At 32.4% G+C, this 288,358-nt stretch overlaps 1 protein-coding gene across 2 annotated transcripts; it reads right to left on the bottom strand.

Annotated features, from left to right (window-relative positions):
• Window positions 1-78,749: 78,749 nt before the first annotated feature.
• Cadm2 (cell adhesion molecule 2) lies at window positions 78,750-230,607 on the bottom strand. Of its 2 annotated transcripts, XM_076867884.2 has the most exons (8): window positions 230,553-230,607; window positions 228,296-228,433; window positions 207,673-207,843; window positions 186,228-186,318; window positions 166,924-167,102; window positions 150,471-150,590; window positions 79,866-79,991; window positions 78,750-78,868 (listed from the first exon to the last, which is right to left on the bottom strand). In XM_076867884.2, exons 1-8 carry the CDS (start codon window positions 230,590-230,592, stop codon window positions 78,750-78,752), a joined length of 984 nt encoding a protein of 327 aa, XP_076723999.1. In that variant the 5' UTR covers window positions 230,593-230,607. The 2 variants fall into 2 exon arrangements, with proteins under 2 accessions (XP_076723999.1, XP_076724000.1); XM_076867885.2 differs by lacking the exon at window positions 150,471-150,590.
• Window positions 230,608-288,358: the final 57,751 nt, after the last annotated feature.

Genomic DNA, 288,358 nt, shown 5'->3' with positions numbered 1-288,358 from the left:
TTTGGTTATTTTAAGTTGAATATTCGCCTGCATCTGTAATTTCTCTACATCCTTGAGCACTGCATTGTCATAGTTAAAATGTTAATTTTATAGTTGAAAATTAGCTTTATTATCTTAATTTTCATTTCTTTAATTATTAGTGAGGTTGAATGTTTTTAAGTGTTCATTAGCCATTGCAACTGAATAATTAATGATTCTGCAAGCTACAGAGAAAGTCTTATAGAAATATTAGCTGAATTCTGATTATGCACGTCTTATACAGAAGCATTTATGCAGATCAACTCTTTCATTTAAGCATTTTTAATTCTTTTAGTACTATTTCCCTCTGCCTATGTTTTATATAATATCCAAATTGTAAAAGTCCCTTTTATTAGGTCCTAGTTAATAATTGGATCCACTTATTTTGTTTTTGGATACTAGAAATTTATAGACATTATCAATTTCTAGTTTATGACACAATATATTTTACTTAACATTTATTGAGTTCTGGCTTCAAAAAAAAAAAAAAGAATTTATTTCAGATGCTTTGGGAGAAACAAATGATTGCTATTAATTTCCTGCTTTCAAGAAGTTGACCACCTAGTAGGGTAGAAAGATGTGTCTATCCTATCGTAGCATACTCAAGCCTGTGAGTGGAATATGAAATCAGCCAACAACAGAATTCCAAATGACATGTAAAATTTACTTTGTAGTTTAATTTATATTCCCCTGTTACTTTGTTAGATGCTAATGAATCTTACCTAGCTACCTGTGGTGAAATAAGTAGGTTGATGAAAAGATTGCATGTGAAATGATGTCAAAGTTATATCAAAAAAGATAGGAGAAAATAGAGAAGAGTTCTTTTGTTACTATAAGAAAAGACAAACAAATGGAATCCACAATTAGAATGGCATTGAAATCCACTTTATTGTGTATTTTTTAGGTTAATTTATACATTTGCTAAATGAAAACGAGGATGTGTTCTGCCAGCCCCACTTCTCCTTAAAGCAGCAGATTCTGGATCTTTTCACCCTGCAGGTGTTACAATTAATTAAACCAGTGTTTCTCTTTTGCAAGTATCATGGTTGTGAAAGCTAATAGTGATTAGTCTAGATAACATTGTCAGGCTCTGACTTTCCAGCTTAGGGGTATCACTTTCATTCTAAAGTGTTGATTGTTTCTTATCTAACTTTGAAAATAAGATTAGATGCTTTCAAACTAATGTTTCCTATATTGTCTAACTATGGAAATTTATATGGTAATTTAAAATCTGATAAACTATGGTGGCATAAGATTGCATAATAAAGCAATCAAAAGCATTTGAAACATTGGGCAGAATTCAGTTCCCTCTGGTTGCAAAGTAAGAATTTTCCTGGACCTGCTGAAGAGTTTGAAGGAACACTGACGATACTATCATTTAAGAAAATTTTGTTTATGTTATCCTCTTACACAGGTCTGGGAACATTTGTTTTGGAATCTCAGCAAGATTAGCAAAGAAGATTATGGCTAATATTCCTTTGAATGACATGATGTGTCATTTTTTAGTCAAATTTTTCTAAATGCTGACTTTATAAAACAAAACACTCTGCAAGGCACAATAGGGATCAGATGTTCCTGACATCTAAAGGAAGTCAGATTATTTACAATCTGGGTAAAGATTTACTTCTTGCAGCAATGTGACCCTGTAATATTAATTAATCAAAGTCCTCATTTTGTCAAAAATTCAAAAAACACTAGTAATTTGTATCTACCGAGGTTGTTGAGTGGATTATATTATAAAGTAACATAATTTCTGACATTGAAAAATGAAAACAAAAACAGAAGAAAAATCTTGGTTCCTATTTTTCTGTTGTAGATAGCTTCTGATGTAGTTTTCAATGATCCCATTTCCAGGTAAACATAGTTTTGTATAATCACCTTCTGTTGAATGTCTGCTAAACCCAGTGAGTCATGTTAAAGAAATACAAGTAAAAAGACACTACTTTAATTATAGGATTTCAAAGGGTTATGATTTCCCTCTTGCTAGCTCTTTTCTTCTCCTACTCATCTTTCCCCTCTTTGTCTCTTTGACTTACTCATTTTGATGATGTTGGAGAGACCTATGGGTTAAGAAATTGAAGCCCTCAGTCCATCAGTCTATGAGGAACAAAATCCTGCAATGACAAAAGTGAACCTGGAAGTGGGTTTTGCCCAGTTAAACCTTGAGACAACTGTACCCCCTACCAATACCTTATCTATCAATACCTTGGAATGAGACTGAGATGAATTCTCAGTTCCAGTCTTATAAGAAACCAGGAAGCAGAGAATCCAGTGAATCATGCTCTGATTTCTGATGCACAAAAATCATGAGATAATAATTGTGTGGTGTTTTAAACTGCTGAACTTAAAAATCCTTGTTATCTCACAATAGATGACTAATACATTTCATCTCTTATATTTCTTCTCTGAATCTGCATTTGCTGACCTATCAAACATGATAAAAGCATCATGCCCTACTGACCTCAGAGGATCTTTTTAAAGTTTAAATATGATTATATGCACAGAAATTACCAAACTCTCAAACACTCTGCAATGTAAGCTAATTATTAGGAATAAACAGTTTTAAAACAAGTTAGAGGTGTCACTAGGCAAGTGGTACTTTTACTGAGTGCCCATGAAGTTCTGGTCACATCCAAGATATTTTAGAAGTATGTCTAGTTGACACTGCATCATTATGTTCATCTTATAATTAAAAAAAAAAAAAAACTTAAGCTTAGTAAAGGAAAATTTGTTTATTTGCAAAAACTAGAATGAGATGGTTTTGAAATTCATCATCCAGGTATGATTCAAAATTTCAGGTTTTGGGGTTTTATTTTTCCTCTGAAATTGGTCCTGTTTGCTTGTTGTTGTTATTTAAAAAACAAACAAAAAGTTACATTTTCCAAAAGTTAAGTATCTTATTATGGTGAACACTGCCGGCCTCCCACCAATATCTCCTTAATTGAGTGAATGTACTAATCATCCAACTGTCCTTGTCTCTGAAGGAACCCCCATGCAGACATTATGAAGTCTGTGGCTGATTGACAAGGCTACAGCAGGTACTTTGGTTGAAGTCTAATTCTCTGGTGCAATTCAAACTCCAAGTTCCCTAGAGGAGGAAGCAGGAGCTATCTCTAGATAGTAAATAACTTGTCTCTTCTCAGCTTTTATTTCTCTGCCTTGTCCTGCTTTCATTACTCCACTTCTCCTGAGAGCGTTTCCTCCCTCAATAAATCTCCTTCATTTCCATCTTCATCCATTATCTCAGCCTCTGCTTACAGGGAGTTCAACCTAAGAGAATCTTTCCACTCCCTTTTTTTCTACTTCCTCCTTTGCACGTTTCTATATCCATACGTACACTGACACAGTAATATATTTATTCAAAATTTCAAGTTATAATCACATAGATTACCGAGTTTATTTTTAAAAAATTACCAATTGTGGTACAAGAGGAGTTAGAGTTTGAGGGATCGTCTTGCTGATAGACCCTTAGAAGTCACTTTTCTTTGGTCCGTGATAGAAAAATCTCAGAATGCTATATATGCATTCAGTGCACTAACAACTTCTTTGCATATCTTTTAAAAACATTTTGATTATTGTTAAATTTTCTAAAATCTATTTTACTTATTAAGTTATATAGTTGTCAAAATTTTAGGAAATGCAGAAAAAAATGTTTTTTAACCAAAATATAGATGCACTTTTAATCCTGTCATCCAAAAAACTGATAGTTTAGTTCAAAAACTTTAAAAACTTCCTAGTATAAACTGATATTTTACTAGTCCACAATGCAAATCCCCATGGAAATTCTTTGTTTTACTAGTTATTCTCCTGTGGGTAAAAAGCATATTATGAATTTATTTCTTACTGTTCTCAACAGAGCTGTTATTATAGGGCAACAATTCTAGTCTTTTCATTACCAGTGCCTTTGGATAAGTAGAGAGATTATGTTTCTACTTTAATTTTTTCATATTCTTGTTAACTTTCCAGTACAGATTCCTCAGAGCACATGCATACTACCATCCTCCACTGATATTTCATCAGAGATGCAAACTCAATATTCACAGCCCTCACAGAAAATCCTATTCCTTGAAGTATTTTTTTTCATTCTATGTTATACTTACTTCTACTACTATCACCAATAAAATATTCATCAGTAATTACAAAAATACTCATAAGGAACTAGATATGTTTTATCTCATATAATCAGCATATCATATGACCAGAAAGTAACATATTTCTGGGAGCTGAAGTTATACCCCATAACTCCAAGGATCTTCTCCTCCCCTTTGCAGCCTTTCTTTAAACACAAACTGTCAGGTAATATCTCCCTCAAGAATGCAGGAATATATACATAGCTAGAGAACATTTTGCACATTTTCAATAAATATTAAAAAGCCTTTGTCGCTTACAGTGTTTAATATCATGCAAGTGGTGGTGTGCAGAGGTCACCTGTTATCTCTTTCCCTATTTGGCCTTGGTCACTGACCCCTGAGATTACTCTCCAAATGTGCTTCAAGCAGATGCAAATCTTTGTGACTGAGTCTGTAATCAAAATGCTTTATTTGACAGACAAGACTATTAAGTTGTATTCTCTCCAGGTGATATAAAGTAATGAAAAGAACTTCCTCCTTGGGGATAATTCAGTCATTATCAGGTAGGAGATACCTCCTTTTAGACTCTGCCAGCTGTTATAAAGAAAGGTAGTTGTAAGCAATACCTCTGTAGGGCCACATTTCTGTTTATTCTGTAGATATTTCTTGGTAATTGATTGCATATATTAAATTACAACATGTCAGAATAGAAGTTTTAACAGGACTAATAAAAATTTACTTGTTGATGTTTCAATATTTTGGCTTCACATGTCAAAGTTTATTTTAGTTGAAAGTTACCTCTAAATAATAATAATGTTATTTGGTATAATGTTAATTCTGCCAATGATTGAGTCTATTTGGACATCCACTTGCAAACATATGTCCAATGCTTGCTATCTTTAATCACTGTTCTATATCCTACAGTGGCCATATTGCTACGGGGATGGCCAAGTTTTTACCCAATATAATATTACCTTTAATTCCAAACATATTGGAAGGTTGTATGCTCAGAACCCTGTTGATGTAGAGTTTTATTATTTTTAAGTTTTGATGTTCTTATCTTTATCTCAGGACATCTCTTGGACTATAGCATTTCAATTCAAATGACTTTGTTTTACCTTTTATTCCATAAAATAATTTTAAGTTTTTATTTCTTTCAATATATTTTCTTTCCTGAGTTTGGGGAAATACAAAACAACTTATTAACCTAGGATAGTATCCATCCATGATGAAATGAGTTTGCAGCTAAATAAAAATAGAAGATTAAATGACACAATAACAAGCATTACATCATTATTATTATTATTATTATTATTATTATTATTATTTCTTTCATTTGGGAGAACCAGAGAATGAACCCAGGGATGAGCCACATCCCCAGCGGTTTTTATTTTATTTAAATATTTTTTATTTATACGGGGTCTCACTAAATTGTTCAGGGCCTCCCTAAATTACTGAGGCTGGCTTTGAGTTTGCAATCCTCCTGCCTCAGGCTCCCAAACTGCTGGGATTATAGGCCTGAGCCACTGAGCCCACCCAAGCATTACTCTTAATACCAAATGTTAAAAATTTTAAAAGACTTAGTTTGAGATTAACTAAGTTATATCTGGTATCACTATGTCTGAGAGTGAAAAAGAGAAATTGAGATTAGAAAGTATGAAATAAACCTCTCAATAATTGTTAACATAACTAAGTCTATGTAATAATACTATATGAAAAAGAAGTGCAGATTTATTTTCAGAATTAGTAAAAAGAGTTTGGCAAAGCTCTTTATAAAATCTCTTAGTCATTTGCATTCACTTTTCCATATCAGCAAGAATGTGCTAAAAATGTAATTTTTACAACACCGTTTAGAATAATAACCACCATAAAATAAAATAATTAAGGTATCTAAGATGGAATTTGAAAAAAGGCATAAAAACAGATTTATTGTTAAATCTTCTTGGAAGAACACAAAGAAGCATAAAGTGCTTCTGGTAGACCCACTTTGTGTGTGTGTTTTGTTTTCATTTGTTTTGTTTTTGGTACCAGAGATTGCATCCAGGGGAACTTAACCACCAAGCCATATGGTGGTTAACCACAAAGCATATGGTACTCAGCTACCCAAAAGACCCAAGTTTCCCTCCTCCTGGCCTGTACCACAGAGAGTCTATGTGGCCAATTCATATGATAGACATATTAAGATAAATGTCTGCACGTCTGGATTCTATTGATGCTTCTCTCATTGGTGTACTAGCTTCTCCCATGTCTCACATGATGTTCTCTCCATATATATCTATGTTTGAATCTCTTCTTATTAGGATATTAGCCATAGTGGATTAAGATCCACTCATATGATCTCATTTTACTTAATTACTTCTTTAAGGATCCTATGTCTCAATGTGGTCACATTCTGGGATACTCAGGTTTAGGAATGCAACCTATAATTTGGGGAAGATAAAATATTCCCATGACACACTTTCAACCATTAGTTGAATATAGATTTAGACTAATATTTGAACTCATGGAAAGTAAATGTTCATAGTAACATTTGGTAAAATAAAGATGAAAGTAATATACAATTAAATAAAAAAAAATGCAGGGGCTGGGGATGTGGCTCAAGCAGTAGCGCGCTCGCCTGGTGTGCGTGCAGTGGGGTTCGATCCTCAGCACCATATACAAACAAAGATGTTGTGTCCGCCGGAAAAAAAAAATATTAAAAATTCTCTCTCTCTCTCTTCAAAAAAAAAATGCAGTCATAAATATATACATTAAACAGAAAGTGAAATATTTATACAGTAAAGCAATATAAAAATAACAAATAATTACAGTAATATATATATGAACCTTGATGAATGTTATAAATACATTTTTGAGCAAAAATTAAGGCACATCACAAAAAAATAGGTGTGATTTTGTTAAAAATTTGTAAAACTAAGTGATGTATTCTTAAGGTCACTCACACACACACACACACACTCACACATATAGTAAGAGCATAAAGAAAAGCAATAAAATGTGTATTAGTTAGCTTTCATCCCATAACAAATTGTTTCAAATATGTGAGCTGGAATTTGGATTGGGATTATTTTGGATAGTTTATCTGAGTCAACACCATATGGAGCTGGAATGTCCCATGATGCATTTATGGGCAGCTGATAGCTGAGGTCCTCATTTCTGTATCTGGCATAGGCTGAATATTGACATGGATGATGAAGGTAACTGTGCTTTTCATCATCCAGCTAGCAGAACCAGATTTGTTCATAGAGTGATCACAAGCTTCCAAAGAGCAGCCTTGCATGGAAGTCAAGACACACCATACAAGTTCTTTGCAAGCCTCTGCTTTGTGTTTTTTATTTTTTATTGTCTTTGTTGTTGTTGTTAATTATACATGACACTAGAGTAGAAGGTTATGACAATATCATTCCACTGTCTTTTTGTATTCCTGTCCCTCCTCCCTTTCCATCATTCCCTTTTGTCTAATCCACTTTGTGGTTTTTGGTTTTTTTTTTTTTTTTTTTTTTTTTTTGGTACTAGGGATTGCACACAGGGTCACTTAACCACCAAGCCACATCCCCAGCCATTATTTGTATTTTATTTAGATACAAGATCTCCCGAATTACCTGGGGCCTCCTAGATTTTTGAGGCTGGCTTCGAATTCACCATACTCCTGACTCAGCCTCCCAAACTGCTGGGATTACAGACTACTTTGTGTTTTTTAAATGTCAATATATAACTGCTCCCTAGAAACACAGAACAATAGAATTTATATATAAATTATATATATATATATATATATATATATATATATATATATAGAGAGAGAGAGAGAGAGAGAGAGAGAGAGAGAGAGAGATTGTTTTGTTTTGTTTTTTAAAGGAATTAGCTCACAAGAATTATAGAAACAGGCAAATCCTCAACCTACATGGTGAATTGACAGATTGAATATCCAGGATATAGCAGGTGCTGCAGTTCAAGTCCCAAGGTTATTTCAGAATTCTCTCCTGCTCACAGTATTCTGTTCAGCTCTGCCTTTCAGCTAATTGGATTAGGCCCACCAACATGATGGAGGACAGTTTCTTTTACTCAAAATCCACTAAGTTAAAGGTTAATCTCATGCAATACTACCCTCACTGTAACATCCAAATGGATGGTTGACTACATATCTGAGAACCACAGTCCAGCCAAATCAAAATATAAAATTAACCCTTATAGTCAAACTGGAAGACAGAAATGAAGGAATGAAAGAAAGAAAAAGAGGAAGAAATTTTTAATTTATTTGGCTTTCAATTTCTTTCACCAACTTAAGAAATTATTTTACATTGATTACAATTATTGCTATATTTATTTGTACCATCTCATCTAGAGCTATCTATTTTGCCCATGTTTTTGTTGCTTTCTTTTCTTTTCTTGCTTTATTTAAATTCATTGTGTTGTCTTTTAATTTTACTATTTCCCATTTTTAGTTTGAAACTCTTACCCTTTATTTTTCTTATTTTAGTGGTTACCAATAAATATTTTTTTTCTTTTTTTTTAATTGGTTGCTCAAAACATTACAATGATCTTGACATATCATATATCACACATTTGATTCAAATGGGGTATGAATTCTTATTTTTACCACGTGTACAGATTGCAGGATCATATTGGTTATACATCTGCCATACTAGTGTCTGTTGTATTCTGCTGCCCTTTCTATCCCCTTCCTATCCCCCCTTCCCTCCCCTCCCCTCCCATCAGCTCTCTCTACCCCATCTACTGTAACTCATTTCTCTCTCTCTCTTTTTTTTCCTTTCCCCCCACAGCTTCTTATATGTAATTTTGTATAACAATGAGGGTCTCCTTCCATCTTCCGTGCAATTCCCCTTCTCTCTCCCATTCCCTCCCACCTCTCGTCGCTGCTTAACGGTAATCTTCTCATGCTCTTCCTCCCTCCTCTGTTTTGAGTTGCCCTCCTTATATCAAAGAAGACATTTGGCATTTGTTTTTTAGGGATTGGATAACTTCACTTAGCATAATCTGCACTAATGCCATCCATTTCCCTGCAAATGCCATGATTTTGTTATTTTTTAGTGCTGAGTAATATTCCATTGTGTATAAATGCCACATTTTTTTTTTTATCCTTTCATCTATTGAAGGAAATCTAGGTTGGTTCCACAGTCTAGCTACTGTGAATTGTGCTTCTATGAACATTGATGTAGCTGTATTCCAATCTCCATCTCGTGGGGTTGGGCTCCAAATTCCTTAATAGGACACCTATAAGACAAGAGTTAAAATCAAGAATCAACAAATGGAATGTACTCAAACTAAAAAAGATTTTTTCTCAGCAAGAGAAACAATAAGAGAGGTAAATAGGGAGCCTACATCCTGGGAACAAATTTTTACCCATCACACTTCAGATAGAGCCCTAATATCCAGAGTATACAAAGAACTCAAAAAATTAAACAATAAGAAAACAAATAACCCAATCAACAAATGGGCCAAGGATCTGAACAGACCCTTCTCAGAGAAGGATATATAATCAAATACACGAAAAAATGCTCACCATCTCTAGCAATCAAAGAAATACAATTTAAAACCACCCTAAGATACCATCTCACTCCAGTAAGATTGGCAGCCATTATGACATCAAACAACAACAAGTGCTGGCGAGGATGTGGGGAAAAGGGTACTCTTGTACATTGCTGGTGGAACTGCAAATTGGTGTGGCCAATTTGGAAAGCAGTATGGAGATTCCTTGGAAAGCTGGGAATGGAACCACCATTTGACCCAGCTATTCCCCCTTCTCGGACTATTCACCAATTAATATCAATATGCATTCATAACAAAGTCTACAATTTATTTTCCTTTATCATTTTCTCTATACTATAAAGACTGAAGTGTATGGTACTTTTTATGAAGAGGGGACTGGTCTCCAGGAGTCTGGGTTCTCATTGATTCCAAGTCTTTTAGATGGCACAACGTTGCCAATTAGGAGGAATGCTGGAGTTTGGAATCCAAGCAGTGCCACCATCAATGGCCTCATTTATCATCACTGTCTGTATCTTCCTATGGTGCTTTATGCTTCGTGACCCCACAACTCTGGGACTAGATTTTGAAGGTGCTGGTGCTCCAAAAAAGCATTTTGGGGAAGATAGGCACAGAATGCAATACACTGAAATAAACCAACTGTCATTATCTAGTCATTTTAAGTTCTTGTTTCTAGAGACCTGGAGCAAGAAGAGTCATCAGTTTTTCAGGTTAATTGATCATCACTAGCAGGAGTACCAAAAGGACGCAGGAGGCAGTATGTGTGAGCAGCTTTTGTTACTCTCTTGGTCTCCTACAGTTTTGAGTAGACAGGTAGAGTGACTCAACCTGAGAAGGCCATGGCGATTAGAGGTTCAGATTACTATGAGGATCTCAGTTATGCCACCAAGCATGATAGTTAATTTTATGCATCAACTTGACTGTGCTAAGGTTAGCCCCAAATATCTGGTAAAACATTATTTCTGGATGTGTCTATGAGTGTGCTTCTAGAAGAGACTACCATTGTGTTTAACACGGTAAAGCAGATGCACCATCACCAATGTGCATGGGTATCATCTAATCCATTAAATGCCTGATTAGAATGTGTAAAGGAAATAAAACCTCTCTCTCTCTCTCTCTCTCTCTCTCTCTCTCTGTCTCTCTGTCTCTCTCTCTCTCTTCTTAAGCTGGGACATCCATGTTCTCTTGGATTTGGGTATTGGAATTCCTTGTTCTTAGGCTTTCAAACTTGGATAGAATCATGCCACCTCTTTCCTGTTTTTCCAGTTTACAAATGGCAGTTAGTGAGAATTCTCAGCTTCCATAACCATCTCTCTCTCTCTCTCTCTCTCTCTCTCTCTCTCTCTCTCTCTCTTTTTCTCTCTCTTGTTTCTCTGTAGATTCCTAATAAACCAGCTAAGCCACTGAATCAGGCAGACCAGCAGAGGTGACAATTGAGAGGGACTCTTGAATGCACAATGAAGAAAATCAAGTGCAGTACCAAACCAACTGCAGTAAGGAGGGCCATGATCTGTCCTGCGCTCCTCCCTCTTTAGTTTCTTTCCAGGATTGGATTGCCACTGGAATCCTGATGCAATGCTTTCCTAAACCAATAGGGAGAAACACATCTGGGCAACACAAATGGTGAATGTGAAAGAGATGTTCCACCTAGATCTTCTTCAAGTAAGGACTTGCTCCCTGTTAGAAGCGTTGTCAGAGCTGAACACGGCAACACATGCCAATAATCCCAGTGACTCAGGAGGCTGAAGCAAAGGATTGCAAGTTTGAGGCCAGCCTCAGCAGCTTAGCAGGACCTGTCTCACAGTAAAAAATAAAAGGGCTTGGGGTGTGGCTAGATGGTCAAGTGCCCCTGGGTCAATTTCCAGAACCATCCCCCCAGAAAAAAAGAAATATTATTAGGACACCATCACTATATGTTAGTCCTTCATGGTCATTCCTACCTGCAGATCTCACTTCCTCAGGCAGCATACAGTTGGTGACTGAGCAAAACCATGGTATAAGGTCCCAGCAACTATAATAGAAAAAGTTTGTTACAAATCTCCACACCAGTTTGGCTGAGTTTTAGGGGAACTCACTTGCAATTTAACTTTTTTTCCTCTTACTAATTGTACTTCTGAGGAATATTGAATCTAGTAAATACTGTACACCCCAAATTCCATGTACACATTTGTTTTTAGAGCTTATCATACTCCAGATACTTGTTTCTTATTCTTGGATAACAAAGGACATTTTCAGAGTGGCCCACTTTTACTTGTATCACTTAGTGTGAGCAAGTATCTTGAGCAAATAAAAAACAGGAGTCAGTTTAGAAATAATTAAATTGCTCTGTGCAATATCTTTATTTTGCTTTAAGACTGTATAACAAACATCACACACACAGTTATTACTAACATAGTTCCCTGGACTTTCATTATATACAGCTTGAATGGTTCTCTGAACTTAAAACCCTAATATGGACATACTTAGACATTTGTATTCAGAGCTTATTAACATTTGAGAGTCACAGACAAATTTAGTGCTATATTGAGGACATTTTAATCAAGTTAATTAAGACTAGGACAACTAATACAAATTATGTAGTGATATAAATGTACTAAGGTGAATAATATTAAGATGATATTTTATTTTTTTTTTTATTATCATGGCAACATCCATCCTTTGGACCACCAAAATTAAATAAAAACTAATTAACAAAATGTTACACCCTTGGTTCTAATCATTCTACCTTCGTAGATATTGGATATTATGATGTAGTATCATGATTCTTTGTATAGAAGTGCTTAGTAATAATCATGATTAAGTTGGAGGCACACCAGGGCATAATTACAAAAAAAACTTCTAGAAATCTTTCAGAGCCTCACTTATTCTTGAATATGGATTTATAAATATACATGCATGGACTACTAAGTAGTTTGCTCTTCAAACATTAATAATCAAGAGCAAATCATGTAGACTGAAGTTCTTGCCTTTGTTGTTCCTTTAGCAAAGACAAAAAATACTTCATTTGTCAGTTACTCCATATATCTTCAGAAAATTTTTGTCAGTATTTATTAGCATTGTTCACACAGTCCCATAAATTCAACATCCATTTGGTCCTCTTTCACTTACACCATATGGTTCAAGCCAGGAAACTTTTGCCTGGAAATTGTCCTATTTCCTACTATTTTTCATATGGAAATAGTTTATGTGTCATTCATCAGTTTTATGGCCTTTTTTCTTGGTTTTGGAAAGTGGAAGAATGCTCAGTATTCAGTCACACACAGAGCAGACTCATTACAGGATCGTCGATGAGCAATTTACCAGGCAGAAAGTCAAATTAGCTTTACTGGAAAGCTGACTGTGGTGTGTAACCCTCAGTGAAAGTAGCAAGTAAAATTTCACCCACAACTGGTTACAGAGGGGTAATTAAAACCATTAATCTTTTTATTGATCTTTGACTCCGTTGCCTACTATATTTAGCAGATAAGATTCATGAGCTACTGGAGTGTGTCCATTGTCACAGATCTTCATCGATAGGTATCCCCTGAAGAGGGCTCCAGGGTAAAAGAACATTTATCTGATTTATGCCTATTATGTGGTTCATTCAGACTTGAAACAAATAATTGTTATGCTTTATTAAGAAGCAATATTTGCAAACGGCAAAGCTGATGAAAATTGTAACTTATTTCATACTACAGAAGAGTACCGCATGCTAAATGCCTTTGAATCATATCTGTTCCATTTATTTTTATATTTGAAGAGAATATGGCTCTACTTGATAGCATCCTAAAATGCTACAGGGCAATGTATAATTTTATACTAAGGTGCTCTTTTAAAAAAGTAAATGTTTGACCTTATACTCCATAATTATGTCTCCAAAGTGATAATAGTCCATCACAAAAGCATGGCTTGGTTCACAGATCATTGATACAGTTAGTTTTAACAGATGCTTAGGTGTCATTATAATCTTTCCTATCCATTTGGCTGTCATAAAAGCTGGACCCATGTGTCCAACTTAGCCTATTATTTCTATAAGACTTTGCTCTCTTATACTATGAACAATTAGTACTTTAGAAGACTAGATCATCAGCCAGTGACCTTGACCAATTAGGGAACTTTTAGAATTTGGCATGTAGTAGCTGCTCTGAATATTTGTCGAGGAAAGGAAAGTATAAGATTAGCATACATTTCACACTGAGTGTCATGGGGAGGAGAAGTCAATAAAAGCCTAAGGGTATGGTACCCTGACAGCTGATATCTTGGAAATTTAATGATGAAAGCCAATGCCTGGTAAACAGTGCCTATACATTTTCACACTCAGATGGAATGATCTGTGCCAGCAGGCAAATAACACTGTCATTGCAACTTTGTTGCACACGTAGAAATAATACCACAACATATGTAAGAACAATTATTTGAGGATACTCAGTATCTATACATCATTTGGATTTTGTGGAGTGTCATTCACTGTGTTGTTGACTTGGTGTGAATCAAGAACACTCATCCTTTACCTAAACTGTTAGAAGAGGAGTTAGGTCTATTAAAGAACTTTGGGAGAATAAATCTTACAAAAGTGAACAATTCCAACCTGAAATATATATGGGGGTTGGAAACAGGATCTAAGAAAGAACAGTATAGTAGAGAGATCTTCCAGTAGCAGGCTCACTAATAAATGACCTTGAATTCTTCTCAAGGTCCTAGGCTCATTTGATTGTTCTCAGTTTTCTAAACCATATTCTTTTGATTTCTAATCACTTAGGTTAGCCATTCAACATTCTTGCAATAATTTATTTTCTTCTGACATTATCCAGATCCCATTTTTTGTTGTTTTAATCAATAATCATGATTGATATATATTGGTGCTAGTTATACTTGCAAATATGTATGCATGTAATATAACAATTCATTTTCCTTAGTGGACTCTTCTGGCTAATGTATATTAGTTCTAAAAAGCTTTTGTCTTTACTTATCTTTATTCATATTAATATCAGTACATTTTCCCATTTATAAACTTCTGATATCAAATCTCTAGAAATAAAAATGCAAAGATGAACATTCAAAACTTTTTATTTCTGATAAGTATATTTAATGTGTCTTAAGTTCAGAATCTAAGAAATTTTGTTCTCTAGTAGAAAGGTGAAATTTAATAAATGTTACAGACTTAGCAAATAAGCAAATGAATATTATTCTATTTATAGTAATCACCAAGCCCTATCCAGTAGTACTTTTTTCTTGTTGTTGTTGTTGTTTCTGCCATACTTAGTACTCTGTCACTTTCAAAACCCTATTCCATTACTTAATCACCTCCACCACCCAGATGAATGGTTTTACTTAATCATTCAGTAAATATTTATTATATATGAATGACAGGACACCTGGCATTTGTTAATTAATAAAACACACATGGGTTCTATGGGTTCTACCTTTTGCCAGTGAATTCCTCTTTGGAAAATAAACAATGAGTAAATCAAGTACAGCGTGTGTGTGTATGTGTGTGTGTGTGTGCATGTGTGTGCATGCACACACGTGTACATGTGTGTGATGTGTGTTAGAAAATACAATAAACATGGAGATGTAGAATAACTGAAGAATGGGGGAAAGAAGAGTGAGAAAGAATTCTCAAAGAATTTGACCTATAGGAAAAGACCCAGAGATACTCTTGCCTACATAACAGAATTAGCCATGAATAGAAAGAGGACAAGGAATGTGTATTAAAAGGGAGAGAAAGAAACAGAATGTGACAATCTCTGTATTATGGAGAGTTTGGCATAAACACTAAGAGCTTACAGGAAGCCTACCTAGCTGAATTGTTGGAGGTTAGGGGAAATGGTAGAAAATAATATGGAGAAAAGGGCGGAAATTTCATATAACGATTTTCTACCCCCAGTAAAATTGTACATTCCTGAGGACACTGGAGAGGAGTTGGAGAATTTCAGCTCAAGAAATAACATGATGTGATATATTTTTATTAAGCTGTTTAAACTACACAAAATAAACCAAAGTGAAAATTGAAGTCAGGAAGAGCATTGAAGATGTAGTAAAGATGCTGATTTGACAAGGGTGGTAGCTAGGGAGGGTGAAGAGAAGCAAACTCAATAGTTTTTCACATAGAAAATATGACTTGACAATCTCAAAGTTTGAACTTAAAAGAAACAGGGAAAAAAATAAAAGTGACTGAATATTCCAAATACATAGAAATTTTACCAGCTTTGCCTAAATTGTAGCTAATTCTACTCTGGTTCTTTCTCCAAAAACTCTTGTGTCTCTTAGCTTCTGAAACTAAAGCAATCTAGATATTTTGAGCATCTCCCAATGTAAAATACAAACAATTCTGAAGATAACGCAATGTCATATTAATAACTGAGCAGAAATTACAACAACAATTAAAATTAAAATAAACAAAACACAGAAAAAGAAGAAAGAAAAGAAGTTGATTTTTCTATTTTAGTTTTTGCTCAAGAGAAACTTGAGTCTCCTGAAGGCCTTGCATTTCCTGTTGCAAGCAATGGTTGTATGTCTTCCCTTCTCCACTGGACTTGGGATGAGGCAGCTATCCATATTGCCTCTTGACAAGTTTTAGAACATATTCATATTCATTCATTCATATTCTCTCTCTCTCTCTCTTTCTCTCCTGTAAAAACAATAAATCCAGTTTTGAATCTTACATTATGGAACTATCCTACAATTTTTCTCTAATCTACCTAACATCTAGATCATTTCTTTGGATGCTCCAGGATTTTAGCTCTATTATAATACATGAATTATTCATTGGAGAGTTCAATTAAAATGTACATTATCCCTTTATACATTGGCCTGTAAGTTTCATTAATTATTCTTTAATTAATCTTGTCCTCTACTATACTCCAACCACTAAGTCCAATGGGAAGTAAAGATCTTTATCTGTACCAATAACTGATTTCTCTAGAATTTCAATTTCATTCTTTCTTCTATTTGATCCTTTAGAGTAGTATTGTATAAATGTTACTTTTCTAATTTGATGGCCATTTTATGATTACAAAAGAGATGATTTGTGTGTGAAGGAAATAATAAAGAATTTATAAAACAACTTTGACACTATCAAATGTTTGGAAAAAAATGAAGGGTTGTATTTGCACATATTTCTAACATTTTCATTGCTTAGACATTATTTCAGATTCAACAAAAACATTAAAAAAAAAGGATGTTAAGTCTCATAACTAAATATCACAATATTCTCATAGATTATGTCCTACCTAAGAGGAATTTGAAACCTTAATCACCAAGAGAACATTTCACTATAAATGAAGTTTTCAAGGGAACCAGATCTAGCCAAGGGGGGGGAAAAAAAAAAAAAAGAGAACAGTCCTCTTTGATCTTCAGATTAAGAAATGGGAATGTTGGCCAATTGCATGGTTTCACTGTAACTCCCAAAGTTTCATGTACTCGAAGTTTGGTATCCAATGTAATCTCACTAAAGTGGTGGCACATTTAAGAAATGATCAGATTAGGAAAGTGTTGTCAAAAATTTTAGTTAGTTCTTCATAGAGCCATTTTTTTTTTTTATAAAGAGTGAGCCCAGATATTGCCTGCATTTTTGTTTCTTTGTTCACACAGGTCCCTCCTCTGCATGTTGTGATGCAGCCAGGGTACTCTAGTTAGATACTAATGACACAGTTTTATCTCTCTAACTACTGTAGTTATAAACCGGATAAACCTGTTTATTTTATAGATTATCCAGTGTCAGGTATTGTGTTATAGCAATACAAAATAAATTAAGATTGTCAGGCCATGAGTACAGTTTGATTTGTTTTTAAATTCTTAGGAGTTTAAAGCCAATTTGGACTCTTGACTCAGTTCCAAAATGTTTAAGGGTGACTCTGTTCATTTCTTGATATTTTCTCACTCTCTCTGACCCTGCAACCCTGAACTGCTCATTTGCCTTATGTATCCAAGTTCATTTCACTTTAGGAACTCTCACTTGCTGACCTTTGCCTATAAAGCTCTTCCCCAGGTTTTTCCTGAATGAGATTTCCACGTCATCAGGTCTCTACTCAGATGTCACCTTTTTGGAGTACCCTTTCTCAAACATCCTACGTAAAGAAGCATGCCTGTCCTCTTTTTTTATCTTTCTGTTTACCCTGCCTTATTCTATTCATAGTACTTAAAATGCTCCAAAACTGTATTTTTAAATTATTTTCTTAATTTGTATCTTCCAATATGAGTGTAAATATACTGATGGCCTGAATTTTATTTTTAATTCTGTGTCCACCTCAGTTAAAATACAATAACAAAGTAGCTCAATAAATATCTGATAAATAAATGAATGAACTATGTAAGGACATGAAGTAACGTGCAGATATTTTGAAAAAAAAAAAAACCTTGAATATTAAAAACTATTTGAAAAAATAAGTTTTTAATACTTAAAGTAAGATGGTGTTATATAATTACTAAGTGTGTCTAAAAATACTGGAAATTTCATGATCATATAAATAATTTTTTATGTGATCACAGATGAGAGCAACAAGAATACTGGTATAGAAAAGTTGATACAACACACGTTAGAATTTTTTTTTTTTCATTCAAGTTGGGTTTCAAGGAAAAGAAACATTTATAAAGATGTTAAGTCTCATAACTAAGTATCACATTATTCTCATGGATTATGTCCTATCTAAGAGGAATTCGAAACCTTAATCACAAGAGAACATTTCACTATAAACATCTTCATAAAGTTTCTTTTCCTTACGCTGGGGCTAGGAATATAAGTGTAGGGGTACTTACCTAGCAGAGTTGAGGCCCTGGCTGGGATCCCAAGAACTATGGGGGAGGGAGGAAGAAAAACAAAGGTTTGCACTAATAACATTCATTCTTTTGCTAAACTCACAAATAAATCTGTCTTTTAACCACATTATGTAATTAGTCACGAGGATAACCTCAAAGTTATCAATTGATCATTTTCAGATTTAGCATGTTTCAGTGACCTTGACAAATAAATAAAAAGCATACTTAAAAAATTTGAAATGAGCAAAGCCAGAAAAAGAGACTCCTACATGCACACAGATAAATAATATCGGAAATCTTGAAAAGCTTTCAAAAAGTGATAATAAAATTAACTCAATAATGTTATGAGCAGTTTAATTTTAAAGGGAAAAAAATCACTCTTTTATGTTTAGAATAAGTAACTTAAGGTATGTCAAATTTTAAGTAATTTAGTATGTAGGTAAATATAAGACCTAGCTTCTAAGTAGTGACCATTTTACCTTGGTCAAATCATTTAACATTCTGAGTTTTAGCATAAAGAATTTGGGTGAAATAATCAGGAAGTAAAATGAGAATCACATATTGAAGTTCTAGTTCCTCAACACTACGTATATTTTAGTTAATTTATATTGTTAGTGGAGACAGTGGAGCAGACCCAAAAAAGGGACTTTACAACTTGCTGTCTTAAATACTATTTGCGTGAGGTAGAATCAGGAATATATATTATTTTCTAACCAGTACATGACCTAAATGGATTTCACTGTTTATCAAGGCCACGATTTTCAAACACTGAGGAGATAGTTTTAGGAATGATTAGTTCTTCATGAGAGAAAGATATTTATAATCAGCTTATGTTGAAGTAGGTTCATTTTTAAGTGCATCGTCACAATGAAATAAGTGGTGGTACTTAAATTATGCCTTAAATATACTTTTTAAAGTAATCAGATACATGATAATGACTGTAGCAGAGAGAATTATAAAATTTTCCTGCAAGATTCCCATCCCTTGCCTCTTCAATCAAATATGAACACAGGTATTGCTGAAAAAGGATATTGCTAATGGAAGAAGGCTGTCAATCCACTGACTCTGAAGCAGGAAACCATCCTGCATTGTTCAGTTGGGTCTAACTATTTGACCCTTAAGAGCAAAGAAAATTCTCAGCTGAAATCAGAGGAAGGAGGCAGAATACAGAGGAAAAATGATTCATAAGGGGAGAAGAAGTCAAGTCACCATAACTGACTTGAGGATGAAAGAAGGGGCCATGAACTGAGGGATGTGGGCAGTTTCTAGATAAAAATGACCTCTGACAGATAGTCAAGAAGAAAACAAGAACCTCAGTCACAAACTGCATTGAACTGAATTTTGTCAGCCACCCAAATCAGCATAGAAGCAGCTTCATCCCCCAGCCTCCTGAAAGGAACACAGCCCTGTGGAAAACTCAATTTTGGACTTGTTAAATCAAGGGTAGCAAAACCAGTTGAACTCACCTGACCTCTGACCTACAAAATATGAGACAATGCACTTGTGTTGTTTTAGGATTCTAAATTTGTGGTCATTTCTTTTGTAACAATGCAATCCTAAAACAATGGCAGAAGTAAAAACTGTCCATCCAATCATTCTACAGATTACAAATATGCTTAAATGACAGAAATTTTTGAAGTGGAAGAAACTGAAATTATTTTTGGTGCTGGACAAACTTGATTTTTTAAAAATTTTCTTTAGAAAGCATGTAATATAATACTATACATTCACCCATACACCCACACCAATACATTAGCACAACTTATGTGGTATTAAACTTAGTAAAGGAAACAAACATTCCAGAAAGAGAGAAACAGTTATTGATTATACAACAAACACAGTATATTACAAGTAGCCATTGTTTTTCCCTGCACTAATGAGCGTGTTTTTAAACAATGGAACTTTGTATCCATAATTTGGAGTTTGATGCCTGTCTGCCAATACATAACTTTTTAAGTAGCAGGTGCTTTTGAATGCCTCTAGCCATTATTGTCTAACAAAATCATCTTGCCCTGCATTAGAAGATGCACTTTTTATGTAAACATTAGAGTTGTCAAAGACTGGGCATCGACTGATAATTGCTCATTTCTCATCTGATATTTTCTGTCTTGTTAGGAGAGTGAGATTTTAATTTCTGTAAGGTCAAATTGGTCGTGGTGCAAAACTGTATCATCCTACTAATCATAATGTTGCTGAAATGCCTTAATAATCAGTTTTGCTTCCCTAACCTTGAACAACTGAATTTTCATTTCATTAACTTTTCTTCTCCCTTATTGCTAAAAATATTTATTCTGCCTATAATGATAATTTAATTTACCAATTTAAATGCTTTGCATGATAGTTATTTTTACACACCTCAGCCTCTATAGTAAATTTAAACCCTTTTGAGGTCAGATTTCATGCATTATCTTTTTATATCCTCCAGTACAAAATCTTTCACCAAGTTGACACTGAATACAAAATAGTTGTTTTGATTATATAGCCCAATAATTCCTGCAAAAATTTCATGGATTTTCTACTAATTAGTTATATAGAATCGGTATTATGTTTCTCTCTCTCAAGCAACCTTACACATCTCCAAAGTAGATTAAGTTCTGTTTTATTAAGAAGGTTAATTTAACAAAAAAAAAAAAAAAAGAAGAAGAAGAATTAAAACATCAAGCACATGGATTGATAATTCTTAGTTACTCCTACTCACCTGACCCATATATAAAATATGAATAATCTCAAAATTTCAGGATTCTGGTAATTGGTTTCACTGCAGTCCCCAAACTCCACTGCTTCCTTGCTAATTACCTATGAAATTACTACCTATTTCTATTAGAAATCAATCATCTCCTAAATACTCACCCTATGAGTAGCTACTGTTACCAACTTCTAAAATTCATGGACCATCCTTTAAAAGTTTGTCTGACATTTTGCAATGCACAGGTTCTAGATAATAGGCTCTCTCCAATTGATCAGGAATGTGAAGAAGACATCAATAGGTTTTAAAGAAATCTTTTCCCTTCCTGCTATGGTCTCTTTTCCCCTTACAGGTCACTTTCATCTGTAGTAGGTACTGTAGCTGGTGTTTAACTTGCCAGTCAATTGAGATTACAGGCTCAAGTCAAGCATGAGTTCTGATCCCAGCTCCACTTTTCGACTAGCTGGGTAATCTTGTATTCTTTACATAATCATGCTAGGATTTCTATTTAGGGTTTTTGTTTAAAAAGTTCATTATCTTTTATGATACTTTGAATTTCAAATGTTATAAATCATGGGTATAAAAAACAGAGAAAGGAGAAATCTATTTATTGGACGCTTTTAAACCCATTGCTACAGGAATTATAAACTCCATCTGGTGCTCTGAAGCAGCTGGCTGGTGCCTGTGTGGCAGGAGTTGAGCTTCCACAGTGGAAGCTTATGAGCGAGCTCTATGTTATTGAATTTTATTCTACATAGTCATGTAAGAAAAACATAAACATTAAAGCCCCTTCACATTGCCTATTTCTAATGTTTTATTATAACTAAATATATATTAGTTGTCATAAATAATATTTTCTTATTGTAACTGCTCTTTCTAGTAGTAGAATATGTACTTTCTTAGGCCATTCTAGATGCTAGAAGAAAAGACCTAAGACCAGGTAGCTTCTAAACAATGGGAATTTTTTTTTTCTTTTTCTCACAATTCTGAAGGCTGGAACATCCAAGATCAAGGTGATGACATATTGTTTCTAGAAAGTTTCCATTTTCTGAGTCATAGATGGGATCTTCTTGCTTTGCCCTTGCAGAGTGGAAGGAACAAACATGGTCCCTATGATTTCTTTTATAAAAGCATTAAACCCTTTAATGAAAGCTCCATCCTCCTGATCTAATCACATTTCCAAAACCCCAGCTTTTAATATCTTCACATTGGGTGTGAGGATTTTAAAATACAAACTTAGGGAAACACACACACTCAAAGGATAGATCTATATCTGGCCCTCCAAAACTCATTTCCTTTTAACATACCAAATATACTATTTCACCTCATTGGTCCCAAAGTCTTGTTCCAGTATCAACTCAAAAAGTCTCGAACTCTTTCAAGTATCATATGAACTAGATATGGATGAGAATAAATATTACTCATTCTAAGGCAAAATGCTCTACAATGATGAACCTGTGAAACCAAGCAAGTGCTCCTGAAATAAAATAGTGGAACAAACTCAGAGAGATGTCCCCATTACAAAAGTGAGAGACAGCAAAGAAGAATGACATAACAGGTCCACAGAAAGTCTGCAAATAGAGTCTGCAAAACCTCAACATCGTGTGTGTGTGTGTGTGTGTGTGTGTGTGTGTGTGTGTGTGTGCTAGCAATTGAACCAGGGCTTTGAGCATGTTAGGCAGTCATTCTTCCAACTGAGCTATATATCCTCAGCCACTAAAATCTCAACATTTGATATTTCCAACTAATCATACAAGAAGCATGGAGCTAAGTACATATACTTTTGAAAAGGAAAACTCTAATAATATTCTAATACAGTATAATTGCTATGGTTTGTATCAATGACATCCAAACATCGGTGTTAAATAAAGCCTTGGTTCCTAGTCTGTGGCATTATTGGTAGATAATGGTACTTTTAAGAGGTGAGTCTACATGGGAAGTCCCTAGGCTGTGGGGGCTTTGTGTTTGGATGGGATAGAGGGAACTCTGCCCCTTCTCTCCCTCTTTGGTTCTCTAGCCATGAAGTAAGTGGTTTCGCTCTGCTGTGCACCACCACCTAGTGTGCCACCTTGCCACAGGCCAAAAAACAATAAGATCAACTGATGATAAACTGGGACCTCCAAAACATGAGCCAAAATAAACCTTTCCCTTTATAAGTTGATCATCTCAGGTATTGTTTATAGTGATCAAGAATCATATAGCACAATTATAGATGATTTAACATTGAAAGTCCCAACTTGTGTTCCTGGCAACACAAAGATTCTGAAAAGAAGAAAACATTGATCAACTCTTGAAGTGCTAAAATGGCAACCTTAGGCTGATACTACATGAAGAATTTCTAAATAATAAGCTTTGACTGAAAGTAGATTTTTCTATAACTATCTTATACGAAAAATCATTTTTAAAAATTTGAATTTTTTGAATAGTTTCTGTAGGTAATTTATAACAATCCTGGATATTAATTGAAAACTGCATACTACCAGTCATTTATCCAAGTCAAAAAATCTAGATTTACATTTTATATTTATTCATTCAATATTTCCAAATTGCATCATTCTATGGGGCAAGTGCTATTTATTTCTGTAATATTTCATCAATATGAAGTATTCTATTTTCCCATCTTATAACTGTCTATTGGTGGAATTTGTTTAAGTCCCACCCAAAATTCACAAGGCACACACTAATGAGAACTTATTATGTAAAGTTTACTTCTCTGACTTTCTTTCCAAGCTACGATATTAACTATATTATGAGATGGTTAAAAACATTATCAAACACTCTTCCTAAGACAAATTTGTAATTACTTTCATCCGATAGCATAAAAGCATGTCGTTCACATTTGACTCCATATTATTTTAACCTAAATGCAACTTCATTTAATATGAAAACTCAGAATTCAAAATAAGCACAATCAAATTCTGATTATCTCATCAAAATAACAGCAATGCAATGTTAGAGAAATTTCTCCAAAGCACATAAGGACCAAACTAATTTGTCCATTAGAAAGCATGTCTAGGAAATTGCCAAACAAGCAACACTGCCCAAATATCCATGAGAAGGAAGAAGTTATTAATTCACTAGTTAATAATTAAGTATAGAATCCATCTCCCTAGTCCTGCTTATTTCTGTTAGGGAACATAGTCTCTGATAAATGGTATGTTTCTCTTTCTCAGAGAGTTACAACTATTCACTGCTCACTTATCAGCCACAGCCTGCCAATCCACAGCAGGGCACCTCAGCAGCCCTCTTTACATTCTGTGCCTATGCAGAGTTGATGGAACCAGAAAAGGACACTTAATGGCAGTGGGGCTACTTAGATTATCTTCTAAGATAAGGAATTGACCCAAGAGCCAGTCAGTCTCTGGAAATGGAAGGACTGCATTCCAGGCATAAAAACAAAGGAATATGGGGGAGGAGCTGGAAACAGGAAAGGAGAGGCAGACACGTTTTCTGCCACATTCACAGAAAACTGGTGGGCTACAATTTGAAGTAGATATGAAATTGAAAGAGAAGCAGTATCATTCCCTGTTCCATCCAGTTCGTCATTCTAAAATACCCTCATAAGGCTTAACTCTTGCTGTCTGCTTTGGAAGATTGTGGAGATAGCATTTCTAAATAAAGACTATAGTCTTGTTTATATTATTTGAGGTTGATTTCTAATATGGGAATCTATAAAATCTTACATAGGGAATTCAAGTACTCTCACATCTAAATACACTTAACATTTTCAAATGTTTTATGAAATATTTGTGGCCCTTTCCTTTAAAAGTCTAATACATGAATAATCTTATGATTTACATAAAATATCATAAAATATTAAACAAAACTTGTCATACAATTTTTTGAATATGTTTCACGACTTTAGATAATATAATGAAAACTCATGAATTTAAATGCATAACAGGATAGCCAACTTATTACCTTCAGTTATATTTCTTTGAGAACCATATGCTTTCAATTTAAATAAGTTTTAAAGTTTTTAAGCAAGCCATTTGTAAGTTCCATTTTAAAGGAAACTAACATTATGAAAAGCCATTTCAAATATCTGTATCTTGGTGCAAATATTTTTGAAAAAAAATTAAATATACTAACATGTGCATAATGTTACATTTTAATAGATTTTGCATCATTAATACATTGTCACATTCTGATTTATTCTTTGCAGCATCTTCATCAACATGGAATACTTCCTTACTCTGGGCTTAACTTTGAAATTTTATAAATATGCCATTTATTTTTCCTTCTGTTGATGAACCTATATACCCACTCATGAAATTTTGCTATCAGGAACACTGTCATAGAACACATTAAAGCCAGATTTAAAGATCATAAACTCAAACAATTATGTATCTGGAAACATCTGCATTTGTAAAGATTTATTTAAAAAATAAGTAGTTTCATTTACTGCCTCTTTAATCTGAGACAAAATAAAATAATGAAAATAAATTATGATAAATAAAGCCAAAATAGTAAGAAAGGAAATGTTAGAGAATTATTATAAAATGAGTTGTACTGATAAAAATCTGTGCATGAATAGAACATAGGGAAGAAAAAAATGCTGAAGAGAAAAATGGTGCAGGAAGAAAAAGAGGAGTAATAAAACCTAAGTAATTACCTCTAAAAAAATAAATATAATGCATAAGTATATGCATGGAACAGAACAATGAGCATTTCTAGGAAGACTAATTAAAATCATGAGGGAAGAAATCAATTTATAGTTTAGTAAAAGAGAAAGAAAATAGCAATAATGAATTTTCTCAGAAAGTGAAGCAATTAGAAAATGTAAGGGACAAAGTCAGGTTCTCCTACCTGTGACAAATAGAAATATTAGGGGAAAAATACAGAAGAGATTAATTAGAGTAGATGGTATTTAAGAAAAGAAAGTAGAACTCACATTTAAAGAATTACGGGTGAAAAAGCAGACATTTCTGTATATGGTAAACTGAGTAATGGTTGCAGGAGAACTGTGTACTATGTTTTTACAACTTCACCAGAAAATAGTACTGATAAAAACAAATTATTATATGAATGTAATTAATATGCATCTATAAGCATATACCCACATACATATGTACACAGAGACAATAACACAGCCACATCATGTTCATAGCAGCACAATTCACAATAATTAAGCTATGGAACCAACCTAAATGCCCATCAACAGATGGACGGATAAGGAAAAACACCCCTAGAAATAATGTTTAGCTAAATGTCTGGGAAGAGACTGAAAATGCTTGAGCTGCCTGCTTTTGTGTGGTACCTATGTATACTGGAAAACCATCTGTCAATCAGGCTTGGGAGTTCTCTCACTGTGTCAGTTGATCAAGGCGAATTCCCTCCATGAAGCCACCAGTGTAGCCTCAGACAAGGAGGATAATAAGGGAGTGGAGTCCATGGACACTTGGGCCTCTTTATGAAATTTACTTGTGCCACTAAGGACTATTTGGGCCCATTCACAAGGACGCTGCTTCCATTTGATGATAGGAGGTTTCTGCACATCCCCAGTTTATGACTCATCTCAAAAAGCACTCAGGTCATGATGGTCAGGAACTTGATGACCCTAGATTAAGTCTTCAGAATACTAAGACCAAGTAGCAGAACTTTGGCCCCCAAATCCTAAGGGTCTGAACTCCTATTCATGTATGGGAGCCAATGTAAGGGTCCAAACAGCATCCCTGTATTTTACTGACACTTTAAGAACCATTACATCTAATCTCACATATGACCCAAATGGCAGAGCAGTTGAACAATTCCTTGAAACAGCTGTTTAACCTTCTCATGACCTAGGCCCCACTCAAAAATAGCAGCATTTTGGGTTATTAGGTTACTTGGATTACTTTTATTGTTGCTTGGGACAGAGTATCATACCTGAATGGGGGATATGTTACTTCTAAAACCCAATGTGGTCTTTTAGGTGCTTTCTTGTTTGCAAGAAGGACCAGATGTTGCAACTTTTCCTTCATCTCGGAAAATATTTCTCAAGATGGCGTGTGCCACTGGACCCACAAAAATTTCACTAACATGGATGTCTCCTTAGTTTTACTCAGACTTATTTTCTATTCTCTGTCAAACAATTGTCTTATCAGTAAGTTAGGAGTAGTTCCTACTTCTTATTCACAGCACCCAATAGCATGATATTGTAAAATGTAATGGAACAATGTTATACCTCATTAAAAGGAAAGATGATCAACATCACTGCAAATTAAATTACGACAATGGTGGGGAGCTTTGACATACCCCTTAGAGGACACTGCCTTTACCAACTGAAAGCAAACAGCTAGGGAAGGGGATGTCTATTGACAGGGATAGATAAAAAGATATTTCAGAGATTAATAACTGCATATCTCATATCAGGACATGTGTTACTTTTGTCCAGGAATGAAACTACATCTGATACTGTGGCTATAATCTAAGTTAACACTAAAGTAGTTCACAATAACCCATTGTTGTCTTCAAAGATACCTTTATCTTCTGCAGAGGCCAGGTAAAAGACCTGAATTGGGATAAAATGTAAATAACCACCTCCTTCAAAAACCCATGTGAGAAACAATGCAAGAATATTCAGAGATGAAATGATACGATTACGAGAATTGTTACCTTATCAGTGGTTTAATTTACTAATTTAACTGTGAGGTAAGGTGTGACTGGAAGAAACAGGTCACTGGGGTATAATTTGGGGGGTGTATATTTTGTGTCCCGGTGAGTGGAATTCTCTTTGTCTGTGTTCATCTACCATACCCTTTTGCCATAATGTTCTTTTTACCTTACGTCAGGCCCAGAGTTTTGGAGTTAGGCAACAATGGCCTGAACTTCAGAAACCAAATTAAATTTTTCCTTTTCTAGGTTGTTCTTGTTGGGTCTTTTGATCACAGCAAAAAAAAAAAAAAAGTATATATATATATATATATATATATATATATACACACACATACATACATAAACACTACTCTTGGATCCTTTCAGTGCTTGATAATAGACTCATCTTTGAAATTCCTACAAGAATGTGTTGTTGCTTTTGATTTACATTTTCATAGGAAGCATTCTAGCAGTAGCTTCTATTAGATTCGTTCTACTATAGTACTTTCATTCTACTAATTAGGAAACCACTGTGAGTTTTGCCAGATATTGTATATTCTAATAATTTATTCTGTAATTGGGAAAATAACCACAAGATGTGTTTAGGAACTCACTGGATACATTGTGAGATAGACAATAATTAAAATACATTACTCCATTTATAACTTGAAATCCATAAACCTTTACCATTACTGGTGGGATAATAATGTTTTGCGTCTTCTGTATTCAATGTCAGTTCAGAGCCAATGTGCAGTAGGGTCTAAAGATCTCATCATTCCTTGTCTCCAATGTACAGTTACAATGGTAAAAGTTTTTCAAAAATATTCAAATGCATATCTACCTACCCCCCTGATTTTTATATGATTAGTTTTATATGATTATTATCAAATGTTGATGTTTTCAAACTCTATTTGCAGATCATGCCATGGATAATTATTGTTCTTTTTAATACTGGCAATTTTGTTATTAAAATCTTTAAATGTAGTCAGTTTAGAGAGCCAAGTTTACAAAACCTGAAGCCAATTCAGAAAACTCATTGTTATATTCTAGTTCTCTGACAACACTATTGCTAACAAAATATGTACTAGTAAGTATTATTCAGAGAAACAGAACTAATAGCATAATATATATAATGAAATTATATATTGTTATAAAATATATTAAATATTGTATAGTACCTTCTGTATTCTATAATTTATAGTGTATGTATATAAAATATGTGGATTATGCTCAAATTCTGATAGTGTCACTTTCTCGGTTTTTTTTGGGGGGGGGGCTTTAAAACGTACATAAGTGGTACATACTCATTAGAAAGTAAGCTCAAAGTTGGCACATTTTCTGGGAAAATGATGTATGATACTATTGTACAGTGGCAGTTATCCATAGTTCCTGATCAGCCATGGAATTGTGAGGATAAACAACTAATATTCTATAGTATACTGTGTTCTTAAGTAATGATGATGGGTAGGCAAAGTGTATTAAGTGCATTTTCAGCCCAAGTTATTTTTCAGCCTTCAAGGAGTTTATTGGGATGTAACCCCATCACAAGTCCAGGAGTCCCTGGATCTTTTATACATTTAAAATTATATATTATTTGCTAATATTTTATATATTAAAATAACATTATATATTCTGCATTATATGATATTTTATGTAATAGAAATATGTTGTTAAAATAAATACCACATAACAACATATATAATGTATATATCTGTATGTGTAAAAAGTCTTATAAGAAATTTGTTCATGTAACATAATTATTGTAGATGAGAAATACTGTGATTTATCATCTGCAAAGTCATGACCTAGGAAAGTTGGTGATATAATTGATAAAACAAATTCTCACATATTTATTACAATGGCCAGAGGTTGGCAGAGGGAATTGATAAGAGAAGTTACACATTTGGAGGTAGGATAGAAGACATAAAATAGATAGAAATGATGGTAGAATGTTATGGACATTATTATCCAAAGTAAATGTATGAAGACACAAATTGGTGTCAATATACTCTGTATACAATCAGAGATATGAAAAATTGTGCTCTATATGTGCAATAAGAATTTTAATGCATTCTGCTGTCATATATAAATAAAATATTAATTAAAAAATAGAAAGGAGACATAAAGGAAGGACAATGAAACATAATTTCAATTCACAAGTTCCACATACTTTTCCAGGCCTGTCATCCCCTAAGTTTCTATTCTAGTACCCTCAATCCTGAATTGCTAGGAGATTTGTAAATCTTAATGTAAACAGTAAATCAGGAATCTAAAAAGTAAGTCTCTCACTTTTAAGATGGCCTGAATTTCTCCCTTAAGTGTGTATTCACTTTCTTCTTCCTGTGTCTCTTACTGCTGTGTGCAAAAATTCTCTTCCATCACAGAAACCAGGGACTGCTGGTCCTGAGATAGCACTTCTCTCTGGGAACTTCTTGGACACTCTCTAGAGACAGCTTTTCTCCCAGGACAAATTATCAATGACAGACTAAAATCAACAAGACTTTTCTACATCTCTGAATGTATATTAAAACCTTGACTTTCAACACCAAACAACCCTCCTCCAGGAGCAATAAATACAATGCCTCCTAGTTATGTATAAAACTTTCTAGAGTACTAACCCCAACTTATCCACAAACAACAAGTATTTATTGACTGCTTTTCTATTCCCAAACTTTGTCACTTTGCATCATTCTGTTCCTTTTGTCTATAGCTACTGCAGTGTCAACATAAACAATTTATGCCCTTCCCCAAATTTTCAATACAAAAATTCTCTTGTTTCTTAGATCCAGCTGACGTATTTCCAACTAGCCTTCCTGCTGTTAATTCTGGAGCTTGACCCAGAACCTTGTCCATTTCTTAATATCGTTATCTAAGGGTTAAATAAAAACTTACATTTCAGAGAACACTTGGTTTCAAGAGTATCGGTTTAATATGACTTAGTCCAAGTCCAAACCTCGAGGCCCAGGAGAATTAATGTTGTCAACCTCAGTGTGAGACCAGGAGATCCATGTTCTTCTGCTCAAGTGGTAAGGTACAAGGGACAAATTCTCCTTTTCCCTGCCTTTTATTCTATTCAGGACCTCAAAGTTTGGAAGAGGATCACCCACCATGTGTAGATAATTTGTTTTACTGAAGCTACCAATTCAAATGCTTATCTCTTTCCAATATATCCTTAGAGATACAACTGTAAATAATGTTTCAACAATGCTACAGGGGACCCTGTTATTTTGTACGGTTGGCACATAAATTTACTCCTCACAGCAGTTATTTCATAAATTAAAAATTATCTAAAATATAAACTATTGCAAAGTATAAAGTTTATTTAAGAAACATTTTTCTATTACTTTGCTGCAGTCTGGCTGGGAACAAATAACCAGGAGGTGACAAGCAACTTGAAGGTTCAAGCGGGAACTACTTTATTGTGAGTGAACTCAACAGGAACTGAAAAAGAACTCAAAAGTAGCCGGCACCCAAGGTAGCAGGAGGTATATATGCTTAACTAATTACGCACAGCTTAACTTAATTAACATCATCTAGATACAGCAGTCAGCCAATAAGGAATCCTCATCATCTTAATGGCTCTCTGGCATTGCCTCACAAACCACTACCCCTGCAAAGTGCCAGGCGCCATCTTGACTTGGTTGTGGCTCTCAACATTATTCCCTCTATTATTTCAAGTACATTCCTTTCTTTTTCTTTATAATTTACCATATCAACAAAAATGAACCTTAGCTTATATATCACACTATAATTTGTAATTAGCTTTAAATAATCATAGTGATAAATGTCTGCACTTAAGCTGTTAAATTTATAGTAGAGCATAGAATAGAATCCATGTTATTGAGAATTAGGTTGTTAAATTTTAGAAATGACAAAAACATGAAATATAAAAGAAATAAGATAAATTGAACTTCACAAAACTAAAATCTTCTTCTATTTAAGTGGCAATGTTAGTAAAATAAAAAATGCAACACAAAACTAAGAATATTATTTGGAAAATCGTTTTTAATAAATAATCTATATCCGTAACATATAAAGAGCTCTTTCAACCGATATAAAAAGATAAACACCCTATTAAAAATGGGCAAAAATGAAATAGACACAATGTAAATTATGTATTAATTGTAAACAAACTCATGAGAAGAGAGTCATTCACTAGTTATTGTTGAATATAAATTAATAGCATAAGAAGATACAGCTGCATAACTTTTAGAATTGGTAAAAACAAGTAACAATAATAACAAATGTTGTTAAGGATAAGGATCAACGGAATTACTCATACATTGCTAAATAGGCAAATGATGCAACCGATTTGGAAGAAATTGAAGAGTTTTATTATAAGGTTGAATATGCTTAAATCATATGACATATATATATTCTATATCCTTGCTTTTAACTGAAATAAATGAAAACACATTTCAAAATAATACATGTACATGAATATTCATAGTAGTTTCATTCATAATAGCCAAAATCTGGGAAGAACTCAAACAGCCATTACTTGGTGAATGAAACAACATATCATCAACTTATCCACACAATAGAATAATATTTGTCTTAGCTAACATTTTGTCATTGTGGCCAAAATACCTGACAAGAACAACTTAGAGGAGGAAAAGCTTATTTGGTCTCATAGTTTCTGAGCTTCAGTGTATGGTTAGCCGCCTGCATTGCTCAAGCCCAAAGTGAGGCAGAACATCATGGTGGAAAGGGGTGGTGGAGGAAAACTTCTCAGCTGGTGATAAGTAGAAAGTGGGAAGAGTGTGTGTTTGGGGCTGAAGGGACCACAGAGAAGACAACCCTTAAAAGGCACACCCTCATGACCTGCTTCCTCCAACCATACCCTATCTGCCTACCAGTTACCACCCAATTACTCCATTCAAGTTAATCCCCAGATTTGATTACAGCTTTCATAATTTAATTATCTTGTGTCAGAATATCCCTGCATTATCACAGGAGCTTTTGGGGTATACTTTATATCCAAATCATAGCAATGTTCAACAGTAAAGAATAATTACTAATATTTTCAGAATGAATTAATCTCAAAAGCATTATGGCAAGTGAAAAAGATTGCTGCATGACCTCTGATGCCATTTATGTGACTTTTTAGCAAAGGAAAAAACATAATATTAAAAAGCAAGTCAGTAATCTCCACAGCCAATGGTTACAAGCAGGGAACTGATATCAAAAATGCTTGTGGTAGTTTCATTAATCTCACCAACAGCCACATAAAATACATTTATGTCATAATCCCTATACCTGTACATTTTATCTTACATGGAAAAATAAACTTTGTAGACATTAATGCTTTTGAGGTTGAGATATCCAGATGGGACTTTTGTGATCCCGTAGAAGTGGGTTCAGATAGAGTAGGAGAGGGGCACAGGAAAGACGAAAAGAAAAATATAGTGTAAAAATGGAGAGATTGCAGTCATACAGCCATAAGCCAAGGGATGCTGACATCTCCAGAAACTGCAAGAAGAAAACAGAAGATTTTTCACTGGAGTCTCAGAAAGAACTAGTTCTGCCAATACTTGGTTTTATGCTTATAGGATTCAATTTGAATATTTTCTTGATACTTCTAAAAGTATCAAGAGTGCATTTCTGTTGTTTTAACCCACTAAATGTGTGGTAATTCATTTAGTGCCAATATGTTACAAAAACAGAGCACAAGGGAACTTTTATATAAGTAATTAAGATGGTCTATGTCACAATTAGAGTGTTGGTCATATGACTATATAAATAAACAAAACCTCATTGAATTACAGACTTTTACCAGTTATGTGTAATTATATGAAACTGAATAAAATTAATTGTTTTCTTAGGTCCATTGTATTCTCATTTTTTCACCTAACCTACCTTTTCTATCCCTAAATTTCCCATCCATATCTCTCCCTATGAATATTTTAGCATCCTCTCTACATCCACATTTTTTCCCAAGATGATTTGACATATTTTATATGCTACTATAACATATTATTTTCTTACTTGTACTTTGGATTTGCATAACAATTCATCTTACCTAGTAGACAGTAGGGTTCTTGAGACATAACATGACATTGATTTCTAAATAAAATCCAGCACAGATTTTGTGAAATTTATAAGCATTTGGCCTTTGACATATGATCAGATTATATCCCCCAAAGTTGAAAATATTGTAAGGTTAAAATGAATTTAATACACCTAAGGTACCTAATGTCATACCTTAGAACATATTACACAATAGAGTGCTGTGTTTTTAACCTTATTATCTCAAGGCTGACTGACAGTTGTTGTTCACCACTGCTGCCCAGAATCACAAAAGAGTAGTACAAAAGTATTGTACATTGCTAGCTTGGGAAACAATAGAACTTCGAAATTTGAAGTGTGATTTCTGCTGAATGTGTATAGATTTTGTGACATCATAAAGTTAAAAGAAAAAAAAAAAAAGCTCATTATTCAAAATATAAGTGTGGTGAGAAAATCACCACACTATAATTCATTCATGCTTTTATGTAATCAGCAAACATTGCCTGAGTCACTACCACATGCCTGTTTCTGTACTAGACACTATGTATTAAAAATTTCTTTCCACAAAGATCTTTTCTTCTGCTTCTATAGCCAGAGATTCAATACATTATTTTCCTAAGAGCTCCTATTTGTCCATAAAAGAGAGCAAGATAAACATAGTACAGACATCTCCTAAGGTGATTAAACAACACTTCCACAGCCCTGTGTCTCTGGGCTCCATTTGCTGTCTCAGGTGCAGAGATCCACACAGCCTGGATGACCTGAAATGTCAGGTTGTTACTGCCTACAGTCCTGTTTCCTGCTTTGTTAAACAGCATGATGAGCCAGCTATTCAATTCCTTCCCCTCAACTCCAAAGGCACTACTTTGTGCTTCCAATTATGTAATAGATTCTACTGCGGTGGTGACTGCTGATACATTTTTTACTGTGTATAGCCAAACTTTGTATCATGCAATCACATTAAATGACAATTTAGCTGTTTGGAAAAAGACAGACAAATAGCCTCATCTGGATGACAAGGCATCACACTCTACATTAATTTTTGAAACTATGGGCTAATTAAGTTTCTGAGAAAAATAAAGATGCTTCCAGGGTATGCTGATTCAATTGCATTTAGATGCTATGTACAATCTTTACCTCACCAGATTCCTATGAACCAATTTTATCTTTACATAGATTTGAACTAAACTATTGTGTTCACTGGTCTCATAAAAGTCTGATAGCTGATTCATCTGCTACTTCTCTTACTTTTACAGAAATAGACTGATAAAACAGAAAGCAGTGTTTCATGTTTTTATTCTATTACAGAAAAACCTCTAAAATGTCACTTGTATGGACCTATAAATGATATTAATTTCTCTTCTCACAGCTCAGAAGCAAAGCAGCATTCTTTTTCTTTTTTTTTTTCCTTTAACAATCCTTCAATTCCTGAAGGATTTTTAGCTGCTCCCCTTTGGCAAGGATTGACTTTTATCTCTTAAACTTTCTATCAGTGTTTCCACGAGTTTATTTTTAAAGTATGTTTCAAATTAATATCAACTAATATGTCTTCTACTTTAGGTTTTTACTCATAAGATTTTACTATTTTTTTTTTAAATGAAAATGTAATCATTTTTTACAACAAGTGTCTACATGCCCTTAATCTTACTAAACTGTTGTTTTTTTTTTCACATACCTATCAGTTCCTGTACCCATTCTTCCTCTTATTTTGGACACACTCCAAGTAAATTGCAAACATTAATATATTTTCACCTAAATATTTTAGAACTCATATCATGTACAGAGTTCAATAATTATTTATATTTGTTTCTTTACATATGACATTTAAATACAATGAAAGGCATAAACTTTAAGTGTATGTTCAATGATTTTCGACATAGCCTTTAATTATATAACCCAAATTTCTGTCAAGATTTTTTTTTCTCAGTACTGAGATTGAACAAAGGGGTTCTCTACCACTGAACTATATCCCCAGTCCCCCCTGCTTTTTACATTTTTGAAACAAGTTCTCTCTGAATTACCTGGAAGACCTCAAATTTATGCTCCTCCTGCCTTGGCCTCCTGAGTCACTGGGATTATAGGAATGAGCCACTGTATCTGGCCAAGTTGTATGTAACCATAACTCAACCATCTCTCAGTCTCCCTTTCCTATATCAATTTCAAAATCACCTCAATTCTGATTTTTATTGTTTTGTATTTAGTTGCTATTATACATATTCTTAAGCCAAAAGATTTAATAAACTCTGACAGAATGGTCCAGAATGATGGAGTAACAATTTTTGAAAATCTGTTTTTTTCATAAGAACACCAACTAAAAAATAAGTAAAAATAAAATTTTTGAAACTCTGGGAATTAATAAATGCTGAAAACTATCTAAAAGGTGATTATTCATACAAAGAAAGAAACAAAGACAGCCAAAGCAAAGTAAGGAGAGTGAGCTTTGTATCATTTTCAATTGCCTTAATCCCATTCCTCTCTCCAGCTCTTCATAATGTTCAAAAACCAACAGGCTGGCCGCCATGGTACCTGTGAACAACCAACATCCTAGCAGCCACTGAGGAGGAAGGAAATATTTTGAGATCCATAAAGTCTTACCCCCAAAATGTCACTGTTGGACCTGACAGGTAGCTTAGTGAGAATCTCTTCAGGATTTATCTTTCTCTGAATGAATTGCAGGAGCTCACTCTATTGAAACAGCCCTACCCTCAAGACTTCTGTGGCAAAGAATAGGGTCAATAACTTAATGCCAAAACTGCATGAAATGGCATTGGTAGTTTGGACTAAATAGAGGCTGAGTAAGATCTTAAAAAGAAAATCTGGGAAATAAGATGTCATAATCCTCTGATGTATTTTGGGGGCATGTAAATGGCTACACATATAAGAAGGGTTGTGTGAATGTAAGCCCAGGAAAATTACTAAAAGATTACTTTCTATGTAATTGGAGGTTCTGTTGAAATAGCAAGTATTAGCTAAGGCAGAATCATATACTACCCATAGGACTACTGAACACATGCCCCACCCAGCACACACGTGGAACCCCCAAGCAAGCTTAAAAGAATTGGCAGTTCAAATTATTCAAGAAAATCTCTGTCCAATCATTAGCTGATAAATAAGCTAACCATGCAGAAACTTGAGTGGACTTATATGATATAGGATACAGAATTCACAGAAGTACAGAAAAATAATCAGACAGAAACAACAAAAAGCAGCAATCTCAGAATGTCCTGGAGAGAGGTAGTATTTGATTTCCAGGGTTGCCATATTACATTATTTCAAAAAATAAGAATCAAGATTTTTTTTGTATTGCATTTTCTTTTTCATTTTAAATCAAGGTATTAATGATAATCCTCATGGCAGATATTAATAGTTTAAAAATACAAAGTAAAGAAGAGAACTAAATAGACTAGAAAATGTCTGCTTTACACAAGTGAAGCAGCAGTAAAGGACAGAGGGGAAAAAATGGCATTCATCAATCTTTATTAGTAATTATTTTAGCTTTTTTTTTTTTTTTTTTTTTTTTTTTTTTTTGTCACTGTGACCAAAAGACCTGACAAGAACAATTTCAGAGGAGGAAGTCTATTTGGGGGCTCACAGTTTTAGAGGTCTCAGTCCATAGATGACTGACTTTGTTTCTTTGGGCTCAAGTTGAGGCAGAACACCATGGACGAAGAGTGTGGAGGAAGAAAAAAGCTCAAGACATGGAACCAGGAAGCAGAGAATGACTGCTCAGCTTTGTAGGGATAAAATTTATGCCTCAAAGACACCTCCCAGTGATCCACCTCCTCCAACTACGCCCTACCTGCCTACAGTTAACCACCCAGTTAATCCATCCAAGTGGATTAGTGTCTTGATTGGGTTAAGGTTCACATAATTCAATCAGTTCACCTCTAAAATTTCTTGCCTTGTCTCACACACGAACTTTTGGGTGAAAATGAATATCTCAACCATAAGAGTAATTATGTTAAATATAAGTGTACTAAACATTCCAATTCAAAGACTAAAATAATAGGGTGGATTTAAAAGTGATCTGACATTACACTATCCTAGGAAAGATCCTTGAAATTCAAAGGAACAAGTAATTTAAAAATAAAGAGATATAAAGAGACACACAATTTAAATAATACTCAAAGCAGGACTGGAGTGATTCTTGGTATATATCTCACAAAAAACAAACTTAGAAACTATTTTTCTAAGCAAATAAGGATATTTTAAAGCAAAAATGTCAATCCCTCATAAATTCACAAAAAGTATAAATATATATGCACATAAAAACAGAACCCTCTAATACACAAAACAAAAATGATAGAACTGAAGATAGAAATAATCAATTCCATGATAACATTTAGAGACTATAATACTCATCTCTCAGTAATATATAAAACAGAAGATTAATAAAGAAAGAGAAGACATGACTATAACCCTTTAACCAATTAGACCTGCCAGAGACCTTTGACTCACACTACCCAATGAGAGGAACAAACGCATTCCTCTCAGATGTGTGTGGAGTATTCTTAAATTAAGATCACTTGTTATGTCATGAACAAGCTTAAAATACTAAAATTGACTTAAAATGTGTGGCCATGTGCAATAAACTTGAAATTAAGAACAGAAGAAATCTGAGGAATATATAAATGTCTAGAAATCAAACTAATGTTAAATTAAAAAAAATGGTTCCAAGAGGAAATTAAAAAAAAGAAAGAAAAAGAATTGAGATGAATGAAGTATAAACAAAGCATATAGATGGGCAGTCAAAACAGTCCTAAAGGGGAAGTGTAATTATGCAAACATGTATATTAAAAAAGAAAATTATTCCAAATCAATAAACTAAACTTCTAGCTAAAACATCTAGAAAAAAAACAAGAGTAAAGTAAATGCAAATTAAACAGAAATAAGGCAATTATAAAGATTAGAAAGGGATATATGAAATAAGACTGAACCAAACTCAAAGGGGATTTTTTGAAAAAAGAAACATTAAAATTAGCATATTTTTAACTATACTTATTAAGAAAAAAATATTATGACCCATCTCATAAAAGGTATCAGTGAAAACCAGCAAGTGTAATAGTATTTAAAAATCAAAATTAGATGCTTTATTTCTAAGATCAGGAACAAGAATGATAAATTATTGCATATAACAAGGTTCAAGAAATTTTAGCCAGAGATATAAAGCAAGGTAAAGAAATAAAAGAAAAAGACTAGGGGGAAAAAAAAAAAAAAAGACTGGATCCCTCTACTTACGTATGGCATTCCTTATATATAGAAAATCTCCAAAGGGGCGGGGAAGAATAATACTAGAACAAAGAAATTCAATATGGTTTTGTTATTTAAGATTAAGATGGCAAACTTATTTGTATTTTTTTTCTTTTTCTTTGGTACTGGGAATTTTACCAGTGAATTACATTACCAGGGGCATTTCACCAGTGAATTACATTACCAGAACTTTTCTATTATATTTGCATTTTTTAAATTTTGAGACAGGGTCTTGCGAAGTTCCTTAGGACTTCACTAAATTGCTGAGGCTGGCCTCAAATTTGAAATCCTCCTGCCTTGGACTCCTAAATTGCTGGGATTAAAGCCTGCTCTACTTCACTTGTCTTCTTTGTATTTCTATTAAACTAGCAATGAACATTCAAAAGTGTGATCAAGCAACATCATCAAAAATATTAAAATATTTAGAAAGAATTTAACAAAAATAATGTAAGACATAAGCTCTGAGAAATCACAAAATATACTTTAATAACATAAAAAAGACTAAACAAAAACAAAATGGAAACTTTTGTGGATTAAAAACTAAATATCACTAAGAGAACATTGTTCCCCAAATTAATATGCAGATTCAACACATTCTCTTTCAAAATTCTGCTACCTTTTTTTGCATAAATGAATGATCTGATGTTAAAAGTCATGTGAATTTCAAAAAACCTGAATAATAAAAACAATAGTGAAAAAATTCAGAGTACTCAAACTTCTGTTTTTAGCAACCATGTCATCATGACTTTGTAATCAATCAAAAACAACACAGATATATATTTTTGGATTTTAAAAATTCTCTTCTTTGTCATCCCTATTCCATCACCCTTCCTACACTAATGTAAATGTATATGATTGCAAGTTTTTCTACATCTACGTTAACATATTTTTTAGAATTGCATGTAAGTTCTTACATAAAATACTTACTTCACATTAAAATTTGAGATTAGAGAAGGATCTGTCCATTACTTCTCACTCTCCATATCCCTAACAACAATCACTAACCATCCATTAATATGAGATCCTATAGGATACATAAATGTGACTCAATGCAACATATCTCTCTAAGATAACCCTCTGGATATTTAAAGGTAATAATTGTGTTAAATTTTAGTGTTCTAGCATTTCCAAATAAGATTATGTCAGTTGACAGAAAGTTTGTTTCTTAACAAAATGATGACATATTATCATATATGAAACCCAAACCCATAAATAATTATATATTTTATAGACAGTATTCTCCTTGTTTTCTACCAAGAATAGGTTTTGTTGTCCATATAATTATTTGGTTGTCATCACTCTGAACAAACAAATACAGGCTGACATTTTGTATTAATAAAATCTTATATACTAAAAGACAAGTGGAATTCTAGAACTTCCAGAAATATTGACAAAGTCTACCCAAACTCCCATTTCCAGTGACTAAGTTTCCCATTTTCAAGTCAATTTTTTTTTTGTGTGTGTGTGTGTGTATAATGAATACACAAGCCCATCCATATAAATAATGAGTCATACTGTAGGTACAGAGTATAAATAAGGTGAACATTTTCAAAAAGTTTCTCCTTTCTTTTTCACTCCATTTTCCTCAACTTCAGCTTTGTATTATTTACTCTTCTCATTTTTTTGACAGCGATTCAAAATTCTAAGCTCAGCTAATGCTCAAAAACATCATATATTATTTAAGAAAAGATGTGTGTTGAACGCATGTGTGTTGAACGCATTTCTATAGACATTAGCCCCCAGGGAGACCCTTTTGAAAATTTTGCTTAGTGGTTAAGTCTAGACAATATTTTCTTAGATACAACTATATTTTCTAATGTATCCCACAGATGCCGTTAACTGCAAGTACATGGTTTGTGCTCTACTCCCATTAGCTGTTATTTGAGAATTCACACTGAACTGATCTTTACATCCTATAATGTTTTCAGCATTTCAATGAAATTAGACTTTGTGTCTGATAGACTAACTTAGTCATGTTTTTCTCCCTAATAAAATTAATCATTGCCTCTAGGAGTAAGTCAAACTTTCTCTGAATTCAATTTGACCATGCAGGTTTTACAACTCACTTGAACTATTTTGCTACTGGCAAAGAATCTCTCTGTCAGCCACTGCTGTAAACTTTGTATTTGGCATCTTTTGAACTAGGAATACAAACATAATAATAAAAGGATATGACTAAGAAGCTAATGGCTTTTTCATCAGTGTTTCTCACATCAGTAATAGTTTAGCAGATTCTGGGTCATTTTTACCTGGGGGTAGCTAAATTGGGAATATGTCTTTTGAAGTTAAAAATAAAAGGTCATCATTTTCACTACAGGGATAGATGAAAGGACAGATTACAAGATACCAGTAGAGTTCAGAATGGCATTGAGCCTCAAGGCATTTTGTTGAAAAAAAAAAAATTCACAGACAAACAGGTTCGATAACTAGTACACACATCATTTTTTCTTACATTCTTCTAAAACTTTACACCTGCTAAAGAAAGTACTTTAGTTTTATCTGAATTGGCTGTGAAACTATTTTATTCTTATTCAGTCATTTAATGGAATGTGACCTTAAGGGGGAAGAGTAGAGGAGTTTGGAGACTTAATAAAAGATAAGGGTTAAAAATCAGGCATCTATCTATAGAGTGATTTGTTGTAAGAAATTGGCTCACACTATCATGAAGGTTGAGAAGCCCTCAAACCTGCAGTTGACAAGCTGGGCATCCATTTTTTAATGGATAAACAGGAAAATGAATTCTGTCTGGTTAAACTTCAGTAATTCTATGTTCATTTTTATAGTGAATACCTTATACTATTATAGCAGCTGTACCTATGATTTTGTTGTCTACTCATTTGTGAACATCTTCAAAGAAGAGCCTAAGTGAGCCTTGAGTATTCAGTATAGAACTTTGACCTTCTCATGAGTTCAATGAACATTTTTTCATTGATTAGTGAATGACCAATATCAACTGCAAATTGATAGAATAATACCTCACATTATATGTCATTTTAAAGTTGCCAAGTTCTGTACATACTTTATCAATGAACACAAACCTGTCTAGTAAAGTATAAGGAGATGATTAGGAAATGATGGGTGGAAAAATCAATATAAACTAATCTCCTTTAAGGGTTAATATAATTATAGATGCTCTTAAAGATTGTAAGAAAAACTTTCCTTGTGTTCAACATACACTTGTTTCATTTTTCAAAAACCCTGTGAAATAAAAATTGTTATCATGGTACTAATGAGGAAACTGAAGCATTCAGAATTTCTTTCACCTGCACAATTTTTTATATTAAGTGACCTTTAGAGCCAGGACTTCTACCAAACTCTAAGTCATCTCTAAAACCTATGCTACTGACCACTATAAAAAAACTATAAAATAACATTATTAACTCTTTGAAACACGCCTCTAATGTGTGAATAATTAGAACATTTTATTACTGAAAAAAAAAAAAAAAAAAAACAACGAATTTCAGAAAGTTTAAATGACTTTTCCAAGTCATACATCTAACAGAGCAGGAAATTTAAATCAATACCAGAATGTGTTCTGTTTTCTTCTGTCACCAGTGAAGATGACTTACATGGCTGTTTAGGCCTTTCATTGTATAAAACAAGAAGGATACCTATGCTCAAAGTATGGACTTCAACAAACAGAAAAAGGTACAGATACAGTCATTGGACCCTCTGAATGTCTAATTTATAGAAATCTAAAATTCTCTGCACTTTACACATTAAACCCTGATAAAAATATGATAAAATCCTGGGCTGGGTTGGGGCTCAGTGGTAGAGTGCTTGCTTGCCTAAATCATGTGAGGCACTGGGTTTGATTCTCAGTGCCACCTAAAAATAAATAAAAAAAATAAAGTCATGTGTTCATCTACAACTAAAGAAAAATATCTTTGAAAAATATGATAAGATCCAACTTGTATTGACATAGGTAATAAAAAGGCAACATGTAGCAAGATGAGTGCCAAGGATGTGCCAATATAGTAAATGACAAGGTCTGTACCACAAAGGATGGAGATTTCTACCACCGTTTGCAAACAATTCCTCTAATTTCTTAAAGAAGATACTGTTAATGATCATATTGGCATGTTGCTGATAGTCTTTAATAGGTAAAGACAGGCAGATTAAGAGTTACAGATACATAGACATAGAAATGCTGTATATGAGGTTGGCATGCAATCGAGGCAGTATTTGGCATTCCTTATAGGTTTCATTCTGTAGGATTGTTTTATTTCTTCAACTAACCCTTTCCTAAGCTAGTACAATAACACTGATTTAGAGAACCTCACCAGATATTCCAAAGAATGACTTTGGTTGAATAGAATTAAATTGACATTTTGAACATGCAAATTTGATTATTTAAGCCAGCCTACAGAGTAATGGTTTTATTTTATGCATTTAGATTGCAAGACACTAAACAGATTCAATTGATTCACAGCTCTAAGAAATTTTCAATGTTCTGAGAAAGGAAAACATGGCATTCTACATAACAGATAAAGTAGAATAAAACAAATCTAGTTTGGAAAGGAAAAAGTTAAATTCTGTTTTAGCCCATTGATCTTCACAATGTCCAGACCAAGATGCCTTAAGTAGATCAAGACAAAAAACACCTGAGGAGATGAGTGCAGTGTAAACCAGAGAAAGCTATTTGGGAGATAGGTACTTCAAAGTAATCATTCAAGTGTTAAGAATGAGTGCAATTTTATCAAGGAAGAGAAAAATGGTTGCAAAATTCAGAATATTGAAGTGTTTTTATTATTAGCATTGGAAGGAAGATAGCAGGAAAAATGCCATAATTTCAAGAGAAGAAAGAGAACTTCTGCTACTGCCATAGAAGGGAGAAAACATTGGCCAACATTGAAATACATTGAAGAAAGGGCTGAAAGGGAATCTATAAAAAACTGAGTTTGAGTCTTAAGAAGTTAGTGATAGCCTTCCCCGAAGAAACCTCCGTGTTGGATTGGAGATACATCAAGTAAAACATTATAGAGAAAATAGCTTATGAGGATTAGACATTGGTGATGCATTTTGAATTTTAATGTGTACATAATCATCACTATAAAATGCAGATTTTGACTCAGGAAGTATAAAAGGTAGACTTAAGTTCTGCATTTTAAACACCTTCTCTGTATACCATTGCAAGTAGTCCATGAACTGCATTAATGTAGCAATATTGTGAAATGCTTAAATTAATTTAGTAAAAAGTAAAATAAAAGAGGATATTTTATTTATGATTCAAGAGATTTGGAGAAATGAAGGGAAGATAAGTATGAAGAAGGACATAGTAGTAAGAACTAAACTTTGTAAAAATGCATTTGTAGCACAAATTCTTCTTTCATAGAGAAAATATATTCAATTATTACATATTTTTATAAACCCAAGTTTAAAAAATTAGCCAAAAATATGGGAAACAATATTGTACTCTTTGAGAATAAATTTTGCTTGTTCTATCTTGATATAGATTGATCATGGTAAAGGATTAGCTTGGACAAGCACTTTGAATTAGTAGGCAATAAATTTAGGCTTTTGAACACATAAAAGCACTTTGTTTATATATATGTATTTTTCCCAAAGCTCGAATTTTATTTTTTCCTACATTTGATGAGGTGATTCTTCTTCTTTTTTTTAATCTTAAAGCATGTTTGGTCTCTAAAACAATAAGAAAACAAAATGATGTAAACAGAGCTCATTTAAAGTGATTTATATTACCTATATAATAATTGTGATATTTGAATAAAGTTTCAGTACCAATCACACAAATATACAGCAGCAGATACTAATTAGTAATTTGTTAGAAGCCATGCTGTGCTTCATAGTGTACTGTTCCCACAGTTGGAGATCCTCTTGGGTGGAAAATTATGCTTCTAACAGGAAAAAGAACATTCTTTTCTATTTCTGATACAAAAAAAATAAATAAATAAATAAAATATCTACACTCAGTGCAATGTTCAGTTAAATAGAACATATAAGTGGGTTCTGTGATAACCTAAAATTTAATATACCCTTGCATAGTTTTTATTTATTTTTAAACACCTGGAAGCTAGCAAAGAAACATTTGAAGAATTAATGTCAAATTAATTGTCTCCCTGATGAGGAAAAATCCATATAGATAAGTTGACAAGATGAATATTTATAAACATTGATTGTCTGAATATGTTTCCTGGCTTAACTTTGGGTAAGATAACAACCTGAATATAAGTTGTTCATGAATCCATCTTGGAAGACAGATACTCATCAAAACCATATAAGCTACAAAAATAAAATAAAATAAAATAAAATCTACTTGAAAGGGATGTTGATTAATTTATTTTAGGTACAGTACAAATGGAACCAGATAGATGGAAGACAGCAAAACTAGACACATGGGGTACCTTTCAGCAGATAGCAGAATTATTGAGAAGCAAAAGAAATTGTGACCTTGTTAAAGAGAAACAAGAGGTAAACTAGGTGCCTATGTTAGAAATGACAATCACTATTTGGCAGTGAAAATTATTTGTTTTTCAAAGCAACATTTCTAGGAGGTTCAGGACTAGAACAAACATAAAGCTCTGAAAGATGACAGATGGCACGCTAATCTCCTGTAGGTCAATTTGCAAGTAACAGTCCTCCCACCAATTAAAAACAGAAAAGAGACTTTTGACAAACACTTTAAGAGAAAAGTGCAAAGAACATGAAGATGCTCATCAGCTAAAAATATATAAATCATTAACAAATGTATATATTTATATCAGATATCAGTTATAAATTGTATACCAGACGAAAGCAACTTTACATGCAATATAGTAATTAAACCCTCTAAAAAAAATCAAGAAATACCCTATAATATTTTCTATTTACAGGAAGAAATTTAGTTTACTTGAGATTAACTTGCGTAAGTACCAATTTCTAGAAGTCAGCAACTCTGGGATTTAAATGTAGAAAATCTGACTCTTAGATCCTACTTTTGACATTTACTCATCACTAGTAACAAATGCGTGCAAAATCAAGCAGTAAAACAACTATCACCTTAAATACTGGTAGTGATTAAATGGATGCTGATATTGGTTGTTAGTGTAGGTATAAAAGTAGCTTTTAGTACTAATGGAAGTATAAAATATATAGCTTGTATAAAAAATATGCTTAAAAATAATTAGCGACAACCAATTCTTTTGAATTGATAATCCTACTTCTAAGAGTTTATTCAAAAGAATAAAAATGGATGAACTTGAAGATACTACTAGAAGATGATTTGTAGCAATACTCTTTACAGTAGCCAATAAACACTCAATGAAAGCCTCAAAACAAGATATTGGTAAAATAAATTATAGTGGAACCAGAAGAACATTACATGGCATTGAAAGATACATGGTTCATTATAAATGGGGAAGAGAGAAGAGCATGGTGAAGATCTTTACATCAAAAATATTTGAGGAAACAAAACCACAAAGTACTTACACATCCATATTTTAAAAAAGGATATTTTAGCTACTTCTTTATTTTAAATAGTGGTGAAGAAGCATTCTTATTGGTAGTTCATTTCTCTTTCAGAGAGACCAAGCAGGTTAAAGAACATAAAACTAGAATTTTAGAGTATTCTTTTGGAAGCACTGGTATGAGATTTAATTCAGGTAATTTAAAGAGTAAGCTTTAGAACATTATTACATATTTTTAGCTAAAAGAATGCCTTTCCAGTGGTTAATATGTATGAAACACTGTTTTAAATGTTCTATCAATACTAGTTCATTCAGTCTAATATTCTTAAGAATAGATGAGGTAGGAAAACTATGATACATTTTATGCAATTGTAAAGTAGCAGGCACAGGGAGGTTAAGGACATAGAATTAACCAGAAACATCAGAGACAGAATTTTAAACAAAATAAATTGAACACATCTATTAAGAAGCCTCTAAATATGGGTGTGTGAGTGGGTGTGTGTATTTTTTTTTCCCTTCATATGATCTATGATGTTGACACCCTCATTCCACCAATCTCCTATCTTTACATCATGAAATTTCTGGATTTTGTTGCATTTTTATAATTTATCATTATGATGTATAACATTTTTTCATTTCATACTTTAATCTTTATTGAAAATTTTGTGTAGCTTAATTGGTCTTTACAAAGATTTTTAAATTGAATGGATCTAAGAAGTTGTGCCATTTATCATTTTGCTAAAGTTTGTCCTTCAAATTGACATTAGGATCATGTTTTCTGAGTTTACAAAATTCCCTGTTGCCTTCATTGTTGAATGAATACAGCTTTAGCTTAATTTAAAATTCTTGAATTACACTTTACTTTCAGATGATTTTGAAGCAATTCTTATACATCTTCTGATTTCCATGTTATTAGACCCTGATTCTGAAGCCTATCTTATTTATTACAATCTACAAATTGAATTCATTCTTCTATATGCCATAGGATTATTTATTTATTTTTTTTTTGAAGTCCACTGATGCTAGTTGACCTCCATCATTTTCCCCTAAATTTTGACTTCAATGTGTATATTTAATTTTTCATTGATTTTACGCAAGCTTTAATGAATTGTCTACTGTATTAAAATCCTATTCCATTGTATTGCTCAACATTACAAGGCTTAGCAATAATGCATATGTTGTATAATCTTTTTTATCATACATAGTTATTATTTCTTTTAAAGTTTTTTATTAAATTTCTTTCACATTTCTCTTTGCTCAATTTTCTTAATTATCCTTTCTGTGTCTCTATTTTGGGGACTATATATTTTCATGTGCTTATTTCCATTGTAACCTTTATTTTTACGGTGGTTTTATTTTTCTGTTTATGTGCCTACTGAATTCTGAAAAATAACAGTTCATTCTTTCTTCTGTTTCACTTTTTCTTGAGTTCGCATATCCTGCTATGTTATCTTGCATCATAGGAAGATATTTATTTCAACTTAATTGATTTGTACTCAAATTTCACTTATTTTATGCTATAATGTTTTTTGGCAGTTTTTTTTCTAGAATATTCACAGAATACCTTGTGTATCCTAAACCTGATTTCACTTTAAATTTAGTAATGTTTGACTCGAGACATACTTCTTTCATTTCATTTTTTTTTTTTTTTTAATCTGAAAACTTCCTTTGTATCCTTTTTTTGAAAGTTTAGTGTTTGGTGTAAAGAAGAAAGTGAAATGGTGAGTTAGGTTGGACAAATTAAACACAAGGAGATTTGCATTTTAATCTACTGTCATTTTCTGATGAGCTTCTCCCCTGTGGCATGATTCAACTCTTAGTTAGCTGTAATTCTCACAATGGGTTTATGTGACAGACCTTTTCATTTGCAAGAAGACACACACAAAAGCATGTGCACAAGCATTGAAGCTGTATTACAGAATTATTAGACTTTCATGGTGATTCTGAAAATTCCAAGGTAGAGCTCACCAGCACACAGGAGCCAGAATGTCAAAAAACATCATCAGAGCATGCTTTGAGTTGGAGGATTCTTGGCCCTGTTTTCCTTTGTGCTCTTTCCATTTCCAGTATCTCTAGGCTTTAATACTCCTCTCAGTAAGTCTGGCAGAAAATGAGAGTTAGCTCTCCAATATCTATTTTCCTTTTCTTCTTCACTAACAGATGCACAGTTTGGTTTAGGACTGCAATGTGTCCAGTTAAACAATATTCATGTTCTCAGATGGTATGGTAGGGGGTATGTGACCATATGAGCCAGTTCTTGAAATGAAATGGAAGAAGATTTCTACTGGATGTGATCCAGGAAGGATACTATTTCCCAAAATTATTGAATACATTGAGCTGAAGCGTGCCACTGCTCCCTTCTTTTCGCTTGCAGATGGGGCAGACATTTTGTGAAAGAGGTATAAAACAGGAAGAAGAGAATGATTACCTACTTTCCTGATAGTCTTTAATAACTGTGCTTGCTCTGGCCTTGCTTTTTCTCTAGTTGCTAAAAGAGAAAAATAAACCTTAGGTTGCTAAGAATCTGAGGTTGAATATCTGCTACATGGAAATCATTAAATTCCAAATGGTATAGGAAACTCACCAATTAAATAAAAAAGAAAGTATTTTATTTCCTGGAGTTCCTATTAACAAATTTAGTCCTATTCATTGTATCATCAGTTGACTGGCTTATTCTTAGAAATAAACAATGTCTGGGAGATAGGGGTAGGGAAAGTCAAAACTTTAATTCCTGGCTGTAAACCCAGAAATGAAATTAACTTTACATGGATCACAAAGACTACAAATGAAAAATAAAGACAAAACAAAAACAAACAAACAAAAAAAAAGTGCAACATGCTTTATGAGAGAAGTGAATATATGTAGAGGCAAAACCATTCCTCAGAGTAAAAAAATGTGCTTGTGTATATGAAGAAATTAACTAACTTTAGCTGACAAATACTGGCAGTAGTGAGGCTATTTGCAATCTGTAGTCTCTCTCTATCCTATCACACTAAAGGATAGCTTTTGCCTTGATGGAAGGTCTGCAGAATTTCTAGTTGCTTCTCTAATCTGATATCAGAATTTATACTATGACCTGGTTGCTCAAAATAATCCATGTTCTGAGTCATGGGGTTCCCTTTTGCATCTGGCCAAAGTCTGACATAACTTTTCCCACATATATTCACAAACTGAAGCTGGAGTTATTGGTGTTTTCCATTTGTAGTTAAAATGGAATTCATTTGTGTGTGTTTTCCTTTTTGTTATTATTATTTTTGCTTATTATTATCCTTATGATCACTTATTCTAGTACTGATACAACAAGAAATATTTTCTGTCATATTAAAGCAAGATTATACCATATACTAGTTATATTCATGAAAAAGTATCTCCTATAACTGAATTTATATTCCAAATTTCAGATTGATTTGTACTTACTACAAAAGGACAAGTTTCTAAACTACAAGTCATTTTTTTCCTATCAACTCTATCCTCAAACTCCCAAAATTAATTTTATCAAAAGATACAATGCTATAGGCCTACCTAAAATGCATGTATTTATTAAAGTAAATTCAACTGCACAATGTCTCCAGTTATGCTCCAATTTTCTTAAATTTTTTGTGCATGTTCAGGATTTATCTAAAATGTTCCTTTGGTTAATCAATGACATACCAATATTTATAGTTTACCATGATGGAAAGCCTCTTCCATTAATTCTATAATAATTCTATATTATCATTTTTAATTTCTATGTGATTATTACATTCATCATATACTCTCTGTCCCATGCTTTGTTTATTTAAATGTGTTTTTACTGAACTATCTTAACCTCCTTATATCTTACTCTTTATCCTTCCTATTTATCCTTCCTATTTATATCCAGTGAGTTCCATCTTTCTATTTCCCATCTATGTTTGCATTATGACTCCTAATCTAGCAGTGCTTTAGGGATTACATATCAAATTACATTTTTAAAACCACAATTTAAAAACAGTTGTTTAAAAAATTCCCATTTTTGTTGTACACAAAGAATCAATGTACTCATTTCAAGTTCCTATTTAACTTTTATCATTTGTAATCAAATTGAGGTTACAAAGCCTAAATAAAATTTACACAGAACAAGTAAGACATAATTAATATTAATATGAACTTGACTAAGCTGCGGGAAATATTACCGAAATAATAAGTGTCTGAGGAGATAGATATGCTTACTCTGGTTTGAACATTCTTGATGAATACAACTTGTCAAAACATTACATGGTACTCCATCAATATATGTAACTTTGGTGTGTCAATAAATAGTTTAAAATAAATGGAAATTGTAAAAGGTAAAAACAAAACAAAACCCTTGTAAGGTTTCTGTTTTATTTCCCTTCCGTGATCTTGGAAGCATGAAGATGTGGCATATATGTCTCTATGAAAGAAGGAATTTTTGAGCAAATATCTTCAAACTATATATTAACTTATAATTCCTCCAGATCTCTTTTCTAAGCATTTGTTCATCATTCTTTATACTGTTTAAAGGCACACACACAAAATGTCCACTGCCTTATGAACTCATATTAAATGCAAGCTTACTTCTTCAGGCATTTAAAAGATTGTTTTTCCTTTTACACTTTTAGAAAAATGTTCTGGATATCTAATGATGCATACAAAGCCCTAAAACTTAATGATGTAAAACCTTTATTTTGCTCATGGAGTTGGTGTGTGAGTTGTCCCCTCAGCAGGACCAACTTGTTTCTGCTCCACTCTGTCAGCTAAGGCAGCTTGAAGCCCTTGGTGTGGCATCATCTAAAATCTCATTTACACACATGCCAGTTCCTAGGCTTAAAAGCTTTGGCTGAACACTGAAGCAGCCAGAACTCCTTGCGAAGCTGTTTTGATTTCTATGTGATTTTTTTCAGCACAGCAGATGCAAGATTGTTAACTGCGTTTCATGGAAGACTCAGATGCCAAAGCATGTGTTCCAAGAGAAAGAGAGCGAGTCAAGAGGAAGTCATACACAGGTCTCCTTCCATACTTGAAAGGACCAAAAGTGTATTTCATTTCTTCATGAAATGGACTGCATGATCACTGGAAATATTGCTGTAGTCATTGACGGAAAATGCAATCTGTGCCAGTAAACTTATTTTACTTTCAGAAATTTGCTGAAAACAATAGTTACTTAGAGTAATTTTATAAAATTATTTTTCATCCTTCAAGAAGGGCTATTCTTTGAGAACAAATTATTAATAATCACTTTTAGTTTCCAGTGTTCCTCTGTTTAAAAATGATTGCCTTTGTTTTCCAAATTTCTATGTAGTTGCACCTCTGCTCTTTTTATTTCTTTTAAAAAACTGTTATTATTAGATCTTATCATTTTCAAGTACTAAAAGAACAAAAGATAATATAATATACACACAATGGACACTCCAAATGCCAGGAATATATGTTTCATATTTTCTTCACAACTTTTATGTCCTTTCTTTTACACTCACTTTCAGTCTTACTCTAGAGCTTTTTCAATAAAACCTTACAAATTCTTCTCTCAGTACTATCATCTTTTCCTTTTTAATTTACTTAAAATTTCATTTGAATATGGCAGGATATAGGAAAGTTGTATTTTTTCACATATATAAAAATCTTGTGAGCAAAATTAATCATAATCTAGCTTATAATGTTAAGCTCGAATTCGGGACCCCAAAAGACCACCAGAGACCCAAGATTGATGTAAGCAGCAAAGAGGTGTTTATTGCGAGCTAGCTCGGTCCTCCACACGCACACACAGCAACTGGTGAAGCTGAGAGGCCCTGAACCCAGGGTTTGCAGCATTTTTATACATTTTTTGGAGAGGGCAGGGACTTCATATACATCATAGTCTCTTTTAGCAAATCATCACACACTGTGGGAAAATCAAATAACAACTCTAAAACATGATTAGCACATTCACTGGCGGGAAAAAGTTGTCTAGGGGTGATTGGTCAGTACAAAGGGGGTATTCGTTTGAACTGATTGGTTTAAGCCAAGAGGGGTGTACGTGCTGAACTACATGGTTTCCCAACATCATAAACTACTGGGAGGGTCATCTGGCATCCCAGGTATTTCCCTGTCTCATGCTGATTGGTGACTGCTAGGGGGCTGCTATGGGTCCCCACCTAGCCTGACTGAATCAGGGACACCTGGCGCAGCAGATCTCTCCTGTAGATAAACAACTTAGCAGGGTGGGAATGTGCCTAGGAGCGCTCTGTGGGTTTTTCCAAGGACAAAGGTCATGTCCCTTCCTTGGACAGGCTTTGCTCTGAGGTAGAGGCTGGTTTTTCAATAACTGATATTTCTAATCAATGTAATTGAGGTATATTTCACATGATGATGTTCACCAATTTTATATGCAAAATTTACAAGTATTCACAAATGCATTCAATCAGGTAATTATAAAAATTATACTATAGTCCATGTAGATCACACCAAAAGTCCAAAAGTTCCTTTGTACCCCTTTCAGGCATTCCCTTTCTCAAACTGTTACAGTCAGCTTTTTTGTTGCTCTAACTAAAGGACCTGATAAGAGAAATTTTAGAGGTGAAAAAGTTTATTTTGGTACTCATGGTTTCAAAGATCTCAGTACATAGAGAGCCAGCTCCATTCCTGGGAGTTCAAAGTGAGTCAGAAAAACATGGAGGAAGAATGTGCCTGAGGAAAGTGGCTCACTTGATAATTAGGAAACCAAGAAAGAGCTCTGTTCAATGAAGACAAAAGGCATGCCCCCAGGGATCCACCTCCTGTAGCCACACTCTACCTACTACTTTCATTTGCAACTCAGTTAATCCCTATCAGGGATTTATTCACTGATTGGGGGCTAAAGCTCTCATAACCCAATAATTTCCCCTTTAAAATTTCTTATACTGTCTCCCACATGAGCTTTTGGGGGACACCTATGTAAACTATAACACAAACCATCTCTGAGAATATACTGCTTGATTTTCTATCACTATAGAAATTCACATAAATACAAACCATACTGTCATGTACATATAAAAAGAACAATTTTAAAAAGTCTTTCTCCAAGTCTGACAAAATTACAATAAACACATTTAAACACAAACTAAAAAAAGAAATTCATATAAATGGAATTATAAAGCATGTGCTATATATGTATGACTTCTCAAGTAACACATGCTTGTGATGTCTTTGTGCTCTAACATTAGCTAATTCCTTTTCATCTTTGAGTAGTATTGATAATATGGACATACCATATTTTTAAATTTTTACCAGTTGATGAATATTTGGTCTTTGCCACAGTCTGACTGGGCACAAAATCACGAGCCACTCAAACAGGAACAAACTTTATTTTTGAAACTCCCGCCAATGGCCTGTATGCTCCCAGGAAATATGCTGACCCACACACATGGCATTCTCCTGGACACACACACACCAACAGGAACTCCCTCCTCAGGAATTCCCTCCTACCGCACTTCCCCAACCAAAGGGAACTCTCCAGGAGTCCAGGCCATAGCAGGCCAGGTGGTCTAATATCCATTTGAATGCAGATCTTAACATAATCATACCATCTCAATGGCTTGCTGGTGACACCTTTCAACCAAAAATGCCATGCATCATTACTACTTGGCTATGGCTCTTAGCAGGTCTTTTCCAGTTTTTATCTCATATGAATAAAGCTGCTTTATAAATAGTCAAAAGTGTTTATGACATTTGCTTTTATTTTTATTGTTGAAGGTATATTTCTATTTGAATAATATCATAAATTGATTCTTAATTTTAAAAGAAATTGACAAATTGTTTTCTAAAGAGGTTCACCAGCAATAGATGAAGGCACCAATTTTCCACATCTGCATCAACATTTACATTGTCTGTTATTTTATCTATGTAGCCATTCTGTTGCAAAAGCTCAGTCCTTGTCCCCGATTTCAATCCAACAAGGAGGACAGAGTTTTGAGAAAAAGAAAAAAAAAAAGGCATATTGCTTTGTTAGCAAAGGAGAAACATAGGATACTCCTGTCCCAAAGGCTGTGATTGGGGCTTTTAAAGAGGTGATTCAGAGAAAATGAGAATAGGGAGGAGAGATCAGGCAGTAGATCAGGAAAAAGAAGATCAGGGAGGAGAAAATCAGGGAAAAGTTTAGGGACAGGAAGATCAGGGAAGAGAAGATTGGGAAGGAGAAAGTTAGGGAAAAAAAGATCAGGGAGGAAAAGGTCAGGGAGAAGAGGTTTGGGAAAAAGATAAATACATGTAAGTTTCAAAGCAACAAGGGATATAGTCAAAGCATCAAGTGAACCCCTGTTACATTTCCAATGGATATGTAATAGTATCTCATTATAATTTTATTTTTGCTATTTCTTATAATTGATCATTTTAAACATCTTTTTGTGTACTTATTTAATATTTGTTTATCTTCTCTATTGAAGAGTTTGTTCATCTTTTTTGTTGTTGTTGTTTTTAGTTGTAGGTGGACACAATACCTTTATTTTATTTAATTATTTGGTACTGAGAATCGAACCCAGTGCCTCACATGTGCCAGGCAAACATTTTACTACTGAGCCACAATCCCATCCCCTATTCTGTCTGTTTTTAATCAGGTAATTTGTATTTTTATTACTGGGTTGTAAGGAAAGGAAAGACTTTTACCACTAGTTCTACCAATATCTTTTGCAAGTTTTAGTATTCATTTTTTATATTCTCCACCCCCCTCCCCTGTTTTTTTTTTTTTTTTTTTTGTTTGTTTGTTTGTTTTGTTTTGTTTTGTTATTTTGTGTGTGTGTGTTTGTGTTAATAGAGATTGAATTTGAACTCAGGGATGCTTTACCAGTTAGGTATATATCCAACATCTGCAGCCTTTTCTTTCTTTCTTTTACTTTTCTTTTTTTTTTTTTAAATTTTGAAATAGGGTATCAATAAATTGCCCAGTCTGGCCTTGAACTTGATATCCTTCCACTATATCTTTCCAAGTTTCTGAATTACAGGCATGTACCACCACTCATTTTCATTTTCTTAACAGTGTCTTTCAAAAACAAAATGTTTTAATTGTAATGAAGTTCTTAAGAAAAAACTCCCATATCTATTCAAAGCCATCTTTTTCCAAATTTCCCTTCCTTCTCCTGAATCATAAATACTCAGCTCTTCCTTCAAAGTGTATCCAAAATTCTTTGATAAATTCTTACCATCTCTGCTTTTATTACTTTGGAATCAAAAGCTAGAAATCAATTTTAAAAAGCTATCAGTATCATGTTTGATTAGAACTATTGCAGTAATCTTTTAATCAAAATCCAAGCATTTGTTTTTCCCCAGTTTATTCTTCTTAGAAATGTTTTTTATTCATCCATATTGACTACAGAGAATACTGGGTTTCATTGGAGCTTACCTGCAAATGTACATAACATACATTGATCAATTTCACTCCCTAATGCTTTCCCTTACAGTCCCATCTTTCCTCCACTTTCGTCTTCCCTTCCCATCTTACCTCCACTTTCCCCTTCTCTTCCCCCCATTATTTTCCTTCCATTTTCATGATAAAATTTTCTTCTCTTTTACCTGCCTACCTTCCACATATAAGTGAAAACATGCAAACATTTCTGAATCTGAATGTCTTATTTTGCTTGACCTGATGTCCTCCAGTTCCACCCAATTCTTACAACTGACATAATTTTATTCTTTGTTATGGCTGAACAAATCTCCTGTGTATATATCTCATATTTTCTTCATCCATTCATATCGTAGTGTATTTTTATTGACTCTAGAGTGATTCTGCTAATTCATGTTAGAACATGCCCTTCATTTACTCAGAAGTGTTCTAAAGTTTTGATTTCGCTTATAGTAAAAGTCAAAATATTGGAAATAGCCTGGGAAATCCTTTAAAATCTTCCCTTTTCTACCCATCACCCCCCTGACCTCATTTTATTTACACATTTCTTCATTCCACTCTCATGTGACACTTTGTCTTTCTTCAAAGGTACCAGGTATATTCCTAATTTTGAAATCTTTGCTTCGCCAGTCTCTCAACTTGACACTCTCTCTCTCTTCAGAATGTCATATGCCTCATTTCCTCTTCCTCTTTATGTCTTTGTTTAAATGTCAAATTCACAGTGAAGCCTTTTATAATCACTCAATTAAAAAATTAATACTTCTAAATTTGCATAACTTGTAGAAGAAATAATTTACTTTGCTGCTGCTTTATTTTTCCATAAACTTTTTTGAAATCTGATATAATATGTATTTTTATTTTATTTATTTTTTTATTTTACCATCAAAGAACACCATGAAATAGAGATTTCTCTTTTTAAATTTAAATTTGTTTCATCTGTGACACTAAGATCCTTTAGCATTTGGAGTGAGTAATCAAAAAAATAATTATTAAATGACTAAATAATATAACTTCCACAAGAAATACAGAAAATAATTTGAATGGATCCATTTACCTATTCAACAAATATTTATTGAGTATCTTCTAAATTTTTAGATATTTAAAATTACTGCTTCTAAGTGGGAATGACATTTTATGCTACATCCTTTTATTTTTTTAAAAATTTTTATTTATATAACAGGCAGAATTCATTACAATTCTTAATACACATATAGAGCACAATTTTTCATATCTCTGGTTGTATACACAGTATAGTCAAAATAATTTGTGTCTTTATACCTATTCTTTGAATAATAATGATCATCACATTCCATCATCATTAATAACCCCATGCCCCCTCCCCTCCCCTCTAACCCCTCTGCCCAGTCTAGAGTTCATCTATTCCTCCCATGCTCCCGTTCCCTATCCCACTACGAATCAGCCTCCTTATATCAAAGAAACATTCAGCATTTGGTTTTTTGGGTTTGGCTAATTTCATGTAGCATTATCTTCTCTAACTCCACACATTTTCCTACAAATACCATGATTTTATTCTCTTTTATTGCTGAGTAATATTCCATTGTGTATATATGCAACATTATTTTTTTATCCATTCATCTATTGAAGGGCACCTAAGTTGCTTCCACAGTTTAGCTATCATAAATTCTGCTGCTATAAACATTGATGTGGCTGTGTCCCTATAGTATGTGTTTTTAAGTCCTTTGTGTATAGACGTAGGAGAGGATAGCTGGGTCAAATGGGGGTTCCATTCCCAATTTTCCAAGAAATTTCCATACTGATTTCCATGTTGGCTGCACCAATTTGCAGTCCCACCAGCAATATATGAGTGTACCTTTTTCCCTACATCCTCGCCAACACTTATTGTTGTTTGTCTTCATAATAGTTGCCATTCTGACTAGAGTGAGATGAAATCTTAGAGTGGTTTTGATTTACATTTCTCTAATTGCAAGTGATGATGAACATTTTTTCATGTATTGTTGATTATTGTACATCATCTTCTGAGAAGTGTCTCTTCGTGTCTTTGGTCCATTTATTGATTGGGTTATTTGTTTTTTGGTGGTTAGCTTTTTGAGTTCTTTATATACCCTAGAGATTAGTGCTCTATCCGATGTGTGTGGGGTAAAGATTTTCTCCCAAGATGTAGGCTCTCTATTCACCTCACATTCACAGATTGTTTCTTTTGTTGAGGAGAAGCTTTTTAGTTTGAGTCTATCCCATTTATTGATTCTTGATTTTAATTATTATGCCACAGGAATCTTATTAAGAAAGTTGGGACCTAATCCCACATGATAGAGATTAGGGCCTACTTTTTCTTCTATTAGATGCAGGGTCTCTGGTTTTATTCCTAAGTCCTTGAACCATTTTGAGTTGAGTTTTGTGCATGGTGAGAGATAGGGGTTTAATTTCATTTTGTTGCATATGGATTTCCAGTTTTCCCAGCACCATTTGTTGAATATGCTATCTTTTCTCCATGCATGTTCTTGCCACCTTTGTTTAATATAAGATAATTATAGTTTTGTGGGTTCATCTCTGCATCCTCTATTCTGTACCTGGTCTACCAGTCTGTTTTAGTGCCAATATCATGCTGTTTTTGTTACTATTACTCTGTAGTATAGTTTGAGGTAGAGTGATGGCACCTGCTTCACTCTTCCTGCTAAGGATTGCTTTAGTTTTTCTGGGTCTCTTATTTTTCCAGATGAATTTAATAATTGCTCTTTCTATTTCTATGATAAATGCCATTGGAATTTTTATTGAAATTGCATTAAATCTGCAGAGTGCTTTTGGAAGTATAGTCATTTTGATAATATTAATTCTGCCTATCCAAGAGCAAGGTAGATCTTTTCATCTTCTAAGGTCTTATTTGATTTCTTTTTTTAGGTTTCTGTCATTTTCATCATATAGATCTTTCACCTCTTTCATGAAGTTGATTTACAAGTATTTTATTTTTTTGAGGCTATTGAAAAATGGTGTGGTTTTCCTTATTTCCCTTTCTGTAAATTTGTCACTGATATACAGAAATTTCTTTGATTTATGGGTGTTGATTTTATATCCTGCTACTTTGCTGAATTCATTACTACTTCTAGAAGTTTTCTGGTCGAACTTTTAGGGTCTTCTAGGTATAGAAACATATCATCAGCAAATACTGCCAACTTGAGTCCTTCTTTTCCTATGTGTATCCCATTAATTTCTTTTGTTTGTCTAATTGCTCTGTCCAGTGTTTCAAGAACTATGTTAGAAGTGATGAAAAAGGGCATCTCAGTCTCGTTTCAGTTTTTAGAGGGAATGCCTTCAATTTTTCTTCATTTAGAATGATGTTGGCCTTGGGTTTCTCATAGATGGCCCTTATGATGTTGAGATATGTTCCGGTTATCCCTAATTTTTCTAAAGTTTTGAACATAAAGGGGTGCTGTATTTTGTCAAATGCTTTTTCTGCATCTATTAAGATGCTCATATGATTCTTATCTTTAAGTCTATTGATATGATTAATTACATTTATTGATTTCCATATGTTAAACCAACCTTGCATCCCTGGGATGAATCCCACTTGATCATGGTGCACAATCTTTCTGATATATTTTGTTTTTGTTTTTTATATTTGCTAGGATTTTATTGAAAATTTTTGCATCTATGTTTATTAGAGATATTGGTTTGAAGTTTTCTTTTTTTGATGTGTCTTTGCCTGGTTTTGGTATCAGAGTCATACTGGCCTCATAGAATGAGTTTGGAAGTGCTACCTCTTTTTCTAATTCCTGAAATAAATTGTGGTATATTGGTATTAGTTCTTCTTTAAAGGTCTTGTAGTACTCTGCTGTGTATCCATCCAGTCCTGGGCTTTTCTTGGTTAATAGACTTTTGATGGTGTCCATTTTTTCGTCACTTGAATTTGATCTGTTTAAATTGTGTATATCATCCTGATTCAATTTAAGCAAATTATATGACTCCAGAAATTTGTCAATACCTTCTATATTTTTTATTTTATTGGAGCACAAGTTTTCAAAATAATTTCTAATTATTTTCTGTATTTATGTAGTGTTTGTTGTGATATTTCCTTTTCCATCACATATGTTAGTGATTTGAATTTTCTCTCTCCTTCTCTTCATTAGCATGGCTAAGGGTCTGTCAATTTTACTTATTTTTTCAAAGAACCAACTTTTTGTTCTGTCAAGTTTTTCAATTGTTTCTTTTGTTTCAATTTTGTTGATTTTAGCTCTGATTTTAAATATTTTCTTACTTCTACTGCTTTTGGTGATGATTTGTTCTTCTTTACTAGGGCTTTGAAATGTAGTGTTTAGTCATTTATTTGTTGACTTTTTCTTCTTTTAAGGAATGAACTCCATGCAATGAGTAGGGTAGTATCTTTACTTTTTTATATTTGCTAAGAGTTCCTTTGTGGCATAGTATATGGTCTATTTTAGAGAAGGATCCATGTGCTGCTGAGAAGAAAGTATATTCTCCCTTTGAAGGATGGAATATTCTATATATGTCAGCTAAGTCTAAGTTATTGATTGTATTATTGAGTTCTATAGTTTCTTTGTTCATATTTTGTTTGTAAGATCTATTTAGTGATGAAAGAAGTGTGTTGAAGTCACCCAAAATTATTGTGTTGCTGTCTATTTGACTCTTGAACTTGAGAAGAGTTTGTTTGATGAACATAGATGCTCCATTGTTTGGGGCATATATATTTATAATTCTCAAGTCTTTTTGATGTATGGTTCCCTTAACAGTATGTATTGTCCTTTTTGATTGAATTTACTATGAAGTCTACTTTATTTGATATGAAGATGGAAACTCCTGCTTGCTTGCTTCCACAGTTCATGTGAGTGGTATGATTTTTCCCCACACTTCATCTTCGGTCTGTGAATGTCTTTTTCTATGAGATGAGTCTCTTGGAGGCAGGATATTGTTGGATTTTTTTTTTTTTTTTATCCAATCTGCTATTCTATGACTTTTGATTGATGAGTTTAGGCCATTAACATTCAGGGTTATTATTGAGACATTATTTGTATTCCCAGCCATTTTTATTTATTTTGGGGATTTAACATGACTTGGTTTCTTCTCTGATTAGATTTTTCTTTAGTGTAATCCCGCCCTCTGCTTATTTTCATCATTGTTTTTTATTTCCTCTTCTTGGAATATTTTGCTGAGGATGTTCTGTAGTGCAGGCTTTCTAGTTGTAAATTCTTTTTAGTTTTGTTTAGCATGGAAGATTTTAATTTAATCATCAAATATAAAACTTAATTTTGCTTGGTATAAGATTCTTGGTTGGCATCTATTTTGTTTCAGAGCTTGGTATATGTTGTTCTAGGATCTCCTGGCTTTGAGGATCTGGGTTGAAAAATTAACTGCAATACAATTTGGTCTCCCCCTATATGTGATCTGATTCCTCTCTCTCTTGCGGCTTTTAAGATTCTATCCTTATTCTGTTTGCTAGGCATTTTGATTATAATGTGCCTTGTTGTAGATTTGTTGTAAGTTTGTACATTTTTGTGTCCTGTAGACCTCTTGTATTTGGTTTTCCAATTCATTCTTCATGCTTGGGAAATTTTCCGATACTATCTCATTGAAGAGATTGTGCATTGCTTTGGTTTGGAACTCTGTGCCTTCCTCTAGCCCAATGACTCTTAGATTTGGTCTTTTGATGCTGTCCCATAATTCTTGGATATTCCTTTCATGGTTTCTAACTTTCTTCACTGTGTGATCAACTTTATTTTCCAGTATGTATTCTTTGTCTTCATTATCTCATGTTTTTTTCTTCCAGGTGATCTAGTCTGTTGGTTATGCTTTATTTTGAGTTTTTTATTTGATTTATTGGATCCTTCATTTCAATGATTTATGTGTGTGTGTGTGTGTGTGTGTGTGTGTTTTTTTTTTCAGAGTCTCTATCTCTCTTTTGAGGATTTAATGTGACATGGTTTTGCTACCTGTATTTGCTCTCTTGTTGTATCTCTATTTGGTCTGATTGTTGGAGTGATCAATTTTTGCCAGTATTTGTTCATTTAGGTCATTCTTTAATTAACAGATCATTTTAATTATGAACTTTCTGAACTCCTTCTCTGACATTTCATCAACTTTACTGTCCATGGGTTCTGTTATTATAGTGCCCTGGTTTTGGGGGGGCACTTTCCTCCCTTGTTTTTTCATGTTGTCTATGTGTCTTCATTTCTTGCAGTGTGAATCTGAGATATTGCAGTTTCTTTATTATATTCTTGTAGTACCCATGCAGATTGTCTGTACCTCACCTTGATATTGGGCTTCCAGACCCTGCTAGTGTCCCTCAATGAATGCTACTGCATCCTGGATCTGGGTCCTGCGTAAATTGGAGTGGATGCATCTGGGCTGCTGGGTTTGATCTTCCCTGGTAGCCTGCTGGTTGGAAGGGGTGGTTCTGCACCAGAGGCTCTGGTGGTTTCTGCCCCTCCAGGGGAGGGGTAAACCAGTCCTACTGAGAGCCTGGATCCTGTGTGGGCTGGTATGGGTGGATCTGGGCCACTGGGCTAGATCTCCTGCAATAGTCTGCTGGTCGGAAGGGGCAGTCCTATGCCAAAGGCTAGGCTCTGATGGTGTCTGCCCCTCTGGGAAAGGGGTGGACTAGGCCTGCTGTGTGCCTGGGCTCTGCCGAGGCAGGTGTGGGGGAATCTCCATATCCTTCTATTCAGATGCAGTCTATTGCATGTAAATAAATGCTCTAGCTTTTTAGGAAATTTTCAATTGTTTCAAAAAGAACAGAGGAGTATGTTGAGGATAAATGAAAGTACTGTCACACTTGAGCAAAAGTGACAGAAGTTCCTCTAAGGAGGATTTTGACAAAGGGGAGGATGAACCTGAACAAATATAAATTATCTAAGCATATGGACTAATCTTGTAAAGGTAATTATCTTTATGACAAGCAGGTAAATGAGGCTGGAGGAAGGATGGGACATTTCTCTAGCTATGCTTGGAGTGCTTGCATTCATGTTGTTTCCTACCTGTGCTCATATGTGAAGCTAACAGGACATTTGGACAACTCTAATACTCTTAATTCTTAAAGGGTGGAATCCCTGAGCAGATGTGGGAAACCATGTCCTTGAGGAGAAAATAATATTACTAAGGGTTCTTGGTGTTTTTTTTTTTGTTGTTGTTTTGTTGTTTGTTAAGGTCTGTAAACAAGTCAGATTGGCACCTGTTATTTTGCCAGAGAAATGTTAGAGTCTGTAAACAAGTCTGGATGGCGCCTGGCAAAATGCCAGAGGGAGTGGTTTATGAAGTAACAAAAGCGAGCCATTAAGTGTGGAGATTCCTTATTGGTTGACTGCTGTATCTATTTTATGCTAATTATATAAGCTATGTAAAATGTATAAATATCGCTCAGATCCTACAATAAACGGCTCCTATTCCTGCTGCATCAACGTACACAAGTTATTCGTCACCCCCCTGGTTATTTTGCTGTAGCCGGACTGCGGCAGTTGTTCTTTGTTTGTTTGTTTGTTTTTAACTCTTGAAATAGTTCAATGGCTTCTCTAAGAACAAAATTAAAAAAAAAAAAAAATTCTTTCTTTTTTAGGTACTGGGAGTTTAACCCAGGACCTAAAGTATACTTGCCAAATATCCTACCACAGAGCTATATTACCTAGCCCTAAAGCACAAAATTCTTAATAGGGATTAGAAGATCTGGGCATTGCTTACTTTTCTGAATTCACCACTCTACTCTCTTGTAATCTGTATTCTCTAATTGAATGGTATTTTCCTAAATCTTTATATTTCTTTTATGATCCTTAAACTCTGCCTTTATATATGCTGTCAAATGTACCTGTGCTCTTCTCCCTCTTCCTACCATTCACCATACCAGGGAAATTTCCACTCCTTCTCTTAATCTTTGTCTACTTATCACTCTCCCCCTCATTCTTTCTTAATTTTTTAAGATGATGCTAAATACCCATTTCACACTCAACTTAACCCCAAACGGCATTTAGTACTGAAAACTACAAACTGGAAGTGCTTGTTTACATTCTCTTTCACTAGCATCCTGAAAGGAGAAATTGAATCTTGTTCACGTGGCATACTCAGTTGCTATTACTGAATTTATCCAAAGGCTGGTGGTCTATAAATGTGTATTAAGCAAGCTAATGAATGGATACCTTCCTTTTCTGATTTTTCCTCTTTATTGCTATAAATTTTTGCTTTTTAAAAAATATAATTGTTGTATTTAAATATATCTGTTGACTCCCTAACATCTGGGAAAAAAACCCAAAAAAACCCAAAGATTAGTAGGAGGGAACAATGCCGTTCCCATTTGTACAGCAGCTACAATGTCCTCATTCCAAAATTGGATGTCAGGGTTTGACTTTGTTAATAATAACTAAAGTTCCTCAACTTGAGAAATAAACACTTAAAAATGTCCTATAGAATATTTTTCTTTCCAGGAAAAAAAAAAATTCAATTTCCCTCACCAGTTTTATTTACTTTAAATACTGAAAAAAAAATATTATACAACAACACTCAACTTCATCAGTTAATAAAACACATAGGAGCTTCTGTTAGCCATTATAAAACCATGAGCTTGGAAAGCATTTTTACCATCTTCTTTTTATTGTTTACACATTTATTCTGGAAAACCTTCTCTTATTTCACTGTCTTTTCTTAATTATAGTTAGCTTTTTCATTATTATACTATAGCATTTTATTTAAACTTTTATTGTAGTATATGTGTAAAATAATAGTGTATTACGATTTGGTTAAAAGGTGCCTGTTCTGCTATGTGATTCCCCAAGAACACGCATTAGATTTTTGTCATCTTCATGTCTACATAATTTGTGGAATGTATTAATTGCTCAATATAATTTGTTCCCTGAGTAATATATAGAGATGTGGGAACTTTTTAAAATATGCAAAACCAGTTTAACATATATGAATATTTGGAGTATAAAAATAATGAAATATAATAAAACCCCACTTTCAAATATTTATAATATTCTACCTCAAGCATTGGACAGTTGATAATTTATTTACAGTTAATATTTTTCCTATAATGCGGAGATGGATTCACATCTCCTAGGTATACAGCACTTGAGTTTTGGGGATAGAAACTATTTGCATCATTAGTATGCCTAGTTGTTTCTATCAAGGTATTCCTTCTTCAAATGGTTCATAAGAGCCACAAATATAGTGTACTTGGTGCTGGTAAACACCCTCTTTGTTCTAAGAGAGCCTCTGCTGTGTGTTCCAGCTTCCTTTTCCCCTGGCTTCTAGACAACAGAAAGCAGACAGGTGGACACGCCAGGCTATTCTCACTTGACAGGGTCTGAAGGTTTGTATACCCTCTTCAGATTCAAATGTTGGAACCTAATCCCCAATGTCATAATATTGAGAACTGAGCCTTTGGGGGAAAGTGAAGAAATCATGGAATGGGATTAGTGCCTTAGGAAAGAGGGCGGAGGAAGCTCATTTGTCTCCTTCTGTTTTGTGAGAAGGCAGTAAAAATGTGTCATGTGTGAAGAAGGTGAACCCAGACAGTGAACCTGTTGGTGCCTTGACTTGAACATCATATTGTTCAGAGCCATAAGCGGTGCATTTCTGTTTTTATAAACTGTTCAGTCTCAGGTATTTTGAGCAGACAGACACTACTTTTCTGAGCCATCTTCACCTCCTTCTGGACCTATCAGTCAGGCCCCTTCTCCACTCCTAGCACGGGATTCTGTCAGGAGGACTCAGACTGACTTTAGTACTCACTGGATATTTTAATTGATGTTCACTGAGCATCAGCCTCCTATTGTTAGTCCTAGACATTAGGTCTGCCAAGTGGGGAAGCCCAGGAGACTTCTGCTTCTTTTTAGCTAAACTGAACTAGCAACTTCCAAATGTTGCTGATCCCTAGGTTGCCTCCCCACCCTTTTTCTTTCTCACTCAGGTAAATAACACTTTAAAAATTCAGGATAATTTCTGGTGTTGTGGAGAGACCACATCTTCAGTTTTTAAAAATATTTCTACCCATTTCCCACTATACAGAACATTGTTTGGAGTTGGTAGTGAATTAATGCTGATTGCGCAAGAATTTACACCTGTGATGAATACAAATATGGACAAAAGACAAAATACTTCTGCTCTGGCATAATTGCTGTTTTTCAAAAACTATAAGCCTGTCTCAGTTGCTACCATTTGCTGCTTCCTCTCTGTTTCCAAGCTATAAAAGACCAAGCTATGACCATGGGGTGAGGCTTTCTATTTTTACCCTATGTAGTATTTTATTTCTGCTCATCACTTTTAATGAAATTGGAAACTTTAAATTAATTTTGTTTTTCTGTTTCTCTCCTTATAGTATATATCCTATAAAAAAAAGGGACAGTGTCTTCATTATTTACTATTGTATCACCAGCCCATAAGACTGACCTGCTATCTTCTAGTGAATATTAATTCTTATTGAATACATGAGAGGGGTGATGAACTGTGAGATATTCACAGAATGCACAATCTTTAGAAAACTGGGTGATAGAATAGAAGTATAGAGACTAACGTGACAAAATTGCATTAAAAGGCAGGATTAACTTGGAAGGACTCATGTGTGTACATCTCTCTGAAAATAGTGAGAATTATTGAAGTTCTTTAATGGTGAGAATAATTGAAATCCTATTTATATTTTTACAAGATCAATGATAGTGATTTTAGTTACTCATCATTGGGATCTCATAACAACACAAGACCTCTGTTTAGAAATCAGAATAAAGTTATATGTGATTCTTAACTTCAGTCATAACAGGAAGTAAATTGTTACTTGTTACACTTCACTTACTGTTTTCCAAAATTTATTATTATTCAGGTTATGCTATCTTTTTTTTTTAAAGAGAGAGAGAGAGAGAGAGAGAGAGAGAGAATTTTTAATATTTATTTTTTAGTTCTCGGTGGACACAAAATCTTTGTTTGTATGTGGTGCTGAAGATCGAACCCGGGCCGCATGCATGCCAGGCAAGCGCGCTACCGCTTGAGCCGCATCCCCAGCCCCAGGTTATGCTCTCTTGATGGCTCTACTCTGCCACACACTATAATGCATTAACCTGATTTTCTCAAGGAATAATAAGTCTGAAATGATTACCAGAGTTCCTTCCCTGAATCTCATAGTACTGGGATAATTATTTTATGTGTAGGTTTGGATTATTTGTTTTTGAATGAATGTACCATCTTTCTCTTATGTAGTTGGTTTATTGTTCACAGAGTTTAGAACATTGAGAAATGTAATTTTAACCTTAGTATATTAAACCAGTAAAATGATGTGTGCATTTCTTCCAAAACAAAGAAAAACTTTGCAAAATGTTTAACTGAAAAAAAGAAAAAATATATAATTATATATTCTACTCCACATACACTGAATCAAGGAATCTGAAGATTTTCAAATGTTATTCTGAAGCTACTTTGAAAACAATACATTGCTGCTACATTAATAAATTCGTAAGCAATATCAGATAAATAATTTGTGAACTTATTGCAAAATGAAAATGTAAAACTCTTGATTAAAACATCAGCCAGGCATGGTGGTGCATGCCTGTAATCCTAGCGACTCAGGAAGTTAAGGCAGAAGGGTTGTGAGTTCACAGACAGCCTCAGCAAAGGCGAGGTGCTAAGCATCTCAGTAAGACCCTGTCTCTAAATAAAATACAAAATAGGGCTGGGGATGTGGTTCAGTGGTCAAGTGCCCTTAAGTTAAATCCCCAGTATCAAAAAAAAAAAAAACACCAGAAAGAAAAATCAGTAGGAAGTGGGCTGGGGTTGTGGCTCAGTGGTAGAGCACTTGCCTAGCATGTATGAGGCACTGGGTTCAATCTCCAGCACCACATAAAACTAAATAAACAAAATAAAGGTATTATGTCTATCTACAACTAAATAAGAACAAAAAAAAAATCAGTGGGAAAAATTTCTTTTTTGCTTACATGGTGTTTCTTTCAACTTGTCATAGTATGTTTTATTTGCATTTAATGTTAGAATCTTTTGTATTCTGGGTTAGTCAGAAACTGAGTAAAGAAAGGCTTTCACAGATGTCAAGCTTCTCCCTGGGATTCCACACCAAAGAAAAGCACATTTTGACACCAAACTCCTCATACTTGTGTAAAAGCCCCTGGATTGCTATGTCTTCTGGGTATGAATGGAAAAGGCAGCTGAGAATGAGCCCTGGGCAGCAAAGAGGTGGTGAGAGAAAGAGACACAAATCCAAAGCTTCCAGCACATGTTCCAGCACACACTTACTTTCCCATCACACACTTTTACAAAACACAAATTCATAGATGGAATTATTAAGAACTTCAAGATGACCACTGGTGAGCATCAGACCCCGTGTGCAGGGTCCCATTCAGAGTTCAACGTCCTGTGCAGCTCCACTGGTTGCTTACCGTGAAGTCAGCCCTGATAGCCTCAACTAACAAGTCATTCCAAGTCATTTAATAACTAGGACTTCTTGAGATTATCAATAGACTCCCTTGTTATAAAAATTGGGATTTAAACTGATATCTGTTTATGCATTTGACAATATGTGATTCTTTTTTATAAATTTGATAAAATGTGAGTATTTCCGAAGCTTGCTTATAATGTTGGCCTTTGACCACCTGTGAAAGTTTGTTACAAGATAATTTCCAGTGACATTTCAAGGCTTTGCTTCCAGAAATGCAGATCTATCTGTACCATAGATTAGGGAAATGTACATATCATACACATGTGCTCCCTAACATCCTGATGCTCTCCTGGAGTATCCAAAGCCTCTTTTACTAGAAAGTCATTCAGTGTTCACCTCAATAAATTGTCATGTTCCCAAACTGTCTCTTTCTCTTCTACTCATTTCCATTAAAAATGAATAAATCTCTGGTTGGTTCTTGCTCACTGTCAGCAACCTCTTTAGATAGAATTGACATTGCAACTATATTTTAATCACTCATTTGAGAGGACACTAAGAGAAGCTCAGAATCTTACAAATAAATGTTCACTCTCAAATGCCTGTCATATAGATCAATTATGTCTCTGACAGTTGAACACTGCTAGTAACACTCCACAAACAAGAATGAGGGAAGAAGAAACTGACTGTGTGTTGCCAATGGCACAAAATTACACAATAAAGAAGCAATGTAGTTCATCAGTGATTTGTATTCTAAATTTGATGCCTCCACTAAATAGCCTTGTGACTTTGGTCTTAAATTTCCTTTTGTGAGATACGATATTTCTTCTATGTCTCTGAAAAAGCAGAAGTTATTTGGGAGAAGTAGAGAATCACACGTTAGGGTTACTCCAGTATCTTAGCATCAAGATTACAGATAGTGGTTAGCTACACAAAGGACCCACATGAATGCAAGTGTATCCAGAGGTGGGGGACACAATATTTGGTAAAAGGCTAAAGAGAAGATTCTCAACTTGAAGTTCATAGTGAGACTTAACATCTTCCCTAGTTCTCTATATACACCCTATACATTCATCCACTTTTTTATAACTACATTAGATTAGCAGCAATAACCAAAACATAACTTAAAATGCCAATGTCTTCTTCAGGCCTACATTAGGCAACATGTCTATTATTCAGGGCTTAGAAACAGGATAGCCTGAAGCAGGGGAAGGAGTAATCTATTATAGAAGATGCAAAGTTAATATGTTCATATCTTTATGGAAACAAATCCAGCATTAATGTGTTACTTTTTGAAATGAGAAAATATGTAATTGTTGGGGTACGTGGTTAAAAATTCAGATCCTTTTATCACCAAAGCCTACTACTATGAAGACATCAAAATTTGTGGGATCCCTGACAATCACATTTCATAAAAGTTCTCTGATCCCTTGTGGAAGGATATTAGGGAAAGTTTCCATTCTTTGGTATAACTGCCAAATAGACCAATCTTACTTAAGAAAAGTTTATAATTCCCTTTTTATTCCTCAACAAACAGGAAAAAAAATCAATTTTTTATATTCATATTTGTAGTATTCCAAGGGATTGTGTTGTTCTTAGCAATATTTCATTAATTTAACAGGGTCTGGGCTACATTGTTATTATATACTAAACTATAATGTATGTGACAATGTATTTCTTAAATATTTCATGAGTATTCTTATTACACATTCCCTGGACCTGTGTTATGATTTAAATTGAAAAGACAAAATTAATTAAAATTATGGTAGTATGTTTAGGACATGTTTTAGAGTTTTCAATGACAGACTGACTTTAATCAATGTCATGGCAACTCTTGAGAACATGACTAAAAATCATGATTTTCATAGCACAATAAAGCACTTACTTATTAATCAGATTCATTTTTTAAGTTAACATAAGAAATCAACATAGAAAAATACCAATTTAATTGGTATTTTCATACAATGAAACAGACATAGACATCATTAATCTGTTTTTTTTTTCAGTTATTTTAAATTTAAGAGTGAACTCATCAGTATAAATTTTTATTACTAGATTTTTCTACTCTTCTTCTAGTTTAGGAATGCCAAAGATGCAAAGCAAGGGTATCTGGAGGATAATTTAATTATACTAATAGGTTTCAAAGGTCTGGGCATAAAGTGCCATAGTCAGAATATTTGTCTAGTTCATGAATTGGACTCATTACTGATTTGACCTATAGATGTTTAATACATACATTTTAGTTAAATAGAATGCAATCTAAAGTAGCAATAAATGGTATTTGAAATTCAATTGTGAAATCTCTTCTCTGTATGTTTCTGTGTCTGCTAGGTTTCTAAATACTAAGCAAAAAAAAAAAAGTATTCTTAAATTTCACAGGACAAATAAAATCTGTTTTGAATTTTTTTTTAAAATTGTACATTTCCTGGAAGTTTTGGTCTAAAGACACATAATGTTATATATGAGCAATATCCCAGAACTGCCATAAAATGAAGTTCCTCTCTTGTACCCAAATCATTATGCAATTGATAATTGGAACACTTAGAATTACAAATGCTCTTTGTGAAAACTCTAAGAAGAATTTCTGGTGAGCTTCCTTGATTTAAAAATGCCATTGAGAATTTTCACCAGGAAAAAAAAAAAAAAAAGAAATAAAAGGAAAAAAAAAACAACGACATTAACCTTACGAAAACAGAGACTTGGTTCAATTCAGGAAGCCATAGTTTTTTTTTTTTTTTTTTTTTGGCTGAAGAGTTACAGTCCAGCAGGCATGATGGGTTTCAGAAGGATGGATGGAAGGAAGGAAAGAAGGAAGGAAAAAAGAAAGGAGGTATCCTGGTAGGGAGGTAGGTAATAGGTTCATGAATGTTTTACATTAAATGTCATAATTTTCTTTCAGATGTGCTGAATTTGATCTTTGATACAGTGTCAAATTTCCTAGTCTATGTTGCATGGCTTCTTTTTGCTGGGGAAAATATGAATTGAAAATAGAATAACGTTATTAATAAAATAAACCAGATACAAAATTTTGTCTTGTATTTACAGACAAATTTTAATGGAATATTTCATGGTCCAACACAAATATCAGACCCAATGACACTAATCTTGTACAGCCTTTGGCTTACCCTGTATAACAAAATCTGTTATTTAAAGTAGATTATAAAATACCTTATGGTAAGTGAACTTCCAAAGACACAAAGAAAATCCTCCATAAATTTAAAAGCTTATCTCAAATTCTTATTGGCATAAGCTTAGGATGGATATATCATTAATTGCATTATCTTAGGTAGTTGAAATATATAATATTGGTTAGAGTGTGAAAATTAAAAGAAAATAGGTTTAGATATTTTTGCTTCTGTTCCTAGTCAACATTAGTAAACACACATAAGTGAATGTAAAATTACCTTTTACAGAATTTTGAAATTTTGGCAATCTCAAGCAAATTTCCCTAAGTCAGCAACACTTTTTTAACCCTTAATCAGCATATTACAAGGTTCATATATTTCAAGGAGTAACAAATGAATGTTGTACAAATAAGAAAACATTTATTTTACCATGTTTAATTTTTATAATGTCCCTTTAGAAAATTACAAGAAAAAATGGGCATCTTTGAGGAAACCTAAAAAAGGATGGATAATGTATGCAGTGGAAAGAAGTATTCAAAATAATGTGTTTGGCATAAGATCTATGTTTTGTAGCATCTTTTATAAGTTGTCACTGGAAAAAAGAAAGTTCCATCTTTCAATGTCTATTTTCAAGTCTAAAACATGTACTAAATGAATAGACAATTCAGTAATGTCCAACAGATAACTAAAATTCAAATTTTATTTTCCATATTTATCAGACAAATATTTTTTCTGACAAGACTTTACTGAAAGATGAAGTGCAAATGGGAACCCTGTAAGAATGTTTTATAAGAGTTGTACATGACATATTTTAAGCGCCACTAAGTACACATTGAATACTTTGTAAGTATATAGGCATATCAACATGCAAGTGTCATGTACCTAATATTACAATATGCATTTTGTTTTTTGAAAATGTTAATGACAAAAGTAGATTCAATAATTGTGTTGATTTTCTGTGCAATATGATTAATTTTGGTGGGTGTTCTTTATAGCACAAAATTTATTGTTTATGCTGTCATAAATATACCCTTCCAAAAGTTATGAATTTCATGTCATATAAATAGAACATTTTATTTTTGAAGCTACATTACTGGGAACACCTGCATTTCTGGGTATCATTTTCAGAGATAAGTCTTTAAATTCTTTTTAACATGGCAGACTTGTACCAAGGTTGGTTATGTTGAAATATTTATGATAAAAATGGAGCTTTCTTGAGGGAATATTTTTTGGTTGAATGAAAAGCTAAACAACCAATTCACAAACATTGATGTGAACTGAATATGAAGAAAATAGATCAGCAATCCAAAACTCATAAATCCTTGGGTGACTACTACTTAACTGCATCATTGAATCTACAATAAGTACAGCAGGTACAGTTAAATGAATTTGTAAAAAGATTAAAATTTTATACATGTATAAGGATTAATATTAACCAGCTTTGAAAAATTTCTAGATTATTTTTCTTTCCTTTCATGAGATTCATTCAACACATCAGAAACACAGTGAAAAGCAAAAAGGAGAAAGATATAACAATTCTGTTTACATTTTATAGTTTTTTTTAAACCGATTAGTGACCATTGCTTTCAACCATCAATATTTTATTGCGTATGACTTTCACTACCAGCAAGTATAAAGAGAAAAGTGTTTACTAATATCATGTACAAGAAAAAACATCTAAAGAAAGAAAGCATTTGAGGTTTGACAGTACTGTGTATAAGTGTAATGTTGCATTTCATACTGCACTTCAAAGTTCATGTAGGAATCACTGCTGCTTTGACCCTGGATGTGGGAAAAGTGCTTAAGTGCTGAGCCCTGGTAGGTTTGTCTTTTGCCCCTGCAATCTTCAAATATGTTTTAACGTTACTTCTTTTGAAATATACAGTATATTTCAGAGGGGAAAATAGTGGTTTTTTTTCTTTACATCTTTTTCACATTTGGGCCCATTCTCTCCAATACTCATTTCTTGTACATATATGTATGTGTGTGTGTGTGTGTGTGTGTGTCTGTCTGTCTGTCTGTCTGTCTATAGGTATGTATATCTGTGTGTATGCATGTGTGTATATATATATATATATATATATATATATATATGTACAAGAAATATATTTATATGAAAAAGATGGTAAAGATTGGACCAAAAACTATTGGTAACATAACCATATAACATAGAAACATCCGATTTTAATTTGAAGCATATTTTATGGATTCACCATCAGACTTTGAGAACCGTATGTGTTCTTTTTTTTCCCTTAGAGGAAAATATGATCACAAAATGTCATTTTCATTATGATAATTAAATTACATCATTAAAAAATTCATATTGTGCCTATGCAGGCAAAATAAAGAGGGCATTTGTGGCAATACTTTGCATTACTTGGGATTATTGGTTAATAGAAGGCAGTTTTAAAATACTTTAAACTTTTGTCTTATACAGATAAACCTTCTCAGAAAAAAATCATGTGCATGATTTTCACTTAGAATAGCATTGGTTTATAAGAAATTGTTACATTTTAAAAATTAAATGAAATATCAGGTTGGATTGCAAAGTGTTGCCATTTAAATTATTTCTAAAAATCACAATTACATTACAGTTAAATATTAAATAGGCATGAGAAGAACTATACTTATCAAGTTATCATATTTTGCCTACAGGAAAAGTTAATGATAGAGAAGAAAAACAAACGCAGATCCATACACCATAGAATACACTACAAGAAATTGGCTTTTGAGATTTCCCAGGGGGTAGGGAGTACACTGTTATGAAAGTCCCAAAATAATGCTTCCTGGGATATCCTGTAAATAATCATTTCCTCTATTTATACTGAAGTATCATAGCCCATGTTAAAAGTGAGAGGTAGAAGGATTATTGTAAGTATGCATGGCAGAATAATTACCAGCTATATCCAATAACTATTGCATTCAATATTAATAATCTCAATACATAAATTGCTGATGATTTTAGAACCCATTCTTGTATGTTGTCCCATTGACTCTCTTTATTATCTTGCTTCTTTCAATCCATTGCCTTTGGAAGGGTATAAGTGCAAAGGGAATGTTTGGGGTGGAATAGGGAGAGAAAAGGAACTAAATAGAATCAGAAAAGAAAAGAGATAAAATTGCCATTAAGATATAGTGACTTTAACTATTAATTGTACCCTATATTCTTTCAATAATTTTTTTTCTTAATAAAAGCACTACAATCTATTAAAATACAAACACTTCAAAGAAAGTTTAGGAATTTCAATTTTAACTAGATATAAATCAAAGTTTAAAACTCAGGTTATTCTTAATCTGCAGGAATGCTAATATCTACACCAAATAATAGTTTTGTAGTGTTATGTTGATTTTTAAGTAAGAACAACTTATCTTGTTGAGTTACTTGTGGTTTTGATTAATGTTTTAGTATGTGAGAGGTGAAGATTAGCAAACTCTTGAATCTTGTTTAAGAATTTTTAAAAATCCCTTTGCATTAAGTATTCAGCAATAGAATTGCAGATATTGCACTGAGTATATTTAATATTGCCAGTGTATATTTCAATATTTCAAAACAAATTATATTATCTACACTAAGATTTCCTCTTTCCCAGTATTCAAAATGCATATTATAATTACATGGGTTTCCAACATCCATACACAGCAAGTACAAGATACTTACATGTACATACACTGTAGTTACCTATATTTTGCATAGTTTTTAGTGTGTACTTTGTGCCACTTAACAAAAAGCATTACTCATTAGTAATTCTCATTAGGTGTTTCATTTATTTTAACTGTGACTCTTGGTTAAATTTTTATTTTGTTTGTATATTCATCACAGATTACCATTTGCAAAGGAAATAATATTGGGCACTTTTAGAAGGCTCTAAACAGAAGTTTCATGGGAAAGTTTTAGTCAGACAAGAGGTTTTGCATTTTCTCCACAATTAAAAAACTTAACATGAAATTTAATATTTGTCATCCCTTAAATTATCCTTATGTCCAAAGAAAAAAGGAAAAGCATTTTCAATGTTCCCTTGGTAACACTTTGCAATAAGTGGCACTAAATTACACGATAACTGCTATGTTACATGGAAGAGCCATCACTGTCAAACAGCTGCTGTACATGTGCCTATATGGAATCTCAATGCTGTTACAATCATGAGTACATAATTACAAGTGAGCCTGTCCTTTTATTTGAGATATTTATATTTTTTACAAGAAATAAAAATAAATGAGGTGTTAGCTTCTTTGTCATAATTAGGAAAGTTAGTTTTCTTTCTCTATTTGTTATTTTAATTGTGGAGTTTCAATGAAATATTAAACATCTTGAATCAATATGAAATCATCCAGTCTAGATTAAACTCCAGTATCAGGTTCCTTAAACTGCTTCTTGGATTTTCTGGTAAAAGAAAACATGTTGAAATCTTTCTCTCTCTCTCTTTGTCTTCTGTCTTTCTTCCTCTCTCACACACACTCACACACATGCACACACACACATACACACACACAAACACACACATGATCACTATCATTAGCCCTCTGCTCATGCTCTCTGTATTTATTCTTGCACTCATGGACTTCCTTTTTTCTTAATTACGTATGATCATCGTTCTACCTAAGACACTCAAAAATGGAAAAGAGGAAAAGAAGAATGCTGTTAAGATTTTTTTTGTTGTTGTATTTTTTTTTTTTTTTTTTCTGATGGAAGACAATCAATTTACACTGTAAACAGTACACTGGCAGAGAGTAGCTACTTTTGGTAAAGAATAATGCTCCATATGCTTCTAGATGTGTGTGTGTGTGTGTATATGTGTGTGTGTGTGTGTATGTGTGTGCACAAGCCTTTCATTGAGTCCCCCAGCCACTGTGCTCACTTGGTAGAGACAGAAAGTGGCTGCTTGCGCATACAAGTATGCACATCAGAATTTGCAGTAGACATGGTCCCATTTAGAAATCTCATCATTTTTCTGACTTGTTGGAATGAAAATGAGAAGGATTTTTATAATTCATTCTTTTTTAGTGAAAAGTAAATAATTTTTAAAGATAAGAAAATATAACTCCATTGCTAATTCTTTTTCCAGTCACAGAAAATGATATTTAGTTCAAATTGAACTCTATTTAACTGGAAAACATTTAATTAGAGCTACAAATATCAATCTACTAGTTAGTTTTCAAGAGCTCCAATGTGATTATATATTACTCTAAAGGGTTAAAGGAGTCAAAAATTTGAAATGCAACCAATTTTAGATTTCTAATTTTATAGTGCTATAAATAATGATTGAGTTATTTAGGCAACAATTTAGCAGTTGGAGCCAAGTAGAATATAGATGAAATGAAAGGGATGTGAATACAGCCTCAATGAAGAGTAGCAATTTTGTAAGTGCATCCTGAAATTAGGCTTTAAATAGTAATTGATGATGCAGTTTATACAACTTACTTCTGCAGTAAGAACCTTTCCATTTTGTACTAACAGGATGAATTTTGTTTTGTGGAGTCTTTCTAAAGATTATGCATTGAAAGGTATGAACAGTTTATAAACCTATTCTAGTTTCAATGTGTCTAGTAGCACCTACCTGATTCTCTCAAACTACCATACTATATTAACATATTATTGCATTTTTCCACAGATGGTATGGAGTGAACTGTAAAAACAAGCATGCAATCACATCAATGCAGACTTATTTCCTTAAAATGTCATACTGTATATGATTTATTATGTTAACACTCAACCACATCATATTATTTATGTTCTGTATATTTTGAAAAAGTGCTGCTTGACTGACATCGTCCTTTGTCTTTTTTTAAGAAATCAACAAGATAAATGCTTCAACAATCAAAAGAAAAAGAAATAAAATTCTAACATTGTCCTTAAAAGATTTTATACTTTTTTGATAAATAATCTACGATACAGCACCCTTGTCTTTCATTCAATATTAATACATGATGTTGTACTCAACCATTCTCATTCCTCAAAAATAAATTCCAAGATATTATCATAAAACCCTAGGCCATCATGCTGTCAGACATCACAAGTGTAGCTACCATATCGTCATATTGTTTTCTTCTTAAAGGTGCAATGCTTGGAAATGGGAAAATATTTTTTTTTTATCTAACTGGATTTTTATTCTTTAGCATATAATAAATTTAATGAGAACTATTCTAGCAATATTTTATTTTACTAGAAGAAATAATGACTTTAGATTGACTCTGCATTATATTTAAGAAAACAGCATTTCATAATGGTTAAATACATCAAATTTTCAAAATAATCCAGAGAAAGAGACTTTCACCTTGGAGTTGAAAGCATGGCAGAAATTCTCCATCACTCACTGTTTCATAAGTTTGTACCTCACAAAATGCATAGACAGGAATTTAATATAAAGAATTAGTTCATTTATACAGAAAACATATCTTAAACACTTCTTTTTGGCAAACCAACATAGGTAAGCAGCTCTAGAACTGCCAAATTAAAATTTTAAATTTTTAGCAAACTAAGAGTTTATTTTTAGGTTATTATTCAACTGTGGTTGTAATTTAAAACCTGAGGCTGTGCACTGGTTGTTAGCTTAAAATTACCTTTCCTTATAACATTGTGCTTCCATTGTATAACAAATAAAAATTAACAAGAACTAGAAAATTTTGTCATTGAACAGTGCTAGGACATACAGACAAAAATACTAATACATGTTATCTACTTATAATATTGGTTTAAGTAATATCTAAAGGGATATAATGGACATTAGAAAATGCTTACTTATGACTGAATTACCTACAGCCAAAAAAGTTAAATATGTATCAAATAATGTTTAATTGGATTTATTATATGCACTATATACAGATACTAAAATGTCTCAAAATTGTGCCCTAAGGATACTTCAATTTTGTTTAGGCAGGTGAGTCCTTATGGAGCAAATAAATTATAGAATCAAATTGAGAAATGAATGAAATCTTTGTGATTCTCAAAGCAGTAAAATGTTTGGAACAATTTATGGGTAAATGAAGCTACCATAACCTAATGGTAGAATCTATGTAATTATGTAAGATGTCATGATTGCAATCCATATACATGACTCCTGTATCAAATACTACATTTTTAAAATAGCAAATTGATACAGCATTTCTAGTATAATCTCAAACATTCCAGAAACTACGCTACAGTGTTTGTTCTCAGTTTGTGTTTTCTAGGGCATATGTTTCAAAAACATGTTGTCTTTGAAGATAGACAGGTAGAAAACATTGTTTGTAAACCTCTAATCTTCAATTAAACTTAAGCACATTAGGTCTTTACCTAATCTTGTTACTTGTGAAAGCTGTCCAGTGTGAAACCAATAAAGTCTATGACTTAAAGAAAAAAATAAATGGGGAGGGGCTCTGCATACATTTTTTTCAATGTATAAAAACAACTCAATATCATGATTCAAGGAGATAATTAACATTGTTAAGGCTGTATATTCAAGCACTGTATGTTAAAAGAGCAATGGTGTGAAATTTAGGCAGTAAGAAATGTCCTGCATTATGGATGGTACAGTAATTAAAGAATGATGCTTTCGACAGCTGATTGTTGGTATGCACTGGCTACTGATAGCAGTACAGTATGGAAGTTAATAAAAATAGCAGAAGATGGTAGAAATGATTTCTGAAAGATGATAGCCAGTTTTCTTCAGCAGCCAGCCTGGTAAGTAAAACTCAGAATCGTGGCCTGAATTTTAAATGAAATACTCTTTTTTCTCTTCAGCATTGACTTGGCTGCCTTCAGCATTGATAATGGCTGTGTCAGCATCTGGTGCATCTTCAGCTCCTTTAGCTTCGTTTGTTAAATATGTTCCTGTGGATATTGGAAGAAAACTATGTTAGCTCTGTAAGCCTAGTAAAACAGCTAGCAATAAAGCTGTATTTACTTAAGGAAAGAACTTTATGTTAAATCTCTTATATGTCAGAATATATTCTGAGATGTGAGCCACACAATTCACCCTTTTTTCAGTTTTCTAGTGTGTGTTGCTGGTGAAGCTGCTCTTTAATGACTGATAAAGATACATAAGCAAATGCAGTGGTAGCAATCAGGATCCTTTGTTAAGAGGTGGTTAATGATCATGTCAAATATGTCAACATTCATTTTAGTAAATCTATTTAAAAGTTAAGCTATGTCAATTATACGCTACCCGGGCCATTGCAAAACATCACATATTTTCCTCACTAATATGTTTACTTATGTTTCCATAAACTTCTAAACACAAATGTCAAACATTTACTTATAGTTGGATTTGATCTATAAATCCCAGAGATGAATTCCAAGATTTCTTCTTCTTATTATTATTCTTTTTTTTTCTGAGTCAGTTTTTACTCAACTTAGAATCAAGTTGACTTTGTGAAATAACACTTAGCCAATGGCCAATGCTCACAGAATAAACCACCAATCCAGGGAAAAAAAGAAAAAATATTAAATTTATTATTTTTCTCTAGGACAAAATCCAAATATAGGTATTTGGTTGATTTTTTTAACTATATGGAAAGACATGCAGTCATATTAGGGAGGATAACGTGTGAATTTTTGCAATGGATGAAGAAGCATATTATTGATATACTTTGCTTTAAAGTAGAGTTACCAGAATGAATGCTGACCTATTTAACATGATCATTATCACTAATTTCCTGAAATAATTCAGTATTTAAATTTCCTGCTCCCCATCTTCCTCTCTCTCCTTCTCCACACCAACATAAACACAGAAATCATAAATAATCATATATTTTCAAATGAAGCTACTGTTTATAATTTATTTTTCATAAAACTTGAGTACTTTATTTAAAATTTCAGTAAAACCTACCTTTATGTCTTGCCAGATATCGGCCAAGCAGAAATATAGAGCAGAGTGTGACAAATACAACTACAGCCACTATCCCTCCAATGAGAGCATGGTCAGGGCCAGTCTGGCCAGCCAGAGCATTGGGATCTAGAAAAGAGAAATATGTTGCTCTAATTAGTCTGTTAGATAGTCATATTATACATGTCTGCACTAGAAAGTATTATTTTAGAACTTAAATATTAAGATAAAATTCATGAATGTGTATTGCAGCAATCATTCAGTCAACAGATAAATATTTTATTCTTATAACAAACAAGAAAATATCTAGGAATATAACATTTGATACATCCATCATTATTGTCATTGAGCTTACATTTTAAGGGAAAAAAGACTGGATAAAACAAATGCACACATATGATTTTATACAGATATAGGTTATGTGTGTATTTACACATGTGTGTATATATATGTGTGTGTCCTACACATACATATATATACACACACATATATATACACACACGTGTAAATATAAATATATATATATATATATGTATATATATATATACACATATATACATACACACCAATATTTTTTAAATAAAATTGTGTCAAGGGAAATGCTGTAGACAAATATGAAAATTTATCCTTCTCTAAACATTATTTAAAGCTATGAAAATTGATGAATGCTCCCATGGAGTCTAGATAAAAGATGAGTTCTAGGAACGGACCACTTGAGAATACCCACATTTGAAGTTCATGCAGCACTTATAGTAGAGAAGACTGAGAAAGAAAAAAAATAGAGAGTGGACACTGTATTTGACCAAAGAGAAGAATGTATTTTGGTGATAGGTTACGGCTCTGTTAAATGCTATTGACAGGGGAAGAAAGATGAAGACACAATATAGAGGATTAAATGTCTAATTTGGAGTGGGCATACCAGGGGTTGAACCAGGGGCACTAAATCATTGGGCCACACCCCCAGCCCATTTTTGTATTTTATTTAGAGGCAGGATCTTTCTGTGTTGCTAAGTGCTTTGCTAAGTTGCTGAGGCTGGCTTTGAACTTGCAATCCTGCTGCCTTGTCCTCCCAAGTAGCTGGGATTATAGGCATGCGCTACTGTGCCCAGCTAATTAAATGCCTATTGAACTTGTAGTTCCAGAGAAAGTGGTTAGAAAAAGACAGATTTTTAATAGCTTCTTATATCCTGCCTTTAATGAGATATTATTAGAAAGAAATGAGTCAGTCAAGGATGGGCAGTTTTCAAGCAGAAATGAAAAGAACAAAAGAAATCTCAGATTTTTGGATATTAATAAGTTTGTAAGTTTATAGAAGTCACATTATAGTAAATAAAACTCAGTGCAGCTTTGAGCAAACAAAATCCAACAAGTTCAGCCCTATGGCAAAGATCAGATTAAATGTACTGGCCTATTCTCCCAATTCCCTTGCTGACTGACAAGGTTGAATTCCCCAGTGGGTAGAATTGGGGAACACAAAACAGAATCAGTAGAGGAGAATCCATTTCCTCCAGTGAGCTACTATGATCTAGGGAGAGGATACTTAATGCCAATCGGGCATATATTCAAAGTTATTATAGATCAGTGATTACTCCATGTTCCCCACGTCTTCCATTATTTCTAAATGAGAGAATTTATTAGTTATGAGTGCCTTTTCTATCTTTGTTCAACCTTTGTGTATTGGGTGTGGAGGTCAATAAGTAAATTTACAACTTGTCTTCTCATCCTTTTGTCCTTGGATTAAATGCATTCTAAAAGTATGATGAAGAAAGCAACATATATCTAAGGATCTTGGATTTTGAATTGGATACACTGGCTTAGTAGAACTTTAGGTTGTCTCTTTGATCAGAGGCTGTAGTGGTTTTCATGTGAGAAAACAGGTAATAAACTATTAGGTAATCAGAAGGGCATACTGGGGTAGAGATTTCCAACTGATAACAAATTTGTTCATTTGCTTTTAGTACTCAGAGCTAAGCATTTTCTAGCCTTCCTTGCAGTGGGGTGTAAGAATGTGATTCATGTTCTAGACAATCAATGAAGGCCCAGCAAATAAAAATTTCCCACATGTAACGCTGCCAGGTGAATGGGGGAGATATTAGTTAAAAATGAGAAAATTAGAGGCATAAGCAAAGTATTGGTCACTGATGCTCTCTACCTGGAAGAAAAATGCTTAATTCAGAATGTGTGCACTGGGCTCTGGCTGTAGTTCAGGGGCAGAGTGCTTTTCTAGCATGTGTAAGGCACTGGATTCTATCCTAAGCATCACATAAAAATAAAAAAATAAAATAAAATAAAGGCTGTCCATCTATCCATCTATAAACATATATATATCCTCTCCCTAGATGATAGTAGCTCACTGGAGGAAATGGATTCTCCTCTACTGATTCTCTTTTGTGAATATATATATTTGTGGCACTCTACCACTGAGCTACTTCTCCATTCTTTTATAAAAAAAATTTGGGGGATGTTACTACAGGTTGAACTCAGGAGCATTTGACCACTGAGCCACATCCCCAGTCCTATGTTGTATTTTATTTAGAGACAGTGTCTCATTGAGTTGCTTAGCACCTCACTTTTGCTGAGGTTGGTTTTGAACTTGTGACCCTCCTGCCTCAACCTCCCAAGCCAATGGGACTATAGGCATGCACCACTGGACCCAGCTCCCATCCCTTTTAATTTATTTTGTTTTAATTAGTTATACATGACAGTAGAGTGCATCTAAGCACTTTGATATATCATATATAGATGGAAAATAATTTCTCATTTTTCTGAGTGCATATGTTGCAGAATCATATTGGTTATGTAATCACATACAATAATAATGGTACAGAATAGAGGATACAGAGACTAACCCACAAAACTACAATTATCTTATCTTAGACAAAGGTGCCAAGAACATTCATTGGAAAAAAGATAGCCTCCTCAACAAATGATGCTGGGAAAATTGGAAATCCATATTCAACAAAATGACATTAAACCTGTATCTCTCACCATGCACAAAACTCAATTCAAAATGGATCAAGGACTTAGGAATACAACCAGAGAGCCTGCATCTAATAGTAGAAAAAGTAGGCCCTAATCTCCATCATGTGGGATTAGGCCCCAACTTCCTTAATAGGACTCCTATAGTACAAGAATTAAAACCAAGAATCAATAAATGGAATGGACTCAAACTGAAAAGTTTCTTCTCAGCTTAAGAAACAATCTAGGAGGTGAATAGAGAGCCTACATCTTGGGAACCAATTTTTACCCCTCACATATCAGATAGAGCACTAATCTCTAGGGTATATAAAGAATTCAAAAAGCTAAACATAAAAAAAATGAATAACCCAATCAATAAATGGGCCAAGGACATGAACAGACACTTCTCAGAAGAGAATATTCAATCAATCAACAAATATATGAAAAAATGTTCATCATCTCTAGCAATTAGAGAAATGCAAATCAAAACTACTCTAAGACACCATCTCACTCCAGTCAGAATGGCAGCTATTATGAAGACAAACAACAATAAGTGTTGGAGAGGATGTGGGGGAAAAGACACACTCATACATTGCTGGTGGAATTGCAAAATGGTGTAGCCAATATGGAATCAGTATGGAGATTCCTTGGAAATCTGGGAATGGAACCACTATTTGAATCAGCTATCTCTCTCCTTGGAATATACCCAAAGAACTTAAAAACAGCATACTATAGAGACACAGCCACATCAATGTTTATAGCAGCACAATTCACAATAGCTAAACTGTGGAGCCAATCTAGATGCCCTTCAGTGGATGAATGGATAAAAAAAAAATGTGGCATATATACAGAATGGAATTTCACTCAGCAGTAAAAGAGAATAAAATCATGGCATTCGCAGGTAAATGGATGGCGTTGGAGGAGATAATGCTAAGTGAAATTAGCCAATCCCCAAAAACAAATGCCAAATGTTTTCTCTGATATGGAAGCTGACTCATAGTGGGGTAGGAAGAGGGAGCATGGGAGGAATAGATGAATTGCAGATAGGGAACAGGGGTGTGAGGGAAAGGGAGGGAGCAGAGAATTAGCAACGATTTTAGAATGTGATAGTCATCATTATCCAAAGTACATGTATGAAGACATGATTGATGTGAACATACTTTATATACAAATAGAGGTATTAAAAATTGTTCTATATGTGTAATAAAAATTGTGATGCAGTCTGATGTCATGTATTTATAAAACCAATTTTAAAAAAAGAGTTGCTTTGTGGCATAAGATATGGTCTATTCTAGAGAAGGAACCATGTGCAGCTAAGAAGAAAGTATATTTGTTCATTGATGGATGAAATATTCTATATATGTCTATTAAGTCTAAATTATTGCTTGTGTTATATAGTTCTATAGTTTCTTTATTTAGTTTTTGTTTGGAAGATCTGTCCAGTAGCTAGAGAGGTGTGTTAAAGTCACTCAGTATTAGTGTATTGTGGTCTATTTGACTCTTAAAATTTAGAAGGGTTTATTTGATGTACATAGATACTCCATTGTTTGAGGCATCAATATTTATAATTGTCATGTCTTGCTTATATTAACTTTCCTTAAGAAGTATGAAATGTCCTTCTTTGTCTCTTCTAATTAACTTTGGTTTGAATTCTACTTTATCTGAAATGAGAATGGAAACCTCTGCTTGTTTATGCAATCCGTATGAGTGATAAGTTTTATCCCTCCTTTCACCTTCATCCTGTGGATGTCTTTGTCCACGAGGTGAGTCTTTTGAAGACAGAGTATTGTTGGGTCTTGCTTTGTAATCCAATCTGCCAGTCTGGGTCTTTTGATTGATGAGTTTAGGCCATTAACATTCAAGGTTACTATTGAGATATGATTTGTATTCCCTGTCATTTTGATTTATTTCTGATTTTTTTTTTTTTGGTCTTAGTTTCTCATTTGGTTGAATGTATCTTCAGTGTAGATCCTCCCTTTGCTAGTTTTTACTTCATCCTCATGGAATAGTTTGTTGAGAATGCTCTGTATGTAGTGTAGGCATTCTTGTGAATTTCATCTTCAAACCTGAAACTTAATTTTGCTGGATATAAAATTCTTGGTTGCCATCCATTTTTTTTTTTTTTTCAGAGCTTGAAATATATAATCCCAGGAACTCCTGGCTTTGAGGGTCTGGGTTGAGAAATCAGTTGAGATCCAAAATGGTTTTCTCTCATAGCCTTTAAGATCTTATCAAAAAACGTTTTTTAAAAATGCATGCATTAAAGGCCACAAGGAAGAAAAAAAATATTCTATTTTTATAATATTTTTTATAATAGAGGGCATTCAAAAGTTAAGCTCTTATGGTGGCTGATTTAAATTTAGCTATCTATTATAAATTTCTCACATTTCCCTACATTTTTGTCATTGGTCATTATTCAAAAAAAATTTTTTTTTAAAAAAGAAAGAAAAATGCTTTCCTGTGCTTGTTCTAGTTTGTTGTTGAAGTTCTTAATTATTTTTCTAATTTAACTGAAGTTTTCAGGTCCAAGATTTCTAATTGATTTTTTTTTTATGATTTTGATCTGTATTGAATTTCTCAATCTTTTCCTTTCCCTTTTTATTGTATTTTCTATCTATATTCTCTTGAATTTCATGAATTTCTTTGGGATCAGTATTTTGAATTTTTCAGTCATTTTATGGACTTCCTTCGAATTGGGATCTATTTCTGGAGAATCATTGTGTTCCTTTGTAGGGTATCATTCTTCCCTACTTTTCAATTTTTTTTTTTTTTTAATGTGTGTTTGTGTCCCTTTGTTGATATCTGTGCATCTGGTGTTACAGTCTCCTCTTCCTATTTTATGAAGTAGCTTTTCTAGAAAAAGTTTTTATTTTTCATTTACATGTAATTTATATAATTTATGTATCAGTTGGGAAGGTTTTAATAACAGGTAATCTATTAACATGTAATCTCAAAGTGTAGCCTTCATGTGATTTCTTCAGTGGTTTTTAATGCCAGCAGTCTAGCATGCCTCAGTAGTCTACTCTGCAATAGTTCATGATGGTAGTTACATTACTTTCCTTTGGATGTGAACTTCAAAAGCTGCATATCATTAGGATGGCACCTGGATTTGTGATGATGGCACCTGGATTTGAGTTGATGGCACCTGTTTTCTTGATGCTGTGGGGAAAGAGTGAACTGCTCCCAAGTCCCACAGGGAAAGCATGGACAACAACAGGAATTATGGTGCCAGAGTCATGGATCAAGAGCCATGGTGCTTAAAAGGAAACTTATCTTTATCCCCAGGAATAAAGCGCAGGTGGAATTGTGGCGAGCAAAGGAGTACTGTGGTTTTTACCTTGAGTTTCACAGGATTCTTGGCATCATCAGCCCCACAAACTCATCTTGTCTCAAATTCCCTTTTCCTTTGTTGCTCAGATACCTTCGAATGGGTTTAAGGTTTTACTTATTCAACTTTTTTTCTTGAGTCCTCATATGCATACTGTCATAAATCATAGCCATATTATTTTCAAACTGTCTCCAAGTATTGAGCAGTCTTTTGGGGAGCTGAGAAATCGCTCCTGTTCACATGCCTCTGAAGGTAAATTCTGAAATGTGGTATTGCTGAATCAAAGGGCACAGATATTTTGTAAAGTCTTTCAATAAATATTGCCAGATTACATTGTACATTTATACAATCTTTTGTGTGTACAGATTTACTCCCCACAACTACACTATGAGGGATTCTTTTCCCCCATACATTACTAGCATCAGATGTTATAATTAAAAATTATTTTTGTCTATCTGATATGAAAAACTGACATCTCAATTTAAACATTTCGGATTTGTTAAATTGCAAGTTAGCATAATGATGTCTATATTTTTGTGGCCACGTTAATTCTTCAAGTTTGAAAAGTCTGTCTATGTAGCCTGATCATTATTCCATTCAAGCTCTTTGTTTTAACAGCTCACTTCACAAGAAGCCTGATTTTTTTTTCAAATAATTTCTCCTAATTCATCTTTCACTTGTAATATTTTTTGCCATAAAAAATGTCTTAAATTTTATGTAATGAAATCTATTAAGTGTTTGTGTTATGTTACATGACTTGCAGGTCATGATGCGAAACCCTTCTGCCATGATATGATTATATGTATACTGCTTTATCATGTTATTTATCATTATATTTTAGTCCTTCCAAAATGTATTTTTGTCTATTATTTGAAGTAATTTACAAAATACAACTTTAATTCTTTAACAACATACATTTTCTCTCAGATAATTTCTTTCATCAATAATTTTATGTAGTTTACCACTAAATAAATATCTATATATTTAGAGTTTCAAATGTTCAAATCTATTTGAGTAATCTATATGTCCAATCTTACATCAATATTTTAGTTACGAACTCATTTTAATGCCAATCATGGAAGTCTCCCATCAGAATCAGAAAAATTTTATAAGAACCAAAAATATAATAGATTATGTATTAAGACTGTATTGATTTATAGAAGGCTTTTGTTTTTTTGGGGGGGGTATTATTTTCTTTTTTATTTATTTTTATTTTTTTAGTCATACATGACAGCAGAATGTATTTTGACATATAATACATACATGGAATGTACATACATCAATCATAATGTCTATTCCATTCTGCTGCCCTTCCTATCCCCCCTACTCTTCCCCTCCTCTCCCATAATTTCTCTGTATCCAATCTCATCACAACATCATATATGTATTCTGTATAACGATGAGGTTCTCCTTCCATCTTCTGTGCAACTCCCCTCCTCCCTCTTTTTCCCTCCCACCTCTCTTCCCTATTTAGTGGTAGTCTTCTTCTCATGCTCTTCCTCCCTATCCCATTTTGAGTCACCCCCCTTATATCAGAGAAGACATTCAGGCAGAAAACTTTTGTTTTATGAAGTGTATTATCCAGAACTATAACATGGTTCTTTAATTTTTCAAATCTTCAATATCTTTTTGTACATTGTATAATTTTCTGATATTGGACCACATATTTACAATGATGTTATTTCCCATTCAAAAACAAAAATTTTAATATTTTAATATAATCAAAAATGGAGTTTTAAGCAATATTTTAATTTGTTATTGTTTGTTTTAAACTTATGCCTTTATTCTTTCTTTTGAAATATCATTTCATTGAATGTTTTTTTTTACTTCATTTTCTAGAACATCTTGTCATATTTACTGAGTTTATACTTGTCAAGGTGTTTTTATTTCCTGATCACCAAACTTATGTAATTTTTGTACTAGTTTACATAGTGTCTCATTTGTTTCTCTTAATGTTTTTCATTTGCTTGATACAAATATCATATTTTCTTACTGCATTAGTTAGTATTTTTCAAATAATGAAAATATTATTTAATTTATGATCCAGAATTGCATCCAGAAATCAAAATGGACAAGGCACAATCCTCCTTTTGACAATAGTCTACTCACCCTTCTTAACATCTAGAATACTGTCATTTTTGCTATCTACCCAAAAGTCAGTAAACACGTTCCTGTTCATGGTATGAAGCACATATTTTGTCTCTTAAGAAAGAAAATTTTGTGATATCCACATATTTGAACCTTGTTTACTATTATTTCTTGTGGACAAGCATTCAACTGTTATAAGAATCTTTAGTTTCCTATATTTTTAATAATTTAGAATAATTATCAATGTGTTGACTATTTATTTTGTCTTGTCAATATCCACCTAGCAATAGAATAAATAGGAAATCATTAAGGTTTTTATTTGTTCTTTTTAAGTGAAATTCTCCTTACCATCAGACTGCAGATTGTGTCAGAAGTCTTTATTGTTTGAATATATAGACATATTTTGCAGATTGCCTCTAGTCAGAATTTTGCTTCATTTTTACACTGATTTTTAAATTAAAAACTCATTGATTCATCTGGTTTTAGTTCATAAATTCTTTTTTGTATTCTATTTTTTTATTAACAATTCTAATTTCTTTGTGAAAAAAAATATTAATCACTGGATAGTGCTCTATATTTTATGTAGCATATATGTCATTCCCTCTTTTCTACTTTTATAAAATATTTTACTTTTTATTCTAATTGTTTTCCACAAATTTATGCTCTATTTAATTTCATTTTATATCATAGATTTTTCTTCTCCTTCCCAGACAATTTTGTTATTGATTGTTTGCCTGGGTGAAGTATTTTCTACACTTAATCCCCCTCTACGTTCTTTTTTTTTTTTTTTTAAAGAGAGAGGAAGAGAGAGAGAGAGAGAGAGAGAGAGAGAGAGAGAGAGAGAGAGAGAGAGAGAGAGAATGTTTTAATATTTATTTTTTAGTTTTCAACGGACACAACATCTTTGTTTGTATGTGGTGCTGAGGATCCAACCCGGGCGGCACGCATGCCAGGCGAGCGCTCCACCGCTTGAGCCACATCCCCAGCGCCCACTCTACGTTCTTAGTAGATGTTTTTAATACTTTCTTCTTATTTACAATAGAAGGTGATATTTTTATTGTTTTCTTTATTTAGCATACTAAATCTATTTAAACATATAGAACAGTATTTTTCGTGGTGAACATATATGATGTCTCATACTTTACATGCTTTTCATAGGTTGCCAGTTCAATTTCTAAACTTCACTTACATTGTTATGTATGTTCTTCTTTTCAATTTTACTGTGGTAACATCATACACAATTTTCTGTTCTTCTACTATTGCTTATTCTTGCTTTTCTCTGATGATGTAGATTAATTCAGCTCCAGAAACTATCTTTGTAACTCAGATATGGATTAAATGATAGCTATTCTTAGTGAATGTAGAGGAGAAAAAGCCTTGCAATGCAGATCATTATGGTGAGAGATTTATTTATCTAACTATCATCATCACTCCCACATTAAAATCTTGTATACTCTACTTTTTTTTTTATTTTCAAAAAGATTTTTGATGCTCAGAATGAATCCAGGGCCATATATGTGTGAGGCAAGCACTCTACCCCCTCAGCCCTTCAGATAATATTTAAGCCATTCGTTGTTTATAAGTGTGTTTGTTTCAAAAATTAAGACAATCTGATTTGTTAAAATTTATTTTCTATTAATTTAGATTAATGTTTGTCACTGTATCTATGTTTTCACTTGGTTTCAGATATAGTTATACATGTTAATGCATTTGATGAAAATAACCCATAACACTATTTTTGCATTTATTTTTCTCCTCCTCCTCCTCCTCCTCCTCCTCTTCCTTCTCCTCCTCCTCCTCCTCCTCCTTCTCCTCCTCCTCTTTTTCTTCTTCTTTCTAATTTTTATTTTGGTACTGGGTATTGTACCCAGGGGTGCTTTGCCACTGAGCTACATCCCCAGTCTTTTATGTATTTTTGAGGACCTCACCAAGTTGCTGAGTTTGGCAGGCCTTGTATGTGTGACCCTCCTTCCTCAGCCTCTTTAGTCCCTGGGATTACATGCATATGCCACATGCCCAGCCCTATTTATTTTTATAAACCTATGGAGGAATGTTTAACACTTGGCCTTCATCCACCATAAAATAAATTGAAATGATATTCTCAGGAATTTTAAGATTTTAAAGATAATTGTGTGTGTGTGTGTGTGTGTGTGTGCATGCGTGTGTGTGTGTGTGTGTGTGTGTGTGTGTGTGTGTGTGATGTTACTTGGTTGTCTACTGGTCAGTATATTTTTTAAAAAGTAACATCCCCTATACATTGCTGGCTGACCTTATTAGTTTACTACCATAACTGTTAAAACTAAAATTCTCTTCTTCGTTTATATTATCAACTAAAACAAGGAATTGTGGATTGGATAAGATAAGTATCACAGGAACAATGCTGGGATAATACATAAATTACTAAATCCTACTGGGAATCTCTTATATATCCTTTCTGTCATCCATCTCCTACTGTCAAAGCAATAAAAAGATGAAGTACAGCCTTCTGAAGTTTCTTTACAGGAAGCTAAGTCTGCAATATTATTCAATAAATGTATCATGTATCATTTCAGATCATTATTTATTCTTAAGCATTAGTCTATAATTTTCTGGAGGTAGCCTCTGAAAACTAGAGAGAGTTGAGTTCCAGAAAGTTTGGCAGTTTATTAGCAATCTCTTACCTCTCAGTTCAGAAAACACCAAGGATTCATAATATTAAAACTTTTTGAGCTTAATGTCTTTCAATTAGGGTTTTGATTCTTTTAAGAAACATAAACTTTTTAAACATTTTTTTTTTATTTGAAGGTGGACACGATACCTTTATTTTATTTTTATAAGGTGCTGAGGATTCAACCCAGTGCCTCTCGAATGCTAGGTGAGTGCTCTTCTTCTGAGCCACAACCCCAGCACTTTGTTCTTAATCAATGACTCCAAAGACAAAAATCATGTCAAATGACTATATTTAGAATCAGTAATTCCTGATTAGAAGGGCAGAAAATAACAGTAAGGTAGAGATTTATTTAAAACATCAATATGGAGAAATCATAAATTACATAAGTCTATTTCTAATATTATTGCTGGGGATTTCTATCAAGTGTTTGACTTAACATGTTATTTGTCTTTTAAAATGTATAAACTTTAGGGGCTGGGGATGTGGCTCAAGTGGTAATGTGCTCGCCTGGCATGTGCGGAGCACTGGGTTCGATCCTCAGCACCACATAAAATAAAATAAAGGTGTCCACCGAAAACTGAAAAATAAATATTAAAAAAATTCTTAAAATGTATAAACTTTAATGTAAAAAATGTGTGCGTTTCTATGGTCAAAGCATATAGAAAGTGTAGAAGAAACTAAAATCAAAGGACAAACTATATTGAGGCATCCTGAAAATTTCAGGCCAAGAGAACATGAGAGAAATCTTCAGTCACACCTGCCTCAGAGAACTTTTGACCCTGTGCAGATGTACATGCTTTCCCCAGCACATCATGAAATCCCACCAGGCCAAAACTCACTCCATCCTATAGTTTATGTGCTGAGAGCTCTGTTTTTATAAAAGCAGAACATTGCAATTCCGTGGATAGAAATGAAGGTCATCTTTCTTCTAATTCCCTTCCCTTTCCAGTAATTTCCTTGTTCTTTTCCTTCCCTCCATTCCTAAGAACTGGCTTATAGTTTTACCCAATCTTTTTCTTACAAGGCAATTTTCTACCTTGCTTGCATCAATCTAAATTCTTGACAATCAACAGCTACAATCCTGTCTTCACTTGTTGTTTTTGCCTTACAACCTGTTTGAAATCTGGAAGACACTAGAACACATATTCAAATCTGTTTGAATCTGTGGTTTTCCAAGTTGCAATTCTATTCAGTGCAAATAAACCTTGTTTCATAAATCGACTGTGTATCAGGTTCTCTTAGAGGTCAATAAAAATATGAATGAAACACAATTTTCCATTCATGTGTTAGAATTCTTTTAAAAACATTTTATCAAGTTATTATATACAGTTCCTGGTTTGAAATAAAATAGAAAGAATTAAAATTAAAATGTGTTATACAAAAATATTTAAAAATTACGATCCATGACCACTTTTATAAATATGAAGTAATTATAAATTAACTAGATTTAATATATATATATTTAATCTCTTATAGATTAAAATAAATACATTTTCAAAACCAAGTTATTTGTTTGTTTTTGATTAACAGAAAGCCTATTGATTTTTTTTTTCAAGTTGAAGAATCTGAGACTTACTAATTATTTATACCAAACCTTAAAAAACCTAACACTGTGTAAGTTTGGACAAGTTTCTTAACTTTTTCATCTTTGAAAACAGAATGCTTTTATGATAGTCAAAGGCCATACAGAGCTTAGAAGAATGACAAAAAGTAAGCATTATAACAATTATTTATATGGAGGTAAAGAAGGAAAGAAGTTGTCATACAAAAAAAAAAAAAAACAAAGGTTTCTTTTTTTGATCTTGTAAAAGACGCCTTTAGGATTTCGACTAACTATAGATGGTACCTCTGATACATTCGAAAGCATCTAAGTAGTTGAAAGATCAGGGAAAATATTAAGTGAGGGAGTTATGCATATCATGAGATTGGTGAAGAAGAATCCGGTGGAATTCTAATGGGTGAAGAGTAAATGAGAGAATAATTTGTTGAGTTATCTGTGTCAGGCCCTATGTTATTAATGGTTATTTTATTTAATGCACATAAAGAATTGACTAAGATAATTATAGCTATTAATATAAAGATTGTTAAACCATAGGGCAGCTTACCAAAGTTAGTTTTCAAATAATGGTTGAAAAGTTAAAAAATAATTATGAAAGTCAGTTTTTAGGATGACTCAGATGATTCCCACTTTGAAAGCAAGAATTGGTGAAGGTTACTTGTAGCATTTTATCCTCTCACATAATTGTATTCTCTTCTCCAAACAATGAGGATGCCAATGCCCATCTATGCCAAATGTCCACCTGTTAGTGATTCTTCTTCATCCTTGAAGACATTCTTCATTCCTTCTGTGTTTGCAAATTCACAAGAATAATAAGGAGTTTGCCCATGTCAATTACCCCTCAATTATTCAATCCATGAGTTTCATTCCTTGGATTAATTCATGTGGTCAAGTTTGTCTTCCCCCAGAGCTATAAGTTTTCTTGAAGAAAAAGGGTGCATCTTGCACTTGGAATATAGCTGCAACAGCACTTTTACACAGTTCTCAGAACCAAGAAAATTGAATGAGTAAATGGATAATATTAAATTCTTATGCTAAATTCTGGACAGACTTTGGATTCTTATATTCCAGTTTTCTGAGTTGAGCAATGTATCACTGTACTTTCATGATACAAAATTATAATAATAATATTTCTATTTAAATATTTTAGAAATTAGTGCTGAGTAAAAATGACTTATCCAGATTTTTATTTAATTAATGCTTATGATAATTTAGTTCTAATATTAAATTTGAGTTTTTTCTATGTACTTAAAGGCCAACTTTCCTCTCTTTAAATATAATAATGCTCAGAAAAAAGGATAAGTATGATAAAAGGTTAGACATAATTATATATAATTTGAAGAAAAAAATAAACTGTCCTTTGGCAGTACATGACATTAGCAAGGTCTCTGGAGAAAAATGCATTATTTCATTCACTTAAGGGCAATCTATTACCTTCTAATTTTATGAACAATTATTATTTCTGACAAACTGCTTAAGAACATTCTCTGAAGGATAGAAAACAAAAATTGGTAATTCTTTGTGGGTGTACAGCAACTTGAAATTAATTAGAACCATAAGCATTGTGTATACAGACTCTAAATTTATGAGTTCCATATTAAGACTATTTGTCATACTTTGGTTATAAGATGTTGTCCAAAAGTTCCTGTGTGATGTAGAAATATTTAAAGTTAAAATGACTGGACTGTGAGAACTGTAACCTAATCATTCCACCCAGTTGCAATGAAGCAACTGGGTGGTAATTGTAGGTAGGTGGGGAAAGGCTGAAGGAAGTGTGTCACTGGAGGTGTGCCCTGAAAGGACGTGTCTTCCTTAATTTTGGAAAACAAAATTCATTCTCAAATTCAAAATTATCCATATATGACGTTATAGAATCACATTAATTAGTATTTCATATGTAATGAAACTAGAACTCCCAAATGATGAATCTATTAGCCAAGTCAGCAAAATCTGCCTTCAATTTCTTGAGCTGTATTTCACTTTTTTCCTCTTCACCAGAACTCTAAGATTCCCAGCTGTCATGAGGTGAGCTGTGCTCCTCCAGAATGCTCCTCCACCATGATGTTCTGTCTCACCTTGAAACAATGGGGTAGGCCCAACATGGACCAAACCTCTGAACCTTCAGTCAAAATAAACCTTTCCTATTCTAAGTTGTTTTTGTCAGGTTGGTTTCAGTGATAAAAATCACTTATTAAAACACTACATATACAATGGATTTTCAATAAGGTTAAAATAAATTCTAACAAATAGCTTTTCCTTAGTCAGTTACTTAGCCTTTCCTTTGAAAATGTATTTATTATAACATTAATTTGTTTCCATATCAAGCTGTTAAGTGACAAATGCTATGTGTCAGTCAGTTTTCCATAACTATTTCAAAACACCTATGGTAAGTAACTTATAAGAGAAAAGGTTTATTTTGTTTCTTGGTTTTAAAGGATGCAATCCAAGATTGGGCAGACCTATTTCTATGGCCTCTGGTATGTGCCAGAGGGTAATGGCAGGGAGTGTGATGAAACAAATACCTCACGTCAGGTCAGGAAGTAAAAGGAAGAGGAAAACACTGGGATCTCACAATTTCCTTTCAGGGCATCCAGTGATTCAAGGACTTATTGAAGATCCCAGCAACTCTGAATAATACCATCATAGAGAGAAAGCCATTACTTTAGCATATGGGCACTTGAGAGACACCCAACACCCAAACTATAGCATGCCTCCAAATATTTCAAATCTCTGTTTCACATAGATTTCCTATCCAAAATGATTTTGATGATATTGCTATTTTATCTGATGGACTTGTTTTAGAATTTCAAGGTTGTTTTTTTGTTTTGTTTTGTTTTTGTTTTTTAGCAACTAATATATTTGAATAGTGCACTATAATTGACCTTGAGAGTAGAAATTTAAGTGGAAAGTTTCTCCTCAAATTAAATTTTAATTTTTGGAAAAATCAGGGTGTAGCATACATCTTCATTTTACTGATCTTTCTTGATGGTGAACCTGAGCTAGTATTTCTTTGACTTCTTCAAGTGAGGAAATTTTTGAGCTCTGAAGAATTTGCACAGCTCCAAAGAGGACTCTCAAACCAGCAAAGTAGTTCAGCTATTAGGACCAAGTACCCTTCAAAAAGTGCTTCACCTCCTTTAGCACTGACTTTCAAAACAGGAGAGGCTTCCAGGAAAGGAGTACACCTTTGTGGTATCAAGAGGAAAATGAAAGAAAGAAATAATTTTTAAGGTTATGTAGATGATTAAAGAAAAAAAAACTAAGTAATTTTTTTAATAACCACAGACCAAATTATCCTTTAGACACACGACAGAGTCTAATTTCCCTGCATTTAATAGTAGTCTCTTTTAAAATCAAAGACCTGAAAAAGCATCTTACTCAGAACCAAAAGATCCAAGTTCCAGTTTCAAGTTGATATTTCTTTTTTTTCAGTTTCTCTATCTATAAATCAGGAGACATATCTGTTCTGCTTTTCTCAAAATTGTTGGTAAAATCTATTTGTAAGGAATCTGTTGTGGTTTGAATATTTATATTCCCTATCCTGCTAAATTCATGTATTCACATCTTAATCACACCTGTGATGATATTAAGAGTCATAGCATTGGAGAGGTGATGAAATCATAAGGGCTCTGTCCTAATTAATGGGATCAGTGGCCTTATAAAAGAGGTCCCAAGAAGGGCCTTTGTCCCTTTTGTTATATCTTTCCCCAGCAAGAAGATACTATCTATGAACCAGAAAGAGGGTCATCAACAAACACCAAGTCTACCAGTGCCTTCATGTTGGCCTTCTTACTAGACTCCAAATTATGGGAAATTTTTATTATTTATTGCCACACAATTTGTGGTATTTTATTATACCAACATAAATAAGACATAATCATGCATGTAAGTCACATCCAATAGGTGCTCAATAAATAACATATAAATAATTAATATGCTTTGTAAGGCTAGACATTGTTAAAATACCTATATTTTGTCATTTTGTCTTGGTTTTATTAGAGAAAAGATACTCAACTTCATTCTACCTTGTCCAGTTTAATTAATTTTTAAGTGACTTATAGAAATGACTGCTACTTACTCTGTTGTTTCTTGTCTTTCTAATCTGAAACTCTTCTGCTTTAATGTCAACAATACCTACCTCTTTGCACATCATCAGTCTCAGCTTATATAAATAAAATGAATACATGGGAAAACCATAGAAAAGGAAGACAATATTTACAGCATTGCCATATGTCTATTTTGGCAATATATTCTATGAACATTTCAAAAGATGAGTTAAAGTATTTTCAAGCATAATGGAAGCTAAATAAATTATATGCAATGATTTATGAATAAAAGTAAGATCTAGGACAAAACACACTTCTTAAACTGTACAAAAAATACACATGACCTGATTATAAATAAATTAAATGCTCTTCAGAGGAGAAAACAATAATAGGGAAGATTTGGTTTTTAAGTACTTAGAAAACATGATAAAGAAATAAAAGTTTGAGTATTTATAGCATCCCAAACTATCCAAAACAATAGTCTGTACCAATTATTGGTGATATCTGTCCATGCACAAAAATGACTATAGTAGAAACATAAACCTTGAAAATGTGGGGAAGAATAACCTGATAGACACATTTTTTGTGTGTGAATTAATACACTAGAAACTATCATTTCTATTAAAATAATTTTCTTTTAAAATCATTCAAGGAAATGTACTCTATCTACAGTAAATTCAGTCAAGTTGTGTTGTATCATTGTTTTAATTGATAATTTAAGTAATGTCATATTCATGATGTTAAGTTTTAAAAATCATAACTGAAAGAGTTACTTAGTTGTAATAATAAATATATTCATAATAAGAGAATGTACTTATCATCTCTATGCACCATTAAGGGAAATCATCACATGACAGTGGGAAGGTTTGCATGTTTTAAATATTAAAATCTTAAGGGAATCTCCTTGATTGATCTTCATCTAATAAACTTTGTTCAAATAGAAGGTAAATCCCTTCTATCTTGTTTTTACTAGTCTATAATACACTGGATGTGTGACCAATGCTATTTTAACTATCTCTACCTAAATTTGCAAGCATATATATATATGAAACAAAAGTTTCATGTGGCATATATTCATAAATATATGTCAATATATGCAACGTGAAACTTTTGTGTGGAAAGATAATACATACAAAAGTCTTAGTTTAATACCTTCCTCATAAAAGAAAATAATAAATGTTAACATTTATTAACTTTTATCCCTTTATTAAATTTATTAAATGGATATTGATTGACTGCATCCATAAATCCACCTTGCAGCGCATTTACTATTGGCATACCAAATTTATTAGATTTTTAATTAAATAATATATGCTTTCATCATTATAATTTAGGATCCTACTTCAAAATTGAAAATAGAACCTGACTCAAGATGGATTAAAATGGCATGAAAATACTTTCAAAAGTGCAAAATTCCTATCAATATAATATATAACAATGTGTATTAAAATGTAACTGCTTTACTTTGACTTAGAGATAACTGAACACAAATGGTCTTGTGAATAGTTTCAGGTTTCAATGGGTATTCCTTTCTTGAGGATCTCATCTCTTTGTGTTCTGTTCTTTTCTGAGACTATTTAATGAAGAAGTTGGAAGAGTCAAAGATGAGGCATTTAGAACCTAGAGTTCAAAATAGCCAAAGCTACAATTGGTGGATAGATTCTTGATATGTTCCCCAAAAAATCTGTTTAGACTCAAATGGTAATGATGAATGTGCTTAAAGTTAAAGTTACTGTAAGAAAGTTACTGAAAGTTTTTGAAAAAAGTCAGTCTCTTGACTTACTTGGTATGCAGTAACAACAATGCACTAAAATCTCTCAAATATTAGTACTATGGTTTGAGTATGGTTCTCATTTCCTGGTAAGTGCACAGTAGTTCAATTCCCAAAGTCATATATGAATAGCATTAAGAGAGTGGAAACATAATCTAACTCTGGTGTTTTAGCAGTGCATTCTTTGAAAAATGATTAGGTTTAGATAAGATCAAGAAGGTTCAGCCCCCAGTGCTTAAATTCTAGTGACTTTATAAGAAGAAAGACACCAGACACATGGACAAAAACATATGTGTTCTTTGTTTCTTGCCATATGATACTCTGTGCTACCTTGGGATTCTGCAAACAAGAAGGCTTTCAGCAGATGTGGTCCCTTGGCCTTGCACCTCCAGAATTATAAGCCAGACTAAACCTCCTTCCTTTACAAAGTCAGTTTACCTCAGGTGTTTTATTATAGCAATGATAAATGGACCCATACAATTATATTATAGTAACCAATACAAGAATATTACATATTTTTGGATCTGTCAAGCAGATTTAGTTACTCATGTATGAAAAAAAAATATCTGGGAGAAGGCTTTCCTGAATTTAGTGACTTTTAATAACCTGACAACCATGAAAATTAATACGTAAGCAATGTATGAGTGTGCCTTTTTCCCTACATCTTCACCAACACTTACTGTTGTTTGTCTTCATAATAGCTGCCATTCTGACTGTAGCAAATATGGAAAGCAGTATGGAAATTCCTTGGAAATCTGGGAATGGAACCACTATTTGACCCAGCTATCCCTCTCCTCAGTTTATACCCATAAGACTTAAAAACAACATACTACAGGGACACAGCCACATCAATGTTTATAGCAGCACAATTCACAATAGCTATACTGTAGAGCCCATCTAGATGCCCTTCAGTGGATGAATGGATATAAAATAATGTGGCATATATACACAATGGAATTTTACTCAGCAACAAAAGAGAATAAAATCATGGCATTTGCAGGTAAATGGATGGCATTGGAGAAGATAATGCTAAGTGAAGTTAGCCAATCCCCAAAATCAAATGCCGAATGTTTTCTCTGATATAAGGAGGCTGACTCATAGTGGGGTAAGGAGAGGGAGCATGGAAGGAATAGATGAATTCTAGATAGGGAAGAGGGGTGTGAAGGAAAGGGAGGGGGCAGGGGATTAGCAAGGATTTTATCCAAAGTACATGTAGGAAGACACAAATTGGTGTCAACATAGTTTTATAAACAACTAGAGATATGAAAAATTGTGTTGTATGTGTGTAATAAGAATTGTAATGCATTCTGCTGTCATTTTTTTTAAATCAATTAAAAAAGAAAAGAAAAATAATACTTAGAAACACAAGCATCCTTAACTCTTGGGAATCTGACTCCATTTATATAATGTATATAGTGAATAAGTTGCTATGTCCTCACCATCAAGAATTTAGTAATCATATAGTTATTCCAGAGATTTCCACATTAATTATAATAACAGTGGTTATGTGCATGTTTGTGAGTATAGAATAAATTCCCTTGCTCCCCAAACAAATGAAAAGTTTGTAAGAAACGTACTTCTACTTAAGCACAGGATATTTGCATAATTCATGAATTAATGGTCTGTGATTTTTTTTAATTTAAGAAATAAGTATGCAAAATGAAGCTAACTAAGCCTGTAACAAAATCTTCAGGGGAAATTGTCTTAAATATTAATGAGTGGCAGATATGCCTGTGCAATAATTGTCCCCTTTTAATATGAAACATGATTATATGTAAAGTTTTGTCCTGCATCACTGTTAAAAAGCACTGGGCCTGAATTTCTTTTTAGGCCTAAAATATAATTATTTATTTTAACAATTATTACATAGCACTTTATAGGTCACATATTGGGATTAAACAACATAACTGAAAGTTGTGAGCCTTATTTATTCTGGTCATTTGAAATATACTGAAGGAAAACTTAAAATGCGACATCAAAATATCTGTACTTTATTTTCCAAACTATCTTATGATCATAAAAGCAGAATTCTAAAATCTTTTCAAAGTGATACCTAATGCTTAAGAATGTTTCAGAATTTTAATAAAGATTTTATCATTCCTCTGCATAAGCAATACAATGACAGTTTAGAGGAAATAATGTGTTTCATAGATACCATTAAATAAAACCCTAAAATAAATCTCATTCTAATTGTGACTGAATACCACATGCAGTTTTAATCATTCATCTCAATTCAGCATAATTGTTTGTTTCTACAAATGCAGTATTTAGCCAACTTTTTTTTCCAATTTCTCTTACCTCCACGTAAAATCACTTTCTCTGCATTATTGCCTAGAATCTGTTATTCACCAAGAGTTCAAACTGTCTTGCAAGATAAGGCATAAAGAAAATAACAAAAAATACCAAGTAGGTTTTTGAAGGTCAGCACTGGAAATGTTAATATCTGCTTCTCCATTTTGTTCACTGAATCATAACTGTTTTTTTAAACTACACACATGAAAGACTTTTTTATTACTATATTATCTGTAAAGTTTGTGTTGTTGTAAGTCAAAAAAGAAAAAGGAAAATACGTTTACAAGATTCTTTGCTAAAAAAAATTACTCACGAATTCCTTTTTGGGGAAAAATAAAACTTGCTATAATTATGTGAAACTAATCAAGGTGAATTGTAGTCTTACTTTTCTTGTAGTTCAAAAGACTCACACTGGACTCAACCAAGTATGAATTTAATGATCCTGAACAATATATTTTAATCTCAGTATGTCTTGGTTTCATCTTCTGAAAATATTTTCTTGTAGATGATCTGCCTTACAGAATTGTGAAGATAAACTCAGTCTCACATACAATGTTCTTGAATGGTCCAGAACAGAGGATATGTTCAATATGTATTATTCTTGTTTATTCAGTTTGGACTTTTCAAAGTCTACTTTACATGTCATATCAGAGAACAATTGTGATGTCAGTGGAAACAGAGAAGCTACCAAACTTAAGAACTTTCTCAATTAAGACATAGGAGATAATCACATATCAACCAGTCACTACAGCTCAACAAAGCAGCTCTACTTTATGTCATATTAACTTAATGTTAAAGAATAAATACATTATTAAAAGGATTATTTTATGCTTTGTAATTAGCATTTTAATTTTTAACTAATTCAATTTAATAGTATTTCACTGTAATTTTAAATAGAAAAAAATCATTCAATTTTATTAGGACAATTTACAGATATTAATAAAGTTTTTAACTGGCAATAACATTATTTAACTTATTTTAGAATGTGCATATGATTTAATTGAGTATTTCAAATTGTATCACTGTTTCTTAAAAAGAACCTATGCTTTAAAAAAAAATCAATAGTCTTAATTGATGTTTCCCTTGAAAATAATCAATAATATACAAAAAAAATGTAATTATTTCTGTGAAAACCTTCAGGAGTATAAACACACATATATCCTTTTGTATAACTTTGAAATGAAAAATGAACATAATGCAATTTTTTAAATGTTAAAAATCTCAAGATTAAGTTTAAACTTTCTATTACCACAATTCTCCAAAATAACCTCCACTAATTTTAATAGGTATGTTCTTTTAATGTTTTTTATACATATTAATATGGTTCAGTTTTCTTATTCATTACTTACTTTTGTATAAAAATGTTGTAAATGAAGAGTCAGGATTTAAACATCCAGCATTATGTATAACTTTGCTATCTAGTATTTTCTTACTGAGAATATTCTGAGGAGTGATCTTGTAAATATTTTTCTCTTCCTATTAATTAAGAGAACTCATGCTTATTAACTTTCACTAAATTTAAGTATAGCAGGTACCTAGGGTCTTAGTAATGGAATCAAAAATGTGGGACTATTTTGCTTAAATAAAGTTTTGGTTTTCAGGTTGATTTTATTTTGTGAGACATTGGCCATATGATTTTTATTCCACTTTATTAACTTACATTCATAGAAGGGAGCCCCTCTGGAGTAGCAATAATACATAAAAGAATAAACAATATACTGGACTGATCAACATCATTTTTTTCCTCACACACACCTTTTTTTTTTTTTTTTTTTTTCACTTTACCTTCTTCCTTGAAGTACAATGTGATTTGTAGCAGTACTCCAGTGTAGACAGTGATAGATGTAAATTCCACCCAGAGGGTCATGACTGCATCAGTTTGCAACTGACAAACTCATTTCCTGACTTCTCCTGAGACACTAATAAGGCCTTGAATCAAAGGTCCAGTGTAATTACCATGTGTATTTCAGATTAAATAAATGTGATAAAAGCTTCCATCTGGCTGTTGATCAAACATGTGGGGAGATGCTGATTTCCAGTGACATACTGCAATATGTCTATTGTAACAGTCCCTGGTGCCTTCCTGTAAATTACTTACATTTGGGATTACTTGACTTAGGCAGACAGAAATATTACTCACTTCTTAAGTGCTGTCCAATGGGAGTTTACGAGATGTAGTCTAATCTTATACTTGTTAAGGAAGACATTAAGAAACAATGGAACCATGTTTATTTTACTAAATTACAAATGTGTTCAAACTATTTGAAGAAGGCAAACTCAATTTCATAGCAGCCAGAAACTTGTTCTTGATGACAGAAAACTACATCTAAAGGGACTGAATATTAAGGTACAAGATAAATGTTTTATTGTATTATAGAATAGCCAGATTTTGATAAATGAATGAAGTCAAGATATTTACTTTAGCAAAGAACATCAAATACTTAATCAGAGCACTGAAAACTAAAACATTTTTGGTTGGAAATGTCACAGATATGTCATTCACCGCCATCATCAACATATTGTGGTTTTTAAAGGAAAAAAAAAACTAATACATTGATCTCTACTTAAAATACTAGTAAACAAGGTGGGAGGTATTAGCAGAGTTGTTTTAGAATAGGAGAAAAATATATCCAATTAAATCATGGTCATTTGCACCAGCTCAAAAAAAAAGGAAAATAAAAGCATAGACCATTCTTAATTTTCCTGTTGATGCAAAATCCCCAGGGATAGACTCAGACTCAGAATTTCTCGTCTGGGCAGTATTGATTTTTTTTTTTTTTTTTAAAGTTGAGTAATCTTTCATTGAAGGGTACTCTCCCATCATGCTATGTGGAATGTTTAGCAGTGACCCTGTCTCTACCATCAGATACCAGTCCCCCAAACCTCTTTAATGTTTACAATAAAAATTTTAAGCAAATTTGCTTAATAACGGTAGAGGGCATATCAAGGGCAAGAAAAATACAGTCAATTACTATAAATTGTTTTAATATATTGGTCTTTAACAAATAATTTTAACTGAATAATGTTCAATACAGTTTTGGTTCATTCTAATTTGGTGTTGAATTGAACTATTTTCCTTGCATCAAGTTGGACTTTGAGCAAGAAAAATGAGTCTGGACAGAGTATCATACTGGTGAGAATGTGGGTCTTGTTCTTATACTTTATGTTAGAATATGACTTTGTCACTGACAGACTATCACCATGGAAAATAAAGAGCTTGCTATCCTTGAGATTCATTAAATATAAAGTGAAAACAAGAATACTGTTTATTTTATAGGGTTTCTGAGTATTTAATAGATTTACATATATAAAACACTTTGCCTTAGACATTAAAAGAACTTTATAGATATTCATGTTGTTGTTGTTGTTGTTGAGGAGGAGAAAATATAAAAAAAAAATATGGTTTCCAAGGAGGAAAAAAAGCTTGTCATATGCAGAAAAGAATTCCAGCCAGACATAATGAAAAAGGAAGTCTAAGAAAACATTTATTTTCTGACAGATGGGAAGGTAAAGCTAAGAATAAGTTCTATTGAAAAAAATGGAAAAAGTTAGTTGAAAAGAATATTTGCCTTTGTACTTCAATTTAGCAGCCCAAAGTAATATATTCCAGGGTATTGAGAATTGGATTGAGTGCATTCATCAAGTTTCAATAATTCAGAGTCCCTGAGAACAGGAACAGAGCTAATACAATGCCTACCTTTCTCAAAAAGAAAGAAAAGGGATGATCCAAGAGATTATAGACCAATATAATTATGTCCAAGTTTCAGAAAGGTTAGTAGAACAAATCAGTCGGTTTAAATCACCAAGAAAATATTGAAGCTCAATAACTATTCTCTCCTCACCCTATAATGACTGTTCCTATGGAAATTCACAGCACTAGTATGCTTACTTGCATTATCTGAATGCAGTAATGGTGCTTCTAGAAGTTTTGGCAATTATGTAGGAGAGAAAACACAGTCTCCATGCTGCTGTTTTACATCCCAGATTCTTCTTCTAAATGTTTGCTCTCTCTTACACTGATTTCCAAATATCCTCCATTAGAGGCAGAAATGTATGATTAAAATCTCATGTAGGTATGAATCTTACTTATGCAATTTACTAACTGTTTAGTCCTAGGAAAAGTGTTTAATGGTGCTGAATTTGGGTCCCTTTAAGTGTAAAATGATAACATTAACATCTATTTATGAGATTGGGCAAGAAAAATTAGAGAGGTTATTTTGCATATAATGGAGTGAAATTATATAAAATGTTCACATATGTTGGTCTGCCTTCTTATTCCAACTCAGAATAGAAATCATAAAATGTGGAATTATAAGGAATTTATTATTGAAGACATAGTCTGAAGAACCAGGCAGCTGGTCATATATATGCTGGTGAAGAGAGCAGGGCAATAACTACAATTGAAATCAGGTTCTGGTAAAGTAGGACAAGTTTCAAAGGAGGTAGGGAGCATGAGGATTAATTAGAGTATAGAGGGCAAGGTATAAAGAAGCCATGTGAAAGTATATTCTGAGTTAAAGGACTAAAGGTCAGAGAGTCAGCAAGAGCTTCAGAGACAAGCAGAAAAATGCACTATATATCTCCTTGGGCATGGATTTCTCTCTACTAACTTCTAAGAGGCAACCGAAGCTCTTTATTCTCAGGGTTCCAGGATCATTTGATTGTCTCCATTTCCTACAAGTCTCTGGTGGGTACAAGACCTCATTCTTTGGATTTAAGTGATGTTAAGAAGAAGTTAAGAAAACAATGTAGTATTCTTTTTTCTAAAATTAACTTTCTTTGTATCCAAAAGAAGAAGAATATCCACAATAAAACTTAGTTCCTGTGTTTATTATTTTCTAATTGTTTTGTAAATGTGTGTTTGGTATATGATATATTTTCTTTAGCTTCTTCCTAATGGTTACCAATAAATTTCTGTAACCTTAAAAGTAAATAAGTAAAATAATTTTTAAGAATTTTATACTTATTTATTATTCATTTAAAAACTAGAGTCTTCAGATCTGCTCGTGTTATGCATGTGATTTTACAGAATCAACTACAAAAATTTATCTTTTGGTACTTTACTCAATAATTTTTTGTTACATTTTTTCCCTAAGAAAGTATATCTATAGTCATATTTCCATTCTTATTTCCTTATATTCTTTCTCTCTCTTTTTCTCTTTCATATTTCTTCAATTTTCACTTTTAAAATTATTTTTAATTTTAGTTATTGTCATTATGGTTACACACTTCTGCTTAGCAAAAATATCAAAGAACGGATCAGAGGAAATGATTTGTTAAACCATGAAAATAACCATTGTAGAAAAAAAGGAAAACAAGAGATGTTCATTTAATTATACTAAAATTGTAAGAGCAATATTTTTAGAGAAATTCTACAGTTAACTTAAAATCTATGTATCCAATATATAAAAAACACACAAATAAAAGATAAGTTGGAGGGCTGGGTATGTGGCTCTAAGGGTAACACGCTCACCTGTCATGCGCGGGGGCACTGGGTTTGATCCTCAGCACCACATAAAAATAAAATAAAGATGTTGTGTCCACTAAAAACTGAAAAATAAATACTAAAAATTCTCTCTCTCTCTCTCTCTTAAAAAAAAAAAAAAGAAAAAAAAAAGAAAAAAAAAAAAAGATAAGTTGGTAAGTTGGAAAGTTCCATAGAAAAGAGTAGCAGCTAAGAGCAAAGAGACAAGAAATAGTGTTAAAATACACAATAAAAGGAACAGAACTTAGATTTTGGCAAAAATACGGAATAAAGAAAGTTGATATTTATAAAAACCAGTGGATAAGCAGGAAAAAAAAAGCAAAAATCACTAACATACACACAACACAGCACCTTTTCTTTGTGTTTTGATTACACTCTATATGTCATACAGAGTGACTGTAGTCCTTACAATAGCCTAATGAGATTTGTTTTCCTCTTTCCGTTTTATAGATGAGGAAACTAAAGCACCAAGATGTTAAGTAATGAGCTTCTGTTCACACAAATAGTAAAGGAATTTATAAATTGAATATCACTGATGAAAACAACATTTGACATCAATTTTGATCATGCTTAATTTGGAGTTCTGGATATCATTCAGCCATAGATATGTTAATTGAGTCTAACACTTTGGAGAGTTGATTTCCTCTTGTCAGGATATTTGGAAACCAAGGGACATTATAAAAAGAAAAGCAGAAGAGATTTAGTAAGGAATGGGAAGGTCAGATCCTTAGTAAGATCCAGGAAGCTGCTTAGGACACAACTCTGAAGGATGGTACAAGATAGAAACACTTATCAAAATTTATCCAGCAATAATGTATGGTCCAAGACAGTAACTGCAGAAGGACTGATGGATTCTGTAGAGAACTGTGGACAAGAACAGAGGATACAAGATTGTTACAGGAAAGCTAAAATAGGAGTGTGGCAAAACAGCTCTTCAGTGAGTATAGACTTACTATATTATGGCTTTTCAAGATACTAGAAAATAGAGGATGTATCATGGATAGAATGTTTCTGTAATGCTCTTACCCCCTGCTGAGCTTTACATGTTGAATCTCCCAACCCAATTAGGAGGTAAGATCTTCCAGAGGCAAATAAGTTTTGATGAGATCATGAAGCTAGTACACTCTTGATGGGATTAGTACCGTTATAAGAAAAGAAAATAGATGGGTGTGGTGGCCCATGCCTATAAATCCCAAGGATTTCAGAAGCTGAGGCAGGTGGATCACAAGTGTTCCAGACCAGCCTAAGCAAAAGGGCTGGGGACTTAGCTAGGTGGTAAAGCATGCTTGGGTTCAATCCCAAGAACCAAAATAAATAAAAAATAAGAAAGAGATAAAAGAGATTTCTCTCTGCCATGTGAGCATTTAGGTAGACCTTGGCCTTTTGCAGGAAAGGAGCCCTACCAAGAACTAAATCTGCCAACAGATTTATCTTCCTAGATTCTAGATCTGTGAAAAATAGATATCTGCTTAAGCATCAGTCTATGGTATTTTGTTTTAGAACCTTGTGCTGACTCACCCAGGATGTAGTTAGGGAGATTACTGTGTTAACTTAAGGCATCCTGAAATGGGAGGAATCTGGAGATAATTCAAAGTTAAGATGAGAAGATTAACATTTAACAGAGTCATGAGGTAGGAGGGAAAGGGAGAGAAAAGGGAAATTCCATGGAAATGGAAGGAGACCCTCATTGTTATACAAAATTACATATAAGAGGTTGTGAGGGGAAGGGAAAAAAATAAGGAGAGAAATGAATTACAGTAGATGGGGTAGAGAGAGAAGATGGGAGGGGAGGGGAGGGGGGATAGTAGAGGATAGGAAAGGTAGCAGAATACAACAGTTACTATCATGGTATTATGTAAAAATGTGGTTGTGTAACCGATGTAATTCTGCAATATTTGTAATGTTTTGAATAACCAATAAAAAAAAAGATGAGAGAAGTTGGTCATTTTGGAGAGCTGGAAGATATGGAATTTAAAGGAATAATTAATGGGTAATTATCTGAGAGAAACTCCAGTTAGATGCCATTAGTAGCAGAAAACCTGAACTTAATGTTAGGAATAAATTATTCTCCAAACACTATGAAAAATACACTACTTACATTTTGTTAGTTTAGACATTTATATGATTAGATATGTTTTACTATATTTTGCAGATGAAACATCTGACCTCAGAGCTAATAAATGAAAAGGAGAATGTGGACAAATATACAAGGAATTACCATAACAAGATGAGAAGAAACAGTAGAATAAATTTCTAAGTCAGCCTAAGAGATCAAGAAATGTCACTCTGATTTTAAAAATAATTTTGAATAAAAAGAAGAAACATAATACAGAAGGAACAAAGAGGGGGATTAGCATCATGTGAAAATTCCAGGCTCAAGAGAAACCCTGGCCCATGTGGAGGAATTCAAGTAGCTTAGAATATATACAATGTAAAACGTGAGTCTAGCATCAAGAAATGGGCCATGCTATGAATGATTTCAAATGCCATCTTAAAGTGGTTGCAGTTTATTCCATGATAATAAAAAATTATCATCACAATCTCAAGACTATCACATCTATAGTATGACTAGAGGGAATGAAAACTAAAGGAAGGAAAGCCAGCTAGGCAGATTTTGAAGTCATTGAGGTGAGAGGTAAGGATAAAGCAGTCCTGACATAGAGTTAATACAGCTGGAGAGAAGTTAAGACAGGCCAGATGTTCAAGACCAAGGATCGAGAAGGTTTAGTGATTAATTGAAGGAGATAAAAAGAGAGGTGTCAAAATTCATTGAGAGACCATAAAGGAGGTGTACTCAGTTTTGAAAAGGATAAATAAACTTGTTTTATGACATACTGAGTGTGCTATATTGTTCTATATGGAATAGTGCAGTTTTCCACCTTAGTTAAAAATACAAAGCTAGAACTCAGCTGAAAGCTCACATTCAAGGTAGAAATTAAGATTAGTCAACACAGGGATATTGTCTTTGTCAAATGAGGCTGCTATGACAAAAGGCTATGCATTTTGTGGTTTATAAATAACAGATATTTATTTCTCAAAATTCTGGGGACTGAGAGTTCCAAGACCAATGTTCTGGCTGATTCTGTGTCTGGCAATGACCTGCCTCCTGTTTCAGATGGATTTTTATTTTTTTGTCTTCTCACATAGTATAAGAGGAGCACTCTGGCATCTTCAACTCCTTACAAGGGCACTAATGACATTGATGAGGACATTAACCTCATGAGTTTATCATCTCCCAAAGGTCCTGCCTCCTAATATCACATTACAGGTTAGGTTTCAATATAGGAATTCTGGAGGGATGTGAAACTTTAGTTCATAGTGGATTCTCATCAAAACTAATAAACTGAATGAGATCCACTAGGAAGAAGTGAAAAGAGAAGGACAATAATTGAAATATGAAGATATGACATGGATCAGGAATGAGACAGAGAGAAGGCCAGAAATATTGAAAGGAAAATAAAATCACAAGAAACAAATGCAGTGTATTTCAAGAATATTTAAGAATGCTCCTGAAGTTCAACTAGAAAATCCCCAAATTTATGCATTCAGTTATCTACTATCAACATAGAGAATGCAAAGAAAATAATATCTCTGTGGGTCATTAAGTAATCATTCCAGCAATTGAGAGGGAAAAAATATTGCTTAAAAATAAAACCATGACTAACTGTTCAAACACTATTTTCTTCTTCCAACAGAATTTTTTAGCCCCTGTCTGAATAGCAACTTGAGGCATGCATACATACTCCAAAAAGTTGTACATGCTTAGATTCTTAGGAGAGTTTAACAAGTTGGTAAGACAAGGACCATAAAATTTAGCACCACAGGTGTCTTTGGTGACCTTGATGACTGAAGTGGTTCTCTGGAGTGCTGTGCAAGTCTGACCTAAACCACTGATTTCAGGGGTAAATCAAGGGTGAGCATGTTTGTACAGCAACAAAGAAGGTGGACAGAAAGAGTGAATCCGTAGATGGCAGCAGAAGATTGGGAATGCAGGTGTTGAAACTGGGAATATGGGGGGGGGGGATTTTTATTTGTAATGATAGATAAAGACAAATAAAAAGAAAAAGTTTGATATAGAGTTATCCTAAAATTCATCAGGGCCAAAATTCAAAAGAGAATCAAGAATTCTCTTGTCAAAGAACCTTAACATTTTCAGAAAAACAAAGAGAAGTAATGTACAGAGAATGAGAAAGGTAGGATTAGTTGTAAGGGAGTTTTGGGAGGAAAGTATCTATTTTTTTTTTTTTTTTTTAGAATTTTTTTTTAATTTTATTTATTTATTTATTTTTTTAATTCTTGGCCAACACAACATCTTTGTTTGTATGTGGTGCTGAGGATTGAACCCAGGCCGCACGCGTGCCAGGCGAGCGCGTTTGAGCCACATTCCCAGCCCAGGAAAGTATCTATTTGTTATAAAATATAAGTAGCTCTACATAAATGGTTCAGAATTTTTAATTTCTCAGCGTTTTGTCAATTTTTAACTTGTAAATAAAATCAACTGCTTAGAGACTTCATTTCTAAATATAGTTAAAATACAGTGATTGTTCAGAAGATTTTTTTGTTGTTGTTAAAATGAACTATTTGACAATGAACCTTTCTCACTTATAGGTACAAGTATATAGTTACAGCAATTTCATCTTTCATTTTTTTTACTGCAAGGATTAGTATAGAATTCGTTGGCTATAATTTCTTCAAAACTATTAATAGGTGTTATAGCCATTCAGAAAAGGCATCTGAAGCATGTTTAAAAAGTTTCTTTTTAGCTATTGCTCTCTGATACATTTTATTATAGCAATTGGTAAAACAAGGAACATTTTATCCTTTGAAATCCTAGTTTATATTTTATAGCACTGTTTACTAAAGGCTTAATGTCTATTCTAGCTATAACACAGATGTCTCCTCAAACACCAGCTGTTTTTATACTTTATGTACCTGTTTGATAACTGGCATACAAATTACAAGCAATTTCATTCGGACAAAAGAAATGGCCTTTTACATCTCAAATTGGATGAAAGTGATATTTCAGTTTTCTTTATATTATATAAAGAAAACTATAATATGGGAATATCTATATGTTGCTGGTTTTTTGGAGGATATTGATTTGCTCTTCCCCAAACTGTAGATGGAGTCAAAAACAACAAGGAGGAAAAACTATTCACAGATATATAGAGAGGAAAAAATATTTTGGTTTACATTATTTACTTACTATTTTGATCAGATACCACTCCCTCTCTTATAATCAACTATCATTAATATTTCCTTACTTTCCTTTTTAAGAAACTGTCCACAATTAGTTAACTTTTATAATTTAGGGTAATTTATTATTTTCCTGGTTAAAATTTTTATATCTTGGCTTTGTGATTTTTTTCTAAAATTTTTATTCAATGTGCTCTGAAGTACATTTACTCCTATGTATCCTTATGTCTTATTGAAGCATATTTACCCCAATAGCATAACTTTTGCCCAAATCACTGATTAAATTTTAGGATTTCCTAAAAATTTGAATTTTAGAAAACTAGTTTCTAAATGTCATTCCCAAGTAATGTGGTTACTCTCCTGATCTAAAAAGCATCTGAGCCTTTTTCCATGCAAGGCACCTATACTAGGACAATAGTGAATGTTCAAATTTTACTCACTAAAGGGAGTATTGGAAATTATTTAATTTAGTCACTGTTAATTTTAATTGGAAAGGATCAGTGTATTACATTGGTAGACAAGTAAAATTTGAAACATGTATCTGTTGAATGCCATACAGATAGGTACATATATTAAGTAGAGGACTAATATGCAATCCCACTTAAAAGGCGAGATTATCACTTTCAAACTTTTAGAGTTCTTATTTTAATGTTTATAATTTAAAGCTTTAAGTAACAATGTGACTGATTTGAAGAGATTAATATAGCTGGTAACCTAGAAACAACTATGGCTTTCTGCTATCCTTTAGGTCACGTCATCTTTTAATGGGCCCCATCCAGGCATTTTGGGAACTGTGCTGATGCATCAAATGAATCATGAAGATGGCATTCTAAACCCACATTTCATGTTGTTTACATGATTTAATTCACACTATTGGGGCTTCAAAAATCTGTTTATTATTTTTTTTAGAATGAAGAAAATACCAACATCATAAGGGGAGTCAATGCTAAGAAAAAACATATAAATCCTCTCAAGAATACCCACATCTATCTAATTCAATATTTAATTTCTAAATTTTAATCAGAGTTCCTAAGCAGACAAATGCACATAGAAAAAAATAATAATTCTCACCCAATTGCCCTTATGGAATAACTTGTCAGATAAAAATAATCTGCATTTAAAATTTTGCCCTTTCTTGACAATTTTTAAATAAATTATTATCTTGTATTTTGGGTTATGAATTATCAAACATTCAATTAAGTTATTCATTAATTCATTCATGAATGCCTACTATGTACCTGCTATGACCCTTTGCTAGGTACAGTGTCTAAAAAGACATAGTCTCCACCTTCATAGTGTGTATCTCATACAATCATTTCTCTCAACTGTAGAAGATATGACAAAATTGACTTCCTAGGCTTATAAAGCAGGAGCTCAGTCACTGAATTCTTGCTTACCCGTGTGGCTAAATCTGAAACTCAGTCAACCAATCTCTTTGACACTGGTATTTAATTACCACACCAGGTGATATGGATGAATGTCCACAGGAACAGTAAATAGGAAATTATTTGGCAGAAAAGCACAGTAAATCATAGGTATTACAATATGAAAGAGAATTCATATTGAATTACAGGACTACAAGGGTCCTTTAACAGTCTCAGATGTTTATCCAGAGAAAAGAAAAAAAAATAAAATTGATTATTTTTATTAGTGGTTCCAAGATTTCAACAATGACATTTCCCCGCCATTCTTTATACTATACGATCATACAAATCTTCTCTCTTACAGTGCCTAAAAACAGCAACTCTGGATTCAAATAAATACCTCTATAACTCAGGGTAGGTGTTCTTTCTCCAGGTATCAATGTATTACAATCAGAACTAAATTTTTCTTTTATCTCCCACCAGTACAATAAAAAAACACCCTGCCAAACATCTTCAGGGATTAGCTAGTCAAAACAAGTGGACTTTCTCTGCTTTATTCCATTAAACCACTCTATATATCCTATCTTTTTTAAGTTTTGCCCTTTCTTAACCTACATATCTACAACTTATTTCAAATCACCTTTTTCTCATTTGGATGGAACTCCTTTGTCTTTGTGTCTCCTTCTCAGTCACTTTCTAAAAGTACATACTTCTTTAGGGTTCAGTTTCAAATTGCTTTTCTCTTAGTCCTCATTCCTTGGACAATATCATCCTTATGCAGATTTTATGTTGATGACTGCTATAATGATTCTTCTCTCCAAACTCTAAGTGCTTGTCTAAAATATCAGGTTAAAGCTGGTCTTTTTCCCTGAGATAATCCTTGGAACATAAATATCCAACATAGAGTACTGAATATAGTTGTGATCCAAGAGCCCAAAATTTGAATTCCTCCTATTAGCTGAGGGAACATAGGTATATCACTTATCTCATTAACCTTTATGCATTCACTGATGAGTTGATAAATTGAGACAAAAGTAATATTTCCTTAATCTTATTATCCCATGCCCAGGAAAAGTGATCAAAGTGTTTCACGCTTTTATAATTATGTCAAAATGGATTTTACTATCATGTGTAACTAAAAACAACCAATAGAAAAAGAAAAAAAAATTGCTATTTAAATACTTTGCCAAAACACATTTTACTTTTTAACAAAAACTTTCTCCTGCTTTTTCTCATCTTTTCTTCCCCCCAAAATCTATTCATTTTCTTTGCTCACCATAAATAATAACCTACTATCTCCTTCCAATTATTTCCCATCCTAACTGGGTCTCTTCTTCTCTGAAATGTTCCTAGTCTATGCCAGGTCTTCATTATTTGTGACTCAAATAATCACCTCTTAAATTTTCTCTCAGCTCCCAGACTTTTCCACTCATTTTTGTACAAAGACCAAGCATAATTTTAATATTTTAAAGCATGATTATTACAATCACAAACCTCATTAAACAAAAATATTCAATAGGCAGGAGGCTAAGTATCTCTTCTCCGCCTGGGATTTATGGCACATCTCAGAATGTTCTGTAAATGCTCTACAGACATATATTCTTCTCAGTGTCACTGTGTTTATCTTCTAATCAAGCTAGAGCACAGAGATTCAAGTCTTCATCCTTTTCTCATGCTTTTCATCATGGAACCCACAATTCTTTTGTCCATCATTTATGCATATATAGTCCAACTGTGGTTGTTAATACATAGTTATTCCATTCTTCATTTCCCCAGCAGGAACTCATGCTATTAAAAGGCAGTTGTTCACACACTAGAGCACTTAATTAGGCGTGATTAGCTATAATATATAATTTAAGTCAGGGTAAACCAGTTGTTATTGCCCCATTTTACAGATGGGGATACTGAACATTTATAAAAAATTACATAGCTTGCTCACTCATCTAGACACTAAAAATGAAAATTTTAATCTAGCTTCTAGATTATGTCAATTAAGTTAAGCTGTGTGTAATTATTAAGATGATGAGGATTCCTTAATGACCAATTGATGTATCTGGATGTTAATTGAAACAAGCTGTGTATAATCAGTTAAGTGTATATATACCTCTACTGTCCGGCAATAAAGGGCTCCCGCTTCTGCTGTATCAACCTTCACAAGTTGCTCATCACCTCCAGGTTACTTTGCTGAAGCCAGACTGTGGCACTAGCTGTTTAAGACTTCAAAGCCATTGTGAATTTTTTTTTTTTTTCTCTTTAAGGTGGTTGCTTATAAACTGTTCAACAGATATGGAAATGCCAAGAGGTAATTTGAGTTACACAAAATGGATAGGAAAAAAGTAAACTCTGTTAAGTTTACTTTTACTGTGATTCAAGACAAGTGCTTCTCTTAAAAGTAAGAAGTAATGTGAAATAAAATATACTTTGAGAAAAGACTTTTAAAGAGAACCTGAAATTCTTTCATAGGATCAATTAGACATTTTATAAACATATTTCTCATGGCTTTTGAAAATTTAGAATTCTATTTTGTAGCAATTGCTAGTTGTTATGGTTTGGATGTGAGGTGTCCCCCAAAATCTCATTTTTGAGACAATCCAAGAAGATTTGGAGGAGAAATAATTTGGTTATAGCATTAGCCTAATTAGTGAATTGGTTCCTGATGAGATTAACAAGTGGTAACTGGAGGCAGATAGGGTGTGACTGGAGGAAGTGGTTCATTGGGAGTATGGTTATGGGGTATATATTTGAATCTGGTGAGTTGAAATTCTCTCTCTGTCTCTGATTCCAGATCATCATGTGAGCTGTTTCCCTCTTCCACAGTCTTCCACCATGATGTTCTGCCTTACCTCATGCCTCCAGGAATAGAGCCAGCCTTCTAGGGACTGAGACCTCTGAACCCACAAGTCCTCAAATAAACTTTCCCTCCTCTACAGTTGTTCTACATGGGTCCTTTAGACACAGCAGTGAAAAAGCTGACTAAAACACTAGTTATTTTTCATTTATCAGTTTAGACCCTAAAGGCAAATAATTAATACTGGCTTACTCAATTTTGTGCTGTTCAAAATACTAGCAACTCGAATATTTGTTAAATGAATCTCTCTATGTATGTATGTTAACAAAGGAGTTATGTAAATCGAAATAAAACTATCACCCTTTATTTTTCACATAAAGTTCTGTAGGGGGTTTCTATATATGCATTTATCTAAGTCAAACATGAAGTGTTATTTTGCTCCTAGCAGTAGAGTGCAATATACACCTTAACTGAATGAAGCTAATGATACGAAATTCAAGTTTTGAAGCCACACAGGATCTCTAGGAAATAAATTCAATGCACTATAATTTGGCAGATAGACGGTAAGTTATATAATGTTCTGCCAAAGAATAGTGAAATCAGTTTTCTAAAATAAGTTATAGGGTACATTGTTATCCTGGTCTTCAGAACCTAATCAGACAATATAGATATTTACTGAACTACTTTGAAATACACTTGAGAGTACAGGTAAGTTTTCTTTTTTTGTGTTTATTCCTAAAGTTGAGTCCTGTATTTACCCTTATGTAGGCACTCCCATTAGTTATTTTGGAATTGACTACTGATATTCTTATAAAGAATAGTAATTTTATAACTGAAAACCAGCTAAATCTACATATTTCAAAACTATTTAAAAATAATTTTCAAAAACTATATTTCCATTCTATATGTAATATGATTAAATCATTCAAAAGTCACTTTTATCCACAAGATAATCCCATAAATGTGATGAGTCATTTCAATGGGCTATACCTCATAGAACATTGTAAATAAACTTGAAAGTCAAGTGTAAGAAAATAGATGTTTTGTTTCTGGTGGCAACACTCAAAAGGAAAACCATACTTCCTCTAACAATGCTGATCTAATTAAGAGCTGCTATGCATTGAAAAGGTGTGTCCTATAATGGTTTATGATAAAATATACAGAAAAGATAGATTAAAAAATCCATCACCTCCTCTCTACTGTGAATATGAGATTTTTTTCTCACTTTTTCTTCATTTATAAATAGCATTACATCATAATAAAACATTCTAGAATTCTGGTACGTGGTACCCATTGCTGGAAAGATGCTTTAAATTCAACAGAAAGAGGAATATTCTGAATTTTCTAAGAAAGTAAACTAATGTTTTAGAAAGAAGAATGAAATGTGGAAATGTAAGTGGGAAACAAAGTGAGAGAACTATATTATAAAATTAAGTGGAAAATTTTCTTAAATAAATGGTTATTTGTTATAATTTTCTATCACCTGTGGTGAGGACATACAAAATGAGAATGTAGAGGACATGTTTTGAGGGTCTTTCATATTCCTGAGGTTTTGAGGGATATGCAGCAATATTCCAGAAGATAAGGTAAAGAAAATGGTAGAATTTAACAAAGCATCATATGTCCAATAAATTGCCAATTGAAAATGTTTGTTGGCAGGTTACATTAGCTAATGTTGTATAAGACGTTTCTGTAGGGCTTTATTGTTTACAACATGATTTCACTTAGTGATTACATATAAGTAAGGAAAAAACATATAAATGAGACAGTGATACAGGTATAATTATATTGAATGAAAATTGTGACAAAGTTATACAGCAAGAAAATGGAATTGTTGGAACTAAAACCATGAATTTCCTCAGTCTCAGGCCCATTCCAAAACAAAGTTCTTTTACAGTCTCATCCTGAACTCATTCTGGAGTCAGTACCTGGATTTGAACTGTAGATCTGCCCTGGTAATGTGACACTGAACATATTATTTTAATTCTTTGAAACTGTTTCTACTTTCATACAACAAAGGTCATATCCCTAGCTTATAATCACATAAAATTACATATTCCATGTCTGTACTATATATTCAACTAATGGTAGATATTATTATTTGATCATCATTATGAATTTATTTTTATTTGAATAGATGCATATCTTTCAGAGAGAGAGAGAGAACACATTATTCTTTTATGACTGCTAAAAATATTTCTAAAACTCCTTCAAGCTGTATTATCCTGCATATATCTGTTTAAGTTAACTCTCCCCTCTTTAACCAGCCTTTAGGTTCCTCAAAAACAAGTAAACATTTATTTCTTGACTTTCAATATTTAGTTCCACAGCTATTTAAAAGTTGAGATAAAATAAATTTGAGAGGAATAAACAAATTGTTATAAAAATCATGCAGCATAAAGCATATTTTTATATTTTACATTTTAATTTACTTCATGATAAATACCTAAGACCTGCTTTTCCTTGAATATGCAAATTAGCTCATATTCCCCACCCTCATCCCCAAATCTGCCCCTACCATTGAAGGATTTATTCAATGAAGACTTGAAAAAAAATATGGTACAATCATTTGTATAAAGTTCTAAATAGATGAGTAAAACTTGAACTTTAGCTATGAGCTTCAAATAAAAATTTTAAAGTCTCTAGAAAATTTTTCTTTGTTCATTGTCTTTACTTTGCCCCCAAAAGTAAACATACTTGTGTAAGCTACTAGTGGAGGCTAATATTCTAGATAAAAGTGAAGAAAACTGACAGAAATTCTCATTTTGACTCTTACACATATAGTCAACTCGCATCACTTTAGAAGTGACCTTTAATATGCTCTGTGGCAGAAATAATTATGAGAGCTTATAATGTAATAATTTTTTGCTGGTATCTAATAAAGCCATTTTTGTTGTTGTTGTTACAGAGTTTTCATTAACAGAACATAGACAATTGTGAAGTCAATGTAATAAAGGCAAAGCAATATAAAATTGCCTCAAATTACTAACAATATCCTAAGTTATGCAGATCTCAAGCCTAAGATAATTTCCTTTTGCACTTGAGAATGTGATACGTTAATGTCCTATTAAATATCTCTTTGTAGGCACACAATCTTCCTTTATTTGTTGACTTTGAAATTTCTAATGTATATCCCAGTGGTAGATATTCAACTTAATGATGTTCTAAGCTAGGACAAATAAAAAATAATAAAGTTCAGAATATTAACATGCATTAAGATGCTAAAATCAGAGAACTTCGTACAGTATAGACTGTATGAAGGAAAACATGGCTCAGAATTTTTAACTGCTTTTGTAATCAAGTATAAGGTTTGGACCAATTAAGGGGTCAACCTACTCTGGGAGTTTAAACTAGAAAATAGAAAGGGGTCATTTCTTCCCCAATGCTGCTTCTAACTTAAGTTATTTGGGGAAAGAAAGATACTAAGATAAACACCGTTTCATTTATACGTTCAAGTGATTTAGTAGATCAAATTTTATAAGTATCTTTACAAGCTGGATGTAGAGTGGTTGTTGAGTAAGGAAAGTCAATGCAAATCTGATTAAAATAGGGTTAGGGACAAATGTGGAGTGAAATGTAGATGTGCTATGCACCCAGCTCTTAGGGTAACACAAAATTTATTGGGGGAAAAAGAAGGAACAAACCTAGATTATACCTTGGACTCACCATAATTTTTTAAGATTCTGATTCTTGCTTAAACATTGAGGTTGAAGGGAAGAGATTTGGTAATTCTAAACATGAGCTGCTTGTGCTTAAGTGGACATGCCTCTACAGAGTGAGACAGACCTTCAGAACACTGGCAGCTTGGGAGGATAGGTGTTATGTTTGTTGGCTTTTTGAATGTTTGTGTTTTTATGTTGAGAATCTATAAGAAAATTGACCAAAAGATGAATGTTTTCACTCACAGGACAGAAAGAAGAAACCTAGATGTGTTAATTTTGTTTGAACATATTGGGATTGAAAAGAGACAAATTTTCTTAATTACTATCTGCCAATATTGGTTTAACTGTAAGTAACATGTTGCATTCTTCAGATTTATTTTTATTTCTGTTTTGCACACTATTTTCCATAGCACACAAACTAAGAAAATGGTACAAGCACAAAATAAAGAGTAAACTGTACAAAACATACTTCTCTATCCAAGGAATTATTTCTGGTGTTTACCCCAATTTTCCCAAGCCTTTAAAGGAAATGTGCAGATACCTAAAAAAGAAACCCATGGATGGGTGTTTCAATCAATGTCACTAAAAAGTAACACAGCAGAAAGTTCATATTATGTTTTAATTCTCCAACATATTATGCATATTTACTGTAAGTAATAAGCAAAATTACGTAAAACTGAATTAAATGAGGACTAGGTATATGACAGAAGTTTACATTTATTTAAAATCATGGTATTCCTGAGCCATCTGATAAGTCTTTGTAATCCAGAAAAAGAAAAACTAGGCAAGTGTGTTTGTGCACATGTAATTTATAATCATAAAAATTAAAATGACCACTATTTATTTCTATAAGAATATCAGCTCTCTCAATTTTCAAATAGGGTCATTTATATTTTTACAATACAACTTTACTGATGAAAAGAACATAATAAGAATATTATTTTAAAAATTAAGCTTTTTTGACAATTCTGATGCTACCTAATGACTAAGTTTTTCATAAATTGACCCATCATCATGAAGGCCTCTAAGGTTTTGGAAGTTAAAAACTGTTTGACAGGCAGACATGAGCACACGCGTGTGCACACACCCACACACACATACACACACAGATATTTAGGCCTACTAAAACTAATCCAATATTTTCTTTTTTAATAAATCAATTTTATTTGCAGATCTGTATTTTTCATCTACACAACATGAGTGGTATATATATTTGGAGAGTAAAAAAGCATAGTGAAGCTAATTAACAAATTCCTCATCTCACCTGGTTACTCATGTTTTTCATTTTTTTGGTAGCTAAAATACACTCATATAGCAGGTCTCTGTAAATGACAATCTTACATATCTGCTATTCTGAATCATCTGACCTGTGCCTCCTCATTTCCTCTCCTTCCTCTTGCACATCAACCACTCTTTTATTATCTCCATATATGTTATTTTTTAAAAAATCCACATAAAAGTGAAATCTGTGGCACATATTTATAATGGAGTATTATTAAGGCCCCTAAAAAAAAAACAAGATCTTGACATTTGCCCTGACATGAAAGAGGATAGAAACATTGTGCTGAGTGAAATAAGTCAGAAGTATAATACAATATTTCAAGTGTGAAGTGTTTACTCTGAAGTAGCATATCACTTACTGGAAATAAATCTTAACCTAAATGGGATCTTCCAATGATCTCATATAACTGTTTTAAACATATATTGTAAATATATGAAATGATGAGATCATTTTTTAAAACTCAGTCTTAGAGACTATGTGAGCCACATCTATACTGAGAATTTATATCTTAAGTTAAAAGCACATCACTCTGAGAGAATTGGAGGAAATACATTTTTCTGTGGCATGATATAATTGAATATCATTGAAAGTTTCAAAGAGAAGTTGAAAAGCATTAATATAAAAGAAATAGTTATATAAAAGAAGTAGAGTACACTTACTTTTTCCAAAGTTAAATTAATACAGAGAAGAAATATTTTTCACTGTAACAGTGCTTGCTAAATATTTTACCACCAACTAAAATTGTTTTGATGATTTGTTTTCCAGAAATTAGAAAACAATTTTGACTTACCTTTAAATAATTAGAAAAAAAAATGCCTAGAATAAGAGTATGGAATAATATCTACTTGATCAAACGAAATGGTACATTCAAAAGAATAGCTTTTCTAGATTATGTCCCATGTTATGTTATTGTAAGAATATCCTCTTTATAGTTTACTCCAAAATGAAGACCAGGTCCTGTGCATATCCAAGTCTATGAAACAATTTCCCTTCAGTTTGTCCACAGTAGTCTGAACCCACATTAATGTGAAAAGAAAAAATGGGCTGTAGAAGAGCTGAAGATCAATGGCAAACAAAATTAATATATGGTAATTACAAGATGATTGCTATACTTTTTCTCTTGAGTTGTTTTTTAATGAAAATTTCTTTGTCTATTAGAATATCCAAGTTTATCTTTTCAAAAAGGTAGGTGAAAATTTAAAAATAAATCCTTTTATTGCATTTACAATTTTTTTAAATCCCTGAGTCCCTAGTAATTTCTGTTTTGTTTTTTTTTAATCAAAAAGAATACTTTCAGAAACTGGACTATTTTATTTTGATTGTAGAACAATGATATTAATCATCATTAAATATAAACAAGACATAACGATTCCCTTATGGGTTAATAATATTCCAGATACTGAATTCAGAAGATTAAGATTTTACAAATTATTTTAAAAGGGTAAATTGAAGTTTTTCACCTCCCTGCACCTCTGGAAATCTTGATGAGAGGGATAATTTTCTGGGATGTCATTAACAAAACCTGTGCTGGCTTTTATGCTTAAAGGAAAGGAGGTGGGAGTTACAACTGAAAGCACAGCACTCTATTACCACTTAATTATATTTTTGGCCTCTTTCCTCAGACTCTTTTCCTTACCTGTCATTAACCCTTTAAATCAAAATAATTTTAGTAGCTAAATGAGTGAATGTGTAGCATAATTTTCTCTTATGTTTTATCTAGAAACTTTTCAAATGATACATACTGGTACAGAGTATATAATTCTGGCAGTTTATCTCATACAGGACAAATATTAGTATTTAAATATAAAAATAAATTTACATTGGTATATGTTTTCATAAAAATATATATAGGTCATCGCTGAATAAGATGTTTTATATAATATTTTCCCCTATTTATTTCTTCCACTTCCACATGACATTAACTTTCACCTATTTAAGTATAATTAATTAATTAAGAAATATTATGTGCCTATAGAGTGATATTCAGTTACATGCTGGGAAAATATCAAGGTGCTTGTAAATTTTTTTTCACTTAGACAATAAAACAATTAACTTTGAAGATTTAGTTCATTGTAACCACAGCAAAGACAAGATAAAGCAACATGAGCATGAATTTAGATTGAAGTAGAGCAAATGGACAAGATAAATACCAAGACCTTTTCATATGTATTATTCTAATTAGTATTTAATTTCATTGGTTTACTAAAGAAACTATATAATAGTAATTTTATATACAAATAAATATAAACTTAATTTTACAAGGATATCTTTTATTGACATTAATCTTACATGAAAAAAAGAGAAAATTTCAGCAATTATATATATATTTGACAGTTATAGTACTATAGAGAGCATAAGCATTTAACAGAATACTGATTGCTATCTTCAATAACAAGACAAAATAGTAAATATTTTCACATAACTATGTTTACATAATATTTTATATTTTATCCAAAACTCAAATACATTGTCCTATTTAATTGGACATTTGTACTTTCTTCAGTTTATCCTATGTTATCATTTTTCTCTAAGATCTTATATGTACTTTTTTAATATGTACTTTGGGTTACAATTGAAAGACTTATTTTTCCATTAGGTTACTAAGCTTTTAAATTTTGAATTTGTTTTTGGAGATTTTTATCTTGTTGAAACTCTCTATTAAATTTTTTTAAAGCTTTTCTCCTTGATATTCCCATCTCATCATATCATCAGTAATGGATGCACTTATGTCTTTTACAATATAATCAAGCGCTCAGATTGTTCACAGAGATATACAATTCAGGATCTTAATCTGACTTTTCTCTCCTCCTCCTCTTCCTCCTTCTCCTTCATTTTCCTCTTTCTTTTTACCTGCCTTCCTTTTTCTATTTTGTTTTCTTATTTTCCCAAGGCCACAGATTTTAAAAAGCTGATGTCTATGGTGATGCCACTAACCGTGGCACTGGCCATGTATATGTCTATTATTTACATATATATTTAATATAATTATATTAATGTATATAGTGTGTAGTATATTTTAATAATATAAAATACATACACATTATATAGATGGGTTTCTTAATATTAAACCAAATTTGATTTGAACTTAACTTTGTTAAGGCTTGTAATTCTTTTAATATATGACTTGAATTATGAGTTGTAGTATTTCATTTAAGATATTTACATCAATTTTTACAGATTAAAATTTATCTGCAATTTTCTTTCTCTGTGCTATTTTTATAAGACTTTGCTATTGATGCTTTAGTGACATTTTAAGGAAGTTTTGCTTCTTTTTTTGTGTCTGAGATCACTTCTAAAATCGATCTATTTCTTTAAGTTGTAGTATAATTGACAGACATAGAAAAACAGGGAGCTGTTTTGATAATATTTGAACTTTGTCTATGTTTTCTAATAATTTGTATACTTCATATTTTCATGTAAGTTTCCAAATATCTATGCCAAGATTTATGGGATACATTTTCTTTGCATTCCTTTAGCTTTTCCACTATTGTAAAGCTTTAATTCTTCCCTTGGTTAATTTTGCATATTAGTGGTTTCTTTTCCTTGACTGGATTAATAAGTGATTCTAAAGCTTCATCGATTTTATTACTAACTTTATCAGTTCTAAAGTGCTTTCTAATTAGATGACTTCTGGTTTTATCTTTATTTCCTTCATTCTTTTATTTTTTTTCAATTTCATTCATTTTTCTTAATATTTCCTTCTTTCAGTATTATGTATTTATACCAATGAAAATGTTGGCTGCTCTGAAATTTTCTATGGATAAATTTTTTAGTAACTTACATATTGATAGGTTTGTTGTATTATGTCTTAATTGAAGATTTATTTTCTATGTGTGACTCATGAGCTTATATCTAAATATTGGTTACAATGTTACTTAATTTTCTTCTCCCAATATATACCAGGAGTATTAAATGATTGCCAGAAAAATATGTATAACTCCTTGAAATTCTATTTTATTGACTGTTATTTTGTTTTACTACCCAATAAATAATTAATTTTTTAAAACAAGTTTATTCATACATGGTAAAATATAATATTGCCCATTTATAAGGTAAAATTGAACATATATATCTATCAGATAAAGTCTATTTTTATTATTCATCTTATTTAGATTTTTAATATTATTTGCCTGGTTAAATATTGCAATTCCTTATGTTTTTACATAATATAATTTATATAATATAATTTTTTACATAATATAATTCATACTACTATTAAAAGGAAGTTTTTAAAATTCTATTCATTACTGTCTAATTTAAGTTAAAGACTAAAGAGATTAAGTAGAGCAAAGCTAAAGAGAGATTTCCCAGGTCATCTTAGAAGAAAAAGCAAGTCTTTCAAAGGCAATCAAGTTTACAGCAGCATTATTTATAGTAGTATCAAAACATAAAACATCAGAAAAAAATGTAAAACTCAAAAGTATATAAATTAAATCTAATTAGCACTTGTCTCAAAATCCTCATGTTACTATACTATAAAAGAATAAGAATTTCTAAGTAACCCTTGGGAAAAGATGATAAGCTTTTATGTTGTAAGAATGAAGTGTCAGTTTATGTAATTAAATAGTTACATTAGCAACTAGTTCATATGACAAAAACACTAAACTAGATAAAATAAACAAAAATATGTCATATAGCTACAGGGTTTTGTTTTTTGTTTTGATTTTGGAAGTGGGGATTGTACCAACCCAGGGGAACTTTACCAATGATCCACATCCCCAGCTCTTCCCAGTTTTTATTTTGAGACAGGGTCTCACCAAGTTGCTGAGGCTAGCCTCAAACTATGACTCCTTCTGCCTCAGCTTTTGTAGTCACTGGAATTACAGGTGTGCACGAAAATCATGTTGTTCTTCCCCTTTACAAACATGATTAACATACTATTTAAAGTAAAAAAGGTGCTTATACTCCCCAAAATAAGTCACATAAGAAATTATTATAACATAACAATAGAAAGAAAATTCACTAAATAAATTATTTTGTTAAATCCTTTGATAAGTGCCCCCCGACCACCCACATACATACTGCTTAAGAATTCTGGAATCATCAAGAATCATGTTCCAAGGAAACAAATTTTCTACTTTTCATATGCACAAGTAGTACCATCACTTCAGGGACTGACTAGTTTGCTTTGTTCATTCAAATATTGGGAAAAAATATATACAATATAATCCTAGTCTACTTTTATTAAGTGGCTAAAATTCAAACTCTTTACCTCTTCAGTTTATAATAAATAATATTAGGACTTATTATCAGTGAAAGCCATTTTGTATAATGCCCTGTATTGCTATACTAATTAATCTTGGGGTTCTTTTTGTTTCAGTTTTGTTTTAAATCATATAGAATAGAAAACTGGGGGGAAAATGACATTTTTACATCAAACTTACCAATGTATTAGGTAAACACTAGTTAATTTCTGATTTATAGGTGATAGTCCATATAATTGAAAACTGTGGGGGAAAGATCCAAAATTAATAGCATTTTAATGATGATTCTCAGATAAATGAGAGAAAAGTATTAACCAAATTGCATGAAACTAACCTGGGTCAAATTTATAAGTAAATTATTTTTTAGTTTGAAGCAAATTTAGAAGACTTTGCCTTTTATTTATTATAGATCAAGATTTCAAATTAAAATTTAGCCCTTTAAACCGTCTTTAGTGATGAGAATTTCTCTGCTTTTGAAATTGTTCTAGTTTTCATAGATTATATGATACCTTTTCTCTATCTCAACTTAGCATTAAATTAAGCTTCGTATATGGTTGGTCTTTTTGGTTACATTTTAGGTAATAGAATGCATTGATGAGAGATTACATTTCATTTTTCAAAATTATATAGGATAGGAGAATGATTCCAAAATGAGTGATAATTTTTATGTACTTCAATCAGATATGTATAATATTCAAGTGTTCTGTGAAGGTGAAATAAAGATTTAGTGTTATTTATTATTTTGGGTATTGTTATGGTTTAGATAAATAAATTATCTTACATAAGCTCATGAGTGAGATAATGCAAGAAAGTTTGAAGATGAAATGATTGGGTTATTAGAGTCTTAACCTAATCAGTGCATTAATTCCCTGATGGGGATTAACTGGGTGGTAAATGTAGGTAGGTAGGGTTTGGCTGGAGAAGATGGGTCATTGGGTGTGCCTTCAGGGTCTACCTTTTGTCCTGGTGAGGAAAGCTCTCTCTCTCTCTCTCTGCTTCTTAGTGGGCATGTCCTGACCTACCTTCTTTCACCACACTCTTCTGGCATGATGTTCTACCTTACCCCAGGCCTTGAGCAATGGAGCTGGCTGTTTATGGAATGAGACTTCTGAAATAGTGAGCCCCCAAATAAACTTTTCCTCCTCTAATCATTCTTATCAGGTCATTTGGTCACAGAAGCTAAAGAGTTGATTAAAACATGTAACTACTACAGATGACAGCCAGTTTCTTTCATGTGACAGGTGTGAATGTCAAAAAGAGCTAAACGTCATTTTCACGTCTACTTTACAAGCTAAGAATGACCTTGAGTGGGAAAGGTATTGATTTTTATATTTTGGTAAGCTGTCCTTTGGGATAATCCTTAATTTTGGAAAACAAAATTCATTCTCAAATTCAAAATTATCTCATCTATGATGCTATAGAATGACATTAATTAGTATTTCATATATATAATGAAGCTAGAACTCCCAAATGATGAATTACTTAGCCAAGTCAGCAAAATCTGCCTTCAATTTCTTGATCAGTATTTCACTTTTTTCCTCTTTACTCTCTTTTGGCCCATTTGAGATAAATTTACAGGAGGTATTCAATAGGAAGAAGATCAAGAGAATATCTCTCTAAAATTCAAAATAATTTTTTGGGGGGTACAAAAATGCCACAGTATTCTGTTATTTTTCCCACATAAGAGGACATAAAACAGGACATAAAATTCAAAAGAATTAGTGAAACCAAATTTTTCTGTAGAAATTCAAACTTTCCTTTTGCTTGAAATTTCTGTATTCTTAAGGAGTATAAGATGAAAGGGTTCAAATTACCAGCCACAAGTAGTTTGATCACTTGTCAATTTTTTTTTCCTATTTAAAAAGTCCCTATCTGTTTAATATCATGTATTAGTCAAAAGAGTGTCACAGGTTAGGCAACAAGAGAGAAACCTGACAGCTGATGTAGTAGGGCAGTCTGCAAAGTCCTCCTCCATGGAAACACTACAAGAATTTCTTTATTTGTCTTGGCTGCTAGGAGGGTGAGTTAAATGTGTTCCATGACTAATAGATCACAAAATCTTTTAACATGCCAGAAGCAACCTACTAACATTTGACAATGTCATTTTATGCTTTCTTTTCTTCTTTTCCTTGACCAAGAATTGCCTCAATTGCTGCTGGTTTTTATCTCACGGTTATTATTTTTACCCTGTATCTTTTCAGAAGTCTAGTCCAATGCACTTTGAATAGAGGCAGAGTTTAAATAAACACTAATTGATTGCCGAAATCTAGGATATAGTGAAGTTCAGCTTGCCCCTGGACCATCAGAAGAACAGAGGATTTGGGGGAAAGTACAACAGAAGGAAGATAGGGGAACCAGAATCGAGAGATCTGTTCATATTCTCAAGTTAGTAAGACCCGCTGCTATAGAAACATAATATTAAAGAAACTTCTATAAAAGAACGATCCTCAAAACACCCTACTCATGCTGAGGTTCAAGTAGCTCCCAGGGAAGCACCACCAGAACTTCTGGTGAATTTTCACATATTACATGTTGGCTTATTCTTAAATGGAAAAACAGAACAAAAAAAAATCTAGACTGAAAACAACCTGTCTAGGTGGTCCCAAAATTCCGTTTTATTCTCATGCATTAACCTCTAGTACAGGGAGAAATCAAACCATTCAACAGGTCAAGTGATGCTCCACAACTTCATCAGGTCAGGCAGCTTACCTGTAGGTGAAGAAGGGATTGCTCATCTCACAGAATGACCTCTGGGCTGCTAAACTCTTGCCCTTTCCCTGACTCTGGCCACCATGGCAATTCAGTCATCAGAGAAGAAAGCCTTCCTCTGAAAGCTCTAGGCTATTGATTGACCTCTGTTACAGAACACATTTTGACAGAGAAATGTCCTACATTATTTTCTAACAATGTATTAATCTTCCAGAAAAATAATGTTTTCAAAAGTGTGTAAAAGTTGGGCATGAAAATGTTTCCTGAGAAATTACATGAATTATTGTTGAATCAAACATTAGGTACTGAAACAAGCATTAATAAAAAATTATTAAGAGCACAGGTACAAGTATAAACTATTTGACTGCCTCCAAAATCCTATTCACATCACATACCAGGTGGCCTTCTGATTGTGGTGCTGAGCTAAGTGGTAAAAATAGATGAGGCAAGAGAGGACTCCTAGTTTTTTTTTTAGGAGTTAACAAGAGAGGAGGAAAAGAATGTTCAAGGCAGAGGAAAATGTGTGGCTCAGACTGAAATATGCTTTGAGGAGAAAACCTTTACAGAAAGAGTCAGGAAGGGTGGTGGAGCATTGTCTATAGAGGACAATTCCCATGTGTCAGAGAATTCTCAGAACAGGAGTTGTGACTAACTTGAGTTCAAAGATGACAGCGAGACATTGATGAGGTATGGGTAGGTGTAAAATTCATGGCTGTCTCTTGGTGCTCTGTGAAGAATAGAAGGGAAGTAATACAACTGCAATTAAGAACATTTAAGTAACTATTGCATAAATAGTCAGAAGCATATATAAGGTTTTCCTGTATATTTATTATCACTTTTCTAAGAATCAGCCGAGGTCTACTTTTTGAACAGGACAAAATTGAAGACTAACCTCCAGGGAAATGTTTAGATTTAATCCTGGATTAAATGCAACATTCATTCGTGCATTCTATACCTCAGGACTATGGCATACTGTCAGTGTGGTATGCTCATTGTGAGCTGAGTCACCCCACAGTGATTTCACAAGTATGGTGTGGGATATTTTTAAAAATTGAGGAAAACACAATGACATTTGTTGAACACTACATCAATTAGTATCCAGTAATAGTTTCAGGGTTTTGAAGTTATATCATACCAAACTCCTCCCAATGATATAACTTTGTGTGTCTGAATTTTAGGTTGTGTGTTTCTGATAAAAGACACTTAAGAGGACACCCTAGCATAACCTTTGTTCCCCTATTTATGGAATCTTATTTAATTTGAAATTAAAATATAAAAATATAAACAGCTTTTTATTTTTGTTTTGTTTGTTGTTTTGTTTTTGGCAGCTTTTATCCATCCATCCACCATTCAACAACCATTATCTTCCATTCACAGTGGTACAGTTACAAAAGATATGAATACTGCTTATTATTATTACATTAGTTTTGTGGTGCTAGGGATTGAACCTAGGACCTTTTTTATGTATGCTAGGCTTGCACTCTTTCACTGAGCCACACCCCAACCCCTTATCATTCTTGACATAGCAAAGTATCTATAGTCTTCATGTTTCAAATAGGCTCCTTTTACTTTGAATCTCGTTCAAAATACATACAAAAATATATTTGACATTAAAAATTTCCATTCTGATATGATGTATTTTCTTTTAAAATAAGATAATTTGGCAACATTGGGTCCATAGTTTTTCTACATTGCCATAATCAGTTAGAAATGCATTGGTTGCTCCATTCGAACAAATTTTCCTTTCTACATGGGCCCAGATTCTACTAATTTATTTTTTCTAACTGATCCCAGTAGTCATTTCAGTTTGTCTCTAATTTAGTGTGACAGAGGTTTTGAGTAAGGATTCATTATTTAAGATATGAAATCTTAAACTGTTTATGTCACATCTGTACCTATGAGTATACAGAGAATGGAGTTATTTCTACAGTTACAAATACTTTTTTGTGCTATTAGTAGATAAGTTTTTTGAGATTATTACATATATAGCAGGCATTATCCTAAATACTTAACATTTATTATCTCATTACACTCACAACAACATTATTATAATCACAGAAATTCTATGAAATAAGTGTTTTTAATTTTTAATTATGGATTTGTCAAGAACTGTGAATAATCTGAGACCACCCTGCTTGTAAGCTAAGTTTATTTTCCACAATTTCATAGACATTGACAGAGATATGAGGTTCTTGGATGAGAGACAAAGGAATTTATTACTTGTATTTAAAAACTAGCATAAATATCAGTATTCATTGATGCCCTTTGCCCCCTCATTTCTCATGGGTAAAATAAGGAGTGGGCCAGGTAGACACTGCTACAAATGTAATTTTTCTTCACAGCTGAAGAACCCTGCAGCTAAAGATCCCAAATATTTTATAATGGGCATCAAAAAAATCTGTCCCATATTTTCTATTTTCCCTGGAGTGAGACATCATCTTTTTTTAAATGGAGCAGTGAATCTGTCTTCTTTCAAACAATGAGGACAGTATCTCTATCTTCAAGGGTAATTTACTTTAAAAAAAAAAAAAAGAATGTTTTTCCTAGTTCAGTGAAGGACACCATCATCCATTATATTTCATAAACCAGAAACTTGTGATATCTTCTGGTTCTTTAGTTCATGTAACTAGATGTTCAGAGAAATTGAGCATTTCCATGCCTATATTCATTATCCCACTTTCCTATGTGTAGTTCTATCACCCTACTCTAAACCATTATCTCTCAGGAGAACTACTTCAATAACTTCTTAAATTTTCTCTCACCATTTCTTTTTGCCCATCTCTTATTCATTTGCTACCTGTAGCTATAAGTACAAAGATGGTTTTAGTATTATTTTTTTTAAACCCATTAATTACTTTTAAGATAGGACCTCATATGATTAAAATAAAGTATTTAAAGTTCTGCAGGAACTTATGCAACTTATTACCACATGCTTTCACATCATCCCTTCAAGGGCTTTTGAGCGGACAAATATTTTCATTTCAAGACTTTGTATTTTCTATGTTCTATCCCTGAACTGTTCCTTCCTCTTCCCCATTTTTCCACTCCCCAACTTCATGTCTTAACCACATCTCGCCTGACAAAAGTCACTTAAGAAGATCTCCCATAATGACCTCCTGGAGCAAATCAGAGAACCCTGAACATATTTAAAATAGTATTTATCCCTTCTAGTCTCCCTAATACATTGGTCATATCTATTTTGATAAATATTCCTGTCACCAAAGTTTACTGTAGTATTTGTTGGAAATAAATAATAATTATTTATGGAATGATAAGAAAATCTTTCCCAGGAAAAGCAAGGGACATCCCTACTCTTTCCATTTGCAAGCACTGGTGTCAAATAGTCACTACTTTCTTAGATATTTTCCATGCCAACTTTCCATCCATCATGGCAATTACCTTCTTTGACTTCACAAAGAAAATATAGGTCATCAGGTCAAAACTCTGTTAATTCCTCATCTTTTCTGAATACACATTTTTTCTTTGTTGGCAAACTGATCTCTATCCATTATTAAATTTGTGAAAGTAAAATTGATAGATTCCATAAGTAATTAAATAAGGGATCTTAGCTTCATGAATAGGAAATACCAAAGAACAACTGGTAGGATTTTAGTTTAAGTCACAGACGGGTGCAATTTTTCAGAGTAAAAGTCTGACAGGTTAGAGTTTGAAGTGAAAAATGTTGTTAAATTTTCCTCCTCGGTCTAATTTAACAGGGTCTGCCACCATGTGTCTGAGGTTCAGGCATGAATTCCACATTATCATAAAAAATTTGAGCTTCATATCTCCTTTTTAAACATTTTCTCAACCTCCTTTTTGTCCTAATGCTATTCTCACAATGTCCAAAGAAACGTAATTTAATACTACAAAATGCTGATTGACTTTATGTTGCTATCTGTTTTGTATCTATTCTTTTTCTTCTCAGACAACAGTCTTGAAATAAAACATTGCACTAACTTCTTCCACATCTTACTCCATTCACTTCTAAGTTCTACAGTGGGACTTTTTTCAAATTATTTAATGAAAAGTATATTTTCCAAATTAATGAAATCCTCTCAAAATAAAAATCAAATAAGAGAACATTTTTCACGTTATCACACTTGGTGTTGGGAATTGTGAATCTTCTTTTAGGTTTTAGGTATGCCTCATCCTAGACTCCTCGGACACCTTTTTCTTTCAACTATCCTCACACCACCTTTGTCATTCCTTTACAGATTTGTATTGTTCAACATGAGCCTTAGATTTTAAATACAGGGTACACAATTTGCCATTCTTTTCTTGATTTACACAGCTTATTAAAGTTATACTCTATGGCTAATCCTTCCTTCATCTATGGAAAAATCAATTTAAAAAAATCTGTTTCTATCTCAGAAAATATATCCTGAATCTAGCTTTTAATTAGGTACCTTCCCTTGGATGTTACAAAGACATTTCAAACTCTATATACAAAAATTGAATACATTATTTTTCCACCTAAAACTTTTAACTCTTCTAGTTATTCTGGTAATTTGCACTAGTCTGAGACTCAAACTAAACATGCTAGCATCCACTTTTCGGTTTCCCATTTATTAAACTAAAATCTCTTGCTTAATTAGTTATGGAATCTATCAATTTTATTTTCCCAAATATCTTGAAACTTTGCCCTTTTCTTCATGCTTTTCACCAATGTTTTCTTCAAGCCCTTGCCGCAGTCTGTCTGGGCACAAATCACGAGCCACTCACAGCTTTTAGATTCAAACAGCAATTCTTTATTCCCGATCTCACACCGGCCTTCTATAAACACGTTCTGGGGAAATCCACGTTCTCTGCCCAAATCTACACCCACTGGGCTTCTGTCTCCCAAAAATACTGTCTGACCCTAAGAACTCAAGAGGAACTCAGGCAGCAGGATACGCCCTATGCTAAACCTGGAACACCCTAAACACGATCCGCCCTGGTCCTTGAGCAAGGTCACCTTACATGCAATGTAGCTGCAAAATGTCCTATTTCCATGAGTCCTTCCATTAAAGAAACATGGGGGTATGCTGGCAAGGAAATTGTCATACCTACTTGGCTAATGGCTCCCAGCAAGCCCTCATCATTAACTATGCAGATTTCTTTAGTGGCTTCCTATCATATCTTTCTTCCTCAAACCTCCATTTATTTTACCATTTCAGAATGATTATTCAAAAGTCTAATATAACTTTTTACCATATTACTTAAATTATTTCTCATCATCTCCTAAATACATTCTGAACTTTTAAGTGTGACTTACCGAATTTCTTATTATTTACTCCTTCCTCCATGGAATATTTTGTTATTAAATCAATAACTACATAGATGAGTAGATAACACTTTATCATTCACTATTACTCCTCATTTATGTTTCCTTCTAACCTAACTGAATTTCTACTACTCTCTTTATATACTTTTTTCTGCTCTTTCCTTCTTCTTTTATGTTTCTAGCTCCAACATGTGTTTGAAGACATGTATATTGCTCATAAAAAATAGTATTCAAGGATCTAAGGAAATACATATTCAAATTGTAAACTTCATAAAATTAGCTAATGTTTCAATAAAACCTAAGTTGTATGTTTTGAATCACAGTATAACAAGGGATATGTCATATGAAAATGAAACATATATATGCCATGTGTACTTGTGATATTTTCTCACCTCCCCACCCAAGCATTTTTATTATGTTCACACTGTGTATAGCAGGTGAAATTGCTCTAATAAAAATATTTTCTATAGGACTGGGGTTATACTTTAGTGGTAGATCACTTGCCTAGCATCTGTGAGACACTGTGTTCGATCCTCAGTACCATATAAAAATAAATTTAAAGAAAGGTATTGGGTTTATCTACAACTTAAAAAAAAAAAAAGGTTACAGTGGTGCAAGCCTGTAACCCCAGAGACTTGGGAGGCTAAAGCAGAAGATCATAAGTTCCAGGACAGACTCAACAACTTAGTGAGAACCTCAGCAACTTAAAAAGACCCTGTCTCAAAATAAATAAATAAAACAGACTAGTGATGTAGCTCAGTGGTAAAATAAAAACAAACTCCTATCAATGTTCTCTTCTTCATATTCTATTAACTGTAGTGGGCTTTCAAGGACTATGCCATGGAACCTTGTGACTATTTTAAGTTCTATCCCTATTAAAAGCCTAATCTAAGTCATTTTGCAGACTTAGATGGCATTTTCATCTCATTTGTTAACGGCCAAAGGAATTTTCATAAAAGTGTGTAACTGCAAAAGAACTAAAGGAGAAATGTGTAGAGAATGTGAAAATATTATCTTCTCTTCTTAACACAATAGCAGAATTATATCAATGACTTCTAGCATTAATAGAATATTTAGGGAGTAAAAATTAAATTAAGTAAATTTTAAAAATACACTTTTTAAAAGATTTTTTTTACTTATTTGGTATTTTCTTAGAATGCAAACTTAACTCTCTTTCCAGCTTAAAAATTAAAAAAAAAAAAAAATGTTTCCTGGCCAGTAGTAGTTAAAGAAAAGGTTATAAAATCAGACAATGATGAGAAATATATATATTTGTAGTACTTTACAAATTCTAAACATCTCCCACATACCTAACTACGTCCCTCAGTTGACAGATTATGAATAAATAGTCAAGGATATGATGTTAAAGTTCATGGTTTTAAACAAACCAATTTAACAAAAATTACATCATAGTTATGCAGATGATATAAAGAGGTTTCATTAAAGGCTTAAATTACTTCTTTGCTCAGGTAACTGTTAATGTTTCCTTATATTTTTTGTGTCTCATAGTTTAAACTTTACAAGCGATTCCCTTAGTTTTTGAACACCTAAACCTTCGGGTGTAATTTAAACAAAATGCTTTCATTTTAAAGCCAAACTGCTTGGAAAGATGAAAGTGATACCCTTGACCTTGAAGAGACTGCAGAGAAGTAGTTTACGGAAGACAAGGCAATTACAGCTCCTCACTGACCAATGTATCACTTAGCACTTCTGACAGTAAGATGAGGCTCTCAGGGCTAGGATGTGGGTAGGAGAGAAAGTTTCTAAACCAGGAAGAATGATCAAGACATGTGAGGATAGATTTTCAAAGATATTGAAATAGGGATCCTTTATCTTGTTTTAAGACTTGGTTAATGAATCACTAAAATTAAATGTTTAAGAAAAGCCACTAAAATTATTAATCCCAATAACTGTTTTTTTTAGATTTAAAAATGAGCTTTCAACCACATCAATGGGGGTATATAAATGAAACCATATAAAAATCATATCTGTTGAATTTTGTGAAGATTAAATATAAAGTTTCTCTCGGAAAACTTGAGAACAGTAAACTTTAACAAGGTCATGCCAGTTATCTGTGTATTCTTAGAAGCATATTAGCAAGACCTCTGTACATTTTTAGGTGATTCAACAAAGTATATGCATTGTTTTTCTTGATTTGATTTTCTAAATTGACTCTTGTGCTGTAGAAAATAGAACTGTGTATTTGTGAGTTTTAGTTCTAAATTTACAACTATCTGTATAATCATTGGCAAATGAAGAAATGAAAAAAAAAAAAAAAAAACCATGGAAAAGCCCTTCCTGTTTTAATAAAAGATTCTAAGTTTTTTCAGTTTTTTAAAGTACACGAAAAGAATCATAAAACCACAAATTTTAATCCCCATGGTTCTATTTCATCATCCTAAAATGTTTTAGGTTAACAGAATCTTAAAACTATTTTCTTTCAAACATTCATCCCTTTTTTAACCTCCCAAATCATGGAATAAAATTAGAACTAATCAGTTAATGTCTCTGCATATAAGAAAATAATACACATCATGGATAAATATGTAAGAAAAAGTGATTTAGAAAGGTATTTGTTTTAGACCTGTTACTGCATCAGTGTTCTGTAGTCATAAATAAATCTTTTTTGTGAAATCACATATCTCACTTAGAATATGGGGAAAAGGGTAGGCTATGTGGCTTTAAAGATGGCTTCTATCACTCTAGCCTATCATGATTTTTACATTTCCAAATAAATGTAAAACCATCCAAGGATAATGTGGTAGGTAAAATTGACATTTGAGAGTATAAAATAGTATGTTTAACATTTAAATTTTGGATAGGGGCTGGGGATATAGCTCAGTTGATAGAGTGCTTGCCTTGCATGCACATAGGCCTTGAGTTCAATCCTTAGCACCAAAGGAAAAAAAATTGTATAAACAAAATATTTATATATAAATATCAAATATTTTAAAAAATGAAATTTATATAAGAATTTGTAGAAATTTAAAAAGTAACAGTTTATCTCAAGGCTACAAGGAATGATTTTTTTCCTTCATTTTAATTAATATTTTTTAAATCATTTTTTTCTGTAATGAATAATTGTCTAAAATGAAAAATATACAATTTTTTAATTGCTACAAATTAAAATTTTATAAAATTTAACAAATGTTAAATAAGTCCACTGAACCTTGATTGTACTTAGATAGTACCTCAAATATTTCATATAGCTCTTTAATGAAAGAATTTAAACATTTAATTTGAATTTAATAATTTGGTTTAAACTGAGTCCACAAGTAGCTTCAAGGTCAATATATCAAAGATGAACATTAAATTGTACTCATTAATGGCAGTGAATGATAAAGAAGTGTTTTGACATAAAAGTGGGGTCACTTTATTATTAACAAACCCAATTTAGTATAGCCTAATATATAGCTTCAACATAGTTTTCAAATCACCCATATACAGCAGTGACAGAAACTATTATTCATTACTTATTTTGATTCTTATAAAATCCTACATGTAAATTATAATCATCATTTTAAAAATGGGGCAGCTGGAGCTTAAAGTTCAACTTGTTTATTATGTACCTCGAATCCAAACTAGACATTTTTGATCCTGAACACTATTTTCTATTTAGACATGCTAATGTCTGCTAATATTTGATAAGGAATATGACTTATAAAAATAATACATCTGTTTAGTTTTCAACTCATTTTCTAATTGATCTGATTGAATCTATCAATGAAGAATTATAATGAGTCTCTTTTCTCCTACTCTAAGAAAGGCAAAACTATACATCCACCTGACCAGATGCTTCAGCTGGGCCTTAGAAATAAGCTGACATAAAACAGATTAGCAAGAGAAAACTATACAGGTATTATTTTACATGTACGTAGAAGTCCTTACAAGGAAAAGAGGACTGGAATAAGTTGAAAAACCCAAATGCTTCTAAAATGAATTGAACAAAAATTGGTAATTGTGAAAAGGTAAGCCAAACATATATTAAGATGCTAAGGAAGATAAGAATTATTTTAACAAGGTGTGTTTGCACATATTTTTTCTTAGACTCACATCCCTGTTCTTAATGATAATATTTTTTCTTTTTAAGAGAGAGAGAGAGAGAGAGAATTTTTTTAACATTTATTTTTTAGTTTTCAGCGGACACAACATCTTTGTTTGTATGTGGTGCTGAGGATCGAACCCGGGCCGCAGGCATGCCAGGCTAGCGTGCTACCACTTGAGCCACATCCCCAGCCCCACATCCCTGTTCTTGATGACAGGAACTTTTTCTTCTGCTACGTGGAGGGTGTCTTTTATATGGGAGTTTTAGCTCCCTTCTCTTTTGATAAGTGTGTGACTTTTTTTCCTGGTTCAGGGAGAAATCAGAGGTCAGAGTGTTTGAACCTGCGGTTTCTGGAGTGTCTCAGCTCAACTTTTAGGACAAAATGGCATTTTTGAAGATGGCATATTCTGCACCCACAGCTACTCATTATAAATCACATGACATATTTGCAAGTTTTCGATTTCAAAAAAGACTTACATGACTTTAAAGGATGCTTATGTGGTTTGAATATTGCCCCTAAAGTTCATGTGCTGAAAACTGGATCTTCAACATAAATGAATCCCTAATCCCTCCCTAATTTGGGAGGTGGGCTTAACAAGGGGTGATTAGGCTGTACCCTCATGAATGGATTAACTGGTTACTTGTCATGAGAGAGGATATTATAAAAGTGAGTGCAGCCTCTCTTGCTCTCTCACCCTCTCTCTCCTTTCTACTTACCATGCCAGGATGACCCTGGAGGAAGGCTCTCACCAGATTCTAGTACGAGGCTCAAAGACATACCAGCCTCCATTTATGTATAGTATGAATAGATTAGTCTCAAGTATTGTAACAGCAGAAAATTGACAATGGCAGATAGTCCAACTACTATTACAATGTAGCCTTCACTTAACAATCTTCAGTTATTCTCATTGATATATATTGATATATGTATGTATATAAATTTTCATGTATATAAAACGGTTAGTTTTAAGATATTTATGAAAAATAATTTTGAAAGCTACTATTTATTGTAATCCTGGCATTGTTTCAAACAAGTTAATACATAAACATTTAATTTTTAAAATTGTATTTTAGGATTGATGCTATCATTACCTTTACTTCATAGATTTAGAAATTGATACTAAATAAATTAATAAAGATCATACTGCTTTTAGGCTTTTCAATAATTCTTAAAATAAAAAATAAGAACCAGAGTTAATAGAATCCAGAAGCCATGCTTTTAAGCATTTGTTCTCCAATCATTTTGATTCAATCAAAATGATCACTATTAAATTCCAACAGCATAATACCATAATGTTTGTTTAACCTGTAGCTATAATGTGGTTCATCTGCAAGAGATAGGGACTCAGTTATAGAAATGTAAAAATGGACCATATATATTAGTGCTATGAACATCACAGCTAGAACTCAATATTTATTTTACTATAATAATGTGAGTGTGAAAGTTTTTAGATAGATTATGTTTAGCTATTTGGGACTGTGGAAAAAAGAAAAACAAGGGAAGGAAGTATACAAATGAAGCAATGGGAGAAGGGATGGGCATATTGCTGTGAAATAGTGACAAAAGGCACGCCTTGTGGTTGACAACCAATAATTCAGCTGTCATTTTTAAGTTTTGCAGAATTTTCTAACATAAATTAGTTGAAATGTTGAATTATGCTAAGAAATTATTAAAATTATTCAAATGGTAAAAGGAATATTTGAAATTGGACCACAAGTTCTAATAGAAAAACCTAGAAACTATACTGATCCCTTAAGTGCTAGTGGAGTCAGATGTACAAATTCTATTTCATAGAATTGAAGATTGAAAAATAACCTGGAATTCATGTACCTGAAGGAAACAGTGAGAAAGGAATTGCTGTGCCCAAGATCACATACTCAGATTCCAAATTGGGATGATTCAAATTATCTGTGCCCCTTGCAACTCTCACTATGAGTTCTGATGTGGAACTCATTGTTAATCCAGTGAATCCATAACTATACTCTTATATTGTGGTTTATGCTGTTTTGGTTTAATAAAGAATAGTTTTGTTTTAAGAGATACTTTAAAATCTCCATCTTTACTTTAAAAAATCTGTATTATAATAGAAAAATTCAACTTTGATATGTTGCCAATTATTGGACAGAGAAGTGAGAACTATAGCTATAAGGGTCTGGAGAACATTTGCTTAGCATGTGCTAAGTCCTAGTTTCAATCTTCATCACACACACATTAAAAAAAAAGAAATATGAGGTAGTAAAATGAAGAGAAGGTTAGAAATTCCCTCTCATTTGCATAATCTTTTATTTTAATTTGAAGTTAAGATGAAATATATCTGAATTTAACTTGGGAAGATCAAGAGAAAGATATATGAAGATTTACTTTTTGGTTTCCCAAAACTGCATTTCAAGATATAGGCTCAATTTGAGTTAACTCTCAAGGGTGGTAGATAAAATACCAAAAGTATTGGGAAGTTGGTATATCATTCTTACTATTAAAAATAAAAAACAAAAGTTTTTCTAAAACTTTCACTCTGAACAAAACTCTTTGGCCTTTTAGTGATAGAATGCTAGACACACAAACTGTAACAGATAAAAAGGTTCACTACCAACTGAAAGCAAGCTAAATTGTTTTTATTTTATGTTTCCTATCTGCCAATGTAACTGCATTAATAATACACATATGCTTTAGAAACATCAAAAGCAGATAAATCATGTTATATTATTAAGGACTGTGATTGCTGTTGCTAAAATCTTCACTCAAGAAAATGATTTTGCTTTCTGAAAAGCTATTATCTCAGGACTAAAAATTATGTGTCTATGTGACACTAAAATTCCTTAATGGAAAATTAATAGGACATATCTGAATCAGTGTATATTAACTTACTGATATATCATTTTTAGAACCTCCCCCGCCCCACTGGATAGCTAAGATTCTCCAAGGATTTACTCCAAATGAAAAGAAATAATTTGCTTCCACACTAGTAGTTGGAGAAATTTTTAAGTGAGAAATCTCTCACTACTCAATGAATCTTATGAGTATGCCTCACAAAAGATTCACATTTATTATTAAATTGACAAAAAATTAATAATTTTATGTTATTAAATTGACAAAAATAGAATTATTTTTAATAGGCTATTAAAATGACAAAAATAGAATTTTCAGATTTATTTATACCTAATAACAAAAGCAACCAGATATCAAGTTTCATAATCAGCCCGCTGCCATCCAGAATGTTTGTCTTTTTCCAACTATAGCCAGCAAAGGGAAATTATATGTTAAAGTGAATTGTAAGGTTGTCATTTACCACCATTACTATTTTCATTGCCAGTTTTCTATTATAGATTTGTAATACATATGCCTATGAAAGAAATCTAAAACTAAAATAAAATCTGATATTTAACCACCAGTTAAGAGTTTGGACATGGAACATAACCCAAAGTCTAATGTCTGAAGGATTGGTCCCCAAAGCAGCCACATCCAGAGTTAAAGCTTTTAGGAAATGATTAGATCATGAGTTATCTATCCTCATCAGTGGATTAATCCATTTGATGGATAAATAATTTTAATGGACCACTGGAAGGTGGTGGAAACTATATGTAGGGAGGCCTGTTTGAAGAAAGCAGGTCACCAGGGGCATGCCCTTGGGGATTATATCCTGTGCCTGGCCATTCTTCTCTTTCTTCTGCTTCCTGGCAGTGTGTTTTTCTGCCATGATGTTCTGCTTCATTTCAGGCCCAGGGCAATGGATTTGGCCAACTGTGGACACTCACGTCTGAAACCATAAACCAAAACAAACTTTTCTTCCTTTGTGTTTTTACTGTCAGGTATTTTGGTCACAGTGATAAAAGGTTGACTAACATAACACTCTAAAAGAACAATTAGTTAAAATATCCCAATTAGGTAAAATATTCCAAATGTCTCTACTCTTCATTCCAAGTTGGTCCTCATATCCATCCTTCATGCTTTGTGTTGTCTTTGTTATCCTGGGTGCTGGCTTTACTACATTGCTTCAGTCAGATTCCTTTACTTCTGATTTTAAGAAAGACTTATTTAATAGAAAGATACTAGAAGCCAGAAGTAGAGGCCAGATATTTAATCTTCCTTCCTTCAGTGTCCTCATTTTGCTGAGTTTCTTAACGCTTACTGTGTCCTTCCTTGATTACTGCCCTTTCGAAGCTATACCTTTCTGGCTCCAGTTCTGTCTTTGGTTAAGATAACCTGACTCACTTCCTTTAGCCCCATAGGCCTAATGTGGTAATAGCATATGGCTCTAGCTAGTTTTCTTGTACTTCTCCATCTCTTACTAGTTCCAAAAACTTTTCTTATGCCTCTGGTAAAACTCTTTTTATGAAAAAAAGAAAACTCTTTCTTTGGCTACTTCCTTTGAGACTTTCATCAGTTTTCTCCTAATATCTTGAAAAGTACACTGTGGAAGTGGAGGGTGTTTTAATCAATATTTAAATAATATGGTTTTATGGAAAAAATATTAAAACAATTACACCTTACCCAGACTACTGCAGGATAGCATTTTTTTTTTTATTATGAAATCTCTCTAAGACATTATACTTGGTTCAACTACTTTTTAACAAATATATTTCTCAAAATAATTCCTAAAGATAGTTAATAGTTGCTTTCACTTGTGCCATTTAAACATTGATTGCTAAACATAATTTGCTTATTAGTGACTTGAATAAAATATCCATGGAAATATTTGAGTTTATCTCTTTTTCCATGATGAAAAATGACCAGACTTAAATTACATATTTACATTTATTATACTCAACACTGTGATCATAATTCCATTTACACTAATGTAATTATTTAAACAATATTGGTTAAAGAAGTTTAATTTCTGTTCCCACTCACCTGTTAACATTTATAGTAATGTTACTAATCCTGTCTTTTTTAACAATGCTAAACTTGAATTTATAACTGAAACTGCTATCCATTGTTTGTTTCTACAGTTTTTGTTGTTGTGGTGGTGGTGGTGATGGTTTAAACCTGTGGACTTCCTGAGGCAATTTTATTTTTTAGGCATTTTTATCAATCATTTTATAAGGGCATTTCTTTAAGAATCGGTGTTGTCAGATATTCAACATAAGCAGTTGTAATACTGATATTATTATAAATATTATATACATATTTCAGAAGCACTCAGAAAAATCTGTATTCTTGCCCTTGTAATCATCTTATACATACTTTGCAGCAAGTAGTTTTTAATTTTCTGGCCACTGATTAATTTAAATGACTTTAGAAAGTGAGTAGGAGATTATTTGAATCTAGAGAAATAAGAAACTATTACTGCAGCAAGAGATGTTTTAAAATATTACAATTATCTAAGCACTTATTGCAATCCTTCAAACTCCCAAAAGTTAATAAATTGTATTAGACCCTTTTCAGAAGTCATGCTTTGTGGCATTTGGTCTTATTTATTGTCCTGGCTGAAAGTTCCAGCTAAAGCCAAGGTCACCTTCTATCCCAAAGTTGGTATAATTAGTATCAATTCACTGTTTCACCAAGCTTACATGGGAGGTTATTAACTGTGTTTCATGCAGAGTGTCAAAGAAGCAAGGGCATTGCTGGCAATCTTTTCAGCTTCAAAGGCACAGCTCATAAATTTAATTCTTTGGTTAGGAAGAAAGGTAGTACCAGTTTAGTTTATTAATGAATTTTAAAATAATATTATGGATGTTGTAGAAATATTTATAGATGTAGGCCATGCTTTTTAAAAAATCCTCTTTTAAGAGGATCAAGACACTAATATGTAGCTCATTTTAGTGTCAATATTTTCATGAGCAATGTGCTTTCTGAAATAGAATCATTATAGCATAATTTTAATTTAATATTTATTTTCATATGCATATTCAATAAGTATGAATTCAAGAAGATGGCAAGTATTTGTTTTAGCCATCCCTTTTATATATGAGAAATTATTTTGCAGGATATGTGTATGCATTATTATATTCTATTAAATCTAGAATTATTACTGTAAAAAATCAATGAGAATATGCCTAAATTTATGGAAGTAAAAAAATAAGTATATTTACTTACTTAAAATAGCAAACTAATAAAACAAAGATTACTGTTTAAATTGATACAAGCCAAAGAAATAAATAAGCTTGAAATGCTTTAAAATGTTTGATGTTTTATTATACAAATCACAAGAGTACCTTTGGAAAATAAAATAGAGCATATATGTTTTACTTATTTTAATACATGGTTATCAGAAAAAAATGATTATATGTTTTCCACAAATATTTATTAAATGCTTCAAACAAACTGGGAAATGTTTAAAGACTTAAAAGTTGTACATAGTACAATTTTATATGTGTCAGAAGTAAATATTCCATTTAGTTTTGGAAATGATTATATATAACCAGTGATATGTATTCCTATTCCAGATAAGGTCTACTACAATCAAAAGAATAATTTTAATATTCTATGCTAACGTGGAATAACTTAACCTGGCACATTGAACCTGGACCCTCAGACAGCACTTTCACCAACATCCAGCCTGTAGCCATTAACTCCATAAGCACCAACAATATGGTAGTTTAAGCAAGGTTTAAAGTGTCTCCAACTATACAACATTTATACTGCTTGTTCCTTCCAAGTAAGTATATTTAGTACCCTTTTTCTTATTAGGAATTATGTTTCACATATTTAATTTTAAAAACTAGTCAACTTGATGCATTTGTTGTTTCTAAAAAAGACTAATAGATATTTCACTACATTTATAGCCTAACTATAGAAACCTGTCTTTTGCAGATAAGCAGGTTTCTGTACACAGACCATCTGGATACTGAATTATTACTTAATTTTTGTCAAGTGAAAAAAAAAAAAATCCCAACATATTGACACTTAATTTTTAAAAGCTCACAACACCATGCAAATTGTGTTTTATTACCACCAATAAAACTAGAAACATTTTTAATAGCTAAACACTCATAATAAAAGCTCATAAACAACTTCTTGATTTGCACACTTTGGGATTTAACTGTGTCAAGATGATATATTCTTGACATTCCAAATGTTTTATTTGAGTGCATTTCTAGAGACTAACTCAGAAATAGAATGATTTTACTCTATTCACTTTTTGTTGTTGCTGGATTTCTTTTTCTTTTACTGAGAAACATTTCTGATAAATGTTTATCTGTATGTGTTCTATTTTAAAAAATATTTAAAACAAAGAAATAGCAGATGTATTTATGAACCAATCATATATACATATACCCATATATGTGTGTAGGTATGTATATATATATGTATATGATTGAGGATAAAAGTTCAGGCCAAATCATTGTTGCTTTTAAATCTGATTTAATTAAATAAATACATCAGACACTAGTTTCAACTACATATTTGTTATTTTGTATTTATTTTACTTTAGCCTATTTTATTTTAAAGTCAGGGAAATGAAACAATTGAGGTAGAGAATTTACACACAAATAATACTCTTTCATGATCCACATTTTAGGCAACTGTGGTTCATTAAAAACACCTAAATAAAATATGGCTGTAGTTTTACCATTCATTTCAACATCTCTATGCTCAGCTATTTTGACTGTTTTACATATCACTGAGACTAATTATTTTTCTTCAGAAAGACTTTGAGAGGAACAGTAGTTATTTAGTGAGACCTTTAAGACTTTAATATTTTGGTATTATACTTTTATAAATGGTTCCCTAAATTCATCTACATTTAAATAATTAAATTTTATGATTCACATAACTTGAAAATACAATTGAAGCATATGGGTCTATAAGTTCTACATTGGAACTATGTTCATTCTAGAAGTATGTTAAAGTTTATTTTATTTCACAAAGAATAATTTAAAATGTTTTACTTCATATTATATTTTTAAACATACATAACAATGTTGATGCTAATATCTGAATATTTATGTCCCCTTAAAATTCACATGTGAATATTCTAACCCTCAAGATAATGAACTTAAGAGGCAGAACTTTGGGGAAATATTAGATCATTAAGATGGAGATCTCATGCTTGGGATTAGTGTCTTACTCAAGAGTCCTCATTGGGCTGCTTTGAACATTCTATCTGCTGTGAACACAGGTAGAAGTTGCTATTTATGAGGAAAAACCTTGCACCAGACAGAGGATCTGCCTTGCTTTGAACTTGAGTTGAGTGGCTTCCAGGACTGTGAAAAATAAATATTTATTGCTTAAAAGCCACCCTATTTATGATATTTTTGCTACAGCAGCCCAAAAGGACTAAACCACTAATGTGCATTTAAATCGTGAATGAGTATGCATTTTTAATTTATCTTTTAGTTTGATAAATATATCTCTGGTTCTAGACAGTTTGATAATTTAAAAATTTCCTTGAATCAAAAAGAAATCCCCCCCCCCTTTTTTTTTTGCAGCACCTCTGTGATCAACTAAGGTTCTATTGCAATCAGTCTCATTATAATTTAAAAGTTGGTTAATATTATTGGGCAAATGATAAAAAATGATTAATCATAATTTTATTAATTCAAAGTCTGATGTAAAACCCAATCTAGATTTGAGCCAATAATCAATTTTGATGTTTACATACGTTATATAAACAATTTCATCACTATTTTTAGCATTTTTCCTCCTCTTAACATGTTGAAATATATGAAGCTATAATTTAAGTTATTGGAAAAAACTATCATTCCATTAATTATATGATATACTTTAATGTTAACATCTTTGTTTACTAAAATGAATTGAGCAATCAAACCTGTCATGTAATCTTTTTCAAAACTCCAAGCTCACATGTTACATAATAAACTGGTAAGTTTGGCCTTATTCTATTTCTGTACATGGGTTGTACAATTCTGCTCAATGTTGCCTCCAGAGGTAGGTAGCAAACTTCAATCTAATACAGCATATATACTGCTAAATTGAGTACATTTTATAATAAACAGTTGAGTCTCAGCCAGTTACAGCAGGGGAGCTTCATCCAACCACCGGTCACCAAGTGATTGGCTCACATTCATATAAGCAAATGCCTCCACACTCTTTACCCATTCAAGATAAATGTGGATGACGCTAATGAGGTTCTTTCTTTATGTCTGTTCCCTTTCTCTGGCTATTAACATAACCTACAGATGTGGTGGGTGGGGGATTCTGAAACAAACAGCATTCTCCTTAATGCTGCCAAGTTCTAATACTTTTCTTGCTCAAATAAATTTCTTAAATTTAATTCATCTCAGATATTTCTCCAACATATCCAATTCTCAAGACAACCCTGGGAATTACATGTGTCTTGTTTTCTTGATGAAGATTCCAAGGCTCAGTTTAGGTGATTTTCCAAGATAAATCTCTTAAAAAGAAGAACCAAACTTCATACTCAAAGATGTCCCCAGAACTTACTTATTCCCTGCCTTTGCCATAACTGCTCAAATTGATTGACTTTGCTATGTCTTAACACCCTTCTTTGTAACAGGATATACTGGTAATTGCCTGCTTTTTCCCGTATAGTAGAAACTCTTCTTCCTCCTAAAAAGGTTGCATTTTAAACACAGATTGAAGAGGTGTTCAAAGTCTCAATCAAGGTCATGGCTTTGCTGATTTGAGTGCAGTTTATTTTGTTGTCTTTCTTATTGATTTCTTATATAGCAACAGCTGTGATTCTTTACATTTATTTTAAATTGGATGTTTATTATATCTAGGATAAAAAAATTCAGCAATAATAGGAATTCTGAAAGTGTAAATGCAGATATTAACAGTGATTCATGTGATCATTTATTAAATACAAAAGATAAATGTTACAGTTTATGAAATTTAAAGAAATGGCATTTAAACATAATGAAATCAAATATATTTAGCATATTTTAAATTATTGAATGAGAAAAAAGGATGAAATAAACTCACAAGAAATTTTGCAGCCTGAAAATGTCCTTCCTCTATAGTTTTCAGTTTTTCCCAGGCAACATATTGTATTCCCTTTTGGTAATAATTTTAAAGCATAATTCATAAATTTTAAATAAATATATTCTGTTCAAATGCTTCTAATTTAAAAGATAATATACAAAAAATGGAGTATCATATAACTTAAAAAGCATAGAATGTGGGACATTGTGGCACATAACTATAATACCAATGGCTTAAGAGGCTGAGGCAGGAGGATCACAAGTGCAGAGCCAGCCTCAACTACTTAGCAAGGCCATCAGCAACTTAGTGAGACATTTTCTCAAAATAAAAAACAAAAAGGGCTGGGTATGTGACTCAACTGTAAAGTGCACCTGGGCAGTGCAATCCCCAGTATAAAAAAAAAAAAAGGATTGAGTACAAAATTGTCAGCAATGTTTATGTACTGAGTGAACCTTCCATCCTCAAATATGAACCCAAATATTAATGACGGTGACATTGGTGACCTCTCTAACTCCCAGATGTTGGTTAAAGATAGAAGGAAAAAAATAGATATTAGGTTAACATAAAATGTTTGTGCTAAGATTTTCTCCTTTTCTCTCTCTCTCTCTGTCTCTCTCTCTCTCTCTCTCTCTCTCTCTCTCTCTATATATATATATATATATATATATATATAAACCCTATGAATTGCTTAGCTTACAAATGCTTTATTTTGACATATCTTGAAGTTATTTTAAATTATGATGTTTTTCAAAATTTAAGTTAAAAATGAGGGAATTGTGTGTGTGTGTGTGTGTGTGTGTGTATGCACACAAGCACGTGCGCGTGCATGTTATTGTTGAAGTTTATTTGTATGCTTTGAGGGTAAGATCAATTCAATTCTTTCAGTATTTTTAATACTATTGCAAAACAAAAAAAATTCAGGAAACTTGGAAAAATTATATTTACCCAAAAACGTAAAAAATAGGTTTGAGTTTTAAAAGACTATTTTAAATGCCATAAATTCTACTTATCATTTGTGTGTTGAACAGAATAGAATGCTAACTTCACTATGAAAAAGAATATTTTTCTCTTCAGTCCATAATAGTGTGCATGTATACAGTATGTATATATATATATATATATATATATATATATATATATATATACACATATATATATTATCACAAATACATGAATGTATATGTATGTATAAACACACACACACACACACACACACACACATAGTTATGCTTCAGTAGATCACAGGATATTCATAAGATTTCTCCACAACAAAAACAATAGTATTCACTATAGAGTAAGCCAAACACTGTTTAGATGGAAATGTTTTAACTTAATCACTAGTGGTTTTTATTACAATAAGTAATTTCCAAAATTTGGGGGTTTGATATATTGTCAAACATATAATAGATAATCAATAAATACTTTTTGAAAAATGAAGGAATAATTGATTATATTATTTCTGTCTAAATATATCACTTTAAATGTAATTTAAGTCAATGTACCTCTCTTTTCTATCAGTATTTTGTTGACATAGTTAGAACTGAATATCAGAGATTTTGTTAATATGCAACAATTAAATTTTATTTAAAATCCTATTTGTAAAAATCTTTGCAGAATATCACACATTAAAGAAAAGCAGTATGTTAGATATCTTTCATTTTATATTAAACTATACAATATTTGTTACCTGTTTTCTTCATTTTTATTAGGTCTTTTCTCTCAATTTATATAAGTGACATTAGAAGGATCTTTAAACTCTTCCCACTTGTAGATTTAATGCCAACAAACTCCCAAAACAGTACAAAATAAACAGCAGTATTTAAGACATTCTTTTTGCTAATACCATCAAACTTATTTTGTCACCGATTTTCTATATCATATAATATAGTTGACATGATTATTAAAAATTGACAATGATCAGGCATTAAAATATATTTTTCTGGAACAATAGAAAGACTATTAAAATTGTTGTCAAAGGTAAAAACTCAATTGAATATCAAGAATTAATAAAAATCCCAAACAAAACAGTCTAACTGATCAATCTTTACAAATAATGAAAATAATAGTAAACATGTCCTTAGTAAACTTAATTGCATATAATAATGTAAAGTCTTCATTAATTTCAAGTTAAATTGTTAACACATATTAGTATAGCCAGCATGACACAAAACACATATAAGTAGGAAAAAGACAGAAATAAATCTGACAAATTCTCCCTGAGCATTGTTTATGCAGAAAGTAAGTTAAAGTATGTTTTTCTATAATGCCTTAAAAATTACTTTTATTTCTTCATTCTCTACTAAACACTTAACGACTGCTCAGGAATGCTTTTTAGATTTCTTAACCATAATGCAAAGTATTTCTTTTGCCTTAAAGAATATATTTATTTCTTTAAAGTTGCTTTCCTTGTTTTTAAAATAAAAATGCTTATTTTTATACTGATACCAGATATTAATCATGGAGTCAAATATGAATTCCTATTATCCTGAAAACCCCAAAATATTCACCTTTAGAACATTCTATTAGTGGAAAAAGCAGTTCCACTTAGCACTTCACTTTAGGATGACACATGTTGAATATTTACTCCTAAGTTCTATGAGGTGAATAGTATAAGAAGAACATGGACCACATCCCTTTGAGAACAAATTCAACACTAGATATTTTAATCTAGGGAAAGAGAAGCAGCAAGCTAATAATATAAAACTAGTAATTTCAAAAGCAAAAGCTACCTCTGTATTCTTGAACATATTATTCCTTGACATTTCAAAGCAAGGCAAGAACTGTGTTCCATGTTTACATTTTAAATTTGTTCAACAAATTTGCAGAGCCCATATATTTTTAATTTATTTTATTCTGGAATATTTGGGTAATAGTCATAAGTGACACTAAAAATAAATATACCCTGTTGTCCCATATTCTATTTTAGTCATCCTAATTGCTGTAGATTTAGGTTACTTAATTACTTCTTAGGCTTACATAACCTAGGATCTCAATTACTCTATCCTTTTAAAAAACCTCTAGATAGCTTCATTTATTGTGTTTTCTAGGCCATAACAAAGAAGCATACTGTACCTCTTATGCTGCTGGTTGTTGCAGATGTGGTTGTGCTGGTTGTTATGGCTACAGTGGTTGTGACTGTTGCAGTGGTAAGGGAGGGGATGATAGTAGTGGGAAGCAAAGTGTTGGGAACATCTGGTGAGTGGAAAAAAACAAAATATAAAACAAAATCATATCATGCAAACAAAAGAGAAACACAAATGATTCAAATTATAAATACATGTATCTTATTTAGACTTAAACTTAACAAGCTTAAACAGAATATCAGGTACACAACGACCGTACCACAGTTTCTGTCATTTTTTCTTTCACTTCTTTTTCATGCTCCAACACAAAGAAAAATCTTGGAGCTAAGTTTGAGAATAAACAGATTGTTTGCAATATTTAGAGTGAAATTTAAAATGACGAGAATTCATTTATTCACTGAGTCATTTGAGCAATTTGTCATGCAACAGCAAAATACATATAGGTAAAACAAAAAATAACAACATGCTTTGTCAGGGAAGTAAACAAAGAAACAACACATACAGAAAAAACACAAATACCACCATATACGATTAAAGAAATGTTAACGATGAATATGTATATGCATGTTAAATACTTTTGGATTTTTTTCTTTTAGGGAAACTTAATGATAGGAAATAGGATGAGTGCAATCTTTAGAAACAAACAAACAAACAAAAGAAGCCAATTGCTGTTATTATTGTTATTTTGCTTCTCCTGTTCTCACAAATGATGTTAATGTGCAGCTTAGAGTCTTGCAATTCTTACCCTGATTAGCTGGCCACGCCTTCTAACAATTTTGCAGTACCTAGGAGTCTTTAACAAGTATCGAGCCAACTAGCATGGAACCCAATATTCTGAAAGGTTTATGATTTTAAGATGGCATACCTAAGGGAAATTACTGAACATAGACTTGAACTATAACATTCAATTCCCAATCAATTATTAGTCAACTTGCTGAAAATTAAAATATTGATTCAAATACTGAGAAAACAGAATAAACAGAAAGAAAAGCTTAGTGTTCAATGCTCGAATCTTCCATTCTTTCAATTGAACCTGCTGAAAATATGAAAAGGAGCAAAGAGAACATTGAAACAACACAGCCAGTGTTGGGCTATGAGAACCTCAGTATGATCCTCAGAGCCAAATCTTGTCTCAAGTGGATAGGCATATAATTTACACAGTGAGAAATTAGAAACAGTTCCCAAATTACCTGTAATTACTGTGCTGGGATTTGATTTCACATATTTGTCACATAGTCCCTATATATTCAGAGTGTTTGACAGATTATTTTGCTATTAAAAGGTTTCCTGTCATTCTCTCAGCGAATGTCTTTGAGTCACACCAAATATTTTCTAGTTCTTTACTTTTGATAAATAGCCCTACTCAATCTGCAAATTCTACCTGCTGAATGCTCTACACTGGAGACACCAAAAAACAGCATGAGATCACTCTCTTATCTTGAGTATTGATGTTTACACCTGTTTTTCAACAGGGAAAATGCTTCCTGGCCAGTCAAATTAAGAAAACAACCTCTGAAAACTCAATGGTGCTTACATTAATCACTAGGGAAAATGGGTATTGCCTGGAGTGTGATTTAACATGATCATAAAGTACAACTGACTTAACAACATTATAAATGAAAATGAATAAATATTATGTATGTGGGAATATAAACTTCTATTTGCTAAGTTTTATAATGTGCCCTTAATTCATGGTAAGCTTTCTTAAGAAGTTCTGGCAGATTGGAGATAAATGTAAACATTCTAAATTTTTCAAACATTCTATAATTTTAACTTTTATATTTAAAATAGAAAATCATACATTTTTGTTGTTAGCAAATCATTTGTTTATTAGGAAATCTGAAGATATGTACTCACTAAATGCAAAGTTCAATATTTCCCAGGGTAATCAAATATAAGAACAGACAATAATATTAGTCATTTCAAATTATGTATGAAGAGCCAGACATATCAAAGATGATATATTATTAAGTTATTTACTATCAGACAATGGGCTAGAATAATATATCATCATATCTTATTCTAGTAAAAAAAAATAGACTTAGAAAATCAACTCTATTAAAAGTAGCATTATGAATTCCTACTTTCTTAGTAGGGTTTTGTTCATTTGTCATTTTGGCATAGCCAAAACAAAACATTATTTGAATTTTTTCTTTACTCCATATCAAGGATAGAAATTCTAAATTATTTGAGCATCTCAATATTTTCAAGTCTTATGAGGATTCTTCTATAATAACCTGAATAATCTCCTGATTTCCTAGAAATGTCAAAATGCATTAAGCATAGACTTTTTTCCCTGGGCTAAAATTCAAAGACCTAAAAAAAAAAAAAAAAAAAAAAAAAAAAAAGGATAGCTGTAATAATTGTTAATCTACTTTAAAAGAACTTCCCAGAATCATTACAAATTTCCATGAACATAACCTTACAAATCATTACTGGCTCCAGCTTATCTTCTGCAGATCGTCTTCTACCCTACCCTCTTGACTTCAGGTGTGACTAAAACTGCTGAAAGCACGTTGGCCAACATGACAGCTGGCTCAAGAAAATGATCCATGAGAGAGAAGCCTCTCTGCGACACTATCAAATGCCACTAGCTTTACTGTTTCCTATATGTTTTGCAATATTTGAAACGTTTTTATTTTTCCAGCAATTATGAGGAATTCCCTGTGTTCTTTTTTTCTGTTCACACATTCATGCCCATCCAATTACTTCAGCTGTGTTATTAAAAAGTAAAAGCAGAAGTAACCTAAATATTTAGTTCCAGAAGGTTAATAAAACAATATAAGATTAGTTGGAATTATAGAAAGGTCAAAGAAATTGTATACTTCTGCTTTTCACTTAACACTGTTTGCTCTGATTTGGGTCTGGTGTTTTCCCACTTGACAATTACCCCTTTGAAAGGAAGAACTCTGCCTCGTTTATTGTTGAAGTGCCAGCACAAGTTGGAAGGCCAATAAATATTTACTAAATAAATTTGTTATAGCATTATAAGCTAGACCTTTTTTAGAGGATCTAAAAGTCCATTTATTTGACAGAGTCAACTACTTATCCCAAAGGGTTTCTTTCTTTCTCTCAAAAAAACAAAACCAAAACCAAAAGTCTCTATATCTTTAACATAAATAGACATCATTTTCTGTAGGGTAAATTTCAAGATCATAAACTACTACTTCCTTCAAAAAATATATTTTTTCCCTTAATAAAAGCAGCAAACATTTGATCACATTATCTGCGACTCTGAAAACATAGAGAGCCTAATTTAAAGCTTATGGTTGTGTTCTACCTGTCTCCATATGCACTCATTGCATTGTCACCGATTCTGAGACTTAGTGGAAAAGGTTGAAGGGTCAAGAGAACTTTAGAAACTTCCCATGCTTTGTTCAACTACTATGACATTGGTTTCCTGGTATATCAGTTTGTATATATGCCCATACCTATTTATGTTACAGAAAAATATTTTATGTAGTGTTAGGTGTGAGTATAATTGAGAGGCTGATTGCTCCACTTCCATCTCAAGACCTTGTATTTTCAGCAGCCTGATTGTAACTGTAAACAGAAATTAGCAAAAGACTCTATCTAAGCTAGCTTCCTAAACCCCAACTCGCAGGTTTTTTTCTGGTCTTCACTCCTATAAACCGTGGCAACATTTAGCACAGTTTAATAAATGTTTCAAATGTCATGGTTTAGAGCATTAACTTTGGCCTTTAACTTAGATATTGTTTAGGAAAAGGGTGGTATAATTTCATAAAGAAATAGGGAATACAAAACACATACTACTAGACATTTACCTCAGTTTTAAACTACCTAGAATTCCACACCATTTTAAAACCATTATACTCTTAATATGAGAAACATTCTATCAAATATAGAACAAGATAGAAAAGGAAGGTTGGTTATCAGTTTTTTTTCCTTTAAGACACCTCTTTTTTCCCCCTTTTTTGAAAGAATATAAATATAGTGAATCAGATACAGGAAAACTATACACATGTACACACACAATAAAATACTAACTATTGGTTCAACATTAATTAACCAATTCTGTCTATAAAATAACATAATGAATCTTACAGTAGCATGAATAATTTTCTGAATATGATATGTCATTGTAAGAAAATTTAAAATATATGGATATATATTATATATATATATTTCTTACATGTTAATATTCTTTATAATTAAAGGATATATTTAGTGGACACTAAGATGAGTATAAATAAAACGTAGTCAAATTATGTATCACATGATTACAAACTATGTAACATAATTTATGAATATTAAAATTTTAAGATGATAATTTATACAAAACTCAAACAATTTGCATGATATTTCATCTCTAATTTCCACAATGCAAAAGAGAAATTCAAAAGTTTTTCCCCATGGAAAAATGTACTAATTTAATAAATAAATATTGCATTTTCTGAAATAAACAACAACAACAACAAAAAGTGATTACAAATAATAAGTTCAGCCTTTGGCAAATCCAAAAGAAAATGACTATTGTCTATTCTCTTAGATGGTAAAACATAGAAAATGAAGAATAGACAATTAATGAAACATTTAGTGGATAGAAATTGTATTTAGGAAAGTGAACTAAATATAAACAATAAGATTTTGTCTAGAGCTGATCAGACAAATTAATAATTATACATAAATTATTAGATACAATTTAAATCCAAATACAAAAAAAGTCAATGAAGTTCTTCAAAATCAGAATTGAAAACAATGTTAATAATAAATTTGTTTGTACTTAATCTAGCAATAATTTTTAAGCTGCTAAAAATATTGACCACAATATATAGTAATATGGAAGAACAATTTCTCTGAAATCATGATTATGTGCTTTAACTTTCAATAGACTAAATCTTACTATATTCTAAATATCACTATATGGAAAAATTGATAGAACTTTCTAAAATTACTTGATAATTTTAGATAGGATATTAAACAAATTCATAGACATCTATGATTTATTAAAAACAAATATATAATGTATAAATAATACATATTTATTGTGTTAAAATATAGCTCAGTGGCAAAGCGTTTGCCTTGCATGTGTGAAGCACTGGGTTCAATCCTTAGCACAACATGAATATAAATAAAGATATTGTGTGTCCATCTACAGCTAAAAATATATATATTTGTCTGATGTATACATTTAAATTTCAGATAACTTTGTACCTTTACAAATACACATACACAGATATATATATATATATATATATATATATATAGAGAGAGAGAGAGAGAGAGAGAGAGAGAGAGAGAGTAAATGGGGAGTTTTCCTTTAAAGAAAAAATGTGAGCATTTTTTATTGACAGGAAACTGAGAAATGTAAATATTCCAAGAGATGAAAATATCTGTTTATTATATGCCTACATAAAATGCAGGAGTTATAATAAATTTTACTGTTTGTTTCCTTTGTAATGTATGTAAAGAATTCTTCAAATGTAAAAGCAAAATTCTAGAGTATTTTAATAATATCAGACAGAATCTAAATCTAGTAAATTGAACAATTTCATATTAATGCAGCCAATTTCTAAGTAGGCTACAAAAGTGATGTGATATTAATAATTCAGGTTACTTGTAGAAGAACATAGTCACATGCAGAGGTACAATTTCAGCCCAAACAATAAAAAGGCAGAACAAGGAAACTAAAATTTTCTGTCCAAATACCATGACTAAACTTTGCTATGGTAAATTAATCAGCCCATCATCTCTTCTTCATAGCCCACATGACTGATGGTAACAACTTCAAACAGCATCTACTATTATTTTGAGGTAGCCAATAGGAACTAGAGTTTCTCAGAGCACTCAGGGCCCAAGTTCTAGATGTAGCTACTTCAATCCCCTTGTGATATCATGTTCTTTCATGATACTAATCATTACCTCTTTCATGTCTGCTTTCAAGGCTTGTTATAAATATGATCTCATCTGTAAAGCAGTCTCTGGTTCCACAATGATTTTGTATCTTCTTTTTCTGAACTTGCAAGTACTTTGCAGCCACCTGTATATACAGTTCTTTTATATTATATCACCTCTGTGCTTATGTATCTATGACACCCTATAAACCGTAGGCTCAATCTTAAAGATTAATATGACTTCATCTTTTAAAACATCAATTTGCCTTGGGACAAGTATAGTCTGACCCAACCCTTCATTAGAGTAGCTCCCCTTTCTGGATGTACCTAGGAAGTTGAAGTCTGATTCCTGGTTCCTCTGTGAAGACTTGGTTTGACCATATAAATCTCACCCAATTTTCCTTCACTGTTTATGTTGCTACAGTAACATTTTAACATTTGATCTAATTTACATAATCAGTTTCATGAACTCTGCTTTTTAAATTCTCAATAGTAATGAAGTACACAGTACACACAATATACATCAAAACTCTGCATAAAATCAAGATGGAAACAGTCTATTGTATTAATTTGACACCAACATACATTGTATTTTTTTTTCCCAAAGAACTAACAAGATGATAAGAACAGAGAAAATGTATTCCATAATATAATTCTATGCTTTCTCAGAGCCCCTCGCTGAATTCAGCTGGTGCTTTATAAATGTGACTACTGATAACAATGTCAGTGGATAAGTAGCCTATCAGTTTTTATAATATGAGTCAGTAACCAATATATATACATGGTTAATCCCTATAAAAAGTTGCCTGCTTCCTCTATCATGTGTAAGATGATTTTTAGCAATTCCATCGAAGAGTCTTAAAGTCTAAAAGATTATTAATAAAAATTAAAATGCAGCATCATGAAGAATCTTATATTCTGAAAGCGGATTTTCCATGTTCTTAAAACTGTTAGAGCTCTGAATCATATCATCCAATTAAAATAATAGAAAAGTGTCCTTTTCTTCACTCGCTAATGAAAGAATTCAAAACATTGTAACCACATTTTGTTATTGGAGCTTATTAGAGCACAACAGATCCTGTATAACCTTGTCAGAATAAAATCGGTTTCAACAAGCACTGTGTACAATAAACTGCAGAGTGGTACAGCACCTTTTTCCCAATAACGAGCTTTTCAGGTTAAAGGTATGTTCTGTTCTCTACAAATGCAGTGTACAATAATTTCTAACTTGTCAACCTGTTTTGTTTTGTGGCAGTTTCTCTTTTTAAAAATGGCATTCAGAATGGATTTTCGAAGCAAAATTAAGTCTAAGGAGCCCCAGAAGCCCAAGCTTCTTGTTTCCCTCCAAAGACTAGTGTTCAAATAGGGAGAAAAACTGTTACCATTTGGTCTGGAATCTATATGTCTACCTCTATCCTGCTGCATGTTACTAACCTGCTCCCACTCCAGGGGGTCCCAGGGTAATCAATACAAACCAGGAGTTATTGGTGGAGATGCATAAGGGTTAGAACATGTTGGATAACAAGTACTAAGATGCAACATTTTGGTAGAAGGCACCTCACCTTAAAAATAATAGGGCATCCTTAACCTTTTTACTGTGAATTCCATTGCCTTTGCAAGCAATGGTAAGAGTAATGTTTACTGGATTTGCTTTTGCCAAAGCAGAGAAGAAGGACACCTACTTGCTACTGTTATGCTCAGCTACATGTAGCAGCCTATTTGGATTCAAGCATCAAAATGAATAACACCACCAAGACTCTTTTTAAATGACAACCTCTGGTTTGATGAGGCTTCAATTCACCATTGCATGTACCCTCCTCAAGAACCATATAGCAATGTCATCTGCTTCAAAAAAAAAAAAAAAAAAAAAGAAAGAAACCCTTTTCAAAATAAGATATAAAAATAAAAATCCCTTTTTCATCATTCTGGTAGCTTCCACTGGCTTCTGACACTAAATGGAATCTTTAGTAATAATAAAAACTGCCTTCAAAAATGAAAAGTGCTATAATTTTCAACTGTAGGTGGCAACCAACAGTTCTATGAAATTACAAGAAAAGTTTATGAATAAAATCGATGTTATTTTTTTAAAAAAAATGCATGCATTTTTCTTTTAAAATACTTTTATTACATTTCAAACTGGTAAAGGTAAAGTGAAATTTATGGTAGGAGAAAATATCTTTCATATGAATGATCCTCTATCAATTATTTGCATCTATTTTAATATGTGAGCGCTTTCCTAAAAGCACTTAACCTAAGAGTAGATGAGATTATTCTATGGGAGAATATCACTTCTATTCATTTTTTCAAATACTTAAATCAAATAGCAATATACAAAGCAAAAATTTTATGTAGTAGAAAAATACTGAGAAATCCAGATATTTGGATGTATGTTCTGTGATGAAGTAGCTGAAAAGCATTTTGTATATCGTTTAATCTCCATACATTTAGGCTTCCTGATCTAAAATCGAGGAGTTTGTACCTAGTCAATTATATAAATCTTTGTGAGCCAAGTTCATACCAGTGGTAGATTATAGTTTATCTTCCAAAAGCAAAACACCTTCACTCCAGAAATTATAAGTGCAATATTATTTTTCACATAACTTCAAGAGATAGAGTCCCTAAAGATGTTGTTCTACATTCACAATGGAAAAAAATAGACTCATATGATGTCTTATATTATAAATAATATAACTCTCTCAAATTCAAGATAATCTGTGTGTACTTGAAAAAAATAATGATAACCTGAATGTGTTAAAAATGTTTATATTGCTGTTTTCAGATATAAACTCACTCTTCCTGTCAAGTCACCACCATTTAAATATAGCGTGCTTATAAGTAGAGCCTCTCTTAAGCTTTCTTGCTTGACCTTATTTTTTCCAGTGTTCATTTTTCATTCCACAAAAATACTTGCTTGAGTCATACTAGGTTATATATTCATGTCACTGTATAGATTTATACCATGCAACTTACTAGAAATACTTCCATGTTTATCTCAAATATACTTTTGTAATACATAAATTTCATCAAAAAGTAACAGCAGCTTCTGGTACCCTGAATCAAAACTGAACTGGACTACCTTTTTGAAGAACTATCCAAGAAATATAAAATGCCAAAATAAAAGATATTTTACTATGGCAAATTTTCACTTCCTTATAATGGCCATATTTTAAATAAAAATAATCCAGAATGTTTATCACTTTTTATCACTATTTCCTATGTGAGAATTCATTTACCAAATGATTATCCTAAATTAATAATATCTGTGTTCTCATCAAAGTGTAAAAATTGTCATTGAATCAAAATGAGAAATTAATACCCAGAAACTTTTTTAGTGAATCCTAATTTTCACATACGTGTTTGTTGATGACTGCCAAGTGGAAAAGGAAATAAAATGCCCAAATATGATATTTAACATTATAATCCCCAAACTTAGTCAAAATAAAAAAGAGAACGTGAGAGTGTTTCAACGATTATTATTATAAATTTGCTACCCTTTAATTTAAGAAAACTACCAATAGTTATTTGCAGGTACTTATGGTATTTGACTATTTATCAATAGGCCCACTTAGACATCTCCTTAGAAGACAGTTACCTCCTAATAGTAAGAACAATGTAATGCAGAATTGCCAGTTAGCACCTACTGAGCTCCACTTTTTACCATATCTTTCCTAGTGTCTGATACTCTCTAGAGGACTCTGTTCTTCTTAGGTTTAAAAACGATTATTTCAGCAATGAATTCCTACTGAGGGGGGGAGTAGAGAGAAATTCCTAGATTCCAAAGCAAGTACATAATATGTTGTTACAACATTTGTGAAATCTAGTTTAAGAAGCTACAAAGCAAGTTTTACATAAATTCCATATCTTCTATTTAGATATGCCATTGTTTCTGAAAACTAATGCTAAAATTTTTTCTATTTGCATATTAGGTAAATTCTCTGGCAAATGAGCCAACTCATATACATACATTTAAGTTGAAGAACTCTGTACAGTTTTGTAAATTTCCACCTTATTTCTTATTTCTCCATAAACAACAGAGAAGGCCAGAGTGCCATGGTTTCCATCCTTGCATTTACTTTATTATACACTACAACGGAGAGAAAAGATTAATATCAATAGAGCCAGAAAATATTTTGTTAATGGTGAAATGAAGATTTTTTTTTTCCTTTCAACAGTGGTCCACTCAGATGTATAAAATTATTTACTTCAGAGTGGTACAACTGAATGGAAATTTTACTCTGAAAGCTCTGAGACCTTAATTTATCTACTTTTCACTCATCTTAAAACAAAGAGATGGATTTCGGCATCAGCTCCAAGTTGAGTATGCCCACATGTGGGCACCTTTTTACATGCTTTATAAAGCAAACACTGCTCCTGTCTCCACTATTTTATTCCATCCCACTTCTCTCTGCAGAGTTCAACAGCATATTCATCCAGTCAGAGGTATGCCTTTCCCACAGGCATCAGAGCTTTCCCTACTTATTTATGTCCAGAAATGATGTTTTATCTGTGAGATTAAAGAAAGTACTGTTTTAAGAATGATCCAACTAGTTACTGCCTGGAAACTCTCAACCAGAGATGAGAGCAGCAACCACAGGGCTTTTCCATTAGCACACTGTTTGTTGCTCCATATGGATGTCTTTTCTGTCCTTTTCTTTCTACAACATATATTTTCCATTTATGCTTCTAAAGGAAGCTGCTCCAAAGGAAAAATGCTCATTATGAGTACACAGAATTAATTTACCAACTGGTAGGTCTGTTTCTCTGTGAGGGAACAGATTTTAGCTGAATCCCTTTGTAATGTTTGCTAGGCAGTGCATCTGTCCGTAATTCAGGTCTTTCTTTCCTGCTCCCCACCCACTTATAGGAACTCAATGAATCCCTCTTATAATTCCATCATGATTTGTAAGTATTGCTTTGCCTAATAGTACAACTAAAAAAGAAAGAAAGAAAGAAAGAAAGAAAGAAAGAAAGAAAGAAAGAAAACAAAACAAAAAACTCATGTGATCTTCCAGTGCTTCTAAATATTTTATTTCTGGGTAACTATAATAGTAGATGCAAGATGTCACATGAGGCTGCTATCTTTTAGTCTAGCTACACATTTGCCATGAAGCACAGAAGTACACTTTTCATTTTATTCTAAGAAGGATACGTATTAGTTTCAAATCATTGCTAATCATGACTTGAATTTATGAGCAATATATCCCTGTCATGGGGATGTACATATCATGATAATATTTGCTTAGTTCTATCATGAGAAAAGTTTTAAAAAATTATTACTTTATGACATTACTTTATGATATTTGTAGTGTTGCACAATTATTAAGCATTCACCTATGTATGTATTATTTTGAGCAATTTAAGACCAACTACTATAATAACATTAAAACAATAACATTTATTTTCTGCACAACAGTCAAATATTTGGAAGAGATGATAGATGCATTAGAAATGTTTGTTACAGTGAAAGAAAAACTACCCTTCAGGAATCAATTTGCTTTTCTCACATAGTAAGCAAATTATCTGCAGTGGAGAATTATCACCCAGGACAGAAGAGGAGCCTCAATTTACCCATTTGTGAAAGATACATGTCTAAATAAGCAACAAAGCTTGGAAGCTGGACTGGGGGGCCAGCAGTCTATTATATCTATGTGTTTAGCTTTTTAACTGTATTTTTTTACTTTTACTATTAACAATGAAATCTGAGTAAAATTAAGGAGGCAGTCTTATTGATTATTAAAACCTGGAAAGCTTTTTTTAGTAGTTTGATACCTTTCACTAGGCCAAAACACACATACATTTCTAACAGTAATTTTCTCTTACAATTAAAATGATAAAACTCCAAACATTATCTTTATGGTGATTCCTAGCAACTAACAATAAAATGTATTACTTCTGAAGTGTATGTGTTCCTTGTAAAGTAATTTTCCTAAAAACTTAAAAATAAGAAATATTACATTCCTAAGCAGTGTTCATTTCAATTGACACATGACCAAACAAACCATAAGTGCAATATGATATTTTAGAGATATCAGGTTAGCCACTACAATAAACTGGCAGTACAGAAACAGAAGCAAATTTCAATAGAATTTCACTGTATACTATTATAATAAATAACATAGTTTAATTATTTCATACATATTTAAAGATGAAATTTGCTGGAAAAGAAAAATATATTTTAAAAAAATGAGAGCATGGAAAGTTGTATAATGAATAATTTCACTCATATGCAAAATAACCAGAATTAAAATGATGAACCAATACATTGTTTAAAATCTTCTTCATACAAGGAGAGAAAAAATGAAGTAAGAAAAAATAAATTAGATCAATGATAAAGACATTTAATATTCACATAGGGCTTCTATGGTAATAAGAAGGGGAAATTTGAGTAGGGAGAACAAACATCGTGAAAACATCTCCTGGAATATTCTACATCAGCTCTATCCTAACTTTCAGAGACAACTTGAGTTCTCCATTGAAGCTCTAACGTGATTCCTGCTCTGCTGGAATCTGGACCTGGCATAGATATTGTAGCCACTACCCATAGACCAGAATGGTACTGCATATTCCCAGTATCTCTGTCCATTTTCCATATGCATTTGAAGTAGTGGTTATGAATTTTCCTAACATGAATTTAAAGGGAGGTAAAAGATATTAAGAAAATTGAGAAAGAAGGTTAGGATTTAAGAGAGGCTGATTTGCATTTCTCACTCTATATAGATACTATTTCTCAAAATTTTGATTCCATATTTCCAACACTTTCAAAAAACATTACTTTTAATCCATTTATTACAAATACATATGAGAACCTGAACTTGTTTCAACCACAAAACAAGATGAGCCTAAGGTCATTGGTAATTTCTTGCAGCCACTCCTTGTACAACAGTAAGAATTTGCCATACTGTGCATAGCATATGGATGTAGATCTGGGTAGTCTTTGCTTTGGGAGAAGATATATTACTTAAATTCTCTGAACTTGATGTTGTGTTATAGAAACAAGTCTGATTGTAAATTTTGTCCTGTTCTAGAGATTTTTGTTATATTATTGAATTTTTAAGATTTTTTCCCTATTAGCTAGTTAGCAAAAATTTAGAAATTTATTTTTGTTCAGTAGAGTTAAATTATAATCTGGGTACCATTCAGGGAATATTTAGGCAATAAATTATTTGCATCTCTTTCTAGTTGAATTGGTCTTAATATAAAAAGACTATTGTTATTTATTATAAGAATAGAAGTTAGATACAATATAAATGATTATACCTGGACTGTACTGAATTCTTCCATTTATGATGTATATAATTTGTTTATGACTGATCCAAAATCTCTGTATTACCATTTTTAAAAATTTTAGACACTGCGACCACAATCAGAGATTATAATCATCTGCTTCATTGTGTGATAATCTTCCTATAATTCTCCTATTTGTTTTATTATTTGAATGCATAACTTTTCTTAAACATCTTAAACTGTAATTTCTTTATTGTCATTCACCTTTGCCTCATAAGGTCATAAGTATTAAGTATATAATTGGGGAATGAATGAATTATTCTTTTTGTCTGAATTCTCTAAATATGAAGAGCAGCAATGGAACAAAACACTTGAAAACCATTAGGGTTATGGATGGTTATTTCTAAATAAATAAATAGCATGATAAAAGTGGTAAAGAAGAAACATTTTATAAAGAAGAAAAAAATAAAAACTACTATGATCTCAGTAATTAATCAGCATAACTATGACTACTAATTTAATAGATTAATTTTTCCATTGCTGAGATTGTTAATGAATAGTGCCATTATGTTTGCTAAGGGATCCTCCACAGAGCAAATGCTTCATAAATATATTTTGTCTTGCCTGTATTTGAATGTTCACTTTTGTTAGCTTTTTCATTGATGGTAAATTTTAGACCGGCAGTTTCAAATTACCACCTCTATGTTCCTAATGTTGAAATTTTCAAATCTGAATAAGAAGGGGGCAAACCTCCTGCAGCATACATAAAACAAAATGTCAGTACTATGAACAATTAGGTGTAATAACATTTAAATAATGCAATTCCATTGACACCCAAAGAATAACATCCAACCATTAGGATGGCCTCTAGACAGTAGAAGATTTCACAGGAAAGTGCTAATTCTGCTCAGACCTCCATCAAGTTAAGAATCAATAGAACCCAGGCAACTGTAGTAGATTCAGACACGAGTCTCAGTTCCTGAAAAAAACCCTCATGATAGAGCCATATTAAATTATCACAGCTAATGTAAAATCAACCTTGGTGTAAAAGCTAAAAGGGTAAAGTTCTCACAAATGATCGCTTATCACTCCATTCCGAAATGCATACAGCATTCATTATAGATCGCAATGCCACTCAAATTTCATCATTTAGTAGGTTTTGAAACAGCCAAACCATTAACAGAAGAGAGTAGCTTTTATATTTATACAATCAGTGACTAATGAAACATTATACCCAGTGTGCAAAGGGGAAAAAACTTTATTTTGTAATGAACCCAATTGGAGCCCTTTTTAAACACAGTGTAATATGGTTTCACTGTTTCATCGAGCCTCTCATTACTTGTGTCAATAATCCTAGGTAAACTACTGTTGAACTTCACAGCATTTATTTAGCAGCATGAATAGCATTAATCTATGGGGTGCTTTTGATGAATTGTAGTTCAAGAAGCGAAGCCAAAAATGACTTCTTACAAAGTGCTTAGAGAAGTATTTATTAGAAATGTGTCAACTGCCAACTACCTAAAGGTAGCTTGGCTATTTAGAAAACCATACTGTTGGCTAGCTTGCAAACACTGGGAAAGCATAAGAATTTTCCCTACTTGAATTACTTGAAAAACAACAAATGACATGCTTTTCATCAGAGTGTATTATTTCTTCTGTCATTTCCCTTCTAATTCTGTATATATTTATGTTGTATTGCCTTCAATACAACATGACATGTGATACAACATGCTCCCAGGCTCTGAGAAACTATTAGGTGAGAGAAACACTTAAAAATTTTTGGGTGAATCAGTTAGGCTAGACTCAAGTGACTGCATGGTCTGAATATTCAGGTAGCACAAACTGGAAGCTGCTCTTGGCTCTCCCTCAAAGACTCTAATTTGACCTTGACTCACCCAGTGGTGTTACCTTCTCTGGCAATAAGGCTGGGAAGGTTTGTCGGCAGGAGTTAACTATATTTAATTCCAATTTATCAGTGTAGTTTGATTAAGCTAATTTTTTACACAGCTGAATTTTGTACTATTCATGAGATACCAGAAATTAAACTCTTAGGATGTTCAAGATGTTTATACAGGGAGAGTTTATTCACTGTCTGCCTTTATTTGCCTACCATGAAGCTATTATTTAGAATTGAGACATTTTATAAACTGAAGGAATTCCAAAACAGATAATATTATATACTGACAATATGTAAGTTTCTTCAATTTTTGCATGTATCATAAGAAAATAAATACCTGGAAAAATAGCACAAATTAGAATACTATTTTCCCTAAAATTAATTAAAACTCTTTATTAAAGACTTAGGCTTGACTTCCACCATTCTTTCTTTTTAAATTTTTTTTAATAGAGAACTAATCCATGTTCTATACTATACAATTATAAATATATATTATATAATTGGATTCCTGGGAAAAGTATTGAATAAACATAGTCTCTCCATGATTTCTAAGACCCACTGGATTTATTAAACCATTTTGTTTTATTAAATGCTGGTTCATAATTTTGTAATATTATATGAAATAACATGGTATTCTCAGAAAAATTTCTCTGGCTGAAATGTTACATTCTCTAAGGACTCTTTCTCTGGAGATGCACAATGTTCCCTAGCATATACATTAACCCCTGAGAAATGGTATAATAAAGAAATTTGTATAAATTTATTTATTACACTATTTTTTAACCTCATAAAATGTAGTTTCATCTAACAATATGTTAAAGCTGCCTTATTAACAACTCATTGTGACTTTTGAAGTTTGATCAATGAAAAAGAGTGATTTTCTTCACTTTTGCATATTGGTATTTTGCTATATTTATACACTTTGATATATACAAATGGTGAGATAAATGAAGTCAAGAAAATCAATATCTGTAGATATTTCAAATTATCCTTCACAAAATTTACTCATTAATATTCTATTCCTCTGTCTCTGCTGTATCTCAATGACATACTATTATCTTTTGAGTATCCAGTTATAGTGATCAAAAAAATATATTTTTTATGATACTACTACTGAAAATAGTTTAAGAGAAGTAGGATAATTCTGGATTATAACTAAAATCAGTTATTTGTAAAAATTTAGACAATCATTAATATAACTTATAAGTCATCACCAAAAATTAAATAAAAAGATTTATGATAAAGCTTTTCACAAAAATAACTTCATTTTTAGTGTATGCTGTAATTTTATATTAATTAGTCTGTCTTGAAACATAGTAAATTTTGGACATATTAATACTTACGAGAAGTCCTTCTGAAAGAAAAAAGAAAACCTGTTTAATTTTATGCTACAGATTTTGACAAATTTAAATAGCTTTTTAGGTCATTCATTTTTTTACATATCATATTTTCAAAAAGGCACTCACCATGTACAATGAGGACATACTCTGCGCTGCTTTGGCCGATGGTGTTTGTGGCTTCACATCGATATGTACCATTATCCGTTTTGTTCAGGAAAAGAATGTTTAGCTCCCTACCACTCACAACCATTCGATCAGGATCTGGTAATTCTCCACCATCCTTTGTCCACAAAACAGGTTCTGGCCTGTTGGATTCAAACATGCATACAAAAAGGAAAAATAAGAAATGTTGAATATTCAGGAAATTAAGCAAATTTGGTAATATGTGGATATTTAACACTTATTTTATGCATAATCATTTGCTAACTTCTATAAGAGGGCAAAAAGAACCATCATGTACTCATTCAAAAGATTTGAAGGTATGAGAAACATAACTAATTCTACTGTACCTGTGTGTTAAAGAACTAATTTGTTATGTTATTGTAGCAGTCATTGCTGGTCCCCTGCCCAGGTCCTGAGCCCAGACCCTACTGGTATTGGCATTTTAACATTTTAACATAGCCTTGGGCATCAGAAGCAAGTCCTCTCCCCAGGTTCTAACAAAAATACCTTTTCACTTGGGGTCTCCACTGAAACCATCTAAAGCCTCCCCTTACCTTGTCCACTTTTCTTATTCTCCTAAAGAAATTTTTGGAAAGTTTGTATTTAATAACATACAATCCCTGGCTGCATTTGGCCAATAATGGTCCATATGTACAACAGAGATCTCTTAAGATTTTATCTCCTGGTGATGTCATGGCAATTTTATAATGTGTTTGAACTCATATGTATTTTTTGACAAAATTTTGTAAAATGGATAAAACTTGTGAATAAAATATAACAAATACTGGTAATACTGTCAAAATAAACAGATCAGTAATATGATGCAGGAACTATTCATCAAGTGTTTAAGACTAAAATCACTTGGAGGATGTGATATTTTCATATAACAAGAAATAAATATTTTCTCTGCCCCTATTTCCTGACATAGTTCTCCTGAAACCACTATAGATAGAAGTGCTAGGAAGATATTTTGTACAAAGATTTGGTCTTTGTCCCCAGATCTTGATGCTGCTTCTAAATTCATAGCAATTTCCTAGGCACTAGGAATATTTTTTGTTTTAATGAGATGCTCCTAAGACATATTCTAATAAAATGCCTTTGGAGGGCTTCTGGATCCCTTCAGAATGGGAGCTAAATAATTCAATGGTTGGAACTTTCAGTCCCATCTCTGTCCTCTCAGAAGCAGAGATGGGTTGAAGTTTCAGTTGATTATCAATGTCCAATGATGTAATCAGTCAGACATATGTAGTAAAGCCCTTTAAAACCCTGAACTGCAGGGTTCAGTGAACTTTTGTGTTGCTCAACATATGGAGGGCCCTGGAGAGACTCATTCCAGGAGATGACAGGGAAGTTTGTACCCCTCACTATATACATTGCCTTATTCATCTCTTAATCTACTTTTCATCTGCATCCTTTGTAATGAATGGGTAAGGGCAAGTATGATGTTTCCCCAAGTTCTATGGAAAGACCCAGAAAATTAATGAAACCCAAGGAGGGGTCATGGAAACCTCTGTCTGTAGCTGGTTGATCAGAGAAGTATACACAATAACTTACTATGTGCTATTAACCTGAGAATTAGGGGCCACCTCCTGGGACTGAATCTTAACCTATGGCATCTGACTCTTTCCAAGTAGAGAGTGTCAGAATTAAAATGAATTATAGGCCTCTCTGCTGATTATCCTGGAAGAACTAATTGTTAATGGGGGGAAAAAAACTGCCATATACATTTTGGTGACCAGGTATGAATTTTAGTAAATGTGTGAGAAGAAAATAATAAATAGTTCATTTATTTTCCTATTTCTTCAGAGTAAGAAATCAAAGAATGAAAGGCAATTTTTTCAGACCCAAGAAACTTCTGGAAGAGTAACATATTACTTAACAAATGAAGAAACTTGGTATATAAAAGTATTGAAAAATATGATGTCATATCTTTCAATTATATAGAAAACTTGTCTTCATATTATCTTTAATGAAAGCCAAACAATTAACACTTCTTAACTTGCTTTATGTAATCCACATCTGTTTATTGCTATTTGAACTTACTAATTAATATTTTAAGTAGCATAATTTTAAAAGTCAAATATCACAAGGAATATAATATAATCCCTTGAAGAAGTAAAATTGTAAAATGAAACTATAACTTGGAGAACAGCTGAAAATTTTGAAATTTTATTCTTTCCAAAAAGCTACAAAAGACAAATAATAAAATAAAAGTTATATTAAGGATAATTTGAATTTTAGAACATTCACCTTTATAATTTTATTCAAATGAAGCACTTATTATATGAAGAGGCAATGTTTTTTTGATGTATGTTAGAATTTTAAACACACAGATATATTTATATGTATTTATGTATTTTTTATATATACATGTTACTTAGATATATACGTATACATATATATATCTTTCCAAACACTCAAAATTAACACCTGAAATCCAAACTATTATGATTCCTCTCCACTCAAGTTTGTAAGCTTTAAGTCACATCTAAAACACAGGCACTATAAATGCATACTTAATTTATATATATTTTAAATTGTTTACAGAGAACATAAAGATGCAAACAAATTAGTTACCAGTCTGTATTTAAAAAATTTCTTTCTAAAAATAAAATACTCCCTTCTGGTAAATAAGTAGGAAAAAAAAAATCAACCTTCACAAGTGGTTAAAAGGAAGATGTCAGGCCATGTTTCTGAAGCAATGAACTGAATCATTCAAGGATTCTTTATCCTACTCTATGTAGTAAATCTTAAAAGTGACAAGACTTAGAACTATAAGATGCAATTTTAAGAAAAAGAATGTTATAGTTGATATATAGATCATAAATAAAGAACAAATATTCCCAATTAGTACTTAAAATGTTCAACTTCTTTAATAGCAGCATAAAAATATTAAGTGGTTTAACAGCCTTGATACAATTTGTGTTTCATCTTAATAAAGACAGCCTCCAGGCTTTTTCTAATTGGAATCCAGAAATGATTAAGTTTCTTGCTCCAAGTGAATAACAATCTCCCCTGCTCTTCAAGCATCTAAAAGAAGATCATTTTAAAAGTGGTTCCAATGTAAGGTTTTTATGTGACAAAACTGAAAAAGAGTAGAAGCTGGATACCAAGTGCAGCAGAATTGTGAGAACACCATGGAAAGTAAGATGGTATTATTCTACAGTGGGAACATCCATACAGTCAAGGCAGAAAGTCTCCCTATGAAAACACCAGATTATCAGAAGCTGGGTATCCTCTATATGAGAGTAAATTTGACTTCATTTCTGCCTATCAAATCTACAGAGCTAAAATTATGTTTTATTTTCCTATGCAAAAAACAAAAAAGAGACATTTTTCTAACAGTAGAGATACAGAAAACAAGAAACCAAAATTTTAAAAGTGGGACCAAATGTGTTTATGCACTTATTCTCACATATTTTATAACCTTATTGAAGTAGTTTTAAATCTTGACAGATTAAAAAAAAAACTCAGTGTTTTTTTTATGTACATGATAAGAGATTCTACAGTATCTTTCATAGCTTCTTATTTATAAGTAAACATTGGAAAAATTGCCATAACCTGCTCAAGTCACTGGTTTATTTAATATCTTGAAACAGATGAGTAATCAAACCTGATCCTTTATTTCCACTGGAATTATTCAGTTTTGCGGTGCTACTTTTGTGAGGTTGTTCCATACAAGCAACTCTTCTAGTCCCTCCATATGAGACCTCACTGTCAAGGAACTATTTATTGTTTAGATTAGGTGTCCCCACAAAAGCTCATGTGTAAGACAATGCAAGAAGGTTTAGAGGTGAAACGGGTGTTTTAGAAAAGCCTTAACCTAATCAGTGCAGTAATTCTCTCATAGGGATTAACTGAGGAGTTAACTGTGGGTTTAGGCTGTGGCAGGAGGAGGAGGGTCATTGGTTGGTATGCCTTGGGGGTACATTTCTGATATGCTGAGCTTAGTTTCTGTCTACTTTCTGGTGACAGCTGTTTTACTCTACCACACTTTTATCCCATGATATTCTACCTCATCTCAGATCCCAAGGAATGGAGTGCTCATCAATGGACTGAGACCTCTAAAACTCTGAGTCCCCAAATAAATGTTTCCTCCTCTAATTGTTATTGTCACAGCTAGGAAAAGCAAACTAAAATAGTCCTGAAGAGATTGGATAACTTCTTTGCATTCATCAGTTCTCATCCTGACATTTAAGCTCATGCTTATTAAAGAAAATAAGCAGGCATTTCCAGTTTATGCCTTATGTACCATGAGACCACATGAAAGATGCCTACTGGCTTTATTTCAGTTTAGAAATTCCATAGGTGGGAAGTAGAAATGACTGAAGTTCTATTTATCATAGAATTAAAAAAAAAAAAAAAAACAAGTCTTCTTTATTTTCTGCAACTGGAAAGTGAAATAAGGTAGTGGTATGGGTTTCATAAATATCTTGATCCCCTTTGTACTTTAAGAAAAAAAATTAGACCATGAAATTATTCTTAAGTTTGTACATAAAACTTTCAGTGTTTATGTTTTTGATTTTTAGATAAACAGAAGGACCTATATCAAATATAAATTAATTGAAATTAGTTTATAATTGTCACAACTAGAAATATTTTAAATTTATTGATTCAGAGGAAATGGATCCCAAGAGAACTCAAACTACCCTAAGCATTTCTCACTGGGTAGATTGAGATTGCATTCTTAAAGTCCAAATTTTACCAAATAATTGAGGAAGAAAAAAATAGCGGCAGGGGGGCGGGGGTGGAAGAGAGAGAGAGAGAGAGACAGAGAGAGAGAGAGAGAGAGAGAGAGAGAGAGATTGAGATAGGTAGAGACAAAGAAGAAAAGAAAAAAAATAGAAGCTGAAGTTGCTTGGGACTTTTTATATTTAAAATATAAATATAAAGTAAGTCTAATAAGTAGTTCTCTTAAAATTATAAGCTGAATCAAAATATAATTTTTCTATAATTTTATGCTGGAAGTTAAGATGGTGACTGCTAAACAGGAAGGAATAGAAAATGATTCTTTGAGAGCTGTTTATTATATCAATCATATGAAATGTAAAAGATGCACAAAGGGTTATTTTGTTACTTAATACCAAAGGAGATGTTTCTCATATAGTTTGTAAATAGCTTGCAAAGTCTCTTCTTAACTATTATAAATATATTGGTCTGGGTCCTTGGAGTGTACCACAAACTGTGATTTTTCTCTTCAGATTTGATTGTTTTACAATTTATTTGTAACAAAATTTGTTTTCCTTGTATTCTTGATACTAATTGCATGCTTGTTTTGGAAGCAATTTTTAAAACATCATAAAATTTTAGTAAACCATCTTTGAATGTTTTATTTATCACAATTTAGTCTCATTTAAAAACATAATCAAACGTATAAAACTGACAGATATCTACCTACCTATCTATATACACAAATCTATATATATATATATATATATATATATATATATATATATATATATGCTCAAGGCTTCACAAAAATTCAGAAACATTGATACTAATGTTCAGTGAGTCCCAATGGATATAATAACAGAAAATATTCACTATTGTGCTTACATTTTAAGATAGAGAAGATGTAATTGAACTTATGGAACTGCCTTTTTTTTTAAAGTATGCCTATTTGTTCTTGACTATGTATTTGATAAATATATGCAATTACAAAGTAATTATCTATAAATAAATCTGTGAAAGTATTTTTGAACCAAGAATTTACAGGGATATAAAGAAAACAAAATACATATATTTTGATATTATATTGCATTGAATTTTTATTGCATTGAACTTTGGGGGCTATAAATAAAATAAAATACATATTTTGTGACATTATATTTATATGCCATAATGCTTGGTAGGACATGTTAAGTGTCATACAGGAGTTTAAAAACATCAGTTTGATACATGTCCTATATTAGGGATATTATGATATGTTTTAGGAAATATTTAATTTTGAATAATATCTTAATTATGGCATGGTTTTGGCAAGTAAAAATGGAAGATACCATCTCAGGAAAAGTTAGAGAGCTTGACTAGCATGCTTGCTTTCCACAGGCCACAGTGTTAAATAGATGAATTTAAATATGGAGAATACTAGGAAAAGTTAGTGGGGCTAATAGGTAAAATTTATATTGGTTAAAAAGTCCAAACTAAGAAAAGCTAAAGTTAAAAGCACTCTATTTTTAATCAAATTGAGAGTAAACTAAGAAAAATTTAAGGTAAAAGTTGATATGAAAGAATAGGAACAAATGCTCTTATAAAAAGCTTGGTTCAACACAAAATCTACAGGACAAAAACAAAACATGAAATATTATTTCAGCATTAGCTGAAGACTGATAGTAATGTCAGTGTGAAAGAGGATAAAATGTGGTAGGGAACATTCTGGTCACCAAGAGCAATTTTTTAAAAAAGCAAAGAAACAGGGAAGTTTAGGGAAAAGATGCAGGGCAAAATTCTATACATTCAAAGTAAATAATACATGGCTTTGAATGTCAGACTAAAGAATTTAGATCTTCTTCAAAATGAAGTTATTTTCTTTTTTTTCTTTTTTTTTTTTAAGAATATTCATGTGGAATCTCTAAAAAAAAAGAAATCCAATAAAAGATCATATATACAGTTCTCTAAGAGAGAGAACATAGTCATATATAAAGTTGAATTAATAGTAAAGAAGAGTACAGAAGATATAATAGAAGAACTTTGGAAAAGTAAATACAATTATTATGGAGCTGGAAAATATATGGTATTAAAAAAAGAGAGGAGAAACTCTTGACGATATCCATCATGTAAAATCATAATAAACCTCATCCTAAGAGGGAAAACAACAACTCAACAACTGGGAAAATGAAGTAACCAACTACACAACAGCAAATAACAAGATGAAAACAGACTGATGTATAGTTGAAGGGAAAACTGATGATTCTAGTTTGGGACATGATAAATTCAAGTGTTAGAAAAGAATCAAGAAATAGATCTCTGAGGTTGGGGGAAGTGCTGGGGAGTGATAATGGCCAAATTATATTTTTATATTGTGTGCCTACATGAATACATAACAACAAATCCCATCAGTATGTGCAACAAAATTGTACCAATAAAAAAATATGGAAAGAGAAAAAAATAGAAATTCATTTCCATCAAGCAATAAGGAGTGAAGAAATTAGAAACTGAGGCAGAGAACAGGACTGGGATTAGTTTACATTATTTTATCACATAATTTTCTATTTAATATATCAAATAGTATATAAGTACTAACTAATGAACTGAATATTCTTCTTTAATCCCTCTTCTCACCACACTTAATTTCTCTCCTTAATTATTGTTACAACGGAGTCAATGTTTTTCTTTTTTTCCTTTTCCCCAGCTGTTATATTTATCTGTTTATTTCCCAGCCCTGATGTACCCAACTTTTTCATCTTCTCTGTGCCTTTTTCTGAATATAATAGCAAGCTAAGAACAAGTGAGGAGAGGATAAGTGATGGTTGTTCTACTAAACACGGTTCCTGAAGTCATCAGGTAAGAAAACACATGTAGAGTAATGATGGGGCAATTTTTTAAAGCCAAAGTGAATTTCATAACTGTTTCCTAGAGTATTTACATTGGTTAGCTTTAGAAGAATTTTATGTAATATAAAAAAAATCTAATTTTTTAATACAAAATATATTTTGTCAGATGGTAATTTAAATGATTTTGTTAAAGCCTTATAATCATACATAGTATTTGGCCTGCTTTTGACAAAAGTATATATATATAAACAATTTGATTTCAACCCCCATTTTCCTCACCTTTTCCTTTCCTCTTCCCTCCCCCCTTTCTCCTTCCTCTAATCTACTGATGATCTTTTCTCTCCTTTATTTATTTTTGATTAATAGTTTTTATATATACATAAAGGTGAAAGTCCCTTTGGGCTTTATATATACTTGTATGGTGTATATATAAAGGATTTTGTTACATTCATTACATATTTCGTCCCCTTTGCCTTCTTTCCTTCCTCCCTCCCTCCCTCTGATTCTTCTTCTACTCCACTGATCTACCTTATATCTTGATGATATCTTTTCCCCTCCTCCACTGACTTGTTCCCCTTATTTTGCTCTAGTTTCCACATATGAGAGAAAACATTCAACCTTTGATTTTCTGAGTCTGGCTTATTTCACTTAACATAATTTTCTCATTTCCATCCAGTTACCAGCAAATGACATTTTCTTTTTCTTTATAGTTAAATAAAAACTCCATTGTGGATAAATATACATATTCTTGATCCATTCACTTAGTGACAGGCATCTAAGCCAATTACACAATTTGGATTTTGTTAATTGAGCCATTTTAAAAATTATAATGACTATATCTCTATAATATGTTAATTTCTTATTTGTTTTAAAAAAATCATTTTTTATTTTCCCAAATATAAAAATATGCCTCATGTATTATCATCAATGTTAAGTATGTATAATTAGAGCTACACATTTCTGCTTTCATACTTCCATAGTTAAAATCAATTTTTTGTATGAATATTTCTGAAATTGGCTCTATTCCTCCATTTTGAATATTTAGATCTAGAACACTAGTAGTATATGAAGAGAGAAGAAGGAAAATAGGTTCAAATGAATAATCTAGTGAATGAAATTCTTAAATAACTTTTTGTAATTAATTAATTTATGTATTTTATAATGGTGGGGTTGAACTCAGGGCCTGGCACACATTAGGAAACCACTCTCCCACTGACCATTCCAAGCTCACAATTTCTCTTTTAAATATATCCATTTCCATTGCATTTCTAGCCTGTTGTGGTTATGTGTGTTGATTAAAAAGTATGTTTCTGTGCATTTCTATGTGTGTGACAAAAAGTTGGATGGTTCCTTGGCTTTTCCTCCCTTTGGCTTCTAATCCCTTCTGTTTTAATGAGTTTGGAATGTATTCTTCAATCTCTTACTATCCTGGTAATTATATGTGATGATCTTTGCTCCACATAGATATAATGTTTTTTTTTTTTATCTGCACAATCCATTGTATGAAAAGCAATGGATGTTTTTGCTTCTTGTAAATTGAGAATCCCAAAGATTTCAGTTGAAAGATTCAACAATGGTAGTCCTTACTCAAAAGTCACCATCAGTGCTTATGTGTGATAGAGTCAAAGACATTTTAATGAAGTAAAAAATGAAGGCAGCTTGAAGTGGAAAATTCAAGCCTACCCATCCCCTTTAATTGTAACTTGAAACTATGATTCCAAGTTTATTTGCTGATATAAATTCCCCAAATCAATTACTTCAGTGGGATAGTGTCAAGTAGGAGGAGTTTCATTACATTACAGGCTAAAAGAAGAAGCATTAATACCAACTTTTCCATTTATGTTTAGAAATGGACTTCTAGTCTGATTAATCCCATCATGTTACTTGATTCTGATTCTTTAAGATACTTCTTGCCTCCAAGTTTAGAAGCTTATAGTTAAAACAGGGAATAACTTATATGCAAGAGGTAAGAGCTCTTCAGAAGACTTGAAAATAATGGCATCAATTTTAGAGTGCCTGTGAAATCCTGGACCACTCTTTATAGATAACGTAGTGTTCCCTGAGGACTATTGTAACAGTTTCGAGATATAAAGCTCCTATCCTATAAAATATATAATTCTAGCCAATTTAAGGCACAACAAATAAACGATTATCCTTAGAAAAGTTATGATTGCTCTGATCCCAGAATGATATTTTTTTGCACCAAGGTAAAAATATGCAAAATTAGGACAAATGCTTGAACTAATCTCTCAGGACTTTCTGCAGAAGAAAAACAATCATCCAAGCTTCTATATCTCACATCACTTTGCTTTGGTAGACACAGAATATTAATTCCTGTTTAAAAGATCAGGAAATCTGTAAGCAATTTTAACCATCTGTTATATATAGTAACTATAAAATCTCTATGATGTATTTAATAATTATCATTCTTATGTAAGTATTTTTTAACTTATTAGAACATTTTTAGCTTCTGAAATTCTCCTTCAACTAAGGTACATTGAGGAATGTTTTCATAATTTTTAACCTGTAAGTCTCAATTTTTCAGAATCTGCTATTTTTATCAATCTGTGCATACTATGAAACAAATTGATACCATATCAAATGTATTTTCAAGCATCCTAATCAATCAGAAGCTTGCAAACCATTGAACACAAAGTAAGTTGTGAAGATGGAATCTTGTTTTCCACATAAGAGTTGGATTACAACCTATTACTTCCCTACCATAAAACAGTACTAATTAGCCTTATGAAGATGTAATGCTTAGGTTAACACTTTGTTACCATTACACAACTGCTTGAGCTCCACAACTTGTTTCCTTTTTAATATTAAAATCAATGGTCTCTGGAAAGGAATAGTAAAGTGCACATCATTTGTCTAGAAGCTGGGGAATGAAATGCTCCATATAAGTAAAAACTGAAGATACTTGAAATTTAAAACTTTAAAATTGTAATAATCATTTGGATGAAATCCTTCTTAAAGGATCAAATTTTTCTGCATTATTAAGCAAAACATTCTCAGTGGCATTCAACTTTATTTTCTGGAGCAAAGATCACTTCAGTTTTAACACATTTTAGTAAACGGTGGTTTTAGAAGAACTAAAGGGATTAAGACTTGACATGCTTTTTCCTTGAATATTTCTAAGACCTGGTTTTATAATCATGTGCTTAGTGCACAAATTTCAAATCTTTTATGGTGTGACTTATAATTAAAACCAGCATATTTGGCAAACTTACATACTACACACATACATATACACAAGAAAAACTTGTTTTTGCTTAAGTCTGTGACATTTTTCTTTACTTTTCTTTGCCTTGTTCTCTATAATTTCCATTCCTCATCTATTTTTTTCTAACTGCTTTTGGTTTTTTAAAAGGTCTCATATAAATTCATTTTGTTATTCATTAATAAGTCACAACTTGCAATTTAAAACACTACATTAGTGACCTGCAGAAAGAGCTGCTATTTTCTGTGGGTGTTCTTGTCCCTCACTGTAAGGCTATTATATGTTTACTGCTGCTTCTATAATATCATGTCACTATCTTCATCCCTGTACTTGCAGTTTTTAGTGGCAGTGCTTAAATCCATCTCTCCTCACATTTCAGTAAATTTTGCAGGCCACAAGTCACTGCAGGTGTTGCTGTATTTTTCTTGCCTTTTACAAAATTTTATTTCTCCCTCTTCTTTTTCTTTTCAATAGGCATCTCAGATATTTCTGATAATCTGAATTTGTAAGAGTCGGGCTTTAAGGCCCTTATCAATCTCAAAGATATCCTATTTTGGAGCCATTCAAAAATGTTCATATTTCCCACAATGGAATATTGTTTTCTGTTTAAATGTATTTTTCCAACTTTAAAGTTTAGAGGCTACTGCATGTTTTATGATATGTCTTAATTGAGAGTATGTATGGTGTATAGATGTAAAAACTGTGTAACATAAGAAAATTTATTTTAGGTAGTTTCTTTGAATAGTAGATTTCCAGTGAATAAGAATTTTCTAAGTTGTATCATTCATTGAAATAATATCACATGTCTACACTGATTCTGAATTGTGTTTTAAACATTTTATTCCCTCCGTATATTTATGCAGAAGTGACAATCAAAAAACTTTACTGTTGGTATTATAGGCACAGATAATTCACATTTAGTAAATTGTACTGGTGACTACCAGAGAAATATAAGCTTCAAATTTATGACATGTAGTATAGAAAAAAAATTGCACAGAGAAAAAGAAAATACAATTGAATAGTACTTGTGGAAGAATAGACCAAAATTTCTTTAGTAAATCATTCTTTTAAACTACAGATATTTTTCTTAACCTAGAAGTCAAAAGGTACCTATCCTGACAGTCTAGTCAAAATATATGACAGCCTCATTCCACAAAGGTGTCTTAAATATACTGGAACATCTTTGTAAGGTTTCCTGCTGAACATTTACATAATCCCTCAAAATAATTGGTTTTTTGTTGCAAGAAAACTGCTTACCTGGAAATGTTCAAGAAGTACATTTTCTCTATGGGTCTATAATCGTGGTTCTGCAAGCTCTTATGGGACTTTCATAAGACATTGGAACATTTAATTGAAAATGATTGAGTGCCCAACACACCACAGATGCCCAGCCTAAATAACAGCAGTAGAGATTACTGAGAGTCAGCTTCTTGTTTCAAAAACAAAACCAAATATATTCAGTCTCATTTCCAAGATAACCACTTGTGTGTTTCCAGAGAGTCAATGTGTGATTAAATTTTCAAGCCATGAGATGGAAGCAAAAGACCATATGGGCTTCAGAAAAGAAACTCATATAGGAAGGACATCACGTGAATGTATTTTTTTAATTATGGAAATTTGGAACTCCCAATATGATTTCCTAATATTTTACCTTTGAAAACAAAATAGAAAAAAAAATGACTATATTGCCTTTAATTTTTAATTAATTAGTTATGACAATTTTACATCTCTCTAGATATGAAATCACAGAGTAAAAAGAGAAAAAATGCTCTGGAACTTCTATTACCAATGACTTCTGGTACAAGACTATCTATATGAAAGACACCTTAATTATGTTTATTCTATCTCAATTCTACTATTAATCACGTGGGTGCCTGTAAATAGTCACATGACCTCCAAAAAACTTATTTTTCTTCATCCATAAATGGATATTATAGCAGCTTTTGTAAACCTTTAACACAAAGCAGTTGTACAGTTTAAATATGACAATTAAGAATGAAAAAATTTACAAAATTATGAAAAAACAAGATTTTATATACCACAGACCCTGGATTATTAACCATTCATGATACTGGCCATTCTTAATTTGGGATAAGGCTTTCTAGATTTTCTGCATGTTATTCCTTGTCAAAACTCGCTAACTGGTTACTAGTCTCTTCAATCCCAATAGTTCCGGTTTGTTGTGGAAACAAAACTCATTCTTTACTACTTAAAGTCCTGTCCAATTGTCCCAAAGTTTTTTTTTTCTACCACATCACTAAGATACATTAGTGAAGGGGCTGTTTCTGTGGCATGGAATTTGCCAGTCTCTCATTTTTATCTATTTTACACTTTACCCAAGTAAGGATTCATGCTTTTTTCTCTCTTTTCTGAAGATTATAATTATTATTTGAATTAAAGTATAGCCTAAAGCTGGACACAGTGGTGCACTCCAGTAATCCCAGCAGCTAGGGAGGTTAAAGCAGAAAGATCACAAGTTCAAAGCCAGCCTTAGGAACCTACCAAGAACCTGTCTCAAAAAAAAAAAAAAAAAAAAAAGGCTCAATGATTAAGGACTCCTGGGTTCAAACCCAGTAGCAAAAATAAATACATAACTTTAAAAAAAAAGCCCAGTTTCTTTATGCATTTTACCTTGACTTCAATCTGGGTTTCTTTGCTGTTCAAACATGCTTTTGATAGTTTAAAACATTGTTTGAGAATGTGTTTATTCTGTTTGAAATTTTGAATTCCAGAGCCTGGGAACATAATTGAGATAATAACTGCATTTCCAGAGTTGCTATAGGAGCCCAATATCAGCATATGGATTAAATATGTTTATGACTTCTGAGTCTGAAAATTGTTGAGATATACTTATATAATTCCTTGACCAAATAATAATTTGCTATTATCCTATGGATACTGTTTATTAAAAAATTACTTGGAAGTGGAAATATCATACATATGGCCATTAGTCTAATTTGTTTACTAAATTTCAAATTCTTAATTTTAGGGATAAAAATTACATTTTGTGTAAGATTGAAGCCTAGTGTAAATAATAGACTGTAATGTTATAATAATGGGCCAGTGTAGATTCATCCATATAACAAATGTGCCAATCAGGCATGGAACATGGATCATGAGGGAGGTAATGCATATATGGAGAGAGGGTATATACAGGAACTGCTCAATTTTGCTGTGATCTTAGAACTACTAAAAAAACAAAATTTATTAATTAAAAAATTACTCAATGTGCTCAAGTGACTTGCTCAAAACCACTAAGGACATAGATTATAACCTTATAATCCCAATTCAGGTCTGGATTTCTCTTTCTTCTATACGATAAAAAACCATTTTGTGCCCCAGAGTACAACAGCTTAGGCATACTGTCTTAACTTAAACATAGACTTTAATGGTTAATTAGAAAGCTTTCCATAGCAGGAAAGATAATCTTTAATAACATATTTCATATATCACATAAAATTATGTGAATTGCTGTTATCATTGATCTACATTGTTATTTCAAAATCATATTTTTTCCTATTTCAGTGAATTTGCTCTGGATGATAACTTGCCTTCATTAACTTCTGGAATGTTTTGCCATTTCTTCTGACTAATTGTATTGCAAGACAGTTAACAAATAATCTGTGATTTGTAAAAAGGTATGTTAGGGTGAGAAAACTAGTTTGATTTAAAAGTGTTTTGCCTTAATTTTTGTCTTTTTAAATGTATTATGTTGACAGGATAATGAATAATATGTATACATCAAATTTTATCCTCAATTCTTATCATTTCCAAAATGGATATATAATTGTTCCTTTACAACACCTCACTAGTTGCTATGTGGTATGTGATCTGTCTTCCTAAAGATTAAAATCTTTCTTCTTATACAGATTAGGAATGTTCTTTGCAGTGCAATTGTGCATACTAGATCTACGACAAGAACAAAAGAAAAATTGTGGTAACCAGAAGGTAAAATATTAAATACAATATAAACACTGTGCTGTATATACAGAAAAATTTATCAAATCCTATAATTATTTTCTTTTAGAAAATAAATGCCAAATACACACTTATTCAACTGAAAATGTCCCATTGCTCTTTGGAAGTAAATTCATGAAATGTTAAACACGGAATTAAAATGAATGATGAATCTTAGTCATAGCTTATGGGGGACAACCCCACATCATTTAAGGTCATGACTTTAATGTAATATCAAGGTTTTTTATTTTTTTTTCCTCCTTCCACTTTTATAAAAGGAGAATCTGTTGCCTGAAAGCTGTCTGGGAATTCAGCCAAAGAATGAAGAGGGTTGCAAAAACTCTGGGGACTTAAAAGAAAAGTGGCTGGCATTAGCTTGGTCCTCACTTTAAACTAAAATTAAAACAATAGACAGACATGTACAGTAATCTCTCTTTTAAGGAAAGAATAGAATGGCTCTATAGTAGTGTCAAGTGGAACAATTTGGTTCGGGCCCAAGTTATGCAGCTGTTCCACAGGAAAATGGCAAAAGGCTTCAGTCCAAAGCAGGCAAATAAGGCATGATTGTTCATAAATAGTCACTGGGGCCCTCACATTTAGAACAAGGAAAACAACATTAGCATGCAGCAGGGCAGCCTACAACATGAGTCTCAATACAACTTGGGCCACGCCATCATTTTATGATTTGCACAAAAGATAATGGTGTTATTTTGTCTGCTAACAATAAACTTAATAATGATTAATAACTCATTCTTCAAGAATCCATATGTTGAACAAATATTTTGTTTTGAGAAACAATTAAGGTTTGGTCATGGATTAAAGATATTATTTAAGTTAGCTAGAAGATGTAAAGAAATCATATCCATTCTACATTTCTGACTTGCTCGTTAGAGGTGGATGAGGTAAACGGTTAACGGTGATAGAAATTAAATGTCTGAGGAGACAATTGAACTGAGCCATAGTGCTGCTTCTCAGTGGTGCCAAAATAACAAAATGGGGAACCAGGTGCAATAGCTGCAATGTAATGGAGCAGAACTTTGGCAGTGATCACTGGAGTGAACAGGCAATTCTAACCTGCCTATTGGATACATGTGATATCACAGACTTCATTTTCCTCTCTTTTCTTTGATTCTATCTTAAAATATGAGCAGCCTCCCTACTATGCTTTTAAATTATATTTTAATTTTAAATTTCAGTTTTCTTCATTCCTTCTTCCACTTTTTATTAATCATTTTCTGAAGTAGATAGCTTTCTCATTAGTGATTCTGTTCCTTCTCCACTACCTATAAACTCCTTGATTAATTCATTTCAATTTACCTTCTGTTCTATTTTCTCTAATGAGAGTATTTTCTTTATGATCAGTAACACTTCCTTCTAAGAAAATCCAATGTTTTATGTTTAGTCTTCCCTTCTTTTTTGACCTATCTGCCTCATGTGGCACTGTTGGAGATAGAAAATAAACTGCAGAGAGGCTACAAGGTAAATTGTTTTAAAAGAGGTTAATTTTATTCATTTATTGGAAATGATAGTGACTTTGAAAATGGAGGTGAGTTGATTTCAAGAAAATTAGAAAAAGCAAACAAATCAGTGGTCTAAAAGAAGTAGGGAATCAGTGAAGTTGACTGTAACTTTACTGTCAATGGCTTGGCAGCCTACATGTAAGCAAAATGAAAAGGAAAAATGGAAATAAAAATATAATACAAGGAAATATGTTAATTTACATTTATCTTTTACTATAGCATATAGGTTATAACACTGGACTCTCTAAGTAAAGGTCAAAATATAATAACTATTTTCAGCACTAATGGAGTGTATGGATTAATTGCTCAAAGACACTGTATTAGTTAAGGCTTTTTATATGGGAATATACTCATGCCAGAAATGGTCACTTGAGTAGAAATTTGCAAACGTTTACAAAGAGTATAAATAAAGAAGAATTCATGATAAGTATGGCAACAGTGAAATATATGAGACTGGGCTGGGGATGTGGCTCAAGCGGTAGCACACTCGCCTGGCATTCGTGGGGCGCTGGGTTCCATCCTCAGCACCACATAAAAATAAAATGAAGATGTTGTGTCCACTGAAAACTAAAAAATAAATATTAAAAAAATTCTTTCTCTCTCTCTGTCTTTAAAAAAACATATATATATATATATATATATATATATATATATATATGTATGTACGTGTGTGTGTATGTATATATATATATATAACTAATAAGTTCTTCACTATAAAGCATCCAGAGTTCCAATTTCTGTGCTGAAAATAATTGTGAGCCTCATCCTAGATTCTGGTATGGCCAACTAGGTGTCAATTTAGTCTCAGCAGTTGAAGTAGTAGCAAATAATTGAAAGAGTATAAACTTTGGGCAAGACTTAACTAAGAGTAAGTCTTGGCTCAACAATCTTAAATCTGCATGAATAAGGAAAATTTGAATAACACTTTCAAGACTTAGTTTTCGCTTCTGTAAAATAGGAACCTTTTCTATTTACTTTTTCTGTTTAAAAAGTGAGACTAATCAGGATCATCTGAGGAAAGTCATATTTTCTATTTCTTAAATAAGATATTTTATACTTCATATTCATCTGCAGTTCAGAGGATTATTATATATCACAGTTTATTTCTAGCTAACTGAAACTCAGACCGAAAATATGGCACCTCTATTCAATTGTATCTGCCGTGAGTGGCATGGACTACTTGAAAATATAATTTCACAAACCTCATATTCCAACTATTCTCATAAATAAAATGATTTTGCTCTTGTTGGGAGTAGGTATGACATCAGAGAACAGAGAGAAAATTGGATTCTATTTGAACATGCAAGAACTTTTTCCTAAAAATCTCAGCTCATATAACTGCATGCATTGAATATACCAAAGTATACACATATGCACTTTTGGAGAAAACTAAAGAAAAATAAAAGAATCAAAACAAAATTGTGTGCTTTGTCCTGATCCTCCCACGTTCCTTCAGATCTCCAAATGAGAGTCCCTGTGATTGTCAGAAGAAATAGAAACAAAAGAATAGAGGAGAAGAAAAAGTCATAGTTGGAAAATAATAGAAAGAATCAAGAGTTGAGATGGAAAGAACTGTTGAGACATAGGTTTTGTTTTGATAGTGAATATATAAAAACAGAGAAATTTGGGGGTTAATTATGTCTAAGGCTGACTGGAGTCCATTATGCTTTTTTTCCTAAAGTACTGAATTTTTAGCCAAAAAAATTCTTGTTGAAGCTGTAAAGCTGAAATGTACTAGTCACATATGAATAGCATATTGTAGCCAAAAATGCTTTCTGTAAGCATCTTAAGCTTCTCAGAGGTTAGAATTATAAAAGTGAATTGAGCAGGCTATGTAGCCAAGTTACTACAAAAAAACAAATTTCCTTTTGAAGTATAAAATGACTTCCAATATATTTTAAAAGAGAAAAATAATACATTAACCATAAATTGTTCCTGAAATCAATCTTTGTATCTCTGAGAAATAATTATTGAAGAAAAATAATATTAAGATATCCAATTTATGATAAAGAAGGCACTGATTCACTGAAAATGGTTAAAAATATAATGATATGCAAGAGGAGAAGTTAAAATATTAGGCCTTTACCTTATAATTTTTTTATTTGTCCTTTTTCTATCTTACAATTTTTTAAGAAAGATTTCTCATGGGATAATATGATACCTACATTTAAATAAATTATATTATTGAAAGCAAATTTTTAATAATTTAACCTAATTTGCACAGAAGCTATCTCATGTAGTTATATACAGAGTACAACTGAATTCCTTTTATTAAAATTTAAAGAGAATGTAAATCAATTGTAAACATTTTTAAAATCAAGCAAAAAGTTAAGCCTAGACTGTTATTATATTAGAACAGTCATAGTATTAAATGATTTATATTTAAAAATTCATATTTAAGTATCATTTAAAACAATAGGGATCCTATTAGTTAGCTGTTTATAAACATTAACACCACAAAGTAAAGTTTAGAGATGAGGTGACATTAGCATACATCTATTCTAATAATGAAATGACTTTATAACTGACAACATTGAGCTTCTAACCCTTTAGATTCACAATAACCAAGCTTATCTCATTCACAAATTATGTCTCATTGGGAGCTACAAAAGGAAAATACATTTAAATTTTCTTATTTCAAAAATGATTTTCCATTTAAAACCTGAGTGTATTTGCAGATGCTTCCATATTTTCTTTTTTGTTTGGGTGAACTAAGTTCAGCAATGTCTAATTTTTTATTTTTAATCTAATGATATAAAGAGTGACTGATTAAGTCTACAATCCTTTCAGGTTGAAATATCTTACTATAATAAAAAAATAAAGAGAGAGAAAGAGAAGAGGGGCGGGGGAGGGGATCACAGCTGGAAACCTTCCCAGAAACTTCACTAGATGACAAAGTAAAAACCAATCTTCTACAGACACTTAATGAAGACATGGTTCAGCGGGTTTTCTGTTCTAGAGATCACTTTGCCCACTAAGAAAAGATAAACACAGTGGATTTCTACAGTTAAACCCTGCAATCAAAGGAGGATAAAAGAAAAAGTGAAAAACTTTATTGCTCATTAAATCACTTACAGTGGTTTTCCTTTGGATTCACAAGTCAAAATTAAAGGCTGTCCTTCTTGTGGAAAAGGAGTAGATGGTATAATCTTAACTGATGGTGTATCTAGGAAGAATGAAATATTAAGGAAGATATTAAACACACATGACAAAGGATTTAATAACTGCATTATCTGCATGTTCAGCATTTATAATATTTCTTACAATTGCACTTATAAGAGATTGCTTAGATTTGATGAAGTATAGTATGTAATTTCAAGAAGCTTGTTTCTTGTCAGCGCAAATCTAACAAAAATATCTGAATATATTAAGAGCACCACTGAAATCTGAATTTAAAAGTGAGATTGCAAAAAGTGGCTCAGAGGAATATCAAGCATTTCATACAATTGTTTCTTCAACTATTTATAGATGGCTATGAATACTATTATTATGGACTGAATGCATTTATGTGCATTTGAATAACAACACTTTCATTGTTGCAGGAATACCAGGGACTCACAATAAAGAACCCCCAATGAACACAAGATGAACTACTTTCTCAGAAGCATTATGGAGAATCTCTTTGAAAACTCAGTAATGCAGCACTGAGCACATGCTGCTAGCTCTGAAGTACAGTTGGCAAATTAATTTAAAAAGCTATGTATAATATTACTAAAAGTTAAAAATTTGTTTTATATGCTACAACAAAATTTTTAGAAAATTATTTCTCCTTAAGAATAAAATCATCCCAGTGGAAGAAATCAAGAATACCCCAAAATATTTATATGAAAGTGTTTTATTTATACAATAAACATGTAAATGGAAAATACAACTTAAAAAACACAGACAATGGAAACACATTTCTTTCTTTCTTCCTTTCTTTTCTTTTTTCTTTCTTTGCAGTGCTGAGTATTGAACTCAGTTCCCTACACATGCTGGGCAAGTACTACCACTGAGTTACTGCCCCAGCCCACACACTTCACACTCATTTCTTTATAGTATTTTGTTAGTTCTGGCACTGTTTTATAAATAGTCAATATGAAATTGCTTACCCATCTTTTTTCCATATTGTGTTTCCATATTGTGTACTTGAACAAAATAGACTATGACTGCTCCTAATAATCACAATTATTCTCACTGTGTCCTTAGTTTTAATGAAAGAATGGAATGGAGTTAGCATTATATTCACTCTCAGACTTTGAAACTCATGAAATAAGTATCAGTTGTGTAATTTTCAGAAATGTTGTATATAAAACAAGCTACAATCTTGTGGTTGAATTTATGTCATCTTTTGAAATTATTTGTGCTTCATATGCATTGTTTCTTAATCTTTTAAGGAACAAAAATCTCATTTAAAGTACTCAAAAATCTTATCCTGGTTACAAAAAATTCCATATATGTGTTATCATAAATAATTGTGATAGATGACAGTCTCCAGAGAAAAAAAATAATAGAAGAAATATGACATATTTCTCCATCAAGTATAAGACAATACACACGTTTTTCTGTCTTTGGATTTGCTATAGTTTAGATCTAAAATGTTCCCCAAAGGTTCATGTATTAAAGACATGCTTGCTAGCATGTGGCACTATTGGAAGGCTGTGGAACCTTTACAGGGTAGAGCATAGGCAATGACCTAACTCCTTTCCACTATGTGTGCCCTTGTAGGCGATCTGTGGAACATGGTCCTTTCTTGCCTTTCTCTTTGTTTCCTACCTACCAAGAGTTAAATAAGCTTCCTCTATTATGTGGTCTCAACATGTACTCCCACCATTAATACTGTGCCACTCCAGGCCCAAAGCAATAGAGCAAAACAACCAAGTACTGAAATTTCTAAATCTATGAGCCAAAATAAACATTTTTCTATATCAAATTCATTTTCTGAGGCATTCTGCTACAATAACACCAAGTTGGATATCTTGGGTCTGGAATGAAAGCATTAGGTTTTCCTTGGCTCTGAGCCTACACACCTTTGTACTGGGACTAAACCAACAAGTCCCGTTTCTGAGACCATCAGACTCAGGCTGGAACTACACCAAAGGCTTGCTGGAGTCTCTAACTTCCTGACCCACTCTGCACAACTGGGGAATTGCCAGCCTCTATGATCCTATGAATAATACCTTTTAGTCTATCTGTATATACATATATGTAAATATATATATATATATATATATATATATATATATATACCCCCCCACACACACACACATACATACATACACACTACTCGTTCTAGTTCTATTTCTTTGGAAAGCTCTGACTAATACACTATTTTAACAAAGAGAATCTGAAGTATGTGGAGAGGGTTTGTCATCTCAGTAGGCACTGGAAAGTTATATAGGAAGGAAAGGAAATAAATAAGACAAATAAAGCCTATGTTATTAAGCAAATTATACTTTGGGCAACTTAAGTTCAATCCTGCTCGGAAACTCAGAGATGATGTAGGATATGCTTCAGTTATTTGACTTAATGGGCAAGGGACGGAGTATATATGGAATATTTACCAATGCTGTTTAGAGTTTGGTTGAGGATTGCTCCTGGGGTAAAGGAGAGAGGTGCTAGTTCCAGGGCACTGCTGCCCTGCTCATAAGATAGGACTAGTATGTACCAAAATGATATGTCAGGTTATCACCAGTTTTTGCTTCAGTAAGGTAAATTTAGAGAACTGTGATAAAGGATGAACACACAATATGTACTGATTTTGCCTAACTCTGCCTGTTTAGTTTAAGTAGTTTATTAGAGAAAAGCATTTTTATAACAAATGATCTCTTGAAGTATGATTCAGCATTCCCTTTAGATTTACCATACAGAATTTCAATTATAAGAAAATGCCAAAGCAGATAATACACTAAGCATGTATTTCTATAAAACTCACAAGAATAAACCAAATAACCTTCAAGTTAACAAAAAACAAGGAACATAATACATACTCTTATTATCTGACTTCAAATTATTAAAAATATTGATTAGTTTTATTTTTCTAAATGAATATGAAAACTGAAAAAGTCATTGAATGTAAAGATGTTTTAAAAATGGAGATGTAATCTTAAAGAAGTCTTTCTTGACTTTCATTGACAGTTCTCCCCCTTACACAAAATCTCACACAAATACATACATACAGATGCATACACACACGTACACACACAATCCTGTTATATATCTCTGGCTAATATTTTTTTTATTATTCTACTTTTTTTTATATTTAGCCTTTAAAATTTTGATATCAGGAAAAATATGATTCAGAATCTGTTTTCACATAACTTTCTTTCTGGTCTATCAGCCACATCTATATCTACCTATTAATCACTCACAGATTTAGACTCCAGAGAAATTCTTTTCTATGAGCTATACTACCTTATCTGCAGCAACTATTTAGCATGTCCACTTGGATATCTCAAAGACATGGCACATTTGATATGCCTAAAATGAACTCACAGCCCCCAACCTTCCCTTTGTCATGTCTCTCCTCCAGCAATCATTAGTTTGATAAAATACCATCAGATGTCTCTTGTTCCTTTATCATTTCTATAACCAATTAATCAACAAATTGTTTTCTATAATTTATCCATAAAATCCAGTTGATCTATCTCCTACATAATTTTCATATCCACACATTTTTTAATACCTCCAAAATAATTCTTTGGTCCAATTTGCCCAAACAGTATATGGTATCCTTTGCAACACTATTATACCCATCTTAATCTTACTCTAGAACTAAACAAAACTGTCTTCTCAAAAAAGAATCCTATCACATCAATTTTTCTTTCTTTTCTTTTTTACCTTTTTGTTTTTTGCACTACTGACAATTAAAACCTGAACCTTGTGCATGCTAGGCAAACATTTTACCATTGAGCTACATTCAAGCCCACATCAACATTTTTATTAAAACCTCACATATTAATCTCTGCTCTCAGGATAAAAGGAAAATTTATTAAATTATTTAAGACCTTCATGATCTGTGTCTTTCTTTAATTTCTTGTCCTTTAACTTTCTATTTCATCCTTTGAATTGCATGCAATTATGCTTTCTTCCAGATTCTTTAAAGAATGTTTCATCCTGACTTTATATAAAATGTCAGAAATGCTACATTTTGGGATGATCTTAACTCTTACATATTTTTCAAATCTTAAATGGCATTTGCTAAGGGTAATTATCAATTACCCTCTAATTTTTTCAGATGCATCTGCTACATATTTTTCATCTTTACGTATTTTCTTTTTTTTCCCAGCACCCCCATAGGGTCATGTTTTATTATTCTTACAGTTTTTAGCACATCCTAACCTTGTAATTGTTTATGTACCTGTTTTATAGACTACGTCAAGTCATTCATTTTTATTACACCCAGCCCTTAGCTACTGCTGTCCACGTAGAAGGCACTCCAAAAAGAAGAAGAGCAAACTATCCAAGTAAATATTCTTCCAGTATTATCTGGCATTCTCCAAAAACAAACTTGTGACTAGAAGAACCACATTCCTGTCAACACAACTGATTTAAATGCCCATATAATTGGCCTGGTCAGTTTTCAGCAGGTGTCAGTGTCTTTGCTAGTTAAACCAGCTTGCTTTGGATGTGTTTTGAATAAAGACAGGTTCTCTAACAATAGGGATGGAATACATGAAATAGGAACACTTCTTCAAAATGCCAGTCTATCAGTGAGGAAAATAAGTGATTAATCCTTATGTATTTTCTTAAATCACAACTATATCCTGTGTTTTGCATAGTGCTTTATACTAAGTTTATGCTTAGTAAATAATTACTAAATGTTTTAGTCACCTCTTTTTTGCTGATGTGACTAAAAGAACTGACAAGAAAAATTTTAGAGGAGGAAAAGTTTATATGGGGTTCACAGTTTCAGAGGTTTGTAGACAGATAACTCCATTCCTTGGAGCTCGAGGTAAGACAACATCATGGCTGAAGAGTGTGGAGGATAGAAGCAGCTCACATAATGATCAGAAAGAAAAGAGACTCTACTTGCCAGATACAAAATATATAGCCCAAAAGCACATCCCCAGGGAGCTACCTCCTCTAGTCATACACTACCCGCCTTCAGTTACCACCCTGTTAATCCTCATCAGGGGACTAATTAACTGATTGGGTTAAGGCTCTCATAACCCAATCATTTCACCTCTGAACATTTCACCACATCAGCTTTTGGGGGACAACATATCTAAATCATAACACTAAATAAACAAAAGCAATAAAATTTCTGATGCATCTTATCATAAATTTGGTACAAATTATAAAATATTTTTTAAAATCCTTAATCAAAATTTTGTTGGTGCCTGCTGCACAGATAATTGCTCTTAAATACTCATGTCACAAACCTTAGATTAACTTTTAATCTTAGCTCACATTTACATTAATTAAATGTATATTGCTAATTGTCTTCCTGTTACAAATTATCTGCCTTAGATATCCTCAGATAATAATTTTACATGATTTAAAGAGGGAATGTCTTTTTTAATATAAGCACTACATACATACACTATTTTTTTCTCATCATCTGGTCTTGGCAGGAGAAACACTCAATTTTGAACAGATTTATTGAAGTATTATGCCAAAATGCTAGATTTGATGACCATAAAATGTCAGTAATTCCTATTTATACATGTTCATAGCAATGCACACAAAATTACATTAGTAACATGTCAGATTCAATAGAAGTGTGATTACTGCTCTGAATTTACTATCAAATATTTTTTAATAACAGGAAGTCATTTGTATTCTGACCAATTTTTACTTAAATTCAAAAACCTGTAATTATTTTTATTTTATTCTTATAAGTATTATATTGTATCCATTAGGGAGTTGACAAGAAGTGTCAGGTTAATATATATGCTCTTTTATACTATTAAAGGCATGTTAGGGTAAAAGAATATAAATATTATTTACTTGTAATAATTTCTTCAAAATATTTCTTTTAGTAAGTGAAACCCACATCTAAACATATTTTTTCTTATTACACATATAGAGCACAATTTTTCATATCTTTGTATATAGAGTGTTTTCACATCAATTCATGTCTTTATACATGTACTTTGTTTTCTGTTATTTTTGCATTACAATTCTTATTACACATATATACCACAATTTTTCATATCTCTGTTTGTATATAAAGTATATTGACACCCAATTCATATCTTCATACATGTACTTTGAATAATGATGCCCATCACATTCCACCATCCTTTGCTAATGTGTCTTATTTCTTAAATTATTTGTAGGTTTTCTTCTAGGTTGTAGTTTTTCATTACAAATATATTTCAAAGCATTGGGAATATTGCTTAAACAGATTACTTAAATAGTAATTCCAGACTGCTTTGGAAGTAATTCCTCTATTTCACTCTCTAGAAGCAACATGAATTAATTCTACTATACTTCTTTACAAAACAGAATAATGTTCTTGCTTCAGTACTTTGGGGATGGAAATAATGTCCTGTTTCTAAGCTGCTCATATAATGAGTTACCATGAGTTATAACAACTAGTGATACTTTTTTTAGAAGGGTTAGAAAAAAATACATTATATTGCTGCTATGTCTTTACTCTGGCTTTGTCCTATACATGAAGCCCTTATTTAACTTATTTGAGGACATTTTAAAACAGTGTGAAAATTGCTAATGTGCAAAAGTATAAGTCAACTCTGTTAATCCTGTGTCTATTGAATATATATGAATGTGCTTAATATACACAGATATGAATAACAGGGAACAGTTAAAATTAGCTTGAAATTATTCCATGGTTCAGGATAGGTACTGTTATAAAATATTGCACTTAGTTTATTTCATCCATGCTTTGAGCACTCAAGATGCAAGATCTTCATCTATTTAATCATGCGTCTTCAGATCCTAATAGAATGCTTGCTATGACTAAGAATTTTTCAAAGCCTTGAAAAGTTTGGGGATGCAGGCTGGAGAAGCTTTAGAATGCTGTAATCAGAACTCCATGGGTCATTCTGGTAGAAGCTGAGAAGACCAGAATGCAGACAATGAACACTGCTCATGAGGTTTGAGGACCCTACTGGGAATTGAAGTGGATGCCGTACAGGCTATATTCTGGCAAAGATATTTTCTACATTTTATTCATGTCCTGATACTTTGTCTGAAGCCTAATTTAAAGGTGATGTACTAATTAATTTCGTAGAAGAAATTCAAGGAAGCATTGCATTCAGTCAGTGGCAAGGATGTTGCTGGCAGCTTTTAGCCAGGTTTATTTTGAGAATCAGGAAAAGATATCAGAGCTGAAAGATTTTAAAAACTTGCAGTCTGGCCGGAAAAGTATGTCTCAAATTAGGGCCAGGAATGATGTGGTCCTTAAAGGTACTATTGCCCCTAAAAGAGATGCTAAGTACTTTGCATAGAGACAATAGGAAAGAGGGCTTGAGAACATCTCAGGAATGTATAAGAACATATCCTTCATAGGCTCAACGATGCACATGGAAAATTACTTTGAGAAAAGATAATGAGGTCGTCCTGCTTGCACAGAGAGGCATTGGAAACAGTTTCATTATGCTCAGCCATGAAGCACCCCAGAAGCTTCTGCAGTCATGGTTTCAGGGGGCCGAGCTACTGCAAAAGTTGGCAAAGACTTTGGTGTCATCCACATAGTGATAGTTCTGCAGGAATGAAGGATGCTAGAGTTAGGGTCTCATAGAGGCTTCCGCTGAGATTTCAAAGGAAGACCTGGAAGCCAGGCAGCATGTAGCATGATCAGAGTTCCTGTGGGCTGCCTCTGAAGGGTTAATGCATGAGAAGAAAGTCAAACCTGAAGTGGAGACCCTCCAAAATAAGAGATGCCAATAAGATGTGGGATGTCTGCTGAGGAAAACTGCATAAATCAAACAAAGTTTAGGAGGACCATGTGAGCTATATTCAGCAAGGGCATTGGCTTAGAACTATGCAAGGCCTTTGGAGAGAACATCAGGATGCCATGTGCCCCAGATGCTGGATGTAGAGCTATAGAATTTTCTCATTCTTTCTTTCTATAATCCTACTTATAACATGTGGAATGAAGATGCTTACTCTATGCAATTTTATGTTGGACATACATAATGTGCTTTAGATTTTTACAGGGGCTCACAGAATCTTGAATCTCAGAGGAAACTTTAGACTTAGACTTTTGGAAATGCTGAGACTGTTAAGAATATGGGATTCTTGGAAATGGACTAAACATGTTTTGCATTGTGAGATGGACATAAGCTTTGGGAGCCCAGGGAAGGAATGTTATAGGTTGGATATGTGGTGTCCTCCCTAAGTTTCTGTACTGATGTAGAAATATTCAGAGATAAAATTATGGGATTATGATAGCAGTAAGCTAATCAGCACATGTTACTTTGAATGAACTAACTAGGTGGAAACTGTGGGTAGTGTGGCATGGCTAGAGGAGGAGAGTCACTGAGAGTATACCCTGGAAGTTCATCTTCTCCGGAGTCTCCTTTTCCTCTCTCTTTGCTCCCTGGATTTCATGAACTGAGCAGCTGTCCTCAGCCATACCCTTCTGCCAAGATGTCTCACCTCAGTCCACAGAAATGGAGTCAGCCCACCATGGACTAAACCACTGAAACTCAATGAGATAAAATAAATTTTTCTTCCTCTAAATTGTTCTTGTCAGGTATTTTGGTCACAGTGATAAAAGCTGACTAACAAGGCTGAATAAGTAAACAAAATAAATTACAATGTTTCTCACAAAATGCAAGAATATGAGAAAGTTTTGAACAAGCTTTTAATAAAAGATGTATTTATTCTTTCACAAATATTGCCTTAGTACTTATTAGCAACCACACAAAATATGCAGTTATTTTGAAAGTTAAATGATTTCTCTAAGGCTTTTCCAGGGGAAAATATATCATTCTTCAGAATCCATCTTAAAATATTTTCAAATGTGAAAAAAAAATTCCCCGTAAGTATTCTTTTTCTTTTATCTGAAAAATACTGGGGCTCATTTGGAAGAAACATAATTACAGTTGGAGAGATAGATTAATAAGCCAAATATTATTCTTTTTAAAGATTTATTAACTTGTGAAGTAAGGAAATACCACATTCCATTTGGATGAATCAGACTTAGAATCAAAATAAAGATATTGATCCAATGGAATGGATTTTATATATTCTTAACAAAGATTCTGGAAGATAAAAGATTTGTGATGAAGCTACTATTAAACACCCAATGAATAATCTTAAAAGAACAGCTCTTAAAGTGTTTGGTGTCAGTTGTTCAATGACATCTATCAACACTAAAGCTTTTAAAAAGAGCCTTTAAATTTAAAAATTACCAATAAGAAACCAACCTTCTTCTGTAATTAACAAAGTATAACAGGGGCTTACAGTTATACAAAAGTAGTATTTAGCCTTTTATTAATGATGAGCAAACCACCAAAGAGAAACAACCAAAGACTAACACCTAATACTGAGTTATGAGATCATTCCACATTGTATTATATATGATGTGAACAATGATAAATAACTTAAACTGTAAACAGTAGTCATGCATTGCTTATGGTATTACATGGCCACTGATTGAAATGAAAGTATTATTTTGGTAATTTTATTTGTCCTCAAAAATTATTTTCTGTGAATACTCCCAAATGATCCATTCATTTAATGATATTTTAATATAGTTCCTAAAACATACTAGCATAGTGTTTGTACCCTTACTCCCCATGACTTCAAAGGAATTCTAACATTACAGCATTGTACATTATAACAGTCAAAAGGTAACATTTCAAGATTGTTATCTTTCATACATGGTGTTACCAGGCACCAAGCATATGCTTAGGAAAGCAGGCTAATCAGAGAAGAGATCAAACCTATATATTTCATTGGTGTATCTTCAATGGCTAGAACAAATTCAGATCTCAATTAAATATTTGCTGAATCAATGAATATGGCCTTGTGTAATTTTTTCCAACTGGTTGTTAGGAGCACAACTGTGCTATAAAATCAATTTACTTCTCAGAGCTATCTTCAAATAATTCCGAACATTAATCCAATATTTGACAAATTATACTTGTCAATGTAAATGCTCCATATACATCAGCTTCCTGTGTCTTTCGTAAAGTATATAAGGGAAATGTTGTCTTCATTATACAAATTATGAAAATAAAATTCAAAAGAGTGACTTGACTAAGTTCCACAAGCATAAATTGGTTTGATATTTCTCTCCCCTTATCATAACACACTTCAGCAAGTGTGTGTTTCCTGTTTTCTCTGAGACTACTCTAGGGATTAATGCTTTTTGTTTTACATTCCTTCCTCAAAATCAGTGCTTTCTCTCTGTGAATTAAAATCCAGGCCAAGATTCTTTGACTCTATATGAGCTGCATATTCTAAATCCTGTCTATCAATGTTTTTGGATTCTATGTCTAACATCTCTCTTCCTTACTTTTCTCTCTCTCTCTCTCTCTCTCTCTCTCTCTCTCTCTCTCTCTCATATCATCCTCTCATATTGTTTTTCTCTTTGATAAATGAAAATACTCCTTTAAAATTTAGTTTCTTATCTCATTTATCATTAATTGCATTCATGTGTGATTCTCATTCAGAAATAACACAAAAATATTTTAAAAACAAATCTTTATTAAGGGAAATTTAATAGTGATTTTTTAGTATTTTACAGATGAATGAGTTGTAAATATTTGCCTTATTGCAATCTTATTATAAAAAGGTTTCCAAACAAAAGAATGACTTAACACCTTTATAAAAATCTCTTGGTAATCACTAATTTTAAAGAAAAGTATATACCTCCTCACCTTAGTGAAGTCACATTGAGTTCACACTGAAATAGAAATTCTCAGCTATAGAAAATTTTGCCCTGCAAATATACTTGGCAAAGTCTATATACATTTTTGTTTGTTGAAATGAAGGCAATAGATGTAGGGCTTACCAGTGTCATCTAATGGATTAAAGCCAGGAATGCTACTAAATAATGAAAATGCACAGGACAAGTCCCACAATAAAGAATTGTCTGGGTCAAAATGTCCATTAAAGCCTTCCTCTAAATATTCACATATACTCTATTACCTATAGATACATTCCTTGTTACTACAAAAGAGGAAAACAATAGAATTTTAAAACTTCAGAGATTAATGCTTTTTGTTTTACATTCCTTCCTCAAAATCAGTGCTTTCTCTCTCTGAATTAAAATCCAGGCCAAGACTCTTTGACTCCATATGATCTGCATATTCTAATTCCTGTCTATTGATGTTTCTGGATTCTGTGTCAAACATCTCTCTTCCTTTCTCCCTCTCTCTCTCCCGTGCTCTCTCTCCCTTTCTCTCACACATCATAATTAATGATATAGTTGGTTTTCTCTTGTATTATTTTTTATTCCTGAAATGAAATAAAAGTTTAAATAGTCTGAGTAAGACCATTATGATACTTGAAATAAAACACTATAAATCAAACTTGACCCATATCTCAAGGTCCATCAAATTTTATTGGGTGTTGTGAGGTGATATGGCAAGAGTTATCCAAAACCATTTCAGTTAAAGTATTATCTGCTAGTCATTTCCTATGTGTAAAATTACCTTTTTCTAATATGTCCAATTTATTTTTTTCTCTCTGTAATTTTGAAATAAAACTCAAACTCTCACTTTCCATTTAACTCAGATTTCTTTGGGTAATGATCAAAACTATCAGATACCTTCCCTTCAACAATGTGTTAAATTCCTTCTAATTCTAGTGAAAATTACTTTTATGGCAATCATTCATTTATTTGGCAAATGTTTATAAATTACTGTGTGCACAAGGCATAGTACTACCTCTGTGCAACTGCTATACATCCACAAAAAATAGTAGGCCATAGAAATTTAATATTAATAAAGAATATAGCTCAAAAAATACAAAGTGCAAAATTGTAGGCACCATAATACTCCCTTGATGCATTGTGGTAGTTACTGAGGGAATAGATTACACACATTTGACAAAATAATGATAGCTACCGAGAGAAATGGCATTTAAATCATTCAGGGAATATACAGTACTTGGTATGGTAGAATTTTTGTGGAGGGAAGAAAGAGGATAGAATTTGAGGAGGACAGATGAACAAAAGACCAGTGTCTAGTAAAAACAAAACAAAACTGGGTTATAGATGAGGCCTGTGAAATCATGTAGGGTGTGCTATATGGGAAAGAACACTGAGAGAACCATCATAGGGGGTTATATTTTCAAAGCTTTGTGTGTCAGATTCAATAGTCTGGACATTACATTAGAGGCAATAAAAAATCATCTTAAGTGAGTAACAGGCTCAGAAATAAGTTTTAGAAGATATATTTGGCAATGTGTAAAACTGAATGGGTTGAGAGGACATCAGAAGGATTGTGCCTTTACCATAAAAAATGAGCCTCAAGGAAGATCTTAAAGAGAATCTAGAGGCCATTAAAATACAGGCAAAAAAAATGAATCAATACATTATTTTATTTCATATGGTTTTACAATTATATGCTTGATCTTACATTATTTAAAGTGTATTTGATACAGATTTTGTTTTTGCTCTTGTTTTTTAGTTTGCAGACTCAACCCTGGGGTGCTTTATTACAGAGTTATATCCGTAGTCCTTTTTATTTTTTATTTTGAGACCCAGTGTCAGTAAGTTGCCTAGGCTGGCCTAGAACTTTTGATTCTCCAGCTGATTTTTTGACCTGCCAGGAAAATATGTGCCGCGGTGCCTGGCAGTTTTCAGTTGTATTTAGGGAATAATATAATTTGAATTTCTTAGAGATTTGCAATTCTTAGAGATTTTTCTAAATGACAAAGTGAAAATTTTCTTTTTGAAATAGATTTTAAATGATCTTATTCTGCAGGTAAGATAAGAATACATTGACATGAATCATGCTTACATTTAAGATATATTGATACAAAAGCATCCTTAAATCTATGATAAATTTTCAAGTTTTGGTGTTGTTGCACTTCCATATTATAATAAGTCTTGAGGCTTCAGCATCCTAGAGTTACTGTACCATTAACTCATAGATTGCCCCCAAATTATGATGAAAATGAATAAGAGTACTAGGACATCCTAAGACCAATTCAATAGAGTAATGAGTAGTCATATGTAGCTACCTAAATTTAATGTAGACTAATAAAAATTAAATCCTCAATACAGTTTCTTAGTCACAAGATACACACTTCAATTGCTTAGTCATCTCATACCACTGACTACTGACTACAGTTTGGGCCTGGGTATAGAACATTTCTACCATTGCAGAAAACTATCAGACAGTCCTGCTGCAGTTGATGGTTTATGTAAAAATGATATAAATTACTACTGTCACCTGGACCCTCTTTGTTTATAAAGTTTCCCAGGTTTCGAATTTTGTTTCATGGACCTTTAAAAGAAGTCTAGAAATCAAAGCACCATCATTATAGTTCTGTTTTCTTTTGAATTGATTGTTTTACCCTTTATAATCTCAGTTCAGAATTCAGAAGCTTTCATTTTCTGATCATAATGGCAAAAGAAAAAAAAAAAACTGACAGAAGAAAACATCTCAAAAAATTTAGAAAATTCAGGAGATGAATGAAAAATTCTAAAGATGTTGGTGAAGAATAAGTGTTTACTTTTAGTTTTATAGACAAAGTTTGTCCTCACAACATTCAAAGTCATGAACACAAAACTTACTCTTTTAAAAACATATTAACTCAAAATAGATCATAGATTTAAGTACTCAACATAAAACTATAAAAAACATAAAATTATAAAATTTCTAGAAGATAAAGTAAAAGTCTAAGTTTCCAAGTGTTTGATCAGAAAGGCTTTTTAGATACAACATCCCATACATGATCCATGAAATGAAAATTTGATTAAGTTGGACTTCATTTAAAAAAAGGCTTTTATTTTATGAAAGTTACAATTAAGGGATTGAAAAGACAAGGTACATACTGGAAAAAAAAAACATTATATATATAAAAGTACTTTTAGCTAAGATATATGAAAATGTCTTAAAATTCAATAAGGAAAAATATTGAAAATCAGGATAAGATCTAATAGATCAAGACCAGCTTGGGCAACTTAGCAAGACCCTATCTCAAATAAAAAAAAATTAAATAAAAAGGCTGGGATGTGGCTCAGTGGTCTAGGGCCTCTGGGTTCAATACCCATAATAATAATAATAACAATTATAATAATAGCAATCATCATCATCATTATCTTCTATATCAATACACTTATTTAGAATTTATATAAATAATAATGTAAGATATTAGTTATAAAGAAATGTGTAAGGAGGTGTCTGGCTTGGGAGAGAAAGTATATGGGAATTCTGTACATTATGCTCAATTTTTCTCTAACCTTAACACTGCCCTAAAAAGAAAGTCTATCAGTTAAAACAAAAATAAAAGTTGGAGGACCAGATAGCATATATGTATGATGCTTTTCCCTGATATATCAAGGACTAATCTGGTAATGTCTAACATACTAATTTATTACAGTAGTTTTCTATGTATTTTTCTATTCAAAATCTTCAACTATATGTGATAATTTCTTTAGAAAGTAGAACTAGAACAATTGAAAAATATTGGTATATTAAATATCTAGTAATTTAAAAAAAAGAAAAGAAAAATAGCTTATATCTTTTAAAAAAAGATTAATAAAATAGAATAAGGTGCTAATTGGAACGTTAAAGACACTGGATATCTACAACATGCACTTACTTCTTAATATTATGTTTTACCAGCCAAAATAATTTTTGCCTCATGTTCTTAAACTATTTTAAATTATCTATTAAATTAACTTAATAGTAATTGAAAATATATATATTTTGCCCTTAATATACATACATTCCATATTTTTGATGTTTTATTTTATATCTTTATGATATTAATTTGCATGTTCAAAATACATCTTTATGATAAGCAAATAGGAAAAGCCTAGAGTGTTTTGTATTATTTTAATATAAAAATTTATTATTAATTTAAAAGTCTTCAATCCCAACTCACAGATATAGGCTCCTCTTGGATTTAAAAACACAGAATTTGTTCCTTATTATTAATAACATAAAACATTATAGTAACATTTTGAATCATTGAATTCAGATGACTGAAATGTTTGATGATTTAACTACTCAATCTTATATTATAGGGCATGAATAAAATATTCCTGTTACTTAAAAAAGAAAACATATTTTGTTAGTGAACAAATGTATAAGTAATACTTACCATGGGTAACATTGTAACAAATGTATTTTCCTTGAAAATTTAAAAAATATGTTGAGTTCTCTTACAGAGATCTCAAACTAGGCTACTTTTATTAATATAATGAAACATCTTTTGATAACAGACTTAGATTACTTTGTTATTTTAGCATTTGTATCATTTCATCAACTTTTTAAAATATTTTGGACTCCATTAAAATCTGTCCAAGGTACTCACAGGCAAAAACATGCTATTTTGTTAGTCAAAAGAACATTCTATTTTAATTTCTGAAAAATTTAACCTAAAGATAGTTTTTATTTCACCTTTTTGGGTTCTCTTTTTATTCTGTGCCCCTGGACCATAGATAATTCATAGTAGACAAGATAATTAGATAATCAGCACTTCACAAGTGAGATGCCAGATGAGCAAGATATGTTATTTTAAAATGCTACCAAGAACATATACCTTCCTGACTAATGAGCCTACATAGCCTGAAACATTTAATTGAGTCATTTCTAAACTAAGTAGAGGAGTATTGAAAGCACAGTTGATAAAATTAACACAGGACAATTTAACCTGACCAGGGATAGACAAGTATACAGGTAGGTGTGAAATGGATTGGGTAGATGGGGGCTTCATTATTTTCTGTTCAAGAAAAACACAAGCAGCCAAAAATATAATGATAAAAATCTCTATATTTGAAAACATTTTTTTTCTGAATCTTGATTACTCACAGTGGAAAAGAAGATATAATCAATAGAATAAGGGAACTCCATATCCACCTACATTGATTCTCTCCTACAATAATAAGATGTTTTCTATTTTATTGGGAAGGGGAACTGAAAAGAGAATTGATGGAGTACATTTGATGGTCTGGAAAATCAGGGAGAACATATAGTTGCCAATTCAGTTATTCAAGGCAAAAACTATTTCTCTTAAAGAAAACAGTACATTACTTAAATTGCTACAAATACTTTGCTACATTTTAAAATGTAAGATGCTAATAGAAAATATGGATTAACTTTATTATTTCTTGCTATAATGCAAAGGATATATAATCATCCAATATATAGATTGGGATGTAAATTGACCATTTAACTCTTTATAAAGAAATAATTTAATAAAATCATTTAACAAGTTTTTTTCTGTTATTTTAAATGTACATAATGCATTTTTAAATTTAAAGTCATTGCTAACTTGATTTCATATAACACACAATTTTAAAACTGTAGTAGTCCCCCCTAAGTCCCTCCCACTCTTCTTCTCTTCCCTATGTTATGTTTAGATTGAATTATTTTGGACTTACATGTGGGGTCTCCTCTATAAGCTATCATCAGTACTTTATTTACTATTTTAAATATTAATGGTCCATGTGTGTAAACAACTATTAAGTTTATGAACATAGCTGGACAATATTAAATATGAAGTACTAAATAAATAGTAACTATAGCATAATATTTCATGATTTAATGAAATATATAAAATGTATTTTATCACACACACACATTTTGTTTTTCAGTGAGGCCCTTATTTTACCATGTAGGCAGTTCACACCATAGTACAAAAGTCCTTCTGGGGGAAAAAAATTCTGTCATATTTTACTAATCTGTCTTTTGTGTGCTTTATTTTCAATAACAGAAAATGGTGTAATTTTTGTCAATGTCACATATAGAAAATGAACATTCATTTATGTTCTTCTTTTCTGCATTCTATGCATAATTCTTTCAGTTAGTGCAGACATCATTCCTACTGAGAATTAAATAAAATCTGACTCATACAATCTCTTCTAAAAATTAAATCAGACAAATAAAAAAATAAAAAAGTTATTGTTTCAAAGATATCTGTGTAAAAAAATAAAAAGATGAATAAGAGTTTTCATCTTGAACACAAAAACAAAAGCATGACTTTCACAGCTTTTCAGTTGGAAAATAATCATTTACCTATTATTTGAAATTTGCAAGCTTTTGTGGTTTATAGCAAAAAGTCTGCAGTTTTTCAAAGTTTAGTTTTAAACTCTCTTTCATCAAAGTGGCAGTATTTAAATTTATAATTAATATTTTATAAAAAATACATGTTACTGTGATATATATTATAGGCTAAAACCTTCTAAATTATATAAAATAAGGTTACATGGTTAAAAACTTAACCCTAATATAATACCTCCTACTATTTTTTTTATCATTCTTATTTTTACGCTCCTTGGCACCATGTGTTCAACTCCTCTTATTTCCTGTCAAACTTAACTTTCCACAACAGAACAGTATTTTTGTCATAGAGATCATAAAGGTTTCCTTTATTGTAAGGATATATAGTTCCCTTTTTACACACCACAGAAAAAAATGCTCTCTTCTCTGGGGGTTCCAAAATGCTGTATGTTTCTCCATTTAGATTGAACTCTGAGGTCATTCACAATAGGAATATTGTTAAGCAAAGGGGAAATCTGAAACTATGCTAAAACTACCACTTTTTTTTTCCAAGTCTCCTTTCTAGCTTCCCCCTCTCAAATCCTTAGAAATTTGTACTTCATGTATTTGTACATGTGTACTTTTCTGAAGCTATGATCTACTGTCCCTAGAAACAAACACCAAAGTATTACCATCATCCCTAGGTGTTTATGGAGAATTTGATGATTTACTCAATTTGCTCTAATTTTGATGCTGACTGTCACTGAGTGCCCCATCACTACCTTCCACTCATTTCATCTCTGGGGAATGTTCTGTATCCTTAAGGGAACATTTAGCATTACCATCAGTTAGCTTTAATTAACTTCACATAAATGAATGATGGGATACTAGATGCTAAGAAAAATAATTTAAATAGATCTGGTTTCTGCCTTCCAGCCACTTACATATTAAACTATGATAGAATGAGATGCTATTCTTAATTGGGCAGTCATTAGAAGTGCAGAATATTTCAAGTAAAAATTTAAAAATTAGTCAATTCAATTGCTCTCTTCCATGAAATTTTGCTTAATTATGCACAATAATATTTGGTGAACAAACAGCTAAAAATTAGTAGTGTATATAATGTAGTTTTGAATTTCCAAGGTAACCTTGGTAGCAGACACTTGGCACCTTTAAGGTAGGCTTAAAGAATCTCAACAAGTGCTAGGCTTGGTGGCATACACCTGTATTTCCATCGGATCAGGAGGCTGAGTGAAGCAGGAAGATTAAGAGTTCAAAGCCAGTCTCAGCGACAGGGAGGTGCTAAGCAACTCATTAAGATCCTGTCTCAAAATAAAATAAAAAATAGGGCTGGGGATGTGGTTCAGTGGTCAAGCATCACTGAGTTCAATTCCCAGTACCCCTCCCTCCAAAAAATCCTCAACAAGCATAAACCATCCTCTAGCATGATAAACAATAATCATATAAAGGTACTATGACTGTGGGTGGAAACAGATAATGTCAAGTCTAACCCATAATTGATGATGAATCAATACAAAGATCAAGACACTCAACAACCACAAAAATTAGCACTATTAATTAGTATATCTTCATAATTACAAATCCTCTTCTGCTTTACCATTCATTTTTCATGTAAAATTACAAATACACCCATCACTCAAATGTTCCTAATCTGGAAAACACTTAATTCAGAGTATTTTATGAAAACCAGCACAAGCCTGAATCCTGTAACAAGTCTTGTTTCTTGTCTACACCCAATATTTCATCTGACATGTCTTCTTCTTCACTACAGAAAACTTAATAAATCTAAACTTGCCTGAGAATTGGTAGAATCTGGGGATGCCATTAGTCTTCAAAACTTCTTATAATTTAATCTCTAATGTTTCTTCTATCATATGTTGAAATTTACAGTTAAATATGCGATTATAAGCCTGTAATCACTTTGCTTGATATATATGTATAAAAGCTCAAAATTATTATGCTGATGATCTGGGTCTTCTCAAAATATCAAATAACATAACTTTTTATATTTTAAAAGAACTTTTGATGAAATAAGAAGAAATAGGGAAGGCAGTTGACATTTATCTAAAGTCCATTAAATGCCACAAACTAGATTTAAGTTGTCTTGTTATAGGAGTTAATTGTCTAACTTATAATCAAAGTTCAAGCAGTTTCAGTAATTCTCCAAGGTCACTCTATAAATTCATGTACTGAATTTTGGAGATAATCTCCATTTGGGATTCTAAAATGTGCTTGTTGCTGAATCTGCTTTGAGGAGGAGAAGACCGTTTAGTGAACTAATCCAATACAAATTCTTTTTTTAAATTATAATAATTCAAATAGCTAATAACATAAGAATAATTAGAAAGCAATGGAATATTATAATTAGATAACATTTTCTCAATCAAAAGTTATATGAAATCGTTTCTCCTCGATACTTCTCCAGTCTTTTATCCTAATACTTATTTTATGTTATGCCATTCTCAAGTTGTAACACTGGTATCCCTTGAAAGGAAAGTGACCACAATACTCAGAGCAACCAAGAGATCTTTATTGCAGCAGTGCAACAGAGGAGAAAAGAGAGAAAGAGAGAGAGAGAGAGAGAGAGAGAGAGAGAGAGAGAGAGAGAGCACACAGCAAAGGAGACAGAGCAAGAGAGCAAGAGAGAGGGGCCTGTCAGGAGGGAGTTTTTATAGCCCAAATCTAATAGGGTCTCTGGGTTTGCAAGCTGCCTTGTTGGCACACAAGGGGGTTAAGCGCTTGGCCTTGAGAAGGGGGTTGAGTGTTCAACCTTTAGCGGGGCGCTTGGGCATTTGGGCTTGAAGCAAACAGGTGATAAAGAACCAGACAGAGGGCTAGAGAAGCCAGGTCATCCTGCAACTAACTTTGGCATGCCCTGCAGATAGCTTACTCAGCCTGTCCTGCACCTAACATCCTTGCTATTCCGAAATAAAAATACTAAGCATAGTCCCAAATCAGGAAGTTTTTCTTGCAATGTGTGTGTGCACACACACACACACAAACTCACACTCACAGTCACTCACTTTACTTCCATTTCCATATCCTTATTACCTCCACTAGTTTATTTTTCCTGCATAGTACTTATCATTATATGATACACTATATGTTGTATTTATTTATATTGCTTTTCTATCATTCATATCTAGAATGAATGGCATAAAAGAAATAGGGTTTTTTGTGTTGATAGTGTTGATGATGATTTTGACAATGAGACAATTTCAATTTGTTTTATACTTCTTCTTTCTTTTTTTTTTTTTTTTTTTTTTTTTTTAGAAAGAGTGAGAGATAGGAGAGAGAGGGAGAGAGAATTTTAATATTTATTTTTTAGTATTTGGCGGGCACAACATCTTTGTCTGTATGTGGTGCTGAGGATCGAACCCGGGTCGCACGCATGCCAGGCGAGCGCGCTACTGCTTGAGCCACATCCCCAGCCCCTACTTCTTCTTTCTTGTTCTGTCTATAACTGCGGTGTCCAAAACTATGATCATGACATAATAGACACTCAATAAATTCTTGCTGATTAAACAAATGAGAAAAAAAATGCAATGAGACATGATAGAAAACCAATATTTAGATTTCAGCAATTTTGGATTCAATGTAATTGTATGACAGACAAATTCTAAGTGGATATTATAATTTTATCACAGATAGTAAAAGCAATGAAAAATCTTCATCATGCAATTTGGAAAATATGAACTCCTGTCTTCTATTTTCTACTTTGTCTTATTTATATCAATCCCTCCAGTTTTATTTTGGTAAAATACATATGAACCATTTCCTATATCCTTTGTACCTTGCTAATATTAAAACTGCTATGATCAAAAGTCTACCATTCTCTAGTTGTCTGACTCACCCTCCAAACTCTTTGGGCTTCAGGTGTAACTTATGACTAATCAAGGTAACAGGTCACACAGCTTTTTGGGCTGTGAGAGTTAATGCCCTGAGAGCATTTAGCACTGCTAACTTGGAGTCACACAATTAACATTACTATTATTCATTGTAAATAACAATGATGATGATGATGATGATGATGATGATGATGATGATGTGCATCTATGTTGAAACAGAGATAGAATACCTAATAGGAAGGGTTTAAAACTACTTTAATTTAAAAAGCATAGCCAGGAAACCAAGTTTGCCTATTAAAATTGATTTAATATAGCCATGCTACTTCTCCCCCACCACCATTCATACACATACATCATGCCTGAATTTTAAACATAATTAGGAATATTAACTTTATGAGATCTCCATTATTTTCCTTCATTGTCAAAATGACACTCAGACCAGGAGTACTTCCCTTTGAACGTGATTAATACTAATGAGCATAGATTTTGCTGCACATTTGCTGTAATTTCAGGTAATTTTGAAATGATTTTAAATTCAGATGAGATTTGCTGCTGAGATAAAGAAGGGAACAGTAGAGTTTTACTTACAGTGGATTTCTAGCACCTGCATGGCTACCTGAGGGGTGGCATTGAGGGATTCGTGGTCTACTCTGCAGATTACAGCCACTCCATCATCACTCCGGTCCACTCGGAAATCCAGTGTGCTACTGACAGTGAAAGTCTTGCGATTTGCATCCTCTTCTTTCAAATATTTTACATCTGTAAATAAAATCTGAGTATAAAAATCCTGTGACATCTTTCAAAGTGTAACACATCACGTACTCAAGACATGGAAAACAACTCTTCTTTCCTGTATTGATTTTAAAAAGCAATTATCCTTAGTTTTGTATTTAAAGTATCTCAATTTGCTAAAAAAATATGCAACTACTTAAAAACAAACACGAAGGTTTAAGTACAAATATAGAACAGAATGGTGGCACACACGGCATTGTTCTTTCTTTGGTGTTAAGTTTAACCTATATTACAGTAAGTTAAAAAATACATTTTGTAGTCCATTTGAAAAATGCAGGTCACTTACAAAAGAAGTCTCCCCTTTCTCTCAGAAGTTTCACTAAAATATTTTCTTACTTCTCTGAGTCACAAACGCAGTTGGGAAGAGCAAATTCCTGGCTATCTGGCTAGGTTTTAAAGCACAATCTATTTTCACTCTGATTTTCACATAAGCAACGTAAGGCAAACACAAAATTGCTCAAGAAAACTTAAGATGAGACAGTCGTGATCTTTGGCAAAGAAAAGATGGAGCAGTCATCTGAACATTTTCAATATTTAAATACATAGATGCAGTGAGATCGAGAAAGTGTTCTTTCCTTGACTGAGAATTCCGTTTCAGCACCAGTGAGAATATTTTCCTCAAGATGTGAATTCTCCTACTGATATGCTGCACTAAGGGATTATTTCTTCTGTGAGAATAAGTGGTTTAATAATATTTTTACTTAATTTATAATTTCTCAAGTCTGAAGTAGCTGATATGAAGAGGGCAATTTCAACAGTTTAGAAACCAAAATGCTGGACTAAGGTCAAGAAATGATTATAACAAGATCTTGAAATGAGAAGAAAATGTGTTCAGTTCTTATGCTTTTTTTTTTTTATTTTTCCCATCATCCAATATCAAATGAACAATTATATTTTCTAGAAATTAGTTATTCACATACAGTACATATTTTATTTTACTGTGGATTAAAAAATGTCTAAAGATATTTCAAAATATTTTAGTGACAACAATCAACTAATGTCAACTCAATTGCTCCATTTTTCTTTCTTTGAATACTTTTAAAATAACATTGAATTTGATGTATTGATGAGTACATATATACTCATCAATTGTATGTGTGTGTATATATATGTGTATATATATATAATTGCATTTTACTCTTTTCCAGAGTAAAGACTTTTAAAAGTTACTGGTTGACTTTTAAAAGTAAGGACCATAAATACTAGAAAAAAATAAATCCTGTTAAATGATACATATCTTGTTTTGAAAACATATATGATTATGATTCAGTTCACACATTAGGAAACAAATAGCATATTTTAACCATAAAAAGTTTTGTGGATCTTAGATAATTTTGGAGATGAAGGAAATCTAACAGAAAATAGGAAAGAAACAAAAATATAAATTCTGTCTTTTTTGCTATACAGGGTTTATATAGCATTTTTCATAAGCATGTAATATAATATCTCAATTCACTTATACTGAAGTCATTTAATGAGATTTTCCATTTGTAAATTACAAAAGATTTCAGGCAAAATAACCTCCTTTAAATCAAATTATAAAAAAATAATGCAAATATATTTATAGTTCTTTATTAATATTAAAAATTAGGAGATTCTTTGAGTTTTCATGTCTCACAAATTTATACAAAACTGTGTCACTTTTACATTTCATTTTCTTTCCTATAATTCTATGCTCAATGTTTACTTGCTCCTAGTTCTAAGCAGTGTCAAAGTAAGAAAATTTAGATCTCTTGACAAACCATTTTAAAATTATACAATATATGGAAATTATTCTAAAGTATTGCTGCTGTTTAACACCTGCATTTAGGAATTCAAACATCTGCTTCCTTTAGTTGTTCCATTACAAAAGTATCATCTAATGTAATATTAATTGGACACATAAAATTTGATAGCAATTGTATACAACATGAAATTTTAATGAGCATCATTTAAGTAAAATAAACACAAGTTTAATTTGTTGCTTTTAATACGCATGTGACAGCTAATGGGGTTACTATAGAAGCCACAAATGATCAGGAAAAAACATTGACATAAGGCAATCATGATATCTTCTTTCATATTTGATGCTGACCTCCTTCCCCAAGCAGAGAAAAAATGTTACCTAAAATGTATCTTCATTTTATCTTCTAATACCTGGTTGGGTTAGACAGTAATAGAGTCAAAAGAAGTTTTCTTTATGTTAAATGGTCTATTTGCTGATTCCATGAGTATTCTTATTTCACATAAGTGTTGTTTTTGAGTTTCCATTCCCTTTGGCATGTCATATAATATGTTCCAGAGAAAAGTGTCTCAAAATAAAATGTGCATACCAGTCAACATCAGATCTTGTTACAATGTGAATTCCTACTCAGTTGGTACAAATGCTGTGCTTGAGATTCAGTCTGTGGCCCACAGGCCATGTTCTGAGGGGCAAGTGTATGAGGGATTCTTTACATAAGTAATATAGCTGAATCTAGAGAGGACATTTTGAGACTTACTATTCCCATTTCTCTCTCTCTCTCTCTCTCTCTCTCTCTCTCTCTCTCTCTCTTTTTTTTTTTGACTGTCTTCCAAAACTTCCATTTTACCTTTAATACTTATTATATTTATATCTCTTCTTTTTTTGTGTTTTCCACAATATACCTTATGTAACATATGTCATAATATGTTGGTGGAATGGTTAGTCAAAACTGAGGGCCAAAAATAAATAGGAATTTGTTGAATTTCTTTTCTTCATAATCCTTGCAGCCAATCTTACATCTTCTTCCAGTGGACCTTGTTAACTTCTTTTAAATAAATTTGTTTTAAATAGTCAGAAGTGTAGTCCCTTTGGTAGTTGGCAACTGGCTGTGAGGAGATATGGCAGAATTTTCTGAGGATATGGAAATCCTCAAGTTCAAATAGGAGTGTGGGTTAGCCTGGTTTATCAATTTGTCAAAATATTACAGTTAATATAATTTCAATTCAATGTTGGTAGATTTGGCCTGAAAAAGAAGAACCAAGAGAATATGATAATAAAAACAATTGTGTGGAGTGTAGGTAATTACACATGAAGCAATTGTTGACTGAATGTTGATAATTTTAAAACTGACTGATGACCGAATCCTCTCTCATACTGTTATGTATATTTTGTTCATATGAGAAATTATTTTAAAAAATTAAAATGTGCCGAGGAGAAAATTCCTTAGGCATGCCTCTCAACAAAAAGGATTTTTTAAACTTTTATGACTAAAATAAAATAAAATATCAAAATAAAGTATCAAAATAAAAACAATTCAATGAGATATTGTTTTCTTTATGAAACTTGAACTGTGGAATAGCACTCTCCTTATATTCAGAGTTTTAGATCTTTTGTCTTACCAAGAGTTAAGGTGGAAAAGAATTTCTGATTGATGTCTGAGTTAGACTTCTGGAGTCCTCAAGATAAATGAGTTTAAAAGTTCTGAGCTAGTTTATCTGAGAAACAAAGCACAGTTCATCATCTAGTCTTGTTGACATTCAAATCTTTTCGTAAAATGTCAGATCTCAGGAGATATCACCATTTCCATCTCTCTTAGATTTAGATTACTGGGCCACCTGCCTCTATATCTACATCCTGACAACATTTAGACTAGAGTTTTAGAAAGAAAATCCTCTTAAGTGAAGTACCTAGGGAAGTTGCCTTGTCTCCACAGTGGCTGGAACACACCCTGGGAAGCACAATCTAAACTATTCTGATTCATTTGCTCTTTTCACTTTTGTGGTTTTGATGCCATTTAGAAAGACCTGAAAGAAGCTGCGTCTACTTTTCTAAAGACAGACTGTATGCCTGGATCTTGATGTAGACCTCTGTGTCAACCAGGCAAGCAGAGCAGGCCAGTTCTTTGTAATCCATTGCAAAGTTAATAGGTCACACTGGGAACAAGGCAGACTTAGACACAGCCTCTTCACACTGAAAGAACTGCACTTGCTTTTGGATATAATGCTTAGGAATGATGTAGGTATCAGATGGCACCTCCCATTTGAGCCTTGAATTCTTTGTCCAGGAGCAAAACATAGGGTATCTGTATTAACCCAGGAAGCTTATTTAGCAATTGAATTTTATTATGATGATGTCATGGTTCATAAAAGCAATTCTTCCTAATTTCAGAGGCAAGGATTGCAGAAGTTAGTGGTTAATGATGAATTACATGATAATTTCAGTGGGAGAAATCAAGGAACTTATTCTGAATCCACATCACTGCTATAAATATTATCTGAGGCCCTCATCAGTAAGCTGAATGATGCCCTCTTGTCACTGAGAATGGAAAATGTGCACATTGTATGTGACTCAATCTTGTTGTCGAATGATAGATATGACCTTATTAGAGGACCAGGTATGTTGATTCACTGCTTAACAGACATTCTATAGATTAAATTTCCTACAAATCCCTATTTTTTTCTGGATATAAAAGTAACTTTATGTGAATTACTCATTCAGTAACTTAGAGCATATTTTGAAACCTATTTGTCTTAGAGGAAATATCAGTTCTTACTTTTCAGCTTAAAGTGCTATTTTATAAAAGTTTTAAAAAAATGTTTAAGCAAAACTTTTCATTTTATATTTGTTTTAAACATTCCCCAGACAAAACATAGTGAGGTCACATGTTACACAGTAGAACATTAAAAATCACTTTCTTTTTCTTTTTCATTTTAAAATTTATTTCTTTACTATTATTTTGGGGGTCAGTCCTGGGGATCAAACTCAGGGCCTCATGCATGCTAGAAGAGCTCTGTGTTAGAAGTATTTTCAAATTTATCAATAGTGAAATACAAGGGCTAATCCTCAGCCCTTTTTTTGTTATTTGCTCTCATGAAGTTACCCAGGCTGGCCTCAAACTTGTGATACTCCTTCCTCTGTCTCTCTAGTAGCTGGGATTACAGGTGTGTGCCACTGTGCCCAAGGATATTATTTTATTCAGGCTATTGCAATAAGGAGAGTGTTAATTAATGAGGAACATCTCAAAGAAAAGGAAGGGGGATTTAGGAATTTACATAAGCAAGTAAATAAGGGAAATATCCTTTAGTTTGGGGTATTATAAGGAAGGATAAGAGATGGGACAGTCTTATTATACTTGTACTTAGGGTCAGCTGCTCCTAAAACACAAAGACATGCAAAGGATTTCTTAAGTGTTACAACTTCCAGGGAGCCAGAACTCTGAAAAAGTCCAAATTTGTCAGATCCCTTTATGTTGAAGATAAATATTCATTGTTAAACTACACAGAAGCACTCATAAACCTCCTAAGAAGGTGAATCAGGACATAAAAATAGACTTCTAAGAACTCTCATGACTCTTATTTCTGGAAATCCAGTTGAAACATCTGTTGAAAGTTGGTGGCAAAAATCAGGTTGTTTCAGGTTTCTGGAAGTTAAGCATGTTGAAAAGGGGATGTGTCTTTCCTAAGTGAAAAATCTTTGCTTACTTAATCATCAAGGTTATAATCAAATCAGTTTAAACCATAGGTTATTTTTATTCTCAACAGACAAGAGTTCAGAGCCCAGGCTAAGAAACTGGGTTTCCAAAACACAAATCAAGAAGGGAACACAAAGGACTCTGAGAAGCCTGGCTATTCAGAGGGACCACATGAGTACTCAGCAATGAAGCCCAATTCTAATTAATCGGCACTAAAAGTTTCCAGATGTCTCAGTCCATGGTTGGCCTACTCCTTTGCTCTGGTCCCAAGTGAAGCAGAGCATTATGGTGGAAGGGCATAGCAGAGGGAAGCTGTTCAGCACAGAGCAGCCAGGAAGCCAACTAAAGTCTAATGTCCATTTTCATCTGTGTACTGGAAAAGACCTCAAAACAAATCCTATTCTCACCTGTGAGCACTCCTTCATACATCTTCTACCCGCAAGGTTGAAAGGTTGTTTTTTTTTTTTTTTTTTTTAATCCTCCTTATCATATCCAGTTTTAACAAGGGAGTGCCAGTCTTAAATGTGGTTTTAACTAAGTCTGAAAGGGATGGCCCCCAAAATACTGGTAACACGAAGTAACTTTTCCATTGTACAAGGAATATTAATGAAACTCAGCTCTTCTTCATAGATTTCAAAAGGTTAGAGAAGAAAAAAGTAAGATTTATGGAGTACTGATTAAGGGGTTCTATTTCATTTATCTAAATCTTCCCAAAGTACCATTTTAAGTCAAACAGATGAGTAGAAAGTTAGAATTTTACTTTTTTATCAAATTTCTCTCACATGCTCTCTCACATGTCTGTGATGAGAAGTGGTAGAAGAACCAACTGTAAGAATTTTCTTGCAGGTATTCTGATGATTACTGCATTCAATATTAAAATGTTGTTTAGGCACATGGACTCAGAGAAACACTCTCTCCTCTCAGTAACAGAAAATGTTAAACCACTTGTACAACTGGATTGTGAGCATGATAGGTACTGCTCATATCTCTTTCTTTGTAGTAGTTAGAGAAAAATAAAAGTTTGAATTTCACTATTGATAAATGTGAAAATACTTCTACAAGTAATTTGCTACTAATCTCACTTTAGATTCCATTCAATTGTTCTACACTAACTGGGTTTTGTTTCATTTTTAATACCATTATTTTTTTATGTTAGTCAATCTATTTGTTTTTGTACATGTTCAAATCCTTTGAGAACAAAACAAGCTATATAGTCACTCTCCCTCAAAACTTTTAAACCAAATTTAATCACTATTCAGTGGTATAGAGGCAACATTTGAATAACTATTAAGGTTTAGTGCCCCAAAAGGATACCAAGGATTGTGTATCACATTCTTATAATCTATGAGGAGTAGAGTCACCACTGAAAATTACTGAGTTTATATTTTAGGTCACTTTTTGTCAAGTGATTGATAAATTCTGTATTTATATATTCTTAATCCCTTATTTACTTTCTTGTTTAAAAAAAAATACTAGGAGTTATGTTGCCCAGTCTAGGAAACCATCTAATAAAGAAGATAATTAATTCCTTTAAAAATTATTACATTAAAAGCTAGGCATGGTGGCACATATCTGTAATCCCAGTGGCTCAGGAGGCTAAGACAGGAGGATAGCAAATTCAAAGGCAGCCTCAGCAGTGAGGCACTAAACAACTCAACTGTCTCTAAATAAAGTATAAAATAGGAATGGGGATGTGGCTCAGTGGCCAAGTGTGAAAATACCAAGGAAGGTAATATTTTAAGTACTAACAATATCGGGTCTGTTCTTTTATTCTTGCCATGTCAGAAATCCCTTCCATGGGAAGGGAGGGGAGGGGAGGGGGGATAGTAGAGGAGAGGATAGGAAGGGCAGCAGAATACAACATACACTAGTATGGCAGTATGTAAAAACACTGATGTGTAACCAATGTGATTCTGCAATCTTTATACGGGGTAAAAATGGGAGTTCATAATCCACTTGTAATGTTTTGAACAACTACTACTAATAATAATAATAAAAAGAAATCCCTTCTAAAAGATTATATGAGATAGACTATTATATAGAGAGGAAAAAAATGGTTATTCAGGTGATCAATTCATAATTTGTTGTAATAAGCAAGGAAACAGATTAGCTTGTCCTCAGGATAATATTTTGTTGTTGTTGTTGTTGTTAACATTTTAATGACCTACAGAAATGTGAATATTACTTATCATTTCTGCTCTAATATTCAATGTGCTTAAAACAACATTTGTCAGTTTTAACCAGTCCTTCCTCTTTTTGACTTAAACAGCTTGTTATAAGTTGTGAGGTTACATCCTGCATGATTTGTAAAACTTACACTGGATACTTCATACTCAGTTTTCACTCCAGCAATTGTTCATAAATATAAAACCTCCAAAAGAGATGGGGATGTGAAGAACTAGCAGTCTTTTGCAAGTCTAGTTCTAGATCACAATATTTTATTAGGGACTCCTTAAAATTTTGTAATTAATGGAATGACAATCATAAATACTAAAAGTTTGATGTAAATATGAAAATAAGGTTTTAGTTCTCTGTTCTGTCTGTACTCTGTATTTTAATCCATGATGAAGTTCTCCCTTTAATAGTAAACTCCTCTCCCAGATAATTTACTTTCCAGGCATTCCTTGCTGAATGCTTGTCATGTTCTATCATGTGTGACTCTAATTAGGCATGATGTACCCTACAGAGATATTTAACCCAAGGATGTTTGATATCCAGGTTGTAAGCATGAAACCTTATCCCCAAATGTAAACAATGTAACTAATAGTCTGATGCAGATTCTCTACCACAATAGGCTTTACTGTGTTATAGAACTTGAAGAATTAAAAGGAACAAAAGCAGAAAACACATATTTGTGTACATACATGTACAAACAGATATATCCCACAGTGGGTTCTGTAAATATCATAGTTTAGCCAGTCTAATGACAGAGCATGATATATGGGTTAAAGATATGATGGGCAAAATAGAAGGAAAAACCATTAGCTGGTTGCATTGAAACCAAGAGAGAAAGGAACTGAATCATGATAAAGTTGGTCAATCAGTGAATTCTCTATAGCCAAGGAATAAACTTTATGGTTGTAATAGGTTCCCTCATGCTCCTTTCACTGACAATACCTCTTTTCACTTTATAGTAGCCTGAATGAACCTCAGGACAACTGACCAAGAGCTTGACATGAAAAGTCAATTTTCACTGGCAACCTCTTTCAAGAAAATATTATATATTTTATACAATTTTTCTTAGGCTGAATCAAAAAGGGTACACCATTTGATTGGAAAATATAAAAAAAAATTATTACCTGATTCCAAGCCTGGTGTTGTAGGGTAACAACTATATTTGTTTACATCAGAGTATGTTTTTTTCCTCTACTATACTAAAAACAATTACTTTATTGCAAACCCAAAAAATGATACAAGAGGATAGAAAAAAATTTAAAGTTCTCCATTAAAATAATTTTTTAAGAAAATAAAAATATCTGTGAAGTCTGTAAGCAGTAGCTAAATGAAAATCTTTTAAAGTATTACAATTCTCTAGTTACCAATTTATTTTATAAAGTTTTATAGCTTTAAGCACATGTGAAATTAAACAAGCTGCCCCTCATGTACCTATTTTAAAACCGAATCATTTATTGATTGATTATTGACTATGTTTCTGAAAAACTACCTTTCAGACTATACTACAATGTTTGTCTGCACCATGTGCTAATAGAGTTTTGTCAATTCTTTTTTAACAGGCCTTGTTTCCTCAGCAAAATATCACTTCTAAATAGCAATTATCCACTGGGATACTCACAAAGCTCAGTATAATATATGAATTCTTATAACTGAGAAAAAAACTGAAATTTCTCTTTTTTTCCTTCTATTACTAATTCTTAGTCCTTTTCTCTTCTTCTTGAAAAAAATATATGAATAGAAAAAATAATACAGAGGTGACCTCCAGAACATCAACAAATCTTCTCTCCAAGAAACCAACTAATACTTGTGAAAATTATTTACACACAAACACACACACATTTATGTCTGTGGAAATTACACTCATACAAATGAAGAAAAATCATTCAATAAAATCTGTTAAATCTCAGTAAGAATGGGTGAAATTTGTGGCACCTAAGTCATGATTTGCTCCCTGCTTCCACATCCTCCCCAACTCAGCATGAGGGGAACTTGCCTGGACATTATGTGGCCAAGAAGACTGAACTGACATCTCTATTCCATCAAGGGATGCAATATTTTTTTCCCAGGAGGAAAAAACCTGTGAGCATCTCTTATTCAGCTCATTCCTGCTTTTATTTGTAGAAATTAAACTCCAGGTGGCTAAGTGGCTTGGGTTCTCTTGCCTACCTGGTTCTCACTCATACAGTAAGAACAAAGGGGCTCAACGTTTTTTATTTCAGCTCATTCATAGAAAGAATAGTGTTTTTTAAACCAGAAGAAGCAGGCCAAAGAACCAGAGTCTACCATCACCCCTCTAGTTCCATGCTTACTTACAAGCAGAGGTGTCACACTGTAGACTCAGGCCAAGTCCCAAATTCAAGAAAAGCCACATAGAGGCTTTGCTCAGAGGAGAGTCAGGACATACATAGCAAGACAGTATTTAGAAGCTTTGAAGGAAAGAACTTTAGAACAAAGTCTCTTTTGAAAATAATGGAGACTTTGATCTAAGTCAAGTAAGAAGAAAACAGAAGTTACATGAGACTAACAAAGCTAAACTTATAAGCTGGTTTATCAGAGAAAATGAAACGAAGAATGAGTAAAGATGGGCCTTTCCATAGTCAACAAAAATCTCAAATATATCTTCAAAAACAAACAAACAAACAAACAAAAACCCCAGTAACAAAGGGTCACAAATTTAAATCAACCAGACTAAGGAACAATATGTACACATGGCATTGTCAAAAACAACAGAACAAGCAATTCACAAATAATGAAGGGAAAATACACTGGGTGTAATATGAAGAGAGATTAACAGAAAAATCAAACAAAGTTAGCATCAACAGAAGTCCTGCTGGAACTGCTGTTGCCCCAGGGTAACACTGCCCCTGCCAAAGGCTGTGAGAGCTGCCTGACACCATCCGAATCAGTAAGGAAATAAATGAGCAAATAACAAACTTTAGGGCAAGATCACTCTTCAGAATTATTATATTTTTTAAATGTTGTACATCCTGGAAAAATCATGAAGCATACAAAGTATCACAAAAGCGTGACCCCCTTTCAAGGGAGAAAAAAGGAGGCCTCAGAAACGACTGATAAAAAGACTCAACTGAAGGACTTAAGACAAAACTGCAAATGATCCATTATAAATCTGTTCAAAGTACTAAAGGAAACCATGCTCAAAGAAGTAAAAAAAAGATGTAATGACCATGACTTACCAAGTTATGAACATTGATAAAGAGAGAGAAATTGTAAAATGAAAAGCAAAAGGAAACTCTGAAATTGCTAGATAGAATTATTTTACTTCTATATAATGTCCACAAGAGGCAAAATTATTGATATAAAGCAGAACAGTGGTTGCCTAGAACCAGTTAGGGAGGTGGTTGAGTGGAACTAGCCATTGATAAAATGTATGAGGATTTTTTATGAGATGATGAAATGTTAAATTGATTGTGGTTAGAGTTTCATAGTTCTATAAATTTACTAAAAACTATTGAACTGTACACATTGAACTGTAAACATAGTTTAATTAGATTGCATGCATTATATCTCAATAAACTTGTTAATTATAAAACAATAAGTAAAAATGGCTAAGCCCATGTTTTGCCTCAATTATAAAAGTATGCAAATAATGGACCCTTTAACAAGCTATGGGTTAAAAAGAAAAAAAAAAAGTCTAAAGGCCATTCTCTTGGAAGTTGATGATTTTATGTTTTGAGTACTTTCAAGCTATAAATACAACAGTATAAAAAGAATGCATTTTAACAGTCATAGAGAAATTTATGATCTAACTCTAAGCTACATTAGTATTTAATAATGTCAATAAACAATCTCCATCAATTCATCATTATCAATGCAAACATAAGAAAGTCTACCAAAATACTCAGATACTGCTATAATAAAATGACAAGTAGACCATAATAACATGATGACCTATTTGAATCTAACACCTTTTGTTGATAAAATAATTGAAGAATCATTTTTTAATGCTATGATTTAGATATTTTAAAATGTCATCTGGAAAATACAATACACATTAAAATTTATTTCAGGGTTTTATGATCTTTGTGGAAATTAAAAACTGAAAAATGTTTTTAATGTCTTCTAAGTTCAAAAGGTCATTACCCAAAGGAGAGAGGAACATTGAACCTCTCTCTCCATATTCCACAAAAATCATGAAGCAGAATTCCATGAAATATCAAAAGTTCAACTTTCTTAGAACATGAAGAAGCCATAAAAGATCTTTTGGAAATGACCTGATGAAAATCTGAATAACAATTAAATTCCACTATCAGAAGATGAGCACTAAGAATCTAACATATCTGAATATTTATGTGAGTATAATTTCAGTATGACATAGATTAGGAAATCCTATATAATTGAGGCATGCACTTTCTTTAACCTTTAAAATAAATGCATTGGTTAAAAACAGGAATTTAAAATAAAGTTTAAAAACACTCTTTTTGTCAAAATTGATAAGTGAAATCCAGTTAAAAATATGAATTTATACATCCTATTATATATATGCTGGGACTTTCCTTTATCTTCTCACAAGGTATAAGAACCCATAAAAGCACTGAATCCCTTTGATTATATAAAGGGAAGCCTAATCTTCAATATGATTTTTAATCTAGAGTAGTCCATCAAAATGTATACAGACACATTTCATTCTCATTCATTTTATCCTCTTAAATTGATTATACAACTTTAAAACAAACAACCAGACAAAACTGAAGTGCCATACCATCATAACAAATGAATTATTCTTCTACATTTCAAAAATAGAGACAAGGACATCTGTTTCCAGCCTAGATGCAGTAACACTAATATTACCTTTCATTTGAAAAAAAAAAAAAAAACACTTAATAATGGACAGTGATATCTGAGAGATGGAAAACAAATTAACTGAACCCTAAAAATACCTATGTTTAATGCCTTGAGGATGTGATCCATGCATGGGGACCCAATATTGAACTTGGCAGACTCTCTGAATTAAGGAGATGGATCTGTACATCTATATATCTGAGAAGGCCAAATCACCTTTGAAGGGCAGAGTATTAAAGAGGAGAGTTCAAGAGAGATAATGGCAGATATCATCAGAGATCCTCCTCTATTCAGCAAAGTAAGGACTAATTAAGGTATCTGAATAGGGAAACTGAGGCTTGGACAAGAACCATCTGAAAGAATTATTGGAAATGGTAGATGGTGCTCATCCAGTGCTGGAATGGTGCCTGTTGTTACCAATCAGACTAAAAATACTCATAATTTAGTCATTAGTGATGACTAAAATGTAATTTAGAAAAAAGACTGCTCTGATCTCAACAAAGAAATTTAAAATAATCTCTGAAAGGAATAATTTTTAAGTAACTTACCAAGAGTAATGCTTAAGAATAGTTATGGAAATGTGAAAATATTCAGTAAAAAAAAAAAAAAAAAAGGTAAAACTCACAATATCTAGATCCAAGCATGAAACTACAACTCGTTCAAAGTAGCAGGAAAGTGCCACCTATAATAAGGAGATAGATCAACCATTTGAAGCAGACCCAGAACTAACAAGTCTGACAGAAACTACAAAGGCATTTGATGTACAAAAATTAATTTGAAATAGATTAAACCTAAATCTAAATGTTACAATTTATTGGAGTAATCTTTCTGACCTTGGATTAAGTGAAAATTTCTTGTAAACAATATAAAAGCATGACTCGTAAAGGCAAAAAATAGTTAACTGGACTTCATGAAGTAGTACAACTACTTTCCAAAAAATTTGGGCAATTTTTATTTTTAAGTAAATATATGTTTATCACATGATCGAACTAGTCCTCATCTAAGCACTTAGCAAAGAGAAATGAAAGCATATGGACATAGAAAGACTTAGATGATAATGATCACGAAAGCTTTAGTACAATTATTCCAAATTGTTAACAACCCAAATTCTATCAAAAGGAAAAGACAAACAAATTGTAGTATATTTACTCATATAACTGATGGTGAATTCAAAATATTTATGTGAAGAGAAATAAACTAGAAAAATAAAAGTACATACCATATGATCAACCACTGACACCTACAGGAAGCAATTGTTGCATCTCTTTCCTCTTTCATAGGACAATTTATGCATCTTACAGTGTTGCCTCTAGAATCTTTACATAATACATTTAACAGCATTCAGAAAACTCCAATTTCTGTACATGCATTTTCTCACAAGCACACACTCAAGTACAGACATACATATATCCTATATATAGCTGTTACTGATGTTGTTACTTTTTCTCACTTGATACTGTGTCCAGCATTGTCTTAACTTACACAGCAAGGACATTTTAAAATAGATAAGTATTAAAAATATATGTACAAATTAATAAATGTATGGTATATTCTTTAAGTTTAAATAATGCTTTCAATTAGTTCTTATGTAATGCAAGGACTAAACTCAAATGGTACAAATCTGTCCTTATTTTCTTTTATATTTATCTTCAAAGAATTTATAATCTCTAATTTATGTTACTATTTAATTCACTTCAAATGAAGGTTTATATGACTGATGTTAAATGAGTCATTGAGCTAAAACTAGTTTTGCAACATAAAATGCAGAAGTCAGATAGATAATCTACTCATATCAAAGTCAAACCCACATAAGTTCAATTGAAGAAAAGAATACAAAGAAAAAGCAAAAATAATTATATGGCCAATGAATATTGCTAAGAGCTTTGTAAAAGCATAATTTTCAGAAACATTAAAATACTAAAGTATGTATTGATTCAATTTTAGATAACATCCCTTTAGAATAGACTCCTAAGTTACATAGCATATTAAGAGCCATTTTCTAACTGTAGGTCTTTCTGGTCTCCTCCTTCACTTCTGAATACCTATTGACTAGTCTCTAATCCTGTGGATTTTGAATCAACTGATGTATTTGAGAAATATTAAGTTTTTTAATCCTGACATCCAGGAATTCTGATTTAGTGTGTCTTCTTTGAGACTAGGAATCTCCTTTTTTAAAAAAAACTATCTAAGGTGATTGTAATCCAAGTGGTCTAAGAGCCACCTTTTGAGAAACACAGCCTTAAGAAGTTCACTCATATCTTGCCAACTGCTGACAAGTTATTTACTAAGTAGCTTACAGTAAAATTATGCTATATTTAGCCCACTAGGAAATTAGCAGATGCACTATCTTTGATTGACATTAAAATATATGAAAAAACCTCTTCATACAGGGAAACACAGCTAAAGTCAACTCAAGTTTAATGGCCAAACATTTTGAAACACATGGTAGGTAATAAAATAAATAACATCTGCAGACTAATGGCAATGCTGTTGGGAGTTGATAAATTTCAAGGACTCGCCAAGGAACTTGGGTTTTGATGGATATGCACATTATTAGATGGCATAATTACCAGGATAGGGATAACATACCGAGAGAAGTTCTGTTTTAAATATGCTGCACATATGAAGAGAAATGACTATTGTAAAAGGTTAAATCTTAAAATTTCCCTCACCATAGATGTACTTTGCTGTGATCCAAATCTCTTTCCTGATTATAAGTCACCTAAATTCAAAAGCTTATTAACATGACTTTTTACATTCTATATAAATAATTCAATCTAAATATTTTAATAAACATTATTTGTGTCTGAACTATTTTATCTTCATGCCTTTCTTATTTTCAATGAGTAGATTTCATTATCCAGGGACCTGAATTGTATAGTGTTTGTCCCTAGTTTTGGTCCATCTCTCAGTATCATTCCCCTAGTTCACCTGACATTTATCTTCTCTTTCAGATAAATGCCTTGGTAAAATAATTGCACTGGTTCAGAATCCTATTAGCTTTGTGCTTAAAATGTCTCTTAACCATTCTTCCAAACCTCAGATTTTTCTCTAAGCTGAAGTTCTGGGTCTTTCTTTAAGAATATATATCCAAGCCCAATCTCTGCAAGATATATAAATATGAAAAATTACTCTGTCTTTTCTAGATCTCAACAAGCTTAGTCAATTACAGCAACACATATTTTTTATGTTATGGTTTCTGTAGTTTAGGAATCCAGGGTTTAGTTTGGTCCTGCATTTAATGTCACTGTACTAAATCAAGGTGTTGGATGGGGGTACCGTTCCCATTTAAGTTTTATTGTCCTCCTCAAATTTACTGGTTGCTAGCCTGTTCATTTCCCTATTCACTCATGGAAGGCTTTTATCTCTGAAGAGTTCACCAACAGTTACTGCCACATGACTCCTACAAACAGTTCAAAATAGCTGTTTTTTTAATTTAATTTAATTTTTTTTTCTTTCAGGTCAGGAGAAGAATATCTTTCTAATAGCTGTTTGTTTTCTTCCAGGTCAAGAGAAGAATGTCTTTCTGACACTTTACTCTTTTCTGAAGACCCTACTTCATTATGTCAACCCACTTTTCATAACCTTCCTTTGTTGGAAGGGAACCATAGTTATATCTGCAAGACCGCTTTTGCCATATAAGGTAACATAATCAAATTACGTTGATTATGACATGACAAGTCATGTCACTTCATAGTCACAATTCCCTCCTACTCTCAAAGTGAAAGGTTTACATTAGGGTGTGGGTCATTGAGGGTTATAGAATTCTGCCTAACCCATTAAAGTTAAACTTAGCTGAAAAAGAAAATCTCAAAATTTTGCAATAAGAAACACTCAAACTACAAATTATCAAACTTATACATGGAATGAAATTTTTAATGTAACTGTCAGCTCTCAGGGAGCCAAAAGATTTAGGAAGGCACTGCACATCTTTTTTGACACTAAATGGCAAATATTCAGACTTCCTTGCTACCCAGAAGATTAAAGACTTCAGTGAGTAACACCTGTGGTTTTGGATGCAGAGCTGCCCAGAGGCACCAAAGAAGTGTCTGAGTAGCTCCTGGAGGGAGGAAAAAAACAGAGTTAGATGGAATTATGATCATCTTATTCTACAGTTTAAAGCTTATAGACAAAAAAAAAAAAAAAAAAATGTCTCTCCATTGCCTACAGAATATATTCCGAACTTAATCTGTAATAAAAGATCCATGACCTATCTCGGCTCTCCTGCCTCCTTGTTTACCTTTCATGCTTATATCACACTTAAATTTCAGTTACTTCAATTGCATGTTTGTAACCTGCATAGATACATGGATTATTTTTCCTGAGATTGTCCTACTACTTCTTTCACTCCTAGCCCAGTAAACTCAGTAAAGTCAATAAAATGTAAGTTTCACTTTCATCAAAGAACAGTTGAGCCTTCACTTTTCCCACAAAGTAGGCCTGGTCTCTGCTTCTTTTGTACAAAAACTGTAGCCAGTTCATATATTTGTGCCAGGTAGATCTTATCATTATATGTCTATCCCCCAATTGTGAGTACCTTGAGGGACTATTTGTGTTTTGTTTGTTTATGTTTGCAGTTTTATTCGGGGGATTGGTACAGCTCATCAGTCATGATTTGCTGAGTATAATAATAATAGAAAAGATATAATATCCAAAATGTTCTTATGTACTGGACAACATTTTATGTATTGGTTTGTGTAGGATTTTTGCCAACAATATTTTGAAACAAGCATTTTTATCCTCATTAAACAGATGAGAAAACATATATTAGAGACAGGCTTTCTATGTGGATTACTGATATTTTTCATTTTACATTCTCTATGACAACTAGTCTCCAAAGAGGAACATGAGTATCACTCACACATTTAACACAATGCTAAAAGGCATATTCTCAGGTTCTACTTTAAACCTACTCAATCAGAAAATTTAGGGTGAGGATCCTGTAAGATTCAAGAAGCTTGATAAGGAATGATGATACCTGTTGAAATTTAAGGGCCACTGCCTTATAATCCAGTAATTTTCATCTAGAAACTTAAAATAATTTATACTTAGGTAATAATAGAAAAAAATAAAAAAATGTGTAGAGACAAATCTCTAGAGAAAATACTCTCCATAATTTGTTTAATAATTCCAAAGACATCATAAATATCTCCAAATCAAGGTTTTTATTTTCTTGATTTGAATCTTCATGCACCATAAAATACTGTGAAATTTGGAGGCATTTTTTAACAATGCCTCCAAATTGAATTCAATTTAATTTGATTCTATTAGACCCACTTTTCCCTTTGCTTTACACTCGGGATTATCTTTTTTAAAAGTGTCAAGTAATATTATACTAAAAACAGTCGGATGGTAATAGAAAGTCAAATTTTCATGTCTGAAAAGACAAGACAGTGTGAGATAAGAATGAAGCTCTCCCTGCAGTGAGGCATGTTGGCTAAAGGGGCTGTAGCGAGGAAATTCACTTGGCATATCCAGAGGACTGCAACTGTGATGAACACTCACTCTGTGCAGATGATGGCACTTATTTTATTTACATATATACACCTATAAAAATGAAGTTTACACTGCTCAGGAAGTTCACCATCTGACTGGGAAGAAAAATATGTAAATATGTAAGAATTGGATACAAAGAAAGAGTTCTTTAGACAAATGAAAATGTAGGGATAACAAATGCTCTGTAAATGGCCACGCACTAGTGGGTGTAAAAACAAGGAGGCTTCACAACTTGTGAATATAGAACCATATGCTGATTCTGTACATTTATGTCTTGAATATAGTTCTGGTCTTAATTCAGATGGCATTCAAGTATGGTGTTTACAAGATCAAACTTCAAACAGAATCTCCACCCCAAGATATCATCAAATCTGTTTGGCATTCAAATCAGAGGCTACATGGATTAAAAAAGTAAGTTCTTTTATAAAAATTTGAGTACATCAGTTTCTTATAAAGCTGCAATATTAAAAACAACTAATCAATATTAATGTACTTAATATGTTAGAGTCTATGACTTACCAGAGGGAAAAAGAGAAAAATCCTTGGGACAAAAATAAAAGGCTTAAAAATGGAGAACTGACTAATTATTGAATGAACTAATTATGTCAGGATGAATGTAGGTAACAGTAATTCATTGCAGTGGCATATTAAGGAGTGTGTTCTATCATGAACCAGAACGTTCATACAAAAAGACATATGTGATATATAAAAATTCACTGCCTATAGAATTCCTATAAGCTACAGAAAGAGGATTTTAAAATTATCCTGCAATTTAGGGCTTTCCATCAAAAGTACTTAAGCAGAAAACTGACCGTAACTGATTCTTGTCATAGTAAGATAACTCTGGAAGTAGGATGGAAGGTCTACTTAAGAAAGATTTAACTGAGTCTGGAAATGTCCAAACAAACATATCCTAAAGGAAGAATTAAAATGGATGTTAATAAACTTTACTAGAATACAAGAATTCAGTTAAATGGTAACTCATTTAGCAGAGTAAGCTGTCCAAATGTGTCTTAGGTAAGTATTTCCCAAAATTTGATCAAGTAAAATATGTCTATTATTTCTGAAATGAAGGAAGTGATTAGTATTGAATTATAGGTGAGATTCTGAGATCCTAGTTTTAGACACAATAATAATGAAAGAGCAAATAAAATAGAAAATAGACAAACTTTTATATAGATTATGATCCACAATTTTTTAGTAATATATGCAAATGTATAAGCTAGGTTTGCATGCCCATTACTAAGATTTAAATAAACTGTCTCAAGTTATTAGAATTAGAAGTTAAAGTAATCAGAGTGCTTGCCATAAACCTGTCTTATTGAAGTTTATGTTGAAAATAATAACTATGATATAAGCAAATTGTTTTATTAATCAGCAAAACAATTCTGTATTTATATGTTAATATATGTGCTAAATTGGGTTCAAGATAACCACATTTGGGGTTTAACAAAATCAAACAAACTAACCATACCAGTAATTTCCCATATAAACTTATTTCCTCCCTGAAAACTTCTCTGTGTATGTTTATGTGTGAGAGATAATGATAGAGAGAAGAGAGAGATGTTTGAAGCACTTAAATCACAATGTATATTTTAACTAAGACATGCAATTATTTTTACCTTCTATGGAAATTACTAGAAATCAGTTTTATTGATATTTATCTGGTTTTATTTCACCAATTTTGAAATTCCCAAAACCAATAAATTGAGCAATAATTTATACAGTTTCTCCATCTATAACTAAAATATTATATATGAATTTTAAATAGTAATATATACTTAGTGCTTACTATTGTCAAGCATGGACCTATACATTTTTTTATATATTGAACCATTTGTTTTCCCAGTTTTTGGATGAGGCATATATTATGATTTAGTCAGCTTTTTCACTGCTGTAACTAAAGGACCTAACCAACACAATTGTAGAGGATAAAAGGTTTATTTAGGGTCTCATGATTTCAGAGGTCTTAATGCTTAAGTGGCTTGCTCCATTCCTTGGAGCTCAAGGCGAGGTAGAACATTATGGCAGAAGAATGAGGCACAGGGAAGCAGCTCATGCAGTGATCAGAAAAGAGAGAGGAAAGGACTCCACTCTCCAGATACAAAATATATACCCCAAAGCCACATCCCCAGTGAGCCACTTCCTCTAGCCACACCCTACTTGACTCCAGCTACTACTCATTGAATCTCATCAGTGATTAATTCGCTGATTAGGTTAATGCTACAACCCAATCATTTCTCCTCCAAACTTTCTTGTATGGTCTCACATGTGAGCTTTGGGGAACACCTTACATCCAATATCATAACATATTAGGTTTAGACTTCTTGTACATAAAAGGAAAATGAAGCACACAGAGATTATATTATACCTTTTTAAAATTATCTGATTTAAGAAATGAGAAAATTTTGTCCAAAGTACATTTGATCAGTGAGAAATAATGAAAAGTATGTAAAGTTTACTTTTTTCAATATATCATACTAGTTTTAATACATTAATTTTGATTTGGGGAAATTTTTTTTGTTTTTTTTTACCTTTAATTTCTTTGTCATTTTTGAACCATCTTATGTCAGCTGCAGGTTTGCTACCAGATGTTTTACAAGTCAGCTGCATTAAGTCTCCCTCCATAACTGGTGATGAAAATCCACTAATTTGAGGCTTCTCAGGAACACCTGAAATTTAAGGAAATGAGCAAAGTGAGCATCATTCTCTAGGGATGATATAAACTTCTGCATAAGAAAACAAACTGCTTTAGATGTGTGTGTGTGTGTGTGTGTGTGTGTGTGTATACTTATATAAAATATTTAAAAAGCTTTTGAAATGCATATAGTCCAAAGTAGTTTTAAAATAAATTGTAAACTTTTACCTGCAAATATATTCTTTGTACATCTTAAAAACAAGTATTCAGTATATTTTAAGATTTGCCAGTAGAAGAATTGAAGAAGAAAGATTGCATTTGTGAAAAACAAAAGTTTCACAAAACATATTTCTGTTTTTTAAATTATGCTAAATTTGCTATAATACCATCTGATTTGATTAAAAGAGCACCTTTATCAACTGATTTCATAATTCTTTAACACTTAAAAAGGTATTATTATCCTGTATGTACTTTTTTCAAGAATATGAATTTTAGAATAAGTGTTTCATCATTAATCACACCTTTACTAACCTTTCTGTCATCTAAAGTAGAAAATGTCTCCTGAGGGCATTTATAAAAATACAATTGTAGTTTTGGTAAGCATGTTATGTATTATTTTTAATGCTAACCACTACTACCTTTTCTACTCCAAATTACCATAAGCAGATAACTAATACAGAGAAATAGAATTTAGATGATTTAAAAATTAGAATATTACACATTTCTTAAGCAATATTAGTCAGTTTTCTCAGTAGAGATATATTAAAACTTATTTTAAAAGTATTAAATAATAACAGCAGACTGAAGATTTTCTTGTTGAACTATTTAATTCAGTTTTGAAAATATTAAAATGTAAGAATGTTAGAAAAAACCAATATGAGAATCGCAAAGTAAATCAACAAGAAAAACAAAGATAAAGGGTCAGTATGCTTCAATTAACTACATAGTTGTTATTGCTTGTCTTCATCTTGATATTACACCATTGCTTTAAAAAAAAAAAAAAAAAATCTTTGTCCTACCACCATGCAATAAACTGGATGCAGCAGGCACCTATTCTTTGAATTCCAATTTGGCTCTCTACAAAATAATATATTAAGCTTAGGCAGTTGTTATCCTGAAATACTCCATTTTAGGGGCTATATCTTGTCGTTAATGGCAAACTTTCAGTGATTTTTATAAAATAGTCTCAGTAGGATTTGCAGTGGAGTATATTTCATATCCTATGCACAAAACCAATTCTCAAGCTGGATTAACTTTAATATTCCTATCTAAAAGAAGAGTCTGTATTGTCCTTTTAAATGCAATGTTGTGCCTTTATCTATCTAAAAGGGAAGGCAAGCTAGGGGCAAAAAAAAAATCAATTTTTAAGTTCCTCTAACTTGTTCAGTACACAGGTGTGTTTCAATGAAGTGCAACGATTTCAGCTGATTGGGGCACTGACATCTGTGGAATCACAGAGAGGTTCGAGCTGCAACTTTATTTCCTCAGAATCTCTATGAATGTATTGCTTTTTCATGTCACTTTAACCTTTGGGAAAATGGCCCAATACTTAGAGAATAAAAGCACAAAGAAGCTACAAGCTGCATGCACAAGTGACATTATGTACTTCATTTCGGATCCAGAAAATACAAATTTAAAAGGAAAGAAGTCCCATGGAAATGTCAGGGCCATTTAAATGCACAAAAGTACACAAAGGGGTCATTTTTGAAAGCCACAGGTTATTAGAGAAGGCCCTCACCAGGTGACTTATAAGATAAAACGTAGAAGCATACTATAGATACAAGTCGAACTCATTATATTCATTATTCTGTCAACTCATAAAAGGAGCAGAATACAAGATGTATAGATGATTTGATATAAAGAGGTCCAATTGGAAATTAAGAAAAGGAGTATGTGTTGCTAGCTACAGAACACAATGCCCTTGTGCCTTCTGAGGATGATATAAATCTTTGTACCTCCTTTTGACTATTGATAAAATGGAGGAAGCAAATAAATTATTTTTAAATGCCTTTTTTTGTAGTGTAGCAGAGAAGGAATTAGACTACATCTATAAATATGATCTTCAAACTACATTTTCTTACAGAATCATATTGCTATAGCAGTATGCATCTCTCTGGTTTTGTGATTACATGGGTTTAGTCTCCTGTACTTACCCAGAACAGTGAGATAGGCCTTGGAAGTTTTGACAGGCATTGTAAATAAGGAACAGGTGTATTGTCCTTCATCAGAGAGAGACACATCACTGACACTGATACTCAATTCATGCCAGGAAGCACGAACCAGCTCAATCCTATTGTCCCTTAAAGCTGGAAAGGGAAAATATTGAAAATGTGAATGGCAACATTAGAGAACAGTCGATACTTTCAGACCACATATTTTAAACACAATGCAATAAACATTTAATTTGGCTGTGCATCTAAATTTTGCTTCTTGAATCAGTTTAAAGGAAGGCTTAAATATACTGAAATATTTTATCTGATTTTTTTTAAAATCAAAGTAGAAAGTAGAATTAGGTGCTCCTTAGTGTTCTCAGAAATAACTTTTTAATTAAATGATTGAATCTAGTGTAATACTTTAGATGAGGTAGATACCGGTTGTGAAAATAGCTTTCCTTCACAAAGTCTTTCATGAAATGTCAGTGCCCAAAACAACTATGAACAAAATGGACTCACTTGTACGGACAGATAAATTTTGGAAACTTGAAACCTTGCTACAGTTCTTACAAGAGCCCCAAACAAAGAATATTGGCATATTAAAAGCTCTCTGAAGTAAAGACACTTGTTAAACTTTATTTTAATTTGATCTGATGTTTAGTTGAAAAATATCTATAATTAAGTGTACTCTGATTGGCTAGTGTACTCTGTTAATATATTCTTTGGTTTGAATCACTTTTCTGAGACAATACATTTGTTTCTCCAGAATATCTCTCAGAATTCTGTTGAGTTATGCTTCTCTTGACTTTATTTTGGGGAAAAAGGGTAAAAATACATGTTTATTATTATGTATTTAGTTAAGTACAGCATAAAATATCACATTAAGCTAGAGACATCCAAAAGAGTATTTTGAAAGAAAGAAAGATGAAGGAGCAGTGGTAGGGACACCAGGACCTGAGGGGCAGCATGAAGGCTACCTAAACAACAGTAAAAGATGATCCAGGCCCAGCTTTTCCTAACCAAACCAGGCAGCAGAGGTGGCATCAGCAAATTCAGTTTTATTACTGATCTAATGGAAGTTCCCCAGCCTCAGGAAGATAGGTCACCTGCAAGGGGAATCAAGGAGGATCTTCACTGACAAAGGACAACAATCACTTTCCTCCTCATCAGATTGAAATTCCCTTCATCATCTACAGGCAATAAGCAATTGGACAGTGAGGGTCCTAAAAGTAGTTCTTAGGAGCTAGAGAACCCCTTGCCCAACATGAACTAGTACAGGCCTGGCCTGGGGAAGCTTCTTTGCCCTTAGGCGATATCAATATAGATCAGTATAACTCTGAGTGGAATCTGAAAAGTCAAACAGACCATAAATTCCATGAAAATTAAAAATTAAATTAAATTTAATTTAATAAAATTAAATTTTATTAATTTAGACTCAGAGCCTGTAAATATAAGAAACAAACTGTGTGTTAAACCTAATCAAAAGAATGCCTCATAGAACAGTAGACCTAAAAAATATTCAGAGTTGCCTAATATAATAGCCAAAATGTCCAGGATATAAACAAAAAAACATAGTGGTTATACCAAACACTAGGAAAATCATGACTTAAATGAGGAAAAAATAACTAATAGAAGTCAATACTGATATGAATCACGTATTGGAATTATCTGATTAAGATTTTAGCTATCATAAAAATATTTTAATAAGCCATTACAAATTATCTTAAACAAAGGAAAAAGATAATAGAAAGTTTAACTAGAAAAATAATTAGAATTATAGATAAAAATTAGAATTATAGATATTAAAGTTTAAAGAACCTAAATAAACCTTATTGGATTGGCTCAATAGGACAATGGAGATCACAGAAGATAGAAACAACAAGTTTAACCCAGAGTAATAAATTTAGCCTGATCTGAAAAACTGATAGAAAATATATATGAAATAAAAGAAAAACAAACATAACAGACCTCAGGGAACTACAAGATAATAAAGCTATATTCAACATCGGTGCCATTAGTGTCCAAGGAGGAGAAAAAAGAATGAGGCTAAAAGAATATTCAAAGATACAGTCATTAAAAACTTGCCCAATTTGGTGGGTACATTAATGTATAGAATAAAGAAAATGACAAAAACCTCAAGTTGAAAAATTCCAAAGACCATGTTAAAAATTAGAAATTTCATTTTAATGTATGTCAAAAAGCTTGAAAGCAACAAAGAGAATGGCAGGTGACATTTGAGAACATAAATGCGAATGACAAAAGATTTCTCTTTGGAAATCATGGAGGCCAGAGACAATGGCACATTTTTTAAGTACTGAGAAAAGAATTACAAGGAATTCTTACCCACTGAAACTATCCTTGAAGAATTGGGAGAAAATAAGTATATTCTCAGAAGAAGGAAAATTAAGAACATTTTTTTTTCTAGCTGACCTGAATGAAATAAAAGTTAAAGTGCCTTAGAAGAAAAATGATAAAAGAAGAAATACTGAAGCATCACAAAAAAGAAACAAACAAACAAAAAAATATGGGTGAATACAATACACTAAGTACACTGTGATAAATCACATATGTATGCTCCAATGTTAAGGACAATCACTATGAAAAGCACACACAATGATACATACAAAAACTCTATAAATAAATCAAGATGGAATCCATTTAAACAATGTTTTGAAGTAAAAACAGTAGACATGGAGAACAGAGTAGTGAATGCCAACAGTTAGAGACTGTAGAGATGTAGGACATGGGTGTGGTTCTTCAAGGATGGAACAAGGAATTCTTTGTAGTGATGTGTCTTGTGTCTTGTGTCTTGTGTCTTTATGTAGGTCCAGATACATGAACCTACAAATGGAATAACACACACATGCATATGTGCGCGCACACACACACGTACACACACACACAAATAATTATGTGTAAAAGTGGTGAAAACAAAATAAGATTGGTGGACTGTATTAGTGTCAGTTTTATAAGTTGTGATATTGTGTTATAACTTTGCAAGTTGTTACTTGGATAAAGGGCAAATGAGATCTCTCTGTATTATTTCTTAAAATTGCATATAAATGTATAATTAAAGTTGAATTTAAAAAAGTATAAACTTTTGATAGAGTCGAGGAAATGGTTAAGATATCAAAGCTTAAAATTTATTGCACACATTTATTACATAACGAGAGGATCTCCAATGCCAAATGTTGTCAAATCACCTACCCCTTTTATACATGCTTTTTAAAATTTGAGAATATTCTGAATTTTGATGAATTTAAATATCTTTAAGAAATCATGCCCGTGTACATTCAAATGACAAGTGCCTAATGTTTGAGTCCTTTTTCTACCATTTTGTGCTAATTCTCATCTCATAGGAATACATATACATGCAAATATTTTCATATCTGCTTTTTTATTGTGGAAAATAAGGATCTGATTTTGATGGTTATTGAAACTCTATTGGGATGCAGCACACATTTTTTTTTAAATGTCTATTTTATACTCTGTCTTCTGTATGCTATAATGTACAGGGCATGTTCAGTTGCCAGAGGAAAATAGTCAGACACAAATTGATTATTTTCACAAAAGGAACTCATGCTATATTAACCATTTTTCAAAACTATGATTTACTAATACATCTAATTTTATATTTTATATGTAGATCTAAGTTAAAATAGGCATGTAGTTATAACATACTTTTTCAAAAATGAAATCACCAAAAGGGAAAATTTCAAGTTTTTAGCATGGTACTGTATAAACAAAACACATTACCTACCCTTGTGTTCAATTTCATTTCCCCTAGAACAGATTCCACAAAGCATAGAAGTTTCAATAAATTGTGAGAAAAGGAATTTAACTCTTTTTAGACCAAACAATTTTGTGGAGTTAATGCATACAAATATAAAACTTTCATAAAAACATTAATTGAATGGAGTAAACCTAAAAATACTGACTCAAAACCCCAAGCCCAAACCTATATAAGATTAATTGATTCACTTCCATCTTGCTTATGGTAAGTGAACAATGTCATGTAGTATATAAAGTACTTTAAAATATATTTACAGGGATAATATTAAAATATTTTGAGTTTGAAATCATGACGATAACATAAAAACTTTAATATATGAAATGTTTTAACCAATTCAGCTTAGCTGTTTATAATTATTATTATGAAAGTATATTAATTATAAAAATATAATAATAATTAATTATGTAGTATAATAGTAATGATTTGCTTTCTATAATTATTATTACCTTTGACTAAAAATTAGGCTCTGAAAAGAAAAGCAGAATATCTAAATTTTAATATAGGCTTTGTTATTGATTAGTTATATGAACTTGAACAATTTTCTTAAATATTGTGCACTCATCTGCTGAGTGTTAGGTGTAGAAAATAATTGCTGTATAATAATGAAAGTAGGAGAAGAAAGTTCACAATTTTAGAACTGAAATATAAATAGATACAGATATTCAAAAACTTATAAACATATATACTCAAGAAACAGCCAAAATAAGTAAAGTTATTGTGTACTATGTTCATTTGCTAGATAATACAGCAGCCTAATAAGATTTTCACCAAATTGAATATTTTAAGAAAATTCTATATCCACAATGTTAATGTTTTCAAGTTCATAAGTGCTTACAATATCATCATTTACAGTTTACTTTAGAACAACATTTCAAATATAAAAGAATAAAGGAAAATCTTTAACAGTCCAAGAGATTTGTACTATAATTCAATGGGTTTCCTGTGAGCAGAAAACTTGTCTCAGTAGCTCAGCACCCTGAGCCTGCAGCTATCTGCACAGTAGGCATTCCGTGAATAGCCACTAAAAAAAAAAAAAAAAAAAAATGACAACTAAACTCTGCCTGTATATGATAAGAACAGAGTGAAAAAGAACTGAACTACGAAGTCCTCTTCAATATCTCTCCACAGGATGCCCCATGGGAGCGAAGCAAAAAAAAAAAAAAAAAGGAGGAAAAAAAGTTCTCATTTAGACACTGTTGAGCATAAAAGAGTTAGAAACATCATGTTTAAACAAGTAATGGATCATCGGAAAATGATTTGATGCTAAACAAATGATTTTACAGCTATTTTTTTTTACCTCAGTTTCTAAAAGAACATAAAATGTATAGTTAATAAGCAATCACCCATACTATTTAACTTTCTTTGAAGTACATACCAAATGTATAATGGAAAATATTGCAATACTGTAAGTCAAAGTGAATTTAATCTTTAAAAAGTCTTTCTTTGAAATACAGAATGTTTATCATTATTTAAATGTTCTTTTTAACAATAAATAAGAACCCAAACATGTCACTTACAAATCTTTAAAATTTCAAACATTTCCCTGGGAATAAATAATCCGAAAAATAAGCATTTGTAAGCATCATCATAGAGATTAAATACATGCTCACAGTTTAAGTTGGCTACATGAATGTCAGATCTTATTACCCGCTAGGTTTCTGCTATCCACTGGTGAGGGGATTTAATGGTTCAAAACTCTGAGTTCTGGAGAATTTAATCTTAGCTGCAAATAAGAAATATTGACCAATGAGTAAAAGTATATTAAAGAGTACTTAACTGTGAATAAATTTATTTCCCCAATATACTATTGGTTCTAACTTGTTCATCAATAATACAAATGCATATTTCATATTCATGTTGAATAAAATAAAAATTTCTAAGACAAAAACTTGTAGAATTTTAGTCACGATTTATAGTTGTTACTAAGAAAATTTATTGTTATATTTTAAAAGTTGCATATTAATTAGTTTTAAACCAAAGTAGTACTCTAGAATGATTCATTCAAAACTTACAGGCAGGGCTAGGGACGCAGCTCAGTGGAAGAATGCCTGCTTAGCATGGTCAGACCCTGGGTTAAAGTCCCAGAACCACCACCAAAAAAAAAAAAAAAAAAAAAAAAAAAAACCAGAAAACAAAGTGAGAACATACTAACAGTTTGTGTACATTCCTTTTATAGCTCTCCTTCCTTTAATGTTATATTTATTATAAAGAACATCTTGCCAGGAACTTTTCAAGTATCTTTAAATTGGTTTAATTCATATCACATTTTAGATGCTTAAGTAATTGTGTAAGTTCATATTATGTAATGATTTTTAAGACTAATAAAATGCAACAAGTACAACTTCATTTTTTTTACATTTTATCTTGTTCACCCATTTGACCTAAAACTTCAAAATTGGAATCATTTTACACAATAACCTATGTGTCATGGTACATATTATAGATACCCATTTTTAATTTATTGAATTAAATTTAATATGTGGATTACCAATATTTTGTGAAAATATTCTATAATTTTATATATTAACATTTTGAAAAATTCTATATATTAATTGAATATTGTATACTAAATAATTTTATTATAATTCACTGTATTCCATAGACAAGTACTAAAGAAAAAAACAAAATCAGAATAACAGAAGTTAGTTTACCTGTCATCCTGGCTACTTAAATTTTAGTGTTAATATAATTAATGCCTCAAAATCATATCATTCTACATCCATAGGGTATTAGTCAAAAAAAAAACAACAAAAAACACATCACTAATGGGATGAAATTTTAAGAACTTTGATTTCCACCCTTTATTCTCTTTTACCTCAGTACACATCATCTCTACCCAAGTGTCCCCACTTGATTCCTGTAGGAAACTTAAATGTTTATGTTTAATAAGCCAAGTTTTACCTATGGGAAAGATGTGTGGAAGAACTTCATCCATAGACTGTTGGTTTGATATCAAGTCTAATTTTGCTGCTTGGTGCCTGAGAATAGACATTTTCTTCAGTTTCTAATTTTATTTTCATGGCTGCCCAAACCAGTATTCTGAGTTTTCCAAGCTTCAACTATAAGCCCACTCATTTTCCACCTAGACCTGTGCTTACAGCATAATCTACTTTAGTCCTACTGATTTCAGAACAGGACACTAACCATTTCTACTTATACCATCTATCAGGGCCTGTCCCCCAACCCCACACCCCATCCCTGCAATTGAATACTTCCAATTGAAAGCTCTACAAGGATTTAAAGCTTTAGTGAAGACAATTTTGTTTTAGCATACCAGACTGATTTTTTTCTACTAATGAGACCTGTGTACTAATTTGAAAGGAAAACTGGATCAAACTATCATAAAGCCTACAGAAGGGTCATAGGTCTAAATCTTAACTCTTTCAGATCTTACATTTTGTACCTTCACATGTATGCTGTGAAACTACATCTCTAGTTATTAAGGAAGAGTTAAGATTAAAAAAGAAAATCTAATCACTCTCAATCTTCCTATCAAAGTGTTTTTGTATTTCTTGATAGCCTAACAAAAATATATTAAAATAAATTTGTGTCATTTGTAATAGTACTATGGAGGACCAGTTAAAACATACAGATAGAATAAAGTATCAAGCTAGAATCCTTTTTCTGTTTTGTTCTTTTACAGTCATACAACATAAAACAATCTAAATCAATCTTCTGGAAAATTGGTAAAAACAACCATTGCTCCAGAGATGCTATTTGATATACCAAGTTTCAGCCTGGACTGAATCTTTACTGAAACCATAGTAAATGGAGTTTTGGAATAGAAATGTGAACAGAAGCTAAGCAATAAATCTGGAAACTCTGTCACTATTTGAAGGAAGTTTTTTAGCAGTCAATCCCAATTTATAAACCTCAGCTTTTCTTATTTCAAAGGTATAAAAGCAAAAAGTCACTACTCCCACTTGAATACGTACAATCTCTTATTATGAAACATTTGAAAAAATATAGGAACTGCCAAATGTAAAATATACCAAATATTAATAAGTTGGTTATGAAAAATTTAATGTTTAAAGAATGAAATAAATTTCATGCTGGTTTTATTTTCCAGGCTTCTTGCCTTTGCCAAAGACTGCCACTTAGCATCCCCCCGACAGCCAATCTCAAGGTAAAAATCTCCACTCTACTCTACTAAATTCCTAAACTTCTGACCATAAACCACTTCCATATGCAGCCATATCCCTGCAATAATATCCCTCCTATAAGGTAACATTTAAATTGCTTGTCATATAACATAAGGCCCTACAGATCTGAACAATATTTTCTTCTCTAGTTATTTTCCCTTTACCCCTCAAAATGCCTCAAAGGTTACAAATGTATAGTTCACATATGGCAAACGAAACATGCCCCTTTATCTAAAGGCGTATGTCCCTCTGCATACCCCAGGTTATACTTAAATTCCAAGTTCATGAACTTACATTTTTTGTTGATAAATCTTCCTATACTGCCCACCTCAAACCACATCCAGGTCCTTGTTTGAGTTCCCAAGGTTAGAATTATATAATGGAGCTCAGTAATTATTTGTTATGTCAATAAGAAATTAAAGGTGAACATTATGTAGTCTGTTATTTATATGCTAATATGTACCTTTACCTTAGGACATGGTAATCTTTCAGAGCATCTCAACTGAGATGAGACTACTTCCCACTGCCCAGAGTAATTAGAACAGTGCTCTGAATGTAATTCCCATTCTCTCTATTTAATAAATGTAGGAATAAATAAGTGACAATGCAAATGAGTATATAAAATGGCAGTTTCCTTTAATGAATCACCTCATCGAGTATGATAGGTTAAAATAAATATCTAGAACGATTGACATACTTAACATGACAGTTACTTAAAAATTTTATGTTCTAATAAATATTTCACACCTGCAAACTTTCATTTTATAAAGTTAGATTTAAAAGAAGTTTGTGGTTTTGGTTTTTAGGTTCTAAATATTTAGATAATTAGTTTTATATTTGTAGTTCCAAAATAACACTAATAGAGTAAAAATAAAAAATAATGTATAATATTTCTACAATGTAACTACCAAAGTAACTTTCATTTTTTTCTAATACTTCATTCTAACCTTTTTCTGTGTATAAATTCTAATTATTTACCTGTACACTTAAAAGATATTTAAGTTGTCATCCTTTTTTTTATGGTGGACTATGCTAATAAACCTTTTACAACTATGGATTCAGAGATTACAAATTTACTTCTCTTAAGATAATAAGTAGTCATGTCTTACTCATTTGACAATGTCATATGGCAAAAAAACTTTATAAAGACAAGCTTTAATCTTCTTTGTGATCTCTAGTTTTCATTACACCTACTTATTTGAAAATATATTTTTGCTTTTAGACACAGGGTTACATTTAAGCTGCTTAAACTACAGGTACTTTATCATTTAACAGTAAAGAAGCGTTCAAGGTCATTGTTGGGAGGGGCAGTGCTTATTATAAAAGATGTCAATGACATGAGCTACCATCTTCAATTTGTGACTTTGAAAGTTATCTGAGGAAAAGGAACCCTGAGGAAGCAAGTATGAGAAATGTTAATGGCAGAAGCTTTGAAATGCACATGTCATTCCATTCTCCTTCCTTATTTATTCCATACTCCATGAGAGTCTGGAAAACATAGTCTAGCTGAATTCAAAGGGAGGGGAGCCATTAGTAAGAATTAGCGGTTTCCGCCATGCTATTGTATAGATATTGGTATTACTATACTGAGATGCTCTTATGTTTATATACAAATTAGAGTAGATATCCAGTTATGTTGAAAAAGAGGTAAGTGATAGAATCTATCTAAAAGAATCATAATTTTAGCATATTTTGGCATAAATTCTACTTATTACAACATTAAGAAAAATAATTATGAATCTATTGATATGAATATGCTTTCAATAATAGTGATTTGTAGTCTACAAATAAGAAATATCTGTAGAAGTGACACTATTGTTATTTTGTATCAATTATGTCATGCTCTAAGCTCACAGCATGACCCTAGGTTTAGAAGGAAGGAATTGAATTATTATTCATTATCTACTAAATTATTTTTTAGAAAAAAGAAAATCAAGTACTCAGAATGGATGATATTATTAAAAGTCACAATAATTATATACAGATATGTATGCATTTTCTAAATAATAAACAATATTCATTTTAATTTTATATCAAAAATGAAATTCTGTACATATAATTCTTCTACATAAAATAAGAATTCACTTTTATTTCAATTTAAAAAAATAGATTCTATAATTCCTTTATACATTGATGACATTGATAAAATATGAAACAATCTCTTGAGAATTCCATATAAACTTTTACCAAGGCAGCTGTTGAGAATGCAAAATGCTGCTAACACACACACACACACACACAATGCACTTACAACAATTTCATCTCTCTGATAATCTGTGCAGTACATTTTGAGAAAGAAGAAAAAGCAGTTCCAAGACTGCCATCCATATCTGATCAATACATAATTTAAATCTGGCAAAGTTCTCATTTGAAAAGAGGATATTGAGAGTAAAGGAATGGTGGCTGGCACAAGAATAGAAAATTCTATTTATTCTATTTAAATCCATTGAATTTTTGAAGCTATCCTTGGGTTTTATATAGGGATTTGTTTTTATTTATTGAGATATTCCAAATTTTAATGGATTTTTTTATGAAGTAGTGAACTATTGTCCAAAAGTTATTTATATAATATCTATCTGATAGTTTGACAGTAATATTTAAGCATCTCTTTCACCTTTCAAGGAATACAGTCATGGGGATATTTGAAATCACTTGTAATATGCTTAGGAATTAGCCTTTGAAATTCTTTCAGGAAAATCCTGATATATTTTAGGACTCTCTATCAAGAACTAAAAACTCTGTGATGGTGTGTGTTTTCATTTGTTAAAAAAAATTGTTAGATTTTTAAGTGTTTTCAAATAATAAGTCTATCTTAATTTTATTTATGTTATTATTCATGAATATTTTTAAATTATCTAAAATTAATTAATTTTGGGATCAATATAATGCTTAATTTGACTGATTTTCTTCTGAAATAGGGTCACTTGTAAGTTAATGATTCAATAAGAACCATTCAGATATTCAAGCATGTTTCTCAATTTTATTTTATTTTTTATTTATTTTTAATTGCTTATTTTTTAAATACATGACAGCAGAATGCATCATAATTCTTATTACACATATAGAACATAATTTTTCATATCTCTGTATATAAAGTATGTTCACACCAATTCACGTCTTCATACATGTACTTTGGATAATGATGTCTATCACATTCCTCAATTTTATCTTTAAAAAATTGACATGTATCCACTCAAAATTGTCTCTTTTTCCTAGGTTGTACTGTTCTCATCAAACAAATGCCAAATCCTACAGAGAGAAAACATAGTCTTTAACAATACACACATATCTAGTTGATTGAGGTGGGACTTCTAATGATTTGTGAATTTTGAAAAGTTAGAAAACTAGTACTTCATTACTGTATATATATAGATATACCACACTCAGTATTACAGATGTACATGTTTGTAAATATAATATATATATATATATATATATATTATATTTATATAAATTCAGCACAGACAGTATCACTCATATCAGATGATTCCCTATCCCCAATATTGTCTTTCCAGAATAAAATTTAGATATTTTGTTGTCTATTAATTGTGTATCTCTCAGTTTTAAAGTGTTTGGTTTGAGAAGAAATGAATATAGCATTTTTCAGATGGTATAAGAACATACGTTTGGTTCACAAAATTCAGACCTAAAATGCCATCTAGCTCATTTGGGAAAAAAATCAAATGAATGTAGATTAATATCAACAGCATACAGATTGAAAAAAAATAAATATGTAAAAATTAATATTAGGAGCATATAAACAAAAATGTGACCAGTAGATAAAGTAGGAAAACACAATTTTGGCAACTTCAGTCTTCAGAATCTTCTTTAAGCGTTGAAGGTTAAATGACTCATAAATATAAAATGTCCATTATGATTTATTAGTTATACCAAATGCCCAAATGCTGTTATGTGTACAAGAACAGTCTCGTTTGGTGAACAATGACCATGTTTATTTACAGCTTTTTCCTAATATAAACAACTCATAATGTCACTTAACATATATATGGTCTGTATTTAATATGCAGCTTTACTAAAGAAGACTGTTAATGGATAATCATCACAATTTAAAAACTACAAAATTCTGAGATACATACTCAAGAACTTTATGCAGACAAAATGCTTCCTATTCATCTCCCACAAATCAAAGTTTATGAATATTTTGTTTGCTTTTTGAAAACACAATATTTTCCTAGGTATTTGTCACATTATTTCTTATTTTCTTTGTGAAAATATCTTTCAGCACTTGGTATAGTTTGAAATTGGATGCAGCTTTCTATGGGCCTGAATTCATAGAACAAGAAAATGATGTGGTATTTGAACTAAACAGTTTCGTAAGCCCTCATTCTTTCCAACAACCTACAATATATTGGTCTTTCTCATAGACATATGAAATTCATTTTTTACATCTGACCATAAAACCACCATATGTAACCATGTGATATAACTCTCATTGAGCACTTGGATCAAAGAGACAAGAAGATTATATGTCATGTTATTATGGAAATGCATACAGAAATGTAAATTGGGAATGAAAACATCTGCCCTCATTAGACACAGAAATCAGCCCCTGAAGTTTGCAATCTTACAACCTGATATCACCCCACATTCTGGGAAAGCCTACAGCTGGTGTTTGTAACATAGGAAGAGACAATAACTCTAGACTTACATTGGATGTGATTCTAATAATCCTAAGTTTGCACCTCCTACAACTTGAATTTTCATTAAAATTCTCAACTTGTCTTTTTTAAGGAGACAACATAATTATTAAAGACAGAAATTCTCAGAGTAGACAAATTCTAATAGTAAACTTTGCAATTTTCAGCACATGTTATGTAGTTAAGAAAATATTTTTGTTCAGTTTTAAAATGTTTTCTAAATATAAGGCACAGCTGTAAAGATATTTAAAAAGTAGAAATTTTGTTAATAAGATTTGATAGTCTTCTATGAAATGTGTGCAGTACTTTTCATTAACAATATATATTTGAAACTGAAAGTTTAGTCAAATAATTCTGATCTTGCTTCCTTCTCACCAATTCTTCACTTTTTTACTAATTCTTCTCAATGGCAGGATTTTGAGAGGTTCCACAAACAATATAATGCTTATGAAAAATCGGCAAATTACTCTTGATAACTAATATTGTGTGTAAAATATCTTCTTACATTGATCAAATATTTGATGAAGTAGTGAAAAATCAGGACAATAAAATCTAAAAAAAAAACAAAACCATATTTTGCCATGCAAAATTTGAAGGATGATATCCTGCACTCAAGAGTAAATTGAAACATTTCCTAAAATGCTTAATTCATTTTTGCATAAATATTTTGAATTTTCTTTAATTTCATCCTCTTATCTTGTTTGTTAAAATTCTATTTCATATTAAATTATGTGCTACTTTTTAGAAAAAAATCCATGGATTTCAAATTTTAATAAAAAATTTTAGCAAAATATAGAGAAACCGATTTTAAAAAGAAGAGGCAAGATATCTTAATACATTGCTATGGTTGAAATATAAAATTCAGAAAATTTATCTTCTACCCTGTCTTTAGCATTGTATAAATATGTATATTTATTTATATTATACAGATAACATTTATAATTTATACAATTATAAGTCTATATTGTATATGTAAATAATTATATAAATAAATTTAAAATGTAAGAAGAAATTTAAGATGGGGAAGGACAAAAGCCAATGTATATCTTAAGTGACTGAAGTTGTGGTGCCAAGTACACATGACTGAGGAAAGCTAACTTGGTAAATATATATTTTTTTTTTTTGAATAAGTACAGTAAGAGGCTTTCTTTTTCTGTAATTCACACAAAACTTATTGAAAAGATGAAAAATATACATTAAATTAGGAACATCACATGAACTCTGTAATAAAAGAGCACACTATATTTTATCACATTAAATATAATGATTCAGCAGTACCCTTGAATTCCTACTCTGTAGCTAGGTTGAAATGAGACATACTATGGAGGTGCCTTCTGAAACCCAGAGAGAAGGCTCTGAACACACATCATTCTTACTAATTCTCAAGAGAAATCCACAGTGTGATGTGTTCTACTTCAAATGTTCCTAGACTTGCTGACTCTGCAGCTTTCATTTGATGCTATGAGACCTGGACTTACTGACTTTGAACTTAATGTGGCTTTGTGTATTTGGGTAACCCAACAAGAAACCTATGCTGTGCCAAAGATCCTGCCTCCCTCGGAGAGCTTTAACTAAGATAATGAGGACCAAACAAATGGGAAGAGAACAAAAGTAGCCTTCCAATACAGGAGAGAATGAGAAAAATACATGTTTCAGAACAAATTCACATTAAAACTGTGCTTATGCATTTTACAACATATTTAGAACATCAAGCAAATAGTTTAAGAAATTTATCAAGTAAACAGAAAACAAAAACTAAAAAGGAAAGAAGAAAAAAATCTCTAAATTCAAGTTACTAAATCAAGAAATTTTTAAAGAATCAAATGACTACCAACTATTTGTTCAACAAAGAAGAGAAAATAGATATCATTCTCATCAAAGATGGTTACAAGAACACCTATCAACTGGAGGAAAACTCATAGATGATAATTGGTGATGATGGTGATGACGATAGTGTGATGCTAATTTCAGGAAACATTTATGGACTTTGTACTATCTGAGAAAACATTGAATGCTTGTATAGATTTTCCTAACCTTTTTATTTTTTCATTCATAGTTGCTTGTTGAGAAAGACATTACTATTTTCTTTTCTTTTCATTTCTATTGATTGATTGATTTTTGAGACAGGATCTTGCTATATTACCCAGTTTGGCCTCAAACTCCAGGCTCAATCCATACTCCCAACTCAGCCTTCCAATTAGCTAGGTTATAGATTACTCTAGATGTGTATCTTGATGTCAGATGCTACTGCCATGCCTTTTAATTTTATTTGTTCTTTTTAGTTATACATGACAGTATAGTATCTTTTGACATATTTATTCAAATTTAGAGTATATCTTATTCAAATTAGGATCCCAGTTTTGTGGTTATACATGATGTGAAGATTTGTTGTATTGTATTGATATATGTACATATCATTCCACTCTCTTTCCTATTTCTATCCCCCTTCCCTGACCAATCCACTGAACTTCTATTCTTCCCCTCTGTCTTCTGTTGTTGTGTGTAGAATACACACATCAGAAAAAACATTCAACCTTTGTTTTTTTTTTTTTGAGATTGGCTTATTTCACTTAGCATGAGAGTTTCCATCTATGTTTCTTTTTAAATACATTTTATCTCATAGTGTTTGATATAGATCACCTATAAAAATTTAAATATTTAATATTTAAATTTAAATTTTAAAAAAATATAACAGATATGGTAACTTTGGAAAAATATTTGAATATTTATTGTATTCTCAAAGTGTAAATATAGGAATTAATGGGTATTAAAATGAAAAACCTAAGTATCACACAGATTAGGCAAATTTACCAAAGTCACACAATTAATACACAAGAAAGCTCAGATGGATACTTAAGCATTCTGACTGTACAATCTATAATCTCTTAAAAATTGCACTCAGTTAACTTCCTGTTAAATAATTATTAATGCTGGTAATTGATCTCTTAGCAAAACTTAGAAAGTTTCTCATTAACTATAAGACTGAGATGGAGGTAGTCTTAAAAATTTTGGGGGGATCCATCTAAAGAGCAAGCTGATGACTCTTTCTCTAGTGTTCTCATTAATATTTATAATATAAGGTAACAGGCAGAACATTCCAAAGAAGTAGTGTTTAGAGAAACAACCAGAATGCCATTCCTAAAGAACCACAGAGAGCTTATGTCATACTAAGGAGTGAGACATTATGAAAGCAATACTCTGACATCCTAGGTGGATTTGGAAGTGGTGGTGGTACACTGTGTTCAAGAAGGTTCAGGAAATGCTAGAAACAGAAAGAGTTGATCACAATATATGGTGAGCACTGCTGTAATACAGAATTGCTATGAATATCTGAGATCCAAGAAAAATTAGAAGAGTTGAAATACCATCAGAGGGCCACCTATGACTAAATATGGTAGAAACTAGGGATTAAGCTAAGAACTAGCATATTTATGTACTATATAATTCTGGGTAAATCTCTCCCTGTAAAAGAATAAATGCAGAGCTAGGAGTGGTGGCACATGCCTGTAATTCCAGTGGCTCAGAAAGTTGAGGCAGGAGGATCTCTAGCTCAAAGCCAGCCTCAACAAAAAGTGAGGTGCTAAGCAACTCTGTGAGACCCTGCCTCTAAATAAAATACAAAATAGGGCTGAGGATGTGGCTCAGTGGTCAAGTGCCCCTGAGTTCAATCCCCAGTACCAAAGAAAAAAGAAGAAGAAAAAAAAATGCAGCTAAGATAACTAGTTTTTTTTTTTTTACCTCCCACCCCCACCCCCTTACCCCCTCACCCCCCTCACCCCCCAAAAAAGTGAGAAATATGTTTATTCATATTTAAATTAAGGAGGTAGCTGAACAGTGGAGGGCTTTCATGTGATCAGATAGCCAATAGAGTGTGAGTTAAGTTGAAGTTTACTTTATTAAGTAGTAGAGCTTTTCCATTCTCTTTTTCCATCTTCTCTTTATAAATAAAGGCTCCCAAGGCAATGGAAAAACTGAAAGATTAAAAATGCTCATGTCCCTGAATTCTTGTGAAAGTTTAACATATTGTAAAAACTTTTGTGCTAATTCTACTTCTGTGAAAATTACAATTTTATTGTCTTAAACTCCTGAAATTTAGAAGTTTGCTAATGAAACTGGGATTGCAATAACAATAAAAATGAACTAAGTAAAAATACTGCAGGTCTTATGATAAATACTGTTGATAAAAAGAAGGCAACATCATGGGGCTGGAGTTGTGGCTCAGTGGTAGAGCGCTTGCTTAGCATGTGTGAGGCACTGGGTTTGATTCTCAGCACCACATACAAATAAATAAAATAAAGGTCCATTGAAAACTAAAAATAAATAAATCAATTAATTTAAAAAAGAAAGAAGAAGACAACATCATTCTTCAAAACTAGGATTTGCTACAGAACCACAAAAACATTTTTTAAAAAATTTTAAATAAAAGCTGCAAGAAAATACAGGCAAAAGAACACATTGGAAAAATAATCTTAAATATAAAGAAAATAAATTATGATAAAAATGGAGATGAAGACAGATTTAAGATGCAAATGAATTCAAGTCTGAATCAAAAACATTTAATGGCATATAAATGTACCCCCAAATGGAAAAAACAACAACAACACTAGATGACCAACTTGACTTCTCTTAGAAAACAGAACAAAAGTTAGTAGGAACAAGAGATATAAAAATACACACACAAACATTGCAGAGTAAAATAGTACAATGATACTATAAATAAAGGTGTATTGGTAGCATTATTTCTAGGGCTAAAATTCACCTGCATTTTCATCCTAAAAGTTATTAAATCCCAAAAATGAAGGACAAATTTCATCACAATTTCAGGATGAAATATTATAAGACCAAACCTTATAACTGACCAATTTCTTTTCCTCATGATATTGCAAAAGAAAAGTTGTTAGATATACAAGTTCTCAGAAAAGTGCCATCTATTTATTTTTCTTAAGAAAATTATTTTATAAAGCATAAGGGAAGAAAGTCAAGGCATTAGTCTGCTAATTTTAAAGAAGTATTTTTATGGTCTTTTCATTATAGTGGCAATCATTTCAAATTTAAGATTTATAAGCATAAAGATTTACATGCATACATAATCATCATGCCATTATTTGTAATAAAGTAAAAGTACAAATAAATTCAATACCCAATATCTGGAAATAATTTTTTATTAAACACTAGAAAGTCTTCATACTATGGGCATGAAAATTTTTGCAACTGAGAAATAATATAATCTTAATTGAAAATAGAAGTATATAAAGTTTCATTATCTTATCAATCTGATAATAACATAGAAAATGAATTTTATATTGGAATTTTGGATATCCTCCCACTAGTTCTTTGATTTTCTTAAATTTTTCTGTATTTTAAAAGTAGTTATGAAATAACTATTTTATTTTATTTTAAAATAGATATGACTTAATTAGTCATATTTATTTTAAGATGCTAAAACATTAGAAATTTATAGAATATATACATGAATTTAAATGGTTGACAGCTTACTATATAATTATTGAGTATAAGTGTTTGCTAGATTTAGAATTGTTACACTTATCTAGACTCCTTTTTTGCAATATACATGCCATAAAATGTCATTGGAAAGTTAGAAAATTAGAGACTGTACAAGTAGACAAAGTTGCAGGAAATATAAAGAAGACAAAAATGTTTTGATTATCACACTCATCATATTAAAATAGTTTTATTCTTGACACTGTACCATTTTTATCACAATTCAAGCTGCATATCAATTTTATGAACAAATATCTTTCATGTTTTGAAGAATTATCATCCATAAATATAGTCTAAAGTTTTTGAAAGTATCTTTTTGAATAGAACTAAATATGTCAGGAGTTTATAGGCAAAAAAAAAACCAAAACACTGTGTTTGATTACATGTTATGTAGATAAATATCATTTCCATATTTTAAAAAAAGAAAATCTATCTATCATCATATTTGTCCCTTCATATTTTTAAGAAGTAGTACTATAAAACAAAACACCTTTGTACCCTGGAGGGTTTGGCAGCAGCATAAATCCTCTCACCTGAAGTAGAGGGCATTATATTAAGGGAAATATTTCTATAAAAATAATATGTAATTGATATGTGGTTTGTGTATTTATGAGGATTAAGAAGAAAACAATCATTAAGACACATAGCAGCATACGCCAAATGTGACAGACTTGAGTGATGACATAATACTCTCTTGTCTATGATGGTGACACAAAATGGCAAAGGACACAAAACTGTCAGTCTTGTTGTTTATCTTCTATCTGAGACTAATAAAAGGAGGAAGGTGATTGACAGCACACAGACATAGACACTGTCTCAGATATACAGTTACTACCTTTTTCACATACACAAAACTACTGGGCTGATGGTTTTAAATACACTTTACTTCTCTAGCTTTTAAGATGCTATCTTAACCTAATAAATAGTATTAGTAAGGGAATTTATAGTTAGATTACATGAAAAGTTCTGTATTACCCTTCTCAAAAATGACTGCTTCTTGGTGTACTATGTTATGATATAAATGTGTTAATATATGTTATATTTTTGTTATACATGTGTTTGTCTATGTGTATATATGTATAATTATGACATCAGGTAAAAGCGAATAAGAAAGTCCTAGTAAAATGAGACAAAGAAAAATAAAGACAAATTGAGAAACATTTAAAAAGAATACCTAAAACGTGAATTTTGCTTCCTAATATATATTTCTTCCAAATACATAAATTATTGACTGAAGCATTCATTCAAAACACTGAATATGTATAGAGGAAGTTCCAAAGAAGCAGTAAGTGCCTGTACTGATTTTTAAGAGCTTGCAATTTATTTGGAGGAGATTAAACGTACAGATATAAAATACGTAGGTGATAATTGCAAAGGAACATGAAAACAACTGAATAATAATGTGGTACAAAATTCATAAATCAGACCCAGAGTTAAAAAGTGATTAAATAAGAATCTAATGAGTCAAACCCACCATTTTGATCACTTTGAATGTGGATCTAGGCCATTGACTGGCTAAAGAAGGATTTTAAATATCAGAGAATTATCTCTAGCAAAAGAAGGGACAAACTCAGTAACAGGGTGGGTAGGCCCAGAAAAAAAAAAAAACAATGTAAATTTCTACATATATAAAAGTATCCCCATCTCTTCCCAACCACATTTATTTTGCCCTTCATAGAAAAAATACAAGTAGTTTCTGATTTTTCTGCAAAACTTGTTCACTTCTGGGCCTCTGTTTTCTTGGCTTCCTCTGTCTGCAGTGTCCTGCCTATAAACTTCCTGCTCCAGACCAGGCATATATATTTTGAAAGGCTACCTCTCTCTTTCACAGTCCTTGGCGTGTAAATGATGCTTCCCACCTTCATTAATATATTAAGATATTGGGCTGGGTTGTGGGTCAGTGGTAGTGTGCTTGCCTGGCACTTGTGAGCCACTGGGTTCCACCCTCAGAACCACATATAAATAAATAAAATAAAGGTGTAAAAAAAGATATTAAGATATCATATTTTTCTAAATTCACTGAATGTAGTTTTTATTTAGGATTTGTCAATCCCTGTGATGTATTACTGTTGCCTGTGATACTGTTGTGTCTGTATACTTTCAGTTCCAGAGTGTAGTTCTGTGTAAGTAAATGTGTCCACCCTACAGCTTTACTAAAACTCATGAAAAAAGACATGGACATAACTTTTAGATATGCTATTTCCATATTATCATTTGGCAGAAATAAAAATTCCACATTCAACTGAAAATTTGTATATGTGTGTGTGTATGTGCATAAATAAATAAATATATATATATATATATATATATATATATATGCTGAAAAATGCCAATATAGTTCACTAGGAATTTATTTGTTTTTACCCCATTTTACGTTTTTCCAATAAATGCAATCCCATCAAGAAAAACTGATTCAGATGTAAGAGATTGCAGGTATGTAGGTATAGTGGTTAGTACATTAAATCAATACATTTGTTGTGAGCACATAATAAGAATGAAAATATAAAGAAGAAAACAACATACATACAAACTGATCCTCCAAATAAGATTGGAACTCAATAATAAATGGAAAGCTGAGAAGCACAATATGCAGGCCTGCTTACCTTGGCATCTTAAGATTACTCCTAAAGAGTGAAAAGGATTTAAGTGACACTACACAACAACCAAAAAAAAAAAAAAAAAGGACCAGGGATAGAAAGTTCTTTAAGCCAGGATCTGGAGTAAACCTCCCCTACTCCTTAGAAGGCTAAAAATGCAAATTCATTTATTCACTTCCCCCCAATCTGTGGCTTCAAGCAGCTTGAAGGTCTCTGGTGATGAGCTTTATAATCAAAAACTGACTAAAGGCCTCCTCTAACTGGATCAACAGGGATAAAATTCTGTGATTAAAAAAAAAATGGGGTGGAGGTCTACACTGGGAGACTTGGGAGGGAAGTGATAAGAGATAACAATCTCAAGAAAAGCCAGAGTGATCACAGAGATGTAAAATTGGGAGGTTGAATAAAAAGAGAGAGGAAAACAATGAAAGAATATCAAAAATAAATGGCACTTTCAAAGAGTATTTTAAAAAATTGCATTAAAATAATGTGAATCAGCTGAACAAAGGTATAAAGTAAGTAATGTTAAAGATGCTCCAGTTATAAATGAAGGATAATTTCCATTAAAATGAAGAAATTACATAACAAAAGAAATGAAAAAGATAGGTCAACATGATAAACTAATTTTAAACAGCCTTGGAAAATACAGTCACTGAAATTGAAAAAAATGGAATTAACAAATATGTAGCTGTTATTGGAAAATTATGTGACAAGTAGCTCATAAAGATAGACAGGCTCATAAAGACAGACAGACATACACACAAACACACAGACACACACACACACACACACACACATTGAGATCTTCTAATATATAGCTAAAGGTATATTCTGAGGAAATCCAAAAGGGAAAATTATTTGTCTATGTCTCCTGAATATAAATGCAAAGAATACTAAACAAAATACCACATGTATTTTTAGAAAACTGAATTCATTGGTCTATGTAAAGGATAATACAAACTTATTGATTTGAGTTTATTCCAGCAATGCAAGGTTTTTATGGAAAAATCAATCAATGTGTTTTGCCATACCAACAAAATAAAGGAGGATAAGGTCATAATTATTTCAGAAGATGCATGTAAGTATTTTATAAAATTAACAATATTAATGATAAGCAGGCATCCAGTGATTTTAATTTCCATGCAGATGATCATACTGATCATGCTCCTAGTTCCCTGACTTTCTTCTTCACTCTCCTTCAAACCCTCTCTGTGCCTCTGCTGTTCACTTTATCATAACCTGTACATATAGCCCTTCCACTCTACACATCAAACTCTCTGACCACAAGCCCTCATCTTTCCAGGTCAATCTCTGAGACTTCTTAAATCCAGCCAGAATCACACATTCTTTAATGCTGCCACACTCTGTTGTCACCCATGCCCTTTAGAACTTTTCTTCCAATGTTATTCAGCTTGGGTTTCATGGTAAGTTTATAAAATTCATTTAGGTAGCCAAAATGAGTGCTGCTTGGATCTTCTGTGTCACATTTGAGACAAAGATCACTCTTTAACATTCATTCTTAACTAAATGACCTCTTGCTACTTTACTATCTTGACTTCAAGTTCATGCTTGAGTTAAGTAAGATTCACTCTCCTCATCTAGTCATGCCTATAAACTGCATATAAAATGATTTCTTCTTCACATGGATTCAATACAGTCAGTCAATATAGCATCAACTCCCATATTTATATCGCCAGTGTGGACTTCTTCCATGAATCTATGACCCATCTATCCAAATGTCGCAGCCGGGCTGGCTGGGCAAAATAACCGGGGGGGGGGGGGGGGGGGGTGATGAACAACTTGTATAGATTGATACAGCAGGAGTAGGAGCCGTTTATTGTAGGACAGGAGTGGTATTTATACATTCCACACAACTTATCTTAATTAGCATAAACTAGATACATCAGTCAACCAATAAGGAATCTCCACACTTAATGACTCCATGGAGTTACTTCACAAACCACTCCCTCTGGCATTTTGCCAGGCTCCATCCAGACTTGTTTACAGACTCTAACATTTCTCTGGCAAAATGCCAGGCGCCATCCTGACTTGTTTACAGACTCTAACATCCAAATGACTTGAAATCTTTTCTGAACACCTAATACACAGATCAAAATTAACACATCCAAAGTAGAGTTCTTCACAACATTTTATTTCCAAACTTGCTCTTTATGTTTTCAAAATCTCAATGGGTAACATCTTCAGTCATCTCGTTTCTTTGGTTAAAAATAAACAAAACTCTTCTGAGTTGTTCTTTTGCTTCTCTTTTCCACTAGGTATGAGGTCAACAAATGTTGGCAGTTATATATTCAAAGTGTAATTCAACACCCAGCATTCCCTCCACTGCTTTCATCAAGATCAACCATCTTGATATTTCACCTGGGTTACTAACCATCTCTCTCTGTGTTCATTATGTAGCTCATCCTATACTCAAAATAATCTGTAAATGGTAGTTTTATGTCCAATGATATATACAATTATATACAATTAAAATTTGGTATCATTCATATGTGGCAATTTACAGATTAACTGGAAATAATTACTTAATCAAAAAAGTATTAATTACTGTGCTTATTATAGAAAACATTAATATCAATTTATGTTCTTTTATTTTTGGAAACTCATTTGTTATCATTGTCTACAATGTAGGTTCTGTTGGCATAAGCTTGCAAATATTCTATAAATGTAGCTTAATTAATTCTGACTCAAAAACTTTCTTTGAGATTTCAACTTCAAAGTTCTTGAAAGCATATAACATAAAAGAAGCCAAATTCTTCAGAATCATCTAGTCAGATATATTTTTATTGCTTTTGTTAAATTATTGTAAAATTGTATTTTCTTGATGAGCACTCAAAAATAGCAGTGAAATAATTTTAAAAAAGAATAAGTAATGTCTTAATTATGAGACGCACAATGATTAATCATTTATTTCTAAATAAAAAAGTTAAAGAAAATTGATTGAAATATCCTGAGACATCATTAGCTAAAGAAAGTTTTGAGAATAAAATACACAAGATTATGATCAGTTATTTTTCTGACCAAAGTAAAATTGCTCTGACAAGCAATGAATAAATAACTTATATAATTATTTTTGTTCATGGCATTTATTAATGAGAATTATTGCAGTTTTACAGCATGAAAAACATTGAATTGACAGATAAAAGAAATGTCAAAATGGGGTGAGGATACAGGTGAAATGTATGTTTTTGATAATACACCAGGAGATGTTACATCTTAAATTTTCTTTCAAGTTATTTTTTAATTTATTTATGATATCATCATCTTTGAATTATTCTCATTTATTAGGAGAAATATAAATTATATTAAATGTAAACCATTCGATCAACCCAATATATTTTAAGTTCTATGAGGGTGGGGACTATATGTATTTTAAATTACCACATCTCCATACATGACAGATAAATATTTGTTAAGTTGAATTTTTTTTTTTTACTATTGCCATCAACAAATATTCAAGTAAAACACCATTTAATTGCTTGAAAATATACAGTCATTTCCTCAACAATTTATATTTGTTATCTGTACCTAAATCCTTACCTGCCAAAATGTATATAACTTCATATATATATATATATATATATATATATATATATATATATATATGATATAGATCTGTATTTTAATGCTTAACAGACATTTCCAATTTATCATGCTCAAAACAGATTTCCTGATATTTCTTACTAAATCTTTCCTCCAGAATATTCTTTATCTCATTTTATGTCAAATTCATCTTTGCTCAGGCCATAAACCATAAAATTCTACTTAAATCCTCTCTCTCCCTCACATTCCATATACAACAGTCAATAAGTAGCTTTGTTTCTAATTATGTCTCAGAAACTTAACTACTTCTTACAACGTTTTACAATAAGACCCTACTTCAATACAAAAACATTTCTTAATTGGATTAGATTCTTACCAGATCTCCAGGTTATCCTTTGTACTATACTCTCAAAACTCTTCAGCCAGAGTAATCCTGCCCAAAGCAGGTCATGTCATTCGTGCTCTGAGATGCTCCAATGACCTTCTGTATCACCATTAAATCAAAATTCCTACAGAGGTTGAGCAGGTTTCACATACTCTGCCTACTATTACTTTTGTGACTTCATATCACAATTTCCACTCTTTGTTCCAGCCAGACTAACACTGATGTTGTTCGTGAAACACAACAAGCATGTTCCCATCTCATAGTTTGTATAGCTATTTTTCTCCTATTTTGTGAGACTTTCTACTCTGATATTCACAAAACATGTTTTCTAACATCTTTTAGGACTGTTCTAAATGTGTTTCCCTGAAATTCATATGTAGAAACTCCAACCTCCAAGGTAGAGCCTTTGGAAGGTTTTAGGCCACCAAACTGAGACAACTGTGATGTAATTAGTGCCCATACAAAACAAGCATAAGGGAGTTCTATTATTCACATCTACCATGTGAAAACCTAATGAAAAAGTGTCATCTCTGTTAGGTGCAGGACAGGCTAAGTAAGTTGTCTGCAGGGCATGCCAAACAAAGTCAGTTGCAGGATGACCTGGCCTCTCAAACCCTCTGTCTGGTTCTTTATCAACTATTTGCTTCAAGCCCAAACGCCCAAGCTCCTGCTCAAGGCTGAACACTCAACCCCCTGCTCAAGGCCAAACATGTAACCCCCCTTGTGCCAACAAGGCAGCTTGCAGACCCAGAGACCTCATTAGATTTGGGCTATAAAAACTCCCTCCTGCCGGGCCCTTCTCTCTCTTGCCATCTCTCTCTCTCTCTCTCTCTCTCTCTCTCTCTCTCTCTCTCTCTCTCGTCCTCTGTTGCACTGCTGTAATAAAGATCTCTTGGTTGCTCTGAGTGTTGTGGTCACTTCCTTTCAATCTCTGAATCCAAAAGTCAATCCTCACCAGACACCAAATATGCCTGTACTTTGTTCTTGGTGTTTCTACCCTCCACAATTGAGAAATTTTTCTTCTTCATGAGCCACCCAACTTATGGTGTTTTGTTATCAAAACCCAAATAGGACTAAGATCTTATTTAAAATTAAAATTTCCCCCAACACCACCTTATTCCCTTTTCTTGATTTATTTTTCTTCATAGAACAAATCCCCATAACCATAATATAAATAATACTTATTTACCTTATTTTTGGATCCCTTCCCTAGTCTTTAACCTCCATGTACCCCAAGATATTTTTACTCCCTTCGTTACTTTCTATATCCAAAATAGTGAAGGCAAATAATACATGTTCAATAATTATTTATGAATGACTGAATGAATTTGTCACTAAGTATGTAATAGTATCAGAGCATTTGTATGCAAACACTTAAAATTATAGCATTCACCCAAGTTTCTGCACTTCAAAGTAAATATAAATATCTAGAAGTCAATAAGTTCACAATGTCACAACCCAAAGAAGCTCAATAATATGTAATAATGTATAATATATCTATTCAAGTATTAATTAAAAAGAAATAGGATATGCTTTCAAAATTTAATACATGAGTGGATTAAATGGAAATGAAATTGAATGGAAAACTCATTTTTAATGAAACAATTAATATTGTGAATATAACAATTTTTCCTTAATTGTTTTGTAGGTTTAACACAATTCCAACCAAAAGTATCACTGATTATTTTCCAAAAATTCACACAAATATAAATAATATTAAAATTAATGTAAGTGCTACTACAAAGAAAAAGTTTGGAGTGCCATCAGGTCATTTAAGAAAAGAAATTTCACTAGAATGACAGCCAGGAAAATCCCTCATGTGAAAGTAATAATTGCTATTTAGAGAGGGAAGATTAACAGCCAACAAGGTGTAAGTGTTTGGGAGTGAAGAATGGATGACCAGTGCAGAATTTACAGAATGTTTAATGACATAGGGAAATATTTACAACCCATATGTGTCCTCAATCATGCCCACATGTAGAAACAAACACATTGAAATGACAAGAGGGGCAGTCTCTGAGCGTTGGGATTATGAGTAATGCTTACTTCCTTTTTCATTATTGCTATAACTCTCATATATATTACCATGACCTTGTTCTTTTATTTTTGCATTAAAAATGTCACTAAATTGAAGGATTGTTGGCTGAGTCCTTCAAATACATTCTACTTGCTCAGAATTTTAAAAATATAAACTGTTGTTCACCCTTAGTCAAGCCCATTTATTTGGTGTATCAGGAGTATTCATTTGTTTATTAACCTATCAAATAGGCAGTTTAGTTATTCTTTCCCTATTTATCCAAGCAGTAATAAGGCAATCCACATCAAGCTTTGGCATATGATTAATGTGTCAGAACAAAGGTGCTTTAGTGGCCTTTGGCATTCTATTGCTAAAGGTGAACTCAGCAAAGTCCAGCAAGACGCATTCACCAATCCTATAAAAATATAATATAAACCGTTGACCCACCAGTTCATGTAACAGCTAGCAAAGTGTAATTGTATTCAACTCACGTAGGTCAGGTAATAACAGGGCAGTTTATTATCATTGCAGGTGCAGAAATCTGCCAACATTTCAGCCATCTGGGCTTCCTCAGGGCAGTATACAAGTAAAATATGTGAATGAAATATGTGAGTTGAATTTGGTTTTATTCATTTTTTTTCTGTTATGGACTCAAATGAAACTGCTTTATAAATTTTGGAAAAATAATTCTGCAATGTTAGTTTACTTCAGAAAGTCATCAACTTTGACTAATTTAAGCCCATTGTGTTCTCATTGGAACATTTGTGTCTCAATGATAATGGATGTTCAGATGGCATTTTATAATAAGAATTGTGTAGTAAAAGCAGTATAATTGAATTTTAAAAGTTAGAATACCTCAGGGGTTAATGAACAATCCATCTTTTAACGTGGCATCCAGGCAACATCAAGACAGAGGTTCTTTTCATTAGCAGTTAAGCATATGCTATCACAACTTATCAGGACATTCCACTTTTGGAAAAAGACACCAGATCCCCCTCATCACTGAAGACAGAGCTCTTTCCTAAGGTTCCACAATGCAATTTTATGACTGAAACACAAATCAATGAGTTGTCAGTGAGTTGTCACAATATTCTCCATTGCTAACACAAAACTAAGTAACATAATTAGGACTGAAATTTAATATAGGGTCAATGATCAGTTTATTACTCTTTTCACTTTGTAACTTACACCCACAAGCACTCAAGATGAGGGAACTAAAATTAGATTTGTTTGTTTGTTTGTTCATTTGGGCTGCAAACAAAATTGTCAGTAAACAAAGATGTTTGTTCTCCTACTTTTTTCTTTTAATTTGCATTATTGATGGTGGTAAAAATAAAATTTAATTAAGTTTAATATGTCTTCATAATGAAGCAAATAATGATGCCAGGAAATTCTCATAAAAATATTGTCAAATGTTCTGAAGATCTAAGTTTGTAGGAATGCTGTTATAAGAATTGACTATGTCTTCTAGGTCCCAGCTTTTTCTTTCGGTCCCTTCAAGTGAACCAGGCACCTACTCCAGCAAGCCTGGGATTTGCAGAACAACAAATAAGAAGGCAGGAGAATGATATTTATAATAGGCACTGAAGCCTATGTTGCAATATTCTCCAATATTCCCTGTTAAATTCTAGATGCTCTTAGCATTTTCTCCATTCTTGGCTAACACATTGAATCCCACATGTCTGGCTCCTGTTTTGTTTATTTTGCCTGTCTTTGACCTCAATCTCTGAATGAACTGAATATTCTAATGACCCCCAAATCTACATGCTGAAATCCTAATCTTTGATGATATGGTATTAGAAGGTGGAGATTTGCGGAGGTGATGTGGTCATGAAGAGGAATCCTTCATATATGGGATTAGTGCCCCTATAAAAGAGATCCCAGAAAGCTCTCTCACCCTCTTTCTGTCACATGTGGATACATTAAGAGTATAGCAGTTCATAGCTAGAAAGAAAGTAACCACTACAACCTGATTATGTTACATTGTGCTCTCCTTTGACCTTCAGAACTGCAAGAAATAAACTTCTGTTCTTTACATGCCACCTAGTCTATAGTACATTGAACTAAAACAATATTCATCAGAAAACTTCTTGCACAGTTTACCCCAGGATACTACCTTGCCCATCCTACCATAACACAGGATGAGGAAAAACATTTTTTACTTAATTATCCAAGCATTGATTCTTCATTTACCTAAATGTGATTTACAGATGAGTTTTTTTTTTTTTTTGGGGGGGGGGGGGTTATATAATAATATAGACTATTAAAGTGATATCATTCTTCATTTCATAATCCAGAGATACAAGAGTTATTTGGGCATTTTTCAATATATTATTCAATATCAAAACCTAAATAATTTTAAGTTTTACACTTGCCATTTCCAAACAATTCATTTTAAATATAAGATGTTGGTTTCTATAATCTTTACTATGTTTTTGATAATAATTTTATGATACAGAACACATGGAGGAAAAAAGATTGAACATACTATGATGGTCCTGAAGAAACAATGGGTAGCAAATAGTTTGGAGTAATCAATTAGGGTGGAGAAGTGCTCAATTAATGTACATCATTAAATAAGTTGTGCTTATACAGGTTTAATGAAATTAGCCAAAATGCAAAAAAAATCTTCTTTATGAGAATATATAGTACCTACCTAAATGGGCTATTTTCCATTATAAGAATTACAGAATATGTGGCCAAGCACCTGAATATTAACCTAAAAACAAATTCACAGAGATTTCTGGAAGAAATTAACCTAAAATATTGATTCAGTAATATCCTTCCAAGTTACATAGAAGACAGACACTATTTTTATAACATCTACCTAACAAGAACTACACAAGCTCTGTTTTCTTATTTTCAATACCCTCTAAATTCTAAAGAGAATTTCTATTAGCATAAGAAAAATGTCTTAATTCCATGAATTGTAAAAGATTAGTAAGAAAATTAAAGACTAAAGTTTGAACTAAAGCAATATGTGACATTGCTCTCTCTCTAAATCAACCCATAAGTAGTAAATAGCTGTTCATTGACTGCTAAAAAGAATAAAAATACTTGAAGATTTAGTTTTTTTAAAAAAAGAATACTTTGGAAAACTTGCTCTTGAATAAATCCCTCAATTCTCAGAAAGGGATGAAGGGATGTTGGAAATCTATATATCACTGAATCAGAACCCTCTGGAACTTAATATGAAAATTTAAATTTACAAGGTAAGAGCAACCTAATCAGTACATAAGGATATATTAATATTTTACTTTTTAGACTCTCCTGAAGGGCAGTATATATATATCCTTTAGAGATAGTTTGTAGAGCAGCTGGAGATGGGGAAATTGACCTAAAACAAGCTTAATAAGCAACTGCATTCTCATGAGAGCCATTGTAGGCCTTTTTTTTTTTTTTTTTTTTTCAGCTCAATAGCAAGGTGACTAGGGTAGAAAGGTAACCAATGGGACAAAAGTATGTACTTCTAGATAATGAAGGAGAAATTATGAGAACAGGGGGAAAAATAGACCAGAGGTCAGGAGAAAACCTCTCTGGATAACATGGAAGGCAGGGAGAGGGTACTGATGAAATGTTTCTTCTGGTTGTAAGATGCATATTTCAAAAGTTATCCAGCAGATACTATATAGTGTATCTGCAAAACCAAGTTATGCTGAAGTTACTCTACAGTGTACTCAAAATTAGAATGTTCTAGGCCAATGTGAACAGTTACAAAGGTCCTTATCCATACTCTCAGAAGGGGAAAAGTAACCCACAAAGAGTACAGGTGGGACATATGCATATCTCAGTTAGATATGTGATATATCCACACTTTTTATATATATATATATATATATATATATATATATATATATATATATATATATATATACTTATGTATTCAATTATTTATTGCAGAACTGGAGATTAAACCCAAGGTTTTTCACATGCTAGTAAAGCTCTCTAACTTGGAGCCACAGTCCTTTTTCATTTTGTTTTGAGACAGGGTCTTACTATGTTGCCTAGTCAGGCCTCAAACTTACCATCTTCTTTTTCCTCAGTCTTCTGAGTATCTGAGATTACAGTCATGTAACAATATGACAAGCATATCCACATTTTTTTTTATTTTTTATTTTTTAGTTGTAGATGGACACAATACCTTAATAAGTAATAATACCTTAATAAGTAAATAAAATATTTACTTATTTTATGTGGTGCTGAGACTTGAACCCTGTGCTTCACACAGACTAGGCAAGCACTTTGCCACTGAGCAAATTCTCTTACAATTTTTATAAGCACTTTCAGATGGTTTATAGAATATGGTGTCCTGAAGAAAATCCCAGTCTATTATCTTTTTATATACTGGCAAAGATACATAGGTAAATATTTTCAGCAGAGAATTTTAAAAAATGAATTCATAGCATAGCATCGTATTTTCTTATATCCTGAAATGTAGATAGTCTGCAGTCAGCTGACCATGTATTCATCTGTCTCCTTCTCTAAGTTGTAAGGTTTTTAGTGGGCCTCAGTTCAGCACTGCATCACCAGAGAACTTGATTTCTTTCATTTTTATGCAATTCAACATCGGTTAAGTAGAATGGAGGAGGGTGGCTTGTGAAGTCAGCCCTTGAGAAATGACCTAGAAAAATCTATTTCACTCTTTTCTAAAACTGAAATTTTAAGCATTGTATGATTTTGCTTACCAAGAGCATTATTTATTATTATACTGTTTCCCTTGTTTTTAATTTTCTATAAAAGAGATCTAAATAGATATACTACTGTGTATTTTCTAATGACTTCTCTTAAATAATTGTATGAGTATCTTTCAATGTCATGGCATAGCTCCTAAATTTTGTTTCATTGAAGAAATATATATTTTTAAAGAAATACATTCAAAGGTGGCTCACTTTCTCTCATTTTCCTTCTCTCTATTTTGGAATATTGCATATTTACAAGTGGGATAAAAAGAAAGTAACCATGAATATCAAAGCCACTTAACAAAGCTATTCTAGCAATTTAATAAAGTGCAAGAGAAGAAAATTATAAAGCTTATGTTTCATAATTTAATAATATTAATGCTTTTGATATATTTTTGGAATTGCCTATATTTCAGATTTTTTGATTTTTCAAAAATATAAAATGGAAACATTGACAATAAGTGTTCCATTTATTATTTCTTACAATTCTCTCTTCCTATTTTTTTTTTTTTTTTTTTTTTTTTTGGTGTTGTTTGTTTCTTTCTCCTGTTCCCCTTGGCCCCCAATGCCTTTTTAATATCTATACAATTGGTTATGTGGAAATGTGAATTCCTTCCTGCCCTGGATGGCTAATTGCTCTTTCTTAGCTGCCCAGTCATCTAGAAATTCCACTTATGGTTTTAATTACTTCTAATGTTTTAATGACAATGCCAGAAGAGAAAGACGATTTTTAAGAAAGATTTTTTTAAAAAAAATTAAAGAATCACAAGCCCAGCGGGGGTTTTAAAAGAGTTGTTATCTCTATCGAGGAATTTGTGCTACATTTGTAAGTGCTATATTTTCATAAATTTTTAAATACATTTTCAAAATAAATATGCTGATTTGTGGGATTGAGCAAGAATACTTATTGGCAATAAAACATCCATTAAATTCTTCAGAACAAAATTTGAATGAATATTGTGTACCTGGTGCTGGGTTAGATGATACTGCTATGAGAAGAGAAGTCTCCAGTTGAAAAAAAAATTATCTGTACACAATTAAGTATAATACAAAATATTTAGTTCCATCTGAATCATGTGCAAAGTATGGTGATAATTAGATTCTTAGTCAAAACAAAATGTCACTAGACACAATTTCAGATATAGAAGTTACTGTAAAGTGCTTCCTTGTCTTTATGTCTGAACATTGTCAATTTCTATATTTTCTTTGTCTTTACTTTTCCATACCTGTATCCATGTATTGATGTATTTTTTTTTCCTCTTAATTCCCAGGAACTATGAAAAAAATAAAGTAAATCATCTGATTTTTTGCAGACAGATTCTGGGACTTTTCAAGTGAACCAGTGTATCTTCCTTTAATATTCATGAATCAATGGGTATTTATTTAATGTCCATTAGAGTGTTACACATTGTAGAGAATTGGAGAGATTAAAACAAGATCTTTCTCCACAAGCATCTATTAGTCTTTTGGTCGAGAGAAAAGACAAATATACCCATCTCATTGAAGTGTCTAATCCATTTACCCATTCACTCATTCATTCATCCATGCAACAAATATTTATTGACTGCCTATTATGTACTTAGAGCTGTTATGCACACCATATTTTATTTTCAAGAAAACAGTCTGCAGGGTCCAAACAGCATAGAGATAACATATTTAATAAGTAAACCAATACAGTAAGCACTTAATGCTCTCTGGACAGAGAAAATGAAAATCCAACTCATTACTGGAGGTCAGAAAGAGTACACATGAAAGGAAAGAGCAGTTATTTTGAAAGCTATGTAGTTGTGCAGATGAGCTTGAGACCTCTAGACCCATGTGGCTATGTGAAATTGCTAGGTAGGTATATTACAGGAATCTCAAAAATAAGAAACACCAAAAACAAATCAATTAATTATCCAGACACTTCTTCACCTTGCCATTCCCCCCACACATCCATTCTCCTTCATTCTTCATTATCTCTCCAAAAACACTCTTACCTACCTAAATTGTTCAAGCTAGAAATTCTTGCTATCTTTTTTTTTTCTTCATTCCAATAGTTAAAAAGTTTTATGGATTCTACTTCAAAAATCTTTTTTGATTTTCTCTAGTTATGTATATTTGCTTTGATAATGCTTTGCTCCAAATATAGCTTACTACTATCTGGTTTCAATTAAAGTCATTCTGGGGAGACACAAACATTTACACCATGGCACCCAGTATAAAATTTTAATAGCAGATAGTGATTTTGAATACTTATTAAGCTGTGCTTACTGTGAATATTAAAATTATAAAAAACTGCAAAGTAACTAGATTAATAGATTAGATATACTTGTTTCATTATTTTAAAAGGAACAAAAGACTTGGTACTAAAAGCCATTCTGGTTCCTAAGAGGAGACATGTATTATTTTACAGATCTGGGAATGTGGTAAGTGGATGAACTTTCACCCTTGTTTGTAAAATGATTTTACAAGAAAAGACAAATAGTAGAACAACTGTGAGCAATTTAAGAAAGATCATTCCAACAGAGAAGTCACAGCTGGAAAGATTCTTCACCTTCCTACGCTTATTTCAATTAATCATGGGAAACAATTGCAAAATGTCAAAACTGTCCTCTAAATTCTAAATTTAAAAAGAAAACAGACAGCTCATTCAATTATGAATTTTCTAGCACAAAATAGCCCAAATTATAATTTTATTTTAATAAGACAATCAAAATGTTTCACTGTATTGTATAAAACATCGAGCATAAAATAACTAAAAATACAGGAGTCAATCCCCCAAAACCAAAGGTCGAATGTTTTCTCTTATATGTGGATGCTAACTCATAATTAGGTGGAGGTGGCTAGGAAAAAAATAGAAGTACTTTGGATTAGGCAGAGGGGAGTGAAGCAGGGCTGACTGGGTCTAGCCCCAGCAGGGATCCAGGGGCTTTCCTGAAAGAAGAGACTAGACAACAAGTTGCAAGTTAGGAGCAGCCTCCAGAAGGATCTGTTGCCCCTAGAGCGGACTTTATTTTTATACCTTTTTGCAGATGTTTTTTCAGGTAGTTAATAGATAGCCTCAAAGCCCGAAACTTCTTTGATTTACATAATTTTCATGAGTTACACTCTTTTCTGCCATACATTGATTACCTAAGATATTGAGGATATTGTTTAAAATATTTTCCTGTAACCTTTGTCAATCATGATTAAGCTTTTACGTTTTTCCCTCAGTCACTAGATGCTAGATTACCCAACTGGACTAGATGTCTCCTGACCTATTATTAACTTTTAACTTTAAAGCATACCTTTAATCATTTCATTAACCTTTAACTTTAAAGCATACCTATAATTATTGGTAAGCTTTCTTACTTCTAAATTAAAATCCCAATAAAATACACTAAAAATAGTGAAAGTCTCTTACTTAAAAGCCTACTACTCTGAAGTGCCTCTAAAATATATCAACGTTACTTTTACATTATATTATTTTATTTTTAATTTCCAAGGTAATTTTCTTTTTTAATATGACCTATTTAACTGCTTTCTTAAAGAATTTCTTTGATCCTTGGTCAAAGTACACCAAGTCTTATGTCTTTGTATTCTTCAAAGGGCAGGCTCTGCACCTCAACCCATTTACCATTAATATTAACTATGTGTTTCCCATTTTCATCATAAATTCCTGTGTAAGGCAAAGGAGAGTCTGTTGGTAGGGGCAATGTATTTTTATTAGCCTCTTGTCCTCGAGGGGCATACCATAATCTTCCTTTAATTAAGTAAGCCACATACTGTGGTCCTTGTACTATTGGCACAGCAATTGCTTTTCTGTAGCAAGGCTGTTGCACAGGTTGTGGCTTTAGAATGGGGGTGGGGTGGCTTAGTGTAAATTGTTAACCATGGGATAAACATTTCTTGTTGCTTAGGCTTGAGGAATGACACTATTGTTTGTATCCTGAGAGATACTAAAACACACCTTGGGGCATGTCTTAATTGTATCCTTAGTCTCATTCTGGGAATTTTCCGGCAATCTCAGGCAATATGTACATTTATTATTGATTGACATATGCCCTATTATCCATATCATGAGTATCATAAACAAAACACTTAACATTCCTCATGGTTTCGGTTTCCAGATGGTGTGGCCCTGCTGCCACATCTCCCACACTGTGACCCTGTCAAACAGCAAGTGCAGGAACACCTTTACCAGGGGGAGATATAGGATAGTAGAATGAATCATACATTATTACCCTATGTTCATATATGATTATATGACTGGTGTGATTCTACATCCTGTACAACCAGAAGAATGAGAAGTTATACTCCATTTATGTATGATGTGTCAAAATTTATTCTATTGTCATGTATAACTAATTAGAACAAGTTAAAAATACAGGAAAGGAAGAACTTTGAGAATCACCTTACAAATTTCATATGTCTAAATGGTAGAGTCATCCCTCTTTATCTGTAGAGGATATTTCCCAAGACTTTCGGTGGATGTCTAAAATTACGTAGAGTACTAGATTTTATGTCTGTTATGATATGTTATTAATAGTATGTTTATTTTCTATTCATTCTTACCGTAGATCCTAACAATTTCATCATATGATTTTTTTCTTCCATTATTAACTTTAGAACTTCTACTCTTTCACTTAAAGCAGGTACTTCACAGCTTCTGTTTGGCATACATCAATTACTAGTATCATTTCTCTTGTGCTTTGGGGCAATAGATATACTTGAACACAAGAAAAGTGATACCCAAATAATCTGATATCTGAGATTGCTGTTAAGTAACTAACAGGTGGGAGGTGTATGCAGTGTGAATACTCTGGACAAAGGAATTATTCATGTTCTTGGAGAGATGAAACAGAATAGCATAGGATTTCATCATGTTACTAAAAATGTTATACAATTTAAAACTTACACTTTCCTTTAATTTATGAAATTCTGCATTTATTATTTTTGACTATGATTAACAGCAAGCAATTAGAACCATGGAAAGTAAAACCATGGATAAGGGGGGACTATTGGAATCCAAATTGGATCAAATCAGAAATAAGACTTTTCCTCCCCAAATATTTTGAATGTCCTTCCTTTAGCTACAGTATTGTAGAAATTTCAGCAACCAGTAAAAGACCACAAAGGTTCCGATTAACACAAGAAACAGTGACTATATCCAATTCCTGAAATTTTACAGTCAACCCTGGGCAGTACAATTTTAAAGAAATCTTTGTTTTCACAAACACTAAGATAAAACATATATAAAATGAACCTTTTAATATTTGAAGATTCAATGAATACAAACTTTATGCACATTGAACTAATTCAAAGACAACAGATATCCACACACCTGGCACAGGCTAAAGCATCCTTCTAGTAACAAAATAGGATGGCACATCTTATGACAGGAAAGTGACACTCACATAGATCTGAACAGAGAGCAATCACAGCCATAGTAGAGTTGGCATCAGTTTCTTTGTGTTCTATAACTTGCTCAACCATAAGTGACAGCCACAATTATAAAAATCCCCCTAGCCCTCTTAAAGCAGACAGAGCCTTAGGACTTAGTTTCAGCCACAAAAAGCCTTTTTTAAACCCTCATTTGCCTTATGAATATTGTTGTTTTGATATGTTCCAAAATTGAAATATTTGGGAAACAGTAAATCAATAAACAGTAAAACATACTAATTTGTCATTTCTTTTTAAAATTTTTTTTTTTTTAGTTGTAGTTGGACATTATACATTTATTTATTTATTTTTATGTGGTGCTGAGGATCAAACTCAGTGCCTCATGCACGTGCTAGGCAAGTGCTCTACCGCTGAGCCATAACCCCAGCCCCACAGTTTGTCATTTCTTATTGTGGATGTAGTAATCCTTAATGGCTCTTTATGGTATTCCAAATTAAAATTACGCTCAGTTATATTGGTGTGCGTCGTCTCAAACTGAAACATCTGCCTTTTAAACCATCTTCTTGGTGATATTCTGTGTAAAAGAATGTCTGAAAGCAAAGTCTCTGAGAAGTCCTCTGATAATATAGATCCATCATAAGCTCCAGCCTATCTCATCTGAAGATAAGTCTATTAAAGTTAAACCTAAAAATGTTCTCAAAAGGAAAAGTTTGGAATTTCTGGTATTAATATTGTAGTGTATCATACATGATGATTGATAATGAAAATATGGTGTTCATGGTAAGCTAACCAGAGAAATAATATAGGAAGGTGTTTTAGCAGGGACTACATTTAGTAAAGTTTACTATGTATTACATTCATATTATTACATTTGACCATTGCCTAGCTTAAAGTAATTTTTTGCAAAAAGATTATTTTGAAAGTACCAATATGTTCAAATGTAGAATATCATGTGATCATTATTGTTAAGGCAATACAATTCAAGGAATGCATTTAATCTCAATGATCATGCATAATATTATGAAGATTGCTGTAAACAGTGAACTAGCCAATAGCATTTCCCTATATGTTAATAAGCACCGTCCTGCATTTAGAGGACATGATTGTGACAAGATAGCTGACTGTCTTGCTGAAACTCGGATTCCTCCTACAATTCTATGAAATTGTCTTTAGGGAGCAATGACCCAAAGAGAGATTACATTTTTCAGTCTCTTTTCATTTTGGGCTATGTAATTAATTTTCACTTAATGGAATATGAGAATAATAGTCTGCCTGAATTCATATCTTGACTTTGGCAATTATTATCTATGTGAAATTAGTAAAGTTACTTAAATTCAGTAATCTGAATCTCAGTTACTTCATCTGTAATATGAGCTAATATAAGATTCTCCTTCTACTTGGGTCATGAGTATTAGATTAATTAGAATAGTACCTGACACAAAGCAAGCAATATTGTTATTTATTAAATAAAATCAAAAGAAAACAGTTATTCATACTTTGTTCCAGTCATTTTATTATGAGCATTTTTTTAAAAGTCATGTTCAAGAATAAAATCTGTTAAAACACTAATTAGGAAAAATATTGAAATAAATTTTACTGTATTTTTCATTAACAATGTGAAGATTAAGAACTCAAGGCAATGTAAGCATGTATTAATATAGGTGCTGTAATTTAAAATGATTGCCCAAAAATGTGATACTATTTTTTAAAAGTTATTAGTTAATATAATTATGTTAAATCAATTTTTAGGCAATTCAGAAAACACTGAAAAATCAACTTCAGATTTACTTTTTTCATTTATGTTATTTATTTTTTTTCAATTATTTTCTTCTATGAATAGAATATAGTATAAAATTAAGAAAAAAATTACCAATGCATTTTAAAAGATACATTTAAAAATACTACAGAATAGGAAATTAATAAAATCTCTGTAGTTATCCCATAATCTTTCTGCCCTACAGGTTTGAGGATGATATGATAAATCAAACATTGAGATAAACTTTCTAATAAATAATTGGGTCTGTTCTGTAAACTCCACAACTTTAAGCTATAATAGAAGAGTTATCTGAGATAAATGTTTCCCTGTTGATCTACTTTTCCTTTACTAGTTTCTCTGGCCTGTTTTGATAATTCATTGTGAAGAGATTAGCAAATATATAATGAGAAAAGTATTTTATGGAAGAAATAAACACGTTTTATGAGTATAAAAAGAAATTTGACTATTCAATGATAAGGAAATATAGTGATTGCATGCAGAAAATTAAAGAGTAGCAGTTATGTGTTCATCCTGGCTTTTTTCAAATAACTAATGTTAAATAGCATAAGACATCCTAGTATTAAATAAAAAGAAATGAAAATAGGGAGTTAGAACTGGCTGACTCAATAGAGGTGGGGGGAATATTATATATATATATATATATATATATATATATATATATATATATATATATATATATATGAATAGCATATAATCAATAATCCAAACTTTACCTACTCTGAAGCTTTTGCTATAATTATAAAGGTTATTGTTTTTTTCATTTAGTAGATTTTTGATGGATTTTGACTTTCTTTAATATCCGTAATATGATAAAAATTTATTTCCACGTCCCTGTTTGACAAACCCTCCACTATCTTCTGACAGTTTCTATTGTACCAATAGCTATCTAATAGATACTTGTTACTCATTAGAATAGAAATGACAGGAGACATTTTTATAGCTTAAGGAATTATTTCTGCAATAACTTTTCAAAGATTCAGTAATAAAAATCCACTACCACACAAGTTAATGTTTCCAAAAGAAAGTACTATGAAAATTTTAAAGTTTATATTCTGATAATATTATTTTTCTGAAAGCCCACCATGTACCAATCTCTGTGTAGGTAATTTCCTAGGAATGTAATTTGTTATATTAGCAAATCTTATCTAGATCCCTTCAGTGAAAATATCTGACTTTTTGAGATGCACATGGATACCAAATTAATGGAAATATATCATTAAGAGTTCATTTTGGTTTGTTATATGTTGTTGCATAAATGATTTGGAAGAAAAAAAAATCTGTGTTCTAGACATTGTTTTGGTGATACTATACCTTAACAAACCCATCATGAATAATTTCTTTTGCCAGAGTGGAAATTTACAGTCTGAGGTAAAGTTAATATCAGTATTGTTACCCATTTTTTTTCCCCTAAAGACAATTTGGCTATTATATAATACACTGTGACTTGCAAAAAACTTTCTGATTCATACCAAATAGCAACAAATTGAGCTGTCCTATTGCCAAGTAGATCCAGTTCTAAACCTATATTCTTTTGTTTGGAATCTATACTTTGTAGTCATGTTTACTCACTGTAACAATGACTGAAGGAAAAATATGTGCATAATATTTAATTATATTTGAATTTTTGCTTTATTGCAAATATTTGTATATATTTAAGAGTCTTTTTTTTAAAAGAGAGAGTGAGAGAGGAGAGAGAGAGAGAGAGAATTTTTTTTTAATATTATTTTTTAGTTATCGGCGGACACAACATCTTTGTACGTGGTGCTGAGAATAGAACCTGGGCTGCATGCATGCCAGGCGAGCGCGCTACCACTTGAGCCACATCCCCAGCCCCTATTTAAGAGTCTTTTGACAGAGTATTATCTAAGTGATACACTACCTCTCAAACTTCCAATACCATATCTGTTAGATATCTCAAATTTGGATATTCCTAAATTGTCATATAAAAAAATTGAAGCAAAAAAATAAATTCTACATGCCCCCAAGTTTTCCTCAATGTAGTGTCAGTCAGTCATTCTAGAGTATAGTGGGTACTTATTATATATTAATTGAACGATTAAAAAATGACTTTTGGCTTTTTTAAATTAACCTTTTAAAAATAGAAATTTAAAATTCAAGGATAGAAAAATTCTCAGATAATCCATTTTTAAACCATCAATGCAGTAATGTCTCTACTAACAAAAACCTCTTAATCTTATGACCCTGTGTACTCTGAAATGTAACACCTATTTTAAATTGACACCAGGTATAGCAACATTTCAGGATTTGAATGCTTTTTCTGTCCTCTGACACTTTTCAATAAGGGTAACCTATGATTTCCTTCTTTCACTTGGAATCTACTCTCTCCATTGATGTAGAGGCATAACTTGGTATTATTTGGCCAGTTTCAACTCCACCCCCACAAAAACTTTCAGCATCTTTCACAAAGACTTTGTGAGTCCAGGGCTCTAGTAAGGCTGATTCTCAGAGAGCTCACCCAGATTTCCAACCACTATTTTAAAAGTAATACTATTCCTCAGATATTTTCTTTACCGTCCCTCATTATCTATAGTGTTGAAAATATTATGAAAGATATGTTGTGGTTTAAGACTGATGGTAGCCATAAGGCCTACTCAAATAGCTCACAGAGCCTATACTATGTGGCACTGAGCAGTTGATATAACCTTGATTAATGATCTCTAAGCCTTACCTGAAACTTGCCTGATCTCGATGACAATGGGACCTAAAACCCTGATAGCTTCAGAGGCAAGGCCACTTCAGCACCAGTGCAACTTTCCCAAACCTTGAAATAAAGCTAATTATTAAAAAAAAAAAAAAAAAAATTAAAATTCCCTTCACAAAAGAAACACCTTGTAACTAATAGGGACTGAATACATGTAGGAGAAAGGAAGAAAAATCTCAGAAACCTTGAGAATTGTCTCCAGATAGAGACCCTCCTGGTGAGGCTGTCATTTGATCCCTGACTATATCTTGCCTTCACCATGACTCTACTCCTGCTTGGCAGGCTTTTTTTTTGTCAGAATAAACTGCTTGACAGTGGTTCCTAAGACTCATTTTAAAAGAATGAGATCAAAGGGGGAAAGTTACCCTTGGAGAATGTCGTTATCTACATTCACTCTAGGATCCTAAATACAACAGGTAACACACACACACACACACACACACACACACACACACACACACACTCATTACACATAGTATATATATGACTGTGCTATTAATATACAAATATCAACAAGGAGTTAGACTATCAAAATTAAAGGCATACAATTTAGATTTGTTTTTCAACTATGGTTTTTATAGACATGTATGAAAAATAAATGTTGATCTTAACTATCTATAAAGAGAATATATGATTCAGAAAGTCTCTCAATTATATAATTATGATTGAACAGAAAATTGCAAAAGTATTTCAATGCAATACTTTTTCCTTTTTTTCCTAATTCTATAGGAATGGAGCAATTCCCTAAAGCGAGGTTAACAAATGTGAACATATATAAATGTGTATAAATGTGTTTCCTTTTAGTCCCCCAAAGGACATCAAAACAGAGAATTTTGAATTCTGTTTTTTTTTTTTTTGGTACCAGGGATTGAACCCAGGAGCACTTAACCACTGAGCCACATCCCCAGCCCTTTTATATATACATACATATATATATATATTTATTTAGAGACAGGGTCTCCTTGAGTTGCTTAGAGCATCACTAAATTGCTGAGGCTTGCTTTGAACTTGCAATCCTCCTACCTCAGCCTCAAGAGCTACTGAAATTACAGCATGCACCACCATGCCCAGCAGAAAATTTAAGTCTCCCCATCAAGCCATAAATGTTTTTTTCAGGATAACAATGATCATTTCTAATTGAGTGTTATTTTGTTATATGGAGAAAAATTTCTCTGAGGCTCAAATATCCCTGGAATTGGATTACATCATATATTCCTTAGGAAAGCTATATGATGAAATATTATTATAATTAATGCTTGCTTGGATAGATGAGGAAGTTAAATTCAGAAAACTTCATTACTCCATCCCATTGTATGGAGCAATGAAGATATGCTATTGAGAATTGTCTCCAGATGGAGACCCACAGGGTCTAGTTACAGAACCAGAATTCCTGGATGCTAGTAAGATCTAAACTGAGAGCAACTTTTTTTTTTAAACATTAATTTCATATAACACACATGTGGAAGTGCATGAACACACACATGTGAATTGCACCATTTTCTGGAGAAGTATAATAGAAACCTGCTGAAGCCTAACATTTGGAACACACTGGTGCACACTGGCATTAGAGTTCCTCCTGGAGTTTTAGCTTCTGTTGTTTACCAGGAGTGGTTAGGTGATCTTCAAATGCTCTGCTGGGCTTGGGAGGAAAGCCAGCTTAAACATGTATTAAAGATAGTCTTATATATAATTAACACCTCCTTAATCTGATGAGGGTACTTTATCACATTTAATTAAACTGATAGGATAAAGTCAAATTTGATATTTATTACTCTGGAAATTCAAGATAATAGAAAGTTTCAAATTTTTATATATTCTATTGTAAATTTACACTGAAGAAAAGGACACACAGAGACTGTATCCTAAGAGATAAAGATATTCATTTGTCAATTGGGTTAAAAGACAAAGATTCTACTATTGAGACCACATGCTTAAATTCAGTTAAGAAAAAAAAGAACATTAAAATTTCTAGAAAAAATATAATATTTCTCAACTGCATTAATGTAAGCTAAATATGATCTCAGAATGCCCCATTTTAGTAATTATTCTCTTTTCTCTAAAATGCACTTTGAAAAGATGCTCCTACTATTCTAAACATGATGGCATCTTCCAAAGCCATTACAATACTAAAAATTTAACCGTAATTTCATGGTTTCCTTTTTGAACATAAACAATCATAGGTATTAATAATATATAATTCTAAGTAACCACTTAGGCTTGCTTTATCAGGTAGCACCTGTAACTGGCTATTATATGAATACCCATATTTTATGGATCCATTTTATGTTTTAATTTTCTATCAAATATATAGGAATTAAAGCAAAATATATTCTTTATACAGTGTCTATTTTATGTATTTGATACCTAATGAATGTGTGTGTATTCATTTGTGAGTCATAATCCTGCTTCCTAGGAGAAGGTGACAGTCATGGCAAAACCATGATAACCAAAAGACAGTCAGAAGCTAGAGTTCAGAAAACAGAAAAGACCTTGAATTAAAGCATATGGGGCAGACACTCTTTATTCTCAGTTCCTCAGGAGGGTCTGCAGAGATAAAGGGGGTGGGGAGTTGTGACTTTCCTGCTTCCTAATCTTGCCAAGAAGATTTGTGATTATGCCTTATCTCTAAGACACCTTTCTGAAAGAAATTTAGATTTCAGAGGAATTTGAGTGACTATGAACAGGAAATTAGTTGACCCCAGAAGATAGATCTCATCGATCCAAGTCTAGTTTTTCCATGAAGCACTGACAAAAAATAGCAGGTGTCCTGGTCTGAAAGGGCAACATTTTTTCAAAAAGAGGCTTGGGGAAAACAGGCAAATATAACTTGCATTCAAGCAGAACATTTTATTTCCTCCATCACTTCAGCTGTTGTTCCTCATCTCCAGAGGCTGCCAGCTACAGCCATTTGGGAAGTCACAATGGATCTATTCTATTCAATCCTCTTGTGGGGATAGGTCATTACACCGCAGTGTGGGACTTCCCAGAACAGATTTTCCTTCTAGTGCTAATTTGTTTTTCTCTGGAGCAATACGCAGAGGAACTAATCATGAGGGTTCATCGTGAATGTTTTCTTGGTAGAGTTTTTAACCTCTGTTGCAGCTGCAGGATTGGAAAATATACGCATTAAAGCAATTAAATTCTAAAAAAAAGTGTAAGAGGCATAACATACCAGTAATGTGTGCACGATAGGGTTTATTACAGAAAATAAACATACATTAAAATTAGCTACTAGACAGAAACTATGATTTCATAAACCACATGCCCTGAAATGTTTATGACAATATTATAAGGGCTTCTTAGTAAAAGTATATCAATGAATTTAGAGAGATTAGAATCATTTGAAAGTCAATCAAAGAAAGAAATGATAAATTCTTCAATTCTCTGCCTCAATATGAAACCAGGAAAAAATGTGTATGTATGTATCTCTGTGAGTATGCAGTATCTTGTTGCCATACAGTTATGAGTAAAGTTCTTAATCTAAAGAGATAAGTTGTTCTTAACCCCAATTATGTGTGCTAGAGAATGAAGTGTACCCTCACCTTCACCAACAATGTGGTTTGGTTGGGTAGAATTAGAATCCAAAGGGGAAAGTAAGGAGCAGATGGATTTTAGTTCAAAATCTGTATTTCAGAACTAGCTGAAGATAGTATGGGCTGCCTTGAAGGTAGGAAATTTCCTCTGAAGGGACCAGCAAAATTTTGAATGACCACTTAGAAGAACAATCTAGAAATGAAGGTAACATCAGAAAGATAGTAGACCTAAACCTTTCAGCGCCTTCTAATACCAAGGTTCATTCTAAGAGAGGCACATTAACCATATGACACTGGACTTATGGTTCCTTCTCTTTTCTATATTTTTTTCTGTTATTCTACTCCTCCCTCATTCCATGTGGTATGATATATATAATTCTAACTTGGCATTGGAAAATGGTTTTAAATATGTGACTAATTGAAAACCACTGCCTATAATGTTCAATTTTAAGTTTGTGATTTTCAGTTTTTCTCTCTGAAACATTTTGTATTATCAAGTGATAATGACAACAATGAATTTAAATTGATTTTAATTGATTCTCTAATTAGGCCTTACTTTTCTTCTGCTGAACTCCAATTATTCTGAAATATTGACTTATATTAATATTATAATATCACAAGATGAATTTTACCACTGAATCTTCTAAACAAATACAGAATCATTGGTATTTGAATCATTGTCATTTAATAGTAGTATGTACCACATGTACAGTTTGGGGGTAATTTTGTTTGTTGGTGCAGAAAGTATATAGAAGTTTTAAATCCTTATATATGCTTAGTTCATAGCTCAAGTCACATAAATAAATGCCAGTGAGTTAATGTTTTATTTATGTAAAATAATATAATAGATATTGTTTTATATGATATGTATCAAATTATAATAGCATACTATTTTATATAAGTATTGCAGCTTCATTCATAAATAAATAATAGATATATTGTGTAAAAAATTGTAACTATTTTAAAGTTACAATAATTAGTTTGGAAAACCTTTTATCCTAAGGAAAGTTGAAAGTAACAATTTGGTTCAAAAAGACCAAATTCAGGGATTTCTGAAATGAGAATACAGATATTCGGTATTTTGTGTCATATAATTGAATACATGAAGTACAAATCAGCTTCTATAATTGAATTGATGGACCGATTAGAAAACTAGTTGTTTAAAATAAATCATTTGACCCCTTTAAAAATTGAAAATTTAATTATACTGTATATTTTAAGCAATCAGAAAGAATTATGAGTACATGACAACATTCCTGATGCAAATGAAAAGGCTACATGTTACTACAATTTGGTATTGTAAGCCTGAGGTGAGGTCTTCTGGTTAACACCAAGTTGTAAGTCATGTTTCTTCTCATAGAAACAAAGAAAGTGGGTGTTGTCATTTTTTCCCTAAAAATGAAAAGAAAAACAGAAACAAGTCTCAAAAACTAATTAAACTTGCTGCAACAGAAATGAAAGCATTTTGATGCAACTTATTAAAGGGAAAATGCTGTGAAATTAACAGTAATCAAAAGCTAATTAAGGTTGATGCAATAGGAACAGTCAAAGAATGCTTGATAACATTTATTGAACTAAAGAGACATGGCTGTCAAAAAAGGACACATGTGGAATAAAATTCAAGTAATTACAGAAAAGAGGCTGAAACAGAGTGTACTGCTATAGCACATATAAATAAAGAGTAATTTGAAAGACATATCTTGACTTTAATGAACATGTCTCCATGAGCAATAAATGATTATAAGAAGTGATGCTATTGTTTATTGTCCCTCTTTTGTTACCCAGCATCACTTGCAGTTCTCAAATGGCAACAGTGAAATGTTTTATTTTAACCAAATAATTTCATAAAATCTGTAATGAGCATATAGCCATTTATTTAATCTAAAATACAGTAAGTAAATTCAGTATTTTCCTGATTGTATAAAGACATAGGATTTGGATGTTTTCCTTCTCATCATTAAATGACTGGCCCTGACTTCTGCATTCATAGTGTATCATTGATTTTGCTCTTTCAGTCTCAATTCCTTTCATCTCCATTAATGTTAATTACATAGAAAGCTAAATGGTGTGCATATGAGTTAAGTTATGCCAATTGCCATATGCACTCACTGAGCTCCATAATAGGGGGCAGAATAGAAAGTACAAATAGTCCCAAGGTTAAAACCAAAAAAAAAAAAAAAAAAAAAAAAAAGGCAAAGAATAACTGAAAACAACATGATTATTGTTTATGTGTATTCATTATTGCCATTTCAGAAGACCTAGGTAAGAGGAGAAAAATATATAGATAATGAAAATAATTATTATAAGATTACAAAAGAGACAAGGGGCAAGAGGTGTAATGATACAATTTCTATAGAGAGTCCATAAGAGTCCTCTATAACTGCATAGAGAAGGCATTGTACTATTTTAAAAACTAAAGAGAGGGTTGACGCTGCTAGTAAAGCAAAAGCAAAAAAAAAAAAAAAAAGAAAAAAGAAAAAAAAATCAAAGCGACTCTTTTATTCCTTCCAGGCACTAATCTATACAATGACTTATAGTCACCAGGTAAGCAGCAATGCTAATTAGAGTACTCCAGTCTTGGCTGTTAGACTTGCTTCAGGAAAGAATAGCTGTGAGGAGGAGACTTGTGGCAATAGAACATGGCTCTTAAACTTCCATGTGCATGTGTTTGAGAGAGGAACTTGATAAAATTCGTGTTCTGGGGACCGCCTCCAGTGATTCTGATTTTGTAGGTCACGTTAATCCAAGGCATCTGAAATTTTAACAAGCTCCCTCAAGTGGATTTGTAGTAAGGACCTTTCAATTACATTTTGAGCTGCAGGTTATAAGTTCCTTAAAGGCAGTAAGTGTTTATTCACCTTTGGACCAACAAAGATACTCTAGTTACCTCCATAACCCCATCCCCATGCTATTATTGTAACTGGAATAAAATTTAAATCAATGATTCATATTTTATATGTTGTATAAATATAAAAACATAGTACAGAGGAAATAATATGTAATTTAGTTAAATACCTGATGATTTTCATTCTTGGTTGTCAAACTCACCAGGGGTCTCTTTAAAATACTATTTCTGGAGTTAGGCTCGAAAACAATTGAATCAATCTCAGGGGGTGAGCCCTGTATATCTGTATTTTTAGGCTTATACTAAGATACAGCAAAGACTGAAAGTCACTGACTGTGATGGTTAGAACAATTTTATCAACAAGAATACATTTCTAATAAGAAATTTTGAAATTTCTGTAATTGATCAAGTCAATTATAATAGGATCTTATTTATATGCCACTTCTAGGACATGCTGTGACAAGGTTTGACTTATTTCTTTTTCCAATTTTATACATCTGCTATTTCAAAAATTTAGATTAATTTTTTTCTGAGATGTTTATAGCTTCTTTTGTTTCATTTAAATTTATTTTAAACTAATACATAAAATTTGTACATATTTACAGGGAACCATGTGACTTTCAATACATGAATACATTATGTAATGTTTAAATCAGGATAAACATGTCCATCTCTTTAAACATTCATTCTTTCTTTATCATGAAAACATTCAAATTCCTTTCTTCTAGCTTTTGGAAATATATATTAATGCTACCTATATTCAATAACACAACTGAACTTCTTGCTCCTATCTAAACTGTAACTTAGCACTCATTGATTGACTTCTCCCCTTTCTTTCTTTACCCCTACTCTCCCCAAAATCTGATAATCACCATTGTCTCAAAATTCTGTTCGATGAACTTGTTTAGGTTCTATAAACAGGTGAGATAGTAGAGTTCTTATCTTTCTGTGACTGGCCTAATTCACTTTGCCTAATGATCTCCAGTTTCATCTGTTTTGTTGCAAATGACAGGATTTCATTCTTTTTATGGCCAAATAATAGTCTATTATGTCTACCTATCACATTTTTCCCCAATTCATAGGTTGATGAGCACTTAGATTGATTCCATATCTTAACTATTGTGAATAGTTCTGCAATAAACAGGGGCATGGTGTTATCTTTTTGGTATGCTGAATTTACTTCTTTTGGATACAAACCCAAAAGTATGACAGTTGGATCATACGGTAAATCTGTTTTTTAGTTTCTTGAGAAATCTCCATATTTGTTCTCCATGATGTCTATACTATTTTATCCATCAAAAGTGTATAAGAGTTCCTGTTTTTCCACATGCTCACCAGCACTTATTAGTTTTTACTTTCATGATAATAATAAATACAACTGGGACAACAGGATATCTCATTGCAGCTTTGCATTTCCTTGATAATTGATGATCTCAAGCAGTTTCTCATATAATTGTTGGCCATTTTATTTCTTCTTTGAAAAAAATCCATTGAAGTCATTTGCCCATTTTTAATTGGATTATGTTTTGGGGTTTTTTTTTTTGTTTTGTTTTTTGCAGTTGTTAATTTTTTTTTTTTTTTTTTAGTTTCTTACATATTCTGGATTTTAACCCTCTGTCAAATTAATTTCTCTGGTCGAATCCCATATAGATTGGTATGCCATGTTTTATTTCCACTGATTTCAAATAATTTTTAATTTCCTTCTTGATTTCTTCTTTGATCTATTAGTATTTCAAAAATGTTGTTTAATTTCCATATATTTTCACAGTTTGAAAAGTTTACCTTGTTATAAATTTCTAGTTTTATTGGATTGTGGTCAAAAGGGATGCTTGATATTATTTCAATTATTTTACAGATGAAATGTGTATATTTTAGACAACATATAGTTGGGCCTTGTTTGTTTTCCTTCTTTAAATTTATTTAATTATTCTCTTTAAATTTGATAATTCAATGCACTTACATTCAAAGTAATTATCACTAGGTAACTTTTTACTACACTCATTTTGTGACTTGTTTGCTAGTTCTACTGTAATTTCTTTCTTTTTCCTTCTCATATAGTCTTTCTTTGTAGTTAACTAATTTACTCTAATAGTGTGTTTGATTCCATCCTTACTATTTTTTGGTTTGCAGGGATATTTGTTTTGTGGCTTATACTTTGTTTATAACAAAATGTTTAGAATTAGCAGCAAAGTATCATGATTATAAATATTGAAAAAGAAAGAAGAAAAAGAGACATAAATTACATTAATTAAAAAACAACAAACAAACAGAAAACCTCTCCTATTATCCTCCATCTGACTGCACTTGTCTTCATTCCACTTTGAATTTTTGATATATCATTTTACATCACTCCATGTTGCTTAACTCTTCAAACGGTACTGTAGTTATTGTTTTAAATTATTGTTATGGTTTAGATGTGGTTTCCCCAAAAGCTCACATGTGAGACAATGTGAGAAGTTTGGAGGAGAAATGATTAGATTATAGCCTTGAACTAACCATTGAATTAATCCCTGATGGGATTAATTGAGTGATGATTGGATTCAGGTGGGTGTGGCTGAAAAAAATGGCTCAATGGAGGCATAGCTAGCAGGTATAGTATATATTTTGTATCTGGAGAGTGGATTCTCTCTCTCTCTCTCTCTCTCTCTCTCTCTCTCTCCCTCTCCCCCACCTCTTCTCTCTCTCTCTCTCTCCCTCTCCCCCACCTCCTCTCTCTCTCTCTCTCTCTCTCTCTCTCTCTCTCCCCCTCCCTCCCTCCCCCCCACCTCCTCTCTCTCTCTCTTCCTCCCTCCCTCCCTCCCTCCCCTCATCATGTGATCTGTTTCCCTCTGCCACACTCTTCCACCATGATATCCTGCCTCACCTGGAGTCCCAAGGAATTGAGTTGGCCTTCTGTGGGCTACTACCTCTGAAACTATGAGTCCTTATATAAACTTTTCCTCCTCTACAATTGTTCTGGTGGGATCCCTTAGTCACAGCAGTGAAAAAGCTGATTAAAACAATTATTTCAGTTTTTAGTCTTCATACTGAAGTTATAAGTGGTTTAGCTACCATGTTTACAATATTAGAACACTCTGTATTTGTCTGAATGGTTACTTTTACCTTCTACCTTCCAGTGTTTTCTTCTTATGCATAGTGTTTCTCTCAGTTTGAAGAACTCTGTTCTTCAGCATTTCTGGCACAACATATATGCTGGGGATTTATTTTCTCAACTTTTGTTTGTTTAGGAATGGCTTTAGCTCTTCTTCACCTCTAAGGGATAGTTTTGCTGGTTTCAGTATTCTTTGCTGACTGTTTTGTCCTTCTTTATAGTGAAAATCTCATGCCATGCTCTCCTAGCCTATAAAGTTTCTGCTGAGAATTCTGCTATGAGAATTAGGACATGCTTGGATGTTTTTCCTTTTCTCTTATTACCTTGAGAAACTTTATCTTTCACCTTTGTGAGCTTGATTATAATAGGTCATGTATTAGACTTGGTTTAGTTAAATGTGGTGACCTTTGACCTTCATGTACCTGGATGTTTCTATCTTTCCCAAGGTGTAATAGGGTTCTCTAGAGAAATTATAATTATAAAAAGGGAACTTATTAGGTTGGCTTATGCAACCAGAAGCTGGATAGTCCATAATGGCCATCTGCTGTAGCTGTACAGAGAACCAGTAGCTGCACAGTTCAAGATGCTGAAGCCCCAGAACAAGAGGGATCAGTGGTGTTAACCTAATGTGAGACCTAAGCCTTCTGGAGAATCGCTGTCAGAGTCTGCTGTGGAAGACTAAAGAAGTGAGAATCTGATATACTCAGAATATTGCTGCAGCAATCAAGAACCCATTCAAGAAGAATTGAGCTTGCATCTGCTGCTGCTTCTTTGTTCTTCCAACTTTTGTTCCATTCAAGCCATCATCCTATTAGTCGGTGCTGCCCATACTTAGAGAGGGTCTCTATTTCAGTTGGCTACCTCACATGCCAATCATTCCTAGACATACTCTCATTGAAACACCATGATCCCCTTAATCCTCAGTATCTCTTAATTTATTCAAATTTACAATTCAAATTAACCATTGCACTAGGTTTGGGAATTTTTCTCTTATGATCAGGTTGAATAAGCTTTCTACATCTTTAGCCTTCTCATATCCCTCTTGAACCCCAATTACCCAAATATTTATTCTTTTAATACTGTCCAAGTATTTCCATAAGCTTTCTTCATTCTCTTTTCCTTTTTTTCCTTCCAGTGTGTATTTTCAAATAACAAGACTCTAGACTCACTAATTCTTCCGTTTGATCTATATTACTATGGATGATTCTATTGTATTTTTAATTTCATTTCTTGTGTTTTTCAACATTTAAAATTTTATTGAGTTTGTTTTTGAGCTCAAAGATTTCTGTTTGATTTTTAAAATTTATTTGCATTTCTTTGACAAGTTTTTCTGTTAGAATGTTGAATCATTTCTCTGTGCTTTCTTGAAGCTGATTGAGTTTCCTCAAATAGCTTTTAAAGTTTTTCATCATAGAGTATACCCATACTGGTTACTATCTGGTTGGTTTCTGGCACCTTATTTTTACCATTAGGGAAGTTCCTGTATCCTCCTTAATGTTTTTGGTATCCAGTGGTATCTGTGCATTGAAGGATTAGGTACTTATTCCAATCCTTACAATTCGGCTTTGTTTATACCTGTCTTTCCAGAAATTCAGTTTACTGTTTCATCTGGTCTATAGCTACTCCTGTTATTTTAGCACTAGATGGAGCTCCAAGTCCATGTTTAGCCATAAATCTGCTGGTAGTATGTTACTGATTCTGCATAAAAGGGTAATCTAAGCCTAGGTTTGTCCTGAATCTGCATTGGCAGGTTGTGCAGCATGAACTAAGAAAGTGCTTATAAAGAGTAGTTCATCCCCACAAGCTTCTCCTTGAGGTCAGGGTAATTCCAAATGCCTCAACTCCAGTGACTAGCCTCTAGACAAGAATTGTGAAATTTTGTCTAGCTCTACACAGAATCACCATCACCACAAAGGACTAGCGCCCAGGTCCTATGCCATGCCTGTGGCTCTGGATGTTGCAATGTTCAAGTGTGTTCCACCCTGAGCTGTTAAACTTCCAAGGCATACGCTTTCTTTGGCTACCTACTGCTGACCCAAGACCATTGCAACAAGTCACAAATGATACTGGCTGAAAAAAAAAAAAAAAAAAAAAAAAAATCTGACAGAATGGGACCACTTATCTCTACCTGAGAATGAGGTTGTTCTACAGGTTACCTCCAGAGGCACTGACACCTGAAATAGGGGTCAGACTGAGCTGGAAACCAAATTATTATGCAAACTTTCATGTCCTGCTTCCCAGAAGAACTACTGCTCCCTACTCTTCTGACCTAAATGTCACATGGTGGTGATGACAGTCATGGCTTGGCTGCAATTCCAGACACTCTGTCTGTGGGTATAGGCCCATGGCAGGGGTCATGAGGCCTTGACCAGAATTGAGTTTTAAGTCTATGATCTGAACTTATTTCTTTCTCCTTCCCCAAAGTGAGAGGTATCTCTCCACACTGCATTGCTTGGTGTAGGGAAAGGGCTGTCTTAGGAAACTCTATTTTATTTTTTAATAAAAATAAAACTCTATTTTATTTTTTAAATTCTTCCTTCCTTATTCAATGAATTTTTTCCTATTATTATATTAAAAATGGGTTTGTGGTTTCTCACCTGGATTTCTTAGTTCTTATGAAGATAATGTGGTATATAAATAGCTGTTCAAATTGGTGTGTCTGTGGGGAAACAATCATGACAGAATCTTACTCAGCTGATATCTTGACGCTATGTTTTCCTGTAGCGTCATTCTGAATGTCAATACAAGTATTTGCCTTTACAATGCTTATACTAATATGGGCACAGCTTCAGCTCTCAATGACTATGACTATACTTTGTGGTCATTTAACCCTGACCAATCATAAGTTAGTAGTTTGGGATGGACTGTCAATCAAAGATGACTTCTTCCTTAAAACTTTTCTATATATTATATTTATAAGATGTATAAATATATCATGCATATATATTTACATACATTAAATAAAATCCTTTTGTTCTTAGAATCGAAATGAGCTAAAGATCACAAGTTGTTGTCAGTCCTTTTTTTTCTCCAGTACTCAACAAACCTGTCCTTATTGGGAAAGCATGGAGGCAGTAGGTAGAAAGAAAACAAAAACATAAGAAAGAGAGAGAATGTGAGTCTCAAATTTGAGATTGCAATTGATTCTGAAATCTAATTCTATCTCAATTCTCACAGCTGAATTTTCCATATTACCCATTTTATGAAATTGTGTGAACTGTTGTTTCTATGACTTGGGCCTCAAACAGTCTAGGCATTAGAATCTTGGTCCAAATGATCTTTGTAAAATCTGGAATCCTATGATCAAGTCACTCTCCTCTGAAGTTCTTCCAAAGAAAAATAGTGCAACATAAATTGATTTTCCTCTCTCACCTCACCCTACCTCACACCTTCCTAGGCTGAATAATTTCACTTGACCACATGTCTTTTTAAAGGCTCAATTATGTTTTTTTTTTTTTATAATAGCTATAAATTTCAAAGTAAAAACAAAATATTGGTGATACATTTAATTTTTATGAAAAAAAATCATGCTATGGCCAAAGTATCTCAAATAAAAATTTTGTACAAATAATCATTAAAATTATTTTAAATTTTTAAATATAACGTAGGACACAATCTATAAAGTTATTTGATCTTCACTATAATTCGAAGCATGGTTGCATAGGACCCTGTGTTTAGATGTGCTGCATGCTTGAATCTTACTCTGCTGATATCTTGCTATGCTTTCCTGTAGCTTCATTCTGAATGTTAATGCGATGGTTAAAGCTCTGTCAGCAATGGTTAGGTTTAATGTTCTAGCTTCTGCCAACTGAGATTTGGTTATGAAGAGGCCTCCATTAACTTTTCACTGGGCCTCACAGACTATGTAGCCAGTCCTGACCCAGTAGGTATTTTAATGATATGGATGTTTCCAGACCCTTTTTCAAATTTACACAGCTCTTACGTTGTTGAATGAGGTTCTCACACTGGACATTTAATCCCATTGATTGGTTCCTTAGCCACTATGAATGCCTCAGCTGTCTGAAATTCAAATTAAGCATATAGATAAAGTGAATATAAAATGTACTTATCAAAAATATAAACTTAAAGGTTATCTAAACAACTAATCATGTCTTTTGATTTATGTATATTAATAAAAATGCCTAATGAATTGTTATCCGTATGCCAATATATGCACAGCACATGAAATATAAGGGTTACAAGGAAAGGAACAATTTGTTTAATTATCCATCATAAAGATGACTTCCTTCGGGCTGGGGATGTGGCTCAAGTGGTAGGGCACTCGCCTAGCATGCGTGAGGCACTAGGTTCAATTCTCAGCACCATATCAAAATAAAAATATTGTGTTCACCTAAAACTAAAAAACAAATATTAAAAAAAATATAACTTACTTCAATCTTTTTTTTTTTTTTTTTTTTAAGAAATCTCTCCAATAAATAATTTCCCTATATTACCTAAGATAAGTTGCAACATACTTTGGTTGTAATAGTTACCTTCCAGTAGAATTTAATTTTAGAAGTTATGTGTTACAGTAAAAATAAAGTCTACATTAATATACCTGCAAAACAGCAACACAGTAGAGCACTTTTTAATTAGATAGTACATTGTTTATCAGAACTCACTTAGATACTTTCACGAAATTCTTCTTGCACTGGCTCAAGATTCTCCTGTGTATAGAAGCTCAAAAATGATTGCTGAAGCACAGATATTGGTTCCAAAGAATGTTGATAACACAGAGCTGACAGACTTGGAAAAAATAAATACATAAATATAACTCACTTTGTACAAAAGCAATTTCCCATAGTCCCATTGCTCCCTCCCCATTCTGACACTTTAAGCCCACCATGATGAATTGTTCTTCCTTAATGATATGGAATTTTTCTGTAACTGGGCTTCTTTCCTAAAGGCTAAAAAAATTATCATGTTTAATATTTTGGTCACTTAAGATTATTGAACATACTTAAATGTTTCTACTTCAGAGGAAGGAGGATATTACACAATCAAATTAAACTGCATGCTTAAAAATTGCCCTCATTTTGGTGTCATTGGTTCACTTCAGTAAATGAAGCAGACAGAACCATATTTAAAATCCATAGACATATCACATGAAGGATTCAGCCATGCATGCTAATTTAATTTATATTGTTAAAAAATTAGGAATATTATAAAGTAAATAAAACTTGTATATATTCTGAATGATAGATTATAAAACACCAATGAATACCAGATTATTGTTTTTTTTTTTTTTTGGTTTTTTTTTTTTTAGTTTCTTGAACTTTGCTGTATGGAAACTGAATCCTTCAGTTTTAGAGCTAAAAAGGAGAACTGTCTCTTCTATGACTACCAGGATCAGTAAGTTCAAATTCTTCCTCTGGTGTTTAACTAGAAGCTACTGAAATAACTTTCCTTATTATCTGAATTATATTTGTCCTCGTGTTTTGTTGATCAGCCACCAACCCAGCTATATGGATGCTTATATCAAAATCTTTAAATATATAAACTCTGGAATCAATACATTGATATGTAGTTTCATGAAAAAGAAGAAAGCTTTAAAATGTCTATTCAGTTTTAGTCATGCAGAAGGGATCCTCTTTGAAGTTTCCTGGCCATCTTCTTCGGTGCACAACATAAATTACTCCAATTCAGTTTCTATTACCCTCAATTCCAGCCCCATTAAATCTTTCCAAATAGATATCCTTTATGTCACACACGTACAGTGAAATTCAAGGCCCTTTTTATCATATAGTTAAGGGGTGCCACATACTGCTCTCAAACATGGAGAGTAATTTCCACATTTTAAAGCAACAAATTAATCCTGACCTCCACTATTGACTCTTGCAAAAGGAGCCTGATCGAGGCCTTGATCAGTTTGCCTCTAAAAATTTCTAATTATTGTTAGCAGTCAGCAGAAGGTAGAAAGAACCTGAAGCCATATGTGACCACAATATCTTCTTTTCTTTCCCTGGAATGAATTATTATCTACGACAATAACAAATGGTCATTTTTTACAATCATGCCTTCGGGGCTTTTTCCTTTGACTATTCTCAGCTCACTGCACTAACAGAAAATGCACTTTACCAGCAAGTTACTCAACCTAAATTGTTTAAAGGGAATTTTCTCTTCCTACCTTAAAAAATCTGTGTAAGTAAGTGATGATAGAAGGTCAGGTGCTATCAGAGTGTTTCTGTTCCTTCATTAGAAGCCATCAACATCATTTTTATTCTATTTGGCATCACAAAAATAAAACACCTTTTCAAAACTGATGATTTATGAGCAATTATAACATTTACAATATCAGCCTGTATGAGAGTAATACTTTAAAAAAAAAAATCCTTCATTGAGTGTTTTTTAAACATGTACTGTGGTTTATTGCCAGGAATTAACTAGAGATATGGCAACTTTCAGTAGAAATAAAGGGAGTTACATGAAAAGACCTAATTAAAGGGAAAATTCACTAGTTAGAGACAGTTTTATACAGAGAGTATATGAATCCCAGCCTATGCGGAGTCTTTTGTAAACATGGATTTAGATCTAAAATATTTTCTGTAACTACAAACAAGGTCTCTAAGATTTATTTTGGAGATTAATTTGCAAGTTCCTTTACTAAGTAAAGTAGGAAGAGTATAGGGGCTTTTTAGGGAAAACACCAATAATGAAGGCAGAAAAACGAAAGACATTATCATTCTATAAAATACACTTGTAAAAAAAATTCATTGAGAATTCTAACGAAGAGTCTTTGTAGCTGTGCTTTATCCAAAGGTTCACAGTACCTTACACAGCTTCTTGAAGTTTCTCAAATGAAAAATGCCCTTGTGAGCTCCACTTCCAGGCAATCTTTTGAGTATTTCCCTACAGCTCAGAATGAGTAGTGATTAACAGGACAAGGCCAACAAGTCAGGAAAGGAAAAGAAAAAAAAAAAAAAAAGGGAAGCTGAAACTGTTCTCATAGTAGCTGCCTCTCCCACATTTCAAATTTTAAAGTGTAGCTTTTTAAAAAGCTATCAAAATATGTCTATCAAAACATTAATCACAAGCATGTGAGAAAATAAGAAAAGGCAACCACAGCAAAAACAATTAGGGCTTTTGGAGGAAAGTTTTTCTAAATTCTACCTACCTCCCTTCCTTCCTTCCTTCCTTCCT

The sequence above is a fragment of the Callospermophilus lateralis genome, chromosome 10 (genome assembly GCF_048772815.1).
Source record: "Callospermophilus lateralis isolate mCalLat2 chromosome 10, mCalLat2.hap1, whole genome shotgun sequence".
In the NCBI taxonomy this organism is placed as follows: domain Eukaryota; kingdom Metazoa; phylum Chordata; class Mammalia; order Rodentia; family Sciuridae; genus Callospermophilus; species Callospermophilus lateralis.
This window is presented reverse-complemented; position numbering and strand designations above follow the sequence as displayed.

What these genes read in the sequence shown, in the direction of transcription:
- Cadm2 (XM_076867884.2), bottom strand. Translation starts at nt 230,592, where the DNA reads ATGCCTGTCAAAACTTCCAAGGCCTATCTCACTGTTCTGG. An exon ending in GAATCCAAAGGAAAACCACT is followed by an intron (nt 167,103 to 186,227) that starts GTAAGTGATTTA and finishes TGAATCCAACAG; the next exon opens with GCCAGAACCTGTTTTGTGGA. An exon ending in ATATCTGGCAAGACATAAAG is followed by an intron (nt 78,869 to 79,865) that starts GTAGGTTTTACT and finishes CAATATCCACAG; the next exon opens with GAACATATTTAACAAACGAA.